This window comes from Peromyscus leucopus, chromosome 14, assembly GCF_004664715.2.
Source record: "Peromyscus leucopus breed LL Stock chromosome 14, UCI_PerLeu_2.1, whole genome shotgun sequence".
Classification (NCBI taxonomy): Eukaryota; Metazoa; Chordata; class Mammalia; order Rodentia; family Cricetidae; genus Peromyscus; species Peromyscus leucopus.
This window is the reverse complement of record NC_051075.1, coordinates 187,061-475,418: the sequence shown is the minus strand read 5'-3', so window position 1 is coordinate 475,418 and position 288,358 is coordinate 187,061. Positions and strand designations below refer to the sequence as shown.

General features: G+C 40.4%; 4 protein-coding genes, 1 long non-coding RNA gene and 1 other non-coding gene across 11 annotated transcripts in view; 3 read left to right on the top strand and 3 right to left on the bottom strand.

The window, feature by feature from the left end:
• Cbll1 (Cbl proto-oncogene like 1) overlaps positions 1–5,266 on the top strand; it is a 16,559-nt gene extending 11,293 nt beyond the window's left edge. For 4 of the 5 annotated variants that reach the window (XM_037210484.1, XM_028891763.2, XM_028891762.2 and 1 more), the window contains exon 6: positions 1,862–5,262. In XM_037210484.1, coding sequence (XP_037066379.1) covers positions 1,862–2,897 — 1,036 coding nt within the window. In that variant the 3' untranslated portion in view covers positions 2,898–5,262. Of the gene's footprint in view, positions 1–1,861 lie in introns of all 5 variants that reach the window. The other variant, XM_037210485.1, reaches the window with a different exon arrangement.
• A 4,324-nt stretch (positions 5,267–9,590) lies between these two features.
• Slc26a3 (solute carrier family 26 member 3) lies at positions 9,591–45,839 on the bottom strand. The gene is made up of 21 exons (XM_028891758.2): positions 45,752–45,839; positions 37,156–37,374; positions 36,547–36,686; positions 34,418–34,528; positions 34,017–34,183; positions 32,312–32,476; positions 30,638–30,790; positions 30,004–30,086; positions 26,427–26,574; positions 26,214–26,327; positions 26,032–26,109; positions 23,180–23,275; positions 21,618–21,724; positions 20,223–20,292; positions 20,037–20,129; positions 18,861–18,956; positions 18,091–18,324; positions 15,525–15,579; positions 12,377–12,519; positions 12,202–12,267; positions 9,591–9,983 (listed from the first exon to the last, which is right to left on the bottom strand). The coding sequence occupies exons 2-21, from the start codon at positions 37,284–37,286 to the stop codon at positions 9,960–9,962; spliced, it is 2,274 nt and encodes a 757-aa protein (XP_028747591.1). The 5' UTR covers positions 37,287–37,374; positions 45,752–45,839; the 3' UTR covers positions 9,591–9,959.
• A 70,533-nt stretch (positions 45,840–116,372) lies between these two features.
• On the bottom strand, positions 116,373–116,434 carry LOC114708466. Its single transcript, XR_003736802.1, has one exon. It is a non-coding gene; the product is annotated as a U7 small nuclear RNA (small nuclear RNA).
• Positions 116,435–128,979: 12,545 nt separating this feature from the next.
• On the top strand, positions 128,980–155,651 carry Dld (dihydrolipoamide dehydrogenase). The gene is made up of 14 exons (XM_028891757.2): positions 128,980–129,106; positions 130,621–130,699; positions 139,179–139,258; positions 139,939–140,007; positions 140,544–140,613; positions 141,892–141,992; positions 142,773–142,916; positions 143,593–143,694; positions 150,452–150,642; positions 151,484–151,654; positions 152,606–152,795; positions 153,504–153,641; positions 154,739–154,828; positions 154,924–155,651. The coding sequence occupies exons 1-14, from the start codon at positions 129,068–129,070 to the stop codon at positions 154,987–154,989; spliced, it is 1,530 nt and encodes a 509-aa protein (XP_028747590.1). The 5' UTR covers positions 128,980–129,067; the 3' UTR covers positions 154,990–155,651.
• Positions 155,652–158,332: 2,681 nt separating this feature from the next.
• Positions 158,333–226,628, bottom strand: Lamb1 (laminin subunit beta 1). 2 transcript variants are annotated; one of them, XM_028891755.2, is made up of 34 exons: positions 226,532–226,628; positions 226,051–226,172; positions 224,798–224,973; positions 222,365–222,500; positions 219,313–219,386; positions 213,668–213,856; positions 213,519–213,582; positions 209,681–209,883; positions 206,729–206,849; positions 205,291–205,479; positions 204,847–205,026; positions 204,610–204,722; positions 203,045–203,124; positions 193,767–193,902; positions 192,486–192,644; positions 191,418–191,545; positions 191,123–191,246; positions 190,016–190,220; positions 188,939–189,082; positions 188,525–188,756; positions 184,757–184,920; positions 183,558–183,782; positions 182,316–182,530; positions 181,590–181,686; positions 171,901–172,270; positions 168,834–169,018; positions 167,773–168,014; positions 165,065–165,268; positions 164,385–164,529; positions 162,168–162,375; positions 161,893–162,034; positions 160,566–160,742; positions 158,779–158,938; positions 158,333–158,628 (listed from the first exon to the last, which is right to left on the bottom strand). In XM_028891755.2, exons 2-34 carry the CDS (start codon positions 226,085–226,087, stop codon positions 158,492–158,494), a joined length of 5,361 nt encoding a protein of 1,786 aa, XP_028747588.1. In that variant the 5' UTR covers positions 226,088–226,172; positions 226,532–226,628; the 3' UTR covers positions 158,333–158,491. The 2 variants fall into 2 exon arrangements, with proteins under 2 accessions (XP_028747588.1, XP_028747587.1); XM_028891754.2 differs by lacking the exon at positions 226,532–226,628 and adding an exon at positions 226,308–226,417.
• LOC114708455 lies at positions 226,099–249,207 on the top strand. The gene is made up of 3 exons (XR_003736799.2): positions 226,099–226,180; positions 235,279–235,345; positions 248,413–249,207. It is a non-coding gene; the product is annotated as an uncharacterized LOC114708455 (long non-coding RNA).
• The last annotated feature ends 39,151 nt before the right edge of the window (positions 249,208–288,358 follow it).

The window sequence follows — 288,358 nt, the reverse complement described above, 5'->3', positions numbered from 1 at the left end:
ATAGACAAGGATGCAGATGTGCGGGCTGAGTTGGTTTTAGCCTTCTCTGCAAGATGGAGCTCACCATTGTTTGTTATTCAGAGTAGCTAAAATGATGAAATCTCTTTGGCACCATAGGAATGGTGTTGGAAACTAGAACCATTGTTTTTGTTTGTTTGAATGGGACACGGAAGCAAGTATAGTGTGGTTGGTGATTGAGAACAGTCTCTTTCCAAAATCAGAATTAACATTTTTTAAAATTGATAATTGTATGTGAGTAATGTGTGGAGGTATAAGCATGTGTAAGGGTCAGAAGGCAACTTTGTGGAATCAGTTCCCTGCTTCCAACTTTACATATGTTCTGGGGATAGAACTTGGATTAGCAGGCTTTCTTAGCAAGCACTCTACCTGCTGAGCTATCTCACTGGCCCCAGGATTAGAATGCTTGAGTTCAAGTCCCTGTGTTGCTATTTATTAGCTATATGATGTAAGCTGGGTTTTATGTCTATAAGCTCCCTGGTTGGGTTATTTTTAAGATTAAAAGAGGATGAATGGATAGATAGATGGAACAGTAGAATCTGGCATATAATAAACACTATGCCTATATAAGTTCTTACTATATACAAAACAAATATGTCTTGAATGATGTGACATGATAGACTTGAAGTTGGGCAGCACAATGTCTGTTTGGGGATGGCTCTAGAAAGTGGAATTTATATTAATTTAGAACCTCTGATAAGGAAGCCTTGAGAAAAATGGAGTGAAACTTCCTTGGGTTAACTTGCAGCATCCCAGTTTTTCTCTAAACCCATACTTGAAAGTACCCCAAGCAGTAGTAATTGCTAATGAAGGTATAAGGAAAGATTTCCCCATTATGGTGTAGGAAATGGATGTTGCTAGGATATAAAGGGATGCTTTGTTATGACCCAATGACAACTGATTTTCTTGGCATATTTCATTGGATTTTTAAAGTTACAGATTATAAAATATATGCTGTGTTAAAAGGAATGGTTCTATAGAATTCTAATTCTAATTGGAAGTGTGTATTATAGCCTTTGTTGGTTGTTTTCTCTAATGCCTACTTCCCAACCCAGTGTATATTCATTTTAAAATTATGTAGCAAATATGCTTGAAAATGTGATGAAACATTACATGTAGTGAACATTAAAAGATTTTCTCTTTTACATAGATGTTCTAATATTAATATTTAAAAGCAAAATTTAGTTTTTAAGTAACTAAATGTGTCCCAGTATGCACCTCACCTATGTAATCCTTAGCTGTTTAGAGAGAAACCTGTTCAGACCCAGTTCAGGAAATAAAGTTAGCAACCAGAATTAGTATAAATAGTATATACTACTGCTTTTAAACATCATCCAAAAGACAAGAAGACTTCAACCTATTTAACATGGAGATGTTTCTGAGTGTATAGTGAATTAGATGGCGGAAAAGCAAGGAATACACACAGTGGCCACAAATGAGTGGCACACTAGCATCAAGAGCACTAGCCCTACAGTGAGGGTGGGCAAAGAGATAACTGAACTTTGAATTCCGTAGTTGTGAGTGACAGATCCCTTACCATTCTTGAATACAGATCATAGTATAGTTAGAAAATTAATGAGTTCTAAGTTTGGGAAAATAGGTCTTTAAGTCATTCTCTTTGGTGGTACAATTCAGAGTTTTGAGGTAAAAAATATTCTCAGGTTGGTAGAAATGCAAATGATAATGTGTGAGGCAAATAGGGAAGATTAAAGGTTCACAGTAATTAAATATTTTTTTAACTTTTGCAAATGTGTAACATTTTTAAAGTAAGCAAAACGTTTAAAATAAATGTGCTCTTTTGTATCTGTTTTTAGTTAATCAACTTTTTCCCCTTTCTGTTCAGCTGTAGTGATCCTGTGCAGCGGATTGAGCAGTGTACACGAGGCTCTCTCTTCATGTGTAGCATTGTTCAAGGTTGCAAGAGAACATATCTGTCTCAGAGAGACTTACAAGCTCATATCAACCATCGCCATATGAGAGCTGGAAAGCCAGTTACCCGTGCTTCACTTGAGAATGTTCATCCTCCTATTGCCCCACCACCAGCTGAAATCCCTGATCGTTTCATAATGCCACCAGACAAGCATCATCTGAGCCATATTCCTCCAAAGCAGCACATCATGATGCCACCACCTCCTTTGCAGCATGTGCCACATGAGCACTATAATCAGCCACATGAGGATATTCGTGCTCCTCCAGCAGAATTGTCTATGGCTCCACCTCCACCTCGTTCAGTCAGTCAGGAAACCTTTCGTATTTCAACAAGAAAACACAGCAATTTAATAACTGTCCCTATTCAGGATGACTCAAGTTCAGGTGCTAGAGAACCACCACCTCCTGCCCCAGCACCTGCTCACCATCATCCTGAATATCAGGGCCAACCAGTGGTATCGCACCCTCATCATATTATGCCTCCACAGCAACATTATGCACCTCCCCCACCTCCTCCACCACCAATAAGCCATCCAATGCCACATCCTCCCCAGGCTGCAGGTACTCCTCACTTGGTATATAGCCAAGCTCCACCTCCACCAATGACCTCTGCTCCACCACCAATAACCCCTCCCCCTGGACATATTATTGCCCAGATGCCACCTTATATGAATCATCCTCCTCCAGGACCCCCCCCACCTCAGCATGGTGGTCCACCTGTAACTGCACCCCCTCCTCACCATTACAATCCTAACTCTTTACCCCAGTTTACTGAAGATCAAGGAACTCTGAGCCCTCCATTTACACAACCAGGAGGAATGAGTCCTGGTATATGGCCTGCACCAAGAGGGCCGCCACCACCTCCACGAATGCAGGGCCCGCCTTCTCAAACCCCACTACCTGGACCACATCATCCAGATCAAACAAGATACAGACCATATTACCAGTGATAATAGTGCTTTGAACTGAAGATATGACAAGGAAAAAGATTAAATTAGTCAATCTTTTAATTTAGCTTTGACTGTGGGGGAAGGAAAAATACCTCTTTTGAAATGGCTATAAAACACAGTCTTATCCCTTAAAATGGTTTTAAATCTTGACCTTAGGATTGCTTTCAAATACTATACTGTAGTGCAAATAAGTGGCTCAGGGGAGCACAATATGTATCTTAGCAACTGTTACTTTGGTGTGGTAAATTGACCCAGAAATGACCATTTGTATAAAATTTAAAAATTTTTCACTGTTCCATTTTCAAAAATACTGCTTTTATTAAACCCAATGTTTAGTTTTTCTTGTGATGCATTTTGTTAACCTATATAAAAGGATTAAATTTCAAGATGGTTGTAAAAATGCTGTTTTTATGTGAATTTAAGTACAACCACATAATTTTTTTTTTTTTAAACCGTGTTTTACCACTAATTTTCCAAAGTTAAAGTCCTAAAAGTAAAAATCTACTAGAATTGTTACCAGGTAGACTGTTACAAGATAGGGAATTACTTCACATTTTAGGTACTGAAATTTCAAGGTGTAGTAATTATGTACTTGGATTCATTTTTGTCTTTGGACTGCCTCAGGAGTGCCAGAATACATCAGAATTCCTGTAATGGTGTAGTTTAACATGCCCTGGGGCATTCTAATCATTTGGAAAATGACTGGCTTTACAGGCTCTAAGCTGTGGATGAGATAACTGTCCTCATTGATGCTTTTTTCCTGAGTGGTTAGAATCACATGATCCATCACACTCTTAAATTATATCACTTTATAGGATTGCTGGAATGGTGTTATTTGGATGAGATGTGTTCTATGTTCACTGTCTTAACCTACATATTTAGGGCTGACTAGGCTTTATTTAAATCTGCATTTCTTCATAGTAGTTTGATTCTGTGTTTTAGTGTGTTCTTGTTTATGGGGTTATAAACTGTAACTTGAGTGCTGTGGAGGAATTTGACTGATGTATTAGCAAAGGGTGTTTCTTATAAAACCACAACCTACTCAGGTTTCATTGCTGTGGTGAGTTTTTCCTCTAAGTTGAAATTTTAAAACTTATTATTTTTTCCTCCTCCTCCTCCTTTTGTAAAGCATTCTAACATTGTAGCACAGACTCAATAGTGAGGACAACCAGATAATTTTGAATTGGACAGAAGAAAAGTAATAATTAGATTGTGAGTTTCAGTGCCATGTAAGGTGCCTTTGGAGTCAGTGTTTGCATTATAGGGGCTTGTTAGAGTCCACTGAAGATAACCACTCAGTTTATACAGCTTTCCTATGTATAAGTCAGCATTCTTAGGATATTATTATATATCCTTTGAATTGACTAAACCCTTATGAAGCTTTTCTTTCCTCCTTAAAATGGTGCATAATATAAACATGGTGTGTAGTATGCAGATATCATTTATTAGATAGTGTGTAGTATATAAATTTAGAACATTGGTTTTTGACAAAGTACAGATTGGTAATTCACCCTTTTATTCTGTCAGGTACAGGAACATTCTCATGTTGGACGATCAGATCCAAAATCATTTCTGAACTTAGCACAGAAGTAAATAATATAAATGGCCATTTCAGCCTTGGCTGGCCAAAAATAACTAATGCAGCTTTTATTAAGCAAGTGATTTTTTTTCCCCCACGTATAGCAGTGAGACTCTGGTTTGCTCATGCACTATTTCTACTGAGAAATTTTTGTTATTATAAGCATGGGAGTGAAATAGTGTGACATGGTGGTGAGTGTTTCTATTATATTACTGTAGGTACTTGGATTGGTGCAAACTTGATTCCTTTTCATATCCCTGTTTAGGAGCTATTTAAATATTAACTGTTACAATCCAAATAACTCTTTGTTTCATGTAATTAGAAAATAGCCAGATTCATGTAAGAGCTTCTTAACTGTTTATGAGAAGCTCTTGTATTGAGATTTACTGAGGTTGGATGTGGTAAGAAACCACCTAGCCTGTATTTTGGACCAAAAAAAATCAATATCATGAAAAAAACCCACATTATGAGAATTCTTGTAGGTTTAATTGACAATTTTAGTTATGTTAATAAGTGTTATACTGGGAGGCAGGTCAGATGAGTGACTTGTAATAGACAGAATTTTAAGTGTTGGACTTGAATTCATCAGCTGATTGTTTGAATGAGGGTGGGTGGGTAGACAATTAACAGGATTAAAAGTTGTGAATCCCAGTGCATTTCAGGGAAGCCTTTGAAGCTATCTATGACGGACATAAGTCTAAATGTATGTATGTTTCATTAATTGCTCTTAAGACTACTGAGGTGGCAGTTCAATTCTTAAAAACAATAAAATGGAAGCATAAAGACTGTTTTGCTGAGATGAGTTTTTAACCTAATGGTGACATGTTTGGGAGATTGCAGAACTTTCCCCAGCTCCACAGTAAAATTAGATTCATTTTTTAAATGCTTATAACCAAAGTTGGCTGGTGTATTTCTTTGCCATATTCGTTCAGAGTTTGTGAGTACTTTCAATATTTGGAGAAAGATCTATTTCTGAGACTGTAAAGAGCTGTTCTCCTTTTCCCTATAAGAGCTGCTTGCTCAAAATTGTGTAAATACTAGTCAGATATAATAGAAATATAAATAGAAAAGATTGGAGTGTTTTTATAATTTTTAAGTAGTAGCTGTTGACTGTGTGAGGCACACAGAACTGCTTAAAGAGTGTCATACAGGTTTTAGAAAAAGACCTACATTTCTGTTTCAGATAAATTAACATCAAAGTATGTGATAATTATAAGTACCTAAAACAAACGTTTCTCAGATTGGCCATCAAATTATCAGATTGATATTAAAGAAGTTTAACACAGTCATATTCAAATGTACTCTATTCTGATTGAAATTAATTTATTTTTATTCATTGGTTTATGATGTTAAAGTCTGACCTAGGAACCAAGCAGAATTTGCTTATTAGAATAGTTGTACAATATAATAAAGCAATGCTGGCTATAGTAAGCTTAGAGAGGAGTGCTAGATAAACTAGGCAACTATTCTGAAGTACCCCTAATAAAAACTGACTTGGTTTTTTAAAACTCCTTCAGTTTTCCATCATTGAAGAGAGCACTTGATGGAGAATGCGAAACGTACATAGTAATTCTCAAGTTTCACTGTCTCATACTCTTAATTTTCAGGCATCAAAATGACAGGATTGCAACAAACAGGTCACGGTTGAGTTCTCACACATGGGCAGAACCTTCATTTTGGAGAAGTAAAGTCAAGGTCTCACCTCCCTCCCACGGTGGTCAGCTCCCCTGATGAGTAGTTAACTTGGATCTGCATCTAGTTTTAGTTACAAATATAACAAGTAAATAGGCTCCATGACCTAGTAAACATTTTAAGCCCTGCTAAATGTATTTCATAAGCTGTATTCACTAATTTTATACTGAGCTATTGTGGGATATATAGGTTCATTTATTGAAATACTCACTGTACAGTATTAAGCACTTGGGATGCAGAGTCTTTAGAGACTGCCAATCATAAGTACAAGTTATGTACCATGTTAGACAGGTTTGTCAGAATCCTGTGAGGAAACCAGTTAGTATAATTGGGTAGTTTGTAGCTTTAGTGGGAATGGCATTGAAAAGATGGCATTTGAGCCAACGTGAAAGTCATGTTGAATAGGAGCAGAGCTTTACAAATAGTAATAGATGAGTAGAAAGGTGAGGTCAAAGGCAGAATTGGCTCAGGTAGAACACTTAGCTAGCATTCACACACCCATAGGTTTGGCCCCCAAGACTTGACAAAGAAATTCAAGACAAAGTTATTAGCAATAAGATGACAAGAGAAGCTTTTGTGACATCCCAAATAAAGGAGTAGGATGACCTGGCTCTTTGTAAAAGGATTGATTATTCTGGCTGTATGTTAAGGAAAGACCAGTGAGGCAAAGATGGAAGCAGAAACCAGTCAGTGTTTTAGTTATTCTAGAGATGATGGTGGTAGCTTTGCAGGTATTAACTGGGTAACTTGACTCTTTATGTGTGTGTATGCACAGAAAGCAAACATCTATAGTGTTAGATGTGGATACATAAAGAATTTACAAAGTAGATGTGGTCACTGCTATTTAGCAGCTTACATTTTAATTCAAAAGATTTTGTGTTTTCAAGATATAGTGGTCAGAAAAAGAATTTCCCCCTTAAAAATGAATTACCAGGGCTGGAGAGATCACTCAGTTAAAGATCACTGGCTGTTCTTCCAGAGGACTCAGGTTTGATTCCACAACTCCAGTCCCAAAGGATCTGATGCCTTCTGGCACAGATGTACATGCAGCCCAAACACCCATACATAAAAAATATTTTTAAAAATGAATTACTACTAGGCGGGGCGGGATAAAAAATGAATTACTAGATTATAAACACAAAAATCATAATGTAAAATTATAAAAATAATAAAATTCATAATAGCTTTATAGATTGTGTTTAATTGTACAATGTTAAGTTAGTAACTTCGGAATAAATAGCATGTACTATTTCTGAGTTAAGACCTGCCTGTAATCAGTTTTTAGACATTTTAATTTCTTTTGGGAGTTAATGTTTCCTAAAAACTGTACAGTGAAAACTGCACAGAACAGTCTGACAACTATGTCACCTGCCCTCTTTGAATCCTGTTTTAGTTTGCTTTCTAAAATGTGAAGCTGAGCTGGGGTGAGGGAAGGTAGCACACTCATTCCTGTAGTCCCAGCGTTGGAGATTTAAGAGAATCAGGAGATGAAGGTCATCCTCAGCCACATAGTTCCAGGCTAGCCTAGGATGCAAGAGTTCTCGTCTCAAAAAACTGGAGGTAAACAAACATTAGAACTAGGGTGTATTGCAGCAGCAGTGTGTGTAAGGCTCTGAACTCAGCCCTGGCCCCAAGAATCTTTACTATGTAAGGGCTACTTTGAGAATTAAAGGATTGTGTGTTGTATAGGTTCTAGTCAGGATTCCTGACAGATTTTGCTTTGTTTTTTTTCCTTTGGAGCTTGAAGAATAGAGTCATTCACAGAGGAGAAAAGATGAAAAATTGGATCTTCAGGGCAGTTTCAACAGAAATACATGGAGATGCTAAAAAACCAAACCAAACCAACAAACAAACAAACAACTCGGGAATTCTCCCTTTCTCTGTTCATGCATTGTAGAGTCAGGCTCCCGTTCAAAACATTTGTAAGTGCTGTGAAACTCCTTAGACAACAACACTTATCAAGGCTAAATGATAAGATCATTTTGGCAGGTATTATCTCCAGCTAATTTCTTACTTTGAGTAATGTATCTGTCCCTGGCTCTTTAGTTTCCTTTTCAATGTTGCTCTGCTTTCTCAAAGTTTTATTTTTATCTCTACCAGCACACTATCTTATCCTCTCTTTCTCTCTCTCTGATCATGGGTTGGATTTCTGTACTAGTTTCAGTATTGGCTATGAAGCAGACAAGTGGAGACAGAGGTCCACAAATTCCCATTCCTCAAAACATCGCTGCCATAGAAGAGGAAAGAAACAATTGAGAATGAATTCAGTGAGCCTGTTAAGATGTTAAGGTTAGCCATGGATTTGGAGAGTCGTGTCTGCTCTCTGATTTTCTTAGCAAGAATGTAGGGAGTGCCATTGCCTGGAATAAAACAACCACAATATGAATTTGAATCTTTTTCCCAATTCCACTTTTCCTGGGAAGGAAAAAGGAAGGAAAAGCTCTTATCCTGAGAGTCACAGAGGTGTGTGTGTGTGTGTGTGTGTGTGTGTGTGTGTGTGTGTGTGTGTGTGTGTGTGTATCCGTCCTAAAACTGCATGTGTGTGTGTGTCCCCATCCTAAAACTGCACAAGTTCTGTGTGTGTGTGTGTGTCCCCATCCTAAAACTGCACAAGTTCTATTAGGTGATCATGACTCAAAAAACTTAAAAGAACACTGGAAAGTGTTATTTCTCTTGTTTTTAGGTAAGGTCACTATTTAAATAACTTCATTCTGCCTTTCTGAACTTTGATTAAAGTCTAATAGTCAAGCCTTTCTGGGCAGTATCAGGTAAGGATGAAAGCATACTTTGACAATAAGTGTTTAGAAGCCAGTCTAAAACCAGAGGACCAGCTTCCCCATTCACAGAGTAGTTTGGTGTTTAATTGAGGGCACTGAGCTGTGGGTGGTGCTTCTGTTTTAATTTCCAAGTATCACATGAGTAAGTGCATGTTTGCCACAAGAACAAGGCCAGTGAGCAACTCAAGGGTGCTGAATCTCACTCTTCAGCAAAAAGCTCAACAACTCCTCCTGCCCTGTGAGTTACAAACAAAACATGCCTTTTCCTAACGGCTTCTCCCCCAGTGAAACAGGAAGCAATGACTATCTGCTCACATCTCTGTACTCTTCCCTTCTCGCTTTGTCATTTTATAGCCCCCATTATCTCCTATGGTTTTCATTCCAGGAAGGGAAGTAAGGAATCGCTTTTAAAGCCCTTATATAATACTTTTATATTAGCAGTAGGAGGACTGTATCTGTATCTAGATAGGTCAGAGCCTTAAAAACTGGAGTGATAATAAAAATCTGGTCAAAACAGTCCTATGACAAAGTTCTGCTGACAGATTCTCATAGCAGTGTTGCCACAGCATTCAAGAAGGATCCACAGCAAGCATGCTTCAGAAAACCAACAAACTTAGTAAAATAGCACACACCTGTACAGCTTAATTGTTTAAAATAGAGATATATTAGCATGACCTGTATAAATTAGCGTCAAAGCGGTGGTGTGAATACACCATAAAACATTGTGCATGAAGATAATGACTTGGATAGGAATCTGTCAATGCTACAAAAATAACATATAAACAAAATAATTTTCTACCTTTGATAAGTCTACAAGGCAGAAAATTAGGAATATGTACATAATTTCATAGTGGATATGTGAAAAATATACCATGCTAGAACAATCTCGTTCCAAAGTTTGAAACATAATTCTGTCAAATAAAAATATTCATACAATGTATGAATGTAGCAATAACTTTCTAGGTATAAAGTTGTTAATATGACAGATGAGAATCCTTCTGAATTGTATCTTGATTAGAATTTCGTTTCAACTGGCACCTGGAAGAAAACAAAGTTTTTGTTTTAAATGATTTGTTAAGTTCCCTTTTCAGCAATTCTTTCTTAGGATCTGGAACTTAACAGTTACCAGTATTTTTTAAATCTTTTAAAATAGTTTATTTATTTTTTGTATATGTGTGTTTTGCCTGAATGTATGTATATGAATTATGTGTATGCCTGATGCCTGCAGAAGCCAGAAGAGAACTTTGGATCCTCTGGGACCTGAGTTACAGATGGTTGTGAGCTGCCATGTCAGTGTTGGGAATCGAACCCCATTCCTCTACAAGAGCTGCCCGTGTTCTTACTGAGCCATCTCTTCAGCTTAAAAAAAAAAAAAAAAAAAAAAAAAAGAATCTTTAATGGCCTTCCGTTGCTGCTGGATTAGTATGGATCCGTGCATTGACATGCTTACTTTGTGTAGGTTTCAACGATCTATTTGTAGCTTAAGCATTAACAATACAATATTTTACAACTATATATGTCCTTATATTTGTTCTGAGTCACCCAAGCTCCAAGGAGCCTTGGATACCAGTCAGGCATCTTGTTTTGTTTTTAAATTCTTTTTACATTTATTTATTTATTTGATGAGGAGAGAGGCATGCCGTAGTGTGCCTGTGGAGGTCAGAGGACAAGTTGAAAGAGTCATCCTGTGGGTTCTGAGAATTGAACTTAGGTCAGCAGGCTTGACAGCAAGTGCTGTTACACACAGAGCTCTCCCTCTGCCTCACATTCTGATTGTACCCCACAGCTGGTGGACTATCCACAACTGTTGTTTTATTCTCCTCTAAGCAAACCCAGGAGCTGGTATTAAACTTTTATTTTTTTCAGTGTGGGAAGCCAAGGAATATATCATGGTGCTGGCTCCATTCTGATTTAAGTATGATTTTTAGACTTTGTCCCTTAGTACTTAGTGACAGTTCTGAAGCCAAACTGGATGTGTATGTGTCTGAATCCATGCTAGGAGGCAGAGTCATGCTTGCTCTGTTCTTCCAGGTCTCTCTAACGAACACCCTTCCACTTCACCTTTGCTATTTGCTATCACTCCTTGGTCCAGGGTTATCTGACCCTATACCTTGATTTGTGTCTAATCTGCATTCTTGTTTGCTGTTCTTAGGAAACACCACTGACCACCTCCTGTACTTGATGACCATCATTAGAGTCTTCTTTAGAGAACTCAGTCAGTCTTTACCTGAAGTACAGAAGTGGTGTACTACAGCAAGGCTGCACACAGTACTTGTCATCACTTCTTAGGGTAAGTTTTGTTGCTGCCATTCAGTGTGTAACTTTACACAAATTAAATTCTCTGAGTCTGTTTACTAACACTCTCATCTGAAATAGAGGATATCTTCTTTGTATGTTGTTCTAAAGATTTAATAACCTACCGTGTCCTGGGCCTACAATAGAAATCACTTTCTCTTTACTACAGACATTGCCTTAAAGGACTGAATATATTAGAAATGAATGTTCTAGAATGAATTGGAACTATCCAGTTAAATAATGGGCAACTCATTCTAGTAAGAAAGGAAAGGAACTTAGCTTTCATGTTGAACTAACCACTGTCCTAGGGACTTCCATGTATCTGTATGTCTGAGGGTGCCTACTATTTCCAAGATCTGATGGACAAAGGGAGCAATGGCTCTCCTGTCTTACAGGTTATCAGAAGGTTAGAATAAGGCCAGGTTTAAGAATTCTATTTCAGCTTTGGAAACTGAAAGAGATGTGCTCAAGGTAACATTAACTTGTCATTTTCCTCTTCCTTCCTTCCTTTCTTTTTTTCTTTTCCTCCCTCCCTCTCTTTCTTCTCATCTGAGTGTATGTTTCATCAGACGTCCACATGAAGTAGGCAGCATTGCTTCAGTTTCTAAGAATGAGGTACAGAGGCTTGAGTAGGTACTGGATTTTCTACAGATGATGGAAGAAACCCTAATACTTAAAATTGCGTGCGTGTGTGTGTGTGTGTGTGTGTGTGTGTGTGTGTGTGTGTACCCGTGCATATGCAAAACATTGTGTGCATGTGAGGTCCGGTCAATGAAAGTTGGTTGTTTCCTTCCATCATGAGGAGCTTTGGGTTGTAAGGTTTGGCCAAACCCCTTTACCTGATGAGCTTTTTCACAGGCCCATCTAAACATATATACATACATGTGTATATATGTGTGCATATGTGTCTATGTATTTGCTGTGAAGTTTGGATGAAGATAAATCTGTTGAAGAATCATACCTGACATTCTCGATTACGTAATCCTCCATTTGTATTTATGGTAAAGTCAAATTTCATTTCTTTCTCCTGAGAAAAAGAGTGGAAATAGGGGTCAGGGATCAATATTGGAATTTAGAGGAAACACTTGAGTATAGGTGATTGGCTATAACTGTGAATGTTATCAAATCACCTGTACCTGGCTGGAATTAAACTTTGAAGTGCTGTAGTCCTTCTTCATCAAAATATGCAAAACAGCATCATGGATTGTTAAGAAAAAGATTGAGTCTGTAACTTCGTCATCAAAAAATTCACACCGAGCAAGTTTGTCAATGAAATCATCTGAAGGAAAAGAAGACACCATATTGCTTAGAAAGAGACTTGTTTCCCCATGAAACTGCTAATTTAAAAATTCATTTAAAAGTGTGCATTCCTTGCAGGTGTCTTTACATATTTCAGTACAAAAACTATAACATTCAGTAGTGTGCTGTCAAAGTGTGTTTAGCTTCTCCGGATATACCCACACTGTTAAATAATGTCTAAACATTAATCATTAAAACATTTTTGATTACCAAAAAAAAGTGTGCATTCCATTGACCCACAGCAGTGTAACTTGTGTATCTTTCACAAATTCAATGCCATTGTGTGGAAGGGACGAGAAAATAGTTCAGCGAGAAAACCTCAAGGGGTTTCTGAAAAAAATGATTGTACTCTTATTTAGGCAGGGGCTTACTGAATTAGTTTTCTTACTTAATGATTGCAATAAGTGTGACTATTATTAAAAAACTGCATTCTCTCTAATTAGAAAACCTGTGTGTGATGTGCTGAGTTTAGACTGTCAGATTGATTATCTACCAGTGACTGAACTGTAGCCCATTTTCTCAGGTTGCTGGGCTTTATGAAACATCTTCCTTAGCTTCTCACATTACTTTTCCCATTTTCTTTGAGAAATCCCACACTGGTAGGAACTAGCCCACATTTGTTTGCACAGATCACTCAAGAAAATATGAACTTACATCTATTATGTGCAAAGATCTATCTAAGCAATAAAAAGGTAAATTAGACTTGATCCTCGCCCACAAAGAACATTTATACATAACTGTACTACTGACAGGAAAAGTGAAACAGCGGGGGCAAGGAATAGTTCAGTTTCCCCCTTTTTTATTTTCTTAATTTTAATACAACAAGTAGCGCACAGTGGATCCTCACATTGTTTTGGTAAATTAATGAAAGTATGGGATGTGTACTATGAAATTTCTGACAGCAGGTGAAGGCTGTTTCCTCCAGGTGAGCATCGTGGAAAACTGTACAGAGCCACAGCATGTCACAGTGCTTAGGATTTAGAGAGAGGTAGAGAAAAAGAAAGAAAATGGATAAATGGTGGTGTGGACATTCATAGGAAGCTTTCAATAGACAGGGACCCAGAAAGAGCAAGGAGAATGGGAGGAAGGTGATGTCAGACTGAAAAGAATATCAGGTGGTATAGGCAGATGGTACAACCAATGGTAGAGAGGGAATAAAGTCCCCCAGTAAATTAACAGGTTACTTGGATCAATGGAGTATTTTCAATTATAATCAACTCTTGAAACTAGAATATGTCTTTAGTTTATGGAGGTGGGAGCCAGGAAGGTGTCAGTTTCTGTGAACTGTTTTTCACCTCTCCCTAAAATGCTATTTGCTGAAGTGCTGTCAAGATTGACTCCCATACTTCACTCATATGTCACATTCCTGGCTTTATTTGATTATGATATGGATTTCCCATGAAATTGAGCTCCATGTCCTCACCCAAAACAGTGTCTGACATGTGGTAGGTACTCAGTGAGTCTTCATCAGATTAAATGCCATTTCCTAAGAACTAGGCAAGAGACAGGGACTATGAAGATAAACAAGACCAGTACTGCCTCTAGAGGAGACAAGTGAGGACCCTGACAGAACCGTAGAACAACATGGTGTATGTGAACCATGCAGCTGCAGGCTGAAGCCCCAGTGCTCTGCCTGACGAAGTTTTTGGTTACTGCTGGGAAAAACATTGAAAGAATTGTTTAATCTGATTATTTAATGAGAGGATGGATAAACACACTGGCTAGGTCTTCCTGATGGCTGACGTAAGAGTGGATAAGTGTTTGGAGTAAGGCTATGCAACCAGGGACAGACTAATTTAAGAACTATCTCTAAGATCTGGTGGCACATGGACTGTCAAGAGAAGGGGAGAGAGAGGAATTAAAGGTGGTACTGGGGACCTACACAGGGAAGCAGGGTGCAGCATTACTACTATGAAGATTGGAAAGGGCAGGAAGAGAGAGAGGTCATATATACTAAACATGTGTATCAGTTGGCTGGGAGACATCCAGCCAATCTATACGTGGGTCTCAGCTATGATTTGGGCTGAAGATACAGTTTAGGGATCCATTAACACATGAATACATTTGACATGAGTATGGAGGAGATTGGCTAGAAAGAGTTCATGAAATCACAGGGGTAGGTTTTAAGATTGTATTGTGGGGAAAGCCGAATGCTAGGCCTGAGAGAGTAGCTATACAGGAAACTGTGTTGCTATGAGAAAGGAGGGAGACATTAAAAGAATGGGCTTAGAAGCCAAGTAGGGAGAGTTTTAAGGCCTCAGAACATGTCTTTAGTCTTGATAAATTGGTCATCACCCTTGGATACCTTTGGTAATAATGGCCTTACCAGCAAAGGCAAGCCAAAGCCAGGTTGTTATGGCTGAAGAATGTAAGGGAGAGAGGAGACAGCAATATTTCCAGCAAGTTCAGAGTGAAAAGTAGTTCACACACTCACTCATTTGCTATACCTATGAAATTAGAACCCAAATCATAAAATTCATTTAATCACACATTAACAGCAAATATAAGCTGTGATTTCCATGGGGATTTTTATTGGCTCAACTGGAAATTCAGTTTGCTTGTGATCACATGACATAACTGTTCTTTAGATGGCCTGTCTAGATTAGCTGGGAGCCTGATGTGACTGAACATTAAATATAGTTAGAAGACCCTGGGCTGGGTCTATCATATGAGGCTCTGGTTCCATCTCCAGCACTCACAGAAAAGGAAATATTGCTACACCTTTAACCAGGCACAATGATACATGCTGTAATACCAGAACTTGGGAGAATGAGGCCAACCTGAACTACATAGCAAGATATTGTCTTAAAATAATAAACAAGCTCTCTGCTCTCTCTCTGCTCCACTCCCCCCCCACCATCTTTCTCTCTTTCCAGGTCTGGCCCTCCTCTTTCCTCTCCCCCTTTTCCCTCCTAATAAAGCTCTGAAAACTAAAACTAATAATAATAATAATAAACAAACAAATACATAAATAAATGAACTTACCATCTGCTCCCACAATATATACATCTACCTTGATCCTAATAAATTCTTGCAAAATCTGTTAAAACAGAAGGTATATCTATTTTAGGGAAGAGTTTCCACTTGTCACAAATACAAACTGTTATAGTACCTTACAAGTGATTATTTTCAGAACCATTTATGTTTTGGAAATAGACAATAAGGACACAGTAAAGTTAAAAACAAGCCTGCACGATAAAACTAAACAAAATCCTGAAGGGAGAAGCCCTCCTCAGTAAGACATTAAACATTTTTAAGAAAAAAGATAAGAAAATGTTCTGTCTCAAACTCACAAGAGTGTCTTTGATTGATTCAATTTCAACATAGGATGTTTTGTGGAAATGACTAGAACTTTCCCATTTTCTTCTTCCCCACTTTGGCTTTTCAAGACAGGGTTTCTCTGTGTAGCCCTGGCTGTGCTGGAACTCACTTGGTAGACCAGGCTGGCCTTCAACTCACAAAGATTCTCCTTCCTCTGCCTTCTGAGTGTTGGGACTAAAGGCATGCCCCACCCAGACCAGCTAGAACTTTCTACTCATGTAAAAACAGCACACAAATCAGTCCTTGTGTTGTTCATTGTTCCCGTGCATAGCAGCTGGATGTGTCTAGTATCAAGGAGCAAAGATCAGGGTCCTGGTGTCCTGGCAAAAAACGGATGCCAGTGGTGATATGAGAGGACAAAGTGTAAGACAGGTAGCTTTCATTGCTGATCAGGTTAGGGCATGAATACCATCACCATCATCAAAAAAAAAAAAAAAATACTTTTAGAACTTCTCCAGGCACCATCTGAGAGAACTGGGGATTAAAAAAACACTATCCAGAATCTTTGCTGTTTGTGTTGTACTGCTAGTATTAGAAAGAAAAAAAAAAAGTGAAGCCTGTCTCAGCTCCTTTAATCCCTGCACTCAGGAAGCAGAGGCAGGCAGATCTCTGTAAATTCGATGCCAGTCTGATCTACAGAGTAAGTTCCAGGACAGTCAGGGTTACACAGAGAACCACATCTGTGATCTCAGCACTCAGAAAGCAGAGGCAGGAAGCTCATGAGTTCAAGGTCAGCTTAGGCTATACAAATTCAGGACACCCTGTGCTTCATGAGACCTTCAAAAAACAAAACAAATAAAAAAACAAACAAAACTAAATGACAAAAACAACAAAAGGAAAAAATTAAGTTAGAAAACTAAATTGGTTTTGTTTTTTAATTTTGTGTTCAGTTCACCCATACTCAATGGAACTCAGCTCAGCCCACTTCAACAGATACCAGTGAAAACCTAAGAGAAGCAGAAAGCAGTATAGAATTTATTTATTCCCTGGGTGTTCTTTCAGTTCTGTTGGATATTAATTGTAGAAATGCTGAGAATAAAATGCAAAGGAAGCAAGCCACACTACTTGTTTTATACCTTTTTTGCGCATTTCCTGGAACTCACTTGGTAGTCCAGGCTGGCCTTGAACTCACAGAGATCGTCCTGGCTCTGCCTCCCGAGTGCTGGGATTAAAGGCGTGTGCCAAAGATGGCTCAGTGGTTCAGGGCTCTTGCAGAGGACCTGAGTTCAATTCCTAGCAACCCTGTGGTAAGTTCCAGGGAACCTGATGCTCTCTTCTGGCCTATGTAGACATAGTTGCATATAAAACATGCATACATACAAAATATAAGAGTGTTATACCTATTTTTAAATCACATGTGATTTTTATTCTTTCATATGTCTACTTAGTATAACTTAATATGATACACACTTTTAAATTGCCAAGTGAAATTTCATCTGTTGGGAAAAGATGAGGATAAAAACAAATATGCCCACTCTTCTACCCTATCCTAGACTTTTCAGAGTCTCCTTTGTTTTCAGAATAATATAAATACAATGCCCATAAGGGTCTGAGAACACCCATGATGCCCAGGTTTGAAAAAAATGTGAGTGTAGTTGCCTACCCGAAGCTTCTGCAAACACTTTAAGTATGGATTTGGCCACCTTCCAAATTATGTGTGGTTCCATCCAATAATCTCCACTGCTATCTGCTTCTCACAATCTTAACTAAGGCTAAAATTCTAATAAAGTGTGTATTACCGAGGCTGGGGAGATAGCTCAGTTGGTAAAGTGTTTGCCAGGCATGAAGACCTGAGTTGGACCCCCAGAACCCACACAAAAAGTCAGGCTGGGTGGTGGTGTGGGTCTCTAGTTCCGGTCCTGGGGCAGACATGTGTGTTTGGGGAGCTGTGTGACGCAGAGATAGGTGGCTTTCCAGAGCTCGTAGGCCCTAATCCATGAGCTCTAGGTTCAGTGAGGGACCAGGTCTCAAAACAAGCAAGCAAGCAAGCAAGCAAGCAAGCAAGCAAGCAAGCAAGCAAGCAAGTAGAGCATCTAAGGAAAACACTCAGTGTTGATATCTGGCGCACGTGTGTGTGTGTGTGTGTGTGTGTGTGTGTGTGTGTGTGCGTGCGCGCGCGCCTATGGTGTGTGTGTGTGTGCATATATGTGCATTCATGTGTTCGATGTGTGTGTAAAGTTGTTTTTTTTTTCATAAAGATGATTTTTGCCATCAAGAAAACACAAATCACCTTTTTGAGACCCCTCATTGAGGAGACATCGAGGAAGGACACAGCTGAAAAGTCGAGGATGAGACTGTGCAGGCTGACTGCAGGGACGGTGATGTTGAGGGGGAGATGGGCATTCCAGTCAATCTCAAAGGGCAGGTCTGCGGTATTGATGGGCTGATCCAGCTCTTCTATCTGGTTGTTGTCCAACTCTTCATCGGAGTCTTTGAAGCCATCAGAGGTGCAGATGAACCCTTTCTGCAGGAGAGGGGTGGTAACAGATGGAGTGACTCTGACTGAAAATTGTGTGTATGTCATGGATAAGCAGGAGTGCCTGGAGCTTGAATTCAACTTGGGTCAGCAACAGGATGCATAGATGCTTCGTACCTTTTGCTTTTGATACTCTTTGCAGGACAGAAAAAAAAAATTTAAAGGAGATCCTCAAAGATGCTATCAAAAAGTGACATTAAGGCTGGCAAGATGGCTCAGAGGTAAGTGAGCTTGCCACAAGGCCTGAGGACCTGAATTCAATCTCTGGGGCTCACATGGTGGAAAGAAGGAGAGAACCAACTCCCAAAAGTTATACTTTGACTTCCACATGTATGTACACACACACACACACACACACACACACACACACACACATTAATATAATAAATATCACACTAATTAACACACAGAATGTGTTTATCTAGCATTTCATTTAAAGTAATGGAACCAAGACTTTGAATTATGCTGTACTAAAAGCGTTTGCGTTTTACCCGAAATACATGGAAATGTGGTCAGAAACTTACAGGTGTCACTTGTATCAGTCCTTGTTTCTGCAGTTTTCGAATTTTCTTCAAAGCTTTATTGCGCTTGCGTAGAATTCGAAGTGGGTTAAAGCCGACCTGTAAACCCAGTTACTGTGTTACAGGGGAGCTGAGCATCCTGCTACTTACAGAACAGGATGATGAACACTAGCTAGGAGGTGCTGAGGGCTCGGGACATAGGAGTAACTGAGATAAAATGTTTTAAAACAAAATTGAGATAACAGTTTTAAAAACAATACTAGCAACAATATTGAATCAGGGCTATGGTTTGCTTAGTCTGCATGCAATTATCAAATTTCAAAAACATTCATACAGTCCAGAATTTACCCACAAATGATTAATAAATATTTTTAAATTTTATTTGAATCTGTTTGTGTGTGGACCAACCAAACTCCTAGGGAACTTGGTTTTCCTAATTTTCTTTTTGTCAGGTATAGGTGGCACCCCAAAAGTCTAAAACTTGTGTGATTATATTTTTAAAGATGTATTCCAGTACAATTTTATAGTTCTAATATTCAATTTGGGGCTACTTAAATCAATCAGTATAATTAGGCACAAAGTAAGTCAGAAGGTATGTTTTAAGAATGAATACCAAACGTTTGTTTGTTTGGTTGGTTTGTTTTGTCTTTTGAGACATGGTCTCATTATGTGGCCATGTCTACTCTGGAACTCACTCTTGACTAGGCTGGTCCTGAACTCACTGAGATCTGCCTGAGTGCTTGGATTAAAGGCAAGCTTTTGTCACTTGATCTTAAAAGACTGATCCTTGGCTTCTTTACCAGAATGCTAAGTACTGATTGTCAGTTATCCATGTACAGCTATCCTGAATCTCCTTGGTGATGCAGTCAAATGCTCAATGTTTCACTGTTGTTTCTGGGTTGGTACCCAAAGACAATGTATTACAAACCTGCTCCCTAGTGCCATGAGTGATGATTTTACTTCACAGCAAATCTAAAAACAAGGACTCTACCTTGAGCCTCATAGGAAGAGGCTTATTTCCCAACGTATTAATGGATCCCTTTAAGATAGTTTTACCTACTCTAGGACATGCAGACTAAACATTGACACAGCTCAGCTTCAACATACAGGAAGTCAATGACCTTCTTGCTAAAGAGGAAACATTTCACTCCCAGATAGTAAGAATTTTTTGAACCTTACAGCATCAATAAGTTTCTGCTTAAAGAAACCAATGTTTGCAAAGTAAATTGGAGATGGACATCCGAAAATTTTCACTCCTTCTGGCTCATACACCTACAAGACAGAGAAGTAAGATGGTTAGATGAGTTTCACTGCCTCATTTGACAATATTTTAGCACATCAAAGACAACAATGGGTCTTTCTTACATCAGCATAATTTTTTTTATTCTTGTAGATGTTGCTCCTTCCAACATTAGCCAGTGTGCTGCATTTTGGACTGTAGGGAAAAAAAAAACACCCCCCAGTAAATCATTCTTGCCTATGTTAAGCCCAACACCGATGTTTTTCTAGCTTATTAATACAGGCTTACTTTTCAGATTTGAAAGGTGGGGCAGTCTTCATCTTATTAGAGACCCTGGAGTGCAAATCTTCGTGTCCCAGGGCTTTGTAAACAGTGACTCTCTACTACATCACAATCTACAAGCAACCCCATAAGACCATGGCAGTTAATTGTTAAGTATGTTAATTAATGTTGTTTGGTGAGGTAGAGACCTATGTACTCAACTGTACAAATAAGGATAACTTGTACAAAAAGAATGACTTGCCCATGTGACCATTCAGTTTGTCTCTATAGTTGATGGAGCTCAGATACGGAATCCAATTTGATAAGAACATAAGGTATGAAAGAGGGAGAGAACAACAGGCTGAGTTTTCATGCTGGTATGTTCCACTGCTCAAGGAATAAGTTGAGTAGCAGCTTCTGTTTTAGAACCCCTCAATCCCCATTTCTCATGCAATTACACCATGTATTCCAGATAGGCTGAGTGACTACATGGTGGTGATTTTACCTGACAAAGACTTAAAAACCACAAAGACACTTGAGCCAGATGGCTTTAAGGATCAAGAATTACAAAGTTTTGTAGAATTTTGGCCTGGGGGTCTTTGAGAAGTTCACACATCCAGCACTCTCAGCTGAAGAGGAAGAGGGAGCCCCCCCTCCTGCAACTGTCTAAGAACTCAGTCTTCTAGGTAACTCATTTTCCTGCTTAACAAGTCTAAGGCAACAACACTAAACCTGCTTAGGACAGCATTTTGTCCTGTTCACAGGTGAGCAACACAGACTCAGGTGTTTGCTAGTCCTTTGAACCTGTATCAAAGCAGAAAGAAGGTCAGCAGCAGGTGTCCTCCTTTGACTGGAGTTTAGTTCTGGACCATTCTACTGTCCTTCAAGCCTTCATGTGGGTGACTTGAGGAAGGTTATATTGGCCAGTCTTATAAAAATATTTTTTTTAGATTTACTTATTTTTACGTATATGTATTAATGTTTCACTTGCATAAATGTTTATGTACTACATGCATGCCTGCCCTTCAAGGAGGTCAGAAGGTGGCATTGGTTCCTCTGGAACTGGACTTGTTGTGGTGCCAGGAATTGAACAAGTGCTCTTAACCATTGAGCCATCCCTCTACCTCATGGTCAGTCTTGATAGGTATACATGCTTATCAAACACACTACTTTTCTCTTAGGCACTGACAATTGTTTTTGCTCTTCTAATAGGGCAGGTCAAAGCCTGTGAGATTGTGCAGAGCTCAGGGAACACTTACAATTGGGTCCTGAACACAATAGTTAGGAGCTGAAATGCCACACTTGCTGCCAGGCCTAATCCGAGCCCCAGGACAATGGCAAAGATGAAGGTCATGATCCAAATTAACTGTAAGAAGAAAGAACAATACATGCACTTGAGTTTAAGGAAGTGCAGTGTTGTAGGTCCAGAGCTAGAGAAGGCGTGAATGTCTAGGACCAAAGGAAGTGGTTGGAGGTTGTTATCTTGGTCCAGAGAACAAAGTGCCTAGGAAGACACGTCTCAAGAGGTCATTTCATTTCTGCTGGCTCATAGGTGGGCCACAGAAACTCAAGCTAATAAATAGAAAAGCTTTACAGATATCCCATCCCAGAACAAACTTAATAAAGAGGAGTGAGTTGCCATGGCAAAAATTCTACACAGTTCACTCTTACAACTCAGCAGATTAGGGTTGGTATACAGCAACGGCAGAACACCAGCCTAGCATGTGCTAGACCTTTGGTTCGATCCCCAGCACTGCAAGGAAAACAAACAAACAAACCCAGCAGACTGACTGGGACAGCCTGTACTCATCTTAGGTTTGTCCTATTAATTTAATTAATGGCTGTTATCTTCACAAAAAACTTGAGCATGCTAAAAGTAGATTAACGTCACACACAATGATCGATTAGGAACATGAGCTAACTGAATACAGCTTATTACTTTATGCTCTTGTAGTACCATAGGGTATGTCAACAAGATTTTTTATACTCAGACTTTGACCCTGATTAAATTATAAAGTCTGTTTTTCAGGCAAGTTGAGAGCAAGTAGGAGCTTCCCCAGAAGAATGGGTGTTTCCAGAAGGAATGTTCAGAATTTACACCTTCTGCTGGTTCTCTGGAAACTAACACATCAGTTAACAAAGAACAGAAACAACATGTACCCTAAAATTCAGAGCACTTCTGTGGTGTTCAGCATATCCCACAAGAACTTTAATGACATATCGAAGGAAAGCCCTACGCTAGTGTTTTAGGAAGCACTTTATACTTTCAAGAACTCATCCGTTTATTTATTCATTTATTTTTAGATTTTTTTGGGTGTGTGTATACACACGTGTGTGCACATTCATGTGTGCCTGTCTGTCTGACTGCCCATGGATACCTGAAGAGCCTAATCCCCTAAAACTAAGTTACAGGTGGTTGTGAGTCACCCAACATGGGTGCTGAGAACTAAACTCAGAACTCAAAACTCAGTGTTCTTAATTACTGAGACATCCATTTCTTCAGCTTTACTTACTATTTTTGAAATAGGAGCTCATTATTAAGCTCAAGCTGGCCTCAAACTCATGCTGTTCCTGCCTCAGTCTCCAGAGTGCTAAAGTTATAGGCATCATCTCAGCATATAATGCCACCATCATTTTAAGTTAAAAGTCCCAGACAACGATCAGAAGAGCATTCACTTTCAAGATAGGAAATAAACTAAGGTTATTGCAAACTGATAAGTTGAAGCAAAATTCCACAGCATTTATAATATATACATTTTGCATCAGCATTAAACTACTATTCTGATTTTTCATTTTCTCAAATACCATTGTATCTACTTACACAATCATATTTATCCTTTTTCCACAATCTGCCTATTTCGGCAAACTGCATCAGCATTCCTTTTAAGTTTCCAAGAGCTAAAGCTGCCAGGACAGACTGTGAAAGACATAAACAACAGATGACTTTTAAGTTAATCAAACAAACCATATAGAGGCAAAGGTGAAGGCCACAGATAAGTGCCTTAGCAGGCCTCAAAGTATATCAAAGGACACACCCTTGTGTGCGATGCCCAATGGACCAGGGTTGGGACTCTGACTTGTTTCCCTACATGAGGTTGTCCCATCCCAATGACAAGACTGAGCAGATCTTTGTGACTGTGCCATAGATGAGCTGATGGCACTTACAGTAGTCTATATCTTGCGATCTAGAGAGAGGTAGATCTTAAGACCTACATGTGAACCCTTGAATTAGTTGTTCCCAAGCTAAGCTGGTTGAACCTGTCCATTTAAACAAAGACATAGGGGTTGCCTTTGGTGATGACAACTGCCAAGCTGTGTTATAAAAGGAAGCTAATGATCAAAGAATAGTTAACAAAGGCCTGAGGCAGGCTCTGAGACCACCCAGACATAGCTGCCCTGTTCCTAGAGCATACTATGGTAAATAGGAAGAGTTTAATAATTAGTCATTGAATGAGTAGATACACCAATGAATTTATATTTCCCAATCTAGGAGTGACAACCCACAACACAGCCTCTTAAAAAGTCCCAACACTGACACAGTTGAGTGTTGGATTCACTAAGAGGGTCTAAGGGTGTTAACTCAGCCTGCCACATACTACTCATCATTTCTGGTGTTTCACATATTATAATTAGTCTTGTGAGAGCTATTCCAGTTTCAGGGAGATCCGATGCCCTCTTCTGTCCCCCACAGGTGTTTCATGCACGTGGTACACACACATACATGCAGGCAAAACTACCTATCCACATAAAATGGAGATAAAAGTTTTTTTAAATGTGTGTACAAATGAACACTATCTAAAAAATAAGAAAATAGAATAAAATTGGTAATATACTTAACAGTATTTTTCTAGTGTCAGTGTCCTGGTTTTCTTATTGTACTACAGATATGAGTTGTCATCTCCATGGTGGCTGGTGAACTGTACACAGGGATATACTGTACAAGAGGCCTCCTTGTTTTGTTTAGAAAATACTCAAATGTCTGGCTAGAGGCACTGTACTTTTCATTAAGAATTTTCCCCAGAATTGTGTTTTGGAAAAACAATTTGAAATAATTTACAGTGAAACACATATGCAGCAAAATACTTTGTCAGGAATACACTCAGAGCACAGAGAAACCATAGGCAAGATGGGGCATGATTTTAGAACCTTTGGACACTTGGGAAGCTTTCAATACATATTTAGCATAGCTATTGCTATTGGCTGTTCTGACTTTGTAGGATAAAAAGAAGCAGAGTCATGACTCAGGAAACACGAAGATGCTCCAGACATGATTGTACAGAGTTTACCCCTGGGTTCTCTATAGAGGTTGCTTTGATAATATTCTAGACAAGGTCCTTGAGTACAAGTTATTTAAAAGAGAGGGTTTTAAATAGTGATTGTTTCTTCAGTGTCTCCACATCGATGTGGGCAAGTAGAACCCACATTTACACCTGGAAGAAGCCCACGGGGCCTCTTCTCTATACAGAGGAGAGGGTGTGAATTTGTTTTTATTGAGCTATACATTTTTTAAAAGTTTCTTTACTGGTGATGTCTTGACATCTTTCATGACATTTGTTTTGAAGCTAAGGATTTTGGTGTGTAGAAGACATGGTTTTGGCAAATAGTGCTCTATACTGCTTGGAGACAGATTCAGCCAACACAGTTTTTACAGATGGAGGTGAATATACATTCCAGCTATGAATCAACATGGAAGAAGGACCCAGATAGCAAACAATAGATATTGGTGAGCTGAATCATCTCTCTCTCTCTTTTTTTTTTAATCTCATATTTCCTTTGCAGTCAGAAGTATAGTGGAATGTTTGGATAATAATATTAATGACTTTTGTTAATGGTCTTAGTGACCTGGGTTAACTATTCCATGTGTGTTACATCATTATTGTCACAGCTACTCTGTGTAGCAGGTACTATTTCATCCCTATTTTACATGTGGAGCTCTTGAGGTTCAGAGAGGTTAAGGTATTGACCTCAAATCATACAGTTAGTAAGTGGCAGAGCTAAGATTAGAAGATGGTCACAGGACTCCTGACCCACTTATGTACTCCTTTGAAATCCTACTAATACCCCAGAGAGCAATGCACTTGTATTAACCATAATCTGCCTTCGTAGAGGCTCTGTGGTTTCCAGGACACTGGGGCTATTTACGAATATTAAATGAAACCCAAACAGTTACAGACAGGGAGCTCAAGGTCAAGAGGTGAGTTCTGTGTCGGGCTGTTTACTCCCATCCTACAAGCTGACGGTGTTGGTTTTGGAGTCAAACCAAACTCCTTGGAGCTGCAGGGCATGTTCCCAAGAACAGGTGTGGAGCTGGTAGCACCACTCTCTACATTAGATAGAGGGCTTGATGACCTAACCCTTTAAGAAAATCTTCACTTCAGTCAGTCTAGGTTGAAACTGCAATGCCAGAGTGCCTCCCTGCTTAAACATTAATTATGTTCTGCTCTATGCACTCACAGAGAGTAGAGTAGATAAAGCAGCTTGGGCATCTGCATTCCTGACATTCATAAAAGGCTGCCAGGAGAAAGGAAAGGTTGGTCCATACAGTGTAGACTAAGGAGAATTTGAGAGTTTGTCATGAACTCATTTTCCCTAGCATAGTTTGTGTTTTTGGAATTTGAGAGTTAGATATAATGCCTCAAGGAGAGAGATATTACAAAAAGAGAAGAGAATTACCTTTTGTAGCGGCTGCAGAAGAAATCCGATGGCAACAATGACAATCAGCACAATGACAGACGAGAGGAGCCCTGCGACCTGTGAAGATGAAACAGTTCTCACGACAGCTGCTGCTTTCCACCAGGCTTGCGTTTCCCAGTCCTCAGTGCTATGCTGGCCTTGTGGTAGGGATGCTAAGATACCTGTGTTTTGCCTCCTGTGCTCTCCTGAACCCCTGATCTGGAAAGGGCTGTGCTCCCTGCAAATCCTTTGAATGCTCCAGTGAATATGTTGCTTATTCCCAAGGCGATCAACTCCTGTAGAAGGCAAGGGAAGAAGCTTTTCCTAAAATGTCCTCTTTCAGAAGAATATTAGGTGCATGAAATATGTACCTAATTAGACCCAGTTAGGCTTACCTGATTGCCGTCAATTGGATAATCGTATTTGAGAGAATAGACGCTGGCAACGGAAAAGGCCACTGCAAAGCCAACAATTGCGATTCCAAAGCTGTCTCCTATGGTGTCTTGAAAAACTTCTACACTGGGTGTAATAGGGGGCTGAAATCTGAAATTGAAAACAAGCAAAACTATATGGAACCGACTTGTTCAGAAACGCAAAAGATTATTGGGCAAATGAATGGGTGAAGCAATCTGTGATGAATTGTGTCTTTTTTAAGAAATATGGTCCAAAGAACTTGGTCCCATTGAAAAATTTGGAATTTCCCTTTTGCTATTGTGAAGTAATGATGCTTGGATTGATAAAAGTTATAGATCTAGCCTGACAATAATCGTAAGATGGATATAATCTTGCCAGTGCACTCAAAATATCATGTGTACTCATATTCCCCTTCAGGCAAATGTCTTAGATTCTACTTGTTACCATTTTGGGTTTCAGAGCATTAATCTCAGTGCCCTCAATAGTTATCCATGGCTGAAGGCTCTTTGAGCAAATACAATTCTGGGACAAGGAAAATAAAAATCTTCTTCCCACTAGTAACAGTAGCTTTTCATTGAAAAACCTGAGAGGTGGGCCTTGGGCTTTGCCCTGTGCGCTGGAGAACCGCTAGGGTCCACCACACCCGGAGGAGAGCAAGTTTCAGTTCAAGGTGGTAAGTGTTTCAGAGACAAGTGTGCCTCACAGGGGAAGGTCTATGTTCATGCTCACAAACTCGAGAAGTTGTATTACAAAAGCTGTGTATCTCAAAAAACATCAAGGTACTAAAATGCTCAGCTCCCATCAGCATCTACTTCAGACCTAAGGCTTGTTGGAAGTGCAGAACTGGATCCAGCCAACTGTGTCTGAATTATTGTTTTATCTTTTATGTCTTTGATAATAAATACTGGGCTGTAGTCTTCATAAAGCATTATTATTCCATGCAAGTTAAAAAGGTGGATTGGAATTCAGTTTTTTAAAACAAACCTGATAGCAGAGATACAATTAAAGATTTCATTTTATATGAAAATAACTAAGAACCCATCATTGTAAGTTTGCTTTTGTCTTGACTTCTGAGCATTAAATGTGGTATGATGGAGTTTCCTGGCCAAAGACTCCATTCCTTGGCTCTACTTTCCCTGAGCCTGGATCTTCATTTGTCAAATGAGACAATAATATTGTTCTCTTGTCTTCATAGTTATGAGGGAAGGCCAACTAAAATAGTGATTGTGAGCACTGCACACCATGAGATACAAGATGACTGCTGACCATGCCTGTAAGATGCCTCTGGAATGTTCCTTTACCCTTTTAAGCCACTTCCCTTGGATCATGTTATTTGTACACATTTAATGTGCATATGTGACCCACAAAAATAATTTCTAAAGTAGCCTATCTATTAGTAGCAAGCTAGCAAGAATTAATAATCATTACATAGTCTATTTGCAGTCAACAGAAATTTAAAATGCTCACTTGGTCATTTAGAAAAAAATTGGATCTTGTATTTCATTTAGGTGCTAAACCAATAAGTAGTAATGTTTGGACTTGAAATAGAACTTGTGCACTTAACATGCCACATGCATAAACCCATTTAACACTTCTAGAATCTTTGCTATTTTTAGCACCCTTTCATAACCAAGTGCGTGAAGGTAACAGTTTAGTGAAAATGCCCAAGGATAGGAGGTATATCTGAAGTTAACTTCAGGAGATTTGGAGCTGGAGCACTGAGAATATATACTTGGTCACACCGCCTCTCTGGAGAATTAATGGTTAATAAACATGAGCTATGTGCCTCCCTGCTCCACACACCTGGTGGGATAAGTGCATGTATATTTAATATATTTACTAAATAAGGATTATCACTCAATGATCTTGTTTACCATTTATTTTCAAAACATTCTACTTCTGACAAGCTCCCCTTTGATTATTGTATTTGTTTATTTTCTGATGGGGTTTATGTCTCTAAGAAATTTAAGTGAAGTGCAATCACTTGAAAATTGCAGAGTGGGAAGAAACCCAGAGACAAGTGTTCCCAGCTTCATTTCTCACAACTTCTTTTTTTTTAAAAAAAAGATTTATTTATTTATTATGTATACGAAAGAGGGTGCCAGATCTCATTACAGATGGTTGTGAGCCACCATGTGGGTGCTGGGAATTGAACTCAGGACCTCTGGAAGAGCAGTCGGTGCTCTTAACCTCTGAGCCATCTCTCCAGCCCTCTCACAACTTCTTAAAACTAAAAAAATAACAATAAAAATAAAGATTTTTAATTAAGTAGAACATATGAAGATATGTCAATAAATAAATATATATAAGTATATTTGTATAAATATATGTTGCTTTAAAAACCACACATATACCTGCTTTTAAAAGAATTCAGCTAAGCCAGGCAATGGTGACTCATACCTTTAACTCCAGCAGTTGGATCTTAGTGAGTTTGAGGCCAGCCTGGTCTACAGAATGAATTCCAGGACAGCCAGGGCTACACAGAGAAACCCTATCCTGAAATATCAAACCAAACCAAACCAAACCAAACCAAAAAATTCAACTATATTAAGACAGATGTAGATACAGTGGCGCTACACACACACACACACACACACACACACACACACACACAATTTCTGTAAATATCAAATACTTGTTAAGCCTAGAGAAAGTAAAATCATCTATTTATTTAAACTGGAGAACAGTTTTCCTTGGAGAGTAAGTTGAAAGCAACCAATACTATCTATGGTTAGAGATCAGAGAGAGAAAACGACATAAACCCACGCTCCCTCTCAGGCCGCTAATTGTACGGGACTGTACTCTCAGATCCTTGTACTCCCAGCTTCCCATCCTCTTGCTGAGCTATCCCTCTGGCTTTGCTCTGAGTGTGATCACGAAGAAGGGCAGAGTGTGCTGCCTGTATTACTCAGCTGCTGTGCCTTTTGTGTGTCTCTTGGAAGTTTGGAACTTGGCTCAGGTGACCTCAAACAAAAGCAGTGCATGTTGTTTACAGTCATTATGGACCAGGAAACCTGGTTTCAGTTGATGCCTCTTTATAAGGCGAAGAGATTCATTTTTTTTAACTTTTCCTAATTTTCATTTTTATTTTATAAGTTTGTGTGTGTGTGTGTGTGTGTGAGAGAGAGAGAGAGAGAGAGAGAGAGAGAGAGAGAGAGAGAGAGAGAGAGAGAGAGAGAGACACATCTGAATACATTAGAGGAAGTCACATACCCTGGAAGTAGAATCATGATAGGTGGTTTGGGGCTGCCATGTGGGTCCTGGGAACTGAACTCAGATTCTCTGCAAGAGCAGTAAGTGATCTTAACTGCTGAGCATTGCTCTAGCCCCAGTTTTCACTGTTTTGAGTCCGTGACTGCCTGGTTTGTGAGTTTTTCTACAAGGAGACTCTTTCTAAGTGTTGTGAACCCTGATGTGTTTTTTTTTTTTTTTTTTTTTTTGACTGCTTGCTCAAGAGAGAGGATGCCAGGACTTCTCAAGGGGGTTGTATGATTCTTGTAACTATTGTTGCTTTCTTCACTGAGTTCTGGAAGATGCCAGCATTGAAGATACACTTACCCTAAACTCATATTCCCAACCACAGCCACACCAAACTTGTCTTCAAAGTTACAGCCGTAGGATACACCTGTTGCAATCACAGTCTGCAAAGTTCCAAATTGTCCAAATTAGAATATGAGGAGCAACTAAAAGTCATACTTTGAAAACACCACCATTGGCCCAAATCCAAACCTGCTTGCTGCCAAGCCTGGCTATCTTATCTGATGACTGAGATCCACTCAGTAGAACTCCTGCAAGTTTGTCTCTGACCTCCTCATACACCCGACACTAAATAAATGATAAATGTGAAAAAGGTAACAAAACAAAACAAAACAAAACAAAACAAAAACCTTTAGCCTAGGCCTAGATACCTTTTAAGGGGCCTCAAGGCAATTCTAGTTTGCATGGACATTACAGCTCATGCTTGAAGGGCCTTTTTATAGCCTGGCTATGGAGGTGTTGCTGTCTCCGCCTTGGACAGAATAAACCCAGATAACGGGAAGGAACTGGTAAATTCTGATGAATAGAAATCCATACTAAATGTTAAAGCCAGAAATGGAGACAGTGCCTGCCTTGTGGCAACGTGGTGTGTACAGATGGCTTTCTCTCTTTAAAACTAGATTATAAATGAAATTCTCCCAATGACAGTCAATACCATGATGAGTTCGATGGGGATAGGCACTGGAAGCTTGCTTCTGTAGCGTTGATTGATTTCTTTAACGACAAATACAACCACTAGAATAATCACAGATGTCACGAGGTCTGCAATGTTAGTCTTCTGAATCTGTGTGAAGACTGACTCCAGGACCTACCATAAGAAATGCAGATGAACCGAAGTCCTGTATGAATTTGTAATTCAAACACATTTCTCTCCAAACATCAAAACAGATATTAAGACAAAAGATTGGCACATAGTTGCAGCCTTTCTGTGTCCAGCTGCTGTCAACCATGAGCCCTCAAATGGTGGGGGCTGTCATAGAGATACACTGAGGGTGAATTAGCACAGAAGAAAACATTGCTTTAGGATTTGTCTAAAAATATCTTTAGCTAATATCAAACTGTGTTGGATATTTTTCATGGTTTTACAATGGATCTCCTCCACCTCTAGGTCTCAGCGGCTTTTTGTTTGTTTTTTCTGTTTGCAGTGCTGGACTGATTAGGTTGAACCCAAATCTAAGGTCTCACAACACCAGGCAACAGTATTGCCTTTTATTTCATAGAATTTTCTACTGTTCTGTCCAGGGAGTCATTTCTAGTTTCTGGGCATTTTTGTTCATATTTTAAGTACATTCTTTCACAATACAGACCTTCTCTGGGTCACATGGAAAATGCCTGTACTATGCAGAAAATACTTCTTGAAGGAAGTTGGGTTGTATTTCCATAGGCCCAAGACAGCTCAAGTAGACCCAAGCTGGATTTCATGCACACCCCAATTCTGGAATACTTCTATGTGGGAGTGAGAGTTTTCAGAGCAGGTGCTGTCTCAGAATCCCAAAGACTATCCTTCAAGAAGGACTGAAGATGCTACCTGCTGATCAACTGATATGCCACTGATTTGTACTGCGCTGCTTCACTAGGCCCAAACTAAATGGAGTCATTCATACTAAATGCTACACAACCAAGCTGACATTTTAAGGGAGCAGACTGATTCCAAACACAATAGTTTTTCACCTCAACAAAAGGGGCACCCCGTCTAACAGCCTAATAGGGTAGTTGTTTGTCTCTGCTTTAATCATAGTGGGATGGAGTTTGGGAAGAGAGAGTAGCTGGAAGTGACCTGTCATGAACCATCAGGTTTCTGTGTATTTGATCCCCACTGTATCAAGCTAACTGTTCTGCTGTTTCTCAATGGGGGTTGTGGCTAAATAGGACCATTTTTGAGGTGTCAGTGTCCAAAGTTCTGGTTAATGTCTCAAAATTTAAAAGTTGATTAAAAGGAAGAAAATTAAGTATGTCCAAAAGCTGTTTCCATATACATTTTAAATTTTTTTCCATACACAGTAACTTAACTTGATGCTTAACTGTACTGGATTGCAGGCACAAACTTCATATATACCTTTCTCTCTCTCTCTCTCTCTCTCTCTCTCTCTCTCTCTCTCTCTCTCTCTCTCTCTGTGTGTGTGTGTGTGTGTGTGTGTGTGAGAGAGAGAGAGAGAGAGAGAGAGAGACAGAGAGAGACAGAGAGACAGAGAGACAGAGACAGAGACAGAGAGAGAACCAACTGGCCTTGAACTTACAGGTATCTACCTGCCTCTGCCTTCCAAGTGCTGAAATTAAAGATCATCATGCCTAGCTACTTTGGTATTGTTTAAATGACAAGAATACTTACTTTGAAAATAGAGAATGGGTCGCTGTATGCTGGGACATTCAGCTGCAGCATGAATTTCAGTTGAGAAACCAAAACATGAATCGCAGCAGCTGTAGTGAAGCCACTGATTAGGGACTCAGATAGGTATATCACCACAAACCCTATCTGCAGAACCCCCAAAAGCAACTGGAAAGAGAAGGACAAAAGTCTTTGTTAGTATAGGTTAGGAGTGCACATCAGCAAACCAAAGACTCACCCCAAAGTGCTTCAAAACATGAAGTTCAGCCCATGGAACCATTCCTTGAAGAAGCCAATGCTTCTGCCTCTTGGCACATCTACCATTCAGGATTGTTCTGGGCCTTCTCTTCCATCCCTCAGGTTGAACATTATATGATGCTCAGATAGTACATAAGTCCCATGCCTCCAGAAGTATCAGACCCATGAAGAACCTCCTTTCTTGCTTCCTCATTTTTAGGTGCAGTATCTTTAGAAGATGCACCATAAACCTTGTATAGCAAAATCTTACCCCCATTAGTCCTCATAAATTTGTTGTTGAGACATGTATGGTTAGTGCAGCAAATTACTCAACTTGCTTAGGAAACATGTGACTAGGGCTGGTGAGATGGTTCAGAGGGTTAAAGTTCTTGCTGCCAAGCCAAATGACCTGGGTTCAATCTCTGGGGCCCTCATGGTGGAAGGAGATAACCAACTCCCAAAAGTTGTCCTATGAACCTAGCCCCCACATAAATGCATAAATGTAGAAAATAAATAGATCACTGCATACTGCATGTTAGAAGTGTGAGGTTTTAGCCAGGGAGCAAAGTGCTTACTGTCTCCAAAGCATCATTGTTTACAGTGAATGCATCAAATGGACTCTGCTTCCCTCAGATCCTTGACTGTCTTCTACACTCATGTCTTCAAAATACAGACAGAACTTCAGGTACACAAAATTCAACTTGGGTTCCACTTTTTCACATTCAGAAGTGTGTGAGAAACAAACGACCACAAGGCTTGTCAATGGGATACACACTTGTGTCCTTATACAATCAACTTTTCCTTTCTTTTAGAAATGGTTTTAAGCAAAGATGTCACTGGAATCTTAAGTAACATCTTGAGAAGCCCATGGCATTTTCACTCTTCATGATGGTGCTGGAGGGAAGGTGCAGTCTCACTATAATCTTTTTCATGTTATTTCCCAAGTTTTTTATATGGATAGTTTAAAAAGTAGAGCACCAATTCCCTCCCAACTAAATTAAAGTAACTGAGGCATTAGACAGAAAAACTTCCAAAGCTACTAGTGTCATTATATAGTTACATTTGATGACGACACTGATTCCAATATATTTTTTATTGAATTAAGCATTTCATTCCTTACCACGTAAGCCTTCATCCTGCCACTTTTACTTCTATCTAGATTGTGTTTATCTGTTTGTGTCTAGACCATGTTTACCCTTTGGTTGTGGTAAATGACTCTTCATTAATACTTGGGGAGTCTGGGAGGATCTGAGATGAGTTAGGGGAAGAGAGAGAATAAAATCAAGATACATTATATACAGTTCCCAGAGAATAAATAAGAATATTATTTAAAAATACTGTCTATGGTCCACCCAATGGGGCACGCAAACCAAAAGATGAGGAGGAGTCACAAGAGGAAGAATATACAGAAAGATAGGGACCAGTCAAGGCAAACATTTTGGCAGACAAATCACACTAGAATCAGACTCACCTGAATGATTCCAGAAAGAACAGTCACTGATGCAGCCACCATTACTTTCTCTTCTACCACTGAATCATTTTCGATTGAGCTTGAGGACAGTTCTGAATCAGTGCTGCCTCCTGAGGCCACTCTTGTAACTACAACTCCCACCATCATACTCAGAACTGGAAACGGACCTAGTTAACCAAAGGCAAATTATGGTCAGTATGTGCCTCCCTATACCTGAGTTGCCGTTCAGCCACAAAATTGAGTAATACAAGCTACCGTGTATAACCAGCCTTAGCCCTGATTCTTTCAGGAAACTTCAAGTCTTCTGAATTATGTACAATTTGGAATTTACAGTGAGTTTCTAATAGAATTTACAAAGAGTGAATAAAAACCAGCATGAATCTGTCCAGTAATTGACTTACCCACAGATATGTGTCTAGATGTGCCCAAGAAAAAGTAGGTTAGGACTGGAAAAAAGGCCGCATACAACCCGTAGGCTGGAGGGATGTTGACCAGCAGAGCAAATGCTAAACCTGGAGAGACAATAGCCAGGTCTTTAATTTTCATCAGGTTCCCCTAGTAGTTTAGATTGAGCGTTTAAAGTAAGTCACCACATTAACCCAAAATGTGTTGAAGATATAAATACAAGAACTAAAACTAACATTGTTAGAACACATGAGTATGAATCTTGAATCAGGCAACAGTCTATCAGAAAGGCTACGTACAGCACAAGCAATCAAAGAATTGAAAATAAAAATGCCTTACTGGGAACATGGATCAATGAAAGAGTTCCTGCCTAACGTGGCATGCTCCTGGGCTTAATCCCAGCACTGGAAAAACAAAAGCATACTCAAAGGATGCTATCAGCAAAGTGAGCTTTAATCAAACAGAGCACTTGCCTAGCATCCAGGATGCCTTAGTTTGACTCCCCAGTACTGCAAAATAGGAATGTTTAGGGAACTGGGCTGTAGCTCAGTGGTAATATATTTGCCCTGGGCTTAATCTACTCTTTTAATCACATTAAAGACACAGGAAATGGCCATAATGGGTTGGTCATCTTTTAGGTTGGGCATGGTGGCACATTCTTGTAATCTTAGTATTTGGGAGGTAGAGGATATCAGGAGTTTGAAGCCAGCCTAGGTTATATGAGACCCTGTCTCAACTGCCCTTTCTCTCTCCAGTTTTAAAAACCAAAAGTGAAATGACAGTACAGAGAATGAAAAGCAGCTGTTGGCAAATATATATCAGATAAAGGTTTAGTGTCAGAAATACATAAGTAACCTTTGCACCTCTACAATAAAAGACAGGTCTCATAGCCCAGTGTGGCCTCAAACATGCTATATAGCTTATAGACCCTCTTATCTCCACCTCCTGGGTGCTGGGATAGCAGACATGACACCTGATTCATACTGTTCTGGCAATGGAACCCAGGGCTTTGGGCATAAAGAGCAATCACTCTACCAACTGAGCTACATCTCCAGCCCTGGCAACTCACATTTTTAAAACAGCAAGGAGAACTAAGGGTCTAGTTCAGTCATAACATTATTGCTTTGAATGCGTCAGGCCCTGGGCTTGATCTCTTCAGCACCACCCAAACAAACAAAACAAAACAAAAGATGAAGGATTTGAAAATGTATTTTTCCAAAGACATGCAAATGGGTAATAAGAGCAAGAAAAGAGTAGATACTTAACAAACATCATTAGCTATTAGAGAAATACAAATCAAAGCCACAATGAGATGCCAGTTCTCACCCACTACAATGGCAAAGGTAAAACGGATAGCAGTTAGGTATGGAGGCATCTGAAGCCATGTGCACTCCTAGGGGCAATGGTGTAGCTGTGCATCTCTACAAGTAAGGAAACATTAAGCTACCCCAGGACCCAGCACTTAGACTCCTAGGGATATATCCAGGCAATTTAAAGGTATTTTTACACAAAGAGTTGTACACAGATGCTCATAAAAGCTTTATTTATCATCACCTCTGAATAGAAATGACTCAAATGTTCAATGAAATGTGGTACAATCATACAGTAGAATATTGTTCTTGTTAAATATGAATAAACTGGAAAGCATTATACTAAGAGATAAGAATCAGACACAAAGTGCCACATACAATTCCATCTGCACAAAATATCCAGAACAGGAAAATCAATAGACATGGAAAGTGTTAAGGGGTTGAGTGGAGGAAGGAGTATGAAGTGTCTATCAAAAGATAAAGGATTTGGTGTGTGTGTGTGTGTGTGTGTGTGTGTGTGTGTGTGTGTGTGTGTAGGGGTAGGGAGAAGAGAAGGTGGTGAAAATATGCTAGAATTAGTGGTGTTAGGTGCACAACCTGATTAATGTACTAAAAGCCATAGAATTATACATAACAAAAGGGTGGCTGGGCATGTAACATGTTGGTAGAATGCAAACCTAGCATTTGTGAAGCCTTGGTCTAGCACACATACATATGTACACACGCAAAAGAATTACAAGGGTGAATTTTATGTTATATTAATTATATCTTTAATATAAAAGAAAAGGTAAAAGAGAAAAAAAAGAAAAAATTACCTTGTAGTACAGCCACCAGCCCGGTGCTGATGCCAGAAACGATGTCACTCAGAAGCCATTCCTTTATCTTGTACGCTGGCAACCAAGATGCTACGGGGAACAAAGAGAGGGCAATTTTCTTGGCCTTTTGTGAGGAGCAGCTGAAAACATTAAAAGCCACAGATCAGTGAATTAATATCAAACTTTAAGTTTGGTTCCTAAGAGTAGGTAGAAAATTGGCACAGATGACATCATTTTAAAGATGAAACTGGTAAATTCACTCCCACTAACAGTCTCCTCTTTGCCCCTGCCAAAAGAAACTTTTTAAAAAGGAAAATGCCATCTTTTCTTTGGTTGTAACAGAATTTATGTGTCATCCTGAGTTGAACTGTGCAGCACTTCAATTGAGAATTCGCCTGTTTCCCTCTGACTTGGAAGAACTGTGTTTGTGCCGCTAGCTGAGATGATGTGTTCCTTTTGCCTTTTCACCTCAGGCAGGGAGTTTAGAAAGCCAAGAGAGACAGATTTCCGAAGCTATGGACTAGAGCCAGAAAGGAAAGCATGGAAGCTAGAAAATTTAGGATAAATTGCTCGATTCTTCCTCATTCCAGTACCTGAAGAGTCTCTTACCTACAACACCCTTTGAGATGATCCAGGAATGTCTTGTGGTGTCTGTGCGTCTTCTTGAACTCCTCTCCAAAAGTGTTTGTGGAATACACTGGTCTGGCCACTATGTACTGATTCCCTATGGCTTCGATCATTTTGCTTTCCCTGGTGACAGTGGCAGGTAGGAAGACCTTTGAAACTATGTGGTGAATACTTCTTCTTGCTGTTAGCAGGTTAAAATGTCTGAAACCAAACAGAGCTTGCTTCTTAAATAACTCAGAGATAATGTGATGCAATTTACAGATGAGTGAGCTCCGAACTGAATGTTACCACCTTTTGAGATCAAAAGAGGCAGGATTAAGGGACCCAGGTCACGTTTTGCCATGTGATATCACTTTTTCCTTCAAAGAGCTGACACAGCTCCTTTGGGTAAGCAAGCAAGCATTTCTTATTTTTATATATTTTATTTATTTACTTATTTTGGAGACAGTGTCTCACTATGTAGCCCTGGCTGGCTTGGAACTCAGTATGGATACCAGGCTCACCTGGAATTCATAGAGATCCACCTACTTGTGACTTCTAAATGCTGAGATTAAAGGTCTACAGCAAAAAAAGCAATAAATTAAGTTGGTTTACTTACTAAACAGTTCTTGAGAGTCCACCTCAACTTTTTTTTCTAGAGGTATTTCTAAAGATATGGTACTGGAACAGTGGGACAGACCACAGCCTATTCATTTCCCTTTAATTCTAACCAAGGTTGTTTTAATTTACATACCAGGGTCTTGTTTTTTCTAAGACCTCAAAAAATAGTTTTAATTTGTAAAAATCAAATATATTGTTCATTTCTATTCCTATGATTCCTGGGAGTCAAAGGAAACTATGTACAGACAAAGTATGACTTTGTTTACATAGTTCATCAGAATGACAAGGTCCTTTCTAAGTAAAGACTCGGGCAACTGACTTAACCTATTTGAATCTCTGTTATATATTGAAATGATGATACCCATGTTTCAAAAAAACTGAAGAATGAGAATGATCAAAAGTTTCAAAACTTCTGTTGCTGATTCTGACATGCTTCAGGGATTCATCACATGGTAGTTATTATTCTAACAACTAAAGTTTTCTGGGGCTGAGGATATAGCTCATTGTGAGACGCTTGCATATATGAGGCCATAGGTTCAATCCCTAGTACCACAAAATAAAAATAAAATAACATTTTCTACATAAGTCAGTGATCATCAATCTGTGGGTTGTGACTTCTTTGGCAAACCTTTATCTCCAAAAAATGTATATTATGATTTGTAATAGTAGCAAAATTACAGTTCGGAAGTAACAATGAAATAATTTTGTGGTTGGGGGTCACCACAACTTGAGGAAGTGTATTAAATGGTCTCAGCATTAGGAATGTTGAGAACCACTGATATAAGGTGTCAACTCGTATTCATGTCTGTATTTTGTTTCCATAATTTAAGAAGATCAATTTATAAAACCTTTATGTTCATTTTCAATTTAGTACTCACAGTTCTCTGAGGCATTAACTATTATTATTATCCTCATCCTACAAATGAGAAAATAATTATGTACACTCTCACCCACCACAATCTAAGTGTCTTTTCTTCATATAGCTAAACATGTCAAAAATGGGACCTCCATTTTCAGACCTTTCTATTTCTTCTGCGACATGCAGTTTACTGTCCAATATGAACATGACTGAAGAACATTCTGCTGGCATTTCCTCTCCTAATCTTTCTTTCTCTAGACTACTGGATCTTGACCTTTACTGTGACTTCTCTCTGAGTCTCCCCTCAGCCTCTTGTGACTTGCTTTATCCCGTTTCATCTTTTCCTCCCCACTTTCAAGTCACCTGCCCTACTGGCTGTATAGCACTTCACATCAGCACTGGCTCACAAAGTGGATCTGGCTTGCTCTTTGCACTAAAAAGCATGGGTTTTGTTTGGTTTTGCTCTTGGCCAGTTGCCAACACTGCCTGGGACATTAGCACTTTAAATCACTTTAAGTCAGTGGTTTCTGATGCTGTGAATGAGTGAGGGCTCCAAAGTAGTCAGCCTTGGGAGGAGGAAGACTCAAGATGGCGCTCCTGCTGTTGTATGCAGCTGTGGATGCACAGGGGGAGTGTCTCACTGGTTGCTCTACTCACATTTCCTACTGACATTCACAGAAACTTACTAGTTTTCTCCCCTATAAAACAATCTGAGAGTGCATCTTTTCTTCTTTTGGCCATTATATTTTCTTTCTGCCAAACCATGATTTCATTGATCTCTACATTATTCATTCATTCATTCATTCATTCATATATTTTTGTCATTGACAGAAATAACAGGAATAACTTCTTATCTAGCTCCCTGCTGAGATTACCACAGCTGGCTCTTTAACACCCCTCCTACTTGTGGATAGATCAAGAGCCTGAACTCTGGCCCTCTAGCTGCACAGTAGAGACAGCTTCCTCCTTACAGAGCTCGTGGTGACATGGGTGTGCTCAAGTGCAAGAATCAGGGAGGCTTAAGAAATCTGTCCAGACATATGACAGCTTGAGAACCATACTCTTTCCCTTCTGCTATCCTGACAGAATGCTGCTGCCTCACACCCAACAGGCAACCAACACCTCAAGCCCAGAGCCAGTCACCCTGACGCAGCTCAGCTGAATGGGCTCCAGACAGTCATGAGTGCACATCATTCATCATGTCTCTGCTTCTTGGGAGCAACTTACTTTAGTTAAGAATTCAAATGATTTTTGTTTGACAGCAATAACAGGAATAATAGTTCACTTTTCTTTCCAGAAATTCTTGGGGAGAATGTTTGGTTCCTGGAATTTGCAGTTCCAGTTTCATGTATTACACTAACATGAATGGATTTTTAGATTTTGTTTTACCTTTGTGGTTCAATTCTCTTTGGGCTCTTTAAAGTGTCAATGACTTTAGGTAATTGGGACTCATTCTTGGAGTGCTTGGATCCCAGTAATCTTGAAACTTTGAGCTTTATTTGCAAATGTTTCCATTTTTGCTTACTTTCCCAAGCTGTATATTTTAAAAGTTTACTTAGCCTTTATGTAATTATTAATCTATTGTCTATTAATGTACATAGATACATATGTACACATATGTAGATTTACATATGGTGCCAAATAACCCACATTTATCATTCTCTGCTTTTTAAAAAGTATTTTAGCAAAAATTCATCCTAGAGTTAATCTCTGAAATCCAGTTTCTCAATCGAGCTATCCTGATGTATTAGTAACACTTTGATAACTCCAGGAATTGACATGTACACATTCCTTCCCCACCCCTCTGAGTTCCACCTAACTCCATCCAGCTTCATCTCTAGTCACCTGGGAGCCTCCCAGCTCTGCCTGCCCTGTTCTGCAGAGAGTGCCCTACGGCTCTGACCTTTCCAATTCAGCATTATCCAGTGTTCTGGCATCAGAGCTCTATCTTTTCTGCTAGGAAGCAATTCATTTGAACCAGTAGTTCTACCAACAATGCCAGAAACTTTATTTAATCGAACCCAGGAGGCACACGCTTTTCCTCTTACTCTCAGTGATATCATATCTCAAAAGCTACTCAAGCTAAGGAGGGTCTGCCTGGCATGAGTTGAAAACACTGTTCCTCTCATGGATCTCAAAAGACTCCTATACCAGTCAGTGGAAAGCCAGAAGTAAGCCAGTTTTATTCCATGGATTAGTCTTTACAGAAGAGGTTACACAGTGTTTGGAAATCTGTGACTGGGGAGTGTATAAGGGAAGGGAGAGCAAGCAGAACACTTGCTCCAGTGAGCACAACAACCAAGGAAGAACTCAATTAGTTGCTAGACAGGATTCATAATCAAAGGCACAAAAAAGCTCTTATTCTGGCCAGTGTGAGGCTGGATGGAATCAGGGAATGATGTTGGTGTCAGAGAGGTCAAGTGCTGGTCATGAGTAGCTGGGAGAAGACAGAGGAAGGCTTAGCAGAGATGTTAGTTAGTAAAAGAAGTCAGAAGGGATCACAGTCTGGGGCTGGGAAATCCTTTCCCATTAAATGTTGTGGTTCTCTTGGCTCTCACTTGCTGTTGAAGCAGGACAACTAATCTATGTCATCAGCATACACCTGAGCTATTTCTTCAGGAGACATAAATACACGGCCACTATTATGGAAACATTTCCCCCTGCCCTTCTGTGATGTTTGCTTGAAGGCCATTTTAGCATCCCACAAACACTTCCAAGACAGTTTAGAAGCCAGAATCATTTCATGGAAATGGTCGACAGTCTGACGCAGAAGGTGCTTAAAGGTAACAGGACTAGAGTGAGGAACCTGAGGATGTGGAGACAGTTTCTCCACATGTCCAAGACAATACTGCTAAAAAGTTTTCTGCTTTGATTGTGTTTATGTGGCTAACTCACATACCTCAGTTCGGTGTGCACAGGACTGAAAGAGCACGCACAACAGATGCCTTGCTAGTTTAAGAGGTCTGTTTATATATTGTGGTCTACACTTGGGAAACTCAGATCAGTTTTAGTTTAGACTCTGAACTGTCTGTTTCCCATTAGTTCCATCATTATATTGCCTATCATGCAGGGGGGAAAGTCAAGCCTAATTTAGGAAGTATACAGAAAAGAGTGAAATGTGTCAGCCATGGTGGTACATATTCCATCATTTGGAAAGGTTCAGGCAAGAAAATCAGGAGTCTGAAGCCAGCTTACCTCAAACAAAACAGAGTGAGAATTTAGTAGGCAAGTGTGCCTGGCTTCAGATCTTTGCTCTTGATGAACTGGGTTCCCAGTCTTGGTTTTCTTAATTTTAGAAGGAAGAAGGTTCTCTGACATCGGCTAAGGCACAAAGACCTCTCGGCCTTGATTTTCTTGGTGATAGCTTCGAGTGAGTTTTATATGGACAGTGTAGACCCAATTTGCAACTCTATGTATGCAGCAAAGCCACCCAAGACTTGTTGGAAACACAGTGTGGTGGTTTGAAAGAAAGTGGCCCCATAGGCTTATAGGGAATGGTACTATTAGGAAATGTGGCCTTGTTGGCATAGGTGTGCCCTTGCTGGAGAAGCGTGTCATGGGGGTGGAGTGCAGGTTTGAGGTCTCCGATGCTCAAGATAGGCTCAGTGTGTCACTGTCTCCTCTGTCTAGCTGCCCTTATAGAACTCTCAAGTCCTTGTCCAGCACCATGTCTGCCTGCATGCTGCCATAATAATAACAATGGACTAAACCTCTGAAACTGTAAGCCAGCCCCAATTAAATGTTTTCCTTTATAAATTTGCTGTGGTCATGGTGACTCTTCACAGCAATAGAAACCCTAACTAAGACACCTACTAATGTTGTTAGTTCACTGTCATGTTCACTCTGAGCTTATCTCCAAAAAAAAAGTAATAGTTTTCCACTCTCACCGAAGTTTAAACTCCTTTTTGAAGAGTCTGTCTAAACTTCCTAGGTCTGGGAGATTCTTTATATTTGGGCTCTTACCTACCATACAAACTATTTTATCCTCCTTTGTCACAAGTAGAGTAGTAAGTTCCTAAAACACCATGAAATTTAGCGCCCTATGTCTTTGCCCATATTGTTTTCTTTATCTGTGATGTTTTCCAACACCCTTAAAAACTTTCAGCTGTCCCTGCTATAAATTCCTTTCTACATTCCTTCAACAGGCATTGATTGACCCATAGTCTGTCAGGAACTCAGTAATACATGATTTAAAAAAAAAAAAAGAAGAAGCTGCAAACTCAGCTGGAGTTAGCCATTTCTTTCTTGAAAGTACCCTAGACATATTTCTATTCGACATCATACTTTATTATCATTACTCTTTATGGTTTTCTCCCCAATAAGACTAAGTTTCCTAAGGGCAAATCTCAAATCTTAGGTTTTTGTTTTGTTTCATTTTCCTTTTGTAAAAGTCCTTTAATGTAGTAAAAATGCAAGAAGATTTTCTAAAATGAAGTAAAATATGAACAAAATGTTTTACACACACTCGATGTAGCTAACATTCAAGTTTACGTACATAAAATGATTGGGGCAGTTAATAATGAAAGAACGATTGTGAATATGGGTTGGAAATGAGGAACACTTAATGTAGATGTGCATTATGAGTTAGACTTTAGGCACATCATCCATTCCTTGTGAGGGATAATGAGAAAGAAGCATGGAGTTGGCAGAGATAGTGAAGATATAGGTTGGGGGAGGGGCTTTCACATTGTTGCTGGGAATGTAAATTAATGCAGCAATTATGGAATCAGTATTGAGGTTCTTAAAACAATTAAACATACAGCTAGCATATGATCTACCTAAAATACTCCTGGGTTTACACATTAATGAATCTAAGTCAACATACAACAGAAATACCTGCATACCTATGTTTATTGCAGCACTATTTCAATAACTGAGCTACGAATGAGTCTAGATATCCAACTACAGGTGAGTAGACAATGAGAATGTGACAGATATACATACATATGAGTTTTATTGAGCCATAAAGAAGAACAAAATTATGCAGTTTTCAGGAAAGCAAGTGACTCCAGAGGACATTCATGTTAACCAAATAAGTCAGACTCAGAAAGATGGCTTGGCTTTTATTCACACTGTTTTAAATGAAAGTAGAAGGAGAGTGTTTAGGAAGAAGGAGGGAACCAGTGAGAGGTGGGCAACAGAGCGGTGGCGTGAATATGACAGAAATATATGGTACACATGTATGAAAATGTCATGATGAAGCCCACTATGTTATACAATGAATATGACCTTAGAGCAGGTAAGCAGTGAGAGATCAAAAATCCTCAGAGAAGACTTTGTTGGCCCAAAGAGAAAACATTAGAGACAGGCTGGGGGATACGATAGCATGTTTCAGACCAGCAGGTTCAGAGGACAGTAAAGAGAACCCCTAGCCATTCCCATAAGTCCTGTGGTTTTCTGAGCGCTTTCACTTCCTACATGCAGACAAGGTAGGTATCATTGTTGCCAATTCACATGCAGAAACTGAGATGAGAGAAAGCAAATGGCTTTCCTGACCCTTGCTAGCAAGTGACAGAGCCAGGGACAAAAAGCCGGGTTTCATGATGACAGACTCACTGTGCTGCGTAACTTTCTCTGTGTGTTAATGTGGGAGCATACCAACCCTGCTCCAGAGAGAGGACACAAGCAAAGAGCACAGAGCTCCAGGACAGCACTCCTGCCTTGAATATAGAGCGTCTGCTCTCAGTGTCACACACACAAAATTGAGTCCAGGTAGCCTGAGACTCCATCTTGAAGTGGGCCTTAGCAAAATGAAAATGAAGGCAGGGGAAAACTTTATTGTAGACAAATGCTAGACTATGTCATTGTGAATTTATTCTAGTAACTTAAAAATGTCCATTACAGCCAGACAGTCTGGTTTACAGAGTGATTTCCAGGACAGACAGAGCTACATAACGAGATCCTGTTTCAACAACACAATAACAACAATAAATAACCATTATTAATCAGAATTTGGTGCTCACACCTGTAATCAGGCAGGGTGAGGACCATGAATTTGAGGCCAGCTTAGACTATATCATTAGTTCCAGGCCACACTATCTCAAAAAAACAGAGGATGATAACAGATCCATTCCCATTTTGTGAACTGTTTCCTTGGTGGGATAACAAGCTATTAAATAGGTATTTATGTGTTTGTTATCTGCACTATCTCCCCAAATGACTAATTTACTTTGGAAAAAAATTATTTAGTCTAGTGTTTTAGTACTTTGGAAAAAATTATTTAGTCTAGTGTTTTAGTACATTATTTATTTATACATTTAAACATTATAAAGCTGTGTATGCAGGGTTATGCCTGTAACCTAATACCTAGAAGGTTAATGCAGGAAGATATCTGTGAATTCAAGACCAGCCTGGGCTTCATAGTGAATTTGAGATCAGCCTGGGTTACATGGTGAGATCCTATCTCAACAAACCAACCAGCCAACAAGAATATTGTAAAATAAAATTTTCTGGCACTTAGAAGAATGATATCAAATCTATCTAGCATTGATCAATGCTAGCACAGGTACCCTGTGTGATTTTATATTAGTCAGGGCATCAGGTACTCAACTGCTGTCAGTGGCAATCTCCCCTACTCCCCCACCTCTGTCTGTCTCCTTTTACTCTGCCTTGCTGCTGTTACCTTTTCTCTTTTTCTTCTTTCCTCTAGTGTTGGACTTTGTCAAGTGTCTGGAAGATAAAGCTCTCATGTCTGGGACAGGTGGCCTTTCTAAATCCCTTCTCACAGGTGACTCTATCTCCTTTTGTCAACTTTTCCTAGAAGCTTGCTGTGTTTGCCAGCCTTTCAGAGCAGATAGCCTACCTATAAAACCCAGTTTAGGTGGATAACTAGAAGAATTATCTGAATAAATAAGGCAAAACCCATTACTATCTTTGAAAAGGCTATTGAAGTTGTAACAATGCATACAACCATTTACTTGATAACTTAAGGCTCCTCAGATATTGAATTCACATTGCTAGTCCTCCAGACACATTTTCAGCCTATTAATGAAATCACTCAAAATATTCATGCTTATAAACTCAAGATTATAACAATAACTTTTAAATAAGCCATGCTAAGCAAAAATATTTTTGAAGCACATCATTTTGAGTATAATGATCATTAAGTTTAGTTCCTACCTGGGTATACTCAGTGAGGAGCTTCAACAGCAGTGGAAGCAGGTCCTGTGGGCATCCAGTTGAGTCTATAGGCTCTGCATGCATCCATATGTACTAAGATGTCTGTATTATAGGTTATATAAAGCGGTGGGCAAATTACCTTTCTGTCAGCTTTAATAATTAACTTTCATTAACTTTTACAACAATGGAAAGACTCCAGTATGGTTTTGACCTTTGAGACGCTGATCAGCAGAAGTGATGATGACACCAGCTTCCTTGAGTTCCTGGTGAGATTAAACCACTCACTGCACTTGTGTGTGTGTGTGTGTGTGTGTGTGTGTGTGTGTGTGTGTGTGTGAGAGAGAGAGAGAGAGAGAGAGAGAGAGAGAGAGAGAGAGAGAGAGAGAGAGGGAGAGAGGTTTCATTGGTTTGCAGAGATTTGCACAACCATGTTTAAAAAAACTTCACAAGTGTTATCTCCCTGACATTTCACCTACCAGTTGAGATGGGAGTTCAGGGGTGTTGTTTCTTGGCTGGGTGACCCCACAAAACTTAGTAGCCGCAAAAGACATGTGTACAAGCTAACTCCTGGTACAAGGAAGGACCTTGTTAGGAAGGCTCTGTCAACTCCAGGCCACAGTCCTATGTTTGCTGTCTGATTTCTGGTCCCACCACTGCTCTTCTGGAGAGCAGCGATCCCTCTGTTTTTAAAGTCAATAAATATTTTCATCACTCTTCTTGTTTAACCTCTTAGCCTTTGACCTTGCTGCTCTCTCTTCACAATCTCCTCTTTAAAAGGTTAACATGTTTTTCTACCCGACTTCATTTTCCACCTTACATTTCATTGCCAACTACTTGCCTACCCTGTTCCTTCTTCAGCATCCCCAAGGTTCTGTCCTGGATTCTGCTCTCTTTCTCTCCATTTTTTTCATAAATAAAAATTCCGTGTTCCCAGTGGCCCTCAGATTCCTAAGTCCAGCCACACTTGCTCAGGATCTCTTCAGGACCACCCTGATGGCATGTAGACCTGACATACCCAAGTCTGAGCCTTTGATTTTCCCTTTCAAATCTCCTCCAACTCTGTTTTCCATTTCAGAAAGAACACCCCCTTCTGTCGGAAATCCTGTGACCATTTCCTTTTGCAGACAGTCTGTCCACCTCTAGCCACATCACCTGCTCCACCATCTCTCTGTCATACAAAACCACCATTCTACCTCATCACCAGCTAGGCCGCCAACATCTTTTGCAAGAGCCCCTTGCTGCTTTCCTGTCTCCATCTCAGCTCGCCACTTTCCCTGCCCACTAGTAGAATGAACTTTACATGCTAACCTCTTCAGGGAGCTAGGGATCATATACTTAAAGACCTCCAAAGTCTTGCACAGTACCCTCTTATCTAGGTCCCCACCTCAGCTCACACTTGCCCAGTGTCTCCTCCACACCTGCTGCAATGGCCTCTGCTGATCCCCTGAGTTTGCAGATTCCTTTCTGATATCACCCCTCTGCTTTAAATGCTCTCCTTCCTTTTCTGTCTGTCTTATTATCTGGTTTCCCCTTCTTCAGAGAGAACCTGTTTGCCTTCTTGATTTCAACAAACCCTTCATGGCTTTCCCTCATTATATCTTTAAAAATAAAACATTATGTTTAAATATCCACATTTATATACTTGTGTGATGTTTGACTCCTTCATCAGAATGACAGCTTCAAGCATGGAGGGGTCCTTTCTGGGTACCACTGCATCTCCAGCCCCTGTGACGAATCACTTGCAGAATAACTGACAGTTACTGAATGAGTTATATTTGATACATTCAGTTCTAAAGGAATAGGAAGGTTGCTGAAGTTTGTTGTAAGCTAATCTAACTCATTTAAATTATGGCGCATACATGTGCTTGCTAAGTAATTAAACTAGCAAAAGTACCATTTATCTTTTTATTTTATTTTTTGAGATAGCATCTTGCTGTGTGGCTCTGACTTGCCTGGACCTGGCTATGTAGACCAGGCTAGCTTTAACTTCACAGAGATCTACCTGCCTCTGTCTCCCAAGTGCTGGCTGGGATTAAAGGTTTTTGCCTCTAGGCTCAGCTAGCTCATGATTTTATTAATAATAACTAACATTAATTGAGTTCCCACTATGGGTGCTAAACAGTGTAATTGTATTTTATTAGGTTTGTCTCATTTAATTCTTACAAGAATTATCCACAACACAGTATTTTAACTCATATTCCAGTTACAAATGAGTATATTGAGATTTGATATGAGTAGTGGAGCCAGGTGATTTAGCTCTATCACTTCTTTAACAACTATATAAAATTGCTTTGGATTACTTTACCAAATGTAGGCCTCATTTGTTCAGAGCACTGTGCCTTGATCAAATTGCATGTTTAGGTTTGGGTGCTGAAAGAACTGGAAAATGTTGTACTTAAAAATAGAGCCTTAGAACTATTGATCAGAACTAAAATGATTTGTTTAGAACAAATAAGAGAGTTCGTGGCTGGTGAATGCAAGCTGAGCAAAGATAAATGAATGGCATTTCTATTTACTCATGATAATCAACTAGAGAATTTAATAGAAAGATCCATTGAGACAAAAGCTACAAAGATTAAATCTACAAAGAAAATTACAGACTGTCTTTAAGGATAGACAAATTCAAGGAAAAATATAAAGCTGTATATTTTCATATATGTGATGGCTCAATATCATAATGAGAGTTATTTAAATTAAATGTAATAATAATAATTTTTGAAAAACCTACAAACTGGATAAACTTGACCCAAAATTTGTATGGTAACACAAAAGGCTAAGAAAAGCCAAGACAAACTTGAAGTAGAAAAAAAATTGAGAGAGTTAATTTGTATGATACACATTTTTTCATTGTTAATTGATAAAGGGGACTTAGTCTACTGTGGGTGCTGTTGTCACTGGGCAGGTGGTCCTGGGCTGTACAGGAAAAGCAGCTGAACTTGAGCCCAGAGGAACCAGTAAACAGTTCTATTTCAGTTCTGGCCTCCAAGTTTCTGCCCTAACTTCCTTGAGCAATAGGTTGAAATACTGCTCCTCCCAAATCAAAAGTAAAATAAAGTACATTTAAAAAATAATTTAAAAAAAATCATAGTAATTATAATAGTGCTGTATTTGTGATGTGGGAGACACTTAAATCAATGGGAGCAGACCAGAAATCTCAGGATCACACACTGAAACTATTTATGATAGGGGTTACATGATGGTAAACAAAGGTTACTATCAGCTGGTACCCACATGGAAAATTCCATTTCAAATTTCCTCGGATTTAGGAATTAGAAGCAGGAGGATGGTGGGTTCGAAGACTATCTGAGCTATATAGCATGACCCTGTGTCAAAATTCTTTTTCTTTTTAGATCTCAATTTTGCATCATACTTACAAAATTAAGTTAACTAAAAACTCAAATACAAAAATTAGGAAAATTAACCTTTAAATGGGGAAAATAATATGCCATTGTAATTTTTTTCTTTTTCTTTTTTAAAGATTTATTTATTTATTTATTATGTGTACAGTGTTTAGCCTGCATGTATGCCTGTAGGACAGAAGAGGGCACCAGATCTCATTATGGATGTTTGTGAGCCTCCATGTGGTTGCTGGGAATTGAACTCAGGATCTCTGGAAGAACAGCCAGTGCCCTTAACTGCTGAGCCGTCTCTCTAGCCAGCCATTATAATTTTAAGCAACTTATAAAAAAAATCTCTCTCTCTCTCTCTCTCTCTCTCTCTCTCTCTCTCGGTTTTTTTAAACAGGATTTCTCTGTGTAGCCCTGGTTGTCCTGGAAACTCACTCTATAGACCAGGATGGCCTCGATTTACAAGATCCACCTGCTTTTGTCTCCCAAGTGCTCAGAGTAAAAGTGTGAGCCACCACTCCCCAGCTAAAATATGCATAATTTAAAGGAAAAGACGGTTAAATCCAACATCATTAAGATTAAATCATGAAAGACAATATAGTAAAAGTGAAGAGAGGTTCCACACTGGAGAAGCAATTGGCTCCACTTCAATCTTAAAAAAAAAAGTTCTTATTTCTCTTACTATTCTTTTACTGTTCTTGTTAATATTATATAATATTATATGTGGAGGAGACATATTTGCCTGCATATGTCTATGTACCACGTGCCCAGTGAGCCCAGAAGAGGGCGGCATGTCTCCTGGAACTGGAGTTTCAGATGGCTGTGAACTACCATGGGGACTCTAGGAATCAAACCAGGTCCTCTGCAAGAGTAACATGTGCTCTTTACCACTGAGTCATCTCTGTAGCCCCTCCCATTGAACCCTAAAAAGGATTACTACCAACAGAGAAGAAGGACTCTTAAAAATCAGTAAGACAGAAGGCAGAACTCTCAGAAAATGTGAAGTACCAGTTAACATATAAGAACAATCTCAATTACACTGAAGATCAAGGAAATGTAAATTAAAACCACAATGAAAAAATTTGACATCTAGCAGCAATAGCAACAGACCTTTCTCTGTGTTTGAGTAGGGCATGAAAAAAAGAAAAGCACAATTTCTAATAAAAAAAAATTAGCTATAGGGCCTTTAAAGAGATCCTTGCAAATCATTGAAGTGTTCTTAAACTTAATCTTTGTTTTGTGGTAAGTCTGCTTTTGCTTGTCAGACACCACTAGCAAAATGCTTGTCTAGGGTGTATCCTGGTAGAACACTCACTGAGAGGCCCTGCTTTCAAGTCCTCAAGACCAAATAAACAAAACAAACAAAACCAAAACCAAAACCCAAATGGTTGGCGATATCATCAGCGATATGGAGTTGTAACGGCTCTCATACTACTGAATGAGAGCATATATAGCCAGTTTCCCAGAATAGCTTCAAACTATCTTAGCAAGTTGAAGCTACACATCTCTAAGACTTATACAAACTTTATGTTATAAAATGAGTATGTCTTGAAGCTCTAATATAAAGCATCATGGCTAGTGTTAACAATAACAAACTTAAAATTTGCCAAGAGACTAGTAGATCTTGTGTTATCACACACACACACACACACACACACACACACACACACACACACACACACAGGCACACACATACAGAGAGACAGAGACAGAGAAACAGACAGAGACAGACAGAGACAGAGAGCCAGGAACGGAGACAGAAGAACAGGAAAACTGGATATAGAGTTGTATGCCTGTAATATCAGTACTTAGGAGGCTTAGGCAGGAGGCCAGTCTAAAATAAATATTAAGAAACTTTTAGAGAGACAGAAAAAAGGTGGGAATTAAAAAGAAAAATGCTTATGATTCATAGATATGCACACATATACATATATATGCAATGAGACTATAAAAAGAAACAGGATTGTGATTGTCTTTGGGGAGATGAATAGGACTAGGAAGTAGGCTTTAGTTTTTTCTTTTTCCTCCTGCAGATTTGTTTTTTAAAAAATGAAGTGTGCATTAATTTTCTAGGACTGGCAGTACAAAGCACCATGAAACACACGTGTAAAATTAACAAAAAAAAGGTATTTTCCCTCACTTCTGAGAGCCAGAGATTCAAAATCAAGGTGTTAGCAGGACATGTTGCAGTGAGACACTGGTCAGGACATTTCCCTGCGTGCTCCCACCTTCCAGTGATGTCTTCCACCTCTTGCACCCTTGTCTGGCAACATCGCTCCAGTCTCTGCTTATCTCCACTGTGCATCTCCATTTTTCCCCTTATAAGAAAAATATCAGTCACTTTGGATCAAGAGCACATTCTACTCTGATAGGAGTTTGTCTTGATTACATCTGCAATGTCCCCATTTCCAAATCAGGTCTACTTCAAGTACTGTGAGATTTTCAGCATTGTTTTCAGAGATGCATATCAGTCCATAACAAGATGTAATTTACAAGCAGTGAAATATGCCAATTTTAAATGTACATTTTAGTGGGTTTTAACAAATGATTATACTCACATGTATTAGTTTTTTATTGATCCTATGGCAAATTGCTGTGCACTTGATCTGAAATAACACAGATTTATAATCTTATACTTCTACAGGTCAGAAGTCTTCCATGAGTCCTACTAGACTAAAATCGGTGTTCCACAAGACTGTGTTCCTTGCTGGCCACTCTGGAGGAGACTCTGTTACCTTATCTTTTCTCATCAAAAGGCTGCCTGTATTCCTTGGCTCATGATTCACATTTTCAAAGCTGGCTGCATCCTATCTCTCTGCTCTTTCTTCTGATGTCAATATCCATTACCTATGGTTATAAGAGTCTTCACCCTTAATTACATTTAAAAAGCTCTTTCTGCCACATAAAGTGACATATTCACAGGTTTGGCATATTGGGACACAGTTAACTTTGGAAGTCATTATTCTGCCTAGCACCTCAGGGAACATCCACCCAATCAAAGTGGAGAACATTTCCATCCCATCAGGAAATGAGATCATCTCCTTTCTCAGCCAATCCCAGTCAACTCTCAGAGGCAATCTCCACTCTGATTTCATCATAAGTTTGATGAGTTTGACTCATTCTAGATCTTCATATAAATGGGAGAGACAGAGTGTTCTCTTGTTTGTGTCTCACAGCTTAATATTTTTTGCAGTTCACTTATATTGTTGCCCACTGCTTTTTATTGTTGTGTAGTATTCCATTGTATAAATGTAATAAAATTTGCTCATAACTCTCTTGTTGATGAGTTTGTGGACTGTTTCTAACTTGAGACTGTTATGAACATTTTTATACAGTGCTTTGTGAATAAATGTTTAATTTCTCTGTAGTGCTATGAGAATTATTAGGCTATGAGACAGAAACATGTAACTGTATAAAACCGTGGAGCAGTTTTAGGAAAGAAGTTTTATTTATTATGGTTCTCATCATCATTGCTGGGGAATCTCTTTTGTTTCTTATCTTGCCAACAGCTGTTATATCAATTTTCAGGTTTGGCTGTTATAATGAGTGTTTACTTATTTAAAAACAAAGCAAAAAATTTGAAACCACCTTAAACTAGTAACAGTTCACCCTTACTGGTGATTTTCCCAAATATCTTAGGAAATAAAGTCTTTTTTTTCTTCTGCCAAAGTTTATCATTGGAATAGTCCTCTTGGTCACTTGTCATTCTATTTCTTTAAGATGGTCAGTGTTCTTGTGTGTGTGTGTGTGTGTGTGTGTGTGTGTGTGTGTGTGTGTGTGTATGGTATGTATATATGTTTGCATGTGTGTGGTGGAGGTACTTGCTCATGTCAAAACTAGAAACTGACATCAAGACATCTTTCTCCATCATTCCTCCACCTTACTGTTTAGAAACGTTTCTCAACGAACCCAGAACTCACTATTTTGTCTGTGTTGGCTGGCCAGTGAGCCCTGGGGTCTGCCTGTCTTCATCCACCTTCCTTTTCCCCACCAACCAGTAGTGCTGGCCTTACCGATGTGTGCCTCAGTGCCCGGCTTTAAATGACTGTTGGCCAGTCTCAGGTCCTCCTGCCTGTGCAGTAGGCACTTTGTCCACTCCATCATCTCCCTAATCCATACCTTTATTTTTGTATCCCAAGTGCCTAACACAATACTGGGCATGTAGCCAGTGTTTAAATGGATATCTTTCTTTCAATAGAAAAACTACACTTTCAAGGTTGTGCTGAAACCTCACTTCTATACCATTTACAAATTTGGATTGAGATAAAATCCATTTTTATTCTGTTCTTTACTAATAGTGGAAAAGATTTTAAGAAGACAACTAATGTGTTCTCACAAACCACAGGGCTGTTCAGAAGTGACATGCCAGGACTCAGAGCACTGCTGAGAGGCAAGCATTCCTATTTAGTAACAGGCATTGTTCTACTCTCTTATCCTAAAAGGAATGGCCTCCCACCTACATTGACTCTTCCTAGAAGCAAGAACTTCTGGGTAAAATTTCTAGAACTTGAACTTCAGCCCTGAAGCCTAGAACCCTCTTTTGTGGGAGTCCCTGGATAAGCGTATCTACCACCCCTCATCAAAGAAGCCCCTCTTTATAGCAAATGGAGACTATCACAGAAAACTACAAGATACAATGCAAGGATCAGCAGATCACAGTGAGTCCAGCCCCAATAGATACGCTTACATAACAGCTCCTGCACCCATGGCTCAGGGAACATTGTGGAAAAGGGGGTGGGTAGATTGTAAGAGTCAGAGCAACAGGAAGTCTGCCTCTCCTAGAAATGGCTGCATAAACAAGACTGAATAATGGCAATATTAATGGCCATGCTAATGTCAAAGGAGGAAAATGACATGGGGTCTCATCCCCTAAACAAAGAACTACAGGCAACTAATGTCTGTTGGAAGGAAAATTAGCCTCCCCCAGGGTTAAGCCTTCCTCATTGGTTGTCCAATGCAGAGTGATCAGCCTTGCAAACTACATACACACAAACAGAGAAAAAGGAACTCAGCAAATTGTATTTATGTTTGTGCATACATATACATATATATGTACATAGCAATAATAAAGAAAAAGAGGCTATCAACTTGAGAGTGGGGATGTGGGGCATGGGAGGGGTTGGGAGAAGGTACCTGGGAAAGGCTGCAGGGAGAAAGGAAGGAGGAAAAATTATGTAATTCTATTTCAATTGAAAATATATTTTAAAAGATATCCAGAATTTAAATTCAGTTTAAATATAACTAAGTACCTGAGGGATTGGTGGTCAGAATCCAGGGGTTCTATTTCAGCTTGACAAAAATACATGTGAGGGGCTGGAGAGATGGCTCAGCAGTTAAGAGCACTGGCTGCTCTTCCAAGAGACTTGGGTTCATCATTCCTAGCACTCACATGACAGCTCGCAACTATCTGTAACTCCAGTTCTAAGAGATCTGATGCCCTTTTCTGGCTTCCATAGGCACAATGTGGTGCATACACATATATGCAGGTGAAACACCCATAAACATAAAAAGTAAAATAATAATTTGAAAATTTGTTTTAAAAAGTGCATGTGAGTTGGTAAGCATGAGTATTTCAAAGGGAACATTCCATAGTTTCTAGCAGATTCTCAATGATAAAGAAATGTGAAAAGTTATATAGCAAGGTTTACATGTTTAATATTGTTACACAGTTATGAGAATTTTTGTAAAAAAAATAGTAGTGCCTTTTAAAATAACTGACTTGATGGATTCCCCACTCTCCCTGAGTCAACTAAATTTCAGTGGTTTAGAGACTAGGTCAAAACATTTATTGACTTAATACAAGTATATTTCCAAATATCATTGTGAAATTGGCAGAAATTGAACTGGGAAACAAATCTCTTGGTCTTAGAAATGAACAATAAGAGTTCAACTCCTTCACACTTGAAATCATACGAAGTTTTCTTTTGAGTCCCAGGCTGCCCTCTCTGTGCCCATACAAATTTATCTTTTCTTATTTATCTGTAATGCTTGGAAATTAGACAGTTTTTCTTATAGTCTTCCTAAGGACTGGCCCCCAAAGAAGTCAAATCTGTCAAAGAAAACAATTCCCCAACTTAATATAGATGTCTGTTAACCCCTATTAGTATCAAGAGACAACAGATGGTAACTCATATTTCTGAATGTCAAGGTAGCCAGTACGCAATCAGAAACAAACTTTGTAGTGTTTCATTTTTCAAAATTGAGACAAGAATGCAAGAGGAAAACAAAAATCAATCTTGTAGAACATGCTTTTAAGGAATGTCTTTCAATTGGAAGAGTATGATTGGGGCAGCATAGTCATTCTCAGATATTTGTGTTGGGAAAGGGTGGCTAAGCAAGGACTGACATGATGCTGAAGCATTGCAGGAAGTACTCATTGTACAGACTTGACAAGTCACCTGGGACTCATGACTCTCATTTCATGCTTGTCATATTTTCTTTATTGCTTCTTATTTCCATTCATTTTATTATGTGTAGGAGTATAGGACTTCTTATAGCAATATTGGAATGGAGGATTACATTTTATAAGTTTAAACACATTATAACCTTCTGCCCTCATCTTATCAGACCTCCCTCCCATTGCTAGAGTCTTCATTTTAAAGATAGGCAACCTGTAAAAGAATGGGTGTGCAGAGTGGGTGTGGGATGGCTGGATTTGTCATTTTGAAACTACCATACACTTTATTGCAGATATTATTTAACATTTTGGAAGTGGGCCAGCTTCATCTTTGGAAAAAATTAACGAGTTGGCAGGGTTTTACACCAGTCCTCTGTGGTGGGATTTTCTAACATAGACATTGTCTATATGAGTCCCAACTTCCAAAGCCAAATTAATCCTTTTCATTTCTCTGCCAAATTCAGTGACTCTTTATGGCTATTTTCCTAAATCTTGGTACTATTTACTGATTCCTCTTTTTTCTTCTTAGTTTTAAATTTTCTTTGATTTTTCTGTCCCCTATCACTCTCTCTCCAGCTGGTTGACGTCTTAGTTTTCTCTCTTCTAATTCCACACTCATTTGTTTACAGAATTTCAGTCTTATGATCATGATTCTAAAAGCAGGATTGAAGTCTTCCCCAGGAATTCAAATAATTTGGCCTTCTACAAGAATGCTAAGGTGACAAGGCTGCACAGTGGTGGCACACGCCTTTAATCCCAGCACCTGGAAGGCAGAAGCAGGAGGATCTCTGTGAGTTCGAGGCCAACCTGGATTACAGAGTGTATTCAAGGACAGGCTCCAAAGCTACACAGAGAAACCCTGTCTCAAAAAGAACAAAACAAAATAAAATAAAACAAAATAAAAGAATGCTAAGTGACTCTGCAGCAACCGAAAACAGTGGCATAATATCATTCGTGTGCCAGTCTGGTAAGAAGAAAAGGTTTACTTCTGACCATACCTGTGTTCATTTCTTAGTATATACTACGTACTTTGGAAATATTTATCAGTTTTTTAAAACATTTATTAAACAATGAAAAATAGAATTTGACTTGGCAATTATATTTCTAAGAAATTACCTTGTAATATGTGTTATAAATAAGTTCATAAATTGAATCTAAGGGTTTGTATAGTAGCAGTGTTTGACAGTTGTAAGCAGTGATTGTGGAATAACAGTAGCCTTCTCTAAACCATCTTGACTTATAGCAACAATAGTTACTAGTATAGAACTAGTTAAACACACAAAGTGCATCCAAACAATGCCACACACTACATACTTGTCTCTTAGTTCCCTGATTTCTCCCACACCGTTCTCCTGATGCCGTGGCATGTGAGGCTGTAATCAGCTGTAATTCCCTTTTGTTTCTGGCCTTCTGTCAATCCTCTCCCTCTTCTTCAGTGTCTGCTGGCTTGACTCTCACCACAGCGTTCTAGTCTTGACCCACTGCTGTGGACTTGCAGTAACAGATAGAAGAAGCACCTACCACCCTTTGTTTCCTCACACGGAAGATGAAAACAACAATCCCTACAAGGAGCAGAGGTACCGACTTTTCAAATTAGATTAAGTAGGAAATTTTAGTTTCCAGCACATAGAATATGTTCAATAAATGCTATTTTCTGCTTTCTTTGTGGAGCTTCATGTTCTAATCCATATTGCATGTTGATGCCAAGGTAATTTTCTGAAAATATTTTTTCAGCTTTGAACCCCTTGGTCAATTCACTTTTGTGTTATTAACATACTTTGGAATAAGAATGGTCAAATAGCATCATGACAGCTGGAGGATAAGTCTGGAAAGAAGACTTTCAACTGCTCTCACCCCAGAGCTTAACGGGCACAGCTCAGTAAGCCCTTCACCCTACCTGTTAAATGCTCTAGAAATGACTTGTGTCTTCATCAGAGCGGAAACCGTGGGTGAGCAGAGGGAGCACACTTACCCATCTGTGCTCAAGCTCTCACACTTATTATTTCTGTCATGTCAGTTTTGTTTTCTTTTCTACTTTTGATTTAATGGCCCAAGTCAACCATTTGTCTCCTGTCCTTTTCATGTTCATTTCTGAGAGGGAATTTTTTATGCAAAAATCTCATTTACTCATTGTAAAGATAAATGTAATGGAAATGTACAGAGGATAAAAAGGAAAGTCAATTTTCATAATGCCAGTTTTGCTCTTTTAACAAAGTTAATCAAGAGTCTGTCAACATAAACTTTGGTTATAGCAATACACTTAGATGAAGAAAGCTACAATCACCTTTTGTGTATCTTAAAAGCAGCAATCTTTTACTTTTTAATAGTTTTGGTGGATTTGAAGCAAAAATTACACCATGTGGACATACTCAAAGCCCTGTAGCCACTTCCTATTGCTGAGCAGAGGAGCTAGAAGCAAAAGCTCCCGAGCAAAGCAGACAAGCTTCCAGAGACTATCAGAGCCAATCAGAGCTTGGAACAAGAGGTGCTACCCAGCAGGCAGGCCTGTAGGCCCCTGGGCTCTCCCCTCACTGCCAATGGATCACCTTCCTGTGCTCTCAATTCATGTATGGGGCCGAACTGTGAACTTTCCTCATCTCCACAACCTGACCTCAGGGTTTTTTTTTCTTCCGTACATAGATCGTTTCCCAGGGACTATTCTACCTCCTAAGCCTCTGATAGTCACTCTCAGGGTGAGCTTCGGCGCTCATCCTAACACCATCCTCCGTAAGTTGTTTTACCAAAGTGCAGTGCTCATACTTCATTATCAGACTTCCTTGACATTTGACTTACGTGTGCTAATGTATTGTTATCTGATAAATGGGCAATGTGCACTGATTAAGTGTAGTAATGTGGTCATTTTTTAAAGTATGGAATATAACATTTGGTTTGTTAGGCGTATAACCTTGCTATTTTAGTATTATTCCTATGAGAAAATCAGATCTGATGTGTATTTCGACTTATCATACTCTTTGTATAATACAACTCATCTAAGTTTAAGAGCTGCTTGTTAGGGAATTACTATTTATAATTGCTAGATGTTTTGTTGAATTCACTATGAAGTAACTAAATAGGCAAATCATATCAACTCTAATGTATTCTTTATGATGAAGTTAAAACTTTTGAAACATAAATTCGAACACATAAATTAAGAGGAGGAATGAAAAATAACTCCTTTTGTTGAAGAGAGCTTTCTTAACAAAACTTAATACTGATCAATAGCTAACTTTTTCTTTTCCTTCAGTGATGAGCTCTCACTCATACTAGGCAAGCACTCCACCATTGGACCCACCTGCCAGCCCAGTAGTTGGCATTTATGTCCTTGATTCAGGAGTATATTGCTCTTTTTTTTTTTTTTAAATAGGAAATGGGATTTCCATTGGACTTTCTCTTTCCTCTTTTAAAGTATTTTACCGTAGAATCTTTCTGATCCAGGCTAATCCAGCATAGAAAGTTAGTCAACATTTAGAAGAAAGACTATTATGAACTTTATATTCTCTTTCAAATAGCTTAGAAATTTATTTTCTAAATTTATGACTAACCCCAAATTTTTTCTTATACCTCTTTGCTATTTATAGAAATTGGAAAAGCCCTCCAAACAAATTCAGTTCCATCAATTGTTCTTTCACTTTCTGAAACAACATTGTCACAGAGAAAGGCTCAAATATGTAGTCTTCCCCCAGAGCATGATGAATAGCATTAAGTGGACTTGGGGATGAAGATTTCTTAATCCTTTCCTGTTGGCTAATATTCCTTTTTCTTCTTTTCTTTGTTGTGGATTTGAAAGAACTGTTCTTTTTTTTTTTTTTTTTTTTTTTAGTTCTTAGAGATTTTTTTCTTTGTATCTATAAAGAGAACAATCTGACAGCATGGAACAAGCATGAGATCTAGTCATGTCCTTTGGGAGTCTCATGATTATTCATTGTAAGATCTTTGGTTTGTAATACAGAAGTCAGCACAAGTTAAACACATCTCTCTCTCTGTTTTCTTTCTTTCTTTCTTTCTTTCTTTCTTTCTTTCTTTCTTTCTTTCTTTCTTTCTTTCTTTCTTTCTTTCTTTCTTTCTTTCTTTTTCTCTCTCTTTCTCTTCCTTCCTTCCTTCCTTCCTTGCTTTTCTTTTGCATGTGTGTGTTGCTCATGTGGATATGCATATATGTATGTGTGTGGGTGTCTTCTTTGACCACTCCTGACTCTCTGAAATTTTCCAATTCTGGCTAATCTAGCTATTCAGCTTGCCATGGGAAGTCCCCTGTCTACTTCCTGAGTGCAGTCAGGTGGCTTGTCACCCCTGGGCTTTATTCACTGAGCCATCTCCCTGGCTTCTTTTACACTCAGCCTCTGTTATCCCCTTTTCTGACCTGAAGTGATTTTCTAAAATGTTCCTTCACTTCAGTGTTTCCAAATCCGACAATTCTTTATTTTGTTTTATTTATTGTGGGAGTCCAGCTCTGAACTGCTCCCACCTTTTGAAGGGTTATTAGGTGGAGAAGAGAGGCATGAGGAATATCAGATAGAATAAGAGACCCAGATGACTAGCAGAAAGACAGAAACACAGGATAGCTTCAGGAGGGCCTGGGTCAATATCCACCTGTAGTGATATTTTATTTGTGCTCTAACAAATAAAGCTTGCTTGAGGATCAAAGAACAAAATCAGCCACTATATTAAATATAGAGATCAGGCAGTGGTAGCACAAGCCTTTAATCTTAGCGTTCAGGAGGCAGAGATTCATCGGATATCTTTGAGTTCAAGGCCACACTGGGAAAAGAGCGAGGTGTGGTGGCACTCGCCTTTAATCCCAGCAGTAGTTAACCATAGAGGTCTGGATGTCTGTTCAGACAGACAGGAAGTGATAGACCTGGCTTGAAAGAGGGAAGTGATGAAGCTGTACGGAGAGAGGAAGTAAGATGGCTGGGCACAGAAAGGTACATAAGGCGTGAGTATACAGAAAGTAACCCTCTTGGGCTGAGGATTCCCTAGTAGTAGTAGTAGCTTGTGGCTGGCTTGTTCTATTCCTCTGATCTTTCAGCTTTCTGGCTTCAGGATTTTTAGTAATAAGACCATTTAAGATTTGTGTTACAACCACCAGCCTCTTCATTTATTCAAAAGGGTTTTTTATAATATGCCAAGGGGCGAGGCAAAAGACCCTCTGCAATTGCAAGATCAAAGCATACCATACAGCCAAGTGTAGACCCTTCCAAATACCTGGTAACCACACCTGTGGTCAAATCATCCCATTATGCAGCCCTGTTGGGTAAAGCAAGCTCAGATTCACTGACCCTGAGTAATTTCTCAACAGGAAGCCTCTGTGGGCTCCCACAATTTATTTATGGCTATAAGAAGAAAATATCATTTTATGGTTCAAATATATTAGGTAAATGATTACATTTAGTTACAATCTTATTTTTATAAAGAAAAATTAGTAATACACAATTTCCTTCAATAAACACCATGCCTGGAGAGATGGCTCATGAGATGCTACCAAGTTTATGTTTGATTCTTGGGAAGTTGTCTTCTGACCTGCATGTTACCACCCTGGATCTCATGGTTGCCCATCATAAATAAATGTAATAATTTTTTAATTAAAAAAGTTCATGCCTTACAGGGCACTGAAAAAAATGGCTTTTTCCTTCTGATGAGACATCAGGAGGTAGTGGGAAGATATTGTAGGTCATAGGTATGCAGATAAACACTGTCAAGTTAAGAACATGTAATAAAGGAGCCAGCATCCCTGGACTCTGTGCAATCCCAGTACAGAATCCTTGGTTCTGTATTGAATCATAGTGACAGTCTATTTATAATCTTACAGGATGTCCAAATAAAGGAGTTAGACTCATTAATTCACGATGCTCAAGGTATCTCAAAAAAAACATGCTTGAATTCTCAGCAAGTAAAGAGCCTAAGTCAGATTAAACTAGTGAGCATTTTTCCCCAAGATGCTGAGTAGTTCTAGTGTCCAGTTACGTGCCTTGTTGTCCTTTCTTTGCATGTTAATTTATAAGACTCCATGTTTCCTCCTTGTGGATTGGGAAATCCTGCATGGTTACTAGGCAGGTAACTCTGGCTACAAATGACTGAGACTCTAAGTCATGTAGAGTGGCTCAGGCAACGGAGAAGATCAAAGACAGGTTTCAGAGAAGGCTTGATCATGGAAGCTTGTTTGGAGTCAAGTCTCTGAGAACGTCTTGGCTTTGCTGTCATTTTAGTTTCAGTTATCAGCTTGGATTTGCCTTATAAGTGCTGAGATAGGGACTAATAATTGATTAGCTTGAGTCACAGTTGACCAGTAAAAAATTGCCTTTCCAGGGTCTCAAAATGTTGAGTATGACCACATGTCCAAATGGCATACTAAAGGGAGGGAGAAGGACCTTCCTCCTACTAGTTTTCTCCTTTTTATTAGATAGAATTGTGATATGATAATGAGTAACCTTGAGCCACACATATGGTGAAAACTTTAAAAACAAAATCATCTAAATCCTAAAGACTAAGGCAGAACCTAAGAAAGCACTCTGGGCCCTGACTCTATAGAACTTCCATGGCAGCCTTGAATGATTTATGCTAAGAAAAATAAAAGATTTTTTGCATTTTATGTAAACTACTATTATTTTTATTTTCTGTAGATCAGTAAATTAGGATCTCTGGAGTCCTGAAGATTCTTTTAAGTGAGTCTTGGAGGCCCAGGTGTGTGTGTATATGTGTTTATGTGAGTGTACTTGCAGGTGTGTGTATACGTGTGTGTGTGTGTGTGTGTGTGTGTGTGTGTGTGTGTGTGTGTGTGTGTGTAGGTCAAAGGCCAATGTCAATTGTCTTCCTCCAGTATCACCATTTCTAATGAGCAACTTGGGGCCTGACTATATATAACCTTCTGCTACCTTCACCCCTAGCTGGGCTTGTAAATGCATGCCACCACGCTGAGCTTTTACATGGGTTCTGGGGATCTGAACTCATGTTTCCATGCCTGAGCGTCAGGCACTGTACCGATAATGCTATGGTAATTTGAATATTGACCCCAGAAGATAGCCGTATTCTACTTCCTGGAACTAGTAAATATGTCTCTTTATATGGGAAAAGGGACCTTGCAAATGTGCGTAAGTTGAGATGGGCAGAGTGGCTTATGTGAGTTGTTCCCATAAAACCACAGTGTCCTTATAAAAGATAGACAGTGGAGTAAGAGAAGAAGTTGGGACGGTACTATATCACAGGCTTTGAGATGGAGGAGGGGCTACAGCCCAGCATGGGCAGCCTCCAGAAGTTGAAAGAGGCAGGAGCTGGGTTTGTCCTAGAACCCCCAGAAGGACGCCTTGATTCTAGACCAAAAGGACTGCTTTTGGACTTCTGACCTCCAGTAGTGTAAGATAATAAATTTATATGGTTTTAAGACACGGAGTTTGTGCATCTTTGCTTATAGCCACAATAGAGACCAGTAAAAACAAGTAACCGTTTGTCCTTTAAACTCAAATTTTCTTCCCAGGTGTACAGTGAAGTTTTCCAAAGAGTATATGACAAATTGTAACAATAGACTAACTGCATCAGATATGAGCCTCCAGTTGTCCTCCATTAAAAGCAGGTATTAAAGGGACTTAGAAAAATATGAAATAACACCATTCTCATCACCTTTTTTAGTTTTATTTATTTTCACGTGAATTGGTGTTTTGCTTGCATGTATGTCTGGGTGAGGGTGTCAGATTCCCTGGAATTGGAGTTATAGACAGTTGTGAGCTAGCTGCCTTATGGGTTCTGGGAAGTGAATCCGGGTCCTCTGGAAGAGCAGCCAGTGCCCTCAGCCCCTGAACCACGTCTCCACCCCATTTTCATCACTTTTTAAAACTTGGTTTTTAAAATTTAAAACTAGGTTGCTTATGTTACCCTATAAGAAGTTTATTACTTTTTCCTTCAGATAAAGTGACAGTGTAAAAGATCTCATTTTTAACTTAGGAGACAGTAAACACTGTAACTCTAAGGCACAGAAATACGGATCTTTGTGATCATCAATCATTTTTGAGGAAATTAAAATTGTCCTCAGACAAAAAAATTTGAGAATGGCTGTTTCAGCTTAAATGACATAGTAGAAAAACTGGTAGCAACAATTTTGGATCACAATTTTATTTACCACATTATCCAAAAGAGGCTTTTACCAAAAAGATCAAGTAGAAGTGCCAGCTCTCACTGCGACTGGACCCATTTAAGGTCTGTGTCCAATCTGTGCCAGCATTCTAAACAGGCTAAAAAGTTAGCCATTGGACCCATAACCCTCAATACTCTTAGACCTGAGTTTCCTGGAATCCACTGTGGAGCAGAAGAGAACCAACTCAAGAAAGTTGTCCTATGGTGTGTGCATGTCTGCACTCTCACACGCGTTGTGCATGCACATACACAAAAAAATAAGCAGAAAGCAGAATGCTGGTTTGGGCTCAGACAATTGACTCCCACCGTGCTCAGATTTTGACTGAGCACTCTCACCAAAATAAAGTTTTTCTCTTTAACTTTTATAGTGTACTTTATAACCCCCCATAGCATTTGTTAGTGGGGGGGATATATTTTAGTTTAATTAAATAACCTAATTCAAGTCTATATTTAAATTGCCTCTTTAGTTATAAACATTCTGCCTCTTTGGAGACGTTCAGATTTGTTATTGTTGGCACGTTCCTTTCAGCTGGTACTGTGTTTTAAAAAATCGGGGGTGGGGGTGGGGAGCATCATTTAAGTACTTGTAGTGGAGAATTTCCCCAAGAGCTACATTCTGGGCTAGTAACTGCCAAGAATGTCAAGCCAGTTCATGGTGCTCTGCTGCTATCTGCTCTCCTCTCTCAGCTCGCTTAGATGGGTCTTTTCTTCTAACCTTCAACTTTATCTGGCTTTAGTGGGGCACGAGAACACCTTGCACGTGAGTGATTTTGGCAAATTCCCAAGCTAGTCTCTACTCTCTTCCTCAGCGCCCTCTGCACCATGCAGGACTGAAGTCCATTAGGGGAACTAAAGAGTACTTTTTCTCCTGCCCCATGGTGTTCCTTTCTGACTACACTTCAACATGGTTGCCTCCCATGTTCGTACTGTAGGTTCTCAGAATCTTCAACAGAAGCAGAATTTAAAGTTCCTCAATCAGCTTTCCAATCACCTTCTCCACTCTTCCCCCTTTCTCATGGGCTTTGGCAGGGAGGGAAGGTTAGCGGTGTATCTTGCCCTGTGTAGCGAACTCTCCCTTCCCACAGTGAGCTTTTCCGTGTCGGACAGTGCCTCTATGAAAGTTCTCAAGCAAACCATCCTGAAATAGTTCTTGAGCACTAAGGGAAAAACCCTATCTCTGTTGACAAACTCGGATTTCAAGCCTATTTTTTTTAACTAATGAATTGAAAACCTACTTTTAGATTTTGAAGCTGAATGTTAGCTCTTCTCATCTATTTCCACCAAAATAACCTTAAACTCTGTTTTTCTCCCCGCTTCATCCAAGTCCTCAGCAAACCCCAGATAACTTTGGAGAGAAAGTTGAAGGCTGTATGCCTACAACATGGAAACACATACATAAAAAAAAGGTCCACTCATGATTTTAATAAGGTTACTTATAGCATGAACAAACTTAGACCTGAGTCCTAGCAGTTGGAGTCCCCAGCAGATTAACTTTTCTAAGCTTTAGTGCCTTCATCTATAACCCAGAGTATCTATCTTACAGACCTATTGTAAGGGCATTAGAAGCTAATTATATAAACAGAGCACAGTTCTCAGTCAATGGTGGGTGATCCAAAATACTAATTATTATTTTACTAGCATATATATTAATCACATGTCTGCCAGTCTCATTTATGTCTCACCTGACAAAACACTTGTGATTTGAACTCACATGCTAATTCCACACATTATGTTCTTGGAAATTAGATTATTTGTCTGTGTTGGGGAATGAATTGAATCAAGTTGGGTTCTGTGAGCAAAATCACACAATGATTTTCTGAATCTCTTCATCAGCATTTTGCTTCCTAACAAATTTCTTCCAACTTTCACAGGCTGTGTAGAATAAGATGTTGAAATTGGCCAAGGTCTCCTTTATCAGGTAGAGCTGATCATTCTCTTTGAAGAAGACAGATTGAAAAGGAGAAATGTAGAGAGGGGAAGTGGGATGAGGAAAGAAAGGGTGGGGAAGAGGGAAGAACTAAGGGATCATTCATTATGAGCCCAGCTTGGTTGGGAAATATGAGGATGACTATAACTCTTATGAAGAAATGTCCTTCTACACGTAACACAAAGGCAGTTTCATTGTTGTGGGTCATCAATGGAAATTCCGATTTTCACATGGTTTAGCTGATAGCTTTCTTAAGCTTTCCCCAAACTGGTCTGTAGCCAGTTTTATGATTCTGTAACTAACATAGGCATGTGCTTTGGTTACCCAAATGTATATTCATTAGGCAGTGACTTATAGTAAGTCACCTATAGTAAGTCTCATATGCTTTTTTTTTCTGTAGAGGGATAGATACATAAGTAGATTGGATACCGTGAGCCATACAGTCTCTCTTGTAGCTCCTGGACCTGCTATTGGAGTCATAGAAGTCATAGAAGGCTGCAGAATACATGTACATGCATGAGCAGGCTTGGGATCCAGAGAAGTTGTTTATCAGCACTAACATTAGAATTCACTGCCCCCAAATTCCAGAGACCTCAGACTCCTTTGATCATGATTTTAGACAAAGCCAAAATCATGAAAGAAACATCCCCAAAGAAGAGTGGTTATTCTCTAGGGAAAGAACTCAGAAATATTCATTTAAGAGTCTTTGGGTCACAAACAGCAAACACTTTTTTGTTGTCACTTTGCCTCAATGATCATTAAAGAAGTCTAACTATCACAATAACCTGAGTAATATTTATCTACATATAAAGTTATATTGGTTAACTTTTGTTGAATGCATGATAGTTAGAAACTATTCAAACCCTCTTTGGTTCCTTGGGAAGGGTATGTATTATGCTTTTTTTTTTAAATAAAATTTTAATTTCAAACAATTTCAGGTTTATAGAGAAATCACAATTTTTTTACAGAGACTTCCTGAATAACTCTCCTGTTGATAACATCTTAAATGAATCCATTTATTTCAAATAACAAACAATAGAGATGCATTATTGTTAGCCAGAGTTCATATTCTCTTCAGATTTTCTAGTTTTGTTGAATGTCCTTTTTCTGTCCCAGGGTCCCATCCTGGAGGCCACATTACATGCAGAAGTCACATTATTGTGGGATCTTCTTGGTTGTTATCATTTCTGAGATTATCTTTTTCATGGCTGCGTTAATGTCTCCAGAGAAACAAGAAACAAAACCAAAAGAAGAATCTATTCATCTATCTATCTATCTATCTATCTATCTATCTATCTATCTATCTATCTATCTATCTATCTATCTATCTACCTACCTACCTGTGATCTTTCTGTCTATTTTACAGAAGCTACTGATGTGATTTGGGAATATTGCAGGCTGGGATAGTGATAGTGAATAAATAGTTGCTGCTGCAGACCTTGTGTTTGACTCATTCTGTGAAGGAAGGCTGATGTAGTGATGCTGTAACACTGAGACAGAATTTTCTTTTCTCTGGAAAACCTCAGCTTGTGCTTTAACCTTTGAACTGATTGCATGAGGCCCCACCCACACATGGGAGGGTGGTTTCCTTTAGGAAACCTATCACAGGTGTTAATTACATCTACAAGGCACCTTTATAGCAACATGGATGTTAGTGTTTAGCTAAACAGCTGGGCATTGTAGCCTAATCAAGTTGTCTCCATGACCTTTGAACTGTTGAACATCCTTCAGTTGGTACTTTGTTGATGTTTCTCTCAAGTTCAAACTGGGGTCATGTACTTTGGGAGGTGAACTATGTGTTTTTGTCAAGGCAATGAAACATTGGGCTGGGAATAAGTTCTATGAGATAATTGAAATATTGTCTTAGCCAAACCCCTGAAATAGCCAGAGGTTATTTGCTGTCACCTATAATCAATCTCGTGATTAATTTCTAACTTTAAAAAAGTTAATATTAGCATTAAGAGCTGTGCAAGTCCAATGAAGAGTTCACATTTACTCTTTGTCCAGTTTCCCTTCTGGATAACATTGTTAGTGACCAAAGGACTGTAGCCCAATCAAGTTACATTGTCAAGCTCAGATTTTACCTGTTTTTCTACTGTTGTCCTTTCACTGTCCCAGGATCCTTTCAGGATGAGACATGCTTATTTCTTCTTAGTCTTCTTAGTCTCATTTAAACTCTGACAGTTTCTTCCACCCTGCCTTTTACAACCCTGTGACTTTTGAAGAGTTCTGCTTGGTTATTTTTGTCTTACTTTTTTTGAGGCTTAGACTGAGATAGTACATTATGGGAGAGAATATCACAGAGGTGAAGCTTCTTCTCAATTCAGTGTGTTGGTGTCCATAGTGTAGATATGTCTATTACTGGTGATTTTATCCTCACTGTTGAGGATGGTAGCTGCCAGATTTCTCTTTTAGATATAACTATGCTCTAATACTTAAATTTTGCCACCACCACAGAAGATAATGTGAGACTGTGCAAATACTTTGTCTCCTAAACTTTTGCCAACCTAGTTATTAGTGGATTTTACCTATAATAACTATCATTCTGTATTACACAGGTGGTATTCTATTTCCTTCAGTCCTTCTACAACTGTTAACTGGATTCTATGTAAAGAAGAGTTAGTTCTCCCTTTATTTATCCAATTATTTATTTATATCATCATTGATTTATGTTTTCATTTTATTCTTTGGGTTATATACTTATAATACTTAAAATTATATTATAAAAAGTTTAATGGACGTTTTAAAGGAATTTTTAAGACAAAAAAGCTGGGCATGATAGCTATGCTTGTAGTTTCAGCACTTGGGAAGATGAGGCTGGAGGATTACTGTAAGTTTGAGGTCATCTTGGATAACACAGTGAGATCCTGTTTCAAAAAAAATAAATAATTGGAAAAATGGGTGTGACAGTTTATGCCTATAATATCAGCACTCGGAAAGTGGAGGTAGGAGAATTAAAAGTTCAAGGTCATCTCAACTACATAATGAGTTTAAGGCCAGTCTGGGCCACAGGACACTGTCTAATTCCCTCCCTCCTCACAATGAAGACGGAAAAGATACTTTAGTTTCTTTACTTACTATATACTTTAATTTTCTCTTAAATAGAAAGCCAGTAGATGTGCAGTGAAGTGATGTGAACACCTGTAACTAGAACAATACCACATAGCTTCCAGTCCCGACCACAATGAGCCTGAGCAAAAACTCACCTTTTCTGCTTCAGTTTCCTCCCTTGTGAAATGAGCTTGGGGACTTGTATGTCTTGGCTACCCCTAAGTATATTTGAAAGAGCAAAAGGAGATATTGGATGTACAATATTTAGTGTGGTGCCTGGACTGTTTGTGCTTAACATCTCGGTTCTCATTATTTCAAAGAAACAGCTAACGATGTGATTAACCCCATTTGCTGTGGCTGAACCAGAGATAATGAATGAAGGAATTCCTGGCAGTTATGTCTCGGGTTGGAATCACGTTTTTCTACTTTCCTTTATGCACTCAGTCAATAATAAATTGTTCTTAAATTTTTGCTGAAGTAGGTCTGACTTTGACAATTGAGACAATTATATAATTAGAAACAAATAAGCATGCATCTTCAATGCCAGTCCTCTTCCCACCTAGTCCCTTCTCCCAGAGCCCCTCATCTGCCTACACAATGAAGCTTTGGCATGCTTGGTGATGCAGCTAAGTCCACCACCCCTTTCTGCCAGCCCACTACCTGTTGGTGTGGGATATTACATATTCATTATTTTGTCCAATCAATAAATATTTATATGTACCCACTTCATATTGTATCTTTTATTCTCTTCTAAGATCATTCATGTGTCATTTTGTCATGTGTCATGTGTCACTGTCTCTCTGTAGAACTAGAAATTTGAGAACCCAAAACACAACATTTTATAAAGATCCTTTTGTTCACTTTGAAAGACAGCATTATAACTCATCTTAAAAGCTGGGAGAAGCCAGCTTATATTTTCTTTATACAACAAGGAAGGAGGGAGCTGGCAGCACTGTCTCTTTGATCTGACTCTACTCAAAACTTTTAAATCATTCAGATGAAGGAAGGCGGGGTGGGGGGGCAGCAGGAGGGAGTCAGGAATTAGGAGAGGACAGAGGGGAAGGAAGAGGAACAGGAACAAAAGCATGTATGACAATGCCCTACAGAAATTCATTATTTCAGATGCTAACTTAGAAGGTTAGTAAAAGAAAACATTCAGATGAAATATGCGTAGCAAAAATTTAATCATTTCAACTATAACTCAGTGACATCCAGTATATTCATAACATTGCATACCCTTCGTTTCAATCTGACCCCAAACATTTTCATCACACTCAAAGGACACCCTATACTCAATTACTCTCCATTTCTTCTGCACCCAGCTCCTAACAACCATTAATGTAATTTCTGTCTCTATGAACTTATCTATTCTGGGTATTTCATTTTATTTAAATTATGTAATGTGACCCTCACATCTGGCTTCTTTCCTGTTTAGCATGGTTTTAAGGTTCATCTGCATTGCAGCATGTATTAGAAGTTCATTCCTTTTGCTGTCTGAATAATATTGTATTGTATGTATTTCATAATTGCTTAACTATTCATCAAATGATGTCTATTTGGGTTGTTTATACTCTTTGATCATGTGGGTAGTAATGCTATGAATATTTTCATATCAGTATTTCTTTGATAACTTATTTATAATTCTTGTGTGGTATATATAACTATGCCTAGGATTGCTTTATTTTATAATTCTGTTTAACTTTTCTAGAAAAGTAACAAGACTGTTTTTCAATTCTATCAGCAATGCATAAAGGTTCTAATTTCTGTATATCATGCCAACACCTATTATTTTCTACTTCAGAAAAATTAATTATAACAATACTTTGTATGAAGTGGTCTGTCATTGAGATTCTGATCCACATTTCCCTAAACTGATAATGTTGAACAGTTTTTCTTTCCTTTACTAATTTTCCATGTAGCTCAGGCTGACCTCAAACTCACAACACTCTTACCTCAGCTCCCCACTTGCTAGGAACACAGACATGTGTCACCACGCCAACCTTACTTATTTTTATTTGTGTATCTTTGGAAAAATCTCTCTTCAAGCTCTTTGCCTCTTTGTCATTGAATCATTTTTACTTTTGTTTCTAAATTTAAAAAAATTGGTATTCTAGGCTCTTGTTAGATACATATTTTCTCTCAGCCTGCAGTTTGGAGATATCCAGCTTATTTATGTTCTTTTTGTTGCTCATCCCTTTGACTCCACACCTAAGCACTATGCTTTATTTTAAGATTTTTGTGCTTTGGGCTCTTCATTTCATTTTGAGTACATTTTTGTATATGGTCTAGAGACTTACTTCATTCTCTTGCCTGTAGTTTTCTACTGTTCAAGCCGTGTTTGTTTAAAAGATGGATCTTGCCTCATCTGAAGCTAGCTGTGACACCCTTGGCAAATGTCAGATAACTATCCATGTATATTCCCCTGATTTTTTATTTTCTCTATTCAAACTAGACAGTATGGTAATGAGGATTTAGCCTTTAAAAGAAGAATCTCCAATTTAGCACATAAAACTTATCTGTTCTACTGATTCTCGCACTATCTCAAGTCGCCATTGCTTTCTCTACCTAGCCACTACCAGTTCAACCCAAGCCTCTATTAACTCTTTTCTGGATTCCTGCTGTAGTCATTCCTCAATGAGCAGTCAGAGTCATCTTCTAAAATTAATAATCTAATCATATGAACATCAGTTCCTGTCATTTGAACCATAAATTCAAAACCTTTAACATAATCCCAAAACCTACATTCTGTGTCCCAGTGATACCACCCCTTCCTACCACTTTCAGATTCCTTACACTTAAGCTTCTCTGGATTTCTTGCTATTTCTTGAACCCACCAAGCTCTTTATTTCCCTAAAGTTGATGCATACGTAGTTCCCTCTGCCTGGAATAATTACCTCTTCACTCTTCAGTTAGCTGCTATTCATCCTTGATCTTGAATTATAATGTTACTTCCACAGAGAGGCTTTCCTTGACCTGCTCTCTTTTATTCTCTCTCCAGCATCTTTGTATTTTTCCTTCCTCAGGTTTATCATGAGCTGTGATCATGTATTTGTATATGTGTGTCCCTCTTAAATGCCACGATTGTTTTTGTGCTGTTGTTGAACTTCCTGTCCCAGTGCATTATCTAGTACATAAAAATGATCCATAAATACTTCAAATGAGTAACAAACAATGGATAATGCTTGACGAATGCTCATTGCTTTGCCAGTATCTGCCAGACAAGAGAGTCCAGTTTATTTATTCTCCAACTCTCCATTCAGCATTTGTTGAGTGACTATTATTGTAAATGCTAGAATGTAATATGAATAGAACACAATCCCTGCCACTGAGGAGGTTCCAAATGGGAGAATATAGTGGACAGAATGGTGGTTCCTAAAATATCAGATCCTGACCTTCATTAGGCCCTGTAAATGTCACCCTTATTTGGTAAAATAGTCTTTATAGATGTGATTGAGGATCTTAAGATGGGGAAATTATATTACTTTCTCTAGGTGGGCCCTAAATGTCATCTCATGAATCCAAGAAAGGGGCAAAAGGAGATTTTATATGTATAGGCCCAACACAAACACACACACACACACACACACACACACACACACACACACACACACACACAAGCAAATGATGGAGGTAGATTGCAGGCATGTGTCCACAAATGAAAGAATGCCAGAAGCCTTTAGAAGCAGAGGGAGACAGGGAACTGCCTTTGATCATTTCTGGAGAGAATGTGGCCCTGTTGCTAACTTGATGTTAGCCCAGTGAGACTGATTTCACAGTCACTGCCTCCAGAATTGCAAGAGAATAGAGTACTGTTGTTGTAAGCCACCCAGTGTATGGTTAGCTTATTACAGCAGCCACGGGAAACTAATACAGACAGTGGTAGAAATGAATAAATCTTTGTAATACGTTGTCCCTAGACAGAAGAACCACAGAGGTGGACAGTGGCAGAGGAAGCACTCTCTGGGGAGAGTCTGAAAGTTGTCTCAGAGCAGAGACACTGAGCTGAATTTTGTAACATGAACAATTATCTTTCAGGCAACATTGGAGGCCACATACATGGAGATCATTCCCACAAAGCAATGACACAGGCCTGAGGACACAGTTATAGAAATGGACTGTCTGGGGCCAACTGGGAAGTCAGGTGGATGGAGAAGAATAATGGAAAATATGGAGGTAAAGAACCAAATTCTGACCAGACTGTGAAAGGCCTTGGATGTCATGGTGATGTGCTTTGTCTTTATTTTCTAAGTAGTAAGAAACTAATGAAAATAAAGTAATGACTGATTTGTAGCAAGTGAATTTCTGCAACAACCTGAAGCTCAGCTCTGCAGGTAACTCAGTCTCAAAATGAGTAAGACGCAAGTAGCTCAATGACTATATGGGAATGTGAACAGGGAAGCAGATACATCCTCTGTCCTGGATACTTGTCATGAGGCTGTGGCAATAATCTAGTCAGAGATGCCAAACTGAGCTGGCAACGCAAAGGACAGAAGAAGTGTACTAATTTGAAAACATTGCCTTAGAACGAAAAGAAGGAGTTTGTAACTCCATCTTCTATATGGGGTATAGGAGAGGAGGTTTAAACATAAGGGATTGAGAGATAACATGAATATAATTATGTGGAGGCAGGAGGTTAAATCATTTAGTTCTTGTTGGAGTAAAGATGTGGGTGGGATAGACAAGTTCAGATTTCAGGAAGATAATTATAAATATCTGCTGAAAGTGGAAAACATCAGCAAGAGACAAGAGTTGGAGAAATAAGCCGGGAGGTGGTAGCACACGCCTTTAATCCCAGCACTCGGGAGGCAGGGGCAGGCGGATCTCTGTGAGTTCAAGGCCAGCCTGGGCTACCTAAAGTGAGTTCCAGGAAAGGCGCAAAGCTATACAGAGAAACCCTGTCTGGGGAGGGGGGGGCGGGGGGGGGGGAGTTGGAGAAATAAAAGGGAAATAGGTGGTGAATAGATTAAAAGCCAGATGCAGATTAGACCCTGGGTACCACCAGATCTTGGGGAGAAGGCTTACAGACAGTGTAAGGTCTTCAAAGCATTATAGACTAGACTCAAGAGTGTTCTTGATTCTTATGTGCTGATGGCTTTTGTAATATTCTTTATTTGAAAGACTTTTGATCCCTTAGAAATCTGTATTGTCCCCAGACCAACAAATTTGAGACTTACTTGGCAGCCTACATTCCTATGCCGGATGGCTTCCTGGGGTCCCACCTTAGGATCTAGCCACGTAATTGGTTAATCTGAATAACCACGTCAGTAACCCAACCCTTGATCAAATCATGAAGCAATTAATCCAATGAGTACTTAATGATCTGACCAATTGGTTGACCATAATGAAAACAAAATGTTCCTTTATCTAGAAGTTGCATAATTCATCATCATTTTGTGAGATAAGCATTTTCCAGTTATGATCTGGATCCCAGTCAGATTGGCAATTACTGTGAAGCTATAAAAGTCTGCTTAAACTAATGAACGTCATAACTCATTAACCTCTTGAGCCTTTGTTACGTTATTAGTGTTACAACTTGAGGCATGAGCAAAGGAGGTGGGACAAAGTAAAGAAAACAAGAGGAAAAGGAAGACTAAGAAAAAAAAAGAAACTGGCGAAGGAAAGGATGAAGGTGAAATTAAAGAAAAGAGAAAAAAATCAGAAAAGGAAGACGTTAATCTGAATTTGTTCCTAAAGGTGGGGTAAACTAGTTTGGCCATCACAGAGGAACGGTTTGGAGGGGGATAGTTGGAAACAAGTATGTTAATGTCAGGTAAACCTGCGCTCTGAATCCTACTCGTGGGACCTCAAACAAGATAATGTCTGAGCTTCTTTGCCTCTTCCTGAGAAGTGTCTTGCAGAGGTGGAAATCTGCATTCCTAGAGCTTGTTTAAATACTGATTCTGCTACAAAACAGCTGCATGACCTCCAACAAGTTATTTAACCTCTCTGATCTGGTTTCTTCATGTTTTAAACTGAGGAAAATAATCCAATGTCCTTTATCAAGTTGTCCTAGTAAATGAGCTGGTTCTTGAGAAGCACTTGGTTGTGCTTAACAACTTTAGCTATTAGCTATAAAGTTGTAACAATTAACTCGCAAAATATTTACAGAAGCTCCTAGCACAATGCCTGGCTTACAAAAACGTGTACATGGCTGATGGCTCTCCTCTCAGCAACTCAGGTGGAGGTAGTGGCAGAAGAATGACAGGCCTTTGACTACTTCCTCCTGGGGGGCACCCGAAAGCCCACTGGGGCCAATTCTGATCCCACTTCACTTGGCTCTTGGCCAAGCAGATGGGTTGGGGTTCTTTTTCAAAGCATTTTGAAGAGTATTTACAAATGATTCACTGAGTTTATAGTTAATTGCACAACAGCTCACTACTTTCTGGAGGTAAGTTTTTGCATTGTATAGAGCATTAGGCTTAAAACGGTACTCCAAAAGAAAAGCCTAAATTGGTAGAAATGAAAGTCAATGCTGGGAAAACCCAGTAGGAAATCTCTGCAGCATTCATCTTTTTTTTTTTTTTTTTTTTTTTTTTAAATGTGATTCCAGTACAGAACATGAAAATTTAAAAGTGAAGCACTTGGGAGAGAGAGATGGGACAATCACATACATAGTGGGTTCAAGGCCAGCCTGAACTACATACTGAGAACTAGTTTTTTTTTTTAAAAAAAAAAACATTCTGGGAGATCTGCTTAGCATGTGAAATAACTTAGGTTTGATCTTATCCAAGAATTAAGTATTTTAGCTTCTTTCCCAACTATACATTTATAAGTCATATGCACACATTTGCACTGTGCACACACACCTTCCCACAGCTCATTAGCTGCATGAAACCACCTGAGTCACTAGGAGTGACAATGGGTGCCATTCAACCCAAAAGTAAAAAATGGGCAGATGTAATCCTTTGAAGATATATCTATGAACAAATATGAAAAACTCTGTCAATGTGTGATTTCACTCCCATAATAGGGTGGCAGCAAGACCCCTCCCTGCTCTTTGTTCAGTCACAGACACCTCTTTTATTTTTTAGACAGGGTTTGTCTGTGTAATAGCTCTGGCTGTCCTGGAACTTGCTCTGTAGACCAGGCTGGCCATGAACTCATAGAGATTTTCGTGCCTCTGCCTCCTAGGAGTTGGGATTAAAGGCATACACCACCACTGCCCAGCTCCACAGATCACCTCTTGCCTCCTAAGGTTTCATATTTCCTTTCCAGTGCTCTACTCAGGGGACTCTAACAAACTGTGGTATCTGGCAGGTCCTCTCTGGTGTCCAGAAATGCAAACACTAAATACTCTTACTGTGACTACTTTCCAGGGGTATAAATTGCCCAAATATCGTTCCTTTCCCTTGCCTCTTCTCTCCTCATCTCAAACAGGTGCTGATGCTTGACTCATGAGGTTGCTCTGAGGATTAATGGGATGATTACAAGAGATACAGCGGTTAGCCCAGGCTCCACCCATGATCAGCAGGCAATAAACCATTGCTCTTCTCTTCAATAGCTTAGGGTGAGAGCCAAATACAAGGCAGGCAATGAAGAAACCCTTCTGCTCACCTGCAGCATTGTGTGGGAGAGATGAAGTTAGTCAAAAGCAAGCAGCATGCTGTGCATGTGGCCCTGACGGGGACACCACTGTCACTTTAAGTGTTTACCAAGTGCTAGGTTATCCTCTAGGCACTTTTGTCAAGGTCACCAATCAGTTGACTTAAAACAGCTATTGAAACCTTCTGTATCTGCCTCTTCCACCTAAAATGTGAATGGCTGAGCAGCCACAAGGGTGCGAGGAACATTTTTCAGGCCATGGAGGAGAATGTAAACACTTGCCAAGCTCAAACTAGGGTGTGGCCATGACAGAGCTACTAGGCAGCTATGTCTTTGCCACAGCCGGTCTGTAAGATCTTTGCCTGAGGAGCATCTCTCTCCTTAAAGCTGGCTCTGCTTCTTACCTGGGTGTGTCTTTTACGAGGTCACCAAGATGGGGGAGTGGAGCAAGGGCTCAAAGGGGTCTTTGACCTCAGTAGGACATAGCAACTTCTATGTGGGCTCTGACTTCACCTCTGGAGATAAAGGATAAACAGTAAAAAAATAAAACAGCTGTTGGAGATGTGGAAATCTAGGGGAGCAGAAAGGGAGAGATTTAGGTGGTAGGCAGTGGAGCCAGAGCAGATTTTATTTGCAAGAGAAAGATTGCTAGCTCTCTGGAGCCAGAAGTGCAATTTTATTCCAAATAGGTTTTCATTGGAATTGAACTGATACTTCCATTTTATACACACACAAAAATACCCCTTTGCTGGGTGTAGTGACACACACCTTTAATCTGAGCACTTGAGAGGCAGAGGCAGATGCATCTCTGTGAGACTGAGGCCGACCTGGTCTATATAGTGAGTTACAGGACAGCCAGAGCTACATAGAGAGACCCTGTCTCAAAAAACAAACAACAACCTCTGCCCCAAACCTCCTGTGTATTCTGGGGAAATATCCCAGTGTGCAAAGTGCTTACTGGGCAAATGTGAGGGCTAGAATTTGGATCCCTAGATTCCAGGTTAAAAAAAAAAAAAAAAAAAGGCTCAGTGGTGAGCATCTGAAAAGCTGGTGTTGGGTTTAGAGGTGGAGACAGTCCTTATTGGAAGGAGTGGAGATAGCTTGAGGCCTGGAGCTCATTGGCCAGCCTAGTCAAATCCATGAGCTCCTCAAATCACATGGTGGAGAATGTTAGAGGAAGTAACCTGATGTCAACTTCTGGCCTCCATGTGCATATACACACACATGAACATGTGCACTCTACACACACACATCCCACATATCCTATATATCTATCCTTCTGTATATCTATTATCCCATATTCTTTCTTGGTCTTTACCAGATTAAGGAGCCAGAATTGGAATATTACTTGTAAGAGAAAGAGAGATGTTGTCCTGAAGAAAGGGGATGGAAAGGAGAAACCTGTTTTAACAGGCTCTCCACTGCCCATAGGGCCAGCTCAGTCAGTTGTGATGAAAGCTTGGGGGCTGGGGTGGGGTTTTGAAAAGTCTGCCTTCTCCCCTGGCCCTCCAAACATGATTATCCCAGTTTCAGCCTCACTGGCCTTCTTCTTATCTCAAAAACTTTATGACAGACTAAATCTCATTCTGAACCCCTGCACCTATTGGTTCTTCCTGGCCAGTTCCCACTCACTCCGCCCACAGATCACCCTTTCACATTAGTTCTCAATTTTAACTTAGTTCCTTTTGTTGTTCAGTTTTAAGTACCCTGCACCTTGTCTTTCTCAGCACTTGACATAATTTAAGTTTATTTTTCAAGAAGATATTTAAAAATTTTAACAGAGATGATTGCACCTATCTTAGAGCCCAGTGTAATATTTTCATATGTATACAATGTGCAATAAAGAAACTAGGATGATTATTATATCTTTTACCTTAAATATTTAACATTTTTTTGTGTTGGTAACATCCAAAACTCTCTCTCCTAGTTATTTGAAATATACAATAAATTTTTGCCACTTGCTTATTTCCCTATTTATTGCCAGACTTCCTTATGAAAGGTTCCAGAAGGTTACTAAACGTGTCTGTTTATGACTTTATCTGCTGGTGCATAGGAAGACCTCAACCAATTTTTGTTGAATTAATAAACTTGGTTACTTGGTTTTTGAAGCTCTTTATACGAAGATTATATATCTGGATTATATATATATATATATATAATCCAGATATATAAGATTATATATATATATATGGTGGAGAATGTTAGAGGAAGTAACCTATATATAATCCAGATATATATCTCTAAATCAAGATTTTATATATCTGTCTCATGATTTTATATGTGTGGCAGGAATCCATCGTCTTCAGCTTTGGGGGAGGAGGAAGTGGGAGAATTGCTTGAATCCACAAGTTCAAAGTTAGTCTAGGTGACATAGGTAGACACACACACACACACACACACACACACACACACACACACACAAGGGAGGGAGAGCGATGAGAGAGCATTCTCTTATAGGCATTCTTAGAGTCCCCTAGGAGATATAAAGCATTTAAAAAAAAAAAAAATCTCAGGGGCTAGCCTTAAAGATGTTGGCCATAACTAGTCTGGGGAAGATTTGCATCATAGACCCACATCAGGTACAATCTTCAGGAAGCATAGACTGACCTAAACAAGTGTGGGGTCCTGCCCCACCGGGAACTTAGGTCCCCCGAGAAGGGAGACCTGGAACTGAGGAAAGGTAAGTATGGCTGCTCACCCGTTCCCCAGCCTCCCTTTTTCCAGGGAGACAATCAGACGCAGCAGGGAGCCAAGTCAGGCTAGGACTCATTATTTACAAACAACAAGCTCTTTTTAAAGCATAAAGAAAAAAAGACCCAGGGAGCCGCCGATCAGCTTAAAAGTTTCCCAATCACACACCTAGTCTACAGTATTTACAGTGTTGTCTATGAGGGAATCATGAACTGACATCATCTTTCTTGATCTGAAGCTCCAATCATATTTTTTTGTAAACAACTTGGGTTCCACCCTCTACACTTTCCCTGGGGGCAAGGGGGGGAGGGGGCAGCTTTACTAGAACCTGGCTCCATAGGCCATTTCCCTACAGACAAGAATGCATAAGCCAACCTCAAAGCCAACACTCAGCGCAGAGGCTATGAGATTTTTAACCACCAGGTACTATGATATGCATGATTCAAAACACGCTTCTACTATCACCACATCATACTCCTCTCCATATAAATGTACTGCCAACCCAGGTATAAACACAGGAGAAAGGTGGATTTGTCATGACACAGAGGAAAGGAATGTAGAAGCTGGTTAGTGCACTTCACACTGTATCAATGGACACATAAGGACAGTAGTGATATTCCTCAGGATTGGAGACAAGATTTCTATCAATGTTGAGACAACACCATGGGTTTATTGAGGGTGGCGAAGAAGTTCCTCTCCTGGGTACCTTGGGCTTTTTGACTTTGCAATAGGACAATAATGGATTGTAAATCCTTTGATGTGGCCTATCTGAAAGCTTGTGTCTACAGATGAAATCAGGTAGCTGAGCATAGTCCCCTATTTGTGGAGTACCAGGCACTTAGTAGGAGAGCAGGACATTAGCTCACTTGCCACATGCAGTCAGTAATTCGCTAGGGCCTGTAGTTATTTTTTTCTGTGTCATTTTGGAGTTTAGCAAATTTCAAAAGGAACACTTTTTCCCAAACAACAAATCGACATACCCATTACTTTGGCTGAAATTCTTATTTTCATGGTTTAGCTGAAATTGCTCTTTTAGGATAAGGCCAGGGACTGCCTATGGGCTCCATTAACACTTTTTTAAAGAACCCAGGCACATTGACATATTGGTTATAGTTAGTTGGTCAGATTTCTGCAGCTGGACCAGAAAGTGAGGTAATCAGGATGAAACAGCAGGATGTCCTCATTTTGCTAAGGCAGCATGATCAGAGAATATCCTACCACCTTCCACCTTCCCATGATCGAACAGGCTCAGAGTCGAGTGACTTCCCTGACACCACAGGAATAGTGAGTCCTGACACCCAAGATAGTGTCTTTCTATTTGCCTAGTACCAGCTTGGTTTGTCTGATAATTTTAGAGGAATGTCCAGTGGGCTCACTATTCAAGAACTGTAAGAATCCAATAAATGCTAGGACCCTCCTAAACCCTTGCATCCAGGGGCTACTACATATCATCAACAGCTGAGAAATAAATGTGTGCCATCTAGAAGGGACCTGAAACTTCAGGATTATTGTCATTAACTTACTATTAAGTGGCTACTATTCTAAATTACTTACATTTATCTAATACTAATCCAACACAGATTTATTGATCAGCTCTTATGTGTCAGGTACTAGTCTAAACCATGGAAATATAATAGTAAACAAAAGAGTGAAATGAAAAATCTCTGCTGTCCTTGAGCTTAGAGTCTAGTGAGAGGAGTCGCTCAATAAACAATATAAAAGTCGCATTCACAGGATGGCAGACAGCGATAAATGCTGTGTGCAAATCAGGAGAGAGAGGTACAGAAATCAGGTTGGGGAGGATGGTTATGTGGTTGTAAATTGGGTGATCATGGATGAATCTAATAAGAGCCAAGTCTTGAGGTAGGTTTAAGATGTTGGGGGATGAGCGTTCCAGGTGTAAAGACCTCAGTAGAACAGAAAGATGGGGTGTGGACTAGAGGATTCTGGGCTAGAAACATGCAGTTAGATGGTTCCCACAACATAATTTTTTACCTTTAATAAAAAGGATAAATCTAGTTAATATATAAGTCTACAATTTAACATTTAGCCTGCCAATACTAGAAAAGAAGTCAATAATTGAGTGTTGGACTGTGGCTGAAGTAGGAAACTATTTTTAAATTACATTTTCATTAGGAAAAGATTTAACTTATTAATTAATAATTTACTGACTATGAGGTATTGCACCACACATGAATCAAAACCAGTTCCTTCCTACTTTAGAGATGTTTGTGTTCATTGTGCAGCATTACATGGGGCAAAGTTATCGTGAAGGAGCGTAGGTCACCTTTATGTTCCAGAACACAATGGACATGACTTGGTTCCACCCATTCCTCTAGAACTCAGCTCAGCTCTTTTGACTCAGAGAGGAACTGTATTTGTGCACCTTCTGTTTTACACTGCTTGGGTTTGGCGGAATTCAGCATTGGACAGAACACCACTGTGTCTCTGTGACTAGGTGATAAATAATTGTTGCTTTTCAAGATAATCACAATGCTGGGTAAACTTTAACAGCTTTGGTTTGATCTTTTCACCTTCAACAAGGCACTTTGTCTTCTTACATCAACAGATGCTTATTGAACACCTAATGCCGAGGGGCATTGCTCTGGGTATCGGTCGGGATGCCATAGTGATCAGGATAAAATTGGCACCTGCTCCTGCAGGGTTTTTCTCACCAGGAAAACACAGGAAATAAACAGGTTTGTCAGCATGTATGATAAAACATTCAAGATGGGATTAGCAAGTCAAAAGACCAGGGCATGGAGGCAGAGAGGTAGGCACTTCATGTAGCCAGGGAGTCAGGGAGCATCTCTTATGGAAGGCAACTTTAAGCAAAGGCATTTCAGGCAGTCCATGCAGGAAAAGTGCATACATTGTGGCAGTGGATCTCATGTGGTGTGCTACTGTGTCTAGAGTTACAGGAGGGTCCAGAGGGTGGTCTCTGTTTAGTCAAAACAGCAAGAAAGCCCTGGTGATATCCTTAGTCATCTGATCACATGGTATTTGCCTTTATCTTTTGAGGAAAGGATAACACTTATTTTGAGTTAGATTAGTTGGGTGTAATTATATGCAATAAAGTTCATGACTTCTAGTGTATAATGCTGAGATTTAACATGTACGGTTGTGTATCGGCCACCACAATCAAGGTAGGAATGATCCTATGGTCACTGACTGTTGCCTTTTCCCAAGCTGCTGGTAACCCATATGTTTGCTGTTTCAAAAAATCTCATGTAATGAAATAATATACTACATAATGCTATTTGCATTTTTAGACAGATTCTCTCTATATAACCTAGGTTGACCTAAACTCATTATCTTTTTGCCTTAGCCTTCTAAGTGCTGAAATTATAGCCATGCCTCACCTGGCTGTGTAATGCTTCTACACTATCTGTTCTTTTTTTTTTTTTTTCCATTTTCATAGAGCATAGTGCATTTGAGGTTCTTATACACTGTGTGTATCAGTAGTTTATTTCTTTTATTATTGAGTAGTATTCTGCTATGTGTCTGTATCACAGTTTGTACCAATTCCCAGCTGAAGAGCATGGTGTTGTTTCTGGGCTATGATGAATACAGCTATTGTCAATGTTGCCATTCATGGTGTGTGTGTGTGTGTGTGTGTGTGTGTGTGTGTGTGTGTGTGTATGCATGTGTATACATATATAAGCATACACACAATATACATTTTATTTTTCTAGGCTAAATACTTAGGAATGGGATTGCTGATCATGTGATAATATATATTTAACTTTATAAGAAAGTGACAATTTTCAGTATTAGTATGTAGTATTTGCAGTTCCACTATCAATGCATGAAAATTCTAATTAGCACTTAGCACAAATATTTTGTTCATTTTTCTTAAGATAATTAAGTTTCTTCCTTTTCTCTTCTATATTAGTTTACTAAGTTTATAACATTCACTTATGGATGGAATACTTTGCTGTCTGGATATGGGTAGTAAATATAATACTGGGAACAACAGTTGGAGAAATTATAACTGGACCATAACTGTTAAGAGAACAAGTGATGTAATACAAAATCTTCTGCTTCTCCCTTGGGCCACCACCAAACAGTCCTTGGCCAGGTTGTGACCTAGCAGGTGCTAGCCTAGCAAGTGACATTCTATGCTGTTTCAGGTTGAGGCTTCAGGGCAGAAGAGTAGCTTATCTCAGGACAGATTTGAAAGCATGGAACCTGCATAAATGCTCGAGGTTGGGTCCTGCAGCTGTATTTGGACCTCTCTAGACCACTAGGAGGTTCTTGACACTCATCTTGAATGCCTGTGTCTTGGATTGTCCTATTGGAAGGAACTGGCTGGCCCCTAAGCTGTGTATTTGGAGTTGTCATCCAGATGGAGATGTGCCACTGAGCACATGAATGGGATTATAGCACAAGCCAGTTTTCACCTTGTGCTGTATTAACCGGCTTATTTGGCTAGAGTAGAGTTTGGCAGGTGCAACAGAAATTATATTGTCATAATTTCCCCAAAGGTCTAGGTGAGGTAGTGGCAAATGGGCTATATTTTCAGAATCACAAATGATTTGATATCTGGTGTGGGAGGTGCCTCCTGTGTATCTACAATATTTATTTATTTGTCATTCAAGAAAACAGAATTTGTGAGATCTTTTGAGGACAAAGAGAGAATGCTTTCAGTTATCAGAACAATTCTAGAAAATCCAAGAGGCACACTTGCCCTAAAAATATGTCTCAAGACACCTGCTCTGATGTCTTCTATGAGGAACAGACAAAGCTACAGGATGTGCATGCATGGGCTTGGAAGCCAGGGGGATGGAACATGGATCTCACTCCTGCCCACCTCTAAAAGGGTCACATGGGTTAAGTTTGGTCCTTTTTTAAAAGTTCTGTAGAATTAGTTCAGGATTCACTGTGGTAACACCTGCAGTGATTGGAACAAGGATGGATGCTGGAATTACAGACATGTGCCACTACATCTGGCTACTTTTCTATTTCCAATATGCAAATTACACAAACCCAGTTGCTGAAAGAAAGATGTATTTGATATGTTACAGTTTTTGCATGTTAGAGATCTGACAGACCTAACTGCACTAGAACTAACAGGCCAGTGCTGAAAGAGCTGCATTCCTTCTTGGAGTCTCAGGGAGTATCTATTTTCTTGCCCTTCCAGCTTCTACATTTCTTGATTTGTAGCTTTTCCTTTATCTTCATAGCTAGCCATGGTAGGGTGTGTCCTCCCCAGTATATTTTTCTGACCAACTTTTTTTCTGTCTTCAGTATATTTTTAAAGATTCGTGTAATTTAATGGGGCCATTTTTAGACAACTCCAAATAATCTCCTCATCTCAACTACTTCTGTTCATCTGTAAAACTAAACACACACACACACACACACACACACATGCATGCACGCATGCACACACCCTTATATATATCTATGTGGTAATTAAAAGACAAAAACGGAAGGCAGGAGTGGTGATATACAGCTGTAATCCTAGCACTTTGAAAGACAGAAGCAGGAAGATCAAAAGCTAGAGGCCAGCCTGGGCTACATGGTAAGAGAAGAGGTGCGGGGGAAGGAATGGTACCAAATTCCCATAATTAATTAGTGTTTTGCTCCACAACTTACTAGAAATTTTTCAAATAGGATAATAGTATTATATTTCCAAACTAATTCAATCATAAAAGTATTCACTAAAAGTAATGCTTGAAAGTCAAAGTAATTGGTCACTTGAACTGTGTAAAACTTAAATATGAGTTGCTTTGTTTTCCGTACCTCTTACCATAGGAAGACGGAAACAGCTATCGTGAAATATTCTATTATGCCTCAGGTTGAGACATAGTTTTTCTCTTGTTGGTAGCATTTCTGCACACACCTCCCTCTCTATACATCCTTGTGCCATTTTTAAACAGTGTGAAAAAAAAACAAACCTGTTGAGCATTCCATTGGTGCTATGTGTGAGAAGTCTTGGTCAGCCATGGTCAGAGAATGTCAGTCCCTAGCTGCCTAAACTGAAGAAGATGCCATCACTGCTGAAGTGTGAGTGACCCTAAACATCAGACTGCTAGGTTGCCTTTCTCTCTAACTGCTCTAGCCAAACGGGAGCTGCAACTTCTAGATTATCACAGCAACCTCTTCACAGACAAATCAAAGAAGAAGAGAAAAAGCTGGTTATAGCAAGGGCAGCAGACGTGCATGAACTCATGAAGTAATCTCACATCTGAACGAAAACATCAGAAACCTGTTTTTTTCTCTCTTTCTCTCTCACATCATTTTTATATGCTAAAGAGTAATATACAGGTTTTGTTACCTGATCCTTCCTCCAGTCTGTACCTTGGATAATTTTTCTAAGAATGATGCATGTTAATCCTCACTCACTCTACACACTTCTTCTCTAGCTCTAATGAACTTGAATCTGCCTCCAGCTGACTAGAGATGAGTTGTTTTATGTAAAGAACTGAGTGAAAATAATAAATTAAATACTATTAGAAACACATCTTACTCCTCACTCCACGCACTGTTTCTCCTTTGTGGCATGTCAGATCTATGGTCTTCAATCTTGCATGGGGCACCTGGGGATTGTAATCATTTGCATTATAATCCTTTGCATTGCTGGCAGTGGATAAATACAACTTTCTTTCATTGACATGTAGGGCTAAACCTGGGCTGACCTAATACAAACTCTTCTCCTTCACAGGTCTAGGAAACCCTCAAGTCTTCCACAGCTAGTCCCCAGATCTAGGGTACATCTGTGGGCAGTGAAGCCCCATGTTTGGCAAGATGTTGCTCTGGGAAACGTGATCATGCTGTCATTGAAGGCATCACTGAGCAAGGAAAAATGCTTGGATACAATTTAACTGGGATTTCCATCCAAAGCCCATCCCAGAAGTGAGCTTTATTCTAACTGATGACTGATAAAATGAACGCATGTAGAAGGCTTGCCATTTCATCATTTTCATCTGGAATTACCCTCAAGGAATGGGAATATTTAACTTTGTCACCTTTCAATCACTTGCCTCTGCCTAACTCTCCTGTCTGGGCAGGGCAGTAGAGCAGGTGTGGATCAAATGGACTTTGACATGGGTGAGGTTTGTGCACAAAGATTCAATATTACTCATTTAATTGATGTTAAACTGGATCTAAGGCCAAAAGAACTAGTGGGGGGTGGGGGGAATCGAAGGAAGAAAGAGCATAAGGAGGCACCTTTAAGATAAGAGCGACACAGTCCTGAGTTTGTGTCCTCAACTTCAAATATTTTCTACTTAGAGTTTTGGAGTCATTAGTGGTTTAGTGATTTCATAAATTTGTTTATCCAACAAATGCTTTTGAGTACCAACTTAGTAAGGTCAGATCACTCTAAGGGCTAGGGAAAAAGAATGATGGAACTTCTTGGAAACTTACATGGTAGTGAGAAGTGGAACATAAATAGATAAATATAACGAAGTGACTCAGGTGGGAGAAAGAGAAACGAACTGCCTCTGAATGTCAAGAAGAAACCAAGTGTGGAAAGTGACAGCTAAGAGAATCCAGAAAGAGGAAAGAGCAAGTACAGACAGAAAGACAGACCAATCAACCAACCAACCAAACAAATAAATAACTTGATTTACAGAAGAAAGTGTGGAGCAACAGAAAAAATGTCAGTAAATGGGGACCTTTACTCCTGAAAATCAATTTATTTTGTTTCTTTTTTTGTTTGTTTGTTTTTTCAAGACAGGGTTTCTCTGTGTAGCTTTGCGCCTTTCCTGGGACTCACTTGGTAGCCCAGGCTGGCCTCGAACTCACAGAGATTCGCCTGCCTCTGCCTCCCGAGTGCTGGGATTAAAGGCGTGCGCCACCACCGCCCGGCAATTTATTTTGTTTCTAATTGTGATAAAAATATATGGAAGGTTTCCCATATTCCCTGGTTCTGACTGTGCCCTTTCAGCGGGATTAAGTACATCCACATTGTTATGAACACTACCCTTGTCCAGAAAATTTTCATCATGCTAAGAACAGACCACCCATCAGCTGCTGCCAATTGTCACTCCATTTTGTTTTCATAACTTTTGCCACTCTGAGGAGGTGGAACCACACAGATTGTTCTTTTGGATCTAGCTTATTTCTTTTAGCAAGATGTTTTGCAGGTTCATCAAATTTATTTTATTCACCAAATAAACACTGTGCCAATAAGCCCTCCTGTCTCTAGCTCCCAGTATTGACATTATAGGCATGTGCTGCCACACCCAGCAATTAACATGGGTGCTTTGGATATGAACTCGGGTCCTTATTCTTGTCCAGCAAACACTTTACTGAATGAGCTGTCACTCCGGCCTTAAATAAACATTTTTTAAAATTGCACAATATGAACAAATGCTCAGAGATTACTTCATCTCTAAATGGCTTCAGTGCACACTACTGAGAGGCTTAGCCAGAATGTTTCAGAGTGAAAGGATGGTTCTTATGCTGATGGGACAGAAAAAAAAGGAGGTGGGGGTAGGGAGACTCTGGTCATGTGGCTGTGCCTGTGTCTACAAAACTGTGGCTGTATAAACATGCCATCAGCTGTGTTCTCCCAAGGTCAGTGTGCTGCCTGCTGACAGGACAGAGATTACGGTAAGCCCCACTCTGCCCTTCACCCAAAGGTGAGAGGCAGATGTTGCAATGCGCATTTCCACCCATGCTGGCGCCCTGTGGATGAACACTTCTACCTCCACCTCTCATATTTTTCTGGTTAATGTGGTTTACATAGGAACCAGGTGATTCACTGCTGTTGCATTTTGAAATATCAGCTAGATTCTTTGGCTGACTGGCTAGTTCAAAAGATGAAGACACAAAGAACTCTACTCAGTATTTTAAAATCATTTAAAATTCATAGAGTTTTAACCCCAGTAGAAAGATGTAGTAATGTAGCTACTCAAAGTATTTTTATTGTAAGCTTCTGTGAGATCTCACAAATGAATTTGTTTCCAAGAGTCTTAATCACTCCACCCCACCCCTACCCCTGGCATCCTTGCTGCCCAGGACTCATAAAAATCACCCACACTTACTGCAATGCTACTTACTGTCTGTCACTATAGGCATTCCGAGCATTAGCAAATTCGACAAAAGGCCTACTGGGCAAAGGCAGTGGGGACTCATTGAAATGTGTCATCGGGTTGGTGGGGCACCTCTTCCAAGCCCTGTGCTTATCAACCTTGTATCTCCAGACATCACTTCCTCTTGAATTAGGGAACTGGGGACAATTTTTACAGTGCATGCTGCAGTTGTTTGTTCTGTGAGCTGGCATGGTGGAAAATGCAGGGGAAAGGAGTTGAGTTAGAAGAACAAGTTGATTTAAGTGTGAATTATTTAATTCTTTCTTTTTTACCTCCACAAGGGCAGAAATGTATTCCTTCCTTTGTCCTTTTTCACAAGTGCTACAGGCAGCAGTGTTTGTGACTGTGGCTGCTCCAGGCCTGTACAATGTTGTATCCACTACATATGATCTCCTTCATGGTATCTCATAACCGAAGAGCCAGAGAACTTACATCATCACTGGCTGAAAACTTTGCTGTTTCTAAAGACTCTGTCAGAACACCAACTCAGCATTAACCAGAGGGTCACTGTACCTCCACAGAGCTCTGTGACATCTACCAACAACATCTCTATATTGTACTCCTTTCTCCTAAAGTTTGGACTCCTAAAGGATATCTATTTTTAGTAGTTTGTCTCTGTGGTATAGTGCAATGTTCATACCACTGTGAAAATGTCATCCTCACTAGAAGTTTACTTATGTCTGACCAAATATAATTTTAGCACTCCTGGCTGGTTACCACCTGTCTACGTCTTTATTTTCCTCAAATAAAAGAATTTTAGCCTAGAACCAACTCTGTATTAGCTACACTGGGAAACGTGGCTCTGACCTAAGACACAGAAATGTAGAATGGAAAATGACGCATGACAATCTGAGGTCAAAGCCATGTCAACACCCTGTTCTAGTACCATAAGTATGTATGTATGTAAAGAACTCACACAAGTCATGAACTGTTCGTCGGTGGTCCTGAGAGTATTTTTGAATGGTGTAGCGTGGGTACCTCTGAGTAAAAACTGGTACTTTCTCACTTCATCAGCTAACTCTTCCTGCAGTTCTGTTGCAGAACTCTTGTCTGACATGCACTAGGCCCCAGGTTCCAGCCTTGGCACCACACACACAAATGAATGTCCTTCTCCTCTTCCTTTTCCCTTTCCTCATCTTCTCCCTTTTCCTTCTTTCTTCCTCCTCCCTGTCTCTTTTCCCTTCCCTTGCCTCCCCTCTTCCTTTCACTGCCTCATGTTCCATTCTCTTACCAAATACATTTTTCAGAAAAGTGATGAGCAATAGTTATAGAGTCAGTAGCTAGTAACTTCATGTTTGCCTTTCAAAAAGAATCTTGTTAAAGTGTACATTATTTCCAGAAGGAACCAAGGCTATATATACTGTGAACAGGCTTATAGCAGCCTATACTTATTTTATGGCTTGGGCACAAGAGTTGAGACATAGTGAGACCATCATTGTCTAGACAGCTTGGGGAGCCACCTGATTCTCCTGTCCATCCTCTCCTGGCAGTTTGTTTGCTTTCTTCTATGGCAAGTAGTTTTTGGTCTTCTAGCCCACAAAGATATCTTCTGAGCATGACCAGTTACACCCCTGGAGTAAGCTCACAGCAAGAAGAGGTGGGTTCAGGCTATCCTGGGTACTCTTCTGCTCCCGATCCTGCCTCTCTTGCCTCCTGGCCAAGTGAATACAGAAATGACACATGTCCTACTCCTGTTCTGAATCAACTCTTGCCACAGCTTGCAGTGTGTATGACATCCCTGCAAAGGTGAAGCTGAAGTGGATCATAGCGAAACCTATCTTAAAAACAAAATAAGTAGGGCCAAATATGTAGCTCAGTTGGTAGAGTGCATGCCTAGCATCCACAAAGCCCAAGATTCAGTTCCTAGCACTGTATAAATTAGTGTGGTGGAATACGCTTGTAATCTCAGTACTTAGGAAGGCTCAGAAATTCAAGGTTATCCTTGGCTATATTAGGAATTCCAGGCTACCTTGGAGTCGAGATGCCACTTCAAAAACAAACAAACAAACAAACAAACACACTACTGCAGCAAATAAAAGTAGAGCTGGTGATGTAGCTCAGTAATAGTACACCTGGCAGGCACTCACAAGGCTGATTTGATCTGCCTGGGAAGAAAACCAACTAAAGTAAGAACAAAACCAAGAAGTAAATAGAAAGTGAGGCAGGTGGGGGTTGGGCAGCAGCAAACACTCAAGTCATCAACTGTTCTTCAGATCTGACCTGTTGGTGGTCCAGAGAAGGCAGGGGTTTATGACTGAAGACTGGTTAGTTGTTTTGAAACAAACAAGGTTCTGAACAGCTAGAAGAACAAAGCACTTTATTAAGATGCACGCCTTCATGTCCTCAGAACAGATCTGTATTTACAAGGGAGGTTGGCTTTGGCTGGAAAAGCAGCTGTCAGATGATCAAAATGATAATCTCAGAACATGGCGCCAGGTACCGTTCACAAGAGCCTTAATGTCCCAGCAGAAGGGAATATGTCTGGGAGGAAGAGCTGAAGGCCAGAGGGAAGCATGATTTGCAATTGGTTTGCTCTGGTTAGACATTCACCATAATTTATAAATCAATTTTTATAATGTTTCCCATCTCTAAGCGAGAAGGTTCAGAAGAGTGGCACGACTTGATCTTAGCCACGTGGGGACCCCTTTCTATCCTTTTTATTAACCAACTCACAAGAGTTCTTGGGATCATCTAGACTTTGATGTGTGTGTGATGTGCTTATTGCTGTCTGTTCTGCAGCACAAAGTGGAGGCTGAACACAGGTGAACACAAGGTGAACCCTGAGCTCATGTTGGCTGAAGGCCAGGGAGTGCCCTAAGGCTCAGCAGATCCCCTGGCTTCTATCTTCAAGACTACCTGCACTGTGCAGATTAGCACTATCCTATTTTGTATTTTATAGAGAGTTTTGAACATTTGTGTATTTTCTCATACTTGCACTAATGAAATTGGTAAAGTGAAATCTTTTAAAAAATAAATACTAAAATTTAATTGTATTTGGGCATAGTTTTTCTCTTTTTGTTCTTATGGTTTCATGAAAGTGTTACATGTGAGCACTTCTTACCATCTGACTTCCTACCATCCTGGTCAAGTCACTATAGCTGTCCCCTAACTGTGGAGGAAGCTTCTGGACACATCTTCCTGCTTCCACTGTTTTTGTGCCTCACTAAGGTGGGCCTAGAACTCTCCATTCTATAGGGTGCTGGGATTACAGGCATGATTCATCAGGTCATTTGTTTTGTTTTGTTTTTTGTTTTTCAAGACAGAGTTTCTCTGTGTAGCTTTGCGCCTTTCCTGGAACTTGCTTTGGAGACCAGGCTGGCCTCAAACTCACAGAGATCCGCCTGCCTCTGCCTCCCAAGTGCTGGGATTAAATGCGTGTGCCGCCTCCGCCTGGCCATCAGGTCATTTTTTTCCTACCCTGAAATGTTTTGTTTTGTTTTTCTCTTTCAGACAGCTCCTTGTGTATCACAGACTGGCCTCAGACTCATTATGCTGAGGATGACTGACTTTGAACTTCTGATCCTTCTGACTCCACCGAATCCCAGGATTTCAGACATGTGCCACAATGTGCATTTATGTTGTGCTGCAGTTTTGAACCCAGGGCTTCATGAGTGCTAGCAAGTTGTCTGCTAACTGAACTACACACCCAGCTCTTCCTTCCTTGAGTCTTAAGCCATCTCCCTGTGCCCCACACAGTCACTCCATCCACCACAGATAGCAGAGAAACTTTTTTGAGGCACAGATCAGATTATATAACTTTCTGATCTTAAACCTTAATGTTTTTCTTTACAACCAGCTCAAAACTAGCTCTTGATCTTTGAGCTGGCCTATCACATCTACCTTCCTGGGCTCTTGCCTGGGCTTTCTGAATGATTTGCTTTTAGTCAAGGGCACTCCAGTTCCTTCAGTCTTCTCTATGTCTCTTGAACACACTAATCTTGGCCCCTGTTGGCCTCGCTCTTCCTTCTACTGTTTATTTTTGCTCAGATCTTGGCATGGTTGGCCTTACCCATTATCTAGGTTTCAATCCTCATCTCTTCTTCAGAGACCTTTAACAAGCAAGTCAGTCCCTCAGTACACCTCTGTGCTATCCCATTTCTCTATTACAGCTGTGCTCCACACTTATCAATTCTTGAAACTAAAGTTTTTAAAAAAATCTGTTCATGTGCTTATCATTTCATGTGCCCCCACCCTCTCACCTCTACACCATGGTATATACTCATTAAAGTCAGGGACTGAGGTTCTTCCAAATACTGCTGTAGCCTCAGTACTGGGACAGTGCCAAGCCTAATAAATAGTCATTGACTATCTGACAACAAATTCAACACTCAGTAAATTGATGTGATAAATGAATTAATGATTGTGGAACTACATAAAGGGCTCTCAGTTACATTGTGCTGAGTAAAGATCACACAGTGTAAAATTCCACTTACATGGTGTTCTGGGAAATGCAAAATGGCAGGGCCTTACCAAGCAGTAGTTGCCAGGATGGTAAGGTTAACTCTCTGAAGAGACAGCAGGGAACTCTTTGGTGATGAGAACATTCTATAGGTCTATTTTGCCTTGGGTTTTTGTATAAGGATTGAACCCAGGCCACACACTAAGCAAACACTCCACAGCTTAGCTATATCCTCAACTCTATAGCTATCTTTGAAGTCTGTTTCCTGACTGTATGCTTGTGAACAATCATAGGAATGATTCATTAAACAGTATGAAATTTTGTGTATAATTTATACCACATAAACCTCATTTGATTTGACTGTCTATCAAAGACTTTCATTGACCCTGGAATAGACACTTAGTGGATTGTAGAAAGGATTTCATATTGAGCCATGGGTGATCTGTAGAATTTTGATGTTACCACTCATCACGTGTCTCCAGATGTCTAAGTTGTAAGCCAGCAAAGCCAGCTCTGGTCACCTGTTTACCTTTTGACTACCACAAGACCCCAAGAGAAGAATAGCATTCCTTTGAGGCTTTCATGGCAGGCATGGATGAAACACTACAATATGATCCAGGAGACAGAACCAAGGGCTCTTAGGAGACCTGGTGCCCAAACCTACACATGTCTACTGTGCTGTGTGATCTCATGGGACCTCTCTGAACCTCAGTCTCCCAATACTTAGTACCCACATTTCAGAATATAAGAAGTTGTCAAAATAACTATGTCTGAAACATAAATGTTGTTTTATAAATATCATTTCCACTTTTGTCTTCATTCTAGTCCATGCTTCTGGAACTTGTATATGTAGGTCCTCAAATTCAGCTAAAAGCTGTGTAGTTTATCTAGTTCTTAAGCTAGGAAATCAAGATATGGTGTCAGTCAATTTTTTCTGTTTTTATTTGTTTGGTTGATTTTTTTTTTTTTTAGCTCAGGCTGGCCCTGAACTTACTACGTGTCTGAGGACCATCCTCAACTCCTGGGTCCCCTGCTTTCAACTCCTGGGTCCCCTGCTTGCATTACAGGTGTATACTCGTGTGTCTCTTCAATGTTTCTGTCTATTTCACTTCAGATATATATCCTATTTCTGCTATATGATTGCAAAAATCCTCCCAGTGGCAACTCATTTCTCCTTTTAGTTCACGTCCCTGAGTCAGTATACCGTAAGACAAAGTGTGACAGCCTTGGGGCCAAGTGTTCTACTTCTACATCGTAGCTTTGCTCCTTAATAACCATACAACCTCAGTTGAGCTGCTTAATCTCTGTGTGCTTATTTCCTCGTGTGTAAAGCAGGAGTGATAAGAGCTCCTGCCTAGAGAGTTGTTACAAAGATTAAATGATTAATTATACATGAGCACATAGAAGAATGGTAGGGTCATGGCGAGTGTTAGCCAATGTGTGTTTGCTAAATAGATCCACCTCCTGCTATTACAGAATTATCCTTCTAAAATTTAAACATGCACTTTTAGTACAAGGAAGCCAAACCCTTCTGTCTCACTTCTCTCTTGTCTTCAGGTCTCTTTCTCCAGCAGCCTGGCCCAGGTTAGAGTTGGGTTCTTTCCATGCGACTTTAATTACCCCTAGCTCATCATGTTGTGATTGTTCTTGCCAGCTTTCTATTCTAGTCTGTTAATTCTTAGAAATACAGATAACTATCTGACTTATCTATGACTGATATCTGTGTAGAAATAGTGATTTGCTGATTAAATTCAGTGAAAACAATAGTTGATGTCATCCATTGAGAGAAATAGAAACTTTGTTTATTTTCCTTGAAATCAGAGGGTTTGGTAAAAACCCAAGGTATAGTATTCAGTGTTACCCTGGTAGCAACTTTTGTGTAAGAATCAAAAGAGCACAGACATGGGTATTCAGTCAGCTCCATGCAGGGATGGAGTACATAGGGTGGATTATGCAAACTGATTAAGGTTGCAGTTTGTTTTTATTCAGGTACCTGAAAGCAAGCAGTTTCACACTGTTATTTGGCACATCTTAAAGTGCAGAAATTGTTATTGATTGAAATAGACCCATCTGGTTTAAATTCCAAACAAACCGTATACCTTGTCATGGAAAATAAGGCATGAGCATTGTGGCTTATACGTGATCCCAACAGCCGGGAGACTGAGCAGGAGTATTGCCTCAAGTCCTAGATCGGTCTGAGTTACACAGTAAAACCCTGTTTCAAAGCAAGCAAACAAACAAACAAACAACCACAGAACAATAAAACAGAAAAATAAAAATAAAATTGTTGCCTAGGCCTGGCTGTTTTCCCATCTTACAGGAGTCAGGCAGGGTTAGTGTTTTATTGAGAGCCCCCCTTAGCTCATTCTCAGCTGGAGGTCATAACTCAGCCTCATTGAGAGTAGGAGAGAGAGTACTGCCTGTTAGAACTTTCATCAGACGCTCCCCACCCGTGTGTGTGTGTGTGTGTGTGTGTGTGTGTGTGTGTGTGTGTGTGTGTGTGTGTTATACTCAGATGTCAGATGCCAAATGCTGCATCTTGGTTATTTGAACTAATTATGTCAGAGTTTCAAAACTACTTGTGTCCAGATACTATGTGAAGGAAGTCACAATTTGAATTAGCATTTGTTCTACATGTGTAACATTTGTTCCAATGTGTAAACAAGTTGAGATCCCCTAATAAAGAGATAATAAAGAGGCCTCTTTCCTCTTGGGTGTAGCAGAGATAATCCAAAAGTTCTGTCTAGTAACTTAAACTAACAAGAAGGAAGTTTGGCTGTCTCTTTTATTTTATACCATTAAGATTGAAAAACATCTGTCAGGTCTCCATTCTTAATGCTCTAATTCTAGCAGGTCTATGACAAAGCACACAAGATTTAGCCATTGTCTGAGATCCTGGACTGTATCCACAATAAAGTCAAAGCTGAAACACATCGGTGTCCTCTAGATGGGGAAACAGCCTCAAATGATTTCCATTTTCTTCATTAAAATAGCTTTGCATCTATTAACATAATAACTCTGTACACAAGGTGTTGAATGGGTAGCAAGAAAAGAATAATTGCTCACTGGGTTCTAAAGGATTAGGTGGCACTCCACTAACATGTACATAAACTGCACAATTAACACTAGCTCCAGTAGTGTGCATTTGACAGTATGTTAATCCAAAGTTGAAGTAGAAAATTGTCCTTTGCAAGTGACTGGGCAAACAGGAGTGGACCTGGAGGAGCCCTGAATCCACAATGTACTGTTTACTTCTAATGCATCCCTTCATTTACAAAATGTAGTTAGTACTAATGTGCTTGCTTGGTGCTTGGTTATAATGAGGTAATGTATGTGAAAGTGCATACTTGGAAACTGAGAGGCATTTCCTAACAGTAATCCATTAATTATTATTTTAATTGCTCATGAGGGATCAGTGTCTGAGTAAATTAGCCTTGCTACATTAGGATAGAGGTCTATAATCTTTCAACATCCAAGGAAACCTAGAGGTGACTCAAATAAAATAATTTACATTTGGGAATAAACAAACAATTCTACTGTAATCTGGGACACATGCACAGGTGGGGTGGTGAAGGCTGGGGTTTTATTGGGGAAAGAGAAAAGCTACAGAAAGGGTTTTGAAAGACAGCTTATTGATCTTTGTAGCATTAGGCAAGAGCAGGATAGCTCTGATTGGCCACTGGCTGCAATTACTAGAAAACCAGTCTTAACACCATGGCAGCCTAATTTACTGGCCAGAACTGTCCAGTGCACTGGTGGCTGTTTTTATGTAAGTGGCTAGCTGCTCTTGTATGATTTGTGTGGTAAACTGCAGTTTGGAAAATCTCTTGCCATAGTTACTGATTTTGGGGAAAATGCTGAGAGCCCTCCTTAATTCTATCAGAGTTTGACAAGGGTGACTCTTTTTGAATCTTGACAGCTTTCATAATCCATAAGGAAATAGTATTTTTAGTCTAAAATTAATTTTATTTCTTTTTTAATAACAAGCAGGTGACAACAAAACCACAAACACCCTACTCTGGACACAGCAAAAGCCATGGAAAGACATCTGCTATAATACAAACTTGTCCAGGCCAGTCATCCATGGTGTTTACTGTAATCCTAGCAGCCCAGAGACTCACAAGTCCAAGGCCAGTCTAGGATACACAGTAATATCCTGCCTCAAAAGGGTGAGGGAGAGGAATGAAACATTTTCTTTCTACCCTCCAAGTTCTTTCATCCTGTTTTATCTTTGTAAAGAGGTAAACAGTATCCTGAACACTGTCATGTATATATATATATAGTCATATGTACATGGAAGGTGGGGTGGAAGTCTCTTTAACTACAGAAGTAGAACCACTAACATTTCTTGGGATCCATGAGATTAGTAGGTGTCTTCTGGGGTATTTGTAAGCTGGTAACTAACAGTGCCTAGAAAAGGTGAGACCTGTACAAAGAAAGTGTTCCTAGCTGTTAGGATCCTGCCCTCACTCTTCCGGGTTCTGGCATCTTACATCATCAGGGGACATGGGCGACTGCATACCTGCCTTGTGGTCACACAATCCCCACCTTAAAAAGCCACGTGGGGACCCTTATCCTCCTTCTTTCTATTTCCTCTCTGCTCTGCTCCCTGCTTCCCTCCCCTGCTAGGCCTGGCTCCTCCCTCCTATCCCCTGTTCTTCCTAATAAAGCTCTTCACAACTCTGGTAGTCGTGGCCATGGTCCATGACTTATCCGCTGGTAACCAGTACCGTTTTCCCATCACTAGCAACCTGGAAACCTGGACACATATGTTCTATGCTCACTGCTCCCTCCTTCTTTCCATTCATTCTGTACTACTTTCGGTCTAATTGCTGTTATAATACCAATCACAAACTTTCCACTAAGGCATCTGAGACTCCCACTTGTAGTAGAATATTATTTTAAGGTGTTACTTTTGTTTATGTTGTATTTGTTTAACTCTGTGAAGCTGTGTTACTGTGCCTTTCTATAACACCTGATGGTCTAATAAAGAACTGAATGGCCAATAGCAAGGCAGGAGAAAGGATAGTTGGGCTGGGGAAAAGAGATCTAGAGAGTCAGAGAAGGAGAAGAACATTAGGGGATAGCCACCCAGCCACACAGCCAGCCACGAAGTAGGAATAAGAGTAAGATTTACAGAAGAAAGAGAATGGAAAAGCTCAGAGGCAAAAGGTAGATGGGATGATTTAAGTTAAGAAAAGCCCGCTAGGAACTAGGCCAAGCTAAGGCTGGGTATTCATAATTAAGAATAAGCCTTCATGTGTGATTTATTTAGGAGCTGGGTGGTGGGTGCCCCTAAAGAGCAAAAAATAAATAAATAAATAAATAAATAAATAAATAAATAAATAAATAAATAACAACACCCACCTCCTCCACCTGAACTAGAGAAGCTTAGAGATGAGCAAGTTTACCAAGGCTTTTCTTGCTAGCAGTGAGGTCTCAGGGCAGTGAAGCATCTAGAGTGGTCAAGACTAAAAGGTCTCCTGAAATGGGAGGCATGACCCCTGCAGCCAATGTCACAGTACTCCTACAGCTGGAAGGTAGTTTCCTTAATGCTTCCATGAACTGTTCACAGCCTGGTTGTCATAATGAGACTCAAGTTTGTCACTAAAGAAGAGCTGCTCAGCTGCCAGCTTCACTATCAAAGCGGCTAGGTGTAAAGGAAGGGTCCAACAACTGTCAGTCAAAGCGTCAAATCTGTCCAGCCCACCCACAACTTAGCTTATTTGAAGGAAAAATAGATATCACAGGCTATTTACAATAATTCTGTCTTTAACAATCTACAACAAACTTATCATTAACATTACCATTTATGGTATATCCTCAGCCCAATATCCTAAGGAAAGTTGGATCTGTCTCACTTGTAAAAGACAAAACAACTAGAAAATAAGAGCTCAGATTCCACTGTGGATAAGGCAGTAAATACATAGTCAGACAACCAAGACCCCAGTGGTCACCAAGGCCATTTCTAGGCCCAGTCCTCACCAGTGCCCCCTTCTACAAAAAGTACATCACCCATACATCTTCAGGCAGTTACAGCTCGACTTGTGGGACAAAATGGACAGGGATAACTGGAAGTTCTCTTGCACTGTTTTAACACTTTTGTACTAGGATTTGATCTGAAAACTTTTCTGTGATCATAAAGACTTCCTCTCACAATACTGAGGATGTCTGTGTCTCTAGAGCCAGTGAATTCAATGAAGATGTAGGAAGTACTGCTTTTTACCAGTCTTTTAGCAAAGATGTGGGACAAAGACATCAATGGTGAGAAGTGTGTAAATGAATTGTTAAATGGTCTTATTAATAAAAAAACCAGAGCCAGATATTAGGGTGAAAACCGAGAGATCAGAGAAGCAGAAAGAAGCCAGCCACGTTCTTACCACTAGGAAATCCTCAGCTAAAGAGAGAACTACTTCCTGTATACTCATGCCTATATCCTTTCTGTCCCTGCCATCTCACTTCCTCTCTCTGCCCATCTACATCACTTCCTCTCTCTGCCCAGCTCTATCACTTCCTCTTTCTGCCCAGCTCTATCACTTCCTGTCTGTCTGTACAGAACTCCAGACCTCTATGGTCAACTACTGTTGAGATTAAAGGCATGTGCCACCATGCCTGGCTCTGTTCCCAGTGTGGCCTTGAACTCACAGAGGTCAGGGTGAATCTCTGCCTCCCAAATGCTAGGATTAAAGGTGAGTGCTACCATTGCCTGATTTCTATGTTTAATATAGTGGCTGACTTTTTCCTCTGATCTTCAGATAAGCTTTATTGGGATGCACAATAAAATATTAGCACAGAAGTGTTTTGTCATTGATGCACTTACTAGCTTTTACTGTGCTAAATGCCTGAGGTAATCAGGGTATAAAAAAAAAGACTATTCTGGCTCACAGATTTGGAAGTTCCTGTTCGTGATTGGGAAACTATTGTCAGGGGCAGCACATCATGGTCTCAGGCCTTGGCTGGTGGGAGTGGGGCTGCACTTAATGGTTTGTAGCAAAGTGAAACCATTCATCTCTTGACTGTGACACAACAGAGGAAGAGGAGGGAGCTGGGTCCCACTCTTCCCTTGATAGTGTACCTCCAAAGACCCTCTCTACCAGGCCGTGCCTCAGTTCCCACATACACATTTAGTTCCAATCTGGAGATGTTGTACCCATTTCTTTCCACCAAGGAGCAGGTTTCTGATGCAAGCACATAAGGATCCTTTTATTGTCAGGTTCAACCTGGGCCACCAGATGGCAGATGGAAGGAAATGTGGTGGTGGCCATGAGCCCAGGTGTAGAGAGTTTTTATGGGGAAAAAACCACAAGCCAGGAATTACATGCTTGGGATTGGGTAGAAGGGTATGGAGCAAGGTGATTTTTTGGAAACTATTGGTCTAGACTTTCAGCATGAAGCCACATTTGAAACTATTGGATTGTACTTTTGGAGGGAAACCACAACTTGCTCAGCAGGATTATCTGGACTGCTCAGCAGGATTATCTAGATATCTTCAAGGGCCATAAACTGCAGACAGAATGTCTGCAGGAACATACTGCCCTGTATCTGTTCTAATTGTCATGGCACATTCCTGAGGTCCTTTCTGGAACTGAGTACAGCAGGTGGTATAAGATGCTGGCCCTATCCTTAGATGGAGTCTCTATTGCCTTCACAGTGACTGAGTGTTTACCGCATGAGCCTTTGGGAAACAGTACAGATCCAAACTACAGCACCCAGCAGTATGTAGGTACCAGTGAATGTATTTTTGTGATTGTGAGATTTGATCTTAAGATCAGCTTATCATTTATGTCCTAAATTGCATTAATTTTTCTAACTTTGTTAAGTGTGGTCAGGATTTACTTAATGAATTCAATAAACATATTATACAATTTTTCTTTACAAATATTTTCACTTACCATTTTTAAGTTAAATTTAACAATTCTTTAAATTGTTTGTCTATAATTTTAATTTCTTTGCCCTTGTTCTATAATAAAGTTTTTCATTTATTTGAATATCCATACTATCAAGAATTTTATTTAAATTTTCATTGTGTATACATGGTACTATATTACAGAAGAACATGAAAACTTTAATGAGGGACTAACGGAGCAATTTTTTTGATTTACTGCAGCTATATCAAATTTGCAGATTTTCAGGGACAAAGCAAGTGGTGGCAAAAAGGAAGGAAGGGCTAGTTGTAAATGAACAGTCTCGTGGAACCCGGTGAGGGCCAGACTCCCACGAGCAACAACTCTCAGTGAAAACAGGATTTACTTAGATCCATGATTGCTACTATTGAAAACATAGTTTAAAAAGAATTTTTGAGAAGATTTTTGGCAAAGCAACTATATGTACTAGGGCTGGCCCAAGGGCTAGTCTCTATATCCTGAGTCAAACCCATGTTTGGCTTTTCTTTGGGTAAAACTCATACATTTCAGATTTGTTTTGAATGCTCTTCAGTCAAGACTGATTCAGAAGAAAAAAAAAATCCAGGAATCACACCTCTTTTAAACACTGTTGTGTTTTCTCATAGGTGTTTGTGTGTTTAGGTGTGTGTAATGGGAGAATAACAAAAATCCTTTGGGGATGAGTGTTTATTGATCCTATTTTGACAGCATATGAACCCTCCAATAAGTACTAAACTAAATTATGCCTCTGCCTTATGTAAATTATAATCCTTGACCTTTTCCTTGTTCCTGTGTTCTCTTTCTCCAGTTAAATAAAAGGAAAATGGATATGGAAAAAGATAACTCACCCTGATGTTACCCGAATCTCTTCCTGCTTTCCAGTTGGGACAGTTTCAAATTAATCTAATTTGATTTGTTTTTCTTGGAAACAAAAGAGGAAGGAGTGGGGGAAGGGGAATAAAGAAGAAACATTGAAGATTAGGGTGGATCATTAACCTAAAGAAGGAAAAAAATTCTGGAAAACTAAAGATGAATGATTGTTGTGTTCTGATAAATAAAGCTTGCTTGGAGTCAGAGGGCAGAGCTAGCCACTAGCTGACCAAAATTAACTATTGAAGTTTGGAGGACTGTAGCCAGAGAGGAGACAGTAAGTGATGAGGTGGGACTGAGAGAGAAACTTGGCCCTTTTGGTTGGAGGAATGGAAGAGGGGGGAGGCGACTGGTAGCTGCTCCTTCTTCTCTGATCTTCCAGGTTCTTATCCCCAATATTTGACTCCTGATTTTTTTATTGATAAAGATAAACTAGATTTACACTTCATCTGGGGTCTAACTTTGGGGCATGAATTCACAAGATAGCCACTTGCAGGAGCTGCATGTGGGACTGCACCTGCCATAGTCATTGCACTGCTGGATTTTCCTCTCTTTCTCAAAGCCCTCTGAGTGAGTCTGGGATTTTCCTATTGCAGCCTCTCTACAACAGTCTCCAGCTGCCACCCAAACTCAACAGGCCCTGAACTCCAAGGTTACCTGGGCTTCAAACACCACCAGACTTATCCGCCCATGGCCAGCTGGCTTTGCCTTCAGGAAGCTCCAGCCACACATGCTTCTTCCACATGACCCCCAGCCGTGTCCATTTCTCAGACGCCTGGCTCCCTCTCGCCATGGGTCCCAGGCTCCCCTGGACGCCCTCCTTGCGCTGTCACCTTGACACCTGCTTGGGCTTCTGTTGTTGTTGCACCACCACACACTCTCAGCTCACAGCTACCCGCACGCAGCTGAAGCTGCCCTCAGCCAGGCTGGGCACTGGCTGTGTTCTTTGTCTGCATCCAGCCTCACACTTCACTACCATTGTCAGCAGATTTGGTAAGACAACTGGGACTTCTTAAAAGGGGGAGTTAGTTTTTTTTTTAGAAAAAAACAAGAGTTTTTTTCCCCATGTTAAAAATGGGAAGCAATATTACAATGGAGGGAGTTAGGTCTCTGTATGATTCCACAATGGATGATTTAAAAATGAAATTATTAAATGAGGGGATAATTAACTTAGCTGTGATTTACATAATGTCAGTTATAATCATTATCGATTGGGTGATTCTTGTTTTATCACTAAAAAAGTTGGTTCATATCAGTGCCAAATATGAGAAATTGTATGATAATGTGCAAGTCCTACTACTGATTACTAAAGAAAATAATGTAATTTTGACTAATAAGTTACAAGTCTTAGAAAAACAGATACTAGAGACATTCAGGCAGAGGAATTAAAGGAGAACCGGCCTCACAATTACATTATAAAATTAGAGAGGGAACAACCTAAAGTTATTAAAAAACCACCCGTTGTTTATCCTGTCACCATATAGGAACAACTGCCAAATGACAAATATCCCCAAGGCTATGTAAGAGCTGACTGGACTCCTGTGGAAATGTTAGGTTTGAGGAGATTGTTGTAACAGCACTAAGCTGATAAACACTACCCAAATATCAGCTTTGGACTACCAACTGCTCAGGACAATTTCAAGGTGGCTAGCTGAGATGATCCAACCTCATGCACTACTCCAGCCAGGACTTCAGATAAGCCCTACACAGAGACTAGCAAAAAATGATACAGCTAGCTCTCCCAGGACTTGAGCATTATTTCAGTTTTCTTCAGGGTCCCCTAGAGATGCCACCCCCACCCCCCACCCCGAGACAACATGAGGCAATCTAGAGAACATAACATCCACATTCCCAAAAGGTGGGGTGGATGGTTTTTGGTCATTCAGTGGGTTATGGATATTTGTCATTGTTTAGGGAGGTTGCTTACAAGTTGTTATTGGTAATGGTCAAAAAAAGGAGCTGAACTAAGGAGATTAGATTCAGAGATCTCATTTTGAAAAGAAAAACGGGGGATATAGAAATGATAGGATAAAAGGGTAGATTATTTAATCTACTTTTAAACCAAAAAAGCAGCTACTAGTATCAAATATTTTATTTTTGTATATTGATACAAATTTGAGGTTATTTTTGTTAGAATATACTATATGTATGTTTCTACTCTTGTTTAAGATATTGTACCTATGCAACTCATTTAACAATTTGATATAAGTTTCTAGTCCTTGAAAGTTATTATTACAAACTATTTAGGATAATAAATAAATTCAGGTTAGTAGTTAATCACCTATTATAATCAATGGACAGGTGGTCTTCAAACACTTCAGAGATCCACAGAATATGGCGTTTAAGATGTTTTAATATCATAAGTTTTGTTTTTATGACATTGAGATATGTCTGCTCCTGGCAGCACCAATCTACTTCAGAGAAGATGATGGGCATCAAAGAAATTCCATATGGAGTTTACTTTCTTTGTGGCAAAAGTTAGCCACTGGACAAGAAACTACCCTTGCCTTGGTTGCTGACAGTATGCTATCCAAATTGAACAAGTAGTACACAAAAGAAAGTGACTACCAAACTTTGTCAAGACAAGGTGGGACTGTCCTTCAAAAATCCTGGTTTACAGAAAAGTCCATCAGATATTCTAGCCCTGTAGGCCAGGAATGGATACCCCAACATTGCAGAGGAACCTTGGGTGACTGTCTAGGCAGCCAGCTGTTTCTGTCATTTCTTAGTTTTGGAAGTTGTTTGCTCTGCACTTCCTGTTTATTCAGGTAATATTATATCTTTCTCAGGTCTCTGATGGAGTTGAAGACTATATAGTTATAGTTTTCCTTGTTACTAAATTCAGAAAAGAAGCTCACAAAAGTGGTATAAAGGGTATAAGTTTGAGAGGCATAAAAAATAGTTTTAGGTTGGTAATATGAGTTAGGATAGAAAATGAATTAGGAATACTTCAGACTCACCATGGTGTGATCAGAGGAAAAGTTTGTAGAGTTGGTTCTCTTCTAATAATATGACTTCTAGGGACTGAACTCAGAGCACAGGCTTGGACCACACGATCCTATTCAGCCCTATCATTATTTATTCAGTAAACATTTATCAAGTATCCCATACACTGTTCTGTGCTCTGGGGGTACAGCAGACAAAATCCTTACTTTCTGAGACCAAGCAGAAGTTTTCTAATTTGATAAAGTTAAATAATAAAAACAAATCAGTGAGATAATTATAGGAAGAGGTAAGTGATTTGATAGACAGGATCAATAAAACACAGAAGGTCTGTATGTGGTGGCATATGCCTGTAATCACAGTCTTGAGAGGTAGAAGCAGGTTGATCTCTATGAGTTTGAAGGCAGATAGGCCTACAAAACAAGTCTCAAGCCAGCCAGGCTACATAGATCATGTCTCAAAAAGCAAAGCAAAACAATACAAACAAATACACACCTTAGAGGCAACAAAACAAACAAGTACACCCCTTAGAGGCATCAAAGAAGGCCTTCATACAGATAGCATTTGGCCTGAAACCCAAAGAATAAGAATGAAGTAGATTCTTCTCATTTGTTTACTAACATAGCATTTGTATGTATGTGTATTTGCATGGGGGAAATGAATAAAATAACAGAGGTTAGGGATGGGGAAGGAGCATTGCCTGCACTTCAGGAAAGGCCCTGGTATGGTGATATTTTATTTGTACTGAAATGTGATTTTATTTGTATGTTAATAAATAAAGTTGCCTAGGGGTCAGAACTAATAGCAAGCCATAGCAGAAGTCTGGCAGTGGTAGCACAAGCCCTTAATCCCTATCACATGACAGGCAGATCTCTGTATGTTCAAGGATACCACCAGCATGGAGACACATGCCTTTAATCTCAATACCAACCATAGAAGACCTGGAGGTCTGTATGGATGGGCAGTGACAAGGAGGTCATGTGGTTGGGTTTACAACCAATGAGAAGGCAGAACAAAAGTCAATAAAAAGGACAAACACACAGGAAGTAGCTCTCTTGCTGAGGAAGACAGCAGCAACAGTGAAGGGTAAGGTTTTTAGCTCTTAGCTATTGCTCTGACCTCTTGGGCTTTTTAACTCTGCAATCAGCTCTGTGTTTCTTATTTAAAAAGACGATTACATCTACACCCTGGCATCTTGAGGATCAGAGTGGGATGGTGTGAGCATGTAGTTTGCTGCTGACCTGTGTTCAGACACACTGACTGCCAGGTCCTCTCTGACCGGAGTACTGATTCTCCTGCTCCATTTCACACTAGCTCTGTGACTGCAAGTAAGGGGACTGCTTGGACTTCAACTTTCTTGTCTGTAAGCTGGGAAAATAGAAAAAAAAAAAAAAAAAGCAACAGGTTTATTCTAGGAATTAAATGAGTCTCGATATATTCACTTGAATCTGCGGTGTTTTGTGGGGCTTAGTGATTTGGTAGGAGTTTGTGTATTTCTGACTATTTATAGCCTGTCCTTTGTGAATTGTCTTTTTTGTTGTCTATCCATCAACTTTTGTTTGTTTTTCTTTTATTCTTTTCCAAGTGCCCTTTGAATAGTAATAGTGAGGCTATCTTGTGGGTATGAGTAAATATTTTTTTCTGGTTTTCATTTGCCTTTCAATGATACTTACAGTATTTTTTTCTACATAGCAATCTCAAAGGTTTAGTCATTCTGCTTCTATTTGATTTTGGTGCTTATTCTCACATATTTAAGAAGTGCTATTGCAAATCTGCTCCTCTATTTCTTCTAATACTTTTTACATCGTTGTGTCTAATTTTTTTCTGAATCATATTTATAAAGAACATTTTGGTAAATATCTTTTATATCTCTTTCAATGCATAAATGTTTGGCATACACATGTGAATATAATTTCATGCCCATGGAGTCACTGAATGGTGATGTTCTATGCCTTGATTTCCTTTTCACTTAGCAACATGATAGATATCTTTTTATATACATAAGTTCATATCTATTTTTCTTTTTAATGTTTAATAATACTATATATTTTATCATAATTTATACACATTTAGTCTGCCTTCCAATTTCAGTATGACATTGTGATGACATTTTATTTGTGTACCCCAATAAAATTTGTCTGAGGATCAGGGGAAAAAGCCAGCCACTATAGTAAACATAGAGGTGAGGCAATGGTAGGACACACCTTTAATCCTATCACTCAAAAAGCAGAGATCTGTCTGGATCTCTGTGAGTTCAAGGCCACACTGGTACAGAACCAGGCATGGCGGCACATACCTTTAATCCCAGCACTAACCGTAAAGGTCTAGAGGTCTGTACAGACAGACAGGAAGTGACAGAGCTAGGCAGGAAGAGAGTGATGTAGTTGGGTGGAGAGAGGAAATGAAATGGCAGAACAGAAAGGCATATAGGCATGGGTATACAGGAAATGGGCATCTTTGGCTTAGGATCTCCAAGTGGTGAAAATGTGGCTGGCTTCTTTCTGCTTTTCTGATGTCTTGGTTTTAAACCCAACATCTGGCTCCATGTTTTTTATTAATAAGACCATTTAGCAATTCATCTACATGACATTGTATCTTTATAATTTTTCACAGCAGAGAAAATATCTTGCTAGTATAAATGAGGAAACATTTAATTGCTGGGTAATTTACTTGGTGGTAAAGACACTGACGTCAAACTGTTCTTTAGAAAGGTCAGTCCGACCAATTTGATTATACCAATAGTGTATGAAAATGGAACAATGTTATGTTTTACTAGGTTTTATGTCTTTTGAATATTTGATAATCTTATATGTTACATGAACAATATCTCATCCACTTTTGTGATTGTTGGTGAGCTAGTCTCTCTTTATATGTAAGCTCACTGACTCAGGCAAAGAGGACCAGTGTCCTTGTTTGCTTTCTGTTGCTGTGATAAACATTATGACAAAAAACTAGTTGGGAGAGAGAAAAAATTATTTTCTCTTACAACTCCTAAGTCATGGTCCATCACTAAGAGAAGTCAAGGCAGGAATGTGGAGGCCAGGACTGAAGCAGCAAGGACCATGGAGGAACCGCTCATACTGGCTCACTCCCCATGCTTGCTCAGCCTTCTTTCTTATGCATCATAGGAGCACCTACCGATGGATGGCACTGCCCATAGTAGGCTGGATCCTTTCATATCAATCATTTATCAAGAAAATGCCCACAGACTTGCTTACAGGCCAATCTTATGGAGCCATTTTCTCAGTTGAGGTTCCCTTTAATCCGATGACCCTTGCTGTGTCAAGTTGAAAACACCAACTAACCAGCATAACCAGGATTAGACAAGCCTGCCAAACTGGATTGACACTTAGAGGGGGAAACTAAGGAATGAAAGATGGGAGGTAGCTCAGGAAGTGCTTAATATCTGGAAGCTGTGATAATCTGAGAAAGAGGGCAGGTTTTCATGAGGAAAACACAAGGAACTGGCTGGTCTGGAGAACTGTTGTGGGAAATGAAAGCAGTGCATTAAGGCACATCAGGGACAAAGGTAACTATTCTCATTGCTGGGTTGGAGGTTACAGGCAACTTCTCAGTCTTCCAAAGATTGAGAAGACCTTGAGAAGAACTGATTATCGATATAAAATGGAGGGAGGAAGATGGATTCAATGGCTATTCCATGGTGGAGGAGGAAGAGTTCTGCCTTTGTGGTGAGTTCATGCTTCCACACACAGATGCCCCCCAAGTAGTGTGCTGCAGGTGTTGTACCACAAAGGAGACTGGCTTAGTCCCTGCTGGATATTTACTGGGCATCCAAACATGCTGCTGCTCTGAGTGGAGCAGTGACTGAACATTCTGGGAGACCTTGAAGAGCATCCACGGCAGGTGAGGTCAAAACTGGTATCCAGTTCTTGACTGGTGAGCAACAGAGGCCCAGGGCTTCATGAAGTCATGTTGTGGGTAGAAAAAAATGACAAGAAAAGCTTTGGGAGTGTTCTCATCCTCTAAGAGAGCTCAGAAATGAACTTGTGAATTTCAAACCAGACACCTGCTCCCAAGTTAGGAAGCTGAGAGCCATCCTCAGTTCTCTCTTGTTTACTCCCTTGTCTTCAGGAAAGCACTAACCTTTTCCTCGTGTGTTCTTATTACCTCACAGTTTCTTCTCAGTTTTCATTAACATCGCTCAAGCATTCGGCACTTTGTTACTTTGGTTACTTCAAGAACTCCTTCTTTTAAGATAAGAGAAACTCCAAAAATTAATCCTTTTGAGTGAGAAAGATAAAGAAATACTCCTTGCTGATCCCAAGCCAGAGAAACCAGGCAGAGAGAATATTCCAGGTCTACCCAAGACTTAGCATTCTTTTTATCTCCAAATTTGTTAATGTATCCTTACAACTCAGCTTTGAACAATGATTTCCTTATTTATTTTGTGTGCAGCACATATGTGTATATGTGTGTGCATGCAAGTGCACATGCATGTATGTGTGGATGCATGTGGAAGCTAGAGAGTGGCATCAGATGTCTTTTTCAGTTGTACTCCACCTTATTTTAGGCCATGGGACCTCTCCCTAGAACTCACTGGTTTTGTTTGGTTGGACAGGCTACACTGGGCCCACAGGAGTGTGCTGCTGCGGTGAGGGTTGTTTACACAGATGCTGGGTATCCAAACTCAGGTCCTCATACTTGCTTTTGCTGCCAAGCCCCTTACCAAGCAAGCCGTCTCCCCAGCCCTTCACCTCTGTTTTTAATTATTTGTTTGCCGTCTCACTAATGCCAAGGTGTATTAGTTAGGGATCTTTTGGTTGCAGCTGACAGAGATCCCACCCAAAATTTCTTATGCAAAAAATAATATATTAGCTAGTTAAAACTGAACAGTGCAAGGGTAGAACCAAGTACAAGCATAGATTCCCCATGAATCAGCAGCATCATGATGCCACTTCTCTGTTTTGATTTGCCCTAAGTTCCTCTCCATTTGGTCTATCCTAGAAGATGTGCTTGGACAAGACAGTGCAACGACTCTCTCTGTGTCCACTTGAGCATCTAAAGGAAACAAAAGTGTGTTGTCTTTTTCCTGTGTTGTAAGTCTGTGAACTAGTAACTGTGGCCAAGCTTGAGTAACAAGCCCTGTCTGTAGTCTTCAACAAAGAGATGTCCAATAAAGATAGAGTGATAGCCACAAATATGTAGATGGATAAAAGCCACATATAAAATTTAAATTGTTCTAATAGCCACAGTTTTTTAAAAAATAAAAAAGGAATAGGGGACTTGGATGTGGTTCACAGCTGTTAATCAACATTTAAGAAGCTGAGGCAGGAAGATTATGCCAATCAATGTAGACTACACAGCAAGGTGTGTGTGTGTGTGTGTGTGTGTGTGTGTGTGTGTGTGATTTTATTTAACGAATTAAATAAAAAATTATTATTTTAACATGTAATCAACATTTCTAGAATTTTACATTCTTTACTTGCACTGAGACTTCAAAACCCACCATTTTAACTGAGCTTCCAAATCACAATAAATTGAAGGTGGGATGAGACATACTTTGAGAAACGGTATTCTAGAGACATCTGTATTTCCTTGGTGCTTCCAGTCTCCCCTTTGGAGTGGTGACACATTGGAGCTATCAGTGAAGAAGCCTGGGTTGTCACTGGTGGAGTCAGGGCTCTCCCGACGCTACTGTTGCTGCTCCATTGCTGCCCTCTGTTGGTCATCACAACCCATATAAACAAAGATGAAACGGCATTCAATGCTTTCTGGCAGTCCTTCTTTACAGACTCTTGAAACGACTTTCTTTTCGAAATTTAATGCACCAAAGAGCTTGAGAAATCTTTATGGGGTTGTTATGAATTACTTATTAGGGTTTTTCCCTGTGTGTTACATTAGACTCACTGCCCTTCAAATCTACTATTCATGTCAGTCACTGTCCATTGCAAATATTCCAGTTTTCTGTTTCTGCAAATTTTCTACTTCTTCTTAAGAAGATAAATGGAATAGATGATTTTATATCCGTAAGATTTACTTTCTTCAGCTATAAAATATCGGATGATAATGCTACTTTTATGGTTTGTAAAGACACTGCTTGGTATATTTGAGGAACACTGTAATGTTATTATAAAACCTTAAAATTTAAACAGTGACTCATTATTTGCTGACATAGAAAAATTTAAATTTATGTTCTCTTTTTAAAGTCTGGTTCAAAATCCTTCTCTTTTGTAGGTGCACCCTGAGCCATTTGTGGATAAAATGGTGTGATGACTGGGATTTGCCTAAAGCAAAACAAGAGGAGGGATGTAGACAGTGCAAAATGGAGAAATACTGGCTACAATTTGGTCATTGTTGAAGCTGGATGAGAGTCATGTGAAGGTCATTTTGCTATTTGTCCATTTGAAGTGTGTAGCAGGAATCTTAAAAGTTCTTATTAATAAAATCAAACCCGAGACGAGTTATTGGGATCCATGCTGGTAGATCAGAGAGACAGAACAAGCCACAACTATCTCACCTCGCCGGATCCTCAGCTGGTCTTGTCTCCTCAGACTGGAGGCCTCTGAGTCCTCATCCAGAATGGGTCTCAGCTGAATTACTGCTCAAAAGCCTGAAGCTTAACCAGCCAAAATCTTAACCAGCCAAATGCTTCTAGTTTCTGGTCCTCACGCCTTATATATCTTTCTGCTTTCTACCACCACTCCCTGGGATTAAAGGCTGGCTTTCTGGGATTAAAGGCGTGTGTCACCATGCTTGGTTATTTCCAATGTGGCCTTGAACTCACAGAGATCCAGAGGGATTTCTATCTCTGGAATGCTAGGATTAAAGGTGTGAGTGCCACCATTTTCTAGCCTTTGTATCTAGTGGCTGTCTGTTCTCTGACCCCAGATAAATTTATTAGAGTACACAATATTTTGGGGAACACAATACCACCACATTTCCTCTCTTTTTGTCTAAAATTAAAAAAGCTTATAACTAATACAAGAAAAACTATCTTCAATAAGTATATGCAATATACAGTCAAGATTACATTAACAATGTCTAGTCCATTAACATTTGACAGATCCAGACAAAAAACTCCATTATATATATTAACAATGTCCAGTAACGTCTGATAAACTCAGACCAAAAATTTTTCATTACTTATCTTATTTAAAACAAGTAGTTCCTTTTTAAAAGTAGATTCCATAATCTCCCTTTTTATCTTATCATATCCAGAAGTGTGTTTGAAATTACCTCCAGAAATTTAAAAATTAAGTAAAATTTTATTTTCTTCATGACACTGTATATAGTGTGGCTACTACATGCTTGTCTGTTGGCTAGTTACTGTTGTGGGTTAGAATTTCATCATTTCAAGGTAAATTACAATTTTCTTGTTAAAAGGCAAACTCAAGGCTGTGCATGCTGGCTTACACCTGTGATCCCAGCATCTGGAAAGCAAAGGCAGGTGGATTACTGCAGGTCTGAGGCCAGCCTGTTCTACATAATTATCTCCAGACCAGCTACATTGGCTACATATGAAACTCTGTCTCAAAATAAAATAAAATAAAATAAAATAAAATAAAATCTGGGGCAGTGGTGGCACTTGGGAGGCACAGGGAGGTGGAGCTCTGTGAGTTCAAGGCCAGCCTGGTCTACATAGTGAGTTCCAGGACAGTCAAAGCTATACAAAGAAACCCTGTCTTGGAAAAACCAAAAAGAAAACCAACAAAACAAAGAAAAAGATAAACTAAAAAATAATTGGCAGGGCTAGAGAGATGGCTCAGAGGGTAAGTAACTTGTCCCTGCAGAGGCCTCAGGCTCAATTCCTAGCACTCATAGGGTGTCTCGCAACCATTCATAACCCCAGTTCCAGGGAATCCAATGACATGCACATGTGCACATACATATAGGCAGGCAAAACAGCCATAATATAAAGTAAGATTAAAAAAAATAAAATTAACAAAAAAAAACCAAGAAAACAAAACAAACAAACAAAAAACAAAACAAAACAACAACAACAAAAAACCCACAGCCGGGTGTTGGTGGTGCAAGCCTTTAATCCCAGCACTCGGGAGGATCTCTGTGAGTTCGAGGCCAGCCTGGGCTACCAAGTGAGCTCCAGGAAAGGCGCAAAGCTACACAGAGAAACCCTGTCTCGAAAAACCAAAAATAAATAAATAAATAAATAAAATTAAAAAATAAATAATTGGCTACAAGCACTTCCATAAAATAATTAGATGGGAACATGTTTAGTTAAACATGCTAAGGAAATTCTGAAGTTCTTGAAGAGACAAATATCAAAGGGACTGGGTAAAATGGCTCACTCAGTAAAGTACTTGCTAAGAAAGCATGAGGAGCTGAATTTGGATCCTAACATCCACATAAAAATCTGGGTATGGTGGCACTCACCTGCAATCCTAACCCCTACATTCAGTTATGACCCACACTTTAAGAAGCTCTGTATTTCTTTCTTTTTTTTTTTTTTTAAAAAAAACACCACTTAATAGTCCCCAAAGTAGCTGTGTTTTACAGTAGTTACCGCTCACACATTGTCTCCATTTAATCACTTCCCCTTCAAACATGCTGCTCTGTTCTTCTTTAAACCCTGTCATGCCAAGAACATAACTTTTCTTTTTTAAAAAAGATTATTAGGATGATGATGATGATGATGATGACGACGACGACGACGACGACGACGATGTATATGAGTGTTTTGCCTGAATGTATATATGGGCACCAGGTGCATGACATGCCCACAGCGATCAGAAGAGAATGTCAGCTCCTCTGGAACTGGAGTTACAGACAGTTCTTACCTGCCATGGTGGTGATGGAAATGGAACGCTAATCCTTTGTAGGAGCAGCAGATGCACTTAAACACTGAACCATCTCTCCAGTCCCTAATAGGTTTCCTAACGCTTCCATTTTTCTACATTATCTCTAGTTCCATTAATCCTGTGCATAACAATAAGGTTCTGATCTCAACATGCATTCATTTGTGTGCCCCAAATGTTTCGATCATTTAACTTCATTTTTCTTTCCTTTTTTTTTTTGGTGGCCAGAAAGAATTCCTTCACTGAAACATCAAATGAAACATAAATACTAAGCATTTTCAAGGTATTTACCCTCGAGTGCTGTTTCCACTTGGAGAGGTTTAATTCTGTGAGGACAAAGAGGCAATCCTTCATAAGCTGGCAGAAAATGGTTTGAGAGACACACTTCAGTTCTCTAGTTCCCCTTATCTCAGCTTTGCTGAGGGGGTAGACAGATTGGCTCTTTTTCAATTGATTGGGCCCATCAACAGCACACTTGTGTTGGTTCAAATCCCCCCCCCCAAAAAAAAATGGCCATGCTTGGGATCTGAAATCCTGGCTATGTATTCTGCATTAATCACTTATCAGACTTGGGAGCTTTCAAGTAGCAGTTTAATCCTACAGAAGCAGAAGTCTCCTACTTTATTACCAGAAATGATGGGGGGGGGGTGATTTTGATGTCAGGATCTCTATGTAGAACAGGGCTAGTATTTGCAGAATTATATCATTGGTACAATGCCATTCTATAAACACACTCATCTTTAGAACCCCTGAAGGCCTTATACTTCACAGTCACCTTCTTAACCCTTTATAGAAAAAGTCAAGTGACATAAAATTCATTTGGCAACCACTTCAACTAACCTGCTTGACAAGTGCCCCATGTGTATGATAGCCCTAGAATAATTTCTGTTTTTAAGCACTTTCTCTGGACCAGATACATGATTTAAAAGTTTTCTCTGGTACTTTTCAATAGAAGCATCACCATTATTAATTACATCATTATCATATATGAGAAGGGCATTATTTAGAGAGACCATCAGACTAATCCCAGGCACAAGCAAAATAATTGTAAAAGGAATATTTCTAGCTGTAGGCCTGACCATAAAGGCCATAGCTCCTCTTGTCCACTATACTGGGAATTATTATGTCCATGTCTCTTGTTTCTATTTTTCCCATGTGTCCGTGCCTCAGAGGTCACATTCACCCTGGTGTCTCTTCCCTAATAAAGTCCTCACCACCCTTCAAGGGGTTTCAGCCCATCCTGGCACTTTCTATTCAGTTTCATTCATAAGTCAATTGTTTACTACGTATTTGGGCAGTGGGGAGGTAGTTGGCAAGATGTCTCTTTGAGTAAAGGCTCTTGATATCCAGCCTGACGACCCGAGTTCTATCCTCAGAGCCTAATGGAAGAAGGTGAGAGTTGACTTTCACCAGGTTGTCCTCTGACCTCTGCATGCACTATACACACCATATCCTATAAATAGCTGCAAAGTTTTAAAAAGCATTTAATGTGGAAAGCACTAGCCTGGGTACTTGGGGTGTATCAGTGAACATAACAGACAGGAATCAGGGCCTCCATGGAGCTTAGATGCTGGTGGCAACAGACAATGTTAAAAATGGAGATAACAAATCAATTAGAAAATGAATTGTCATGGGAAAGAAGCACAAAGGCAGGGAGAATGAGAGTACAGGGCGAAGATAGGTTTGCTGAAAATGTCATTAGAGTGGTCTAGACGGACCTCCCTGAGAAAGAGGATGTGGGATGAGGCCGTAAGAGAGGGAGGAAAAGATGGCAGCTGGGGGGGGTGGGGGTGTAGGGGTGACTCAGTAGCTAAGACCACTGGTTGCTCTTCCGGAGGACAGGCATTGGATTCCCAACACCCACATGTCAGCTCACAGTTCCAAGGAATCTATTGCCTTTCTCTGGCCTATATGGGCACTGCGTGCACACAGTACAGAGACATACATGTAAGCAAAACACTCACATACATATAAAATTTTAAATGAAAAAAAAATCAAAAGGGGCGAAGGAGTAGGTCACTTGGGTAACGATGGATGGAGGAGGGTGAAAGTGTAGTATGTGTGGATGAAAAGTCTGGCCCAGGCTGGCACACAAGTCTGATAATTCTATACTGCTTGCACAGGTGGTCATTTCCTCAACTAGACTGAGACTTCCCTGCAATCAGAGGGTCTTGTTGATAACTCTTTTGCATCCTCTTCTGTGTAACAAAGATAGTTTGTACCTAGTTTTTTGTTTGTTTGTTTGTTTTGTTTTTTGACACAGGGTTTCTCTGTGTAGTTTTGGTGCCTCTCCTGGATCTCGCTCTGTAAACCAGGCTGGTCTCAAACTCACAGAAATCCTCCTACCTCTGCCTCCCGAGTGCTGGGATTAAAGCCGTGCACCACCACTGCCTGGCTTGTACCTAGTTTTGTTTCTAGAATTATTTTTAGAGCATTGTAGTAACCCTGTCTCTACACCAAAACACAGGGTTTCCTGTTGGAAGCTTCCCACTTTCCCCTCAGGAGCCATAATGGAAATGTGTAGTGGAGGAACACTGCCCTCTGCTGGGAAGTTAGTGCTAGTAGCTCCTGGCTACATTCCCACTTACAGGCTTAGCCTATTAACACCATAGCTCTTTATTATTTGATTGCTCTATCACCACTGCTTAGATTATTATTTTGATAGAAATAATGTTTAAAAATAATCTAAGAAATAAATCTCGGAGGGGCTGAAGAGATGGCTCAGAGGTTAAGAGCACTGACTGCTCTTCCAGAGGACCTACGTTCAATTCCCAGCAACCACATGGTGGCTCACAAGCATCTGTAATTTGATCTGGTGCCCTCTTCTGGCATGTGGGCAGAACACTGTATACATAATAAATAAACCTTAAAAAAAAGAAATAAATCTCTCAGGAAAAAGGAAATGATTAGTATATGAAGTATAATAAAATCAGCAGATGCACAGAGCAATGAACTATGTAGCAATTAGTCTGAAACCACAGGGCCTGTTCTTCTGGTGTTTGTTTGTGCTCAAAATAGATAAGGGAGATTTAACCCTGGTAAGCATGTGCTGAAGTTAGGGTAGATCAATGCCAGAGATGAAGTCTTCAAACCCAAGAATACGAGACAGTTGGAGTTTGGGAGAGAGCTAGCTTAGTGGATAAAGTGCTTGTTGTATGAGTAAGAGAATAGTTGAGATTCCCTAGCACCCCATGTTAAAAGATGGTCATGGCAGCATAAGTCTGTAACCTCACACTGAATAGGTGGAGACTTAATGGTTAGCCAGTCAATGGAGAGCTCCAGGTTGAGTGAGAAACCCTGTATCAAAACATAAAATAGAGAGTGATTAAGAAAGATACCAGATATCAACCTCCGGCCTCCACATGCATGTGCACATGCCCCCCCCCCTCCAATTTCTTGGGTCAAAAGGGATCCAGATAACCGTGTTGCTTAGCGATTAGAAATGTGTCTAGCATGAGAAACCAGGGCATAGACTTGTTGAAGGATCTGGAACAGATGCATTGGAGTCTGACATTTACTGATCACACAGCCTTAGATATGCTTTTAAAATTCTTTGGGATTCTTTTTCCTTTTCTATAAAGCAAGATTAATCATACCTGCCTTCCAGCTATAGTTTTTTTTTTTTTTTTAGGGGTTTTCCGACGGAAGTCAGAAAACCTGCTAGACAAATTCTAAAAGAGCTGTAACACTCCAGCTATAGTTTTAAGAGCAGTATTTTATTTAATGTTTGTTATATAGTAGCTTTACCCATCAGAATTATAGTGGTAGATGCCCATCAGAATTATAGGTTGCAAATGACTCCAGAGAGACCATTTCTCATTCACTTATGAACAAAAGGGAAAATTCATTGATGGGCTATCCCATAGTCATTGAATCAATGTGAAGATTTGAGAAGTAGGGTTGGCAAACTGGCAGAAGCTGAATGTCCTGTGAGATTTTCCACAGGAAGTTGGATAAGATGGAGAGATGGCTCAAGATGAGAGCCATGAAGACTAGAGAAAGGAAGGGAATCAAGCATCCTGTTCTATTACTCTCACCTTTCCCCCTTGTGACATGGTCTCTCACTGACTCTGGAGCTAGGCTCAAGCCAGTAAGCCTCAGTGTCCTGTCTATGTGTGTCAATAGTGCTGGGGTATGGATATGTGAAGGACCAGGCTTTTCATGTGGGTTTGGGGGATTTAAGCCATCTCTCCAACTCCTCTTTGTTCCACTCTTAATTTGTGTTTTGTTAAATGCATCTGATTGGCAGAGCTTGATTTTGTGTCTACTGTAGCCACTGGAGACACAGAGAACCAGTGATGGCAGTAGAACTTCATAGTGGAGTCTGCAATGAAGTCCACCAGTAGTGAGAGTGGTCCCAATATAAAACACCCAAGTGTAGGGTTAGGGAAATGATTTTGGATCCCGAACACACACGTAAAGGCCAAGTGTGGTGGCACACATATGTAATCCCAGTGCTGGGGGTGAGGTTGGCAGAGGAGACAGGCAGATCTTCTCAGCACATTGGCCACTCAGTTCAGCCAATCAATGGGGTCTAAGTTTAGTGAGAGGCCCCATTTCAAAACAACAACAACAAAAGCAAAAAAAGGTGGAGAGCAAGAGGACACCCAAAGCCAGCCTCCAGCGGTCACACATATGCACATACATATACTATATAGAGTGGGGACAAAGTGGGAGTGGAGAGGGAAACAGTAACACATATCTGCTATAGGTAGTTATTGTGACTTGTTCTCCTTCAAGAAAAAGTGCCTTTTTCTTGTATAACTGGCAAATAGAAAAAATATTCTATATGCATAAGTGCTGTGAAATTGTCACAAATAAGCCAATGAATACAGTATACCACACAGTCATTTTTCAGTATGTGAGGATGACACAGAAGGTCTACTCTCACTGAAAAAGTCAAGCATAGAGATTTGTTACCTGTAATTACCACGCTGTACTCTAGGTCTCCAGAACTCATCCAGTGACCAAGTTTGTACTTTTTCATCAACACCTCATCATATTGCCCCATGCTGCCCTTGTAACATTCACAACCACTGTTCTATTCTACTTTCTGCTGCTTTGAATTTGACATTTAAGAATCATGTATTAATGAGATCATACAGTGTGGGAGTCTGTGAGAGACCAGCTCCCACCTGTCGAAGGGTTCTTAGGCAGGAAGAGAGAGGGGTGAGGGAGTATTAGAAATATAGACTTAGATGGAGAGAAAGACAGAGATACAGGATAGCTTCAGGAAGGCCCAGTCGCCTTGAGATTTATTCTAATGTGCTTTTTATACATTACCCAGAGGAGAAGCAAAAGACCTCCCCCTTTCAAGATCAAAGCACAATGTACAGCCAAGTGTAGACCCTTCAAAACACCTGGTAACCATGCCCTTGGCCAAATTGTCCTATTACACAGCCCTGCTGGGTAAAGCAAGCTCAGATTCTCTGACCTTGAGTAAGGTTTTATTAGGGAGCCTCTGTGGGTCTCCACAAATTCCCCCTTCTTTATAATATAAAGATCTCAAGTGAGGGTACAGAGCTTAACTCTTTGCATCTCTGAATCAGCTTTCCACTAAGAACTTGCAAGTAGATGGAATAATCAGAGCTCTTGCTCCTTATGGCTGCTATACCTCCTAGTAAAAGAGTAGAGGATGATCACGATGGAATGGCCTTTTTAAATGGGTGTAAGGTGACTACAGCAGTTTTACTTGCATCAGACCTTTTTTTTAAAATCATAGAACTCCTGATGCAACTGCATCACATAAATCAGTAAACTCCTGATGCAATTGCATCAAATCTAAGGACTCCTTAGCATCACCCTACCATGGTTCATTAACATTAACAGGTTAACATTCTAGTATATTACTATACACAATTACAATTCTCACAAACTTACATCTAAAAGCAAACTCTTAATAGAAATACTTATACTTCATAAACTTTAGCAAACATCTACAAACAATTTCTTAATAGAATTTTTTGCATTTATTGCTAACAAAACATAGGATACATTAATATAGGCTAACATTATCCATACAAAAAAAACAAGAAAATGTTTTTGCGTTTGAGATGCTTCACAACAGCAAAAACTTTATCCAAACTCCTACTCATTCGTACATTTTTAAAAATTAAATAGACCAAGAAATATAACAACTCCCCCTCATTTCATATTTTTTGAAGCTATGTCTTGACCCTGGGTAGAAAAAACAAAACAGTTCCATTTCTATACAAAACAGTTTGTAAGTCATCATAGTTGATTATGTGTGTGTGTGTGTGTGTGTGTGTGTGTGTGTAGGTGAAATCAAAACTGTCCCATTGCAATTGAACCACTCCTGTCCATTCCATTTCTTAAATCTGAAAAATTAAAAAATTCAGTTCTGATACCAATCTTAATATTCCACTGAAAGCCCAAGACCAGGGCCTGGCTCACCAGCTACCCTGAAGTCTTTGTATAGCTGTCCAAGTCATAATGACTCTGAAGCAAAAGCTCCAAATATGAAGAGACCCACAACCAAAAACTTGTTGCAGTTCCCTTGAATGCAACAACCCAGTTCAAACAAGCATCTCTGAAACTTTCACTCTTGGTTACAGTGGTACTTTATGGCCATAGCCTTCCCCTAGGAAATTTAATCCAGGCCAAAGGTGGTGTCACCACAGCTCAGCTGCTTACAGCCAGCATGAACCAGGAAGCCATCTCTTAAAGGAGTCACACATTTGTTCACTGCCAGCAAATGGAAACTGTGGGGCTTTGGCTGCTAGTTCTGTCCCATTTCGGCTTTTTCACAGCCCCGGTCCATCCGCACCTCCCATCTCCAGGCTGCAAGCCTAGAGACCCCAATGTCCTGAGGCTCTCAATCATCTTGTGTCACAAGGGCTTAAGGTGCCTCCCAGTCACTATGAGCTACGGCTCTCATTCAGCACCCTGGGTCCTGGAATCCTGGAGGAAACCTAGCCACAGCCAGTCATGGCCACTGCACCCTGGCATGTTATCTGCTCTGCTGCTGGCCTTGTGTCATTTGTGTGCTGCCTTATATACAGGGCCAAATGACACCCCAGGGAAGCTCTATGGCTTTGGCTGTACCCTGTCGCTGGGAACTTGGGCTGCGTCAGTCTCAGCAGTTCCCATGCCTGCCTGCCCAGAGCCCCAGTGTCCCTGGAATGTACGGTCAGCTGGGCACACTCAGACACAGAGGCACCTGCTCCCTGATCCATTGGGTGCACACCCCGTGGGCATCTTTTTCCAGAGGTTTTGTCACTCGAGCAGCAGCTAAGGTGCCCTGTGCACTCGCCCTCCAGCTGACTGCTTGGCTCTCCACCTGTGCTCTCCTGGGATGTCCCTTGCTCAGCTATGGCTGCTGGGGACTCTGGCTCTGGGTGACAGACCTGCTCAGGCCTCTGGGATCCGAAGTCTCTGCTGCACTCTCCAAGCTGCAGCCGCTTGTATGCCTTCTCTCACCCAGTTCATCAAGGCTGCAGAGTATAGCCTCCAGCCACGTCCTCAGAAACACCCTGGCTGACTGTGTTCTCCTCACTGAGGCCCCACCATGGCAGAAAGTGTGCAGACCCCTGCTGCTCCAACTGGCTTTCTCAGTATCTGCTTGCCTGCCACCCAATGATGCCCCGTGAGTCTCATTGATGCTGATGCTAGCTCAGCTGCTGCTCCCACTGCTGCTGCTGCTGCTTGCGATGGGGGCTTCTGAAGCCACTGCTCGCTCAGACCCGCCAAGTCTTCAGTGGTTGCTCGGCTGTGGATGCTGCTTTCTGCATCTTAGGTCCTGTGCTTGGGAAAACGATTCTACCCTTAGTTTTTCCTTCCTTCCTTTCTTCCTTCCTTCCTTCCTTCCTTCCTTCCTTCCTTCCTTCCTTCCTTCCTTCCTTCCTTCCTTCCTTCCTTCCTTCCTTCCTTTCTTTCTTTTTTTGGTTTTTTGAGACAGTGTTTCTCTGTGTAGCTTTGCGCCTTTCCTGGAACTCACTTGGTAGTCCAGGCTGGCCTCGAACTCACAGAGATCCTCCTGGCTCTGCCTCCCGAGTGCTGGGATTAAAGGCATTCGTCACCACTACCTGGCTTCTTAAGTTACTTTCTATTAACTCTTCACAATATCCCTATCCCTAAAGCCTATATTTCTCAAACTTCACCTAAATTTTTATGACTTATTTATATACAACTTTAGATCTAACTTAGTAGACAGATATAGATAGATAGATGATAGATAGATGATAAAGACTTGCTGCAGCCTACTATTACCCTGTTCTATATTTACAATTTTACTCCCAAAGAAAAGAAAATCACTGCACTCCAATTAATTATCTGAGCATGCCCACTTAACCTGCAGTTTTCCTTCTCTTTATCCTCCGTACCCAAGTTCCACCTTCTGGACTATATGTGGGAGTCCAGCTCCCACCTGTCAAAGAGTTCTTTGGGGAAGAGAGGAATGAAGAAGTATTAGATGGAAATATAGGCGGAGATGACAAGAAAAACAGAGACACAGGATAGCTTTGGGAGGGCCCCAGTTGCCTTGAGATTTATTCTAATATAGTTTTTAATACACTAGCCAGGGGAGAGGCAAAAGACCTCCCCTTTTCAATGGACAGCCAAGTGTAGACCCTTCAAAACACCTGGTAACCACGCCTGTGGCTAAATCATCTCATTATGCAACTCTGCTGGGTAAAGCAAGCTCAGACTCTCTGACCTTAAGTAAGGTCTTACAAGGGAGCCTCTGTGGGCCCCCACAATAAAGTATTTGTCTTTGTGTGTGTGATTTCCTTCATTTAGCATGATGTTCTATTGTCCTATAGTCTGCATGTTGTCACAATAGGATTTCCTTCTCTTGTCTGAATAATGTTTCTCTCTCTCTCTCTCTCTCTCTCTCTCTCTCTCTCTCTCTCTCTCTCTCTGTGTGTGTGTGTGTGTGTATGTGTGTGTGTGTGTGCCACATTTTCTTTGCCAAACACTAATGTACAGTGAAGTTGGTTTTTTTCATGGACATTAAATAATCCTGTGATGAACATGGAAATATTGATATTTCATCAGTATACTGGTCTTTCTTTTCTTTTGATTTTCAAGCTAGGGTTTCTCTGTATAACAGCCCAGACTTTTCTGGAACTCATTTTGTAGATCAGGCTGGCCTTAAACTCATAGAGATCCACCTGCCTCTGCCTCATAACTGCTGGGATTAAAGGCATGTGCCACTACCATCTAGCCAGTATACAGATCTTATTTCCTTTAGCTATACACCCAGCAGTTAGATTCTGGATTGCATGGTGGTTATATTTTTATTTTATCAGTATCAGTAAATTGTGTATCAATTTACATTCCATCCATGACATCTATGAGTTACCTTTTTTTCCCCACAACACTTTTTATTTTTTTGTCTTTTTATTTTTTCCCAGGTTGGTTATACAGTCCAGGACCTAGAGTCTGTTAGGCAAGGACTTGAACACTGAGCTAAATTCCTAGCTTCTCTTTTCTTTTTGATAATAGCTTTTCCAACAGGCATGAGGCTATCATGTTATATGGTCTTTATGAACCATCTCTTTACAAGTGCTCAGATAAAAGTACTTTAAGCTTTGCTGCTGGAAGGTGATTTAGAGTCTGAAAAGCCAAAAGATGGCTTATGGTAGATTACACACAGAAAGTGAAGAACCCAGGACCCTAGCAAGACCCAGAACCCAGGCCTCCACCAGTCTAGCATCCTTACAACATTTTTTGTCATCTGGAGAATGGAGATGTGGTGTTGTTTCTGCCTAGAATACTTATTTCACCCTCCTTGCTGAAACTACCTTTTTTGCTTGTTTGCTTGTTTGTATGCCAGGTACCACTTCCTCAGGAGAGCTGGCTATCCCCAACTTGATCAGTGAGACCTAATCCTCATAGATCAACATGTTTTCCCCATCACTTGTCATGGAGACATCTCATTATGGAACTACAGTCCCAGTAGGCTCTAAATGCCACAAGGTCATGGGATGGTTCTAATTTAGTTCTCTGCTGCTTCCCTGATCAGTGGAGGAGTGACTAGATAGGGAAGCTTGCAAACAGTAAGGCACATGCAGGTGTTGTCACAGTTGTTAGCACTCCTCTTGGAACTCAGACTCTAGATAGTTGTTGGGCTGCCCAGGGCAGGCACTTCATCAATCTGGTTCTCTTTGACTTCTTCCACTCAGCTCCTTATTTTCTTTATGTCTATGCCCTTTATCTGATGTATCTTGACATTCATCCTGCTCCATTCCTTCTATCCTGAGTCCAGTACAATCCCTTTTACTCAGCTAGATCTTATTTCCTTGGCCAGTCACCGAGAGGAAAATCCACTGGTGAGCTGTTAGACAAGAACAGAGTAAATGGGATAAAGACCCTGCCACACATACTCTCCGTCTGCTCTCAATCCTTCTATCTGCTGCTTTTCCCTAAGGCAAAACTTGGAGCCAGCCTGCATTTAATAGAGAACATTTGGAGAAGGAACAATATCAACAGATGTTTGTTCAGTCCGCCACTTTTCCCTGAGGAACTTGGAGCCAGCCTAGACTTAATAGAGAACATTTGGAGAAGGAACAATAGGAACGAATCTCTTAATGGGATGCTTTCAAGAAAAGAATTAAGGAAACAATTGGGTGGAGTAGAACTATTTGGGCCAAGAGTCATTTAGGAGATCCCTCAAATTCTGTGGTGTGGGCATCACTTGTTCTATCTTTGCCATAGGAAGCTTGTGTAACAGCCCTTAAAGGCCTTATAGCTGGCTTGGGTGTTTCTATTCTATGTGGATAAGAATTGTGGGTGGGCGAGAAGCTTTTCTTGTCCTGGAAATACCAGGCCCCTGAGTGCCCAAGGGTTAGAGGCTTGACAGCCAAAAACAGAGGCTTATAGTTCTTAAGAGCTAGGGTCCAACGTTGTTCCAGTCTTTGAAAGCCAGAGTGTTATGGCTCTCTGAACTCAGGTTGAAGGCTGGTTGCTTTGTACTGTGGCCACCCACTGATACTCCACACGTCAGCCCTTATAGTCCCCAGCTTCAGGCAGTTGTATGCAGTGGAGGCAGACAGCATACACTACAGCAGGTAGTTTTTTCTAGTGTCTCTGCTTCCATTCATCCCTGGGTGCTGGGAGCCTCAGCCCTACAACGGCAAGTGTCAGAGGTGCTGGATTTAGGGTTTTGTCATCCTCAGTTATTAATAGCAATGTGTCTGAGAGTGCATCTCCAAGGCCTGGCATCTTTCTGGAACTCTTCCAGGCAGCACAGCCTGCACTTTCTCTTCTCTTTACACACAGCCTTTATCTTTTGTTAGCCTTCGTTCTCTTTCCTCATTCACCTTTTGCTCCTGTTACTCGTCTGTCTTTCCTGGCCACTCTCTGGCACTCTTCAGCTGCCTTTCATCATTACTGCCCCTGTCACCACTGTCTGTCGCCACTGCTGCCGCCGCCACCGCCGCCGCTGCTTCCATTATCATTTCTCTTTCATGTTACTCCACCACCCTGCTCTAAGGATGAAGACCAAAAGTAGACAAGAAAAGACCACTCCAGAGAAATCCTTTAATAGGCCTGAAATTTCAGCACCAAAAAGGTAGTGATCATCTGATTATGTAGCCAGAGGGGTGTGTGTCAAGGGTGTCTATGCCAATCACATAAATTCATGTAAATGGAGGACTGGGTTTATTCTAGATGAGGTCTAGAACAAGTCAAGTCTCCTGCTTTGGCCAGGGTGGAAATGGCTTTTAATGGCAAAAAAATTTTACCACTTGCTATTTGAAACAGTTGTGTGTGGCAGTGCCTTCAGGATCCAGGGCTGTGTTCTGGGAGCCATCAACAGTGACTTCTCTATGGCTGGCTTCCTCAACACATCTGCCGAGTTTTCAAAGCAGCTAATACTAAAACAACGATAACCTGATAGGCAAGATTAAAATCATCCGAATCCCCAACATCTTAGCTTACTTAAAGGAAATGTAACATTAAAAGGCACCATTATCAGGATGCTGAAGCACACATCTATAACCTCAGCACTGGGAGGTTGAGGAAGAAAGGTCACAAATTCAAGGCCTGCTGGGACTACATGTGAGTTTGAGGTCAGCCCAGACTACCTAATGAAACCCTGTTTCAAGAAACCAAACACCAAACAAGGGAGGGTGGTGGTGAGGGGGAGGAAAGCATATATTAAAGACTTACTATTAACAGTGACTCAACAGCTTTTAACATTGTTCTGACAATGTGTAACTCGTGCCCAATGCCCTCTTATCTGCTCAGCACAGTTAAAAATAATTGAACAGACAGCAAGCGGGACCTTCTCTGTGCTAAGTACTCGACCTCTCATATGCCCCCACTTCAGATGCTATCCTTATTCACCTACTCCTATAAATGTCACATGACCCAAATTTCCAATTTTAATGCTTTCAAAATATCTCCCCTCTTTCTTTCTTTGTGTATGTGTGTAAATATAGTACAAGCACAAAAGTGTGTGGTGTGAGATTCCACATATACATCAGAGGAAGATGCTGAGTGGCCTGTTCTATCATACTCTGCTTTATTTCATTCAGACAGGATTTCTCATTGAACCTGGAGCTAGGCTGGTCACCAACAATTTTCAATGATCCTCCTCTTTTCATCACCCACCCTTATTAGCATAGCCATACCTGACCTTTTTTTGTTTGTTTGTTTGTTTTTTGTTTTTCGAGACAGGGTTTCTCCATGTATTTTTGGTGCCTGTCCTGGATCTTGCTCTGTAGACCAGGCTGGCTTTGAACTCACAGAGATCTGCCTGGCTCTGCCTCCTGAGTGCTGGGACTAAAGGCCTGTGCCACCACCGCCCAGCCATGCCTGACTTTTTAAAAACTGATTTTTTTTTAGTGTGTGTGTGTGTGTGTGTACACTCTCAAACAGTGCTCACAGTGTGCAGAAGGAGGCATTGGCCCTCCAGGAGCTGAAATTACAGACAGTTGTGATAAACCTGATATGGGTGCTGGGAATCGAACTTGGGTCTTCTGCAAGAGCAGTACTTTCTCCTAACTGAAGCTAGAGTTTTCCTGCCTTGCCCACAGTCAGGACAAATCTTTGTCACCTGCCAGTCCCATAGCCGCTCAGACCCAACCAAGTAAACACAGAGACTTATATTGCTTACAAACTGTATGGCTGTGGCAGGCTTCTTGCTAACTGTTCTTATTAAATTACCCATTTCCATAAATCTATACCTTGCCACGTGGCTGGTGGCTTACCGGCGTCTTCACATGCTGCTGGTCATGGCAGCAGCTGGCAATGTCTCTCTGCCTCAGCCTTCCGCTTCCCAGAATTCTCCTCTCTCCTTGTCCCACCTACTTCCTGCCTGGCCACTGGCCAATCAGTGTTTTATTTATTGACCAATCAGAACAATTTGACATACAGACCATCCCACAGCACCTAACCACTGATCTCTCTCTTCAGTCCTCATGTCTGGCATTTTATGTGGGTTCTGGTTCTAAATTCAGGTTATTATACTTGCCCAGCAAGCACGCTTACCCACTAAGCCATCTCTCTATTCAAAGTCTTGTGCTTCTAGTAACTTCTCTATTGGCTTGTCTAGCTGGCATTTCAAATTCAATGAACTCAACTCCTTACCATTCCTTAACTCTGCTCTTTCCCCTGTCCTGCTGATTTTTGTTTTGGGTTTCACTCTCCGGTAGTCATCTAAAATAGCTCACCTTACAATTCGTTTTTTCTTTTTCTTTCTTTTTTTTTTAAAATAATTTATTTATTTTTATTTTATGTGCATTGGTGTTCTGCGTGTATGCATGCCTGTGTGAGGGTGTCAGATCTTGTAGTTACAGTAAGCTATTAGCTGCCATGTGGGTGCTGGGAATTGAACTCATGACCTCTGGAAGTGTTCTTAACCACTGAGCCATCTCTCCAGTCCCCACAATTTATTTTTTGAGACACAAAAGACACCACTCACTGGTGAAAATGAGAAATTAGTGAAAGTCAACAGTTTTAGCCTGTTAAGTCAGAAGTATCACTAGCTAGTGAGAAACTAAGGATATAGAGTAAATCACCAAATTAATATTTTTAAAAGCCAGTCAAAAGCAAATAAAGCTACAGAGCTGTATGGTTATAGGAACTAGAACAGCCATCTAGTTGAACAGAAGATTCCAGGCAGAATTCTGATAATGGCAGAGCCAAAAGAGAAATTAAGGACTTCTTCATGGGACCTATCTGCCAGAAATACCAGCTTAGACTTTCATATGAGAGAAATTGATTCTCATGTCATTATTTTGGGAAACTGTTGTGTAATAAGTGTGCCTCTATGTAAACTAAATTTGCATATTCAGTTCTACTTTGTTGGCAGAATGGCAACAGCTGTGAGGGGGATGAACACTGTTTTTATAATGAATAGTGGCAATGGTAATGGCACCATAAAAAGAGATTTTAATAGCAACGAAGGAGAGGACGAGAGTAAGGAGATCCATAATGAGAAAGAAATTCAGTTGTAAATATACTGACTGTTGGGGGGATGTAAGGGCTTAGTCTATCCATTGATTTACAATAAACTGTCACACAAATCTTAGTAGCTAAAACAATGACAATATTTGTTTTGTTCATAAATATGGCAATTGAGAGTATTTGGATTATAAAGTGCCTACAGAGAGAAGGGTTAGGGAGAAAGAAGAAGAGGAGGAGGGCAGGAGAAGGAGAGGAAAGAGGAGGGAAAAGAGGGGTGATGTAGGAGAGAGGGAAAGGGAGGGGAGAAGAGAGAAGGGAGGAGAGAAGGAGGGAAGAGAGAAGGAGGAGGAGGGTGTGTCCCTAGCCTGAGAGTCATCTAATATCACTTCTGTTTCAATCTGTTGATTAGAAGAAATATTTGCCTAAGAATGGCCCATATTCAAGAGAAGGTGAAATCAAATCTACTTTTTAATTTGAAAAGTGTTAAGTTTCGGACTTGGTTTAAATACACTACAATGAGAGTTATCCCATCAAAGATTATCATAAATAATTTAACATACAATAAACAAAGAAGGGCATTGGCCAGTATTTGGTCCTATGCCTATATATAGCTGTATGGAACCTGGAAAAGGTAGTTGCTTTTCTGAATACCTATGTGCCCATCTGTTTCATACTCTATTAGTGTATGAAAAGGAAGATCAAGGGCTGGAGATGTAGCTTAGTTGGAAGAGTTCTTGCCTGGCGTACTAGAATGGAACACTAGGTTCCATCCCCAGCACCCAGGAAACACATAAACTAGGTGAGGCTGTAGACACCGGTAACCCAGCACTCAGGAGATGAAAGCAGGAAGACCATAAGTTCAAGGTCCTTCTCACCTGTGTATGGAAGTTGAAGCCAGCCTGGAGCAATTGGGACACTCTCTCAAGAAAAAAAAAAGGTGAGTGGGGGGATGAATATTTGGTAACAGCTAGCTTTCTTCGTAACATTAAAACCATTCATTCATTCGTTCATTCATTCATGTATTCTTCCCTCAAAATGGGCATAGATAGGGAAGGAGTAATATCCATCTAATGCTTAACTCTATGGAGTTCAGTACAACGCCTGTGTTGTAAACTTTTGAGAAATATAGAATTAAAATTTTCTTACTAGAGACCATTATTACAAAGTGAGAATCAGACCTTAGACCTCCATGCTCAATCTTATAGACAAGTTACCCAATCTTTTAAGGTGCATGATATTCTATGAAAACCTAATATCTCACCCACCATCCCAAACCTTTCTAGTTTGCTCTACAAGGGAGGTGTGTTTCCAAAATACAGAAGGTAGTTTGTTTCCCATACTTTCTTGTTAGCGTATTTTTCAGAGCAGGATGTTGGTAAAGGAAGGCTCAAGTTTGTGTGCCCCTCTATTCCTTACATGGCCTTTGAGAGCCGAGATTATAAATCAGTAGTCAAGACCAATGTCTTTGGACTCAGGGTTGCAGTTACCTCTCTGTTGCTTTCTTTAAGCTCCCAGGGCTCCATCCAGAAAATAGAAATACTTCATACGTTTTTGTAAAGCGAGATAAAGCCTATGAGAAGTGTTCACGAATGCCTAGCACAACCATGATCTTGTCAAACTTTTCTTTCTTTCTTATTTAAACTTTACTTTCTGCAGGCTTCGCTGAGCAAACAACTTTACTTATTTCGTCCGTCTTCCAGTTTAACTTGCACCTCTACTCTAGACACTTTGGAAACAGTTCCCAAATCTCCAGCTGCCACAAAGCATGGCGTTCTTTACGACAGTGTACGACGTAGCAACCAGCTAACCTCCGCCGCTCGGGCCAATCGCGCTGCTCCTGGGAGGTGACGTACCTCTCTTGCGCATGCGCAGGGAGGGGAGACCTTGGCTAAGCCTACCAGTCGCTCAGCGGAGGTGAAAGCACCGTCGGTAGGGTCAGCGCTGAGGGAAGATGCAGAGCTGGAGTCGTGTGTACTGCTCCTTGGCCAAGGTGAGGGTGCTGGGCCAGAGGCGCGGGGATGCCGGCTCCTAGGTCTGGACGCGGCCTGCCGCCGGCCGGCAACCGCCGCGGCCCGCCTCTGTGCTGGTTCAGCCTGGCCTCCTGGGGCCGCGGGCAGCGGGGAGCGCGGCCCCGGGCCGGGGAAGGCCCCGCTGTGAAATGACTGCCCGCAGCCCCACACCCCGCTTCCGGACGTGGGCCGAGGGGCCTGGGCCTTTACCCGGGCACGGGGACGAGTAAATCACGCCTGTCACCCGCTGGGTACCCCATCATACCTTTTGCCTCAGCTCAACCCTGACCTGGGAGTGAGTAGGTAACCTTGAGGCGCGAATGGCCCAGACGTGGTCAGTCCCAGCACACAGCCATGCGAGTTCCTCTAAGGTCTGGTCTGCGTTCGCGTTTCTAAACTAGTGCCCTCTTCCATCCGCCAGACCCAGGGGCTTATATTTTTAATTGCAGCCGCCTATCGTCCAAACCACTTTCCCATTTCACCTGCCAGTATGCGGCGTAGTGGCTGGGTAGCGTGACAGCTTTAGAGATAATACATAGATCAGACTCTTTATTTCACATCTGAGTCCTCAAAAATTAATGTAACATGCAAAATGCCGTTCTTTCAGGGAGAAGCTGAGCTGGGACTAAAACTCAGTACAGTTTGCTCTTCTTTGGTTGGCATGTCTTGATCTCAAGTGCAGAAGTTACCGCCAAGTAAAGAACATTGCTACATCAGAGTATATTGTCACTGCCTTCCATTGATTGGCTCGCTATGATAGGAGCTGGAACTCTGCTTTGTTTCTTTGTCTCACTGGTCTTAGGAAACGGTAGACATAGTGTTTAGAGAGTGTGAGATTATGATGCAATTTGTGGAACTTCCAGAATGTGAGTACACTGATACTGCTGGTATGTTCCTAGTTTAATTTTCTGTTCATAGTTGGTAGCTCAGAACATCTTCATAAATGTTGTGATTACAGACTGTTAAATAGATTAGTTAGAAAGCATAATAAGTGAAATGATTGTTGTTGAAGTATTCAAATACCTGAGTTGAAAGTTTCAGATTTTTAATTAGAATACTAAAATGATCTTTGGCATTAAAATTAGCCATGCTTTCTGACATTTTAATAAAGCTGTAAGCCATTGAGTATATTTTATTAAGTTAATATGAGGTGGTTCACTGAATATTCATAATAATAAGGCAGATCTGGCAAGATAAGATTGTGAAAGTTGAATATTATTGACAAAGAGGGGAAATTGATAGGATACCCTTTGTGGTAACAGAAAGACCATTAAGAATCAGTGCTTGATACATTTGCCTCAGTTTGTTGTCATCAACCTTCTAAATTACATTTATTTATTTGCATGTATCTGTGTAGGCATGAGCATCTGTGGAGGTTAGAGTACAACCTTTTGGGAATGTTGGTGGCAGAAGCCTTTATTTAACTATGTCACCAGCCTGTTGTAAAAATTATATTATACTTAACAGAACAGTTTTCTTTTTCTTTTTTTTCTAGAGAGGCCATTTCAATCGGATATCTCATGGCTTACAAGGAGTTTCTTCAGTGCCTTTAAGAACTTATGCAGATCAACCAAGTAAGTACTCGATGCAGTGTTTTCAATCAGATTAGTTGACAGTTCATTTCCATTATGTAAAAGAAAGGGAGTGTTAGAGTAACTGTTACTCAGTGTTAGAATTAATTTATACATTAGCTTACTGTTGAACACCTAGTATGTTACAAGAGGTAAACAAGACAGAATCCAATCTTAAGACACTTAGAGGCTAGTATTAAAAGATAAGTAACAAGTGTTTGGAGAGTAATTGAAAATTAAAGCAAGATACTAGGATCTTAGAGAGGATGTCAGGGAAAGCCTTTTGAGGAGTGGTGTCTTGAGAAGGGGATGGGGATGTGAAAGGTTTGAAATGGAACTTAATTTTTGAGCCTCCAGGAAAAGCAAGACTAGGGTGGATGTACAAAGTCCCAAGAAATAAAATCAGAGACATAGGCAGGGATCGGGGAGTGCTTCTAAGCCAGACCAGGTGGTATAGATTTTACTCCAGTTGTGATGGAGAGCCACAAGGGGGTTTTGAGCTGAGCAATTTCATGTGATTAAAGCTTTTAAGAATTTTATCCACTGGGTCAGATTGTGTTGGTTGTTTCAAAGCTTTTTGACATCTTGAATGAAATTTTTTAAGACTACCATAAAAGGGAGCTGTGAGATGTATAATTTTCTTAATGCTTTTTTGAGGTTTTGAATTTTCTATAAGAAATATGTATTTTTAATAAGCACTTGGAGGGCTGGGCGGTGGTGGCACACGCCTTTAATCCCCAGCACTTGGGAGGCAGAGCTAGGATCTCTGAGTTCAATGCCAGACTGGTCTACAGAGTGAGATCCAGGACAGGCACCAAAATTACACAGAGAAACCCTATAGCTGAACAAATCTCCCTCACCCGCCAGTCCCACAGCTTCTTGGATCTAAGTAAACACACAGAGACTTACATTAGTTAAAACTGTATGGCCGTGGCAGGCTTCTTGCTATCTAGTTTTTATATCTTAAATTAACCCATTTCTATTAATCTATACCTTGCCACGTGGCTCGTGGCTTACTGGTATCTTTACATGTTACTTCTCGTGGTGGCAGCTGGCAGTGTCTCCTGACTCAGCCTTCCATTTCCCGGAATTCTCCTCTCTGTCCCACCCATACTTCCTGCCTTGCTACTGGCCAATCAGCACTTTATTTATTAACCAATGAGAGCAACACATTCACAGCATACAGATATTCACAGCACTCCCCCCCCCCCTTTTTTTTTCCAAAAAGGAAGATTTTAACTTTAACATAGTAAAATTACAGATAACAAAACAATTATCAAGCAAGAATTACAGTTACAATATCTAGTCTATTTATAATACCTAGTCTGTTTGTATTTGGCAAAATTAAAGAAGATATCCTATCTATCCTATATTTGTGAGTCTAAGGTTTCATATCTAACTTATCTTTTATCATAACTAAGGAAATTATAACTATCTAGTCTTCAACTACATCAAAGACCTCAGAAGGATATAATATTACCTGAGAAACGGGAGAAGGACAAGTAGCTTTTGGGAGTCTTGTGAGAGTAGACAGAGACAGCTGGCAGCCTGGACAGTCATCCAAAGTTCCTTTATAAAGTTGGGGCATCTGTCTTTAGCCCATGGGCCTAGTGTCTCTCGGTCACTTCTCTGTGTCTTGTAGAATGTCTGGCAGTTTCCTCCGTGAAGCAGGAACCTGAAGGACCATTTTGCCAAGCAAAGTTCAGTGGTCACCTTTCCATGGGTCCTGCATGTACAGTCAATCAAGCAGTCCAGGCAAGAACAGTTTCTTGTCCAAATGACTATTTTTACCAAGAAGAAGATAAACTCCATATAGAGTGTCTTTGATGCCCATCCTCCTCTCTGAAGTAAATCCGTGCTGCCAGGAGCAGACATGTCTCACTGTCCAGAAAGTCTAAAATTTAAAAACATTTTAAATGCCATATTCTGTAGGTCTTTGAAGTGTTTGAAGATTACCTACCTAATTGAACTATATCTAGGTATAACTAGAAAATTTAACATGACTATAAGTTTGACTATCATAGAAGACTAATTATTAATCTGTATTTTTCAATTATCCATTACAATCTAAATGAGCTACACAAACACAATACCTCAAACAAGAGCAGAAACATATATACAGTATAACAAAATTAAGTTTAAACTTGTATCAATAAACTAAAATCCATAGCAGTGTAAAACATTTATAAACAAGATGTTGCTCTTTAAAAGTAGGTTCGTTAATCTACCCTTTTATCCCATATATCTATACTATCCCCTTTTCTTCCTGAGAAAGAGTTTGCATTTATAATCAACCTGCTTTAAATAAAAATATTGGTTTTTCTCTGTCCCACACCAGAGGGCTTTTCTGATATAGGACAGAAGAATCTTTCAACTTTTTATTTTAGCAAATATGTTTGGGTTTAGAGAAGGAGTGAGCCAATTCCATCACCAAAACCAGCTTGGTATATTTGGGAATTTGGGTGTAGCTTCTCATACTACTTCTTGCTGGATGAGGGCGCTGTATTCTTATAGGGACATAAAGAAAAATTTTAGGATTATGGGGTAGTCTGTGAGGCTATATTGTGTGAGCCAGTTACAGCATACAGATATCCACTGCAAAACCCTGTCTTGAAAAACAAAAAAATAAAACAAAACAAAAAAAGCACTTGGAATGGGATAAATGGACTTTTAGTGTGGTATTTAACTTCCTAGTACAAAAAACATTTGATGTGATCTATTTACTGGACTCATCCATAAAATTTAAATTTTAAAACATTTTACTATTTAATTTTGTGTCTATATTATGGTGTGTGTAAGTGTATGAGTACCTGTGTGCATGCCACAGTTCAGGTGTGGAGATCAGAGGACAGCCTTGGGTGTCCTGTAGTAGGAGACTGTTAAGATATATTCATTGCCTTCTATTTTCTTTTCAGTCTTTGGGCAGGCACTTAGATTTTTTTTTGGGGGGGGGGAGGTTTTGAGACAGGGTTTCTCTGTGTAGCTTTGCGCCTTTCCTGGAACTCACTCTATAGTCCAGGCTGGCCTCGAACTCACAGAGATCCTCCTGGCTCTGCCTCCCAAGTGCTGGGATTAAAGGCGTTTGCCACCACTGCCTGGCTAGATTTTAATGGAGTGAGACCATACTGGTTAGTTCTTGTCTACTTGACACAAACTAGAGTCACCTGGAAAGAGGGACCATCAAACTGATCTATGGGCATTCTGTAGCTTGTGTTCTTGAGGTGGAATGGTCAAATCCACTGTAGCAGGTAGTCATGAGCTATCATAAGAAAGTAAGCTGAACAAGCCTGTAAGCAGCATTCCTTCATGGCCTGTGCTTCAGTTCCTGCCTCCAGGTTCCTGCCTTGTCTTTCCTTTAAGATGAAGCCCTTTCCTCCCTAAGTTGCTTTTAGTCACAATGTTTATCACAGCAACAGAAAACTAAAATAGAGATAGAGTACTCTTTAATCAAGTGGGTAATCTCTTGACATTGGCAAATTGTAAATATAAAATAAGTATGATTTGGGGGTAGATGAGATACCAATAATTTTATATAATAGTTACAATTAGCTGAGATTTTTTACTTAATAACTTTTACCTCAAAAAATACAAACTTTATCAGGGCAAAGACTGATTTTTCTTTAGTACCTAAGATCCTCATTACAGTTGATCCTCATTACATGCTTACTGGATAAAGAACATTGAGGTCGTGTCTGTTTTAGTTACTATATCACAAAATATCCAATATGGTCACCATACAAAATTATACCAGCTACAATCCCAATACTATTATCTGATGTGTGGCTTAGTTTTGTTCCAGACACAGTCTCAAAGCCTCATGTCTGTCCTACTTGGCCATTCCTCTCTGTTAGCTCTTAGAGAGGGAGGAGAATCCTTCTAACTCTTGATCCTACAGTCACTATTTTTATTCTTTTTGTAGAGTATTGGTTGACCAGCTTGGGAAAATCAAAGCTTATGATACGATTTCTGTTAGAACACCTAGGATGTGTTTGAATATTCTTATAAAAAGCAAATTCATCAAGATGTGTGATGTCCTGTTAACTGTTGATAATCACCTTGCATTTCATAGTAGACACAGATTTGTTGCATTTAGATCATATTTACATTCATTCATTCATTCACTGTTTTATTTATATTTATTTTCATTTTTTTTTCTTTTTTTGGAGACAGGGTTTCTCTTTGTAGCCCTGGCTGTCCTGGAACTTGCTCTGTAGACCAGACTGGCCTTGAACTCAGAGATCCACCTGCCTCCTGGGTGCTGGGATTAAAGGCACATGCCACCACTATTTTTTGGTTTTTGGTGTTTTTTTCAGGACTGTGGGAGCACTTTTCAGAAAATCCTTTTTTAGCCTGTACCTGAAGTATTTTCCTTTAGCAGTTTTAGAGTCTTATGTGAGGGTTGTTGGTCCACTTTGAGTTTTTGTACATTGTAAGAAATGAGATTCTAGTTTCAGTCTTCTTTGTATGGATATCCAGTTTTCCCAGCACCATTGTTGAAGAGGCTATCTTTTTTGGCGTCTTGGTAAAGCAATAACAAACACCACCACCAACAAAAACCATGTGGCTGTAGTTGGATGGTTTTATTTCTGTGTCTCATTCTATTCCATTGGTGTACATGTCTGTTTTGTGGGTGTGTACAAACACCAGCACCTTGCTTTTTTTGTTGCTATGGTGCTATAATACAGAAATTATGATACTGTTGGTGTTGTTCTTTTTCCTCAGGATTGTTTTCTATTTTTGTGAAAGATTGCATTGAAATTTTGATGGGTATTACGTTGAGATTGTTTGTCTTTTTTGGTAATATAGTCATTTTCACAATATTAATTCTTCCTGTCAATGAGGAGGGAAGTTTTCCATTTTCTAGTGTTGTCTTCAGTTTCTTCCTTTAGTGCTTTAAATTTTCAGTGTAGCGGTCTTTCTCATCTTTGGTTAAATTTATTACTAGGTTTAAAAAGTTTCATTTATTCATTTGATCATATTGGAGATGCATTTTTTCCTGTTTTCTTCCTCAGCATGTTCATCATTGATTAATAGAAAAACTACTGACTTTTGTACATTGATTTTGTGTCCTGCTGTTTCAAACTGGAAGTGTTCATCAGATCTGACAGTCAGAGGAATTAATTTTTGTGGACAGCAATGTCAGACAGGCTCCTTATTACCACAGAACAGAACTGAAAATACACGTAGCAAGTAGAAGTTAGACATATCTTATGTATTTAATTACTGTTTTGTAGTAAATTATTGGTTAGCTCCTTAAATATAGTAGTGATCTGAACAAAACTGAACTTCTTCAGATTTCACAGTCTTCCTGGTGAAGACAACATCTAGCAAATACTTGTAATCATGATAAACAGTCCAGTGACTAAGGATGAGGATTTATGATATCTATCATATATGTGGATTGGGAATGGTTGCAAAATTCTTAAGGATTTTATGTTTATGTATGTAATGATTATTAATTGTCACCTTGCCAGCATCTGGAGTCACCTAGGAGATGAGCCTTGGGGACCTACATACCCATGAGGTTAGATTAGCTTTTGAGGAATTACTTTGATTACATTGGTTGGGAAAATCCATCTTAATTGTGGGGGCGACTACTACCTGGGCAGGGGATCCTTGACTATATAAAGTGGAGAAAGGGAGCTGAGCACTCTGCTTTCTGGTTATGGATGTGATATCTCCAGCTTCCTCAAGCTCCTGATGTCTTAACTTCCCTGTCATGGTGGCTGACATGACCTTGAACTGTGATCCAAAATAAACCCTTCTTTAAGTTGCTGTATTTTGTCACATCAACAGGAAAAGAAACCCAGGTGTTGTCTGAAGAGGGATGGGTAGACATGGGTGAATGGGTGAATAGTGTAATGTGGAAAGAAGCATAGGTGTGTGTGTATAATTTTTTTTTTTTTTTTTTTTTTTTTTTTGGTTTTTGAGACAGGGTTTCTCTGTGTAGTTTTGGTGCCTGTCCTGGATCTCACTCTGTAGACCAGGCTGGACTTGAACTCACAGAGATCCACCTGGCTCTGCCTCCTGAGTGCTGGGATTAAAGTCCTGTACCACGGCTTCCCGGCTGAAGCATAGTATGGTTTTTTTTTTTTTTTTTTTTTTTTTTCTCGAGACAGGGTTTCTCTGTGTAGCTTTGCGCCTTTCCTGGAGCTCACTTGGTAGCCCAGGCTGGCCTCGAACTCACAGAGATCCACCTGGCTCTGCCTCCCAAGTGTTGGGATTAAAGGCGTGCGCCACCAACGCCCGGCCGCATAGTATGTTTAAACCACTTAAAAAGGCCACAGTGCTGGCACATTGAAGATTGAGAGTTGACTTCTCAGATAGGAAGTTGGGAATCAGTTTTAAGCAGAGCCATCATAGGATCAAATTTATTTTAAAGATCATTCCAGTTACAGGTTGGGCTTTATTTCAATTTTTCTTTTTATTTTTCTCTAACCATAAGAGGCAGAGTAAACATCATGTACATATATTCCAAGAACTTAGTGTTTGAAATGTGAAATGCATGCTGTCAGTATGTAGTTGTAGATAATGAAACAATGCATATACGTGGGCTAGTATAATCCTGTGCATGTAAGTGAACACTGAAGCTTAAACTGCTTGGTACTGATTGGTATGCAGGATGGGGTGGGAGATGAGACTGGAGAAATAGACACTGAAAAGATTTTGGTGTTATACTTAGGAAGGTGGAGTTGCTTTAGTAAGAGACAGGGAAATTAATGAAGAGTTATAAAATAAGATCTGAGCTGGCTTTTCAGATCTAGCACAAGGGGTAGCAGTATCGGCTTTTGCCAGGATGGGACTAAAGCTGGATGCTCATTTTCTAGTCTGGCCAGACAGAATGTGTCAAGCAGATCTAAGAAAGGAAGCAACATTTACTGAGTGCTTGGTATGTACCCAGCACCTTCTTAGGTTTTTTACATATATTTTCTTTGGTTATTAACAACTTTAGACTGTTAGACATCATTACCATTATACATGGGTTGTTATCAACAAAGAATTGAAAATTTTTTTTCTCAAGAATTTAAGGTTGTATAGTTAATATTTGACTCCAGATTTAAAAAAAATATATTATTTTATCTTTATTTTATGTGTATGCCCTCATGTATATATGTTCATCATTTGCATGCCTAGTGCCTATAATGGCCAGAAGAGGGTGTCAGATTCTCTGGAACTGGCATTACAGAAGGTTGTATACTTCCATGTGGGTGCTGGGAATCAAACTCAGGTCCTCTGGAAGAGCAGCCAGTACTCTTAACCACTGAGCCATCTTTCAGCCCTGAACCCAGATTGAGTTTAGTCCTCTTTTTCTTTTCTTTTCTTTTCTTTTCTTTTCTTTTCTTTTCTTTTCTTTTCTTTTCTTCTCTTCTCTTCTCTTCTCTTCTCTTCTCTTCTCTTCTCTTCTCTTCTCTCCTCTCCTCTCCTCTCCTCTCCTCTCCTCTCCTGTCCTCTCCTCTCCTCTCCTCTCCTCTCCTCTCCTCTCCTCTCTTCTCTTCTCTTCTCTTCTCTTTTCTTTCCATTCTTTCTTCCTTCCTTTCTTTCTTTATTTTTTTTTTTGTTGTTGTTTTGAGACAGGATTTCTCTGTCTTAACAGTCTTGGCTGTCCTAGAATTCTCTTTGTAGACCAGGGTGGCCTCGAACTCACTGAGATCCGCCTGCCTCTGCCTCCCAAGTGCTGGGATTAAAGGCATGTGCCACCACCACCGCCTGGCTCCTGATTATATTCTTAAGGACTAAAAGTTTTTAGGATTATGATTAGAAAGTGAATTATTTCAGTTCAGGATTTCAGATGATGAGCACTTTGGGGTAAGAATGACTATTAACATATTTATGGGAGAAGCTTGGAGATTAAGACCATTGATAGTTTAAAAATTACCTTTAGCCCTCAACATTCTGTCTTGTGATTACAAAGTAATTTTTTTTGTGTGATTATTTTGCAGATGAAGGGTTAAAGCGAAGCAGGTCAAATTACTCACCCAAGGTTATCTTGCTAGTGGTTTAAAGTGTTGCTCTTTGGGATTTTAACTTATGAAGGCTGAAACTAAAGAACAGGATTGTATTAAATAAAAAGAAAAACACCAGATGTAGAGTCAAAAAGCTTAGTTGGTCTCTGCCACTTAATTGCTAGATAAGTTTGGGCTAGTCAGTTCATTTCTGAATCTCTTATTTTCTTCTTGAAAATGTTGTATTTATATCGTCCTTGTCTTCATCATATTACAGAAGAGGTATATCATTTGGTATATGATAACCAGTGAGTGGCAGCTGGATGTAAGCTTCATATTCTAGGATTCATTTGTATTTGCATACTATAATGAATAGAAAGTAAAAGTGCGATTTCGAAATTTGTATCATTTTTAGTTGCATCAAAGAACATCAGATATCTTGGAACAAAATAATGCCGTGTAGAACATGCTGATTATTTGGAGGGTTTTTGGTAAATGTTAGTGATTTACCATTTTATATCAATCTGCCCTTGTTATAGTTGATGCAGATGTGACAGTCATTGGTTCTGGCCCTGGAGGATATGTTGCTGCCATCAAAGCTGCCCAGTTAGGCTTTAAGGTAAGACAGACCCAAAGTAGATGTTGCTTTGTTTTATTATAGCCAAGCTTATTTTAGCCACAACATGTTTTGCAGGTAAAAACATGGGAAATAGACAATTTAAAAAAATTATGTATTTGAGTGTTTTACATGCCTGCATGTATGTTTGTGCATTGTGTGCATGCAGTGCCCAAAGATGCCAGAAGATGGCATCAGATCCTTTGGGACTGGAGTTATAGACAGTTGTGAACCAGCATGTGGGTTCTGGGAATTAAACATAGGTCCTCTGGAAGAACAACCAGTTCTCTTAATCACTGAGCCTCTAGATCAGGAAATTATTATTAGTTTTTAAAATATAGATTATTTGTAAATCTGAGACTAATGGGCTTTATTGGTTGTAGTAATCTCATAGTATAGAAAAGTCAGCTATTTTTTTTCTGAAATACTTCATTTGAGATACAGTGATAATACTAAAACATGTTTGTGGTAATGTTGGACAAAAATCTTTTTAGATTAATTCACTCTGGAGTTATCCTCATTTTTTATTATTCAAATGATAGGTTTCAAAGGGTTCTTTTAGTCTGAAAAAGCACAACTTGAGTAGCTTGCTTTGTAGAGCAATTTAGACATGTATATTTTGAATTTTAGTGAAATGAAATATGCCTTTACATACAATTAAGTAATGTTCTCTTTGATTGTAGACAGTCTGCATTGAGAAGAATGAAACACTAGGTGGAACATGTTTGAATGTGGGTTGTATTCCATCAAAGGTGAGCATGTGTTTCAAATGCTGCAAAGATTGTTTTTCATTAGCTACTGCTGACTACAGAGATGTATTGAGACTAGATTGGTAATCTAATACAGTTCCTTAAAAGGAATCTGAGCATGCTTATAAGACTTTTTCCTTTGTAAACCTACTACTGTTACAGCCTATCATACATTTTGGAAATTCATCCTTTTCCAGACTCCAGTGTTCCAGTTTTGTTTTTTCTTTGGCTTTCCATTGCCACTGAAAAGATAATTAGTAAAAATTTTTTTAAACGTTTTTTGTGTGTGAAAACAGGAAGCCCCGTTTGACCTGCCACCTTGAAGTGTGTTCGTACTATTTTACTTTTAAAGAATATAATTTTGTTTTGTTTTTATTCTTGTGTGTTTTATGTTGCTATTGTTTGTCTTAGGTTAATTGTGTAAGAAGGAAAGATAAATTCATATTGTAGTGTGTTCTATTCTAAATAGAAAAATGTCATTTTGTAAGTTTGCTATGGAGTCTATTTATGATTTGGTAAATTTGCCTTACTTCTTTTAGGCTTTATTGAATAATTCTCATTATTACCATATGGCTCATGGAAAAGATTTTGCATCTAGGGGAATTGAAAGTAAGTATACTTTCTACAGTTAATAGTACCAGTCATGCTTGACTCTGCTTGCTAAATACTGGTATGTATGAACAGTTATTTATTCAAGGATGAGTGAGATAAAAATCTTGAAATTTAGAGAGATTTACATAAGAATGCTTAGGTTCAAATTTCTACCATGACAACTTCTGTGTCTTTGCAAGCTTTTCCTTAGTTGTGGTGTCAGTGAAGAGTCAGTTTTTAATTTCCCTCACAACTTTCGAATGTGGGAGAGGCTAGATTCTTGAGTGCTGTGCTATTGACAGACAAGATTGAAGGAAGAGCAGGCCTACCTGAGTTGTTGGTGGAAAGAAGAGAAAGAGAGCTAGAAGAGAGGGAGAAGGGAGAGGTTTAGTGAGAAGACTGTTCATAACATTTGCATTTAGTCTATATTGTCTTTACCATGTTTTGGAGGGCTTTTTTAATCCCTTTTTTTCTAGTTATATTTAACAAATACTTCCAGAAGATAGACTTAATGTACTTTGTGTCTTTTATTTTTGCAGTAGTAGTTTTCTGAAAGAGGTTGTGTAGGGAGTCCAGCGTATAGATGGTATATACTGTAGTAAATATGTCACACTATGTGAAAGTACCATGATGTTAGAAGACATGGGATAATCAGAAGACATGTATAATAGGCAAGCTTTATCTTTTAGCTTCGTGACTTTACAGTCAGAAATGTCAAAGAATCTGTGTATGTGTTAGCTGCATGGCTGGTTGCTGTGTCTTTTCCTCTGCGTTATTGAGTTGAACATTTTTATCTTACGTTGTTGCTTTAGTATTGAGTTAAGTGAATTTTAAAATCTAGTTGATTAAACTAAACTCATTATGTTAAGCTTTTGTATTTTGAAATGTTGAAATATATACTTAATTGTTTTTGTTTCATGAAATTTTAACATTTGTCTATATTTATAATTTCAGGTAATGTTTTACTTTGCCATTTTTACTTAACTGTCCTCCAGACTAATAACCATCATAAAGTACTTGTAGAATGTCACAGTGGAATAGAACATTTTTATTTTAGACTGCATTTTTTGCACAGATGCACATTTTCCAGTGCTTGATAGGTTCTATTATTGTGATGTGGTGATTTAGCTTTTCTGGCTATAGTTATGACAGTTACTAAATTTTAGAAGTTAATATTGTCTTTTATATAGTTTTATCAACATTGAGATGAATATTTTCAGATCTTGATTAGTCAAAAACTATCACATATTGCTTTCAGAGTTTAAATAATGACAAGATTTATGTAACAAATTACAGTGTCAGAAGTTCGCTTGAATTTAGAGAAGATGATGGAGCAGAAGAGCTCTGCAGTCAAAGCGTTAACAGGAGGAATTGCCCACTTATTCAAACAAAATAAGGTTAGTTGGTGTTCAGTGTTCAGTATCCCATATACATTGTTTTAATTTACAAACAGCGGAAGGCGCAGACGATACACCATGCGACAAGGCTCATGTGGAGGATTTTATTGAGGCGGGGGAAGAAAGGAGGCACAGGGTAGCCTCTGGAGATGGGAAGCCTCAGGAAGAGAGGAGGAGGATGAGGGAGAGAGAGAGGCTGGGGCGGAAGAGAAGGGAAGAGAGATGGGAGGCGACAAGAGAAGGAGGTGCTGAAGCAGGTGAAGAAGTGATGATGGGAAAGTGGAGAGGGAGACAAGGAGAGAAGGAAGCGGGGAGGGAGAGGACATGGGGTGGGGTCGGGTGGGTTTGCCTTTACTAAGGGGATTTAGCACTTGCACATAGAGACTGCGCAGCCACGCAGTGCATGCATATGCACTGTGTAATAACATACGGCAGGCAGTAGGACCTTGGGCTGACTAAGTGATGCCAGAAATACATGAAATAATTGCTTTATGCTAATAGAATGATGCTCTATGATCTTGGCCTGCTGTGGGATATTAAATTTAAAATAGTACTAAAACATTTTAAAAATGTCATCATCCAAACCGTAAAAAGAACAAAAACCAAAATCCAAAATAACACTACCCTGAAACAGATATCCATGAGACAGTGTTCTTGCTGATACATGTGCTACATATTATTAAGGAAGTATTTTATGTTCTGTGTTACCAGAGTACTGTTCCTGTTATTTGTATCAGAAAAATATTTTAAGCATATATATATATATATTACTTTATAAAGGTTGTTCACGTCAATGGATATGGAAAAATAACTGGCAAAAATCAGGTCACAGCTACAAAAGCCGATGGCAGCACTCAGGTTATTGGTACAAAAAACATCCTGATAGCTACGGGTTCAGAAGTTACTCCTTTTCCTGGAATCACGGTATTTATGTTTTCTAATTTATCTCTTACAACCTTTCTTACAAAATAGGCTTTTATAAATTTGTTCTGTTTATAAATGTTGAATGATTACTGACTGAAACACTGTAATCAGGCAGCCATTTAGCTTGCAAAGTTACTTATTGTTTTGCAGTGATTATGATCAGATATAGAACATTTTAGAGTATTTTTGAGTTCAGTATGAGGTTAAGCCAGGCATGGTGGTGAATACTTGTAATCCCAGCATTTGGGAGGAAAAAGGCAGGAAGGTTGCTACAAGGTCAGTGTTAAACTGGTCTAGCAGCAAAGACTACACAGTGAGACAGTCTCAGAAAAAGAGCTAGTGAGATAGCCCAGTGAATAAAGTGCTTGTTAAACACTTATGTAAACAGTGGGTCATAGTGGCATGGGCTTGTAGTCCTAGCAAAGCTGAATGATAGCTGAGGTTGACCTTTGGCCTCCACACACATAAATACGTATACACAACAAAACACAAAATATGAAGTTAAAATTAATCATTTTTATTTTGGAATATCAACTTATAAGTCAAATTAGCATTTTGAATGAGAGTTGATGAGATTATGGTATTTAGAAGCCATGAATTTTATGGCATGAGATCACAATTAATAACTTACTAGGTTTTTCCAAGTAATTCTGCTTGCTTTTGCTTTTTTTTATAGATTGATGAAGATACTATAGTGTCATCTACAGGAGCTTTATCCTTAAAAAAAGTTCCAGAGAAATTGGTTGTTATTGGTGCAGGAGTAATTGGTGTAGAATTGGTAAGTTATTATATATTATATTATATCTGTGGAGTTGAAAGGGACTTAAAGCCTCTTGGGAGGCTGAAGAGATAGCTCAGTGGTTAACAAAACATACTGTTCTTCCGGGGACCCTAGTTCAGTTACCGGCACCCATATCCAGCAGCTCACAACCACCTGAACTCCAGCTCCAGGAGTCCTCCATCTGTACTCATATGCACATACCCACATACACATGCACACATAATTAAAAATAAAATATCTGGGGCTGGAGAGATGGCTCAGAGGTTAAGTGCACTGACTACTCTTCCAGAGGTCCTGAGTTCAATTCCCAGCAACCACATGGTGGCTTACAACCATCTACAATGAGATCTGGTGCCCTCTTCTGGCATGCAGTCATATATGCTGTATAATAATAAATAAATAAAATAAATCTTTAAGAAAAAATAAAAAAATAAAATATCTGTCTCTCAAAAAGAAGAACAGGATCAGGCATGTTTAAGGTACAAGACAGAAGGGAGAGATGCCTCAGTGGTTAAGCGTACTTGCTGCTCTTGCAGAGGAACTGGGTTCAGTTCCCATACGGTGACTTTGAACTCTCTGTAACTCCAGTTCTAGGGGATCTATGCCCTCTTCTAGTCTCTGAGGGCACCAGGTATGTGCATGATGCCCAGACATACATGTAGGCAAACACCCATTCATATAAAATTTTTAAAGTCTTAAAAAACAAAAAACTTGGTGCCCAGACATACATGTATGCAAACACCTATTCATATAATTTTTTTTTTTTTTTAAATCTTAAAAAACAAAAACAAAACAAAAAACCCTACCTCTATTTGATTCTTTACATAGCATTTTAGGTCAGTCAACATTGAGTTTTGCTTAAAACTTTCTAGTAATAACAAATACACCTTTTCTTCCAATATAACTTATTTAGGTAATCATTAGTCTTTAGTATGTCCTTTATTTTATAGTCTGTTTCTTTGTTTTCTCACCCTTCCTGATCATTGGAACTGGCCTCCTTTTTAATCTGATAACCCTTAACATACTGAAAAATAGTTCTCATTCTGAGCAAATTGCATTCCAATAAAGCTCCTTGAGATAGCATACACAATGACTCTTACCTTCTTCCTAACATATATTTTAGAAATGCCAAGTTCTGAGCACTATGGTATTTCATACCTTCTGCCTGCTTTGTTCTCCTTTCTTATCTATTTGCTAAGTTTCTACTTAACTTGTAACGAATCTTTCCCTTTATTTCAGGTATCCTCTTACAGGGCCATCACATCTTACTATCAAGGATTGCTCTGCCTCTCCTGCCCTCAGCTCAGACTTTTCCTGGCCACACTCATCTCTTAATTACTCCCACTATAATTAGGTGCTTCATTTTTCTAGTTCAGAAATTCAGTAGCTTATATTATTTGTGTTTTTCTGTCTTGACTTTTTTCCTGATCAGTTTAGATTCCATAGCCTATTACTTTTTCTGTTTTCTTTTTTTTTTCTTTTCTTTTTTTTTTTTTTGGTTTTTTTCGAGACAGGGTTTCTCTGTGTAGTTTTGCGCCTTTCCTGGAACTCACTTTGTAGACCAGGCTGGCCTTGAACTCACAGAGATCTGCCTGGCTCTGCCTTCCGAGTGCTGGGATTAAAGGCGTGCGCCACCACTGCCTGGCTACTTTTACTGTTTTCTTAAGTGAGTCACTTAACCATTTTTTATACTGTTAATTGAACATAGGGACTAGTGTTAGTTGTTAATACAGGCCTCAAGCATGCTAGGCAAGCACTGTACTACTAACCTATATCCTCAGCCCTCTTGTAGATGTAATTCTAAATGGTCTTATTAAATAAGAAACACAGATGCCGGGCGGTGGCGCACGCCTTTAATCCCAGCACTCGGAGGCAGAGCCAGGCGGATCTCTGTGAGTTCAAGGCCAGCCTGGGCTACAGAGTGAATTCCAGGAAAGGCACCAAAGCTACACAGAGAAACCCTGTCTCGAAAAAACAAACAAACAAACAAAAAAAAACAAAAAATAAACAAAAAAAAAATAAGAAACACAGAGCCAAATAAAGAGTTAAAAGCCCAGAGATCGAGCAGCAGACAAGAGCTAAGACCACCCTATTTTACCACTCACTTGCTTCTCCTGAGAGACCTTCTTCCTGTGTCCTGTCTCTTTATCGACTTTCTGTTCTGCCTTCTCATTGGTTCTAAACCCAACCACATGACTTCTTCGTCACTGCCTGTCTATACAGACCTCTAGGTCTCTATGGTTGGTACTGGGATTAAAGGTGTGTGTCACCATGCTGGCTATGTCCTTGAGTACACAGAGATTTTGCCTGCCCTGTGATCGGATTAAGGGCGTGTGCTACCACTACCAGACTTCTGCTTAATGGCTTACTCTTAGAGCTCTGATCCCCAGGCAACTTTATTAACATACAAGTCAAATCACATTTCAGCACAAATAAAATATCACCATGCCCTTTTCTTTTTATTTTGAGTCAGAGCTTTTCAGTAAGTTGCCAAGGCTGGCCTTTTAATTCACTTGGTAGCCCAGGTAGGCATTGAACATGGAATATCCCTCCCTCTGTCCCCTGGGTATTGAGGATTACAGTCCTGCTTTACCATCAGGCTTGCCTGACTTACTTTACTTTTCTGACATACTTGCCTGGAAAAACTCTATAGTCTTGGTTGAATTTAGCAGTCAGTCTTCCTTTGCTGTCCTCTTCATGTGGAGGAAAGTAGACCTTTCGGATTGGTACCTGTATTAAGTTCTTATTGAAGTCATAGACCTTAGCATGCACCTCAGTCTGGCTGATAATCCATTATTTCCCGAGCTGAATTCTGGTCTCTGTCATGTCCACTTATTTCTCTTGTTCTGCTCTACTGGCACATTGTTTCCCCTACCTCACATGGGACTTCCTGAGTAACGCATAGGAGAGAGCATGGGATGAAAATGCTTGATCTCTTCACCTCTTCTTTATACTTTATAACATGATTTTCTGCCTTCACAATGACTTAGTTTTGTGGGTTTTTTTTTCTTTTCTTTCTTTAAAATCAGTCTACTTTCTACCTCTCCCCCCTTTATTGAGAGAGGGTCTCATATAGCCCTTACTGGTCTAGCCTATGCTATGTAGATCAGACTGGCCTTGAACTTACAGTAGTCCTTTTGCCTCAGCCACCTGAGTTCTAGGATTGTAGGCGTGTACACCTGGCTATTTTCCTTTTGATTTACAGTTGAACATGTTTATACCTGGGTGTCACACACATGCTTATGTAAATATAAGCTTTCTAGTAAGCTTGTCCTTCAGGTATTAATTCCCCTCCTACTTTCTTTTTTCCATCAGATTTCTCAAAAGAGTACTCATGTTCTCTTTTATCACCTTCTACTTAATCCTCAGACCATAACCTCTTGTGCCAAGAAATTACTTCTGAGAAGGACACAAATGGGTTTTATTATTCAATTCATTGGATTGTTTTCTTTGCTGCTGTGTTTAGCAGCAGTTAGCTTTGTGATTTTTTGCCTTGGAAAATTTCCTAGCTTCTCAGACTTACTTTCTTTCTTTCTTTTTTTTTTCTTTTTGGTTTTTTGAGACAGGGTTTCTTTGTGTAGCTTTGAAGCCTTTCCTGGATCTCGCTCTGTAGACCAGGCTGGCCTTGAACTCACAGAGATCCGCCTGCCTCTGCCTCCTAGGTGTCGGGATTAAAGGCATGCGCCACCACCGCCTGGCAGCTTCTGTGCTGGATTTCCATCTGTGCTCTGGCTTACCTTTTAAAAAATACTTATTCAAATTCCTTTTTTCAGTTTCCCTTTAATTGTATTACTCTAGATTCCATTGCTAGGTTTTTTCCTTGACCCTTTTGGTCTATCCATGAAATGTTCTTTTCACTATCATCTCGGTTACCAAAGGACTTACAGTATCTATAGCCTAAGGCTCTCTGCTTCTGGATTTTTATTTCTGAATATACAGTATCTACACTTAATGTGTTTTGTAGACATTCTGTTCAGTTATAATAGCACTTCTATCTTCATTTTTCCTTCCCAATAAAGCCACACTCATTTCTCATCTAACATTTCCTTCTTCAGTGCGTCTGCTGTTATTCTTGTAGAGAAATCCATAAGAACTCTAGGAATGAGACCTGATTTCTCACCTGACCTCTTGTCCCATAATCATTCCCTGAGTTCCAGTGAGAGTCACTTACTTAGATCCTAGTTCATGCCAACATCATGTCTTACTCTAGACCTTCCTGACTTTAACTTCTAATTATAACCAATGGTCTTCACAGTGGCTATAAACAGATGTTTAATTGTATCCCTTCCCTTCCTTAGCTGAAGTCTTTGACTGGCTGTTAGGAAAATCTAACCTTAGTATTGTTTGAGGATAAGCACTTTGTGGTGCTGGTTTATTTCTCCAGCTTTATGGCCAACTCTTCTCCTTCTCAATCTCAATTCTCTATATCAGAATATCAGTTCTGAGCAAACATTACACCTACTGATAAACATTCCCTCTGGGATAGTTCTTTTTTGTTTAGTTTGGATTAGTTTTTAAGATGTCTCCCTGTGTATCCAGGGCTGGCCTGGAACTAGCTATGTAGACCCGCCTGCTTCTGCCCCTCGAGTGCACCCAGTAGGGTATTTCTCACTTGTCAGTTCTTGCAGTATTGTGAGCCTTGCTTCATGAGTGTGGAGATTCTTTGGTGCTTCTGCTGTTTGTATTATTGTACCTGGAAGTTCTGTTTTTTACAACATTTATCTTACTTTCTTTATTACCTGATCTCTTTGATTTCATTAAATCATAAACACAAGGACAGAGATCATAACTGTTTTGTGCACTGTGTCCTTAGTATCCAGCACAATTACTGATATGTAATAAATATTCATTCATGTTTAGCTTTTATTATTTTTCAGTAGACATATGGTGACTACCTTTCAAAACCTAGCTAAGTAGTTGCCTGTTTTATTTATTTATTTTTGAGACATAATCTCCTCTGTAGCCAGATTGGTTTGAAAGCCATGATTTCCCCGCCTCTACTTCTTAGGTGCTGGGAAGACTGTGGTCTGGTGTTGTATCTTTTTCTAACTTGGGGTCACAAAAGGCACCTCGTGTTTTAGTGTCTTGGGCACTATATCCCATGATTCATTTTGAGTTTTGTATATATTTGTGGATTTTTTATAGCCCAGTGTTATCTCATCTTCTGTTCATTCTCATCATAAAAATGCATGTAATTTGTAAATGACTGTGTAAATCAAACTTAATTAGAAAGATACTCTTACCATTTAAACTAGATGATTTTGATATGAAATGTTAAATAATATATTTTTAAAGGCTACCTTTTTGCTGTTTTTCTAGTGCTAGGGTTAGAACTTGAGTCTTGCACATTCCAGGCAAGCATTCTGCTACTAAACCCTACTCTAGTCCTAATTTCAAATTTTAATGTTGTTTCATATTGAATCTCAAAGCCATGCTACTTGTTAAAATGTAGTATTCAATTTAAGTCAAAATTTGAGTACAAAAGTAAGCATTTCTCCTTTGTTGAGAAAATATTTTCACAGCCAGCTTAATATTTTACAGACCTTAGTGATTATTAGTAGTAAGAACATACTTCCTTTTTTTTAATTGTTTGAGAATTTCTTACATGCATATAATATATTTTGATAAAATCCCCCTCCATTCTCTCCACTCCAGATTTTCTGATATCCCTCTCACCACTTTCCTCTCTCAACTTCATGTATTCTCTTTTTAAACACACTGAGTCCATTTAGTGCTGTCTGTATGTATATGGGTATAGTGCCGCTACCAGAGCATGGGTAGCTTTTTTGGTACTCTATCCCTAAGAAAACTTACTATACATTCCTCAGCACTATCAATTCCAGTAGCTTCTCACCTAGGAGTGGGATTTTGTCAGCCCCTCCCCTGTTGATGCTGAGATGTTGACTGTCTTAATCTTGTACAGGCCTTATGCTTGCAGTCACAGACGCTATGAGCTCCTGTGTGCAACAGCCCTGTCATGACCAACAAATACTGTTTTGCTTTAGATGTTTGTCTACTACTTATGGCTCTTAAAATCTTTCTATCCCAATTTCTGCAGTGATTCCTGACCCTTGGGGGAAGGGATGTGCTATAGATTTAGAGCTGAGTACTCCATAGCCTCTCATTTTTCTGCACAGTGACCATTTGTGTATTTCTGTATTAATCACCATCTCCTACACAAAGAAGCTGCTGTGATGAAGGCTGAGAGATTCATTAATCCAGATTCAGGACTGCACCCTATCCTGGATTTACAACTTTAGCTGAAACCAGTGAGGTCAACATCATACTTAATCTCAGGACTCTTGTATTTACTCTTCTCCTCTGCCCTGAACACTCTTCTCTCAGTCATTGCTGTAGTTTATTTCCTTGTGTAAATGTTACTCAAACTGAAGCAACTGTAATCATGCTATCTAAAATGGCCCTGGCTCTGTCTTCTCTTTTCTCATAGCACTTTTATTATCCTCTAGCATGAGTTTTACTTATTTGTTAACTTCCTCTACCATATTGTAAAGTCCCCAGAAACACCAAGTTTTGTTGTTTAGTAACATGCCTAGCAGCTATAATGGTACCTGGCCTGTAGTAAGTAGGTTCCCAGTAAATGTGGAATAGGTGAATAAGTAGATAAAATTATCTGTTTTCCTAGAGCTTCCCCTGAACATTTGAAAAAGACACTACAATAAATTATTTGAGATTATTAGTAAATGGTGCTGTGGAAACTCATTTTTATATGATTTTTCTTAAAAATTAATTTCAGGGTTCAGTTTGGCAAAGACTTGGTGCAGATGTGACAGCAGTTGAATTTTTGGGTCACGTGGGTGGAATTGGAATTGATATGGAGATATCTAAAAATTTTCAACGCATACTTCAAAAGCAAGGGTTTAAATTTAAACTGAATACAAAAGTTACTGGTGCCACCAAGAAGTCAGATGGAAAAATTGATGTGTCGTAAGTATGCTACATTTGTTTTTGACAAATCATTCTAGCTTGTCTTAAAAAAAGCACTCAAGTTTTCATATTAACAAATGTAGTCTAGACTTTATAACTTAGACCCATCTTATTGTTTTTTTATTATACAGTATTACCTATCAAATTAGCCAGTTATTTTGATGCTAAAAAACCCTAATCAGATAGTCTCATTGTGATATATTTTTCACTATATATATTCATAAATGAAAAGCCCCTTATGTTTAGTAAAATACATGCAGCACTTTTAGACAGATGCATGGGGGATTTGATGATAGTATTACTTAAATTGATAGCATGTATCTGGCACTCATTGAATACTTACCTAATTCAACAAAATAACTTCTTCACAGTCACACGGTTGGTGATAGATGGAGCCAATCAATACTTGAACATGAATCTTTCTAAGATACTTTTTTGAGGGGCAGGGTGGGGGTGTTTAAGACAGGATCTGTGTAACTTTGGCTGTCCTAGAACTCATAGACATCCTCCTGGCTCTGCCTCCCAAGTACTGAGATTAAAGAGTACACCACCACGGCCCAGCCTATCTTTTATGTTTTTTACATTGTTGGGGATCAAACCCCAAGACATCATTCTTGCTTACTTATTCTACCATTAAGCTACATCCTCAGCCATGAGACCTATGTTCTTACCACTGTGTTACACTGCCTGGTTTTTATAAGCTTTTTAAGAATAAACTTTTAAGAATTTGTATGTTTGAGTGCATGACTCATGTTTATAATTTATAGTTTATAATTACTCATGTTTATAATCAGCTGTCAATGTAGGTACGTGTTAACAGTTACCACTGCTTGTTATTTAGTGTTGAAGCTGCTTCTGGTGGTAAAGCTGAAGTTATCACTTGTGATGTACTCTTGGTTTGCATCGGTCGACGGCCCTTTACTCAGAATTTGGGACTAGAGGAACTTGGAATTGAACTAGATCCCAGAGGTAGAATTCCAGTCAATACCAGATTCCAAACTAAAATTCCAAAGTAAGTTGAATAATTATCTGTTTTCTTTTTAAAAATGTTATATGCATGATAATATTTTTGGTTCTCTATAAAGATAAAAAATGACACATGATGAGGCGTGTTTTAAAGGAATACGTAGCATTTCTACCCTAATAATTTTCCCAAGTTTAAATACTTCAATTACTAATAATTTAGATCTTTATTTTTATTGTATGAATGTTTTACACATGTATGTCAGTTTGCCATGTATGTGCCTGGTCCCTGTGGAGGTCAGAAGAGGGCATCAAATCCCTTGGACCAGGAGTTACACGCAGTTGTGAGCCACTGTGTGGGGTGCTGTGAATTGAACCCAGGTCCTCTGCAAGAGCAGCCGGTTAACCATTGAGCCATCTCTCCAGCCCCAATTACTAATACTTATATTTATTTATTTTTTTAATGTACATTGGTGTTTTGCCTGCATGAAGGTGTCAGGTACCCTAGAATTGGGAGTTAACAGACAGCTGTGAGCTGCCATGTGGGTGCTGTGAATTGAACCCTGGTCCTCTGGAAGAACAGCTAGTGCTCTTAATAACTAAGCCATCTCTCCAGCCCAGTTACTAATATTTTTAATTGAAAATATTTTATTTACATTTCAACTGTCTGTTTGTTTATATTATTTAGAGATGAAATTTTGCTCTTTGGTCCAGGCTAGTCTTAAACTAGACTCAGATGGTTCTCCTTTCTTTCTTAGGCTCTCAAGTATTGGGCATTTTCAATAATTTTAAATTTATTTCAAATACTGTTTTGAAAATAAGGCTTAAAAATGTAACTAATTGAATTTTTCATGGCTCAAGGATTAGTTACTTAGCTCTGGTTTTTGAAGAGCTGCATTTGATTGTCTTTTTGGTGACTTATTAGCCAGAAGTATGTTTCTATGTTACAACTAACCTCCTTAGATTTTAAACATTTACTGTGTTTATTTTTTTCTGATAGTATTTATGCTATTGGGGATGTGGTTGCTGGTCCAATGTTGGCTCACAAAGCAGAAGATGAAGGCATCATTTGTGTTGAAGGAATGGCTGGCGGTGCTGTGCACATTGACTATAATTGTGTGCCATCAGTGATTTACACACACCCTGAGGTTGCTTGGGTTGGCAAATCAGAAGAGCAATTGAAAGAAGAGGTAATCCTAAGTGTGGGATTTGAACTAATGGTACCAGTGACTAGAAAACACATCTTGCTGGGACTGGTGACACACACCTTTAGTCCCAGCACTCAGGAGTCAGAGGCGGGCAAATCTCTGTGAGTTCGAGGCCAGCCTAGTCTACAGAGCGAGTTCTAGGAAAGCCAGAGCTACATAGAGAAACCCTATCTTAAAAAAACAACCACGACCAAAAAAAAAAAAAAAAAAAATCCCCACATCTTTGCCTTTAGTAACTGTAGAACATTATATTTTATGTATTTGTTTACTAGAATCATAAGGAGATATTTACTCCTTTGATCTGTCAGCAATAGTAGAGAAGATGATAAGCCACCTGTACTCAAAAACTGCTAATTGCAGAGCCTTTTTGTTTTTTTGCGACAGGGTTTGTGTAGCCCTGGCTGTCCAGGAACTCACAGAGATCTGTCTACCTCTGCCTCCTGAATGCTGGGATTAAAGCATGGTTGCAGAATTTTTTAATATTTGGCTTTGGGATACAGCCAAATAGCATTTATACTTGCTTACATTTCTTCCCACATTAAATTTCACTAGCCTTCCTTTGGTCATTCTGTGTGCCCTGAAGAATTGCTTTCTTGGGACTTATTTTCTTAACAATTGGTAGATGATTTCACTAATGGAAACCAACTTTTACAGTGCTTAATGTATGTTCTCATTTTTTGTTCTCCATAGGGTATTGAGTACAAAATTGGTAAATTCCCATTTGCTGCAAACAGTAGAGCCAAAACAAATGCTGACACAGACGGCATGGTGAAGATTCTTGGACAGAAATCAACAGATAGAATACTGGGAGCACATATTCTGGGACCAGTAAGTATTGCAAAGTCAGAGAAATCCCAGTAAGATTTCTGGGAATCATTTAACAGGCAGAATTTAGTACACTTGCTGTTTCTATTCTGCTGTTGCTAATTATTACCAGTGAAAATTTGACTAGTGAAAGTTTGCTTTTAGCAAGGTACCACAACAGCACTTGCACCGTCGTGCCTACGATATCATCTACTTCTGTACTGACTAAAACCCACCAGTGATGCTTCACAACCTCAGACTGTAAGGATGAGGCCTCATTGATTCTGGTTGTACTCTGCTCTGCCTTCCCCATTCTCCGTTCTGACCTTATGTTTCTGATGGTCTTTGCTCATTCATTTCTTTTTTAAACTTTATTTTTATTTTATGTGTATGGGTGTTTGCCTGCATGCATGTCTGTGTACTACATTAATGCAGTGCCCACTCAGGGTAAGAGAGGGCATTGGATCTACTGGAACTAGAGTTGTGAGCCACCATGTGGGTGCTGAGAATTGAACCTGGGTCCTCTGCAAGAGCAGCCAGTGCTTAACTGATAAACGTTCTCTCCAGCTCTTTAATTTCTTACCATGTAAAAAGGTGAACCTTTTTCCTTTTCATAGCAGGTGAAGCTTGGTTTGCAGTTTGGAGCCTTTATATATGCATGTTATACCCTTGGTGTAGAGCACTCTGCTTCTAGACTTTTGTGTGTTCTTAGCCTAGATACCTCCTGAGGGAAGGCTTAGATTTCAGTGAATCTGAAGTGTATATTCCCCTGGTATGTGGCAGAACAGTAAAGTTAACAATATTTGCTATGCTACTTCTCAAAACTTATAAACTCATTGTTCATATTTCACTTTTACAGTATTATGGGAGAGTTGCGAAACATTTGCATGAATCATAAAAATAGCAAAGTGGCAGGACTTAACCCATTTGGCGTCAAAGCCCAAGCTCCTCCTCTGTTACATTTCCTCCTAAGGTTTTCTTGTCTGACTTTTCTCCAACGGCTGTAATAACAGGCAAAGGTTTTAAGAAAATATAAGGTCTGAAAGTCTAAAAGCTTGATTTGTTAATTATGGCATTAGTTATTTTTGCCTTGGAAACATAATTACTTTTTAATTTTAAAGGGTGCTGGAGAAATGGTGAATGAAGCTGCCCTGGCTCTGGAATACGGAGCTTCCTGTGAAGATATAGCTCGAGTCTGCCACGCACATCCGGTAATTATTACTAACGTGCATAGGCTTAATAGCTACCCAAGTTTTCTTTTGACTCACACTATTTCATGTTTAATTGTCCACTGCTTCCCTTGCAGACCTTATCAGAGGCTTTTAGAGAAGCAAACCTGGCTGCATCTTTTGGCAAACCAATCAACTTTTAATTAGAAGATTGTTTTTCCTAAAATCTGGAAGCTTTTGTCAAGGTTACATTTTTGAACAGGATAATCTCCCAGTTCCAAGAATTTTGTAGGATGGATGAAATTATGAAACTTCTGGAAGGTATTTAGTAGGTTTAAATAGAATGGTATAACCTTGTACCTGTATTTGTTTTGTTCCAGTGCATTAATGTGGACAGAAAGCTACATATAGTAGCATCCTGGAAAGTTTTAGACCTGTGTTTTCATGCTGTCTGTGAAATTCGACTTCACTGTATTGGTATTAATGGATTTTATCTCTAATTCAGTGGAGGTGAATTTGTTCACAAGGAAGGAACTGGAGAATTCATGTGAACATCTTGAAGAAAACTGACGAAGTTAAATTTGGTTTTCATATTGGAAACGAGTCAGTGACTAGAACAAGATTCAAATATGTACAAACAACTTATGTAAATAAAGTGATTGTCTCTCATTTTATTTAACTCCCAAATTCTTGGCAGTTTAGAGGTAGAATTACGTATTTAAACATTGAGGTTGTAGTAAGGTCTGTAAGTCTAAAGGGCATTCAGTTGCCCAAATGGAAGATTCTGTCTACAAAACTATTAAATGGAGACTCATGATTATACCAGGGAATGAAGATACCAAAATAAACATGTCTTAAATATTTATTTACTGGTTATTCTGAGTGCATATTAAGATGGGTCTAAGCCTTTTAACTGCCTTTTTATTTTTTATTCTTTATCACTTTATTGCACTGAACATTTTCACATTATATGATATGAAGATATTTGAGCAGTCATTACCCTTTAATTTGTTTTACAAATAACTCCTAAATGTTTAGCGTGCACTTTAGGAGAAACAACATAAGGGAACCTAGAAATGTAAATGGCCTTTGTAAGGTTTTTTTCCTTTTTTAATCTTAGTAAATGGTCATTTTTTTTTTTTTTTTTTTTTTTTTTTTTTTTTTTTTTTTTTTTTTTTTTTTTTTTTGGTTTTTTTCGAGACAGGGTTTCTCTGCGTAGCTTTGCGCCTTTCCTGGAGCTCACTTGGTAGCCCAGGCTGGCCTCGAACTCACAGAGATCCGCCTGGCTCTACCTCCCGAGTGCTGGGATTAAAGGCGTGCGCCACCACCGCCCGGCGTAAATGGTCATTTTTAAAGATCAGTGATAGCGCATGCCTTTAGTTCCAGTACTCAGGAGGCAGAGGCAGAGGCAGGTAGATCTCTGAGTTCAAGGCCAGCCTGGTCTATAGAGCAATTTCCTGGACAGTTAGGAATACACAGAGAAGTCTTTTCTCAAAAAGAAAAAGAAAAAAAAGTGCTACAAAATCGTATTTACTGATAGTTACTAAATGGCAAAGTGTTAAAATGATTGAAAGAAAGGCCACCAAAAAAACACTAAATACCACTTTATATATTACATCTAAACTTGACATTTCAGATTTATTGAGTATCTCCTAAATTTGATAGTATAGTTTTCTAAAAAGAAAATTGAAAACTACTTCAAAATATACAAACAAGATATTCACTTGGCTGCAATGTGAAGGATATAGTTTTAAGCAAAGTTGGAATGATATTGATTCTAACAATATTGTGTAATGTGTAAGCTAAACATTGAGTAATTATGTGTAAAATGAAAGGGCAATGACCTTTAATGATGCTTTAATATTGTTGCACAGGAACTGTAGTCTTCCTCTCACTCCCCCCACCCACCCCTCTTTTCCTTTTTGGGTTTTTCAAGACAGGGTTTCTCTGTGTACCCCTGGCTGTCCTGAACTCACTCTGTAGACCAGGCTTGCCTTGAACTCAGAGATCTGCCTGCCTTTGCCTCCTGAGTGCTGGGTTAAAGGTGTGCACCACTACCGCCTGGTGGAATTGTAGTTCAAAGGAAAGCTTTCACTAGTTTCCAGGCTCTAATTGCACCCTTTTTTTTTTCTAAGTGTCCAGTGGTTTTAGGACAGTTAGGGTAATTACTGTACATTGCCAAGGTTGGATTCACTCACAAACATCTCTATAAATACATTTTTTTCTTTAATCATGCAGTTAAATTTTCCAAGTGAAAGCTTATTTAGAAAGCAAGACATTCTGTTGTACTGTTCCTCAGTGTTTGCTTTGCAGTGCCTTTACATTTTTTGTTCAGAATTAGCAGTTATCAGAGGGTTGGTGCCATATGTGCCAATGTGTCACTATAGGAGTGAAGTCTTTGTGTTTTTAAAATCTAAAATGTCAATTTTAGGTTGGGTGATGGTTTATTTAAATCTCAAACATGTCCCCTCCTCTCTTGGAATTTTCTAATTTGGAAATAGTACAATTCAATATGATTTCCTAGCTATGCAGATACACAAAAATAAAAGTTGTCTAACTGAAGGATGCTCATTCAGTATGAGAATGTAAGTATAATCTGGGTGAATTAAAGGCCTAGGCATAAAACAAGCTTTAAAAGTCTCCTTGCTATAATCTGATAAACTCTTAGTGTTTGGGGTCTTATAGGAACAGTCCTATTCACTGAGCTGACTTAGTATATAAAAGTAATGGCTTTTGGTGGAAAAGACATGGGGAGTAGTGTGTGTGAATTTTTTTTAATAGATGAGCCAGACATGGTAAAGTGTGGTTGTTTTGGTATTTACTAGGATTCTTCTTTAGAGACAATCAGTTGTCTTAGACTAGAAGGAAGTTGCTTCGTTTAAATTATAGCTGCTTATGTAACCCTTTATCCAGGCCCAGCTTTATTTGCACCTGCGTTAGATATGGGGGTCTAAGAAGAATATGTGAAGAACAGAAGGCTGGGCTGTTAGCCACTCTATCAGCTACTATGTAGTTGATACAACCTATCTATTATATGCTAATGATTTTCTTTATGCTCTGGACTAAGTGCTTGTTTAGAATATTTGATTGTGAAGTTATATAAAGTATAATATAAAAGCTAAGAGTGTAAATTGTGTTTGAGTAGCTTTGCTCCATTACCACGAATGGTTTCCATACACTGGCCTAAATCACCAAAGTCCTGCCCATCAGTAACCCTGGCCCTATTCTAAGTGGTAAGACATAGAAGCCAGAGTTCCTCCTTCTGATGTTTAGAATGGTTGCAGCAACAAAGAAACCAGTAAAATGGTATAAGCTACTCTATATCCTTCCTGTTGAACTTCCACTCAGGTTTCTCCACTGGGGGATTTTAAAGGAATAAAGTTTTGAAGACAGATGTTGACCTAGCAAATGGGGCGAATACTATTAGATTGTGTGTCTTCTTAAAGGTAGGAAAGTACTTTACAAACCCATCTTTACAGAGAAAGTAACATTCTTGGTAGGATTCACAACAACCAAATCAATAAAAGAAATAAGAATTATAGTAAATATATTTATACAAAACCAATGTATTTTATTTAACTCCATACAAAAGTGGGTGGATAAAAACATTAAATAGGTAATGAGTTATTCTGAAGATGACCGCATCAATTTTCACATGTAGTTAGTTAGTTTGGTCACTGCAGCCTCCTTATAACCTTTTTCCTGTTATAAGCAGGTGCTGTAAACAGCAACCTTTTCACTTATGTCCTTAAGGAGTGAACGCACCTCTCCTTCCAGTCGTACTAATTCTTGAGCTTTATCTTCTAAGTATTTTTGATTGTCTTCATATTTCCTTTCTAAGGCTGTGGAGATAAAAATAAGGTTAAGTGTGAACTGTTTATAGCATAAGATCTTAAAGTTAATGTAAGACCACAGAAAATCTAACACAAAGTGAATAGATTTTTCACCTTTATAAAAAAAACAACAACAATAAACCAGAAGAAAACACCCACCTTCCAGCAGCTGAAGCTTGCTGTTGGCTTGAGCCAAGAGTGTTTTTGCTTCATTTTGTAGCAGCTCAGCTTTCCTCCTGGCATCTGCTGACTCTTCAGTTTTTTTGGCAATTAAACTTTCTACCTTCTTATACTTTTCATCAAGTTCGCCATCTAGAGTCTGCAGTTCCACATTAAGACAGAAAGAGGTGAAAATGGTAATGTCAGTAATTAAATCTAAGAGCATTAGATCAAAGACATTGTCATCAAAGTACTCAGGCTTCATACTAAGTTGTAAGTTTTTTTTTTTGTTTTTTTGTTTTTTCGAGACAGGGTTTCTCTGTGTAGCTTTGCGCCTTTCCTGGAACTCATTTGGTAGTCCAGGCTGGCCTCGAACTCACAGAGATCCGCCTGGCTCTGCCTCCCGAGTGCTGGGATTAAAGGCGTGCGCCACCACCGCCTGGCCCTAAATTGTAAGTTTTAAAAACATTGCAAAGAAAATTTGGAATTGTAAGTCAACTACTGTGGGGGCTTAACCCTGTTTACTTGAATAAGCACTTACTATAGAAAATAAGCACAACAAGCTATACAAAAGTACACTGAACATCAGGAAACCAGAAGGAACACAAAGGTTTAGGAAGGAAGAGGTTGAGCTTGTGGTGGTGCACATCTTTAATCTAGGCTCTCTGGAGGAGTAGGAGGTAGATCTGAGTTTGAGGCCAGCCTGGACATAGTGAGACTGTCAAAAATAACAACCCCCGCCCCCCCCCCCAAAAAAAAATAGAGAATACAAGGTTTGGGTTAGTAGGTACAAACAGTAATTATGGAAATTCATTCCTAGAGCTTTAAAAAATTTCAATAGGGGCTGGAGAGATGGCGCAGCGGTTAAGAGCACTGGCTGCTCTTCCAGAGGTCTGAGTTGAGTACCCAGCAACCACATGGTGGTTCACAACCATCTATAATGAGATCTGGTGCCCTCTTCTGGCCTGCAAGCATACATACAGACAGAGCACTGTATACATTAAATAAATTAAAAAAAAATTTCAATAGTATTTTTCTTTCAATGCCTCATGAGTTTATTTGGGAGATTTGTGCCTTCAGAACTACAGGTAAATAGGAATAACAGGGAAGAATTGTCTGACACTGGCAAGTAATTTTCCTTAGGGTTTGCTTCTCTTACCAACTCAGGTGCAGTGAAATTACTTTTTTGTAATATTGAAAAGCTCCAGTAACATTTTTTTCAATAAGAAATCAGAATTAGGTTATATAGTAATTTTAACAATCCTGACTCCATTCCCAAGTTTAAAAAGCTGTCTTTGGAGGTAAATTTAGAAATGAAATGTGCATGTAAAAGAGAAATCTGCTAAATATAGTGCCTTCCAAATAAGAAGCAAAAGGTAGCAAATTCAAAACAAGTCTAGAAAGAAGTGAGGTTTGATTTCCTTTTTGCTCCTTTATTTTTTTCCCATACAAACATTAAGCTTTCCCCATTCTGTCTTTAACTTATTTTCAAGTGGCCAGCTAACTGCTATGTCGTAAAGACCTTTCTCTGTGAACTACAGCATAGAAATACCAGTCTAGTGTGTATGCTTTTAAACTACCACCCTAGATCATTAATTCCATTTCCAAGTTGAGATCTGAGGTCCTAAGTTTACAGTTGGATTCCATAATTCATTATTTTTCATGTATCTCTAAAGATGTTTTAAAATTGGTCACCGGAGTGTTTGTATCTTATTAATGTCAAGGAAGGCAAAGTGAAAGATTAGTTGCCTATTTATCAACCTAGCTATGAAGTTACAAAAACTTACCTTCTTAACATCATCTGCACTCTGTTTTACACTATATACTACTTTTTCAATATATTCCGCCTCCCCAGAATTCTGGGCAGCTTTACGCTTAAGCTCTTCCACATTTCTCTCAAGCTTGCTGATGCGTTGGGAGGCATTGGTCAGGGTTTCCTCAGAAGCTGCAGTTTCAGATTCAATCTAAAGGAGTAATGTTAATCATCCAGACTCCATTAATGCAAGTTAAGGGGAGGTGAGGCTGCTATACTAGTTTGTACTAGACCACAAGCATTGACAGTTTTAAGACAGCTTAGATCAGGGGGTCTCAGCCTGTAGGTTGAGAGTCCTATGAGGGTTACATGTCAGATAGCCTACATAACACATATTTATATTACAATACATAACAATAGCAAAATTACAATTTTGAAGTAGCAATGAAATTTATGGTTGGTCATCGCAACATGAGGAACTGTATTAAAAGGGTTACAGCATTAGGAAGGTTGAGAACCACTGGCCTAGATAAAGTACCCAGCTTCAGTCATTGCTGTGTCATGTATCATTAAAAAGCAGTATTTGCTGATCTAAGCGATTAAGGCAGAATTTTTTCTTGATGTTAAGAACCTCCTTCAGGCAGGCTGATGTGTTTGGCTAAAGAACATTCATAAACAAGCAACTGTGAGAAGGATTTCCAATGAAAACTGTAAATTATCGTGAAAGGGAAATGATAACTTCCAGTCATCTGTTTAGAAATTCCTGTCAGCTCAGTGTTAAAACTCAGTAGTAGAGGGGAGTTAGCTAGTAACTGAAGACACAGAGACAAGGGATACTAGAAATATTGAGTTACCCCAGAGGAAAAGATACCTGAGCAGCTGGTAAGGGTCTAAATTGATCTCATTGGAAGGACAAATACTTGTCTTTCAAAAGCTAACCAGAGTAAGTAGCCTGGTCCTTAGTATGTTCCATAAAACTAACTGAAATCAAAATGTGTAACAAAGTAACTTTAGTTAGTAGAGAAACAGGTCACAATTTGCAAATCAAACACAAGATTTTCAACCTTGTAAGTGTACCATTAACTTGGAAAAAAATTGTAAATAATAATTAAAATTAATAATAGTTAAAATTTTTAAGCAATGTGCTTAGTTTCTGACAAACTTTTACTTTAGAGGAGGGAAAAATAAAAATTTAATGGCTCAATTGTCGTCAGAGTCCTTTTATTTTTCCCCATATAAACATTTCCCACTAAGAAATAATTAACATTTTTTAAAAAGGAATAATTTCTAGTGTTACAAGAATTCTTGTCCCTAAGAAACAGTTATGTGTTTCCCCATATAGCCCAGCTCTAACACCTTACCGATGTTAGCAGATTTTGGGTTCCCTGGATATCTTCATCAGCTTGTTTGATTGCTGCCTCTGCTGCAATCTGGGCCTTTTCTGCTTCTTCTAATGCTTCCTTCACCATGTCTGCAGTGACTTTAACATCTGTTGCACTTTTGCTGAGCAGAAGAACAAACACTGCTTTTTAACACGAGACCCTTCATTAGTTAAAGAAGTCCTCTTTTATAGCATGCTAGTTAGAGCAGATGACACCCACCCACCCACCCGGACTGCCAATGTGTCTTCAGATACCTTGCTCTTTTTGCTTCTTCCAGCAACATCTCAGCTCTGGCAATGTCAGCAGCACTCTGCTGCAAAATAACTTCTACTTGAGAAAGGGTTTCAACTCGTTCCCGGATGTCTTCTGTCAGATTCTGTAACTGCTGTGGAGTGCTAGGCATTTCCATTTTCAGTACTTCATTAGCAACTGCTTCAATACTGTCCAGATCAGCACTATCCTCTGAAAAGCAAAGACAGAAAATTAAGAGCTGGTTCACTCTGCCACACATCATGTATCTGCCACTTCAAGATTACAAGAGACACACCCTATTTCAGAGACAAGCCTCTCACATGGAGAACTGCTGTAGGCTGGAGAGGTCATGGAAGATGAAGAACCAAGCAGGTTTTGAAGGACATTTTGGGCTGGTGAGAATGGGCAGACAGAGCATTGTTGTGTTTAACTGTGGCTTCAGGTTATGGAAGATCGAGGCCATCATTTAAAGCTGGGGCTGCAAGGCAACAAAAACCTTTACACTTAACATGAGGTTGGTATATTCTGTGTCCCAACCCTTAGGAGGCAGGGCTGAGTTCAAGGCTAGCCTGGTCTACATAGTGAGTGGGGATAGCTAGGACTGTGTTGAGACCTTATCTCAAAAAGAAAAAAAAATGACATTCTTTATCAGTTACCTAAATTTTGGAAATTCTAGAAGGGATTGAGTATAAGAATCAAGGCAGTGTATCTTTAGCAAAACACTGGAGTTTCTTACGTGTTGCTAAGCTTTAATTAAATAGGTCAGATCTGTTTTCATTTTTTGACTCTTAAGAACATAAATATGGACCCCAAAGGACTTAAACAGGGAAAAAAAATACATAGTTGAGTCATAGCTTCCACACTGTGTTTCCAGTTGTCATTGGAAAGCAGTTTTTATTAGTCATTTCTCCTTTCTGTTAACAGGATATTACTCCCCACCCCACCCCATCTATCTGAAAATCAGGCAGAGGATCAAGTGAGCACTAAATCCTCGTTAGTCTGCCAATTTTTATAGGCATACTCCACTTCCAGTGGCATCTGTGTATGGGCCATAGCTAATTTCTGGCCAGAGATGCAAGGGAATACTTAAAGGTTTCTTCCCTCCTAAAAGGGTATAGTAAAGGAGTAGGGAGGGGTCCTCTTCCATCAGCCAGTGTCTTCATGTCTACAAGACTACACCTTGTAATGCTGGGGCCATCTCAAGAATGAAGTTAATTAGCTTAAAATGGCAGAAGAGAAAAGGCAAAGTAAGTGAGTCTCAGACCCATGAAGTTACACTATTTTTGAACTGTTATTTGAGATCATAAATACCCTTCTTGACTAAATTCTGATTCAATTAGGAGTTTTCTTGCAACCCATTAACATCTATGTTGATAGCATGTGAACTATAATCAAAATTTAAATTTTGGACCAGATTCTAGAGATTCTTTCTCTACAGAAAACATTAAGTGCTAGGTTCTGAACACAGATGACGAAGGCTTGGGGGCATTGCCAAATAACTCCTTCAAGGTCCTAATGATAGAAATGCTACTTGGGAGTCCCAGCAAGTGTGGCAATGTCTGCAGAACACTTGGGAAGGTTATTTACAACATACTCCAAGAAAAGGAAGCCTGCAGTGAAGGCTTAGCGCCCTATTAAATTACTGCCCTATTAAAGTACCAGAGTTTGGAGGAGCATTCACTTGGGGGCTTACAAATTCCAGCTATAGGGGAGCTGATATCCCCTTCTGGCCTCCATGGGCACCTTTGTACACATATGTACACACATACAATTGTTTTTAAAATGCTCCCCCGCCTCTTTTAAAGGCAGGCTGGGACTCCTGTAGTTTTTCTATGTAGTCATGGGTAATACTGATGCCTGTTTCCTGCTTCCACCTTTCAGGTACTGGGATTTCAGACCTGTACCTACTTGTTCAGCTTGAAAAGGATTTATTTCTTTTTTGTTTTTTGAGTGAGGGTTTCTCTGTGTATCCCTGGCTGTCCTGGATCTCATTCTGTAGACCAGGCTGGCCTCAAATTCACAGAGATCCACCTGCTTCTGCCTCCCAAGTGCTGAGATTAAAGGTGTGCATCACCACCGCCTTGCTTGAAAAAGATATTTCTTAACCGGGATATTTTCTGTTACTTGAATTAAAATGCAGATAGAAATTCATGCCTCTCAAACAGAACCTTACAGGAACAAATATCTGAAAGTGGAAGTAAAACAGAAACACGACTTGCCTGTCAGAAAGTCTCTGATCTGCTTGATGAGGCTCCTCAGGTCATCATTGCTCTTGTCCACTTTTTCTTTGGTAGCATTTGTTTTCAACAGGACATCCTGAGCGCTCTGCTTAGCTTCATCCGCTCTCACTTTTGCTTCAGAGACCTAACACGAAGAATAAGCCATCTATGAAACCATCTTGCTCTCTCTAAAGCAGGCCAGAATGTCAAACTAGAAAAAGTATTGTTGATAAGCACAGAAACAAATTCCTCTGTTTAAACAAAGTATTGTACTTTAATGTAGACTAAAAGCACTCAAATACAGGTACTGAAATTCCTGTTCCATATTCTTAGGGCTAGCATTTGAAATGTTCCAAAGCTGTTTTGGCTCCTCTAAAACACCTATTGATCTAAGAAGAGTGTGTGTCACTTTAGAACAAGACCCAATTTTGTGTGGTACAACAATAACATGTTTTCTCAAATTGTTGTTAATCTAAAATTTATTCTGCTTTCTCCTAACATACATGTTATTCCCATGAAGAGAAAGTAAATAAGAACCTCACTGCCACCTTTTTGACTACACATTTTGTCCAACTTTCACAATGGACAGTAAATTTGGTCAGCATGTATAACTAACTTCAGATCCTTCCTACAACTGCAAGCCAATAAACAAGAAAGCCTGAATCCATCCAATGACTTACCATCTTGGAGAGCTGTTCCACTTCAGCCAGAGCACTCAGAACATCACGGTCAAAATCCATGGCTTTCTGCCAAGCGCTATGGGCCACAGTGACCAGACCACCACAGCCAGGGCCCCCACACTTCTTCTGTCCTTCATCAGTTCTGCAGTTGGGGCCGCCACATTTACTTTCAGAACAGTCAGCCCCTGGAGGCGTTCCACAGGTCTGCAATAAGCCGAGGGTCAGGCACAGGGGTTCAGGGTAAGCCAGCAAGAGAACAGCTGGGTGGCCCAGAGAACACAGGTGTCCTCAGCAAGGATACTCAAACAGTATTCAGAGATGCAGGAGACAGCCAGCTTGCTCCCACTGAACTTGACTCATCTCCATGCCTTCTACCCAAATGCAGAAGGATAGCATATGAGCCATGCTGGGTGACAAGCATTATCTGCTTTATCAAGTTCTGTCAATGTGAGAGTCAGAACTGAGTTAGACTGGGATGGGAAGTACCCTGGAACTTGGTTAAGCCCAGCGCCTAGTGCTCTGGTGAATATGGTCTGATATCTGGCACATAACTTTGATATGTAACTTGCATCATTGAGAACAGAAGAGATGTGAGCAAAGTGCCAAAGGACAGTGCTGAGGATTTAATGTAGACAGGGAAGCAGGAGGGTGGGATTTGAGTAAGGAAAGTGCTAGAACATCTCAGAAGGGAATGACGACTGTATGACTAAAGGTGGATGCAGCTCTTCAAAGCTCCGTTGACCACCCCGCCCATCAGGCACCCAGTCCTTTTTCCTCTGCCAGAAAATTAATGACCATCACATGGTTATGGCACACAGACACAAACAGAAACTCCAAGTGTGCTTTATGATAGGGGAGGGTTGTGCAGGAAGAAAGCTATATTTAGCACTTTTATGGAAATCGTACTGAAGAGAGGCAGGGATTACTGCAATGGGAAGCAGTTACCAGAATACCCACAAACAGGAAACTATTGTTTTAAAGATACAATGTTTTTAGTAGAAATACTGTGAATTCTTGGCCAGAATAATTGTAAAATAACTACAATCCCATATATGTTAGTAACTAAAATAAGGATCTTTCACATATCTGGTTTATAGCCCATAAAGCACTTTAGAGTAATTGTATTCTATGTGCTATGGAAAAAAATGAGTCCTACTCAAGACTCGAACGTAGAGCCTTATAAATGTTTTCCAAAAACAGGCTGGCTTTAACAAACATGAGCAGGGATAAAAACCAGCATGGCTGAGCCTTTCTCTATGAAGAATGAGAAGTACTCGAGGGACACAAAGAGGGAAAGATTCGTCACAAGAGAATGGCGGTACAGAGCCCACAGAAATCTCTCACAGGATACAACAAGAACAGTAAGAAAACAAGCTGTGCCTTACCAGAAAAGCCTGCACAGAGAGGGTGCTCATATGTAAGAGCCATCCCTCTACACCTACGTACTCATACTGCCCACTCTTAAGTTGCCCTCGGTTAAAAAACAGAATCCCATTAGCAAGCTTAGCTGTACTTCACTGCAATTTGTAGAGATTTTAAAATAACTATTTTTTTTCTCATTAGGATTTGTAAAGGAATCCTGAAAGATGAAGAAAACTAGCATTTCATATGGAAATGTGAAGAGCTGTGCACTCTTAGGTATAAGTTATGCTGAAGCTAGGCCTTTATTTTCTTTTCATAACAAAATCATGTTAAGAAATTTGTGTAGTAAAGCATCGTGAGATAATGAACACCAAACTGTGCAGGCATCAATAAAATTGATGACAATACAGGAGATGGCATGCTTTTTTTTTTTTCTATTTCAGACTGTATGTGGGTGGTAGGCAAGAGGGACTATGGCAACTACGAGTGGTCAGGAGAGTTTTTCACCGTCTCCAGTATACCATAGTTCTGACTAAGTGAGAAGCAGCTCAGCTTGCTAGGTTGTTGCTTTGTCATGGAAGGAATGTGGGACTAGGTGGTGAGTAGGTGTGGGTGCCCAGGGCCTTATAAATGGGTGTTCTCTTTGCAGGCTTTCCACCTGATTCTTAGATTCCTCTGTCTAGGCTGAGTAAAACTAGAAAATAATGTTGGTATATGTATATAAAACTACCTCTCAGTTCTCTGCTTCCCTCCCATGAAAAACAATAAGGAAACTGGAGGAAAAAACTGGCTTGGCTTTCTGCCCGATTTTCATTAAACTCACTACTCAATGTCATATGGCTCCAGAGTTACTTTCTAAAAACTTCTAAGAAATTAATCTACTTTCTAGGCCAGCTCAGACTTTAATCTTTACCAGGTAATATTACTGGGAACAAAGACCGATGGGAAAAGCTTGGCTAAGTCTGTCCCTGAACAATTCTCAATTCTTCCACTTAAATGTGTAGTTCAAAGGAAAACATGCAAGTTTTTTGTTGTTGTTGTTGAGTTTTGTTTTAGGCCACATTATAAAAAGGGTCCAGTCTCAGTAAGAAGTCCTTCAGCTGATACATGTGATGGGGGAGTGTCCTGACTCTTGGTAGTAATAGTTAGAGGCAGGAACAGGCTGGAAGCAAGTACTTGTGTTCCCCATGACTTATTATGGCTAACCCACATTGCAGGCCAGTGCCTTGAGCACTGGAGTCACCCCTGCAGGTTTGCAAATGCAGTATCAAAGACAAGGCAGGAAGTTTTTGTTTTCTCAATCTCCTATGAGACCACAGAAAATGAGACCAAATCCCAAGCCTCACCATCTCTGCAGCAGCTGACAGATCTAGACTTTGCAGTTTGCCTGCCAGTTCGTCCAGAAGGCGTGCCTGTTCCTCTTGCTTTTCCTTGAAGTGGGACTCTTGATCCACCATCAAATCTTCTACTCTGTCTCGGGTGAGGGCTGACTGCTCCACGGTGCTGTTGGGGTCTGTGGTGGAAGCATTCACCTTCTTTTCTGCCTCAAGAGAGATCTGGAAGTACTTGGTAACACTATCCAAGGCACCTAGGGCAGGAAATGAAATTGCCTACAATCAGTCTCCTTGTCCCTGGTTCCTCACCAACCAGGGCCCATATTTGGTATCTTGTGGCTCTGAATTATACTATAAAGCTTTAGGAGTCAAGAAAAAAAAATTCTGCAGAATTAGATTCCCTGTAGTGAACAGTGAATCTCTTGTATCCCATTAGTACCTGGTCAAAATATGGATGTTGCCAAACACTGGGGTGAAAATGAGAAACTAAGCCACCATGCAAATGTTGTTTCTACACACAGGCAAACATCTAAATCCTAGTGTTGGGCAGCCTGGAGATCTCCAGATGATTGTTTATGTTTGTTTATCTATTTGGGTCCATTCAAATAATTATTATATACATGAAGAGCACAGTACATTTTGGCATTGGGGACCTACTAAAACAAAATGTATAATGCAGAATTGTGTTATTAACAAATTTCACCTTTCTTTTTGGGGAGGGTCATATAAAGCCCATAATATTAATAAGTAAAATATTTTCAAAAATAACTTAAGCAAGCAGTAATCTCAAATATGGAAGGACTCGCAGAATTAACAACTTAATATTTTTAGTATTCACAAGTCTAAGGAAAGGGTAGGGAGTTAAGTTGGGAAATGGAACACATTTTAATTCAATGGAGCCTCTGCAATGTCTTATCTTCAGGCCCCATATTAGAAAACCAAGAACTTTAAGCCCTATTTGTGCCAAAGACTCAAATAGAAAAGATTTAAAACTGTTAGAAAAATATTTTTTTAAGGAAGTATTAAGAGGATTATTTATTATCCAGGTTTGAGATTCCTGCACAAGTCCTCACCCTGAATATCAGAGTTCTTGATGAATTCTAGCTGCTCGGCCAATTCTTTCACAGTCTTGTCAAGGCTCTTTGCTTCTGCCTGCAGTGCATCTAGCTCTCCAGCTGTGCTATTACTCTGTAAAGCTGTATCAGATAATTTCATTTCTACTTGAGCCATCTTTTCTGCAACATCTGTGGTTAATTTCCTGTAAAAGAAAAGTAAGAAAAGTAAGCTTACCTAAAATTGGCCCAAACTGTCAAATCTCACTACATCTTCTACTAGTACAGTCCCCCACCCTCCATCTTCAGACAAGCCCAGAGTTATAATCCTCTATGTCCTAGTTTTATTCCTACAAGAGACAATTGACTAACACCTTTTCATCAAATACTTTGAAGAAAAACACAAGTGAATGCTCAGCTCTGTGGTGGTGGTGGGGTTCCAAGCCTCTGATGTAAAATGAGCAAGGGTCAGTGCAGGCTGCCAGCTCTCAATGTAAGTGGCTGCAAGCCCTGTAAGCCCTCAGACTCAAGACTCAATGCAGAAGAATGTCTCCCACTCACCTGCCAAAAACCTTTCCTCTGAACCTCACCTCAGGGCTCTCTCCTTCAAGATGGAACATAGGAGAAAGCCCTGCAACCCACCATGAAGACAGCAGAATCAGCTTTTCATAGGTTCTGTGCTCCAGGCAAAGTTGCATCAGAGAAGTCTCTTCTGTCCACAAAACAACACCCATAAAAAAAAAAAAAAAAAAAAAGCTGCAAAGGGGTGATCATCTCTGGAGAATGAAACACAGCCTTTACAGTATTTCCTCTGGATCCAAGACCCATCTCTCTCCCCTCTGTGTCATTTTTTTCTGAAGCTGTACCTTAGGACTTTACTTGTGTATATATACTATATGGTATCTGTGTGTACATACAGCATAAAAGAATGTTCAAGAAGACCTGATATTTGGATTACTGGCTCATCTGAAAGAATCTAATTACCTTCCCAGGAATATGATAGTCACTGTAAAGTTCTAGAAAATCATTCAACCATCCTGGCAAGTCTTTCTCATCTACTCTGGGAGCTGAGTGAGGAGAAGTACCCTAGATCAAGAATCTGGAGTTCATTAGGCAACAGACTAATGAACAGTCTTTTAAAGACATCAACAACAAAACCTATAAGATGTAAAAATACTAAAAACAGGCCAACAGGATGGCTCAGTAGCTCAAACTATTTACCAGCCTGCAACTCAGTTTGATCTCCAGAAGCCCCATGGTGGAAGGAGAAAGCAGCCCCATTGGGTATCTTCTGACCCTCACATGTGTTCCATGGCACAAGTCTACACACACACACACACACACACACACACACACACACACACACACACACACGGAAAAAAAGCTAAAAACTTGGAGGTGGGGGGGGACACGACACACCGCATTTTTTTAAAGAATGCTACTTAAGGGACTGCTGAGAGCTTGCTGCTAACCTGACAAATCAAGTTCCATCCAAGAACCCATTTGGTAGAAAGAGAACTGGCTCCTCCAAGTTTTGACCTCTACATGTGCTCCAAAGCATGGCTATACCTTGAATTCCCAAATATATGAATAAGTTTTTTTTTTTAAATGCCCCTTAAGTTGAGAGGATACCATGAATGACCCAACACAATGAACAAGCACTGAAAAGGATTATGGGATCTGGTAAGATGACTTTCCTGGTGATAATTTCCCCCAGTGTTTCATTTTTATTAATTGACTGATTCCAAAGGCTTTCATTTCTTTTCAGGTCTCAAAAATCTTGCCATTAAAAATAATATCTAGGGCTGGTGAGATGGTTCAGCACGTAAAAAGGGACTTGCTGTTAAGCATGATGACCTGGGAAACAAATGAGTTTTATAAGTTGTCTGCTGACCTCCATCTCCATAAGTATACCATGGCAGACACATGCCTACACACGTACAAATAAACAATAATTTCAAATATATTAATATTTTTAACTGAACTGGAGAGCAAACCTAGGGCTTGATGTACTCTTAGTGCTGAGCTACCCCTCCAGCCCAAAGAATGTATTAATACATTCATTGTTGCTGCTCAGTTTGTTCTCAATATATAGCCCACACTGCCTTCTAATTTCTGCCCCAGCTTCCCTAGTACTGGGATCTCCAGGCCTGTGCCACCACACCCATCTCTATTTTCCTTTTTTGTTCTTCAATTCCTAAGTCTTACTGTGTGCTGTTTTGGGGTTCCTTTTCAACAGTAGTTGAAATACTAAGGGCAAGGAAAAGGCTAGGATTCAGGGTAGAAACATGACCCCTGATTCAATTCATATTGCTTTAACTGATAAAAATAAACAATACTGCCGGGCGGTGGTGGCGCACGCCTTTAATCCCAGCACTCGGGTGGCAGAGGCAGGCGGATCTCTGTGAGTTCGAGGCCAGCCTGGGCTACCAAGTGAGTTCCAGGGAAGGCGCAAAGCTACACAGAGAAACCCTGTCTCGAAAAACCAAAAAAAAAAAAAAAAAAAAAAACACAATACTGAATCAAAGAAAATAAATATCCAGAGAGGGCCCAATTCAGAGGCTGTTTCTGTGTAGGCATTTCATAGTTACATCAGTGATGCCTTTCATGAGACAGCAGCTGAACAAAAAAATGATTTGAAATAAGGGTCTTATATTTGTGGTGATGGGAGTTCCCTAGTAGTAGCAATACTTAAAATGACAATTTAGGTTCATATTTTTTCTGTAAGTGTGTTATCATTTATAGATTGATCCTTGTATTCGCTGTTGGGCAATGGCAAGAGAGAGAGAGAGAGAGAGACAGACAGACAGACAGACAGACTCAGGAATTAACATGCCACCCATGTTCACAAGCTTCACACATGGCAAAGCTGAGAGTCTACAGATCTTCTGCCTCAAATCCAGTTATGCTGCAATAGAGCAAAGTGGAGTACCCTATCCTACTCACAGTGAACATTGTTGATAAGCAAGGGACTCAGCCTGTGTAATCAGACTAAGAAAACCTAGGAAAAGTACCACCCTGGTAAATCATGGGTAATTCAAAAGTTGAAAAACCTTCATGAGTGATTTTTGGCTCATCAGATACTTACTCTGCTTCCTCAAAGAGATTGCCAATGTTTTTCAGTGGTTCTGCTGCTGGGCTCTGAGCCAGGATGTCTTTTATCTCATTGACTTTCTTCTCCACAGAGTCCACGGTCTCCCGGTACGGACCAATCACACCACTGATTTTCAAAGCTTTGGCTTTCTCCAGGAATTTTTGGGTCCTGTTGGTCAGCTCACCAATGATCACATCCCAGAGAGCAAAGCACTGGTGGCAGGGTGTGCAGTCAGGGAAGACCCCCGAGTACCCTCGGGTGCACTTGTCACAACGTGGACCCTCAACACCCTCCACACAGACACATTGGCCTGTGGACTGGTCACACTGTGGTGTCTCAATACCCCTGGGATCACAGTCACAGGCTGGAAGGGAAACAGAAATGCTAGTTGACTTAACTACATTATAAGCTTCAGTGACAAAAATTGGCATTTTAAAATCCTCAATCACTGTTACAGCTTATAGTGGCTTGGCCTACCAATACATGACTCAACCCCTGTTGGCCCTTTCTTAGTAAGAGTAATGGTAATTTAAAAATCAACAGATAAGCCTTGCTAAACACTTACTTGTGGCAAGCATTGTAGACATGTTTTATATGTATCACATCACTTAACCTTCACAGCATTCCTATGGGCTAGGCAAAATAGTTATCACTATTTCTCTGAAATGGAAACCAAGGTGGAAACATTACATGACCTGTTCCAAGTTTCACTGAAGGGAAAATCAAGATTGAGTAATCTGCATCTCCAGAGTCCATCCTGGTCTCTCTCTAAGTCTGAGCTCCCACCTAATAGCAGTATAGATGATTCAGACTGCATCTTGATGTGACCCCTTCGCTAGAAGCCACATCCTAAAGGAGCAGCACCTAAATAATCAAACCTACCTGCTCACAAAACAAAACAATGTGTACTGGGTAAGATGCAATAACCTTGAGGAACACAAAATATCTGGTTTAAAGGCTTCCACTACAGACAATCCACCTTGCATCTGCCACTGAGATTAAATACCTCACAGTATGAGCAACAGACTCATAAGAATGTCAGAAGTGATCCTAGGATGTCTTGGGAACCACCTGGTTCTAATCTGTGACTGATCCAATGTAGTTGGCACCTCACCTTAGAGCCCAAAGGCAAAAGGAGAAATCCTGCCTGGCAAAGAGAAAAACCAGCATTCCTGGCCAACAGCTGACTGATAATACTTATTATAACATATATACCTCTTAACCCTTGCTTAGAATTCTGAACCTCAGATCACTGTGTAATGGTACTTGCTCCACCCATGACCTTGGGCTATAGGGCCCAAAGGAGGCGGTGCTTCTTGCTGTTGTATGTGACCTCTTAAAAGGAGAAGAAGAGACACATGCCCCTTCTCCCTGCTCCTGCCTTCAAGGTGGATTTGCTCCTGGTCAGATCAGAGGACAATGTCAGCTGTCTACTCCGTTCTGTATTCATGAGCGTATTTCCTCAATTTACCTTAATAAATGTTTCTAATACTTCTTAAACAGACTCCCATGGATTTATTGCTTTATCACTGAGTCATTTTTCTGTCAACATGTGGCATTTCACAGTTTTGTGGAGTTTGAACAACAGAGGGTCTGTACATGCACCTCTGGTGTAAAAGCAAAACAAATATGCTCTCTTATTTCCCTAAGCAGAGTATGAACTCCCAAGGCAAGGGCACGTCATAAGCCATATTTCCACTTGGCACCAAGCATAGAATTCACTTATAATGCAGGAGTCCAACAGTCTTGCCAAATGAGGTCCTAACTTCATGTACAAGCATTCAAGAGGCATTTCACATATCGGTGTAAGAAATAACCAGTCTAAAGCAACAGTGTCTCTATGACAAAGCTCTGTACCCCGGACTCTACATCAGTAGCTGTGATTTCCCACCTTAATGCTTTTTCATGGTGCATCATCCAGAATCAACTGGACTGGCAGCCAGCCCTGAGAGCTGCTTACATCTCCAGCCACTGCTCAATCCATGAAGGTTCTTGCAGCCTGAAGGGTTTGATGGCACTTGCCACATCCTGCTTTGTATTGCTCACTTATCTATTACCTTTAACAAGGTTAAGGAATCCAGCACCATGATTAGAACACAATTATGGGCTGAGGCTATAAATCCTGTCTTCCCCTAAACCCCTCTGTGCCCTAGGTCAAGGAAAAGCAGGCCAGGAAAAAAGGTAGGTGGGCAATCCTAGAAAGGAGTCATGACTTCCACATCTGTAAGAAGGGTAAAGCTCACACCTACCTCAGGAAAAATCATGGCAAGGGTTCAAGCACTTGTGAGAGCACATGGAACACACTAAGCACTAGGCCTTTACAGTGATGCTAGGCTTTTTACAGTCACTATCAGTGTAAAAGAGACCACTGAATATTGACTACTGTCATCAACTGGTCTACAAGAAGTCCAGCTTTGCCATCAATGCTGCATATCCAGTCTTAGAAAGTCTTTGCTGATGGTAAAGGACTTGACCTTTGCTGGCCAAGTCAGCAACCCAAGTTAAGGGACTATCAGCATTAAGAGAGATATAGGTATTTCTCAGATGTTCAAAACCAAGGAACAGAAAGTTAATCTGAGAGAAACTGCCAGAAATACTACCAAACACTGGTCAAATGATGACTGTATTGAAATAGTTGAAACTGCAGACCCTGGTTTCATTAAGATTTTTTGTTTCTGAACAGTTAACTGATCTCCCCATAAACAAAGTTCAACTATTTGCCCTTAGAAGTTGGCTGGCACTTCCCAACACAGCTAGAGATGCACGTGGGCCACCTCCATTCTTCTCCATAGGAAAGAATACGGTACTGTCTCTTTTAATTTTCAGAAAGCGAGACTACACCAAGTAGGATACTGGGGGGCCATATGTGGCATGCTCATTGCTCACCTACAAGAGAGATTTCCAAATTATCTGACAGTTTCACCAGTCTGGGTACCTTTAAGACCATTTAATAAGAAATCCATACTGAGTATGATATTCAGGAGAAGAACTCCAGGGTACCGGAAAGAGAGAGTGCATTAGGTAAAGTGCTTGGTGCATAAACATGGGGGGCCTATCTTTGATCCCAGTACTCACATTTAAAAAGTTAAGAGTGAGCTTTGTGGTAGTGGTGTACGCCTTTAATCCCAGCACTCAGGAGGCAGAGCTAGGCAGATCTCTGTGAGTTCAAGGCCAGCCTGGTCTACAGAGCAAGATCCAAGACAGGCACCAAAACTACACAGAGAAAAACCCTGTCTCAAAACAACAACAACAACAAACAAAAACAAAACAAACAAAAAACAAAAAAGTTAAGAGTGATGGCACAAGTTATAACTCCGTCCTTGGGAGGCAGTTCCTAGAGACTGATGGCCAGCTAGCTGAGCCCGGTTGGTGAGCTCCAGGCCAATGAGAAATCCTGTCTCAAAAAACAAGGTGGGCAGCTCCTGAGGAAGGGCAGTGAAGGTTGTCTCTTCGCACATGCAGGCACACATGTGCTCTCTCTCACTCAGCTCTCTCTCTCTCCCCAGAGTAAAAAAAGGCTAGATATTATAAAAGCTTGGAATTGTGATGTCTGCCACAAAGAGTACATAAAACTCTATGACAAACTGAGCAGCTCTTACCTCTTAGATAGAGAGAGGGAATCCTTTTATCCAGATAGAATGAATGAAGTAAAGAAAATTGTAGATGAAGTATTCATGGAAGGAGATGATGAATGAAAGATAGACTGTCTCAGGTCAATTAATCATAGGGGTTTTTTACCTATGATATATTTGACCTGGCTGCTCTCAAAATAAACAAAACAAAAAGCCTATTGGAGGAACAAACAGATATGGTCCTATGTGGTTAGACAGTGGACTTCTAGGTAGGATCTGCTATTGCCCAAATGATTGCTTTGTATAACCCTTAAAATAAATCTGTATTGCTTGATCTGATTTGGTACTAGGGGATGAAAGTTTAAAACACATTTAAGTGAAACCATGTACTACCCAGATCTTTTGGAAGGACTACAGTGGTCTACAGTCTTGATTGTGGAAGAATGTAAACTGCTCAGACATCTGCTGCCTGTGGCTATTTTAAGTATGCTGACATTGTTCATAACCAGTTAACTATTATATCACCTTTGACAAAGCGCTGGACCGTAGAGGAAACACAGATGCATGCCTTCACTGGAACCAGATCCATTGCATACCTGTCATTTCTGAAGAAGTATGATGAAGAGATGCTCACAAAGCCCGAAAAACCAGTATCATTTTGGATCAGAGAAGAAATGGCATCTAGTGATTTTTGTTTTTCACAGATTTTGCAAAAGATTTTTGATGACTTATTCTTCCTTGTTCTCTGTGAGTGCATTTATAGCTGGCAACTACTTCCACAGCATGCTGATGGCTGCTTTCATGGGCAGAAAGACTAACATACAGAAAATGTGCTAAAAGTGAACACGTGGTAGATGTTACTATATGAAGTGGTAGCTGCTGTCATGGCTAAGGATTCAATGTCCTGTGAATAAAACCTGCCCATAGGATGTAATTTTTTATGTTTGAACATTCTAGGGTTTTGTTGTTTTAACCAAACTGGCCATTGTATGTATATTAAAAAAAAAAAAGCAAAAAATGTTAATCATGTATATTTTAAAAACTAGTGAAGAAAATATCATTATTAACAACAACAAAAACCTAACTCCATTATTTGTGCATATAGGTGTTCTGTTACTGAGTTTTTTTTTTAAATTATGATTTCTAAGAGGCAGATCCACAAACAATACTACACAGATTAAAAATGACTGAAAAGAGAACACTAGCCAACTGCTCTCACAATGGGGATTCATCTACGTCCCTATTTCTTGGACATGTAAGGTTCCTGCTTCCTTCTAGTCTTTCATTTCTTGTAGACCTCCTCTGCCCACTGAACAGCGTCCATCTTCACTGACCTGGCATTAAGGCTTCTCACTATCTGGTGAAACCATACCTTCCCAGGACTCAAGCTAAAATTGTTTCCTGAGGGTCCTTCTCATCGTCATGTTGACATGACATCTACTGTCTTCTAGCTTGGACAGTCATTACCTCTCCTCTTTCAACACCAGCTACCGACATGAGCGCCTCTGGTACTGGTTCTGCCCTCATTAGAGGCATGGTTCTGGGCAAGCCACTTAACCTCTGAGCCTGAGATCCATCAACTATGACAGAGGTTATTCATCTGCATAGGTTAGTTGTTGCATCCATAAAATTAAGGTGTGTATAATAAACCTAAAAAGTGCTCAGTACTAAAAAAAGTTATCTAAAATTTATATGCCCCACTTTCCCCAAATAGCCATTAAGAGTCTCTTGGTTAGGCAAGGGCACCTTTTGAGATAAGATCTCATAGAGCCCAGGCTGGCTTTAAACTCATTATGTACTGAAGAATGGCCTTGAATTCCTTAGCCTCAAGTCTTTACCACTCAAGAGCTAGGATTACAGGTGTATACTGTCAGGTCTAGCCTACTCATCACTGTGCACCTACTGTGACTGTTCACCTTTATATTGGAAATTGAAATCTGATCTTGAACACAGAAATGACACAACCTGAGAATCAAGTAATGTGTTATCTGCTGCCCCAACTTCCTACCACATCCTACCCCTGGCTTTGCCGACAAGCTCACAGGCTCCCAGCCCTTGCTACAATGCTAAAGATTTGCTGATAGTTTGCATGGAAGTTTCTATTTCACTAAAAGCAAAGGAATACAGGGATGGCCATGAGTTTAATTCCCAGAAGCCACATGATAGGAGAGAACTGATCCCTGCAAGTTGTCAATTGACCTCCTTATGTGTGCCAAGGCAGCCTCCAAATATTAAAAATTGTTCTTGATGGCAAGGGAATCTTAGTACTTTCATCCTCTTTTACATAGCTTTCATTTTTCTGACATTCCGATCCCTTTTTCTTTTATGACCTTGGTAACAAAACTTCAGCTCTGGAATGAAAGCTGAAGGATAACTGACTTCAGCTCCCATCCTGCCTGGGGTCCACAAGCTTTTAAGTGAAGACTAAAAGGTAAACATGTAAGGCTTTCCTGTCCATTCTGCCTGGCTTGACTGTCAAGTCTGGCATTGGAGCACAAAGGAGCCACAGACAATTTATCAGGAAATGAATGCAAAGCTTTATTTACCAGCAAGGTAAATAAAACTGGGTTAGCTGCTGTCTACAGCTTGCTGTCAAGTGTAGCCCAACTCTGGAGTTACATGTGCTCTGTTATTAGGATTATATAAAAGAAGACTTCTTCCTAATTGAAGTTATGGTTCTCTAAAAGCTTAAACACAGACTGAGTCATAATGGAGTAACAGAAAAGGTAGGGAGGCTGGATTTGGCAGTGTACACTTGTAACTCTAGCACTTGGGAAGTGAAAACATGAGGAAAAGAAGTTCAAGGCCAGCCTGGACTACATGAGTCCCTTTTTCAAAGGGTAGAGGAAGAGGGAGGGGAGAAATTGTGGAAGAATGAATATGTAGGCAAGGAATGTATGGTATTTCCTTCTTTTTCTGTGGTATTGAGGAATGGAAATTAGGTCTTCCCACATGGAGTTTCCCAGCCCAGCCCCCAGAGCCCACACCTATGCCTTGATGTTGCAGTTTCACTGGTTAGAAAGCCACTGCATGCCTCCCTTTGCCATCTATGAATGGACAGAAAGATTCTTCCTGTGACCTCGACCCCTGCAGGACACAGAACAAAGCTTCAGGCTGTAGACTGAACTAGTACGTTCAGCACTGGGTAGATGGGACTTTCCATCCCAGCACAGTGGTGGGCTTGTTCCGACTTGGCACAATAGACCAAGAACACCAAGCTGCCTGAACAATAGGAACATTCAACCATTTGTGTGCCGGAGGCTCCAATCATTTGTCTTTCACATAACTACATTTTTTTCCCATAGGAGATGACTTAGCTATGACCTAAGTCCTCCAACAAGCATAGTTTCTGGATGGCAGCAGAAAGTCTAAATTTGTGCTTTCAACTGAGAATAGATCGGCAATTCATTACACAATCCCAGAGAGTGTGGTCTTTAATTTCAGATGGCACTTGTTCTAGCTGCCCTCTGGGGTCCTCTCATTGTCAGTGCACTCCGGTACAAAGAACCCTGAGCTGTGTCTCGCTCTGCACTGCTGTCCCTGCCCTCAGCCAACCCTGAGCCTTGTTGCCACCCAGGCTACCCATAGCCCCAGAGCTGGCAATGAACCCCATTCTCCAAACCTAGAAGTTCCAGTCTTCTCTCTGGGGGCTTTGTAAATTCTGAGCCTTTTTCAGAATCCAAGTGGCTTTTGTGGCCCAACAGATTCTTGTTTAAGGGCCTGCCTGCATGGGGGCTTGTGCCCTATAGAACATTACTTCTGACTCGTGGACACCAAGTATCTGACCCATCATGGCGATATGCTCAATTCTCCCCTTCTACAAATTTCTAAAACCCTTTCTTCCCTGTCTACTCTCAGCAGACTGAGGAGAGACAATGTAAAGCATAATGTTCAAAATCACGATTGTAACCAAATGGCCAGTGTGAACAACTAGGTCAAGCACCTTTTACCCTAGACTTCGACATTTTAGAAGACAGAACTTCCTGGCTCCATCTGAAACAGAGGAGGTTGGAATGGTGGTGTGATTTAGGAGGAAGCAAGGAAAAACAGAATTTCTACACCCAGGTCCTATCAATCTCTTTTAGGGCATTCTTCCCTTGAACCTACATGCAGAACCAGTATTTCCAAGGGGCTTGAAAACAACTCTTTAGTGGCTAAAGGGATGAAGACTCGGGATCTAAGCGTGACAAATGTGGAAAAAGCTGAGATTAATCTTTTAAAAGTAAACTCTGTGTACTATATTGAAAACTATGTATGTATAAGACATGTATATAAATGCAGAAATAAAGAACTAGAAAGATCAATACTATACCAAGAGAGGTGCATGTGGCAGAGGCAGAAGAGGCAGGACTCTGTTCTCCTAATCTAGAAGCACTGCTTGAATTGAAATCAGGCAGCTGGCCCCATAAACCTGCTCTTTGCCATGGGATCGCTCCATTTGCCGGCCTTCCTGCTGCTCTTGAGCTGCTGGGACCAGGCCAGTATAATGATCTTTGTAGTTTCTTTATAACAAGTTTGGTTATCTTCAGGAGAAAAAGGAAATACAAAGGGAAGAACAGACGGGGCAGGTATGTCCAGTGACAGGTTACAGTAGCTGATCCTATGACTTTCAGGACCATCTAATGGAAGCAACAAAGTTAAACCTTACTAGGAAACTGTATTGGGGTTAGAGAACTATGAATGGGAATGTACTTATTTATGGACCTAACAAACATCATCCCTGTGTGAAACAAACTGTGACCTAAGATGTCCATATAAATCCGCTGGCAAGCCTCAGTGAAAAATCAAATCAGATGCAATTTGCTCAGGTCTTGGCCACTATTTCACCCTTCTGTTGCTAAGGCATGAAGGTTCTAGGTTGCTAGCTTCTACTGGAGATACTGAATGAACTAGCTACTCATTGAAGAGCTATTTCTTGTTATTACTGTATCCAAAAGAGGAAAAGGTCATTCTTACATTTTGAGTTAGACAAGGATCTACAAGAAAAATGTATCAAAGAGCATGTAAGAAACTATAGGAAATAATTACCTAAAGATATGCTTAAAACATAGGAAAGAAAAAGGAGGAAATGGATGGGAGATAGTTAAAACAGCTTATAAAATCCTTTCATAAATGTTTCCTAAGGTCTGAAAAATAACTTGCCTGGTTAAAACAATGGCAACTGAATAAAAATTAAGCAATCTTTCTTACTCATGGAGTTTAATAAATGGGCTTTTTGAGACAGGTTCTTGCTACACTGACCATGCTGGCCTAGATCTTTTGCTATTTATGCTTCAGACTGTGTTGGCATTTACAGGCTGAGCTACCACACCCAGCAGTAAGTTTCTATTAAGAAAAGGTCCAGTTTCTCTCTGCCTAAATGAGAATCTGGGTTTGAATTACATTGAAAAGACTTGGTTGGAACTCCAACCATATTCACTTAACTCAAGACTCTATGTCACCCTCTTCTAGTCTCACTGGTGGATGCTCTATTAGCAGCCTGTTGCAGAGTGTGCTTGAGTCTTGGAATTGACTATCTTACTGGAGTAATCACATCTATGCATACATGCATAAGGGAGCAGATCAATTTGTCAGCATGCATGGCTCATGTAGCCGCACTTTACTGAAAATCATTTTTAAAAAGTGACTGTGTATACTGTACAGTGTGCACGTGTCCTTGCCTGTTTGTGTACCAAGATAGATGATACTCCCCATGGTGTGGGGCTGAAGAAATAAGGATACTCTCTGTTTACTAGTCACATTTACTCACAAGGCTAGATTAGGAGTTCTTTTTTTATATATATATTTATTTACTTATTATGTATACAGTGTTCTGTCTGCATGTATCCCTGCAGGCCAGAAGAGGATGCCAGATCTCATTACAGATGGTTGTGAGCCACCATGTGGGTGGTGGGAATTGAACTCAGGACCTCTGGAAGAACAGCCAGTGCTCTTAACCTCTGGGCCATCTCTCCAGCCCAGGAGTTCTTTTTTTTTTTTTTTTAAAAAAAAAAGCATAAACTTGGTTATATCATTTTGACTACACTTTAGAGTTTACCAAAGGCCCCTACAGACCTAACACTCCTGTTCTTGCCCACCCCACCAAAGCATCAGCTTGGGGCCTGGCCTCACCTCGGCATTCCACATCGGGGTCTCCCCAGAAGAGCTCCTGGCACTCGCTGCAGGTACGGCCTCCAAAGCCTGGCATGCACTGGCACTGCCCGGTGAACTGCAGTCCAAACACATATCTGTCAGGTGGTCTCAGTGGAGAAGCCAGTTGTAACTTGCCCCAACCCAGTTAAGTGACCGAAGTGGAACCTAGACACCTGTGGTACGGACTGGGGAGGGAGTCACACCAGCACTTCTGAGATGTTCTCTTGTAAGGGGCTTGAAAAGGTCTCTAGCGTGATAGGATTTCAGCATCTTCACTTTTTCCACAGATTGATACCAATCCCAGGCCACCTCTGGCACGTCTAACTCTGGGGGAATGTCAGTTTTAGCCTACATCAGCAAGTAACAGCACTTTTTGCCATGCTGCGCAGATGGCTGTGTAGTTCCTTTCAAGCTGAGCAACTATGAAAACTGATTTGGGGGCCAGACAAGGGAAAGGAATGACATGTGAGTCTGTATCCACAGCTAGATACTATACTGAAATGCTATGGATAGGTCAAATGAGGACCTTGTGTACAATTACATTGCCTTAGCCAAGAAGGACACGCAGGACTGACAGCCAGTCTATACTCTGCTTGCCAAGCTGGATGCTATCTGTTGGCCTTCCTCCATATGGGGCAAAGTCACCTGATGGGCTAGTTGTCACTGAGCATCTCAGAGGCCTCACCCCTAGCCACAGCCTCTCACCTCATTGCAGGATGGCCCAAAGGAATGCACAGCATTGCAACTGCATGGCTCACAGCCGGTCCCGCTGGCCAGCCGCCAGGTATTGGGTGCACACTGATCACAGTTCTGCCCGATCACATTGGGAAGACACAAGCACTGACCAGTGGCTTTGTCACAGTGGCAGTCAGAGCCATTGCAGTGCCCCTGCACGGTGCCCAGGTAATTGCAGACACACTCTGAAATAGAACAGCATAAGCAAATGTACATCTGATCACATTCATGGGTATACAGCATGCAGAGGTTAGCTCCATCTAAACAGCTAGGCTTTTCCTCTCCAAATCTCAATGCTGACATGCAAGAAAAAAGTAAAAGCAATGTTTTTTTTTTTTTTTTTTTTTTTAAAAAAAAAAACCCTAAAATTAACATCCTTTAGAAATTCTCACAATACAAAATGAATTTGACACTTCCCAGGTAGATGACATGTCCACATAAATGTAATGACAGATTTTTGCTTGCCTAGGAATAGTTTTATGATACACAGATTCAAATGATTAAAAATTTGAAAGATTTCAAACTTTAAAAATTTAACTGGAAATTATAAAAATACACCAGTGGCAATTGAGACGTTCAGTGATTTCAAACTCCTGGCAGGAATCAGCCATAGTGTATGTCAGAAGCAGCAGGTAGAAGCCTTGTAAGCTAAAAAGACTTGAAGGAATCCAGCCCTGTGGGTCCCCAACATTCCACATGTTTATAAACAAAACCAGGAGCCTGTGGGCTTTGCAGCCAGAAAGCCTGGCTGATCTCCTGATAACACAAATGAGGTCTGACTTTTTTCTTTAAATACTGCTGTTACTTCTTTCTCTGCCTTAGGGGAGATGCCTACTCCACCATCCACATCAGAAAGGTGCAGCCCTCCCACAGTGGGAATTCAGGTCTGTAAGACCCACCTAATAAGCAAGTTCATGGAAAGAACATACCACCATGCACTCTACTGCATGGCATTTATCTTGATGACAGCCACAATTTCCCCTGGCACAGGGCCACATCTTGAGACTTGTCTTGCCAAAGAATGAAGATTTACAGATTAAAAAAAAAAAATCGAGTCTCATCTTTCATTTGTTGAATGTGAAATTTTGCCTTGCTGAACAAGGGTTTCTCCTTGTGAAATAAGCATACCAACAGTAAAATCCTGGTTAAAAAAAGGGGGTGGTGGTGGTGGAGATCACTGTAGTGGGCATGCTAAATGAATGTGCATCTTACTTCTACAGTCTTGCCGAAGAGCATCACCATAGTATCCATCCTGGCAGAGCTGGCAGTGGTCCCCTTCTGTGTGGTACAGGCACTTGAGGCACCTTCCCGTCTCCTTGTCACAGGCTTCTGGATCGGTAGTGTCAATGTTGTGATGACACTGACAAGGCTGACATGACCCTCCAAAATCTGAGGGATTGCCAAAAAACCCAGAGGCACAGTCATCACATCTGGAGCCTATTGGAAAACAAAACCGAGATAATGTTCAGTTCACCTTATCTAAAAGCCTGATCACAAGTCCATTGGCATTCCTGTCCTGGGGACCAACTAAGCAATGACTCATTAGTATCACTACATAATTTGCCAAGCCCGGTGTCTCTGATCTCAAAGAGAAGGAACAGGCTTCTGGCTGTGAGGAAAGAGTATTCTGTGCTCCCCAACACTGCGACAGCAGCCTTAGAGGTCACAGAGGTAGGAGAGCCTTAGCTTCTAATCATACCAGGGTGGAGCAGGCAAGGAGCTAAACAGAGATGAGATCATGTAAGTGTAGTTGGGCCTTAGCTAGAAATGGAAGAATCGGTGATCCTCTGTGAACAGCCAGGAAAACAAGCTCCTCAATGGTGACCTGGTTTCTTAAGAAACCCTAAAATCACATGCATGAAGTACTTCTTGGGCTGCAGTGGACCAGCAGCTTCATGGCTGGAATAAAGGACCCCCAACACATACACACAATAGGCTAACTTCACTGAATGCTAGCAGAAAACAGTATACACGGTGAAGAACATATTCAGCTTTGACATCCTGCTCTCTGGCGATTCTCCAGGTGATCTATCTTTTCTTTAGCCCACCCTAGGGCCACAAAATGGCTTCCAAACACTCAAGAGGGGTTAGGTTATGGGGGAAAAATCCCCAAAAAAGTAAATTAATCTTCCTTGTATTTAAAACTGAGAAATTATTCCTAAGGACTGTCATGTATTCAAATGTTGGCAATTCTGCTGCTTTAACTCCATTATCTTGCACACCCAAGGATCGACTCTGTCCCATATGCTACATGGATAAAGGGCAGGAGCCTCCTGAATCCCTTAAGTTTTAATGAAGTACTATAAAGGTGAACTTAACTGTTTCACTCTTCATCCTTTTCTCACTAACAATGAACTCGCATACATTTTCTCCTGCGCCTTTTTGCTTCTTAGGGTGTGTGCATGACTTACCAATGTACCCGGGATCACAAACACATGCAATCTGGAGAGTAACGGGGTCTTGATAACAGCTCCTGGCAAACTGGCGTCTACTGTCAGGACCATCTGGACAAGGGCAAGGGCGGCAGTGATCTCCCGATCCAATGATGGGATCACCATAGTAACCAGGCAGGCACCTGCAGTGGGTGCAGAACACGGTGAGCCTTGACCCAGTCATAGGAATAGGCTTAGAAACTGTATTCTGTTTGAGGACATGATACCCTATTTCTCCTGTTCCCCAACAAGGGACTTTTCAGAGCAGCAACAAACTTTCTTAAATTTTAGTTAAAAAGCCCATGAAGGATTTCGTTTAAATAGGTTTCTGGACTCCTCTACCAAATATTTTGATTAACAGGGTTCCTGGTGGTGCTGAATCTGGCTGTTATGGGAAATACTTGCAAGACAATGTATTTAGGATGAAACCCTTGGATTAGTGTAATGATCTTCACTAACTGTTCCCCAGAGAAATAGTTTTCCATTTGGACCTCACGGTCCCATGGGCTGCCTATCTGCCCTGGACACTTGGCTTTACATTATCTTTGTCTTAAGGAGTCAGTCTGTCTGCATTTTTTAAAAAAGATTTATTTATTTATTATGTATACAGTGTTCTGTCTGCACATATCCCTGCAGGCCAGAAGAGGATGCCAGATCTCATTACAGATGGTTGTGAGCCACCATGTGGTTGCTGGGAATTGAACTCAGGACCTTTGGAAGAGTAAGCAGTGCTCTTATCTGAGCCATCTCTCCAGCCCTGTCTGTATTCTTCTTAGCCTGTATGTGAATATGGAGGAAGGGGATGCTAGAGGAGATACACTACAGTTTGCAAGCTCATCGTGGCCACAGGTCTAGGCCATCCTACAATCTAGCTTTTCCCAACAAAGCTGACAGGGATGCTCTACAGCTGTGACTCCTGAGTCCATCCCTTATATGGTTACAAACCTGGGCAGGAAAGAGGGGTGTTCATTGCTTTCAAATCCATCGCATCCAGTATTTTTAAGACTGGTGATCTACGAGGCTTGAATGGTTTGCAAATGCTTACATACCTAGATAAAAAGCCTTAATTCCGAGTCAGCCTCACAACTTTCAGCAAGGACTTATCTTACTGTGTCATGCTGCTGACTTCAAAATCAATGTTAACTAGGGTGCTATTTCCTTTACATGTAGAAGCTTTGGGTCCACTCTGGCCATTACACCTATGGAAGTTGGATACTCTTATTCACCCTCCCACAGTTATAAAGCAGAAGTACAGCTGGATCTACAGCTCACTTTCGGATCTACAGCTCACTTTCAAGGATTTCCACTTCAGTGTGTTCATGCTTTTTGTTTTGAGATCGGGCAATAGTTTTTAAATGAGGAGGTAAATGAAGAAATAAAAGAAAGCTCTTTACAGAATATTAACTATATATTTAATGTCATGCAGAAATAGTATAAGAACATGTTCCCTAGTTATGTGTTGGGGACAACTACAGTGACAAGCAGCTTCCATGAGAGCAGCTGAGGAAGTTCCTAACACCTTTGTAGGAGAAACAAAACCAAAGATGTGACAGAAATGGAGTGTTCATTTCCTGCCTCTCCATATACTTCATCCTTGCAGGACAATCCGACCAGTTTCCTTTTAGATCAAGAGGATTAAAACTGTGATTGCCTGGAAATAAGGTATGGAATGAGAAATTTGCTCATACTAGATAGCAGAATCTCCAATGATCTGATGAAGTGTTCTGCAAACCTAATCCTCAGTCTTTCCCTTCTCCCATATCCTTTCCCATTGTCCACAAGAAACAAAAGTCCTTTTTAAAAAAGATCCAAGGCTAGTTGCAAATGGCCAGCCAGACTCTTTTCAGACATTCTCTTAAGTGCTTCCCATCACACCTCTTTTGAATTGGCATATGGATGACTGCCTAACCTTCTATCTCCCTCTGAAAGATCAGCAAAACTTTAGGCAGATAAAGATGACATGGGATGCAGTAATTTCCTCCTTTCACTCTTGTGACTCTTATTTTCTTTCTATAGCAGTTTTATAGTTAGAACCAGTTCACAGAAGAAGCCACTGTGACCTTCACATTCCCCATTACCACACTAGCACTAAGCCAAAAGCCAAGTGTTTGTTTCATCTGACACCTTGATACCTGCAATGGCTAATCTTGGCTGCCAACTTGACACATCTGGGGAAGAGGGAACCTCAGTTGAACAACTGTCCCTAGTTGGCCTGTGGACATGTCTGTGGGATATTTTCTTGATGCATGAAGACCCAGCCCACTGTGAGTGGTACCATCGTTAGACAGGTGGGTCTATGCTGTGTAAGATAAGTAGCTAAATGTGAATCTAAAGAAGCAAGCCAGTAATCAGCATCCCTCCATGGTTTGTGTTTCACGTTCCTGCCTTGAGTTCCCACCCTGAATTCCCTCAATGAAGGGTTGTGAATTATAAGTATAAGCCAACTAAGCCTTTACACCCCACATTGCTTTTGGTCATGGTGCTTGTTATAGCAACAGTAAGCAAACCACAGCAATACCTTACAACAACCACACATTCTTTTTTCCTTTGCTGTTCTTTCATCTAATGAACAACTTCAGTACTGGCTACAGTACTCGGTGTCGAAGTGGCTCTTTGTAACACATGCTCATGTTAGTGATGTGGGAAGGTAATGACTCTTACCCCACAAAGTAGGTTCTAACTAGACTGTAGTGAAGAGTGTAAGGCAGCATGCATATGTAACACTTTACAGATGGACTGAAACTGCTCAGGTCACTGGAGACACACTCCATGTCCTATTCTTAAAGTCTACTATGGTGGTTTGAAAGAAAATGATCCCCAAAGGAAGTGGCACTATTAGGAGGTGTGGCCTTGTGGGAGTGTGCTTTGAGGTCTCTTTTTCTCAAGCTTCCCTCAGTGTGACTCAACTTCCTATTGCCTGCAAGATGTAACACTCTCAGCTCTAGCACCATGTCTACTTATACACTGCCATGTTCCCAGTCATGATGATAATGGACTGAACCTCTGAAACTGTAAGAGAGCCATTCCAATTAAATGTTTTCTTTATATGAGTTGTTGTGGTCATGGATTCTCTTCACAGCAATAAAAACCGTAACTATGCCATCGACCTAGTGTGCCTTATATCCATGATAATTATCCAATTAACATTTGCTAACTGGAGAATAGCTTTGTTTTGCACATTTTGTCTCCAGAAAACTGATTGCATATAATATTTTGAACAACAAAGCTATATAAAGTGAGTAGTCCCACTTGGATGAAGTTTCTGCTTTGACCCAAAGTAGACAAGAGTATTTCTCAACTCTCATCCAAGCCAGAAAGTGTCAATGTGGGGGTTTCCTCAGTCCACGGCTGAATTGCCAGGCAATTCCCAAAGGGCAGACTTCAGGTGGTTGTGGTCGCCACATCTTTAGTACCAAAGCAGTGCTTGGTACAAACCAGGTGCAAGCTACACTTGTGATGGATAAACGAGTGAGCTTTTCAAAAATCCTGGGATGATCAAAAATGGAAGAGCCAATTGGAGTCTGTAAGAGATTAATTCTGTGGTTTGTCCAAGATAATTATTTACTTAGCCAAAGATGATGTCATTCTCTGTCTTCCTTTTTCTTTTTGAGACAAAGCCTCACTCACTATCCAGCCCAGGCTGGCCTCAAACTCCTGATCCTGTTGCCTCTGCCCCACAAGAAGTATGTGCGCCAACCACCATGCCCAGTATATTATCTTTACTCCCATGAGGTGGTGCCCACATACCTTTCACAGTTATGGCCTGTGGTATAGTCCTGACAGCTCAGACACTCCCCTGTCACTGTGTCACAGTCTTCAGCATGACCATTACACTGGCAGGGCTGACAGCTGGGAAAGCCCCAGTACCCAGGGAGACATCGGTCACACTGCCGAGCATATATGCCCTGGAAACAATGGCACTGGCCCGTGACAGCATCGCAGAAAGAATTCACAGATCCTTGTAGATTGCAGTCACAAGCTGCAGACAAGGCAAACAAAGAACTCATTAAATAGACAGACATGCCTTCATGTGTGCACGGCCCCGATCCATAGTGATCCAGGGCTCATGCCATCAGGTTTAGAGCAGAGTACTGCCTTTGGAAGTCAGGGAATACCACAGGACCATCCCAGAATGCATTACAAAGTCTCTGATACACCTACGTTTGCATCCGTTGGGGCCAAAGCCAAAGGTGCCTGGTGCACACCTGTTGCACGTTCTTCCAACCACATTAGGCCGGCACTGACACTGGCCTCCGTTGGGGTCACACACAGAACTCAGAGAACCCTGAGGGTCGCATTCACAAGCTGCAGGGAAAAGAGTGGTTAGACTGAGGACAGGAGCAGTACCTCGCACCTGCCTTACAACCTGTCCTGTCTCCCCCACACCCAACACTTCCTGACCCCTTCCTACTCTAGTTCTGAAAATTCCAGCTTAAAAACTTAGCATCCCTGTGCTAACTGGGAAGGAACAAACCAGCTGCCCTGGCGGATCAACACAGTTTTTGTGGGCAGGATATCATTAAGGTTTTCTCCCCTTGGCTCCAGAGGTCAAATATCTGATAGCATTAAACCTCTGGGACCACTGGAAGCTGGTCTAACCTTCCCTAGAGAAAAACATAGCTTTCAGTTGGCTGATGCTTCCTGACTCAGTCTTTCACATCCCTAGCCTGTGTCTAATCACCACTTGTGTATACTTAGTATTTATTTTTATTACTTTTAATTATGTGTATGTTCACGTGGGTAAGAGCACATGAGTGCAGGTGCCCATGGAGGCAGAGGTGTTGGATGATTGCATGGTGATTGGATGATTTGGTCCTCTGCAAGAGCAGTGTGTGCTCTTAACCACTGAGCTACCTCTCTACCCCTTTTGTAAATTTCTTTAATTTGGATTCCTTCTTTGATGGTGCTAAATGACAAAATCATTTGTTACTTATTTTATTTTATTGAAACAATGTTCCACTATAGAGCCCTGGCCTGAAACTTGCCATGTAGACCAGGCTGGCCTCAAACCCACAGATATCTGCCTGCCTCTGCCTGCTTCTTGAGTACTGGGATTAAAAGTTTTCAACTATCACACCAGGCCAACCAAAACATTTGTAAAAATAAAGTCAAACTCAGGTTAAGGTAAGACACTGCTTCCTTCACGCTGTGTCACCGGAAGCACAGGTGTGGACCCCACTATACCTCTTAGTGCCAAACACACCCCGAAGCCTCCACAGCTGCTCAAGCCACACCTACCAAGACCTGTCTGGTGAATCAAGGCAGAAATGCTGAAGATGATGTTTCTGCAGACATCTGTCATCGGTGTTTTTACTACACTCCGGCTATTCTCCAGACACCGGTACCTCTGGAAGGTTTCCCAGGCACTGTTGGTGACCTCCCCATCTCCTGAGCCTCCGACAGTAAAGATGTCCAGGGATTTACAGTAGGGCATGAGAACAAGCTATGGGTGAACAGGAATAACACAATGACCTCATGGAGGTGCCCACATTAGTAAGTAATCATGCCCAAACTCCACAGCCGTCTGCTTTGGAACATAAGCTAAAGGCACTCATGACACAAAGCAGAAACCTTCCCAGTCGTAAATATTCTGGCCAGAAAATGGTGAGATAAACTTCATGCTACTTAGTGGGCTTTGAAACAACTATTGCTGAAGCAGTTCACAGATTTGTGGGGAAACAGTTTGAACACATCCTTTCCAGAAAGGTGGAATGCTATTTTAAGTGTTACAGCTCTGAGTGGGGTAGGGGGAAGAGAAGCTTCCCCAGTGGAGGTGTCCCTGCAGCTACAAAGGAAAGGTTTCTCTGATGAAAGTGTTACAGCTCTTCTTGGGTGGGAGAAGGTTTCCACAATGCAAGTGTTACAGCTCTGAAGGGGAGCATATCCTGACAATCAGGAGCCAAGGAGTACCACAAAGTCATAGTGTCCAACAAACTTCACATAAGACTTATTGGGAAAGATACAAAGTGGCTGCCTCTGCTCGGGCATGAAGAAGCAGGGAACTGGGTAGGAGACAGGCTGATACAGGGTTTTGGTGGGAGGAGTTTTCCAAGGTAGAGATTTCCAAGGTGGAGATTGGTGAGATTTCAAGTCCTGAGGTTGGAGCAAGCCCAGAGATTGGTGGGATTTTGTGCTCAGGGATTGGTGGGTTTTGGTCAGAGATTTTTTTTTTTCAATTCAGATGTGGGCTTAGACCTTTTATCCTATAGCTATAAACAAAGAAACTCTAGAAGCAAAGAGGGCCCATTCTGCCTTACTGCCCAGAGCTGTCCCTTCACACAATACTTCAGTGGCAGTTGGGCACTGTCTATCAGGCTTTCCGACGCACAGGAACCTGGCACTCACTGAGTCAATGAGCGTGTACGGGTTATCCACATCACTGCCAGATGCTGTGTACTGGGACAGCTCCAACCTTACTGTGTAGTTCATTCCCTTCTCAAAGCACACTGGGCGATGGAGGACGACATATCTGCCCCAAGACAAGAGAGGAACAACAGAAAGGCAACTTTTAAGCTTCCAATAATAACAACAGGAAGAAAAACAAAAGCTCACGGTGATCATTCCAACAGAAGACTTTCCACAGCTGCTGTCTCGCTCTGATACTGTGACTTAGTCTGTAAGACCCCACTGTCACACTGACCTTGAGCCTGGTGACAAAGACACCACCTGGTTGTCATCATCAGGAACAGTGTTACCACATCGGCTGCTGGTTGGAATCTTTCCAGGTCGCTGTACGGTGATGACAGCTTTCTCCCAGTGGTCCGGCAGCTAGAGCAGGAAACAAAGGATGAAAGGAACTTCTGTGTTAGCCCACTGCAGCCAGTTCACTTCAGAAGATCTCTCCGCAGCAGCTAAGTTTCAACAGAATCCACACATTTGCTTTCCCGTCCCTAACACTTCCTCTACTACTGCCCAGCTCCAGCCCTAATACCTGCTTCCTTCTAATGTGCCTTTGCTGTCTACTCTCAAGAAGCTCATATAAAGACAACCTCCTGCTCAACCCACAGTCCTGAAGCCTTTTCTCATCCTGGCATTTTCCCCATGTGCACCTCTGACCATATCCTTCATCTAACATTGGGAGTGAGTCTCAGCAAACCCCCTTTCACCTCTTGTCTCTTTCCTTGGGATCAGTTTATCAAAACTCGACTTTATGTGCCATATGTGTTAGCACACACCTGTAACCCTAGCACTGAAGAGGCTGAGGCAGGACTTGGGAGTTCAAGGTTAGCTTCAGCTACAAAACAAGACCTCATCTCTAAAGAAAAAAAAAAAAAAACAAAATATCAGTTAACAATTATCATTTGTGCTATAAGGCCTAGAGCTGGGTCTTTAGGAAGTATTCTAGAAGCCCTGGCTCAGTGACAACAAAGTCTCCCATCTTCCAGTGTTACTTCTTCTCTGTTATAATGACACTTCTGGCCTTTTACTGCACTAGGAGGAACAGCTACTGGGCAGCCAGGCCTCAGGGGGAGGATAGCTTTTGACACATCAACATCACTTCCTTAACTTAGCCAGGTTAAGGGCCTAACAGGAGACTGATGAATGCTGGATTTAAAAAGGCACATGGAGGTTAGAAAAACCAGTAGCTGGTATTTATTTCAATGCAAACTCATCTTCACAGAACATTCTAGTACCTATTAAGACTAACATTTTCTATTAACAGGCCCCTTAGATCCCCCACACAATGTATATTGGTAGCTTTCTTCACCTGTGGCTCATAGCGAATTAGGATGTCATACTCCATGGAATATGGTATGTTGTCAATGAAAAACTCCAGATAAGCCCCTTCAGGCACTCGGACGAAGCCAGGTCCTGTCCAGGAAGGAATCCGGTCCTGAATGTACTGCCGTTCCACCACAGTGGCTCCCTGGGTACAAGGAGACACTAGTTACTCTTTGTATGAAATGGAATTCACCTACACCTCACAAAGACGTCCAATGATTCAAAACGGTGGCTATTTTCCATCTCCTAGCTACAAATGCCCTGAAGTTAGTAAGTTGTTTTTAGGTTTGTGTGTGTTTGTTTTTTTTCCCTCTCACATAAACAAGTAATTGGGTGCTTTTACTTTTGTGGTTGGAGTCGTCTTGGGACACTGGAGATGGAAGTTAAAAGTCTGGGATATATCTCACATGACATTACAGAGGGTAAGCAGAGGACAGAACGTGACGGCTTCTGAGCATATCCAGGAGCGCCGAGGTACTCCACAAGTCTCTGCATTGTTAGCTCAGTCCCTAGTGCAGTTCCTTCTCTCTCCTCCTCCACTGCCCTCTTGCTGAGTACACAAATAGGAATGTGATATGCTGGCAAGTCCTCCCTAACGATGAGTCCACTCTGGTGGACTGCTCACAGCTATTACACAGAACCAGTGGCTGGTCATCTCCAAAGATGGCCACCACCGAGTCCTTCTTTGTGTCTGTGAGTTTTGCCTGACAAGAGGCACAGCCAATGTTTCACTCCCTGTGAACTATGCTGGCCCAGGGAATTGTAATTGGCAGAGTCTCCAGGGACCACAGTCTAAGAGTTCTCGCAGCTTGTTTCTTCCTTATTGGAAGTCAGAAGCCATGCTATGAGGTGCTCAAGTCAGCAAGTGATGTGGGGAAAATACCCTGGCTCTAGCTGTGCCAGCCAGGTATGCTTAAGTGCAAGACATACATTTTACAACAGAAAAGTTTGGGATGGTAAGTGAAATATATCTGAGCCTACATGATGTCAGATCTACAGTAATTTGAAGCACCAATGAGAGTAGAGTAGAAAACACTTATTCTTGTAGACACACCAACCAAAAGCCTTATTAGAGAACTCTCCAAAGTCTACTTGTGAGCTCCATATTGACTTACCTTTAAATATGACAGCATGTCCCCATCCTTATTTTGTGCTGACAAGACTTACGAAAATATTGCTTAAATGACATCTTTATGAAGCATGTATATCCTGTAACATCCCTCACAAGGTGCTGCTCTACCAAGCTTCCAGAAGCTCCCCTACTCACAGGCCCCAGATCGGCGTCCTCAGCCTCGTAGATGTAGTGGTCCAGGGTGGTGAAGTAGTAACCAGATTCCACCTCATTGCATTGTCGCCCAATCATGTGAGGCAGGCAGGAGCACTGGCCAGAGTCCTTGGAACAGCTGAGGAGGGAGCACAGCTTATCAGAGCTTACTAGAGACAGACTAACCCAGGACAAGTCCTTCTGTTTTGCTATTAAACTTATCACAGGGCAATATTTTTTTTTCATTCAAAAAATAAAGTATATGGGAACAAAATAATACTTGTAAATAAATCTCAAACTTAGTCTAAACACATGACCCTGCCTGTTCTTGAGCCTGGTCTCTTCAGTTTCCTCTTTCCCCATGCTCCTTCTATGCTACACTGAGACTTTCTGTAGACCTAAATTTTCTTGCTTTGGAATCATTCTTACATTGTTTGCTTTTCTTCCCCCCTTCATTTTATTTTATGCCTATGGGTGTTTTGCCTATATGTATATATGTACCACATGCATGCCTGGTGCTGGAGGATGCCAACAGAGAGCACTGGATTCCCTAGGATTGTAGTTATACATAGTTGTGAGCCACCATGTAGGTGCTGGGACTTGAACCCAGTTCCTCTAGAAGGGTAGCCAGTGCTCTTAATCACTGAGCCATCTCTCCAGCACCTCTTTTGTTTTTCTTCTAATTACAACTCCTTTTTTGACCTCAAACTCAAATACCCAACTCCCTGAAGGACATCTTTAACTCAGCTGTTCCAGAGTTTCCTCAGCACAACTGATTCAAAGAGTCATCACTCCCTCCCTCCTGTGTTCTCCACTGGGCTGTTGGCATCCCATCCTTCACTGAGTCACAAAGAACCAACTTCTGTGCCTTTCCCCTCCCAGTGGCCATGCTATACTTTGCTGTCTCTCACCATCAGCAAAGATGACAGTTTTCTAATTGGTATCTATAGTGGTTTGAAAGAAAATGGCCCCCAAAGGGAGTGGCACTATTAGGAGGTATGGTCTTGTTGGAGTAGGTGTGGTCTTGTTGGAGGAAGTGTGTCATTATGCAGGTGGGCTTTGAGGTCTCATATATGCTCAAGCCATGCCCAGCCAGACCGTCTACTTCCTGTTATCTGAATATCAACAAGTATTAGCTACCTCTCCAGCACCATGTCTGTTGTGCTACACACTGCCATGGTGATAATGGACTGAACCTCTGAACTGTAAGCAAGCCAATTCAATTAAATGTTTTCTTTGTAAGAGCTGCCATGGTCATGGTCTCTCTTCACAGCAATAGAAACCCTAAGACAGAATCCTTGTCCAAATATGGAACCTAACACAATTCTTCCACACAGCTGCCCTACAGGATCTTTCTAGAAGGCACCAACCATGTGACTTCTTGGCATAATGGGCCGGTGTACTACACCTTCTAGTCTGGCCCTTGTCGATCTGATGTCTCCTCAAACCTCAACAAGCACACTGCACAACTTGCAACTTCTCAAATGCACTAGAGACTTTGACTCCTACCTTGGCTCACACTGTTCCTTCAGCCTAGGGTGATCTCTCTATCCTCCCTGCTGTGCCTGTTCCTGACCACCAGCCCCCTTTCCATAATTCAGACTTCCTCTTTCATGCCACTGCCTTACTTCTGTATGCATACCGTTTACATAAAGCTTGCCACTTTTGAAGTGGAGGCCCTAGCCTTCAAGTCTACTTCTCAGAGCCTAAACCAACTTCTAAGGTTTATTTAGTTTACTTCTCTTACCACAGTCAATGGATGCTTTTTAAGAATGTGATTCTTTCTTACTTGCATAGAAAACCTTTGCTTTTTCCTTTATCATAATCATTAGCAGATCTCTATGCACCAGCCGAACTGGAAACCTGATGGCTAGGTCTGGGTCTTCACCTCAGTTGCCCACATCCCCCCAAACCTAGTGCTCTGCACAGGGAATACATTCAGTAAACAATGAATGGACAAAAGAATGAACAAGTTAGAAAAAAGAGATTTAATGTAGATAAATTCTTACTATATATTACTATTAGGTAATAAATTCATCTATATAAACTATAAAGCATTTATTTTTCTCTCTGCTGTATTTCTTTGTTTCTTCTATTATTTTATGAGTCAGGTAAAACCCAATTACACACATCCTTTGCTGGCTTTATTGTTTTTAAGACCGGGGTTTCTGTAAATAGCTCATGCTGGCCTGGAAGTTGCCATCCTCCTACCTCAGCATGACTTCCGGGATTTCAGACTGAATTGCCACATCTGGCTTCAGCCGTCCATTTCAACTCCACTAAAAGTCAAGATGTGATTTACAATGATTCTTAAGCCCGTTCCTGCTCCCAAAGTTTAGGGGAAATCGAGCTCCAGGCAAGCTGCAACTCCAGCAGATGGAACAGGCCACAGCTTGCTGTCACATGACATCCTTGCTAGTGGAGCAAGTCATTATCCCACAGGAATATGAGTTCTTAAAGCTACAGAACCAGTTCCAGGAAAGGAAAGCCTGTTCCAATTAGGACCCAGCACTCTTGGCCCAGGCCACCACCACCTGTCATGTTCAGAAATTCAGCCATCAGTCATTGCATCATAGGGACCCACTTTCCCTACAGCAGATGCTTACCGAGGAACCAAATATACCAAAGGCGGCAATTAGCTCTCCGCTATCATTAGAAACAATCAATGAAGGTGACGATGGAGACTCTTGAGTCTGCTTTTCCTAGGCAGCACAATTCTAAATGAGCAACAATCTCAGGAAGATATGATCACATGGAAAAATCTAGAAGAACCTTGCTTCTGACAGCCCTGTGACCTCAAATCTAGTGACAGACTGGAATCACTGCCACTGCTAAGTAGTTTCAATTCCACACTCATGTCCCTGTGCCTGTTCCAGTTCCCAACAGATGATTTTCACCCTTACTTACAGCGCTCAACACCCCAACTGTTATGCTCATTTTTGTAATTCCAGCACTCCCAGCCACACTCCAATGTCTTTTGTCCTGAAATACTCAGCATCATTCACACCACTCGGATTTTAAATCCTTTCTCATGGTGTGAGATAAAACTTTGTTATTTTTCCATATGAACATTTAAGTCTTATTTCAGTATGTTTCTCCACTTAGCAGCCTCCTCCCATCACTGTCATTATCTTAGGCCATGATGTCACCATTTCATGTAGTTTCCTAAACTGACCTCGCCTGCATTCACCATCACCTAGTCAACCTTCCCAGAGCCCTGCTTCCATAGCCTACAAGTGTTTCTCTGCACCTTGTCATATCAGGTGATGATGCCCCTGTTTGGCTTTCTGCAGCTCCACAGCTCATCCTATGAAAATAGTTGCTTGTCTTCCTGGTACAGCCTGGTGCTTTCAGATGACTACACTCCTCGTACGCTTCAACAAATACTGTCCCTGGACATTGTGTGTGCAGGCATCAGTGCCCTCATACTTTAGGCCAACTTGCTTCTGAAGCAACCCTTAATTAACCCTTAAGTGGATAAATATTACGGGGTGGAAGGGAAATTTCTCTCTCTTAAACAACTTAGAATCTTACTGGGAAAATAAGCAACAAAGCAATTAACCAAGACAAAATGTAGCCAGGGGCAAAATACTCTGGGTGTACACAAGAAGATGTAATTCATCTGATGGAGAAAATTAAGGGAGACTTCCTGGAAGATGTGGCCTGCCACTTAAGAAGGATGATTCTGATGTACAGAGAGAGGATGAGAATGATGAAAACAAAGAAGTGGAAGAACCTGGCCCACCCATCCCCCTCTTACAGAAGGCCCTCACCCAAATTATGAGGCAATTCAACCTTATTCTGCTTTCGAAACTCATTTCCAAATCCAACGTCTTCCCCCAAAAAAGATGACATGTAACTATTCTTTATTGGTCTAAATTCAAACAAACAAACAAAAATCACATGTCAGAAATACTACACAATTTTTCACACTCTCACTACAAGTTCTTCTGTAACCTGAATACAGAGTTTGTTTAATCACTAGCCGAAAGATAACACAAGACAAAGGCTCTGAGAGGCAGAGGCTAGGCATCAAAAAACACATTTATCCTCTCTGGGACCTGCTGGCCCATGACCACACATGGCAGACAGCATTTTGCAGATGTGATGAAGGGCAGGAATCCTGAAATGGGTGAGATGATCATGGATTATCTAAGTGGACTCAATCCAATGCTTCGAGCTCTCAAAAGTGGGAGAGATAAAGCAGAGAAGTTAGAAAGCTATGGTGTCAAAAGGATTTGCTCACCATGGCTTTGAGGAAAGAGGAAGGGGGTTGTGAGATCAAGGAATGTGGATGCAACTAGAGGCTGAGCCAGCAGAAAATAGGCTCACCCTACAGCTTCAAGGAAACTACCTGAAACTTGAACAGGAAACACTCTCCCCTATTGTCCATCAGAAGCAGAGGCCCCTGCACCAACATCTGTCTGTAATCCACAGAGACAGCTGACCTACCAAACTGCAAGATATTAAGTTTATATTGTTTTCAGCCACTAAAGTGTGGTAATTTGTCTGGCAACAATCAAATACAGGCTCTTGGTTTCCCAATAGGTCAAGGTTAAGATTATTTAGCACAGATTTCCCACAAATACAGACAATTCAAAGTTCTAATGGAACAAAATTACTTTTAGTTACACGTGAATGAACAAGAAAAGTGTAAGTTCAGCTTTTCTCTATTAACAACGAAAATTTCTGAAGTATAAAAAGCATCATTCATAAGGGCCAACTGCTGTACTTAACACCATCATCTCATTCTTAACTGATTTCAATAAAAGCTGGTTTATCTTGAGGACCAGCACCACCTGTTCTCTCTGGTAGTGTCACCACCTACACTTCCTAACAGGAAGGAACGATGCTCTAGAACCCCCTAATATCCATCTCTTATAGCAACTAACAAAAAGCTAGATAATGGAGCGATGGCTCAGAGGTTAAGAGCACTGGCTGTTCTTCCAGAGATCCTGAGTTCAATTCCCAGCAACCACATGGTGGTTCACAACCATCTGTAATGAGATCTGGGGCCCTCGTCTGGCCTGCAGGCATACATGCAGACAGAATACTGTATACATAATAAATAAATCTTAAAAAAAAAAAAAAAAAAAAGCTAGATAAACCACAGTTATTCCGAGAGTTGATGAAAGTGTCTAGTAACCTGCGCTCTGGCTTCACAGTTGGTCAGTTTCAGACCCTCACAGATGGAGCATCTGCACGCCTCAGTGCTGGTGCCAAGGGAAATACAAAGCAAAGTAAACAAATGCTAAAAGAGCATCAGGAGAGTGTTGGGAACTTCAGAGAAAGTAGTACCTTCTTTAAAAAAAAAAACCCACTTTTATCTGCTCAGGAAGAGCCTGGCAGGGGTGCTGACAGCTCTGAGTGGAGGGATCAGGATTGCAGATGTACATGGCAGACCAGAGCCTTTCCTCCCTGCATCTGTGGGTCCATTCCAGCTGCCCCCCCTCAGGAGTTTCTAAGAACAGAGTTCTCAGGAGGTAGAGGCCACAGGCTGTATTGCATCCCAGTATACTCTGGAACAGAACAAACCCAAATAAAGGGGCCAAAGAGAACACATTCTTCAGACCTCACATCTCAAGAGAGTATTGGGAACTTCAGAGAAAGCAGTGTATGCACCTTCTAATGCACTTCTAAGATAGAGGACTGGGGATATAGCTCAGAGCTCTTGCCAAGACATGGTGGGTTGCAGGCCAGATGCCCAGGGCTGACCCAAGGGCCAACATTTAACTGAGAACATTTGGAAAGATGCTGCAAAGATGTTGATTTAAAGTATTGTTTATCCAGCAACCACTGCCATTAATTCTTATTTATTCATTAAAGCAAAAAATCTAGATAAAAATTCATTATCCTAGCTTAAAATAATTAGGTCTGAGTTCTTTAGATATTTAAAAACTCAGATTAGCTGTCAACATACTAGATGTAGATGACAAAGCCTTTACTGTACAACTCAAATTCCATTTAGCTAGCTCTACAAAATGTTTTGAAGTATTTTCTACTTTAAATACTTTTGTACTTGTTTCTGTCCCTAGCTAAAGTAACCAAAAGGTGTTTGATATCAATCATATTTAGAGACTGCTTCACCTAAGAAGCATGTAGGTAGTTACTACATCTTGAAACCTTTTTGCTTCTCAAGTTCTCTTACTCAATCAACATTTATCCAGCATTATTAGTATGTGTCCACAGAAAAGTGAAAAGGGCTGGTGAGATGGGTTGGTGAGTAGGAGTGCCTGGTGCCAAGCCTGGGATGGTCCAGAGATCGATTTCTGGGACACCTATGGTGGAGGGTGAGAACCAAGTCACTGAGGACTGTCCTCTTAACCCTCCCCCACACAAAGTATAAGAATAGTGTTTTAAAGAGAAGTAAAGAAATATATATACTCCTGTGCCGCAGCAAGTGTTCCCAGAGTGCCTTGGATGTGCCAGTCTCCTAGTTGAAATGGTAGGTTAAGAGACAACCCTAAGGAACTCCTTCACAAACTTCTTTTGAAAGAAACACGGAACACGACCACCACAGGACTCTATAAAGGCTTCCTTTCCCCCACCAGAACAGTTTGTCTCATCATTCATGCTAGATTAGGAGACTATCTACTTTAAAACTAAAACTTTTTGTTTCACAGACTCTTTTGAAGAACATATTCTAGTGTTTGAAGTTTTTGCAGGAGAAATTAGAAGACAGGCTATGATGGAGGCCAAGACTGGAAGTGTGTGTGCAATAGAGAAAAGGAAGTGACTGGAGACCACATAGGGTAAAGGAACACTAGACATTATTGAATTATGATGGCCACTTTTATCTGCTCAGGAAGGTCCTGACCTGGAGCGGGTGCTGGCAGCTGTGAATGGAGGGATCAGGAATGTGTATGTGGCAGAGCCTTTCCTCCTGCATCTATGGGACCATCCCAGCTGCCTCCCCTCAGGAGTTTCTAAGAACAGAGTTCTCAGGAGGTAGAGGTCACAGGCTGTGCTGCATCCCAATATACTCTGGAACAGAACAAACCCAAATAAAGGAGCCAAAGAGAACAAATTCCTGAGCCCTCACATCTCAGGCCTTCTTAGCAGACTGTGCAGTTGGGAAATAAAGTTGTCAGAGAGTCAAGTTTTGAGCACATGATGCTTGCACAATGAATTCATCATGTTCTCTGAGGGAAGACTGAGGAGACAAGGAAACATCTGTCCCTGCAGCCACTTACAATCTCCCCACCAGATGTTCTGAGTTTGATCCAGAGGCAGAGACTAAAGTTCTTTTCGGACTCAATGGTGGTTAACTCAACTCCCACAAAAAGAACAATTGGTTAAACACGTATTATATATTTCTATAGAGATTCACATGTTTTAACAATTCAAAGAAAACTAGCATATTTCAGTAACTAAAAATGGCAAGTAAACTTTACCAACAGATTAAAAGTTACAAAGGAAAAAAATGAAAAGATTCTTCCAACCAAATGAGAATCTATTCTCTATCTGTTAAATTAGTGAAAAAGCCAGGTGGTGGTGGTGCATGCCTTTTACCCAGCACTCGAGAGGCAGAGGCAGGAGGATCTCTGTGAGTTTGAGGCCAGCCTAGTCTACAGAGTGAGTTCTAGAACAGCTATGGTTAGACAAAGAAACCCTGTCTCTGAAAACAAAACAAAACAAAATCCAACAAAACTTAGTAAAAGAGAAACTGCTGCTACTAGCTGATGCTGAGGCCAGGGGAGCCAGTACTTCTGTGACAGACAGAAGGAAAACCAGCTGGTTTAATCTGCTTCAAACAATATGGCATTCTCAGAAAATGAAAATATATATGATCTTTGGCTTAGCAGTTTCATCACTGATAACCTGGCCTACAGATACACAAGCATTCATCAAGATATGTCTTCAAAGAGCTTCACTGCAACACATTCAAAGAGGGAAGATGAAAATAACCAAACTGATCATGTATTTTTACCTGATAGATATAAAAGCTATTGAAAAAAAAAAAAAAAAGATGTGTATGAGTCTAAAACAAAGGTTCTACAAGAAGAAAATTTGCAAGTTTTGCGATAACATGTTTAGGGCTGGCTAGATGATACAGTGGGTTAAGGTACTTGCTATCAAGCCTGATGACCTGACCAACACACCAGAACAAGAGAATCAATTCCTTCAAGTTGTCTTCCGACCTCCACATGTGTGTTGTGGTATGTGCACACTTGTGGACACAAATAAAGGAAAACAAAGGCAAATCATGGGCTGTTTTTTCTCTTTGAAGTTATCTATTAAAATATAAATAAGTAGGGGTCTGGGGAGAGGGCTCAGTAATATGCAAGAGGACCAGAGTTTGGATCCGCAGAACCCGTGCTTGGCAACCTGACCCACCTGAAATCCTAGCCTCATAAGCTGGAGACTAGGGATAGCGGAGCAAGCTGGCTAAGGGGACCAGCCATATAGGTGAGCTTTGGGCTTGACTGAGAGACCCTGCCTCAAAAGAATGAGGAGGGAGAGCACTCAAAGAAAACTCCCAATGTCAAACCATATATATGTGCACTGTATGTACACAATATATACATGAAAAGAAAAAAGAAAAAAAATCAAACAGATAAAGCCTAACATCATTTTATAACAGAGAAGAAAAGAACATTGACTTTCAACAGCATACTGAACTCATAACTACCTGTATTAATTTTTTAGGGAGCAATAAGTTGCTGCTAATACTGGCACTTCTAGCTTACCTAGGAGAGACCTGGAGAGAGAACAGGAAAAGAAATGCTTTTGCATTTCCGTTTATAGTTCTTTGAACTGTCTGCCCTTTTTTTTTTTTTTTTTTTTATGGACATGCATTGCTTCCATAATTTAAAATATATGGAGAAATAAAAGAACAAAACAAAGTAACAGCATTATTTTTTTTTAAAAAAAAATCAAGATATGAATTTCTTAGATTCAAAAAATTATCCTTTATAAGTTTTTAATTATGTGTTATGTCTGTGTGTGTATATGTACAAGAGTGCAGGTGTCTACGGAGGACCAAAGAAGGTGTTAGAGCCTGAAGCTTGAATTACATGCAGTTATGAGTGACACGGGTACTGGGAACCAAGGCTGAGTCCTCTGCACAAACACTAAGCCACCTCTAGGCCAATACACTAACTCCTGGCATGATAACAACCCTTGAACCATAAGACCATAGTACAAACAATTAGTAGGTAATCAAACAAAAGATGAACATATTTTACAAACTTTCTTAAAGAGACAACAAAACCTCAGGTTTCCATAAGTCTTGAGTTTCCTTGGTGCCTGGGTCAGAGTACAAATGAGATTCCACTTACCTATTGTTTAATGCTCCTCCAAGGTCACAGTCACAAGGCCGACATCCATCTAAATCATTGCTTAAGCCCCAGTGCTGTGGCTGCAGAACAAAAAATTAAACATGTTAAAAGACTCAGCAGAGAACAAGCTCAAGCATGCCTCGGATACTCCAATTATTTCTTTCAACCATGAAAACAGACAGAGGGTAGGAATATTCTAAATTAAAAAAAAAAAAAACAACCTCATCTTTGAGTCATTTGAGGGAAAGTGTTGTCCTGCTCTGAGCAAGCAGTACAGAGATCAGTTTTTCTTCATTCAAATGGCTCTGACAGTAAAAACAGTTACAGCAAGTATTCAGCATGTCTTTACATTTCCTTCAGTTCAGTCTGTCACAACCCCACAAGGAAGGCCTTTAGGATTCATGTTCGTGAGCAGAGCAGAAAGGAAGGAGAGCTTATTCTCAAATAAAAAGAAAGGCAATGGCCAGGCCTTGGGATGCTCCTGATACAGAGGAAATCTCTGCATTTCAAAAATGAGCAGAGGTTCATCAAGTATCTCTCATGATTGTACACAAGCATACATACTTGGTGGTCACAAATACTTGTGTGTATGGGGCATGTGGATCCCCTAAGCAAAACTAAATAAAAGCAACATAAAAACATCATGGAAGCTGTAAGATTAACTACACTCCTAAGTCCTCCACTCAGGGCTAGAGCTGAGGTTCAGTGTTAAACCCCAGAATGTGCAAGGCAGAGGATTCAATGGCCAACTCTCCCTCCCCCAAATTATTCTACTGAACTGCTATTGGTATACTTGCTCCAGATTTTGTCAGTCTTGATAAAATTTTTCCCTACATGAAGTATTATTCATACCTTTTGATCTCTGTTTTATTTGTTAGTATAACAACGTAAATATTTCCTTGCATTAGTTTCATTTTCCACAGCAATTGGAATCACTTTGTATGGAAATCTGGAAATCTCCAAATTTCTGTAACTATTTTCCCACTATTGATTCCAAGTCTTCTGCCATAATTAGTAAGGATGCAATGAATTTTGAGGGGACACACCTTTGTCCAATTCTCTGAGGATCTCATTTGGAGCCTCAGAAGTGACGTTACTAGGTTAGAAATATGTACATCTTTACTACCTCCTGAGGCATCTCTCTGGAACATTGCACAGTATGATTCAACCTGCATCTCTGCTCGCAGCTAACAAGTCTTAGATCATCATGTCCTCACTAGCAGTTAGCATTGCCATTTTTAAAAACTGTTCACTTGTCTTCATAAGTGGTATTTGCTGTGGTTTGTCAAGTAACTCACTAGGAGTTTTCATTTTGACTTTTCTCCTTGGGTCTCTTAGCATTAACTTGTAAAGATAATAGTAAAATTCATAATGGGAAAAGCATTCCTTATTTGCCAGGCATGCTGGTACACACATACTACACAAGGACCTGGGTGGCAGGGTCGGGAAGACTGTGAGTTCAAAGCCTATCTTGGGCATATATTGAGACCCTTCCTCAAAAACTAAACGAAACATGTCAGTCACATTCACTAACTTCTCATGCCCAGAGATGAGGATTTACCTACCAGACATTGGTCACAGCGCTGTCCTGTCACCAGTCGCTTACAGTAGCAGTACCCAGTCTCAGAATCACAAGGATTCCCACCAGGAATCGTCCCCAGAGGATTGCAAGCACATGCTTTATTAAAGACAAAATGAAGCAAAGAAACACAAACCTAGTGAGTTCAAAGCTGCGGTTTAGCTTTAGAATTTCAGTGTAAAATGGAACTATATTTCTGGGAGAACACCCCAAACAGACTTACATTTACAACCAAATGGGTCCTCAGCACTTAGGTCGTAGAAGCCTTCTTTACACACATCACAGCGCTCCCCTTCCACATGCAGTTTGCACCGACACTGACCAGCAATGAGACCCACAGAAAAATCAGTGTAACCATCACAGATTCCTCCATTCTCAGAACCAGCTGGGTCACAGGTACATGCTGAGAGGAACAAGGCACCAGGAATTAGGCCATGGCTTTTTGTGAACACATATGTTCTCTTCTACCCTCCAAATCCAGCCAAAGAGATCTTAAGAAGGCTTGACTAGCAAGTAAATGCTTCTCCTGGCATCCTAGACTGCAATTAACTAGCAATGCTGGCTATGCGGCTCTGAGTTTGAGCTCCAAGAGGAGGATACTGACAACAAACTATTCTGCATGAAAAGTGGTAATAACAGGTCCTATGAATGACATTTCCCAACGTACGTTCACAGAGATTGGGGTCTCGGATATCCCTCTCGGGGTGCTGGTAGTAGAACGGTTTGCACTGCTCACAGTTGCGTCCCATGGTGTTGTGCTGACAGTCGTCGCACACTCCCCCGCTGACGTTCCCAGTGGCCAGGAAAACCGCCATGTCAAAGTGACAGGAGCTGGAATGTTCATTGCAGTTGCATTCTGTACGACAAGAACAATGTCAAGGACAAAACTTTTAAATATATTTACAAATGGAGGATGGAACTGGCAGGAAGGAAACTCATTTAGCAAAGCGGGGACTGAGTTTGAGTAAAACAGCAATCGGTGAAAAGACTCTGGTGATGAAAAAGGACATAGCCCTTGTTGATCCTGCTTGACGCCAAAAATCAGGTTAGCGCCTTTAAAATTGCTAGGCTGGGTGGTGGTGGCACACGCCTTTAATCCTAGCACTCCAGAGGCAGAGGCAGAGGCAGGAGGATCTCTGCATTTGAGGCCAGACTAGTCTACTTACTTGGCTGTTTTCTTTGTGATGAAAAGTGACTAACATAGGAAGAAGGATGCGATTCCACTGAAGGTACCTTTGGCCCCACCTAAGTAGAATTGATTGAAGTACTATTCTAAAGGACATTCTGGGAGATGCATTCCTAGAAAAGCCATTGTCCTGCTGTCTTTGGGGTTGCATAGCTGAAGGATGTATGGGGGATGACAGTAGCAAGCAGGTGGTACACCCTGTAATTCCAGCACATGGCAGCCCAATGATAAACCGACTTCTCTTTTCACTGTGGCAACAACTTATAGGAGGAAGGCTTTACTTTGGCTCATAGTTTCGGAGGGTGTACTCCACAGCTGGCCGGCTCTGGTGTTGCTGGCTCTGTGATAAGGCAGAACATGATAGCAGAAAGGCATGGAATTGCAGAGCTGCTCCTTTCAAGACAGCCAGGAAGCAGAAGAACAAACCAGAAAGGGTTCAGGACAAGAAACACCAGAGGCAAAACTTCGAGACCCACCTCCTTCAACTGGATTTAACCTAGTAAACCAGTCACCAAGGAATGTATCAATGGACTAACCCACTGATCAAGTTAGTGCCCTGGGGACCCAAGTACTTCTCAACAGTGCCAGTAGCAGGGTACCAAGCCTTCAACACATGGTCCTTTGGGGCCACCTCAGACCCAAACCAGAAACAGACTGCATTTGCCTCTCATTTGTCCCACTGTCCTTGTCTTAACAGCAGACACAACGTCAGGACACCATTGCCATTTCCCGAGTCAATGCCAACCACACCAGTTCTTGTCAGCTGAACTCAGTGCATACGTATTACTGCTCTGGGAGTTACACAGCCAGGAGAATGGCACCTTCGTTCCTCCCCTCTGCAAACAGTGTCATTGTGGAGGGCAGCTCCCCAGAAAGTGGATCCCAGTTGCCTCCAACAGCGCTCCCCAGTGACACTTACTTTTGCAGGCATTACTGTTTCGACCTTCAGCTGGTCTCCATGGCAAGTCATGGTAGAAATCCATGCACAGCTCACAGTTCAAACCTTTGGTGTTGTGCCTGCACATGCAGTGTCCATGAACCTGGGAAGTTACAAACCAGGAGAAACATACAAATGTCCACACTTTTTCCACAGTCAGCAGAAGATATCATCTTTCACACACATCTCTAGCTCCTCAAAGTGAGAGCTTCTTAATGCTTTCTTTCCCCAACTAAGCAAGTTCTACCCATTAAGTTGATCATCCTTGTTTCTGCAATAGTTTATAAGATACAATGGACAGTCAACTGAATATCTACACAAAGAATCCAGATGAGCAAAATTAACAACTTAATTTTTTTTAAAGGACTGCAAGCAACTAAGGAATACTGACTGCAGGAGAAATGTCTTTTTCCCCAGGGAAAAATACATCAATTGGTTATCCAATACCAAATGATCGTCCCTGAAAACACACATACAAGTACAGACTGAGTAGGTTGTACTTAGGTATTCAGAAATATATATATGTTTGTATACAAACACATACATTCTTATATGTAACAACAATTAATGAAAAAGAGGCCATAAATTTAAAAGAGAGCAAGGAGGTATATGGAAGGGTTTGGGAGGAAGGAAAGGGATGAAGAAAATGATGTAGTTATAACATAAAAAAATAAATTTTAAGTAATTATTTAAGAATTAAAATCACACAACAAAAGACACCTAGGGCCTGTGAGATGGCTTAGTAGGTAAAGGCCTTTGCTACTGAGCCTGAATACCTAAATTTGATCCCCAAAATCCAGATGGAAGGAGAAACTGACTCCCTCAAGTTGTGCTGTGACCTCCATATGAACTCAGTGGCACATGTGAGGACACACATACACACACACCAAATAAATGAATGTTAAAATGCAATATATTTTTGAACTAGTTATCTAAGAATAATCTCTTTAAAGCCACTGTAGTAGAAACCTGTAAAAGTGAATGTAGAACTCAACATGCACTGGTCTCCAAGAACCAGCTCTAACTACTTCGAATTTTACACTGTGCCAGGTGATCATTTCCTTTAAAAGGTTTCTGCCTCCCCCTACCTCCTTAAGCACAGCACTTATTTTTCCTTAACTATAATAAAAAACATTTTTTTTCAAAAAAAAAAACCATTGTTTTCAACCATATACCATGCTTTCCTTCAAGTAATAAGATAAAACCATGAGAAACACACACATTAATTTTTCTAAAAGATTCAGGATGCACTACTGTGTGTCACTTTACTCCAAGGTATGCTTAAGACCCTTGCAGCCTATGAAGATAAACGGATCATTTCTACCAAACAAGTAAGCAGGTACACAAGCCCTTCACGGTAACCCTGCTGTCTCCTGCCTGGAGTTGGGGAACAGGACAGACAGGTCCCTCTTCTCTGCACCCGTCTTGACAGAAGTGCAGTAGGTAGAGATTAAACTCCTCTTATTCCCAGGGGTTCTACTGAACTGAAAAGCAGCCAGCCAGCCCACACCACAGGACACTCAGCCTCTGAATAGGCACATTCTGAGGCCATGAGAAGGACTTGAATAAAGTCACAAATTCAAGTCCATCTGGAGTTCTCAGAAAGATGTACTGATTAGAAACATATCCCTCCCTTCAGGCTGTTAAAAAGCTGACTTGTTTTACCAGGAAGACTTCCAGCTGGAGTAAAGGGAAGGCAGGGGTTGTAGAAGGACAGAGTACACAGATCCTTCACCCTTTGGACACAGACTAACAAGTTTTGAAGAGGCAGACAGCAAATAAGCAAAACATCCCTGTCGTCAAGGGAGGCCCAGACACTATGGGAGTGCCGGGGGCAGGCAGAAGTAGGGACTAGGTTTGAAAGCCCACCACTAGTCACTCATTTAGTAATTGCTAACTTTTTGGTTTCCTTTCTCAAGGTTGGCTGAGTCCCTCCCTATGTGGTATTAAACTCCTAAGGGTTCAAAGAATTTTTCTGGAGACCACTTAAGTGGATTAAAGTGCAATACCCCAGCCTAACTGCTGTAGTTTACTGCTCTGTTGTTGTAACCAAAACCAACTTGGGAGAGAAAAAGGGTTTATATGGCTTCCAAGTCACAGTCTATCACTCAGGGGCATCAGGACAGGAAGTCATGCAGAAACCTGGTGGGAGCAATTGAAGCAGAGTCCACAGAGGAATGCTGGTTGGTCCCCGTGGCTCATTCAGCTTGTTTGATTTGGACCACCTGCCAAAAGGTGCCACCACCCATAGTGAGTTGGGCCCTCCCACATCAATTACTGAGCAAGAAATGCCCCCACTTGTCTACAAGTCAGTCTGATGGAGGCAATTCCTCAAGTGAGGCTCCTTCTTTTCAGGGGACTGTGGTCTGTGTCAACTGGACAAAAGCTAACAAGTATATTAACCATTTGGCAAAGACACTGAAACCTCAAATTTCAAACAGTTGATTTATAAACACAATATAAAATTGGCAAGGAAAGGAAGGTTTAAGGAGAGGGCAGAAAACTCCATTTAATCTCTAAGAGGCATCTCTGGTCCTGGGTTACGGTTGCCAGTCTCTCTGGGCTGAGGCCATCTTGTTCTTGCTAGCATAAAGCCTGGAGGCTTGTGGTTTTTAATCTTTCTTAATGGAAATACAATCTGAATGGTTATTTAGACAACTTTTTAATCCCTGGTAACTAAAATACTTCAGCAACAACCTACAGCAATGGATTCCAAAAACTAATTCAGGGTCTATGAAACTAGTAGTTTCTGCACATGTTCTCCTGACCTAAGCAACTCTCCAAGAGAGCAAATCAGCGCTCAACCACCAATGTGACACAAAAACCGAAGTCTGTTTTGAGAAAGTAAAACCCTTAAAAAAATGTGAATAGGCTTAAAGACAAGTTTTGCCTTGCCTTTCAGATCACCTGTACAAGCATCCACAGGACACTTACCATTCCTTCTACTTCCTCATCAACCCCATCCACGGGGGCACATTCACTGGCATGGCCATAGCAGAAGCAGTTCCCACGAACTACCATATCATAAACGGCATAATAGTACTTCTCTCTGATTTCCATTCTAGAGTCCAAAAGGTTATCTCCCAAAGTGTGCAGTTTCACAAACTTTATTCTCAAGTTGGTGATTTTTAATAGATCTACAAAGGTTAACAAGATGAAAGGTCTCATCAGACAATCAAGCATGCTGTGACAATTCTACATTATTTCTCTTTGATGACAGATTGAACAAATGACAGCAGCCTAAGTAAACTTCACTCCTGAATGAACTAGACGATGGTTGTAACCTTACCTTACCCCAGTCAACATAGTGCGTTAGCCTCTGGAAACAGGGAAGGTACCACAGTCTCCTCAGATTACTAAGAATGTCAGTTACAGTCTTGGAGTTCCAGAAGCCACTGCCACTTAATCAAAAATACTGCAATACCTCTAGCTCCCAAAGTCAGTAATTCCTTTCAGGTGGACATGGGTTTATCCTGGGTGCCAATTCTAACTATATCAGGAACAGATATGTGTTTATTTTTTAATGAGAAAACACTATCTGAAAATTCCTGCCACTTAAATCCAAGTTACAAGAACAGATTTAACACTGGAGAAAATTACCTTAATAGGGGAAGAATGTCTCAACCAAGCTTTTCTTAAAATAATATTTTAACAATTTATATGTATATACTGTATTTCTGTCATCCCCTTCCTCCCCAGTACCCACAACTCCCTCACAAATTCATGGCTTCTTTCAACCAAGTTTTGAGCAACGTTGTAGTCTACATTTTTTTGAAAAACATTTTCATATTAATTCAATATAATGACATGAGGACAGATGGGCTTCATTCTAGGTTGCCAGGAAAATTGTTTTTCCTGCACAAACATTTCTTATATATCAATTTGTCTTCTTTTATCTTTTCTCTTTCTTTCTGGGTCTGTAGGCCTAAGCTTATTCCAGAAGCTGGGCTGTCAGTCACATTCTACAGAACTAGTTAGACCAAGGGCCAGTCAATCTGCTACTCAGGTGTTTTTCCTTAATGGCCAAGCTGCACCTACTGAAGTGGACCCTACAAGATCTGGTCAGCCCACTACATTGGATAGTTTCAGAGACCAAATGCAGTTTTAAATAGTTATAACACATGCATAGTTTACAATGAAGACAGAAATGGCTGGGGCTGGAAAGGCAAAGTCCATGCATTAAACTTAGGCTCTTTGTAAAAATCAAATACAAAACAGTCTTGTGCTGAATGGCAGCTGTCAATGGCAACATCTGCACAATGCTCATGCACACAGTGAGCACTATTGACAAGAGGCTGGAAAACAAACATGAAGGGCAGCTGGAACATTTAGAAACCCTTGAACTTCACAGGAGCCCTCAGAAGAGCAAATAGTCCCCCACTCTCCTGCCATGCGGAGTGGCAACAGAGCCTCGGGCTGTCTGCTTTCCAAGATGTACATCACTTTGAAGTGAGTCTTCACGGTCTCAGTGATAAAGAAATTCTGTTCCCTGATTGCTAAGTAAATAAAAGGCACAAACAGCAAACATGGGCACTTCCTAGAAATGGTCCAGATGCCACTGAACAACAAAAGGCAAGAGAACTGAGTTATGAATTTAGTACATTCTTCATGTCACACACACTTCATCTGCAAAGAACAAAGTCTTTTTAGGAACTCCAGAGCTGTTTATCATGACCAGATTTTCAGAACTACAGCAACAGTCTCATGACTTGCTCAGAGACTGCATGGCATGCCATTAAATACTTGTTTTACAGCAGAATGAATGAGTAAACTACAGACCCGAGACAGTCTGGGACACATGTAGAATTAATTTAAGTTGGAAAGCAGACTTTGTATATCTGGATATCTTCTACTCTGTTCTCCCACGTCACAAGCTGGGAAGTTCCATGAGAGCTTGGTTAAATATAGGGCTGTGCAGAGCTGCAAAGACCAGAAAGAACCAGCCCCGTTACCTGACTGATTGCAACCTCATAGCAAGGCAGAACAGGGGAGGTTATCTCCCTCTTTCACTCTGACAGGGGCGGGCTCTAAGTGCAACGTACGCTGCAGCTGCTGGCAATAAAGTTAACATTGCTACCACCCGCAGCTTCAATCAACTTAAAACTTTCTATCTGTCCAGCTTTACACTGGTCACTTATATAGGACTCATTTTATCTCAAACAACCTTCAGGTTGGTATTTCTATTTCCACTCAAAGATAGGAAAGAAAAAGTTTTAAGTATGCTACCAGGTCATGTAGCTACAATATGATAGAATGATATAAAAGCCAATGAGTTTAATTATTGAACATCCTGTTTCCCAAGATCAATCTGTAGTCCTGTAATAACATAAACAATTGTTGAACAGTGGAAAGAGCTCTGAACTATGAACTGTATCATAGAAGCTCAAGACCCACCTGCCATTTCACTGCCCCATCACCTTGTGCATGTTTATCTAATTTTGCACTCAGGTCATTCATCCATCAAAAGGCTACACAAGCCTCACCTTACTACATACACTGGTCATGACTGGCATTTCTGATATTTCTTAGTATTCTTGCTTCCCATTGTTTGTGGATAAGAGCCCTTGCCAAGAGTTTTAGCAGAGCACAGGCCACATAGCCAGAGATATTCCCAGTATCTTCTGTGCTCTAGCTACAAGACTAATTATAGCAATGAACAGAAGTGACATGCATAACCTCCATGTCTTATCTTCAATTCTTAACTTCTAGAATGAGGACACAGTGATAGTGTTCTAACTCTGCTGGTGTGAATAATCCTAGGAAGAGAGATAATCTTATAGCTACAGTTACCAGATTTAGCAAATAATAAAGGATGCTCAGCCTTTGATTGATTGCTGATGTGTCCCTTTCAAAAATGTCACTTGTGTGCCACAAGCCCTGACTTTGGTTGGTATAACAGACTCAGCTGGCTTTTGAACACTACACACTATTCTGTGGAGGCCGTTTTGGCAATATCATTCGAATTGATGATAAACCCTCATTTTTAGTTTAAGTACATCCCCAATAGCAAATGATACAAAATTATAATAACCATTTATATTAGATGGGACACATTTGTACCACCTACAAATGTTACTTGTGATCTCAAATAGAGCATGTTATTTATCTGTCACTTAAATTTAACTGGGTGTCATCTTGCATTAGTAAGACTAATTGTGGCAACTGAGCTTTGTTTTCTTTGAGAATCCCTCCAGTGCTGGAGAGATGGCTTTGTGGTTACAAACACTGGTTACTCTTCCAGAGGACTTGGTTTTGATTTCCAGCATACATGGTTGGCTCACAACTATCTGTAACTCCACTTTCAGGGGAACTGACTCCCTCTTCTGGCCTCCTAGAGCACCAGGAATGTGCACATACATAAGGTAAAACACCTATACACTTAAAATTAAAACTGAAACCCCCCATGCTAGTTTCATATAAGCAAAAGAAACATCCATTTTATTTGAGCAACTGTATTTGGGGGATGTTTTACTACAGCAGCTTAATCTGTACTCTAACTAATATACTAAGCAACAAAAAAAAAAATAAGGTGGCATGGTCAGTATAATTGTTGGAGTTATCATATGTTGCTAGAATAATCAAAATGTATTCACTATCAGTGAAGACTGATTACTGTTAATTTGAGGAGCTTCTGAAGACTACAAAGAAGGAAGAAAATGTAGGTGGATTTAGGATTGAGTATCAAGACACTGGTAGCAGGGCTCTGTGTAGGAGGATACTTGTTCTATGAGGACTGTTTCCCACCTAAGCATTTATCTGAAAACAAGCTTACTCTGTATCCTTGGGCTATAAGGATCTTCTATTTTGAAAGCAGGATCTAAAGCACGAAATATCACCTAAAAATAGATAAGAGGGTTAGTACTTTGGGAATGATAAAAAAAAAAAAGTAGACTAGCAAGTAGAACAAAGAGGCACACAAACCTCTCCTTCTGTTGAGGGCTCAATATCAGAATATCGAGAGTCACAAATGATGTCATCCACTTTCTTCATGGGTCCAGTTAAAATGCCTGGGAATGAGCTCTCACAGTCATAGGCGAAGTATCTGTACACACCCCAAGTCTTCCCAAAGTCAGAAGAACGCTCGATCAGCATGGCAGCTGGACGGAATGTCTGAAAGCAGGAGAAAAGTCATTTGATGTTATTGATTGCTGATGTGTCCTTTTCAAAAATGTCACTCGTTGTGTGCCACAAGCCCTGACTTTGGTTGGTATAACAGACTCAGCTGGCTTTTGAACACTACACACTATTCTGTGGAGGCTGTTTTGGCCAGGAAATACTTCTCCCATCCTAGCAGATCAACAAGATGTTTCTCTTTGGAAGCTGATTATAAACAGGTCTTTGTAGCTAACACATTTTAGTATATTTAGCCACTGTTCCCATTATAGAACTGAATTTGAATGCCTACTCTTTCACTTCTTCATTTAATCATAGATGAATTGAATACCATCATATGCTGCAAACAGTCTAATAAGGAATATATATGAGCATAAAAATCATAGCACAATATGTCAAACACATGAAATGTGAGAAAACAAGCAGAATTATTCACAACAGCCAGAGTGGCAACAGCCCCAACTGCCTATAAAACTGGTAAAGGAAGAACAAAATGTGGTAATACAATAGAATATAATTCAGTTGCAAAAGGAGGGGACGCCATACTTGCTGTAACATAGATGGACCTTGAAGGCACTGTACTAAGTGAAATAATCCATGTAAAATTTCAAATATTATGATTCCATTTATGTGAAATACCTAGGAGACAGAAAGGGGTTACAAGGACGAGGAGTTGGGCAGTGAGAGGTTACTGCTTAGTGACTAGTCAGAGTTCCTATCTGGGGTTAAGACAAGGTCCTGGAAACTGACAGCAGTCATAGATGTATGATATCTTGAATATGTCTAACATCATTGAGTTCTGTATGTAAAAATGGGGAATTTTGTTATTCATATTTTACCACAAAAGTAAGTATTTTTTAAAAGATTTATTTATTTATTATGTATAGAGTGTTCTGCCTACATGTACACCTGCACAACAGAAGAGGGCACCAGATCTCATTACGAATGGTTGTGAGGCCATCATGTGGTTGCTGGGAATTGAATTCAGGACTTTTGGAAGAGCAGCCAGTGCTCTTAACCTCTGAGCCATCTCTCCAGCCTCCAAAAGTAAATATTTTTGAAGAAAAAAATACTAGAGAATGTTTCACAGAGAAGATGACAAGAAGCAGAGAAACCAAAGAAAGCAAAAAGCTTTTAACTCCAACTCTTAAAACATGGACAGAGATATGTGAAGTTGACTGTTCTGTGAAATTAGTGACAGTACAATGTACTGAATTACACTTGGTCAATTAAACTGTAGTGAAAAAGAAGATAGAAAAGAAGCACAAGGCCCCAAAGCATGGGTGGCTGTGTTGAAAATGACATGAATGAGTCACTAACGCTCCCTTGGGGCAGTAATACCTAGACATGGTGCTCAGCTTTGCAACACGGATTTAGAAGTCACTGCACTCACTTAATACTTGAATCTCTCCAACAAAGCAAATGGTAAGGGGAGGGGAGGCCAGCGCTCTAGGGAAGCGCCTGAGGGGCTGAACACAGGAGAACTGGTGCCAGCGTCAGCTCCAACTGTGCGCTCACGGGTGCCCCTCTCCTCACCAACCAGCGGCGAAGCAGAAAAGTGAAAAGCAGGGTGTCAGAAGAACAGGAAAAAAGATCAAAACTTAGAACAGGCTGAAGATTTCAGAAGGGTGTGAGGAAAAACACCACGTGGAAATAAGAGAGAAAACAGATAGAACCCCCAAAATAGGCACGGGCAGATGCTTCACACCCATGAGCATGCTGTGTGCATGGGCAGATGCTTCACACCCATGAGCTTGCTGTGTGCACTGGTAGCTGCCTCACACCGATGAGCATGCTGTGTGAATTTTAGAAAGGGCAAGTCACATTACCATGGAAAAAAATCAAAGGAAAAATCAGCCAACTTAGGAAACAGAACTTAAATAAAGATGAATTTCTGAATTTAAATTGTCCCTTGGGCAAAAAAAGAGTAAAGTAAAATAAGTAAAAGTAAGTAAAATAAGATCATCATGTGGCAGAATCCTTTTCAGAGTGCAAATCTTGGAAATTAACAAAAATCCACTAACCTACCTTCTAACTTCCTTAATAATTCTGATGGACAGATAAATTCATTTTCCACCTATCTAGGCGTAGAAGAAAACAATCCTTTATCAAACTAAAGAGAACGGTAGACTAAGAACTTTTATGAAGGGAGTGAGAAGCACCTTTGCCTGTATGAACCTGTACGATGCAGGCACAGCCAATCCCCCTAGGCCAGGCTGGGAAGATGCTTGGGCTTGGGATGGGTATACCTGGTCTGATGTCTCAGTATCAAAAGGCAGCAGAGAAGAAACACACAGAGGCCAGTCCTGGCTGTGTGTGCTTCCTTCTTTCTCACTTCTGGAAACTTAAATCCCAAGGGCCATTGACCAGTCATCCAATTTCCTGTGGAGTTATAAAGCTGCAGGAACCGGAACAGCACACTTCACTAAAGGTCGGAAGCCTTCCCCCTACTCTGCTTAGTCATCAAGCTTCTCAGGCCCCTTATTGCTGCACAGGGACTGCTGAATGCATAATAAACAGAAAGGCCTGGAAACATCTGCGTGTAACAAAAACACTGGGCATACACACGTGAAAGAGTTTTTCTAATCTAAGAAAACCCAATTCACCTAGCAACCAGCAATCCCCAAGCCAGCCCAGTGGAGAATAAACATAAGTTCTTCACCTTTGTCCTGCTTCCTCTTCTCTCCATTAAGTGCTTTTAAGAACCTGCATCTTCCTAAGGACTTGAACTCTTAAGCTATTTTGGACACAACCCTTTCCTTCCCCTGTCCTGCCCCAATCTTTCTCCACTTCAAGACCAACCTTTGATTCTATGGCATCCAAGTGACAGTCTCAGGAAGCAGAGACTCCTCCTCTCTACAGTAGTTCTCAAAGCATCAGGGGCAAAGGGTGGCAATGTGTGGAAGCAAGTGAATTAAAAAAGTGTCCAAGAACAGGTGAGCTTCTGAAATTTGGAATTTAAAATGCTCTATAATCCAAAACTTTTTTTTTTTTCAAAACATAGGGTCTTGCTATTAGCCAAGCTAGCCTGGCACTTTCTATATAGATTAGGCTAGCCTTGAACCCACAGAGACCTAACTGCTAGAGTGCTGGGCTTGTGCCACCATGCCTCGTTTCCTTGGCGAGCTTTTTCTGTAACCTACTGAAAAGGCTCCCTACTTCCTGTAAAGTTTACATTCCTCAGCAAAGAGTCAAGGTCCTTCTGACTTATACCTACCTGTTTCTCGACTCTTATTTCCCTCACTACCCTGAGCTTGAAGCATGTGGATGCAGCACATAATGATCATACCAAAGGTACACTGCTCTCAGATTCATCCACAAAGAACAGTTTTCCTCTATCTCTTTCCTCTGAAATCCTTCTCATCCCTGAAGTTTTTTCCTTATGCCAGGCTGTTGGGTAATAATTTCCTCCAAGATTAAAACATTCCATCCTGCAGGAAGCTCTTTAAGCTGGAAGGTAAACAAGTCAAAATAGCTTTAGGAAGTCCCTGAAACTGACCAGATTCTTTAGGCCCCAATAAAAGCTAAGAGTCCTCTTAGAAAGAGGACGCCAAGCTGCAAAGAAAACTCTCAGACAAGACCAGGCACTAGCCAAGCAGAAATCAGGGGAGTTGCTTAGAAGAGGTTTGGACCAACTGGGGCACCGAGAAAGGACACTCTCCAGCGGGCTAAACTGCCTGCAGGCTGTGCGGTGCGCTCCAGGTTTCCCAGCTTTTGTGAGTTATCACCCAGGCTGGAGTCCTTGGTGATACAGCTGTCTGTGAATCATTTCTGCTCCTAAGTAACCTCTCACCCATATTCCTGTAACTAACTTCAATTAAACTCACTGGTTCACCAAGTTGGACTTTGGTGGTATCCGAACTTTGGTCTGTCATGGATTCCCTATCTGAGGCAGGGGGAGGGGGGAAGGAGACAAGCGTGTTTTGTCTCCCCAGGAAAAGTTTTATCACAACACAAGCTAACATTTACAAAAGGTGCCAGGTCAGGAAGATTTCCTCTGTTCCCAGAGCACAGGGACATGCCACACAACCTTTTGATACAGACATTTTCCTTCCCATTTTACAGTGAGGAAGCCAAAGTTCCAGCCATGTGTGCAAGGAAGGAGAACACAAATTACCCTAAGTCTGCCCTACCCCAGGGGTTCTGCTTTCTCACAGAAGCTTGGAGCCTGAAGGATGAACCTTTTCCCTTACACTGAAGTTGATATCATGTCTCACTGCCTCCTCAGCCTAACCTTTATAGCACCTTGAATTCAATCACACAATATGCACTCAAAGACTCTGGATGTAAAAGAACTCAGAACCATCCATGTATGTGAAGCAGATGCTTTCTCCAAAGACAGGGTCACAGATATCAATAAAGAGGATTATGAATATTTCAAAGAGTCATATAACATCAAGATGACATCCTCATGTGAGGCTGAGCTTGAACTGAAGCACTAAGGTTGAGTGTAGTCAATGAAAGGATTAGGTTGGTGGCAAGGAGTCCCTGACAAGTTAGTTATCCAACCACTTTCAGTACTAGGTGTCACTATTAACCTTCCTGCCCCTGCAGTTGTCACAGTGGTTAATTTGGGGGACAGTAAGGGAGTGAGGTGCACAGACTGGGAACCAAGGAGCTTGACACCCTCTATTCATGTTCTGACTCCCACGCCTGCCCTTGCTCCTTGGCCTCTCGGGCTTGATTATCAGACAAAAGTGAGACTTCTGTGGCTCCTTGCCAATAAGGTAAAGTGATCCCCAGCCCCTTTTCCTAACCCAAGAGGATGCCAATAAGGCCCCCAATTCCACCTGAACTCTATACAAAAGTGATTTTAATCTGGGGAGCAGTAAGTTAATTATGAGTTTCGTGTGTGCCAACATGTACTTTAAGCCATGTGAAGTCTGTCATTTCCAGGCAGCTGCTTAAGAAACAAAGGCACTTTGTACAGAGACACTCCCTAGTCCTAGAGTCATTTTACATCTTGAAAAGAAAAATGGAGAGGAAAAAAAACCTGCATTTAAGAAGGCATTCATGTTTCTTTAGGAACTGAAAAACTCTTCCCACAATTTTTACAGAATTGTGGAACCTAAGATAGCACACTTCCTTTGGAGTTCCAAATTCAGCATTTAAAATATAAACATGAAGGATCAGAGATATACTCTGCAAATGCTTTATTGTGATTTGGGAGGGGGCCTAACACTGTCTTTCTCTATGGGAGAAATAAAAAGATCTCTAATTAAAGGTTTATAGATGAATTACCTTGGGATAGCGATTCTTCTTACTGACATGAAAATAGTATATGGGAGGGCAGTGATCCATGTCCTTGTTTGAAAGTTCCTCAATTAGCCCAATATACGACAACATTAACATTTAAGTTCTCATTTATGCCAACTCACAATGAACATTGTTTTTTCTGAATGTGGAAATCACAGTGCTCTTGAGCCTGATTGTGAGAAAGGGAGATTCCTTACCTTGAAAGTCATTATGAGATGAGTGAAATGGAATTCTGCTTCCAAATCCAGTTGGATAGTTACATTCTCCACGCCTGTATTAAAACAATAAAGGAGATGGTGAGACCAATGGGAAAAGTCTGTGAACAGCTGACTCTCCTTCTAAATTGCCTTTAAGCTCCTCATACAAACTCCCTCTTGTGTCTTGAAGCTAGAGCTGAAGCTATTAATGGAGGTTCTTTGTACTTATTTTAGAGGTGAAGCACAAGTCGGAATGACTCTTTAGTTTTCCATATGTCATTCCAGAGTTCAGTTCACTGGATTTGCGCACTGCCACAAGACATCTGGCAGAAGGCCTCTCAATGCTGTTTGCTTAGGAAGCCATAACCACTGCCCCAACCCTAGAAGCCAAATGGGGGAAGGGAGCACATGTCTAGTGCACAGTGGGGGGTTGGTTTGAAGAAACACAGAAGAAACACAAATATCCCCCCCCACACACACACACCCCAAGTGACAGGAAAGAATGCAGGCAAGTATCACATGTGTTAGTACTTGCCAACTCAGGGAAACTCATTCTTGATGGTAGTAACCTTTGGTTACACATCTACACCCAAAAAACAATTTTCTTTACCAAGGAGGCAAAGAACAGGTCAGATAAAGAAACCTGTCCCTGAACAAAACTTCTTCCTTTTCAGGGGAAAAGCCTAAACAAACAAGCCCCTGCACAGTGCATGGTGCCCTGAGGGCAAGAGACCCACTTGAACACACTGAAAAAGCCACTGGAATTCCAGGGATAAGAAGCACCTCCCCCAAGGCCCTAAGGTCCTCTAAGATGTTCCCTGGGTTAAGAGGACTGTTCTGTTGTCCCAGTAAGAAGATGCCTCTAGGGTCCATCTTCCCAAGCAAAGAAGTCTTGAGTGAAGGAAGACAGGAATGTGTCAGAATGAATCATGTTACAGCTGGTATATTTTCAGGAAGTCAGTGAGACCTTTTGAAATAAACTCGCCTGCTGGAAAAAGGCCAAGTCGACCGAGGGGGAAAAGTGGTCACTGGAACGGATGTGAGTTAGTTGGAATGTTAAAGAAAAACACCATAACCATAGCCATGAGCCTTATCTAATTTACTAAAAAGAACCATCTTACAAAACTACTCTAGGCATTTCTTTTTGAGCTAAGCAACTATACATTTCTGCGCTTCCAGACTTTTGAAATAATGTAAAGTACAAAGCAAAACTAGCACCATTCCTATAACAAAGGGACTCTCTCAGCAATGTGTCCCTAAAGCACATTCCATTTAGAGTCACAGCCTGATAAAGCCGGATGGTTGCTCTTTTTCCTCTTAATATGGGAAGAAAAAAAAAAATCTGCAGAGAAGAGAACATGATTATTTTATGGTGTATCTGATTTGTTAGATTTGAGAACAGATCCTGTGACGAATGAGAAAAAAACTGTCATTCCTGGCTGACTGCTGAGCACTGAGACTCAACCTCACCCTCTAACCACCCAGCACCCGCAGGACACACAGAGAAGAGATAAAGTCACAATCACAGAGAGTCTTCAATTGTGAACTATCAGACAACAGAGTTGACAAGGTACAGGGACAATTGGTGACTTTCTGGTCGCTGAGCCTTATCTGTTTAATCTCATCTACCCTCTGTGACAGAGCTCAGACCCCACTGTTTGCAAAATCTTTCTGGCATTTGGGATCTTTTGTTCCCCTCAAAGCTATTGAAATGAATGAACTCCTGACATTAAGAAAAACCTTTAATCACATTAAAAACTATTTTATCATTTCTTAACTAAAATGGGGCCATGCTTCTCTCAATATCCAGGAAGCTTTTTATTTCCACTTCACTGTAGGTCAGGAAGAGCTCCCAGACCCTGCTCATAAAAAGTTTATGCTGTTTCTGTAGTCCTCTGGGACTCAGATTGATAGAATCTTTTTTCACACCGGACTACCAACAATTATATACCCTTGTAAAAACAACTCATTCTAAAAAGTTAATCTACATGCTTTCTGAGGGCTCACCTTTCTCTCTCAAGCAAGTTTGTAACCAATAGGATTCTCAAGACTGACCAATGAACAAGCAACCTTTCCTAGAAACCAAGTCTGTTTAGAAAACCTGCAATTCATAGCCAGTTACAGAAAGTTATAAAGGAATTCTTCATAACAGAGGGATAAATGACAAGCGCCTGCAGACACCTAAGAGCTCCTGAGATACAGGAATGAGGAGATCTAGTTGTTTCCAGGCTGTTTATGACCAAGCTTAGGTTCACTTCTGCAAGGACTTCTTCCATAATTAAAAAAAAACAAAAAAAGATTTAATGAACTAAAGCATGCACGGCAGCAGCATATACTTGTAATCCCAGTAACTTGAAAAGACTGAGGTAGGAGGGTTTCGAGTTTGAAGCTACAAGTTTGAAGGAACAAGTTGTTCCAAAAAAAAAAAAAAAATGTATTTAAGATCTAATGTCACATGGCTAACTAACCAATACAACAATTCTTCCTGTATTCCCTAAATTTCACACAGCTTTGGTTTTATTGCAACATTAACATATTTGATTGCTTGATTAAGCTAAATGACAAAAAAAAGGGGCTGAATTCCCATCACTACTAACAAAGAGGCATGTGGATAAAACTATACAATCACATCACAGTGCTTATTTTATGGGATGATCATTTGTTTCATGAGTCTTCTGTAGCTAGAAGGTTGAAGAGGGGCTACGCGTTTGCCTTTTCTTGGGGGCTGGTAACAGAAACTGCTGCGATGTTCTGTGGAAGGGCCTGAGTGTGCAGTCTTCCCATGCTCTCTCCTGACTCCCCTCAGCACACACCCACTCCCTCAGGGTGAGGCCTATGAACACACATCAAACACTACTTCCTGACGGGACACAAACTTCAGGAAGGAGGGTCAGATTTGACCAAGAAAGTTGAGTGCTCCAGACAGTGTTCTGCCAGGGGCTCTAATCACAGAATGAAGAATCCAATCAGTCACAAATACCCATGTGATCATGTCTTCCTAGATAACAGTCAGTCACACTCCATGGAACTTGTTCCCACACCAATCACATACCATTTTCAGATTGCCACCAAATCTTAAGGCGGTTTGGAGCAAATGTAGTGACCACATTTTCAATGAGATGGCTGTCAGGATTGAGGGCCTCATCATAAGGGTCTTGGGAATCACATATGAAGCATTTCTTGTCCTCCTACAAACATAACAGTTTTGTGAGTCTATGAAACAATTACAGTGAAAAAAAAATCATTAAGGCTACAATACAAAAAACAAATGACTACCTTCAAGAAAAGTGAATGTGGAAAAATTATGTGATCTATGTCATATTTTTCACTTTTAAACTTATTGAATTGTCTAAAATGCTCTGGAAAATTATCTCCTCCTTTCTTGCAAACTTAAGATCAAGAGTAAAATAGGGCATTGTTTCCATAAGCTACTAATTTAATCAAATTTAAATTTCTAGGTTTAAATCTTAATCTCAGTAAATAGCTTACTGAGAAGTAAAATGCAGAAGAGGTATTAGAAAGTTTTTGCTGACATGATGCAAACTAAAAATTAAGGGGAAGGGAACAAAAAACAATTCAGTTCGCCCCATTTTCTAAAGCATACATGAAGAGACCATATATGAGGCAAAAGAATGGAGTCCTTGGGTGCCAAATTCTTAGTTTCTACTTCATTCAAGGTTGGGGGTGTGAGCAGGCTAACCTGAAAGCTGCTCAGAGTATGGGAAGGAGGGCTGGGGAGGAGGGCTGGGGAGGAGGGTTGGGGAGGAGGGTTGGGGAGGAGGCCTGGGGAGGAAGACCTGTGCTGGGATCAACATAAACAGGGAGCATTTCTGAGTATCTAAATAAACACAAACTAGAATGATGACAGACTTTGGTTTCCATAGAAGCACATTAATTTCTCAGTTTTTTTCCTGAACGGCAGCCACAGCAACTCTGGCATCAGATCTCTACTTTTTACAGTGGACCATAAACAAAAGAGTTTAGGGGTTCCTTTCCCATATGGAGCTTGGTTCTAGGCCTTTATTTTCTGGAATACAGATTATTTTTACATCTAAAAGTGATGTTAAGGCTGAAATATCTACAGACAAATATATATCTTATAAACAGAATCTGGTCAAGGGTGATATAAAGCCAATATAGACTTTATTTTTGCAATTGTATTTATTTAATGAATTTCCTGCCAAAAATTATTTGAAGATGGGCAGTGGGGGGAAGGAACCCTGGAACAATCAGGGCAGGGATGCAAAGGGATCAGCAACTATAGTTCCCTGCTTTCATTTTATATCCACTCATTTCAGAAAGAGAGAAGACCTTGAGATCTGTGATAAGCACTCTATAGCTAATCATATAAACCAGAGTCTGGCTGTACTTGCTTTTAAGTGAAGTTTTCATTGTGGGCAAAGCTGATTTTAGAATCTGTGATTCATTGACAAAGTGCCCTGACCTCTGAAGTAAATGTCAGCAAGACAGTTTAGGTGAAATGCTAATATTAGAAAAGGTAACTTTAATTGCCTTCATTAACTTGTAGTCAAGGAAACTAGTACTGAAGAACAATTACCAGAACTTAAAAAAAAAGTTTAATTATAGCTTCTCTACTAATCAGGAGGAAGCAGTCTAGACAGCTCTGTATAAACCTGGAAGCAAATGAGTGGAATCTACTTTGCCACATTGTGATTCCATTTTACTACATGTGCTAAGCAAATCCCAGATCACTGTCCTGATGAACCACAGTCACTCACAAGCCTGGGTGGACTGAGAGGGTCCTGCATGTGAGAATAACACCTGTTATTATTAGAAGCCCCATTGCACTTACAACCTCTTTTTGTTTTTCCCAGGGGGTGGGGGTTGGGGTAAGACTGAGCAAAAAGATTGTGCTTCTAGATATTATATGGTGTGCTTTCCTTTATATTAGCTCTTATATTAAGTATGGCTTCTGAAATCTAAAACCTGAGTCCACATTTAGAAGCAGGCTCCACCCAGAAATTTCATTTGGTCTTCCACCATCACGATGCCATGACAACCAGGGCATTTTTCAATAAGGAAGTGTGTCTGATTCTGAGTGAATCACCTCACAAGGCTTCAGTGCTTGGAAGGAAAGTCCTTATACTCAAGTGAAAGATGGAAAATCCAACACCACTGATCAGTACACAAAGATTGAACCACCTTCAACACAGGCTTTCAAAGGGGCTTGAACAAACACAGCAACAACAAATAGCAGGGACCCTACAGGGCACAAAACAGAGGCCAAGCTCGTCTGCATCCCGGGCTTCCCCTACTGATGGTGGTGGCAGGAAATGTTTGGCGGATGCGACTGTGCAAACTGAGACTGGGAAGACAGGGTAAGCTACCAGGGTTACTCTGCTGGCTGTACTTCTTATCCGGATTGACAGCAGGATGTGGGATCTCCTGGGCATGGCCCTTTGGTCAGCCAGGAGGAGGAGGAGGATGCAGCCCACAGTGCATTCACTAGCCACAGCCGCCTTACCTGCAGGTGGCTGACAATACAGTAGGGCTCTGGTTTGTGCAGTCCGCATGTCGAGGTCACTGAGAGTTTTTGAGCTCGGCCAATGAGAAGGTCGCCAGTGGCAGGGTAGCAGCTCCCTTCTGCACAGCCATAGCTGAACTCTGGTTCCTGAGCACACACTCGGGTACCCCACAGTGCTACAGGAAGGAAAAGCGACAACATTAGGGGGAAGGAGGAAGAAAGCATGGGACAAGCTAGAGCAAAAGAAATACATCAGGAGAGGTAAACAGAGAGGATTCAGAAGGAAGGAGAAAACACAGAAGAGAAATGAGAGCAAGAGTGGCCAGGAAAGCCGGGACAAGAGAAGGGCGAGGGAAGAAAACCCAGACAGGTCATTAGGTTTGACCTGCAGTCATCTAGGAAATCCACCCGACTCTTTTGTCTACTCTGATCTACCCCAGACAGGCAGCCCCTTCGCGAAAGGTGGACATTGTGACCTGGCCACTAAGACGTGACTGGGCCAGGGCGCAGTGAGGTTGACCCCGCCACGCGCTGCACACCCGCTCGTGAGAACCCGTGTGCACATGACAGTGCCCGAATTCTCGGTGAGTGTGGGAAATCTGTGGGCGTCGGGACACAAGAATATGTACTCGTGCACGCGCCAGGGTCACCCGCAACCGCGTCGGGGTGAAGCATTGGGTTTGCTGTAAAAGCCGATTCCCTGAGCTAGAGGCGGCTGGTGTGTCTCTGCAGTTCGGCAGTGGCTTCAACACTTCGTCATTCCAGCAAAGCACCCCGGCCCAGCTCTTCATGGTACCACCCCGAGACAAACATCGACAGTTAATTAAAGCCACATGGCCCCAAACTGTTCCCAAGACGAAGCCTGCTCTGGGCTGACACTTTCGTGCGTAATGGGTTTTTCGAGGATCCTCCGCAGCCTGCCCAGCCACGCCAGGGAGCCTGCCTTTGGCGGTGGGGAAAGAGCCCGAACAGCCTGAACTGGTAGAGGGTGCAAAGCCCCGGAGCGATCGCCTCGGAAGTCCCCAGGACCGCCAGCTCTGTGTGTAGAACCCGGGGATGCGGGTCCACGGACCTCCGCGTGCGAGTCTTCGACCACCACCGAGACGAGAGCTGTGGCGATCGATCCCAGATGCGTTATTTCCAAGTCGTCCCTCTCTCCCGATCCCCGCAGGAGCGAGCCAGTTTGGGGGTTTTCTTTCCTAATGCCCGAGCACACCCCTCCCCCCCTCCCCCAAGCCCTTCGCTTGAGTTACCTAGGACACCGAAGGTGAACACCTGGAGCAGCCCCATGTCCAGTCTCCGCAGGCGAGGGGACGCGGCAGGGGAAGGAGAACGCCGTACCCAAGCTGCCTGCCTTTTCTTCCTGTCTTCCTTTCTGGAGAGGTAGAGGGGGGAAAAGGCAAACGTTAAGAGAGAGGAGAGGGGCCCTTCCATTTCCTGCAGCTCCCACAGAAGCAGAGTGCTAGGCCGAGGAAGGGGTCAAATCGCTCAGCTACTTTGTTCTTCTCACCCCGCTGGGCGAGCGCTCTAGCGGCTCCTGGCAGCCCACCGGCCCAAAGAAGGGAATTACAAACTTTCGCCTTGGGAGGAACCGAGGGAGGCGCCTCTGCTCATGCGCACACGGAGAGCGGGGGTGGAGGATAGGGTAGGGGGATGGAGGGGGCGGGAGGCAGCAAGTTGGCGGGGGTGGGGTGGGGTGGGGTAAAGGGGTGGGGGCTGAGGTATGGGTCCCACCTCCCTAGGCGCCTTTTTTGTTTAAGGCAGTGTCTGCGGTCGCAGTAGGGCTTTGGTGCTTCCAGTTCCCAGCGTGGACTGGCGGATTCACTCCTGGGCGCGCTTCCCGAGCGGAGCGCGTTTGGGAGGGATACGTTGGGGCTGGTCTTAGATGTAGATGAGCAGGTCTGCGGGCAAAGGAGGCCAGTAGACCTACCGCCGACTCACACATTTACATTTGTAAGAAGTGAGTCATGAAGTGTGCCCAAGGCTAAGAACTCTGGCACCTAGCTCTAGGGGAAGGTGGGTTGGGTTAAGCTATTAGAAAGAGGGTCAACCTGCCTGGTTCTTAGGAACTTAAGCATCGTTTCCCGACATCTCAGGATGAAAGAGAGCTTTGCGTGGGTGCTACATGAGTGCTGTTCTCATATTTCATAGGAAGGATACCATTCGCTGCACATTTTTTGCGCATGAATTTATTCTGGACATACCTAATAGTCTCTGCCACCCAGGGTCTCATGGCTCTCAATTATCAGTCTGTCCAAACATACACAAAGTTAATAACCCACATCTTACCCAAACCCAGGTAAGTTCTTGATTTCCTTTCCCACCTCAGGGTAAAAAGGTTGACCCAGTCAGGAAGCTGGAGGTTTTTGATGAGACGCCCTTCTCCCTACTACAAAACTAGTAACTCCACCGTTTGCAAGTGTCGAGGTATGATGAGGGCTCTGAAGAAGCCTCTCATAGCACTGTGTGGTTAAGTGGGGGTAACATACAGACCCCAAATCTTCCTAAGATCCCAATTAGTTGCCTTAAAGCTTTCCTTAGTCCTGCCCAGATAAATGTTCCTGGAATGAGGGGAGTGTAAGTCAGTTGTTAGGCTAGTTTGATTGTTTTCCTGCTATCTCAAGAAGAGGTTGAGTGGCTGATGGGTCAGTTTTTAACTTAGCTACAATTAGTTAGGCCTAAGGAAGTTTATAGCCATTAGACCATAGAATAAACTGATTTTCGAGTTTAGAAATGTGTATTAATTATTCACCGAGTAGCACTTACCTGCTGCAGTTTCCCCAACCCCTCAGACACTTGGGATCCTCTAGGACTGGCTGCACAGCCTACAGGGCACTGAGAGAGTACCCTACTATTGAAAGGGTCTACTACTACAATGGAGGTCTATAGACATCAAGAGAAAAGTAGTCAAATGCAAACCTCTTTTCTCCTTGCTCAGCTTTTCAGGGCTCTGGACCAAAGTTTTATATTAGCTTTTCATATACCCTAGTTGCAAATGCCATTCCATTCAGCCCCTCTTCTCTGAGACTGTCCTTTGCTGCACTAGCAGACAATCCCCTGCCACCTGCCTCTGGTCAGTGTCCTCTCCCTTTGCAAAGGATTAGTCATCTTCAGCACTCTTCAAGAGACAGGCTGCTCTCCTGACCACCTCACTCACCCGAGTCAATTTAATACTACGCAAAAAAAGAAAGGGGGTTATTTGTGTTTGCATGTGGTGCTTGTACACGCCTGGAGGACATGTGGTGTCTTTCTGAGTTGTTCTCCTTATTTATTGAGACAGTGTCTCATTGAGTCTGGAGGTCACCTTGTACTTCCCTCCTCTTATCTCCTAAGAGCAATGTGCTCACATGAGAACTTGCTGGATTCCTTCCATCTTTATTGGAAGTGAAAGGAGCCCTGACTTTACTTCAGACACCCCTATCCTCCAGACCTTCCTCTCTGCAGCCCAGGCTCTTGTCCTTGGGTCATCTGTTTCCTCACAGTTTCTCCTTTGCCCCACTGGAGTCCTGCCTGCCTTCATCTCCACCGTACTACACATACACACAACCTGTGGTCCTCTTTAGGGGCATACACTTGTGGTGATCGCACCCTTCCTCTTTAAGACTCCTTTAGTCCTGGCTTCTAGGACATACTTCTGAATGTTTCTTATTGGATTTGACACTTTTCCATTTCTCTTGACCATCTCTGATCCCTTAAACACCAGTGTTCCTAAAGGTTATATATATCTTCATCATTTCTTTCCCCTATACATGTTCCTTCATATCCAGGGACTCAACCAACTGGCCTTGTTGAATCCACATTCGTCCCCAGTATCTGGCTCAGAATTTACACCTGGTTTCTCACAGGCCACCAAGTAGCTCTGCTTTGCTGATGAAGAGATACATAAAATTCGTGCAAAACTGAGCTCATCTCTCTGCCCACCCTTAGAGAACAAGATAAGTTATTTCTCATTTGGGTTATTTGTGCAATGGTTCACCCCTTACCTCCAGACAGAATCCTAGGCATAGCGCTGGTGTGACTAGTAGGGCACAAATTTGGAACTCCTTTATTGTTACAACAGTGACTGCATAGCACAGGGCTTTCCTGAATGTAACTGTATAGATCATATGTCAATGAAACCAGCCTAGCTTGTAAATCATAGATGCATCTCCTTCGCCCTCTCCCTTGACCCAATTATGAGGTCCTACTATGATTTCCTAGCAACTAGCTAGCTGTTTAAAACAGCCTTAATTCATGAATGTCCACCTTCTAGTTACCTACTACGAATTTGTTTCTAGTCAGAAAATATCACTGCCCACTTGAATTTGTGTTAGGAATACTTCCAAATTTTACACATGAACAAATTCTTGTAGCACAGGTCAAGAACAGAGAGGGAGAACAAGGAAAAAGAGACCATGATAAATGAAGACTCTATGGGAATAGGAAGAAGCAAAGTGCTAGAGAGGTCTGCAGAAATCCACAAAGATGCCTCCACAATAGACTACTGGCAATGGTTAAGAGAAAACCCGAACTGACCTACTCTGGTGATAGGATGGCCAAACACCCTAACTGTCGTGCTAGAAATCTCTTCCAATGACTGATGGAAGCAGATGCAGAGATCCACGGCCAGGCTCCAGGTGGAGCTCCAGGAGTCCAATCAGCGAGAAAGAGGAAGGATTGTATGAGCGAGAATTGTTGAGACCAAGATTGGAAAAAGCACAGGGACAAATAGCCAAACTAGTGGAAACACATGAACTATGAACCAATAGCTGAGGAGCCCCCAACTGGATCAGGCCCTCTGGATAAGTGAGACAGTTGAATAGCTTGATCTGTTTGGGAGGAACCCAGGCAGTGGGACCCGGACCTGTCCTTAGTGCATGAGCTGGCTGTTTGGAACCTGGGGCCTATGCAGGGACACTTGGCTCAGCCTGGGAAGAGGGGACTGGACATGCCTGGACTGAATCTACCAGATTGAGCTGAATCCCCAGGGGAGTCTTTGCCCTGGAGGAGATGGGGGGGGGGGGGGAGGCAGGAGGAGGGAGGACAGGAGAATTCATGGCTGATATGTAAAATTAAATCAAATTATAAAATTAAAAAATACAGATTAATAATTAGTCTTCTCTGATAGTTAAACTTATAGTCATGTTAAGTTTTCTAGGTATACATAGATATAATTCAATTAGGTAGATCATCTTCAAACACTTCAAAGACCTAAAGAATATGGCATTTAAAATGTTTTAAAAACGTAGACTTTCTGAACAGTGAGACACATTTGCTCCTGGCAGCACCAATTTACTTCAAAGCAAAAGATGGGCATCAAAGACACTCTGTATGGAGTTTATCTTCTTGGAAAAAATGGCCATTTGGGAAGGAAACTGTTCTTGCCTGGACTGCTTAAAAAAATGTATTGACTGGACATGCAGGACCCATAGGAAGATAACCACTGAACTTTGCTTAGCAAAATGCTCCTTCAGGTTCCTGCTTCGCAGAGGAAACTGCCAGACATTTTATAGGACACAAAAAAGTGACCGAGAGACACTAGGCCCATGGGCTGAAGACAGATGCCCCAACTTTACAGAGGAACTTTGGATGACTGTCCAGGCTGCCAGCTGTCTCTGTCTACTCTTGCAAGACTCACAAAACTTGCTTGTATCCTTCTCCCATTTCTCAGGTAATATTATATCCTTCTGAGGTCTTTGATGTAGTTGAAGACTAGATAATTATAATTTCCTTAATTATGATAAAAGATAAGTTAGATATGAAACCTTAGACTCACAAATATAGGATGGATAGGATATCTTCTTTAATTTTGCCAAATACAAATAGACTAGATATTATAAATAGATTAGATATTGTAACTGTAATTCTTACTTGAGAATTGTTTTGTTATATGTAATTTTACTATGTTAAAGTTAAAATTTTCCGCCGGGCGGTGGTGGCGCACGCCTTTAATCCCAGCACTTGGGAGGCAGAGCCAGGCGGATCTCTGCGAGTTCGAGGCCAGCCTGGGCTACCAAGTGAGTCCCAGGAAAGGCACAAAGCTACACAGAGAAACCCTGTCTCGAAAAACCAAAAAAAAAAAAAAAAAAAAAAAGTTAAAATTTTCCTTTTTGAAAAAAAAAAAAAGAAAAGGGGAAGTGCTATGAATATCTGTATGCTGTGAATGTGTTGCTCTGATTGGTTGATAAATAAAATGCTGATTGGCCAGTAGCCAGGCAGGAAGTATGGTATAGGCGGGATAAGCAGAAAGGAGAATGGTGGGAAGTGGAAGGCTGAGTCAGGAGAAGCTGCCAGCTGCTACCGCCATGAGGAGTAAGATGTAAAGTTACCGGTAAGCCCTGAGCCATGTGGCAAGGTATAGATTTATAGAAAAGGGTTAATTTAAGATACAAGAACTGGATACAAGAAGCCTGAGCCATTAGGCCAAACAGTTTAAATAATAATAATAATAAATTCTTGTAGCACATTATATTTTATGCAACTTCCTTGATTTCTGAAGATGTTTTAAGTTCAGGAGTGGATGTCTTGTTAGTAAGCCTGCTCAGGGCTTCACTCTGGGTCTCAACATATTCACTCATACTCACCTACCTCCATCCCTGGAGAGCTCTCTGATTGGGAATAGCAGATGGAATTGCAAATTATTGGCTATTTGTCTCAAAGAATGTGGGACAGTTATCTCCTGGAGGCATTTATTATTTCCCCTTGAAAAATTTCCACCAAGAATCATTTTCAAGGTCATCTTCATTTCACAGTATTTAATGCCAAGTATGTGTCTCATCTTACATTCTGATTAACAGTGAAGCATCAAGGACTTTGCATTCAAGACTTTGATCTTTAGATCGGAAAACCTGACTATTTATATAAGCTTGTTCTCAAAAAAAGTATTGGATTTTTACTGCTTTGGAAATTAAATTGAAGTGTGTTTCTAGAGATTCAGAATTGATCTCTCTCTCTCTCTCTCTCTCTCTCTCTCTCTCTCTCTCTCTCTCTCTCTCACACACACACACACACACACACACACACACACACACACACACAAGTTCTTAAGTCTTGCATGTCTATTTTTAGAAATAGCCAAACTAGTGGAAACACATGAACTATGAACCAATAGCTGAGGAGCCCCCAACTGGGTCAGGCCCTCTGGATAAGTGAGACAGTTGAATAGCTTGAACTGTTTGGGAGGAACCCAGGCAGTGGGACCCGGACCTGTCCTTAGTGCATGAGCTGGCTGTTTGGAATCTGGGGCCTATGCAGGGACACTTGGCTCAGCCTGGGAGGAAGGGACTGGACCTGCCTGGACTGAATCTACCAAAATATGAATAATCACACTTTATTTGGCTAAGGAGAAAAATAACCAACACCACCTGACCTAGTTAATTTCAGGAATACAGAATTTCACTTACAACCAATTCTTGTGTATTGTAGTTCTTACAACTTCCTTGGTTTCTGAACATGTTACAGGTTTGGGAGGCAAAAGTCAGATGTCACAGGTACCTTTGTGCATACCCCTTCTTTGTGCATATGGTTTGAGGTATTTTAAAAGAGAATGTCTTCCATAGGCTTAAGTATTTGAATACTTGGTCCCCAGTTGATAGCACTGTTTGGGGAAGTTTAGGAAGTATGGCCTTGCTGGAGGAAATATGTCACTAGAGATGAGCTTTGAGATTTCATAACCTCATCTCATTTCTAGTTTCCTTTCTCTGCTTCCTGATTGGATTTGAAGATGTGATCTTTTAGCTTCCTGCTCCTAATGCCATGCCTGTGTTTGTTGCATACTTCCTCATCATGAAAAACTCTTACCACTGGAACTATAAGCCCAAATAAACTCTTTCTTCTATAAGTTGCCTTGGTCATGGTGTTTTATCACAGCAAAGGAAAAGTAACTACTATGCCCCTTTTATACCATGCAGATCACTACTCCACAGCGTTTTACAAAATGGCCTTGTCCCTGGGAACTCTCTGAAGGCAAAGTCTGTATTTTGTTTAATGTTGTATTCCTATCAGGGAAGTATTTCTAGTATATAATAGATATTGAATAGCATTTGTTGGATGAATAAATACATTGAATAGTCTTTCACTGCTTAGAGATTACACAGGCACATTACTGTCATCCTCCATCATATAGAAAGTATAGACGGGTCATGGCATGCTGTGTCTCAAACTTTATAATAGAAGTTGATTTTGTGCTTGTGTTTTTTATATCAAGTCTCTCGTCCTCTGGCAATTTCCCTTGGATAGCCTTGAGGTACTCGTCCTCTTCGTTTCAGCCCAAATATTCCAATGGTGTTCAGCCATTACAACCTTCATTCTTCCAGGGATTGGTTCAGAGATGGCTGTAAAACTCATGTTTTCCAGTTACAGTGACTCTGAAATTGTGTGTGTGTGTAAATTCCTAGGAAGAAACTCTCTCTTAGTCCTGTAACTTAGAGTTTTGTAGCTGTCATCCTGCAATGATGGAGGCTGCTTGAGCTTGGAGTCAACACTGAAGAAAGCAGAAGTTATATCTTTTTTTTTTTTTTAATAAAAAAAGGTTTATTTATTTATTTATTTGATGTGCATTGGTGTTTGGCCCGCATGTATGTTGGTGAGAGTGTTGGATCTTTTGGAACTGGGGTTACAGCAGTTGTGAGCTGCCATGTGGGTGTTGTGAATTGAACCTGGGTCCTCTAGGAAGAGCAGCCAGTACTCTTAACTGTTGAGCCATCTCTCCAACCCCTAAAAGGTATATCTTAAGGATCACCTTAAGGTGTCTTGATTCAGCTGTACCTGAAGTCAGATTCTTCCCTCAACTGCTTAGTATTTTTGGATGTATAACATAAATGAGGAACAAATTTGGTCTTAACAGGATTTAAGCAGCTTTCTTTTGTTGCAATGGAGCAGAGTTTATACTGTCTGAAGCTGTCAAACCTTTAATTAATTAATTAATTAATTACTTTTTTTTTTTGGTTTTTCAAGACAGGGTTTCTCTGTGTAATTTTGGTGCCTGTCCTGGATCTTCCAGGCTGGCCTGGAACTCACTGAGATCCACCTGGCTCTGCCTCCTGAGGTACTGGGATTAAAGGCGTGCATCACTGCCACCCAGCCTGTCAAACCTTTATTAACACCTCCTTATAAATGACTATCTATCTACAGAGCATTGCAAAAGAGGTATCTCAATTGAGAGTACCCAAGTCTGTACAAGAATGCTTTAAGATAGTCACTAAAGTGGACATTTAGATATCATCCAAGCTTTTCAGGCTTTTGCAAGTCTGCACACCAATTGCATTTCACTTCCTAAGAAGATGGCAAGATCCAGTCTGGAATAACTTCCTTTTCTTTCTTTCTTTCTTTCTTTCTTTCTTTCTTTCTTTCTTTCTTTCTTTCTTTCTTTCTTTCTTTCTTTCTTTCTTTCTTTCTTTCTTTCTTTTTCTTTCTTTCTTTTTTTTTTAAGACTGATTGAATGATTGATTGGTGCATCTGTGTGAGTGAATGTGCATTTGTGTGTGCTAGTTCTGGAACTTATGTGCTCATGTTGACTCTACTTTGTAGAAATTAGAAGAGGGTGCTTGTGTCCTATCACTCTCCACCTGTTAATTTGAAGCAAGGTCTCTCTCTCTCTCTCTCTCTCTCTCTCTCTCTCTCTCTCTCTCTCTCTTCTCTCTGAACTCGGAGCTGACATTTTCTTGCTAAACAGGAAATTATCAGGCCCTAGCAATCCCCTTGTCTTGGCCCTGGGCAGAGCTGAGGTTACAGGGGTGGGCTGGAGTTGAATTGATGTGTAGATCCTGGTCCTCATGATTGCACAATAAGCTGAGCCACTTCTTCAGCCCACTTTCACTTCTTCTATGACAGTGAATTCTATCACCTTTCCCTGCCCCAAAGTTATAATCTTAATGTTCAGCAAGAATACCACAGAAACCATATAAACGGGGCAAGTTTCTTCAGTTCACTGTTTACTCTTTGTTTATGGATTTGCGTACCTGGTTGCTAAGTTGGCTCTTTAAAAATAAGTCACAGAGACTGATGTCTGAGGTGGGGCTAGAAAGCTGTAGGAAGTTTTATAAGGAAACTTTAAAAAGTGGATTCATAAGGGTTAACATAAATGTAGCTAGCTAAACACTTAAGACGTGAATATAGCCATCACCTCTAGCTTCATGTACTCTGGATTCTATCTTTGCTTTTATTCATGAGTGACTCACCATATTTACTGAAAAACACGCTAGAAGATTGAACAAGCAGCTAATTATTAACTATGTGGTGGATGCTAAAATTTACAGAGGAAAGCAACTTAAAATGAAGTTTAGTGACTTCATCTTTTAAAACAATCCAACTAAAATTTTTTTTTAAAGGTAGTTTCCAAAAATTTTATTTTGGTTGTTGGGACCTGCCTTTTCCAGCTCTGTAAGATGCTAAAACCCATAAAAGGCAGGGGAAAAGATGCCAACTGTCCTTATTCCCATATTTAAAGTTTTAATTTTTCCTTTACTTTGTTTTTTAATCCAGACTCTGTCTTTATTTGAAAGGTTAAGACCAGGCTTTCCATGTGCACCTGAATCCTCCCATGTCTCCCCACTGCTCCAAGTGCACAAGGTGAGTCCTAAGGAATGCAAAGACTTAAAAAAAAATTCTGCCTATGGTTTAAACTAGTTGGATTTAGGGCATGTCTTTGTATCAGACTCTCAAAGTGACAGATTGTAACCAAAAGAGTAGATTAGACTGCCATAGAGTTCTGGGTTGTTAATTATTACCTGGGGTCATTCAGTCTGGCTTTCATTAGCAAGCTGAACAGTCTGTTAACTATTTGTGGTTTATAGCAGAACAGATTATAATTCCCAGTCTAGTACTTGGTCCCTGGGAAAAACAACATCTTTGCCCTGAGTGTGCTTCTGAAGTGATGGCAATGTTAGCAGAAGCCATGTCCTCTCTCAGGCAGTGGCAGGCCTGCCCCGCCTCTGCCATAATGCCTTTGGTCTTCTAGATGAGTTAAGGCTCTAGCCACAGTACACCGGAAAGAAAGGGCTAACCCCCTGGAAAGAGCATTTATTTCCTCACAGGTGCTCTGCTTGCTCCTGCTAAGGCTGTTAATCAGATTGAGGGAGGCCAGCCCACCTGAGCCCAGTGGCCCATTTTTAATCGCATCAGAAAACAGTTTACTGCTATGTTTCACTCCAGAATTACATTTTATTTATCCATTCTTCAGTTTAGGACATCTAGATTGTTTTCAGTTTCTTACTTTTTTTTAAAATTTATTTTTTTAATTTTATATGCATTGTTGTTTTTGCCTGTATGTATGTCTGTGTGAAGGTTTCAGACAATTGTTAGCTGCCATATAGGTACTAGGAATTGAATCTGGGTCCTCTGGAAAAGCAATTGGTGCTCTTAACCGCTGAGCCATCTCTCCAGCTCCCCAGTTTCTGACTAGTATGAATAAAGCTGCAATGAACATAGTTGAGCAAGTGTCCCTGTGATAGGATGGAGAAACCTTTGGAGTTGTAAACCAGGAGTGATATAGCTGGGTCTTAAGTTAGATTGATTTCCAGTTTTCTGAGAAACCACCATATTGATTTCCAAAGTCACTGTATAAATTTGCATTCCCACCAGCAGTGGAGGAGTGTTCCTCTTGCTCCACATCCTTAACAGCATGAGCTGTCACTTGAGTTTTTGATCTTAGCTATTCTGACAGGTGTAAAATGGAATCTCAGAGTCATTTTGATTTGCATTTCCCTGATAGCTAAGGATGTTCAACTTTTCTTTATGTGTTTCTCAGCTATTTTAGATTACTCTATTGAGAATTCTCTGTTTAGATCTGTGTCCCATTTTTAATTGGATTATTTAGTGTGTTGATGTCTAGTTTCATGAGTTCATTATATAATTTAAAAACTAGCACCCTGTCAGTTGTGGAGTTGGTGAAAATCTTTCCCCATTCTGTGGGCTGCCATTTTGTCCTGTTGATGGTGTCCTTTGCCTTACAAAAGCTTTTCAGTTTCATGAGGTCTCATTTATTAATTGTTGATCTTAGTGGCTGTACTATTGGTGTTCTGTTCAGGAAGTTGTCTCCTGTCCCAATGCATTTAAGGTTATTCACCAATTTCTCTTCTATCAGGTTTAATGTATCTGGTTTTATGTTGAGATCTTTGATCTTCTTGGACTTGAGTTTTGTGCAGAGTAATAGATATAGATTTATTTGCATTCTTCTGCATGTCAACATCCAGTTAGACCAGCATCACTTGTTGAAGATGCTTTCTTTTTTCCATTGTATATTTCTGGCTTCTTTTATCAAAAATCAGGTGTCCATAGATGTGTCCATAGGATTTACATCTCAGTCTTCAATTCGATTCCATTGATCAACATGTATATTTTCATGCCAATACCATGAAGTTTTTATTACTACAGCTGTGTAGTACAGCCTGGAATCAGGAATGGTGATACCTCCAGAAGTTCTTTTACTGTATAGGATTGTTTTAGCTATTCTGGGTTTTTTGTTTTTCCATATGAAGTTGAGTATTGTTCTTTCCAGTTCTGTAAAGAATTTTGTTGGGATTTTGATGGGGATTGCATTGAATCTGTAGATTGCTTTTGGTAGGATGACCATTTTTATTGTTTTTTGTTTGTTTGTTTTCTTTTGTTTGTTTTTTCGAGACAGGATTTCTCTGTGTAACAGCCCTAACTGTCCTGGAACTTGCTTTGTAGATCAGGCTAGTCTCGAACTCACAGAGATCCACCTGCCTCTGCCTCCTGAGTGCTGGGTATAAATGCATGTACCACCATGCCTGACTTCATTTTTACAATGTTAATCCTACCAATCCATAAGCATGGGAGATATTTCCATTTCCTAATATCTTCTTCAATTTCTTTCTTCAAAGATTTAAAGTTTTTATCACATGTCTTTCACTTGCTTGGTGTGTTAGAGTTTTTATTGCTGTGAAGAGACAACATGACTATGGCAACTCTTATAATGGAAAAACATTTAATTGGGGGTGGCTTACATTTTCAGAAGTTTAGTCGGTTATCATCATGCTACGATGTGGTGGTGTGCAGGCAGACATAGTGCTGGAGAAGGAGCTGAGAGTCCTACATCTTGATCTGCAAGCAACAGAAAGTGGTCTGAGTATCATACTTAGCATAACTTGAGCATAGGAGACCTTAAAACCTGCCCCACAGTGACACACTTCCTCCAACAAGGCCATACCTACTTTAGCAAGGCCACACCTCCAAATAGTGCCACTTCCTATGAGCTTATAGAGACAAATTAGATTTAAGCTACCATACTTGGTTAGAGTTATCCCAAGATATTTTATATTATTTGTGGCTATTATGAAGGGTATTGTTTCCCTGATTTCTTTCTCAGCCCATATTTCATTTGTATATAGGAGAGATACTGATTTTTTAATTTAATTTTGTATCTAGTCATTTTGCTGAAGGTGTTTATCAGCTGTAGGAGTTCCCTGGTAGAATTTTTGGGGTTACCTATATATACTATTATATCATCTGCAAATAGCAATACTTTGACTTCTTCCTTTACAATTTGTTTCCCCTTGGTCTCCTTCAGTTGCCTTACTGCTCTAGATAGAATTTCAAGTACTATATTGAATAGATATGGAGAGAGTGCACAGCCTTGTCTTATTCATGATTTTAGTGCAATTGCTTTGAGTTTATATCCATTTAATTTGATGTTGGCTGTTGGCTTGTAAATTGCCTTTATTATGTTAGGTACGTTCCTTGTATCCCTGATCCCCAAGACTTTTATCATGAAGGAGTATTGGATTTTGTCAAAGGCTTTTTCAGTATCTACTGAGATGGTATTTTTTTTCCTTTCAGATTGTTTATATGCTGGATTATATTGTCAGATTTTTATATGTTGAACCATCTCTGAATCTCTAGGATGAAGCCTACCTGATTATGGTGACTGGTCTTTTTTTTTTTTTTTTTTTTTTTTTTTTTTTTTTTTTTTGGTTTTTCGAGACAGGGTTTCTCTGTGTAGCTTTGTGCCTTTCCTGGGACTCACTTGGTAGTCCAGGCTGGCCTCGAACTCACAGAGATCCGCCTGCCTCTGCCTCCCGAGTGCTGGGATTAAAGGCGTGCGCCGCCGCCGCCGCCGCCGCCGCCGCCGCCGCCGCCGCCGCCGCCACCACCACCACCCAGCCTGGTGACTGGTCTTTTTGATGTGTTCTTGGATTTTGTTTTTGAGTATTTTATTGAGTATTTTTGCTTTAATGTTCATGTGGGAAATTGGTCTATAATTCTGTCGTTGTTGAATATTTGTGTGGTTTAAGTATCAGGGTGACTGTAGCATTATAAAGTGAATTTGGCAATGCTCCTTCTGTTTCTGTTTTGTGCATTAATTTGAAGAGTATTGATATTAGCTCTTTGTTGAAAGTCTAGTAGAATTCTGCAATCAAACCGTCTGGCCCTGGCATTTTTTTGGTTGGGAGATTTTCAATGACTGCTTCTATATCCTTAGGGGTTATAGGTCTATTTAAATTCTTGATCTGATACTGATTTAACTTTGGTAAGTGGTACCTATCAAGAAAATTGCCCATTTCTTTTAGATTTTCCAATTTTGTGGAGTACAGGTTTTTGAAGTATGACCTAATGATTCTTTGGATTTCCACAGTGTCTGTTATGTCCCCCTTTTCATTTCTGATTTTGCTAATTTTGATATTCTCTCACTGTCTTTTAGTTTGGATAAGGGTTTGTCTATCTTATTGATTTTTTTTTAAAGAACCAGCTTTTTGTTTCATTGCTTTGTACTGTTCTCTTGGTTCATTGATTTCAGCCCTGTTTGATTATTTCCTGCTGTCTGTTCTTCCTGGGTGAGTTTGCTTCTTTTGGTTCTAGAGCTTTCAGATGTTCTGTTAAGTTGCTAGTATGAAGTCTCTCCAAATTCTTCGTGGAGGAACTTAGTGCTATGAACTTTCCTCTTAGCACTGCTTTCATTGTGTCTCCATAAGTTTGGGTATATTGTACATTCATTTTCAATGGATTCTAGGATGTCTTTAATTTCTTTCTTTATTTCTTCCTTGTTCCAGTGGTCATTCAGTAGAGAGTTGTTCAGTTTCCATGAGTTTGTAGACTTTCTGTTGTTGTTGAAATTCAGCTTTAATCCATGGTGGTCTGATGGGATGCAGGGGCTTATTTCAATTTTCTTGTATCTGTTGAGACTTGCTTTGTGGCCAAATATGTGGTCAGTTTTGGAAAATATTCCATGAGGTACTGTGAAGAAGGTATATTCTTTTGTGTTTAGGTGAAATGTCCTGTAGATATCTATTAAGTCCATTTCATTCATAATGTCTGTTAGGTCTATTATTTCTCTGGTTTTTTTCTGGATGACTTGTCCATTGGTGAGATTGGGATATTGAAGTCTCCCACTATTAATGTGTGAGGTTTGATGGGTGATTAAAGCTTTAGTAATGTTTCTTTTACAAATGTGGGTGCCCTTGCATTTGAGGCATAGATGTTAAGAACTGAAACATCATCTTGGTGGATGTTTTCCTTGATGAGTATGAAATGTCTTTTCCCCATCTCTTTTGATTAATTTTGGTTTAATATCTTTTCTCTTAGCTATTAGAATAGCTACACCAGCTTGCTTGTTCATTCGCTTGAAATATCTTTTTCCAGTTATTTACTCTGAGGTAATGTCTATCTTTGATATTGAAGTGTGTTTCTTTTTATGGACCAAAAGGATGGGTCTTGTTTTTGTACCCATTCTGTTACCCTGTGTCTTTTTATTGGGGAATCAAGACCATTGATATTGAGAGATATTAATGACCAATGATTGTTAATTCCAATTATTTAGTTGTTGTTGGTGGGGGTGGTTTTGTGTGTGTGTGTGTGTGTGTGTGTGTTTCCCTTCTTTGGGTTTTGTTGATGTGGGATTATTTATTTCCTGTGTTTTCATTGATGTAGTTAAGCTCCTTGGAGTGGAGTTTCCTTCTAGTACCTTCTGTAGGGCTGGATTTGTAGATGGATATTGTTTAAATTTGACTTTGTCATGAAATATCTTACTTTCTCCATCTATAGTGATTGAAAGTTTTGCTAGGTATAGCAGTCTGGGCTGGCATCTGTGGTCTTTTAGAGTCTGCAGGACATCTATCCAGGCCCTTCTGGCTTTTTGAGTCTCCCCTGAAAAGTCAGGTGTAATTCTACTAGGTCTGCCTTTATATGTTACTTGGCTTTTTTCCCTTGCCACTTTCAATATTCTTTCTTTGTTCTGTGTGTTTAGTGTTATGTAACAAGGGGACTTTCTTTTCTGGTCCAATCTATTTGGTGTTATGTAAGTTTCTTGAACCTTCATAGGCATGTCCTTCTTTAGGTTAGGGACTTTTTTCTATGATTTTGTTAAAAATATTTTCTGGGTTTTTGAGCTGGGATTGTTCTCCTTCTTCTATTGCTATCATTCTTAGGTTTGGTCTTTTCATAGTATCCCAGATTGCCTAGATATTTTGGGTTAGAAATTTTTTAGATTTAACATTTTCTTTGACAGATGGATCTATTTCTTCTATCATATCTTCAATGCATAAGAGTCTCTTGTCTAGTTCTTGTATTCTGTTGGTGATGCTTGCATCTATAGTTTTTGTTTGCTTATTTAGATTTTTCTATTTCCAGAATTCTCTCAGTTTGTGTTTTCTTTATTGGTTTTATTTCCATTTTTCAGGTCTTGAACAGTTTCCTTTGCCTGTTTATTTGTTTTCTCTTGGCTTTCTTGGCATTCTTTAAGGGATTTATTGATTTCCTCTAATTTTTTGATTGTCCTTTCCTAAATTTCTTTAAGTTTTTTTTCATTTCCTCTTTAAGGACCTTTATCATCTTAATAAAGTTGTTTTTAAGATGGTTTTGTTGTGCTTCAGCTGCTTTGAAATACTCAGGTCTTGCTGTCATAGGATCGATGGGCTCTGGTGGTACCATATTGCCCTGGCTGTTGTTGATTGTGTTCTTACATTGGCATTTAGGCATCTGGGTTTGGATTGATTACAGCTGTAGGTGCTGATTTCTGAGTTTGTCTTTGTTGGATGGGTGTTTTGTTTCTTAGTTTCTGTTTCCTCTTCAGTCTTTTGGTCTATGGCCTGGATTTCTGGAGGTTGGTGTGACCTCTGACCCAGTAGGGAGTCTCTGTCCAGTCTTCTGCCCCTCTGTCAGTAGGGGCTGAACTTCTGGCAGCTAGCTTGGCCTTTGGTATAGAAGGAGTTCTCTGCCTGAGTTGGGGGTGAGATATAGTGATGAGGAGGGAAGTAGGAATTGTGGGTACTGATTGGAGGGGGTCTTTCTGGTGGGCTGCCTATCTGTGGTTCTGGTGACAGATGTGGTCTCTGGTCCTACAGGGAGTCTCTGCATGAGTTCACCTCTCTGTTTTTTTGGTTGCTTGGCATGCACCTATTCTTCTGACTGGTGTGGTCTGCACTTGAGCAGGGGACGGCCTCCTGAGTTGAGGACAGGGGCCTGGCAGCCAGGTGGACAGTGAGGTGGAGTGAGGGCAGTGAAATGGGTCTTTGGGAACCTAATCTAGAGAGTGGGGCAGTCCCTCACCTGCTCTTCTGACTCAGTATTTTTGTTTTTAAGCAAGGAGAATGTATTTGTCTGAACTGGTAATCAAAGGAAAATTTTAACAACAAAGTTTGTTTTGAAGTAGAATATTTGTCATACTTTGAAGAAAGTGGGCTGAAGTGCTAAGCTGCAGTTCTTTCTCTGAAATAAAAATCCAAAGGCCCATGGAATTCAAATGCATCAGTCATTAGTGAGAAGTGCCCTCACATCCATGTTCCTCAGTTTTCTTATCAGTGAAACAGTACAAAGTTTAGACTCCTTTATCAGCATGCAGGTCTTTGAAATCTGATACATTTCCTGTCCATCAGCCTCCCTTCCCACCCAGCTCTAGCTCAATCATCTGCAAGTAGTATTCACAGCTTGCAAAACTAGAACCCTGCTTTTGATTCTCCTAATTCCTTTCATTTAAAATGTCTTCTTTCTTGCCAAGCCAGTTTTTCCTTATTCCACAGCCAGCTTAGCACTGATGGCTGTTCACATGTAGAACCTTCTCCCTCCTACCCCAGGCAGAGAAAGGACTTGGTCACATGCTAATTGGAGAGAAACTTTCTGAACAGTTCTAGAACAAATGAACCATAAATCCAGGCCTCTTAACCTCTGTTACTCACTGTTATGTCCCTGGCACTAGCACAGAGCACAGTACACTGTAACTGTGCAGTGAGTGTCTGCCAACTTAACAAGTATGGTATGGACACAGTTTTTCTGTGTGTTATATTTTAAGTGCCTTGGGAACATATTAGAATACCCAGTATATATGAGGTCCTGACAGATGCTCATCAGATAATTGTTGAGAGCATTCAGGATGAAGAACTAAATGCCTGGGGCTGTACCCATTGAGCATTTGGAGAGGTCATTGACAGATGAGTCTTTCACCAGAATTCATCATGGCAAGACACATGAACACTTTTAAATGCACAGAACATATTCACTTTTTGTAGTAGGATATACAAATGACAATTATTTTGCTCTACTTTGATTTAGATACATGGAATACTAATGTTTAAACTCTGAATTCAACATAAATTTGTACAGTGACTGCTTGGTACTGTAACGAAGAGAGTATAATCTCTGTGAAGGCTACTAAAAAGTTACCCAACTAGTTTTGTTGGAGCTCAAGTGGTGGCAGTTCAACAGTAAGTTAACATCCCCAGATATTAGCTGCTTTATCTGCAACGAGGTTCATAAGGACAATAGTGTAAACAGTTACTGACAAGATTAAACTATGCTTCTCTGGAAGGCAATCTGAAATACATATTAATTTAAAATACTCCAGATCTGATAGGAAAATGCACCAGACTATGCCTACAGTATTATTTCAGTACAGAAAAACTGGAAATAATACAAAATGTCTATCCCTAGGGGCTCATATAAAATAACTAAGTAATAAGATACTCAACAGTTGCTTAGAAATATAGGACCTATTTCTTTAAGAGGAGAAATAGCTTCTAATGATGGAAAATTCTTAATTCATAATGGAGTAAAAACAACCACTTATGGTGTCTTAATTAGGGTTTCTATTGCTGTGAAGAGACACGATGATCACAGCAACTCTTATAAAGGATAACATCTAATTGGGGTGGCTTACATTTTTCAGAGGTTTAGTTCATTATATCATCATAGAATAACATGGTGCTGGAGAAAGGAGCTGAGAGTCCTACATCTTGACACATAAGCAACAGGACATGGTTTGCCACACTGAGCACAGCTTGAGCATAGGAGACCTCAAAGCCCACCCCCATAGTGACATACTTCCTCAAAAGGCCACACCTATTCTAACAAAACCATACCTCCTATTAGTGTCACTTCTTATGAGCATGGGGGCCAATTACATTCAAACTTCCGTACATTTGGAGGAGTTAAGAGTACTTATTGCTCTTCCAAAAGGCCCAAGTTCTGTTCCCAGTATTAAATGTAACTCTGGGGGATCTGATTGCTCTCCTTTGGCCTACACAGGTACCCACATATAGGTAGCATATGCAGACATAGACTCGCAATAATTAAAACAAACAAACAAAACCTTGATGGGTGGTGGTGGCACATGACTTTAATTCTAGCACTTGGGAGGCATAGGCAAATGGATCTCTATGAGTTCAAGACCAGCCTGGTCTACAAAGTCCAGGACAGCCATTGCTCCACAGTGAAACCCCGTCTCAAAAAACCAAAAACCAAACCAAACCAAAACAAAACAATCCAAAAAACCTAAAAGAAGAAATCAAGCTTTCTAAAGTTCTCTTAAAAATGCTAGTACTTTTTAATAAAAATTTGAGTTTGAATATGGAGTGTTGTGGTCTGTTTTGGTTTGAATACAATGTTAGAAGTAGCTAGGATTGATTTTTGATAACCAAATTCCTTCATTCTTATAGTCCAGTCTAATGGACATAGTAAAAAAAATGCCTTCTAGGCGTGTAAAAACAGCTTAGGAACACCCAAGGCTGCACCTGATAACCAGATCCCAATGACATCACTCACTCAAGATAACCAGACACAGTCCTAAAACCCTATGACTCCCACGGGACAATATACATAAGCAGAGACCAAGAACAATGCTCTGCTCTGCATATCTGGAGAGATGCCACCTTGATCTGCCCTGTAACTGGAGAATCTCCCCTGTGATCCTGACCCCTCCCATTAGAGACTTCTGCTAGAGATTAGACCTGACCTTCAGCTAAGTACCTCGCACAGGTGATCAGCCTTAGGGAGATAGGCTTAGGACATTAGTTAGGAATTTAGAGTGTGAACCTTGTGTGATGACCCTCAATATAATAAAATACAACTTTTGTTATACTAACTATGTATTTTTGTTATACTAACTACCTTTTTGCTCCCAACACAGTCAAAATATAGAAAGTTTTGTTTAGAGCAGAGACAGGTTTTTCTCCTGCTCCATCAAATGTGTTAATGTAAATATTCAAATCTTTCATATTATGTGCATATTAGTATTGCTCCCCAAAGTGGGTTAATAGGTTTTCTATTTTGTTAAGGAAATAGTTTAGAAACATCTATATATTTCTAAACATTTGCTCTTTAGCCATCTGAACAGTAGAAGAATGCAGTCAAAATGATTTGAAAAAGAAATATGATTATTCTAAATATCTGGGGCTAGGGGTGTAACTCAATGGTAGAGCACTTGCTTGACATACATAAGACCTTGGGCTTAATCCCCAACATGACAAAACATATATACGCACAAAATCCCCAAACTTATATCAATTATTTCTAAAGAGATTGATATTCTAATACTGACTTATGAGAAATGTTAATTTCCTGTTTCCAGTGAAAGCAACTGTATTCTTAATCCTGACTACTCCATCTTTTCCATTCATACTTTGCCTTTTTTAAATGAGTCACAGTGCAGCAAGACTGACACAGAACTGAACCTGGACATCATAAAGAGCCTCATCTGTTTATCTCTAGATACAGAATGTTTACACAGCTTTCCCAAGCTTTGAGTTTTTCCCATGGCACAAATCTTCGGAATTCCCAAACACTGGCTTGGTTGTCAGATTTACAGGCTCCATGTAACTTCTATTTCTAATTCTTTCCAGAGAGTTCACAAGAAAGGGATATTCTTAGTTGGCTCAATAAACTAAGACTCAAGAGTTAGATTCTTTCACAGAGTCATAATCTGGATTTCTGTTTGGGTTTTTGGAAAGTCCTAGAGATTTGTGGTATATGATACATAGCTACTGTTCTTTTCTGTTTGTTTGTTTGTTTTTCAAGACAGGGTTGCTTTATGTAGCTCTGGCTGTCCTGGAATTCTATTTGTAGACTACGCTGTCCTCAAACTCACAGAGATTCCCCACTGCCTCTGCCTCCCAAGTGCTGGGATTAAAGGCGTGTGTCACCTTGCCCAGCCAGAGCCACTGGTTTAAACAAATATTTCTTTTAGTAATTATGTGTGTGTAAATGTGTGCATACAGTTTTCCTGCATAATCAAATAGATTTTATTGAAGCAATACCTTCTGTAACATAAAACTTGATAATTATAATTTTGCTCTCTTTGTTATTTTAAGTGGAAGCCCATTTTTAAAAACTACATGGAGTGTTTTGAGGAATCTTAAAATAATTTCATCAAATATGTTTAATAACTTAAAACTATATGTATCTTTGCTCAGTTGCCTATTCTCAAAAGACATACTGATCTCAAAAGATCATACAATTTTATTCAGTTATATTTCAAAGATAAAACCTTTCTAGTTTGTTAGCTTGTGTGCTATTTCTCTTTTTTGAGAACCACTTTATCAAGTATGGGAGCTGGGGAGATGACTCAGCGGTAAAGAGTGCTTGCTGCTCTTCAGAGGACCTGAGTTTGGTTCCTCGCTCCTGTGTCAGGTGTCTCACAAACACCTCTAACTCCAGTACCAGGGGATTCAACATCCTCTTCTGACCTCTGTGGTTACACACACACACACACACACACAAAAAAAAAAAAAAAAAAAAAAATTAAAATATAATTACTTTCTGTGAAATTCATCACATGTTCAAAATATTTAACTTACAACATTGGTCATTTACATAAAGAAATTAGTAACTTTAAGAAAATCTTACAAGTACATGTAAATATAAGCCTTTATCTTTATAAATGTTTTTAGATATGTCCTTTAATTTTCTCTTAGCCGCATGGGGCATTCTGTTTTTGAATGGAAGCTGCTGGAATGGAAAGGAAAAGCTATCCATCCTTTCAGCTAAATAAACTCAACCCAGGAAGTACAGCTGGTGCCTGTCTAAGGCCATGACCCTCCTCAGAGACAACTCACCCTAATTTATGGTCAAGTGAACTGGAAAATAGCAACAGTGTTTAACTTAACATAGGGAGCTGTGGAGGATGACACCGTGCTAAGGGAAGAGGCTAGATCTGGGAGCAAGAGTGAGGAGTTGTGTGTACTTGGTTGGGAAACTAGAGGAAAGAATTAAAAAAAAAACTACTATCTGTTGAGCTCCCATATAATTCTTTATGCAAAAAGAAATAGTATCTTGTTAGTATAAATCTGATTTTGTCTGTAATAAATAGTAAAATTGTATGTCTATGACAGAATTTTTAATATGAATTTTTAAAAGATTTACTATCAGTAAATATTTAATTTTTATAACTATTTCATGGACCTATATTCCTAGGGTTGTGTAAAAATTTCTCTGACACAAAGAGTCATGAATGCAAACAGTTTAAGAATTTTGTTGTAAGGAATTCTAGTTATTGAGATGGGGACATTTTTTTGTCATAAGTGTATATCCGGTTCCATTTGACACACTCTGAATGCTGAGATAAAGATCTTAATAGTTCTCAGTGTAAACTTTTAGAGGCCTGGATCATGTGATGAACCAGTTTCTTGTGACAATTGAACATATTTTGTTCATTGATGGTCTGAGGACTGCCTGGGTTGCATCAATTTTTGGTCAGTTTCTCTAAGTGATTAACATTGCTTTAAAGTGCTCTGTGCTGTGCTAACTTCTATGGGGGACAAAGAAGACGTGACTGAACACATGCCCTGACTTGCCCTGGAACTTACTATCTGCTTAGCCAGATAAGGCACATCAGCCAGCTGACAATGGAGAGGGTTAGAGGCTCTAGTTAGTTGAGGTATTGAATGTAGTGGCTGGGGCTCTCCAGGGCTTTTTCTGTGAGGCAGGTTCATTAGACTGGAGAGATAGAGAGAGAGAGATAGACTACAAGAACAATAGCGTCAGAGACACTACTCTTTTGGGTGTGAGTTACACAGTGTAAGAATCATGATGACTGAGGATTTCCTACCCTTCATTCTCCCCAAAGCCTATCACATGAATTAGCTCAGTCACCCTGGGAAGGGGACTAGATGTGAAAGTTAGCATTTTCCAGCTGAAGGAAATGTAGATGCACAAGGTTGAGGGCAGGATCTATACATCTTGCCTGGCCCTTGGTCCTCCATCCCCCTGAAGCAGGGAAGACAGGACTTCTGCAATGGGCTAAAGAGGATTGGAGGCCTCTAATATCCCAAAGATACCCATGAAGATGCAGCTCCAGCTGTTAAAGAGAACAAATCACACAGCTTGAGTGGGAAGTGTTTTCTTCTCATGCACAAGCCTGCAGTCTCCAAGGGAGATCTAACCCACCTGTCACTGAGTCTCTCTTTTCTCCACAGTCCTGCTCTCTGCTTAGGAAGACTGATCTGCGCGGGAAAATCATTCTATACCAGACTCAACAAGAGTGACATGACTGACCCCTGTGTAATCATGCACCAAGAAACCCTGCTGAGTTACCACTCCTGGCTGCATTCACTCACCGAAGATCATATGTCTTGATAAGTGGCTTCCCATCACAGTCTGTTTAAAGTTTTCAGTCAAGCCCTTCTCTCTGATGCTCCCTGCCTGATACTGACTCTGGGATGATACAGGAGCATAATGGTGTGCCACCACCCTGCTCACATCTTTGTAACTTGCCATATATAAAAATGTCCCAGCTGTGTCCTCTTTTTCCTGCTGGGACAGGGGCAGGATAGGTACTAGGTTCTATGACCCCCCTTCCCATCCCTCACTCATGTGTCCTGGTCTCCCTCTATGTCATTGTGTCACTTTAGTGATTTTGCCTAGTTGTTCTCACTGACCAGCTCTTTGCCGCTCTTTGCCTTGGTGGGTTTCTAACCTACAGGAGGCAGAATCCCTGAGTGGCTTGGCTGTCTCTTGGAGAACTCATTTCCTGATCTTTATGTAGAATTTGTGATGTGAGTAGCTGGATTCCACACTTTTATCTGGCCTCTGGTAACAGGGTTCCTGCATACTTAGCAGCTCACAGCCTGTGAGCTCCCAAGTTTACCAGACATCCTCCATACCTTCATGTCCAGCACCATGACCCCATTGCTTACTCCCTGTAGTTGGAATTTTCTTTGGGCCACCAACCAGCTCCAAATAAAGACATGGAGAATTCTTATTAATTATGAATGCTCTTCCTTAGCTTAGGCTTGTCCCACTGGCTCTTTTAACTTAATTTAATCTATTCCTATTTATCTACATTTTGCCTGGAGCTTTTTACCTTTCTTTCATTCTGTATGTCCTACTTTCCTACTTCCTCCATATCTGGCTAGCTGGCCCCTGGCATCTCTTTCTTTCTTCCCCTGAACCTAAATTCCTCCTCCTACTTAACTCTCCCTGCCTGGAAGTCCCACCTATACCTCCTCGTTCACTATTGGCCACTCAGCTTTTCAGTAATCCAATCAGGCAGGCAAGGTAAAACAGTAACATATCTCTACATAGTTAAAGAAATGCAACACGTCTTTGCACAGTTAAACAAATATTCCACAACAGTCCCCATTACTGTACCTGCCAGTCTCAGTGACTTTAGGCCTGGCTGCTACTTGGTCCTTGGTAATCTTGCTCCTACGTCTCATACATCCCTGGTCCAAGAAGCTCAGAATCTGTTTAGACTTCTTTGTGTTGGTCCCATCAGAGCTCCAGTGTAGGAAGTTTTTTTTCTGTCAAAATTAGAGGACTATTATAATATTTGCAATAGAGACAAAGAAAATATATACATATTAATACAAGTTAATTATTTTGTAGAAGGATTAAAATGTATCAGTCAATAGGTGTATGTTAGTCATTTTTCTGTTACTCTGATGACAATAATGTAAAAGGAAGAAAAGTCCCTTTTCACTTACAAGGTCACTTTGCCCTGTTCTTTTGGGGATGTGGTGGCCTGTTGACCCCATGGCAGCTGGATACAAAGAAAAAATACAAGGAAAAGTTTGAGTTTCAGCATGTTTTCCAAGAGCATGTCCCACTTGCATTCCTATACTTAACTTTTTCCAACTGTAACCCACCTTGTTAAGGTTTCACCAACTCCTAACATTGCCATAGTTGGGGACCAAGATTGACTTGTGCGCACCCTTGTGTCATCACACAGCAGCACATCCTTGGAAACAAACTAGGGGAGAAGGAACCTCAACTGAAGAACTGCCTCCATCATACTGGTCTGTGGGGAACTGTCCTAATTGATGCAGGAGAGCCTGGGATATTTAAGAAAGGTAGCTGAAAAAGCCAATAAACAGCATTCCACTATTCTTCCCACCTCTGCTCCTGCTTGAGTTCCTTCCCTGACTTCCCTCAGTGATGAGTTGTTACCTGGAAGTATAAGCCAAATAACCCCTTTCCCCCCCAAGTTGCTTTTGGTCATGGTGTTATCATAGCAACAGAGAAGGAAGGTAGAACACAAGATATTCCAGATCCATACTATAGTGAGGCTCTTTATGTATTTACTCACTTGGAGATTTGTTGGTTTATTGACTACTTGTATCAAATTTTCTTTCCTGGATAAGGGGGAGATCCATGCTTTGTGCAGTGAAAACTGATAGAACATTCTGAAGGCAAATTGCACAGATATGAAACCAAAATCAGAAAAACAGGTGATACTGTTCACAATTGTGTCCAGGTGACATAAGCCAAGTTTTTCTTCCTGTGCTGTGACTTGTGTTCTGGTCTCTAAGGAAATACATTTTTACTAATGACACTGTACTTCTCCCATTGCACACATACCTAGCTATTTGGAGGTCCTTGCATTAAAGATTATACAAGCAAAAGGAGAGTAAGATGATAAAACTAATTATTGGCTCTATTACAAATGGAGCTAGATCTCTACTATTTAGAGGCCTCAGGGAGGAGTGTGGAGGAAACCTGGACCACCCTTGTACTGTCAGAGCATTCTGTATGTCCACAGGACCTGCAGAAGCTCAGGATTTGGGCTAATTTGGGGCAATAGTTTAGTCAGTCACTCATGTCATGCATGCATGAGGACTGAGCTTGATCCTTATTACCCACAAACAAAAACTGGGTGTAGTGGCAACTTTGTAATCCCAGGGCTGGGGAGGTGAAGATGGATCCCCAAGGGCTACTGGCCAGCTGGCCTAGCCTAATCACAAGCTCCAGGTCCTAATGAGAAAACCTGTCTAAAAAGCCAAGACGAACAGCTCCTGAGGAACAACACCTGAGATTGACCTGTGGCCTCTACATGCATAAGCTCAGAATCCCCAAGAAAGGTTTTGGTCACCTGATGCTTGCTATAGATTAAGGAACATCAATAAGTAATCACAAGAGATCATTAATCAGGGCAGGAGCTGAGAAGTTACAGAAACACAGCTATAACTTTGTCAGTATGTTATTTGTATTTTTCGTTTTTAAATAGAAAGTATTTTTAATTTCCATTTTGTTTCTCTTCTCAAACTATTTTATATGTCCCTGTGTTTGTTATTGACTGTACAATGTTGATAATAAGTTGCACTACAGCTAGACAATTGTTACAGACAGATGAATGGGGCAGAGCTCTTCTGGAAAACAAGTCAGATGAAAGCACCATGAGCAATGAGACTGTGATTTTCCTCAAAGATGGGTGTCTGGGCTACATTTGGTATGGTGGAAGCATTTATTTATTTTAAAAGTGAAAACAGAATAAATATCTCTTTGGAAGTCAAACAGATGGACTTTATGGGAAAATTATAATTTTTTTCTTAGGCAGAATCTCACTATGTAGCCCTGGCTAGCCTGGAACTTGTCTTATAGATCAGGTTGGCCTTGAATTAACAACTCTGCCCTCCCACCCCACCAGTGCTGGGATTAAAGGTGTATGCCACCATGCTTAGTGAAATTTGTAAATTTCTGGTGCCTGACATGCATCAAATCTTTCTTACTTTGGACGATTCGGAAGATGGGTAGAAGCAAAGTTCCCTCCAGTCATGAAAGTCAAAAGAGCCACCAGGGAACAGAGAGAGGCTCAGTCATCTGTACACTCCTCCCTGGAAGGTGTAGTCAGACCTCAGCACAAGCCATGAGTGTGACTGAGAAGGCAGAGAGTAACCAGGAGACCAAGGGGTGATCCTGGCCACATTCCGCCATTTCTTCAGTTTTATGTGCAATTAAATATCTTTTCAATAGATTCCTTCCTGCAACCAAGAACCCAATAGGTAATATCACAATATTTAATTGACTTTTTTGCTATTTTTTTGCATTTTAGTAAAGGAATGTTGTAATGAATTATTATACAGGTGTGGGAGAGCTGGCCCCGATGGTATGGGGCCAGGAGAGCTGCCTCTGCCCCTCACCTGAGGGGGCAGTCCCAGTGGCCTGGACTGATCAGCTCAGCTACTACCCAGACCCATATCCTGGGCCTTAGGTTGGCCCACCCTAACATCTGCCCCATCTATGACATGCTGGAGTGCACAAAGGGACTGGTCCTGCAGAATGTTAGCAATGGAATATCCATGACTCAGGCAACAGTGAGATATCAGAGGGAGTTTTCAACAAGGGCCTAGTGATGATGGTGTGCCAGAGGCCTTGAACCAGACCAATGACTCATTGCAGTGAGCATTTTGCAGGTGGGCCTGACTGGACAAAAGGGTGTACTGAGTTACACACTGCAGCTCCTGATGCCACTGGGAGAAGTGTTGGAAAGATGGATGAGGGAGATGGGTTTTTTGTTTGTTTGTTTTGTTTTGAATTAATTTGGGGGGCATGCTGCTGGGGGGCTGGATATAGAGGGACTGGGAGGTAGGTGGGAGTGGGATGCATGATGTGAAATTTCCCAAGAGTCAATGAAGAATTATGTAAACTTAAAAAATAAATAATTATTAAAAATTGTCAAAAAAGATTATGTGTATGTGTGTTCTTGTATGTGTAGGTATGCACAAGTGTATGAGTGTGTGTGGGAGTCAGAGGTCAGCCTCTGGTGTCAATCATCAGGTTGCTGCTCACTTTGTAGAACTCCATGTCTAGTTAGTTTTGTCATCCAGCAAACAGAAACTCTTTAACCATTCCCACACTCTAGGACTTATCCCTAGAGTAGACTTTGATCCTTGTAAAAGAAGGATAATGAATAGTGTGATCGCAAACAAACAATTTTTTTAAAAATAAACAGCCTTTTCACATTGTCTATAATGTGTACCAATTTAAAAGCAGGTGTTCTGATGGGAAAGCTGAAAATTGTCCTGCCCTTAACATTGGAGTAAAGAACTTAGATTTTTTTTTAGGGCTGAGGATACAGCTGTTGGTAGAGTGTTTGCTCAGCATGCATGAAGCCCTGTGTTCGATCCCCAAACCATGTGAAACTGCTCGTGGTGGCATAGACTTGTAATCCCCGAACTCTGTAGGAGGCAGGAGGAGCAGAAGTTCAAGGCTATCCTTGGTTATATAGCTAGAGTCAAGGTCATCTAGACTGCAAGAGACTCTATCTTAAAAACAAACAACAACAACAACAAAACACCAAAAAACAAATAAAAAACCTTGAAAACAAAAAAACAAAACAATTTAGGGCTGGGGAGATGACTCAATGGGTTAAGCACTTGCCTTGTAGTGAAGACCAGTCTGGACTCCTAGAACCATGTAAAGCTAGATACAGTAGTATGTGGGTCTGCAATCCCAAGGTTCCTGTGGCGAGATAGGAGGCAGAGACAGGAGCATCCATGAAGCTCACAGGCCAGCTACCCTGGGAGTGATGAGATACTGCTTCAAACAAAGTAGAAGGTGAGGACCAGAATCTGAGGGTGTCTTCTGACCTCTACATGCATTATGGTAGCACATGAGCCCACACTCAAATCAACACTGTGCTGGCTAGCTTTACATCAACGTGACCCAAGCTAGCATCATCAGAGAGGAGGAACCTTGATTGAGAAAATGCCTCCATAAATTCTGGCTGTGGGGCATTCTCTTAATTAGTGATTGGTGGTGGAGGGCCCAGCCTATTGTGGGTGGTGTCACCCTGGGTTGGTAGTCTTGAGTTCTATAAGAAAGCAGGCTGAGCAAGCCATGATGAACAAGCCTCTCTATGGTCTCTGCATCAGCTCCTGCCTCCAGATTTCTACCCGGTTTGAGTTCCTATCCTTTCTTCGATAATTAACAGTGATGTGAAAGCATAAGTCAAATAAACTCTTTCCTCCCCAACTTGCTTTTGGTCATAGTGTTTCATCACAGCAATAGTCACCCTAACTAAGACAAACACACACACACACACACACACACACACACACACACACACACACACACACTGGAGGGGGTGAGGGGAGATAAAAATCGACTTCATGGTGGTTATAATTTTTGACTCTCTGGGCTATTTTTCTTACATTTTTCATTGGAAGCCCCATTGTTGGATACTAAAGTTCTACAACTGTAGACCTGATGAGAAATTTCTGGGTAGTCCTTCTGTAGAGAAGTTTCTATCTGTTCTTTAGGACCCACAGTAAAATAGATTTTACAGTTTTTCTTAGTCACCTACATTCTAACAATTTTCATAGTTATTTGTAGTCTCAAAGCCCTTTGTTGAATTTTTAAGTCCCACTGTTATGAATCAGTGCTTAGGAGAAATGACTCCAGCTGTCTTCTTTTCTATGTCAATGTTGGCATACGTTCATGTGGGGTAAAGCTGTCTTAGACAATCCCACTGAAGGACTGAATTCGCAAGCAGAAGTGGTATGCCCCATTACATACAAAAAAAGAACCCATGAAGAATGCAAAACTATAGACTCACTGGACATGAGAAAGTCAATCTTTTATACTAAACAATAAAAACATGATTGCTAATCCTCTTTTTTAAAGCAGCAGATTTTGTAGCAAAAATGGCTACAGAAAAATTATGAAAAGTATTTCAGTATTTATGCCTTTAAAATATTGTTCCAGTGCCTTTGGGGGAAAATGAAATTCTCTTATTTAGAGAAGAGCGAATGGTGAAGTGTGATGGGGAGGTACATTTTGAGTTTCATTACATTTTATTTAGATTAAAGTTTTAACAGTAAAAAGCAAATTCAAATGAACAGAAAATCAGAAAAACTAAGTCATGCCATTGTCCATATTCCTTCCTAGCATTAGAGATAATACTTAATGTTGTGTTCACTTAATGGCAATGGTTACTGTTGAGTAGAGAATTTACTTAGATTTTTACTTGGCAGATGAGCTGATTGTTTTAAGTTATGGAAAAGAAAAGGCAGAGAGGGAAGGTTTTTGAAGCCAGAAACAACCTCACTCCTTGTCTCCTTGTCTCATGAAGTGGCATTGCTATGGCTCAGCTCTGACCCAGTACGGTAAGGAGGCAGCAGTAGCGCTGGGTGGCGAAGAGGTTGACCTCAGTGTCCCCCAGTTCACCACAGCTCTCAGGTTTGTGCTTAAGAAGCCAGAAACACAGGCACAAGCTTTTGCATCTGGACTTCACCTAATTAGAGTAGGTGGCATGTTTCCTTTTTTTCTCAACAATTTCATTTCTAACAGTAACAACTTGATTTTCCAACTGTTTTAGTTGGTCAGCTTTTTTTTTGTCTGTCTAGACTCAAATCTTCTATCTTCTAAATCTGAAAGAAGATGAAAAGAATGATCTATGTCTGCTTCATAGGTCTTTCTTGTGTTTTTTCATCATAAAGACAGATCTCTGTGTATCTTAACAATGTGTTTTGATTCAATGGATAAAATAAAATCCCTTTTCAGCAGACTTCTCAAAAATTGTATACCATAAGTCAAATAAAACTGGTACTTTTGTCCAAAAATTTTATATTAAAAGGTATTTAAAGATGCCATTCAGAATATACCTTTAACCTAGCACTTGGGAGGCAGAGGCAGGCATATCTCTGATTTCCCTAAGCCAGGGCTACATAGAGAAACCCAGGCTCAAAAAACCAAACAAATAAAACAAATCAATTAAATAAAAAAAGGGTGCCTTCCATAGCTAGAGTTGATTAGAAACGAAAAGTCCCATGCAGCTTTGAGTGGACTTGTTGCTATTTTTCCAAATCAAAGTATTTTGTTTTTACTACTTTCACTGAATAGTAAATGTGATCTTTGGACTTTTCCAGTTTTTAAGAAATGTCTTTACTGACTTGGAAGTGCCTGAATGTGACAACAAATTGAGGGTTTTTTGTTTGCTTTGTTTTGTTTTGGCTGCATTCATACTCATTTATCAATTTATTATTAATTGATCCATCTATCTACTTGTCTATATATTCACTTATTCTTCACTCAGCAACAATTATTTGAGAACTCTATAAATCTTAATGAAGAACCTACAGAATAAGGGATGTAAAGGATGTAGAGAGCTCCAGATGATAACATTCAGACCTTAGGTAGAAGTGGACCTTCCAAAAGCAAGAAAGTAAATGTACCCCGCTTCATTGTTCAGAGTGCCCCTAAAGCTAGGTTACTTTAGAGTGTCAAACTAGCATGTGGTTAACGGAAGGGTTAAGGCTAAATCGGAAACCATTCTCTAAACAAATGCTGTCGTGCTGTTTCATGTGGAAAGAAAAAAAATTCCTAGCCTGTGACATAGCTATTTTCCAAGTACTTGAAAAGCCAGCCTAGAAACCAGAGTGAATATGTTCTCTGTCATCCTGGTGAACTAAAATGAAAAGCAGCAATTTGAAAGGTTGCTGAAGGAAGATTTTTTTTTTTCTGAATATAAAAGAGAAAGTTATAGCAGCCACTGAAACTCAAAAGAGCTGGTGTGGAAGTAGTGAGTGCTCTGTTACTAGACACATTCAAATGCAAGTCATTTAGAATTAAAAAGGGAATTCAACCCTGGAACCATGTTTGCAAAGAGATCCCTGTGTTTCTACCAGGTAAATGATATGATTGAACAGGCTACCTTTCATTCCCCCTACCAGATCCAATCTCCGTCTTCTTCAGTGTCCTGGAAAGCTAACCTCCATGGTGACATCATCAGGCTTCCTGTACCTCTGCTTACAAGCTCATATGGTTGGAGAAATGTGCTGACAAGGGATCATACTGAGACCAGCAAACAGTCTTTATTCCTGTTCACAACCCAGCAGTCTTTTCTCTCTCAGCTCTAGCTTTTCTTAATGTGCCAGGGTTCACAGGGCTCTGGCAACATTCTTGCTTCTCTTACCTGTTGATTCTCGAGATGCTAAAGAATTCGCACTGCACAACACTAGCCAGCTCCCCAAGTTCTTCTATAACCTTCGTTGTTCCAACCTACAACCAGCAAGATGTCTCAGGCCACAAAGGCACTTACTACTACCTGGTAGAAGCAGCGAACTGACTCCTGAAAGTTGTCTCCTGACCTGCATAAATATTTTGTGGCACACATACTTTACCTGCCTGCATACATATTGCACAAATACACAAATAGATGCAACAAAAATTGTAAAATTTTTGAAAAGTTGTTGAATCTATTTTTCTCTCCCACTCTTATACTCTTTTTTTCCTTTGATTTTATTTTACAATACCATTCAGTTCTACATATCAGCCACGGATTCCCTTGTTCTCCCCCCTCCTGCCCACCTCCCCTTCCCCCCAGCTCACCCCCCATTCCCACTTCCTCCAGGGCAAAGTCTCCCCCGAGGACTGAGATCAACCTGGTAGACTCAGTCCAGGCAGGTCCAGTCCCCTCCTCCCAGACTGAGCCAAGTATCCCTGCATAAGCCCCAGGTTTCAAACAGCCAGCTCATGCAATGAGCACAGGACCCAGTCCCACTGCCTGGATGCCTCCCAAACAAATCAAGCCAATCAACTGTCTCACCTATTCAGAGGGCCTGATCCAGTTGGGGGCCCCTCAGCCTTTGGTTCATAGTTCATGTGTTTCCATTCATTTGGTTATTTGTCCCTGTGCTTTATCCAACCTTGGTTTCCACAATTCTCGCTCATATAAACCCTCCTCTTTCTCGCTAATTAGACTCCCGGAGCTCCACCCAGGGCCTAGCCTTGGATCTCTGCATCCAGATCTCTCAGTTGTTGGATGGGGTTTCTAGGACAACTATTAGGGTGTTTGGCCATCCCATCACCAGAGTAGGTCAGTTCCGGCTTTCTCTCAACCATTATCAGCAATCTATTGTGGGGGTATCTTTGTGGATTTCTGTGGGCCTCTCTAGCACTTTGTTTCTTCCTTTTCTCATGTGGTTTTCATTTACCTTGGTCTCCTATTCCTTGTTCTCCCTCTCTGTTCTTGATCCAGCTGGGATCTCCCGCTCTCACAGGTTCTTTTTCCCTCGACCCTCGCCCTTCATTACTCCCACTCATGTCCAGGCTGTTCATGTAGATCTCAGCCATTTCTCCGTCATTGGGTGATCCCCGTGTCTTTCTTGGGGTCCTATTTTCCAGATAGCCTCCCTGGTGATGTGAGTAGCAGTCTAGTCATCCTTGTTCCACATCTAGTATCCTCCCACGAGTGAGTACATACCATATTTGTCTTTCTGAGTCTGGGTTACTTCACTCAGGATGATTTTTTCTAGATCCATCCATTTGCCTGCAAACTTCATGATGTCATTGTTTTTCTCTGCTGAGTAGTATTCCATTGTGTATATGTGCCACATTTTATTTATCCATTCTTCAGTTGAAGGGCATCTAGGTTGTTTCCAGGTTTTGGCTATTACAAACAATGCTGATATGAACATAGCTGAGCAAGTGCTCTTGTGGTATGATTCAGCATTCCTTGGGTATATGCCCAAGAGTGGTATAGCTGGATCTTGGGGGAGATTGATTCCCAATTTTCTAAGAAAGCGCCATATTGATTTCCAAAGTGATTGTTCAAGCTTGCATTCCCACCGGCAGTGGAGGAGAGTTCCCCTAGTTCCACATCCTCTCCAGTATAAGGTGTCTTCAGTGTTTTTGATCTTAGCCATTCTGACAGGCGTAAGGTGGTATCTCAGAGTTGTTTTGATTTGCATTTCCCTGATGATTAGGGATGTTGAGCATTTCCTTAAATGTCTTTCAGCCATTTGAGTTTCCTCTGTTGAGAATTCTCTGTTTAGTTCTATAGCCCATTTCTTAATTGGACTGTTGGTCATTTTGATGTCTAATTTCTTGAATTCCTTATATATTCTGGATATCAGTCCTCTGTCACATGTGGGGTTGGTGAAGACCTTTTCCCATTCTGTAGGCTGTCGCTTTGCCTTGTTGACCATATCCTTTGCTCTACAAAAGCTTCTCAGTTTCAAGAGATCCCATTGATTGATTGTTTCTCTCAGTGTCTGTGCTACTGGTGTTATATTTAGGAGGTGATCTCCTATGCCAATGCGTTCAAGACTACTTCCTACTTTCTCTTCTAGCAGGTTCAGAGTAGCTGGATTTATGTTGAGGTCCTTGATCCACTTGGACTTAAGTTTTGTGCACAGTGACAGATATGGATCTATTTGCAGCCTTCTACACGTTGATATCCAGTTATGCCAACACTATTTGTTGAAGATGCTTTCTTTTTTCCATTGTACACTTTTGGCTTCTTTGTCAAAAATTATATGTTCATAGGTGTGCAGATTAATGTCAGGATCTTCAGTTTGATTCCATTGGTCCACATGTCAGTTTTTATGCCAATACTGAGCTGTTTTTATTACTGTAGCTCTATAGTAGAGCTTGAAGTCAGGGATTGTGATGCCTCCAAAGGTTGTTTTATTGTATAGGATTCTTTTGGCTATCCTGGGTTTTTTGTTTTCCATATGAAGTTGAATATTGTTCTTTCCATGTCTGTGAAGAATTGTGTTGGGATTTTGATGGGGATTGCATTGAATCTGTAGATTGCTTTTGGTAAAATTGCCATTTTTGCTATGTTAGTCCTGCCTATCCATGAGCATGGGAGATCTTTCCATTTTCTGACATCTCCAATTTCTTTTTTCAGGGACTTAAATTCTTGTCATATAGGTCCTTCACTTGCTTGGTTAGTGTTACCCCAAGGTATTTTATGTCACTTGTGGCTATTGTAAAGGGTGATGTATCTCTGATTTCCTTCTCAGCTTCTTTGTCCATTGTATATAGGAGGGCTACTGATTTTTTTGAGTTGATCTTGTATCCTGCTATGTTGCTGAAGGTGTTTATAAGCCGAATCAGTTCCTTGGTGGAATCTTTGGGGTCACTCAAGTATACTATCATGTCATCTGCAAATAGGGAAAGCTTGACTTCTTCCTTTCCAATTTGTATCCCCTTAATCTCCTTATGTTGTCTCATTGCTCTGGCTAGAACTTCAAGTACTATATTGAAGAAGTATGGGGAGAGCGGACAGCCTTGTTACGCTCCTGATTTTAGTGGAATCGCTTTGAGTTTCTCTCCATTTAATTTGATGTTGGCTGTTGGCTTGCTGTAAATTGCCTTTATTATGATTAGGTATGTTCCCTGTATTACTGATCGCTCCAAGACCTTTATCATGAAGGGGTGTTGGATTTTGTCAAATGCCTTTTCTGCATCTAGTGAGATGATCATGTGGTTTTTTTCTTTGAGTTTGTTTATATGGTGTATTACATTGAAGGACTTTCGTATGTTGAACCACCCTTGCATCCCTGGGATGAAGCCTACCTGATCATGGTGGATAATTGTTTTGATGTGTTCTTGGAGTCTGTTTGACAGTATTTTATTGAGTATTTTTGCATCAATGTTCATGAGGAAGATCAGTCTGTAGTTCTCTTTCTTTGTTGTATTCGTATTTGATTTAGGAATCAGGGTAATTGTAGCCTCATAGAAGGAGTTTGGTAATGTTCCTTCTGTTTCTATTGTGTGGAACAATTTTAAGAGTATTGGTATTAACTCTTCCTTGAAGAGCTGGTAGAATTCTGAGCTGAAACCATCTGGTCCTGGGCTGTTATTGGTTGGGAGACTTTTAATGACTGATTCCATTTCCTTAGTGATTATTGGACTATTGAAATAGTTTATCTGGTCTTGATTTAACTTAGGTATATGGTACCTATCCAGAAAATTATCCATTTCTTTTAGATTTTCCAGTTTTGTGGAATAAAAATTTTGGAAGTATGACCTGATGATTCTCTGGATTTCCTCAATGTCTGTTGTTATGTCCCCCTTTTCATTTCTGAATTTGTTAATTTGGATGCTCTCTCTGTGTCTTTTGGTTAGTTTGGATAAGGGCTTGTCTATCCTGTTGATTTTCTCAAAGAACCAACTCTTTGTTTCATTAATTTTTTGTATTGTTATCTTTGGAATTATTCATTTCAGCTCTCACTTTGATAATTTCCTTGCGTCTATTCTTCCTGGGAGACTTTGCTTTTTCTTGTTCTAGAGATTTCAGGTGTACTGTTAAATCACTAGTATGAGATTTCTCCAACTTTTTTATGTAGGCATTTAGTGCTATGAATTTCCCTCTTAGCACTGCTTTCATAGTGTCCCATAAGTTTGGTTATGTGGTGTCTTCATGCTCGTTGATCTCTAGGAAGTCTTTAATTTCTTTCTTCGTTAACCCATTGGTGATTCAGTTGAGCATTATTCAGTTTCCATGAGATTATAGGTTTTCTGTAGTTTTTGTTGTTGAAATCTAACTTTAAACCATGGTCGTCTGATAGAACAGAGGAGGTTATTCCAATTGTTTTGTATCTGTTGAGATTTGCTTTGTGGCCAAGTATGTGGTTGATTTTAGAGAAGGTTCCATGGTGCTGAGAAGAAGGTATATTCTTTTTTGTTAGGATGGAATGTTCTGTAGATATCTATTTGGTCCATTTGGGTCATGACATCAGTTAAGTCCTTTATTTCTCTGTTAAGTTTCGATTTGGGAGATCTGTCCAGTGGTGAAAGTGGGGTGTTGAGATCTTCCACTATTAATGTGTGGGGTTTTATATGTAGTTTAAGCTTTAGTAATGTTTCTTTTACATATGTGGGTGCCCTTGTATTTGGGGCATAAATGTTCAGAATTGAAACTTCATCTTGGTGGATATTTCCTGTAATGAGTATGTGATGCCCTTCTTGATCTCTTTTGATTGGTTTTAGTTTGAGGTCTATTTTGCTGAATATCGGGATGGCTACACCTGCTTGTTTCTTAAGACTGTTTGATTGGAAAGTCTTTTCCCAGCCTTTTATTCTTAGGTAGTGTCTATCTTTGAATTTGAGATGTGTTTCTTGTATGCAGCAGAAAGATGGGTCCTGCTTTTGTATCCATTCTGTAAGCCTATGTCTTTTTATAGGTGAATTAAGTCTATTGATATTAAAGGGTATTAATGACCAGTGATTGTTCATCCCTGTTATTTTTTGGTGGTAGTGTGTGTCTACTTCTCTTCTTTGGGGTTTACTGCTGTGTCTTTATCTATTGTCTGTGTTTTCGAGGGTGTATCTGACTTCCTTAGGTTGGAATTTTCCTTCTAGTGCTTTCTGTAGGGCTGGGTTTGTGGATAAGTATTGTTCATTCCGTCTATGATGACTGAAAGTTTTGCTGGGTATATTAGTCTGGGCTGGCATCCATGGTCTCTTAGTGTCTGTATTACATCTGTTCAGGTCCTTCTGGCTTTCAAAGTCTCCATTGAGAAATCGGGTGTTATTCTGATGGGTTTGCCTTTATAAGTCACTTGGCCTTTTTCCTTTGCTGCTCTTAATATTCTTTCTTTATTCTGTATGTTTAGTTGTTTAATTATTATGTGGTGAGGAGACTTTTTGGGGGTGTCTAGTCTGTTTGGTGTTCTATAGGCTTCTTGTATCTTCATAGGCATTTCCTTCTTTAAGTTGGGAGAGTTTTCTTCTATGATCTTGTTGAATATATTTTCTATGCCTTTGAGTTGGTATTCTTCTCCTTCTTCTATCCCTATTATTCGTAGGTTTGGTCTTTTCATGGTGTCCCAAATTTCTTGGACATTTTGGTTCATGACTTTGTTGGCTTTAGTGTTTTCTTTTACTGATGAATCTATTTCTTCTACTGTATCTTCAATGCCAGAGATCCTCTCTTCCATCTCTTGCATTCTGTTGGTTATACTTGCATCTGAAGTTCCCGATTGTTTACTCAGATTTTCTATTTCCAGCATTCCCTCTGTTTGTGTCTTCTTCATTTTTTCTATTTCCCGTTTCAGGTCTTGGACTGTTCCCTTCATTTGTTTCATTGCTTTTTCATGATTTTCTTTCAGTACATCGTTGTTTTCTTCCAGGACTTTATTGTTTTCTTCTAATTTGTTTGCCCTTTCCTCTAGTTGTTTATAGTGTTCTTCCCTGTTTTTGTTTTTGTTTTTTGTTTTTTTGTCTTTTCCTCTACACAAGCCTCTACCTTCTTCATGATGTTATTCATAAGGCTGTTTTCTTCTGCTTCTTCCAATTTTTGATGTTCAGGTCTAGATGTTGGAGGAGGGCTAGGTTCTGGTGATGCTGTATTGCTCTTCATTTTGTTGTATGTACTTCTGCCTTGATGTCTGCCCATCTCCTTGTAGTTTGTTCTTGGTCTTATCAGCACACTTGGTTCAGACAGAGCTGACAGATTCAGGAAGTCTCTCTCTCTTGTCCAAATGGGAACTCCGGGGCAGGATGGGAGCTCTTGTCCAGAAGGGAAGTCTGGGGCAGGATGGGAACTCTTATCCAGACAGGAAGTCCAGGGCAGGATGGGCATTCTTGTCCAGAAGGGAAGTTTGGGCAGGATCGGAGCTCTCTCTGGTCCAGAAGGGAAGTCTGGGGCAGGATGGGACCTGGGGGCTGGTCTCTAAGTCTCAGGACGTGGCTTGGGTCTCGGGCAGATGGGCATGGGGGCAGGGCGTGGAGATTGCAGGGTCTGCCTGGGGTCTTGGAGAAGGGGGTCCTTCCCAGTGGGGCTAGAAGGGAACCTGCCCGGTGGCCAGAACCCGAGGCCAAGTTGGGCAGGTCTTCCCTGGAGTGGCTGGTGCCCAGGGATGGGGTCTGGGCTGAGCCAGGACACTCACCTCTGGTCCAGAAGGGACACTCTTATACTCTTAAACCTGGGTTGACTTTAGGAGTTGTCTTGACCAGTGGAAACTGGGATAATGGTGTTGTTGCTGGCAATCAGTGGCCATCTTCTGTGCTCAGGGTCAGGGGACCATTGCATTAGTCATGCTTGGATTTTAGGTCATTCTCTGGCATAACTGACCCTCTGATCCCTCTGTAGAGCTGATCTACTCACGTATTCTAGATGGCTTGTGCAGAAAGAGGACACAGGCAACCTACTACAAAAGAGATAGGGCTGCCATTTTAAGCTATCAAATTAGGGTTGTTGCTTCTATAGTGAGCAGCTAACAGGGATGCCTCAGTTTTAAGTACCTCACCCAGAATAATGGCAGTTATGCTTTCTGTTTCTTGCTAGGACCATGGCTGCAGGCCTGTGGACATCTGTTTCTAATAGATGTGTGGGTCCTTCTCAAGTGGCAGGATGGAAATGACAGTCAAACCCTATTTTTATTTTCCTACTTTAGTGAATTGTATAAGCTACCTTAAAGAAAAAGAGAAAAGGGAGTGGAATGTGTTATCTCAGATCCCCTGAGAGGTCCAAGACCCTTAGATACCCAGGGTGAGCTCTGGCTTAAATTTCTCTTACAGTCTAATTTCCTGAATTGCAAGTGCCAATCAATGCAGCTAAGTGGGAGCAATTTGGACATAAAGCATAGACAGAAATATGTTTTTGCCTCTGTAGTAAGGACTAAGTCCGAAGGCATCTGAACTGACTCTCATGGTATTGGCTGTACAATGTAAGGGAAAACTCCTCAGGCCCTCACTCCTCTGCCAGCCTCCTCGAGCTATTTCTCCTATTTGCTTCGAAAAGTTTTCAGAAAACTGCTGAAAATGATAAAAGAAAAAAATCCTGAAGCTTTTTGGACAACCTAATAAATACGAATTTCAGTTTCCTCTTCATCTGAAATAGTGATAATAGCATGGTATTTTGTGGCATTTCCCTAACTTCGCCCCACACTAATGTTGCATTTTCATTTTATATATGTCTAGCTATGATGTAAGTGGTTGTAAATCTAATTTCATAATAAAGATGCATTTATAATTAAGGAGTCTTGTCTAATTTAATATTTTAAGAGTTGCTCATCCTGCAAAAATATCATTAGCTTTAAACTCCAGGGAGACAATAAATATGACTCTGAGTAGTACACTGTACTCATTATTTGATATCTGTTGAATTCAAATATTTTAGGACTACCCAGAAAAATCATGACTATTAGTGTGGAAAAGAAGATTCTGTCTTCTTTCTTTGCATGCATATCTGTGTGTGGTGTGTGTGCAAGTGTATTTGTATTTGTGTGTATGGGGGGGTATAAACATCTGCAAAGGATAGATGTTGCCATCAAGTCTCTCTCCCTTTTTTTTTTTTTTTTTGCTTATCACATTATTTTTTCAACAAGTTCTCATACTGAACCTGGAGCTGGATAGGCTACTCACCCTCTCACTTAGGGTTACAGGCTATCTGTTTCTGGCTTTATGTGGGTGTTGGGGATCTGAACTCATATCTTCATGCTTTGGAAAAAGATAGTTGACTGACTGAACCATCTCTACAGACCAATTCTCTTTTTGATCATTTATAGTTTATGCTTACTATAGCCTACATACATACAATTTCATTTTGATCAAAACCCTTTCCCAGAAAAATAATTCCTTCTGGATATCTACTGTAGACCTATGTTATGTGACTCATGAACAAGAATCTAGATCATCTGGCCCCAAAGAGATTAATTTTTTTTGCATTAGAAGGAAAATAAGCATAATTAGTGAGACATGAGGTTTCTCAGCCTCTCCATTACTGACACTGGTCAGCAACGCTGCCTATTTTGAGGAGTTTTCTTATGTTTTGTTTGACTGCCAGCCTGGCCTCACATTTGCTGTGTAGCCAAGGATGACCTTATACTTCTGATCCTCCTGCTTCTCACATACACCGTACCATTGGTGTATGCAGCGCTGGAGATTGGACCAGGTCTTCCTGCATACTCGGCCAGCAGTCTACCAGCTGAGCTGTATTTCCAGTCCTTGTCCTGTCCTGTGCTTTGTAATGTGTTCAGCAATCTCTGACCTCACAAAATGTCTTGAGATGTCTCATCTCTAGTCAGAAACACTAAGTTGAAGAAAGGACATTTCAAGGAGATGCAAGTGAATTGCCATTTTGACTAAACAAGGCACATTCTCATTTGTACCTTCCTTGGAAAATCCATGCAAGAGGCTCATTACTTTATAGCCTTCCACACGTTTCATTTCTCAGTGGACTTATTTGAGGCTAAGTTGTGTAAATGACAAATTCAAAGGGGTGTTACATTTTAGCAGAGAGATAGCATATTATGATATAATTTACCGTCAGACTGACATTGTGAGTGAAAGAGTAGATACCTGTTATCCTCTTTATCTTGTCCTTTGTATCTCCAGCAAGCTTCTCTGAAGCATCTTTGAGCTGTCTCATTCCTCATAAGGTCTCTTTTGTCAGCCCCATAGTGCTTGTCATAAAGCTGAAGATGAACACACAGATTTTTCAGCTCAGCAAGCTCCTGTAACAGAGCCACAGGATCAGCATCAGAAAGTACTTCTGAAGCTTGTCATTGCACAAAGATTCTCCTGTTACTTCTAGAAAAACACAGAGAAAAAAATGTTCAGAGAAAACACCCAGAATATAGATCTTTCTTTCTTTCTTTCTTTCTTTCTTTCTTTCTTTCTTTCTTTCTTTCTTTCTTTCTTTCTTTCTTTCTTTCTTGCTTGCTTTCTTTTTTTGCTTTGTTTTTTGAGACAGGTTTTTTCTGTGTAGCCCTGGCTGTCCTTGAGCTCACTTTGTATACCAGGCTGGCCTCAAACTCATAGAGTACACTTTCCTCTGCCTCCTGAGTATTGGGATTAAAGACAAACACCACCACAACCCAGCCTATTTGTATGCTTTTTAAAAAACAGATTGAAAATGATTCCAGCTTTAATTAAACATTTTAGTTACAAAATATTAATTTTTATTGCATACTGAAGCATCATTAGTGGGTCCACAGTTGTTTGTCTTTTTGTATTTTATAGTGGGAGACACAGAAGACAGAAGTGACCTAATTTATGCTCAACCAATCTCTCTGGTTCAGTTGTAGTAAACAGTTGTATGTCCAAGATGAAGGATGGAACAATGAAAATTTAGAAGCAGTGGGATATGTTATTTGATTGGCAAATGGTAAAGAGAAAAATGTGGGAAGGTGAGAGGCAGGAATGAAAGTAGGAGAACATCATGAAGCTCTGCTGTAATTCAAGTAGGAATCTTTTATATCAGCATGTATGGCTAATAACCCAGAGGTAAGAAAATGAACAAAGGCTGTGTCAGGTGTGGAGGATGGAGCTGGGAAGCAGGTGAGCAGGAAGCCCCTTTCTCAACATCTATTCTGTAATAGATGTTTTCAGCTCCTCAGGCAATGAAAAGTACCCAGCACACTAGGAATTCAAAGCAATTCAGATCAGTTGTAAAACTCCCAACATTTTCCTTTTGTGTAAGCTACACTGTATTCATCAGCCAATCAAAGACTTCCTACTAAGAAGGTGAATTGATAGGTCCTTTCAACAACTTGAATGAGTGGACACTTTGCACAGGCTGCTAATTAACTCAGCTTAATGTTTGTAACTTGATCTCTTCAGTGGGTGACTTTCCTTTACTGTTTTATTTATATGCTGTGGGACTGAATCAAAGGGCAGATATACACAATGTAGATTAATAACAGAAAATACTAAAGTATTTACATTTAGGAAAATTGCAACAGATGGATTATGTGACTAGAGCACCATTAAGCAGATTAGGACAGGTAGGTGGGGAGGAAACCCCCCAATGGGATTTGGTCAGAGATTGCTGTCTGCAGCTCCACAAGATCCCCCCCTCCCCACATAAGGAGCTTATGAACATATACCACTGAGTGTGAATCATCAATAAAGGGAATTCTAGGCAATGGTCCAAGGATCTGGAGTTAAATGATTAGGCTGCAAAGAAGCAGTGTATCCTGGTGATACTGGTAGAAAAATGACCTTTTCAGTGCATGTATCCCGAGGACCCTTGCCCTGCTGGGTTGCTCCTGGCTCCAGCTCTGACAGGTTTTGTTTTGTTTTGTTGACTTTGCTAAATTCAGCTGAGCCTTCATTTTCTTGGCTTGAGTTTTAACTTGTTGTTGGGTTAAAGACCAGAAAGAAAGTAAAATCTCTTTATGAACCAAACCAATCAAACAAAACCATGTTACATAAAAGCCCCTGAAAAAACAAACAGGACAAATATCACTGTCTCTACCAACCAGTTCAGGAATATAGCACTGACAGTGAGACCAAGTCCTGGAGTGCTGCCCCTATTTTATTGTCCCCTTCCCCATTCCAAGGCAGCCACCCCTACGCCTAATTTCATTCTTGTCATTCTGTGTACTCCTGCAGGCTTTATACTATATCCTGGGCAGTTTTCCTAGTCATACTTTGCATGTAGAAGTTTTGGGGTGTTTGCTTTTTTGTTTTTCTTTCTCTTTCTTTCTTTGTCTTTTCTTTAAAAAGTTTTATTTATTTTTATGTGCGTTGGTGTTTTGCCTGCATGTGTGAGGTGCAGATCCTCTGGAACTGGAACCCAAGTTCATCTCTTCAGCTCCTTTCTTTCTCCCTTTCTTTCTTTCTTTCTTTCTTTCTTTCTTTCTTTCTTTCTTTCTTTCTTTCTTTCTTTCTTTCTTTCTTCCTTCCTTCCTTCCTTCCTTCCTTCCTTCCTTCCTTCCTTCCTTCCTTCCTTCCTTCCTTCCTTTCTTCCTTCCTTCCTTCCTTCCTTCCTTTATTTATTTTTATGTTCATTGGTGTTTTGCCTGCATGTGTGAGGGTGCAGATTCTCTGGAACTGGAACCCAAGTCCATTTCTTCAGATCCTTTATTTTGTTTTTTCAAGACAGGGTTGAACTATATAGCTCTGGCTATCCTGGAACTCATAATGTAGACCAGGCTGGCCTCAATCACAAAGATACACCTGCCTCTGCCTCATAAGTGCTGGGATTAAAGGTTTGCTAGAAAATTTAATCCTATGCAAAATACAATGTTACACACCATGTACAACCTTTTAATTCAAAATTATGCTTGTGTGGTGTATACGTGTGGCTTAGTCAGTGAAGTGCTAGCAGCACAAGTGTGAAGGCCTGAGTCTGGATTTCTAGCACCTACTTTAAACTTTTGTGTGGCTATAATCCCAGTGCTGGGAAGGAGGAAACAGGCAGATCACTAGATTCACAGGTCAGCCAGCATAGTTGAGTCCATGAATTCTTATAGGAGAGTTATTAGGTTAAGGGGGAAATTATTGAGGAAGACACCTCATGTCAACTTCTGGCATCCATGTGCATGTGCATACACATACCCATGTGGACACACACACAACACACACACACATGCACAAGTACACATACCCATATGGATGGACACATACACACACACCACATGCACAAGTGCACATACTCATAGGAAACATACATCTCATATGCACAAGTACACATACCCATATGGACACACACACATGCATAAGTACACACACCCATATGTACGGACACACACACACACCACACATACACAACACATGCACAAGTACACATACTCATAGGAAATACACACCTCACATGCACAAGTACACATACCCATATGGACACACACACACCCTACATGTAAAGTGTACTTACCCATACGGACATGCTTTCCACACACCCCACATACATAAATAATGTTTATGTGGGTTACCCAGGTTTATATATATATATATATATTATATATATATATATATATATATATATATATGTGTGTGTGTGTGTGTGTGTGTGTGTATTATATACACATCTCTCTATATATTTTTAGTTTATTCATTTTTACTCATTTTAATATATCTGTTGCTTGAATACATTTTCCTATTCTTAATCCAGGTAGCATCCACATTTTCCCATACAACAAAACATACAAACATCTTATGTTTGATCCTTTTCTCCCACTGACTATGGGTCATATCTAGAGTTCCTGTTTAATTGTTTTACAAATCTGACTGGTTATCCTGTGTTTTGTCATACTCTATACTTTCTTTTATTCTTGGAGGCTTGGTTCAAGGTCCTAAGGGCATTTCTGCTTGCCACTGTCTGGCATCGGAGGACACTAATTGACCGGAACCACTTGCAATGACATTTTTAGTTTTGATTTGGGTGATACTTTGGTGGTGTGAATCATAACTCCAAATTCATATGAGAGCTGTTTTAGTTACTTTTTTACAGCTGTGATGAAACACTGTAGTGAGTAGCCATTTCTGCTTGGATCTGGAAGTTCTAACCCCCATTGAGACTCTGGCAACTGTCACGCCTACGAGGCGGGGCCACGGGAGGCACCTGGAGACCCGAGATCTGGATGGGTGAGTGCTCTCTCTGTGCCGGGACCCTGAACAGTGGAGGTGGGCTGGGCAGAGCTCCAGAGAACACCGCTGGATTGCGATACACCTTCCCCAGACCCTGCGACCGACCTTTCCCTTTTCGTAAGTTACCCACTAAATAAATCTTCCTTTTGACTAAGTGGAGTGGCCTTAATAATTTCACCAATAAAACACCATTGTAGGCAGAGTTTTCCTGTCCTGGGAGCTATTTCCAAATTATTACCGCACAGAGGCTGCTTATATTAATTGTAAATGCTCGGCTGGTAGCTCAGGCTTATTACTAACTAGATCTTACATTTTAAGTTAATTTATATTTCTTATTTATGCTCTGCCATGTGGCAGTACCTTTATTTATTTGTTTGTTTGTTTATGTCTTTAAAAATCTTTTTTTTTTTTTTTGGTTTTTCGAGACAGGGTTTCTTTTTTAATTAAGAATTTTTTTATTCATTTTACATACCAATCACAGATCACCCTCTCTTCCCTCTTCCTGCCCCCCAAGGCTCCCTGCTCACCCCTCAGTCTCTCCTCTGAAAAATTAAGGCCTCCCATGGAGAGTCATCAGAGCCTGGTACATTCAGTTGAGGCAGGTCCAAGCACTCCCCCCTACATCAAGACTGTGAAAGGTGTCCCCCCACATAAGTAATGGACTCCAAAAAGCCATCTAATGTACCAGGGATGGATTCTGATCCTTCTGCCAGAGGTCCCTTAAGCAGATCAAGCTACACAACTGTCTTGCTTATGCAGAGGGCCTAGTCCAGTCCCATGGATGTTCCACAGCTATTAATCTAAAGTTCATGAGTTCCCACTAGCTTGGTTTGGTTGTCTTTGTAGGTTTCCCTATCATGATCTTGATGCCCCTGGCTCATAGAATCCCTTTTCCCTCTCTTTGACTGGACTCTTAGAGTTTGGCCTGCTGCTTGGCTGTGGATCTCTGTATCTGCTTCCATCAGTTACTGGATGAAGGCTCTATGATTACAGCTAGGGTATTCACCGATCTGATTGATTACTAGGGTAAACCAGCTCATGCACCCTCTCCACTATTGCTAGTAGTCTAACAGGTCATCCTTGTGGATTCCTGGGAACTTCCCTAGCACCAGGTTTCTCCCTATCCCCATGATGTCGCCCTCTATCAAGATATCTCTTTCATTGCTCTCCCATTTTGTTTCTCCCACAGCTGGACCATCCCTTTCCCTAATGCTCTCATCCTCCATCCCCTACCCTTCACTGCCTGCCCTCATCCCCAGTTTACTCATGGAAATCTCATCTATTTCCCCTTCCCAGGGAGATTCATGTGTCTCTCTTAGGGTCCTCCTTGTTAGCTAGCTTCTTGGAGCTGTAGGCTGTAGTCTGGTTTTTTAAAAAAAATATTTTATAAAATCTTTATTGACAAATAATTCACATAGTATACAATTTGCCTGCTTGCACAACTAGATAGACTTTAGTCCAGCATCCTCATAGGCTCATGTCACCATCACCACTTTCTATTTTAAAACATCGTTGTCTTCAATTTCATATGTATGATGATTACATTCCACCTTATTTTTTTTAATGAATGTAATATTTGCAATTGTAACCATTTTTAAGTTCACAATTCAGTGGTATGAATTACATTCAAGATATTAATTACACTCATTGTATTCATTAACTACACTCATGATATTAATTACATTTGTGGTATTCATTGATTACATTCACAGTTTTCATTCAATAGTTATATTTATGATATTCATTAATTGCATTAATTGTATTGATTTATTGCATTCATGATATTATGTCCTGATACTACTGTCCATTTGTGGGGCTTTTCTATCACACAAAACAGAACTCCGTATTTAGGAAATCATTGTTCTATATTCCTTTCTTCTCCATCTTGAGATAATGTCTAATCTTTCTGTCTATGAATTTGTATATTCTATATATTTCATGCAATACAATTCTATAGTGCTTATCCTTTTTTACTGTAAAAACATTTTATGTACAACTGCAGGAGAAATAATACACAGATAACTTGAACATAAAAACAGATTATAATTCAAAAGTCCAGGGTTATTTGAAACTGGAAAATATTTTCTCTGTAAAAAATAGTAAAAATGATAACATTTCCCAATAAGCCTTTTTAAGGCAAATAATGGCTGAATTATACATATAAATATTGATTAGATTCTGGGATACAGAAGAAACCTATCTTCATCTGTTCAGAGAGTTATGTTTTACTTAAGTTGTGTAAGTTAGATTCCTATTCATTTTCCCCTTCACTGTTTGATTTACAGCAGACATTTTTCTATAGGATTATCCATAATCTAAAAAGATTTTAGCCTCCCCTCTGAAAGTACAGCCAGCATATTCTTTCATCAGCTTGATACAGTACAAATTCTTATCCTAATAGTGATATGTTTCACTAAAGCTTGCCCAGTGATTGGGCAAAACCAAAACTTATAATCCACAGTCATCCTAGGGTCCTCCCTGCTAGGTAGCCTCTCTGGATCTGTGGGTTGCAGTCTGATTGTCCTCTGCTTTACATCTAGTATCCACTTAAGAGTGAGTACATACCATGTTTTGTCCTTCTGAGTCTGGGCTACCTCACTCAGGATGATATTTTCTAGTTCCATCCATTTGCCTGCAAATTCATGATGTCATTGTTTTTCTCTGCTGAGTAGTACTCCATTGTGTATATGTGCCACATTTTCTTTATCTGTTCTTTGGTTGAGGGGCATCTAGGTTGTTTCCAGGTTCTGGCTATTATGAATAATGCTGATATGAATATATCATTGGGTCTTAAAGTAGATTGATTGCCAGTTTTCTGAGAAACTGGCAGTACCTTTATAATAAAGGGATGGCATATTCATTTTCTGCTCCCTCTGTGTCTGTCTGGTGACTTCTCCACCCTCCTTCTTCCTAGCATTCTCAGTTTGATTTTTATGTCTAACTTTCTGCCCAACTAGCAGCCTGTCAGCTTTTTTTGTTTGTTTGTTTGTTTTGTGTTTGTTTTTTGTTTTTGAGACAGGGTTTCTCTGTGTAGTTTTGGTGCCTGTCCTGGATCACGCTCTGTAGACCAGGCTGGCCTCAAACTCACAGAGGCCTGGCTCTGCCTCCCAAGTACTGGGATTAAAGGTGTGTGCTACCACCACCCGGATAGCCTGTCAGCTTTTTATTAACCAATGAGAGTAATACATATTCACAGTGTACAGGAGGATTGTTCTACAGCACACCATTACCAAAAGCAACTAGGGGAGGAAAGGGTTTATTTAGCGTACATACCCTGAATCATAGTCCATTGAGGGAAGCCAAGGCAGGAACTCAAGTGTACAGCAACCTGGAGGCAGAAGTGGCTTTCTGGCTTGCTCTTCATGGCGTGCTCAACCTGATTTCTTATATCACAGAGAATCCTTACCCCAGAGGTAGCACCACCCACAATGTGCTAGGTTCTCTCTTTTCAACTGCTCATTAAGAAAATGCTCTACAGACTGCCCAACAGCACAATCTTAGGGAGGCATTTTTTCAGCTGAGGTCCTGCCTCTCAAATGACTCTACCTGTGTCAAGTTGACACAAAAACTAGCCAGCACAAGCAATTTTTTTTAATGGTTTTTTAGAGACAGGGTTTCTCTGTGTAGCTTTGCAGCCTGTCCTAGAACTCGCTTCGTAGACCAGGCTGGCCTTAAATTCAGAGATTTGCCTACCTCTGCCTCCCTGCCTGCTGAGATTAAAGGTGAGCGCCAACACTGCCAGCTTGGATAGTAATTTGTGTAGGATACTGAGTACTGCCCCACCCAGAGGCAAGTTTATTGGCTAAAGAAAGAAAGGGGGAAAGAGAGAGACTGCTTTTGGCAGGCACCTTCTAACCTTGTCAGGTACATGCTTGCTTGGCTCTCTGAATTCATGCTTGCCTGTTATTCTGGCCTCTGAGGAAACTTCAGCTTCTTACTAACACCTGTGAAACATTTTTAGTTTCTTTCTACGAGGAGCATTCTTTAAGGTCTTGGTCTACTATCTTCTGAGATATGGAAATCCATGCTCTTAGGTATAAGTGGAAGTTCTACTGCAAGAGATTGAGCACTGTTTTGATAAAAAGAGAAGTGGTAAATGTTTTGTGCTTTGTGGTCCAGAGAGTTCCTGTTGCTACTCTCTGGCTCTGGGGCATTGCTGTTCAAAGCATCCACAGACAATATGGCCCTGGCTGCATTTTCCCAACTTCTGTTCTAGAGTGTGTATCAAGAAAAAGAAAGTTGGGGCTTCCCTCTTCTAAAGCTTCTTCCTCCATGACCACCTCATGGTACACTGCCTGCTACTCTCTTCCTTACCGCTTTTCTTCTCAGGATGCCTGAGAAATGCAGCTGAAGCACGGGGGTCCAGTGACTCTGAGCCCTGTAAGGAAGGACATAGGACAGGAGATGGATCTGGGGAGGATCCATTACACCATGGGATTAAGTCTTTCTCTTCCTGTGTCATCTCATGGTTGAAACAGGCCTTGCTTCTACTGACTGTGAGGCAGTCATTCAGCTTTACTCAAGATAAGCTGCAACAACCTTGTAGCCAGGAATCCATTCAGTTCTATGGTTTGTGAGTTGGTTTATGTTGTTGTTGTTTGTTTGTTTATATTTTGTTTTTTGAGACAGGCTAGCCTCGATGGCCTTAAACTCACATTGATTTGCCTGTCTCTGCCTCTCCAAGTGCTGGGATTAAAGGCATGTACCACCACCACTTGGCAGTTTGTGAGTTTTTAGGTTTGTTCTTCATCAGAATGGAGAAGTGCTATCTATAAATCTACCATTAAGTAGCCATGTGACCTGAGACAATCACATAATTTCTCTGAGTCTTAGTTTCCTAAGCTGGTGGTAGTACCTGGTACAGGTTTTCCCCATCCCTCTCCCAGGTCATGCTTAGAAGGGTTTTGTTGCACAATATTCTGATGCATAATTCCATTAATATTGATATAACAAAATTATTGACGTTAATGTAGAACATTAAGTAAGTGCATAGTCCCACCAAAATCTCAAGGTATCCTCATTACAATTCCATCAGACAGGCGGGGCAAGAATGATATTATCATATGCAAAACAATTGTTTTCCACCTTCAAAATCTATTTCAGGGTAGTTTTGGAGAAGATAAAATTCCTGCAGTGAATTCTTCTTTATGTTTGTTATCTCTGCAGCCAACTGTGTGATAGTTGAATTTGCCTGGCCTGGAGTGATATGGGCTTGTTGTAACCTGCTCAGTGTTTCCTCAAGTCTTAACATCTGTTTCTTTTCTAAGGTAAGATATTAACATATTAGATTAGATAAATATGCCATTATTCATTTACTTCACCTTGAGAATTCCAGAGACTCAACCAAAAACTTTACTGAATTCTTTATAGTCAATTTAAATTCCTCTCAAGCAAAGCAAAATGCTGAAGTCTTTATTTGAGAAACAGGATTTATATGTAAATGCCATTAGCAGCACACATACATATCCAGGACATATAGATTTCACCAGATATAACTGCTTTGCACATAAAAGTCAATTCCTGTACTCTGATTTTTCAAAGGCATGCAGCCTTCGCTAAGTCATAGTAGAGTGGGGGTGGGAGGGTGGAGAGGCCTCACAGAGGAGAGGAACCAGAGCTGGAGAACGAAAGGGCTGGGTTTCTGACTGTTTGCTCAGGGTTATTTATCCTCACTGACATTCCAGCAGCTCAGGGGCCTGGTCAAAGGTTAAAATCACAAGCATTCCAAGTGATACAGACCATTTTTTTAGAACAAGCTCACCTCAGTGAATATTCATCAGATACTTACATCTAGGGGCTCAAAACAACCAGAGTAGCCCATACCAGGTGAGTGGAACATGAAGCAGACATTTGCAAAGTATTACTAGAAGTGCTTGGGCCAAGGCAGAACCTCCTGACCACAAGCCACCCTCTACTCCAGTAGCCATCTTTCTTCCTTTCTAAACTTCAGAAACCTTCTCTCCTCACAGTATAATCCATCTTCCCACATTATTTCATTTCAATAGCATTCCCAGGGCACTAGCATTTTACACACACACACACACACACACACACACACACACACACACACACACACGCATGCACGCACGCACGCACGCACGCACAGAGGCAGAAATTACACATATAGGCTTTTCAGTTTTTTTTCTTTTTTTTTTTTTCTTGAGATAGTGTCTCCCTGTGTAGCCCTGGCTGTCCTTGAACTTGCTCTGTAGACCAGGTTGGCCTTGAACTCACAGAGATCCACCTACCTCTGCCTCTCAGAGTTCTGGGATTAAAGTTGTGAGCCACCACTGCCCTGCTCGGTTCTTTAGATTTTTTCAATGTAGTGATTATCATAGCAAAAATTTTAAGTACTCCCAAAGTATAAGGCAAGATTTTACTAGTAATCTTATCACTTTTTGACCTTTTGATTTAACATTATATTCTTTTCTTGACTCCGCCAGGCAAAGTCTGTTACCTGCCTTTAAATTACCATTCACTATCTGTATCTCCAAGTAACATTAAGAAAGCTCTCAACAACCAACTGCTAATAAATAGCTGGTCATTTCACTGTGTAGGCAACCTTTTTCATTTTAAAGCCTGAAACTGGAAGGGGTTGGACTCTTAGGGACATTTAATCTGGCACATTGCATTTATGCAGTGGGTGATGAGGCAGTGAGGCTGGGTCTGGTCTTAGCTCTGCTGAACATCCAAAAATATTGGGTGACTAGGCATGGTGGTACACACTTGTAATTCTAGCACTTAGGATGTTGAGGCAGGAGGATCTCTGAATTCAAGAACAGCCTGGTCTATGTAGTGAGTTCTAGACCAGCTAGGGCTACATAGTGAGATCCTGTCTCAAAACAAAGAAACAAAGAAAAAGAAACCAGAAATGTGAAGGATATTGCTGTTAGCACTATCTATCTAGCAAGATGACTCTGACCCACAGCATCCCATGCTCATCAGAACATCAAGATGCCTTTGCTGTTTTATTTAGCTAAGGAAGCAATGCTAACAGAGACAAGAGTGAATCAACTCCGTTTACCATGATACCCTCTTGCTAACATCCATTTCTTTGTTTTCCACAATTATATTAATTTTTAAGAATTATCTTCTTACTAATTTTAAAGTGAGCTGCACAGTAATGGGTTTCATTACTAAGTTCTTATACATATGTGCCACTCTATTTTATTTCTTTGCCACGTTGTTCCCCTCTCCCACTGCCTGGCCTCCCTTGTAGCACCTCCTTGTTCCCTTCCTTTCACAGATAGTCTTCTCTGCTTTTCTTTTCTTTTTTTAAACATTTATCTATTTATTATGGTATTCAGTGTTCTGCCTGCATGCATGCCTGCAGGCCGGAAAGAGAGCACCAGATCTCATTATGGATGGTTGTAAGGCTACCATGTGGTTGCAGGGAATCAAACTCAGGACCTCTGGAAGAACAGCCAGTGCTCTTAACCGCTGAGCCATCCCTCCAGCCCTCTTCTGCTTTCCTATTACATAGATTCCATTACCATTTCTATCTCCCTGCCTCTCTGAAGATCTTTCTTCTATATCATGATTCTCTTTCTAGTTTTATATCCTATACACATGCATATGTAAGTACACAAAAGATTTATTTATTTATTTAATGTATATGAGTGCTCTATCTGCATGTATACCGCATACCAGCTCAGCATTCCATGTGGTTGCTGGGAATTGAACTTAGGACCTCTGGAAGAGCAGCTGGTGCTCTTAACAGCTGAGCCATCTCTCCAGTCCCCCACCCCCAATTTTAAATCTAGGGTCCACATATGAGAGAAATCATGAAGTGTTTGCCATCATACATTTTTACTATAGTCTTTTAAAATTTTAAATTTCAAAGTATTACTTCTTAATAAACTTAGAAAGTATCAAAAATAGGTAAAGAGCAGCTAGGGAGATGGCTTAATGGGTAAAGTCTTTACCATGCAAGTGTGAGGATCTGAGTTTGAATCTCCAGAACACAAATAAAACCCAATGCAATAGCATATTTTTATAATTCCAGTGCTTCTGTGTTTAGATGGGAGAAGGAGATAGGAGAATCCCTAGAAGCTGGTGAGCCTGCCAGCCTGGCATAGGCAGCTGTAAACAACAACAACAAAGAGACTCTGTTTCAAACAAAGTGGAAGGGAAGGACTAACACTTAAGGTTGTCCTCTGACCTTGTGTATGCCATGGCATGTGTGCCCCTGCACTCACAGATGCAGACATACACCTATGCAAATGGAATGGTAAAGAATGGAAAACTACATCACATTCCAACCACCTGTTAAAATATTGGCATATGAGTAGGTACCTGACATTTCTTGGTACACATTGATATTCTGAGGTTTCAAAACACTAGAAAGACACTTTTGGTTACTGTTCTATTGCTGTGAAGAGGCACTTTGACCAAGGGAATTTATAGAAGAAAGCATTTAATTGGGGACTTGCTTACAGTTTTAGAGAGTTAGTCAATGATCACAGCAGGATGCAGGCAAGTATGGCACTGGAGCAATAGCTGAGAGATTTACATCCTGATCTGGGGGGAGAGAGAGAGAGAGAGAGAGAGAGAGAGAGAGAGAGAGAGAGAGAGAGAGAGAGAGAGAGAGAGAGAGAAGAGACTGGGCCTGGTGTGAGTTTTTGAAACCTCAAAGCCCACACCCTGTGATACACCTCCTCCAACAAGGCCACATCTACTTCAACAAAATAGATCCATCTTCTAATCCTTCCCACACAGATCCACCAACTGAGACCAAGCATTCAAACAGGAGCCTATGAGGGACATTCCCATTCAAACCACCACCACAGACATTTAGAGTCTGGGGAAAACAGAGCAAGCATCACTGTGCTCCGCCTCCCAGCTGCCAGCATTGTTTAGAAAGAGTTCAGCCTCCAATTTGTAATGAAGCTCCTGCAGGATGATTTGATTGCATGCCATAGCAGCCTGGCAAACACTTCTTCAGTTGGTTTCTTAGCAGATGATCTGCAAGTGTGAGGCAAGAGTATTAATACAGCAACTTACTCAGCTGCATTGCCTTCACCATGAGCTTTTGGGTTTCATCTTTTGCTTTGGTGAGCCTCTCCTCATCTGTACTGTTGTCTCACAGAGTTGCAGAAGTTTCTGTATTTTGTCAAGCTTGTGGGTTAGAATTTGCCATGTTATTGGAAAGTGAATGTCAAGTACATGATTTGCTACACTTTTTATGTCTTTTGCAGGCATGCGTTCCTCTAAACAAGGAGGTAGGAATTAGGCAATCATATTCCCTTAGCAAACACTGTGCCATGTTCATGTAACCACAATAACCTTTAAGTCAAATATACCCGCATTTGACAATGTGTCCCTAGAAAATGAAGGGAAGACTATGTCCCTTAGAGGCCTCTTCAATCTCAATCACCCCTTCTCTCTGTGAGAAAGAAGTACTCTTTTGTAGTGCAGAATACTTATTGAACAAATGCCCACTAGAAGCATTGAAAAATAAAGACTTGGAACATAGCTGTATTCTCCAAAATTTCCTCTGAGGAATATTGAAGTGCATATTCAAAACCAATTAAAGGGTTTAGGTGTCTGCCATTTCAATCTAAACACAACAAATGAGATGGAGAATCATGCATTTTAAGCTGACACAACTCCATTTTGACCTCACCACCATAATAGTTGGATTTTCTTTATATTACCAGCTCCCAAATAATAACACAGAGACTTCATATTAATTATGAAAGCTTGGCCTTAGCTTAGGCTTGTTTTCAACTAGCTCTTATAACTTAAATTATTTATATTAATTTATATTTATATTTATATGAATCTACATTCTGCCATGTGACTTGTACTTCTCTTCCAACTGTATTAAAGCAATTAACAATAAAAACCCAGGGTCAGATATTAGAGGTGAAAGCTGAAACTTCAGAGAAGCAGAGCAGCAGCCACTAGAGAGATTTCTTACTTCTAGGAATCCTCAGACTGAATGGCATCGGGTGGGGGTGGGGGTGGGGGTGGAGGTGGTGGGGAATGGGGGTGGGGTATGATGGGATCCTTTCTCTAGGAATCCTCAGACTGAATGGGGCAGAGATCCTATCTCCACCTCCCTAGCGCTGGGATTAAAGGCATGCACCACCACCACTGCCTGCCTGGCGCTGTTTCTCTTTTAGACTGATTCAATTTCGTGTAGTCCAGAGTGGCCTTGAACTCCTGATCTTCCTGCTTCCTCTTCCCAAGTGCTGGGATTAAAGGTATGTGCCACCACGGCCTGGTTTCTATGGTTAACTAGTGCCTAGCCCTGCCCTCTGAACTCCAGGCAAGTTTTATTTGTCAGAACAAACAAAATATCATACAACACTGTATGTCTGATCTCCTTTGTGTCTGTGTGGCTAATCCCACCTCTCTTTTTCCCAGAGTTCCTATCTTTGCCCAGAAGTCCTACCTACTCTCTCTTGCCTAACTACTAGCCATTCAACTCTTTATTAAACCAGTCAGAAGATACCTTAGCAGACACATCTTCACAGTATACAAAAAGATTATCCCACATACTACTGTAAAAAGGCTTACCATCTTTGTTCATACTAAATTGTGTAACAATTTCTAATGCTACTCTCCAAGGCCTATTCTAAGAAAGCAATGTGACTACTATGAATAACATAAAGACACTTTCAAATCCAGGTATTCCTTCACTTTTCAGAAAAGTCAAGCTGGCCCTATTTGAGAACCAAAGTGGAAGACAGGCAATCAGGGTGTTCTGTGACAATGAGGTCTCATTTGTTGCTTTCCTTACTAACCACTTACCATGCACAGGACACAATGCTAGAACACAGGGAAACTTAGACATGCATCAGACACTGTATTTATTTTCAGTGGTTTATGGTCAAGTTGGGAGATATAAGTCATTGTATGTAAATCCTGACCACAGAACAGAAGAAATTCTGATCCTATTGGAAGGCAAAATTCTGTGGGTTTGGAGGAAGAAGAAATGCATCATGAAGGATTTGAAAAAGGCATAGGAACTCAGTCTTGGAAGACAGCAGGTCAAATCCATGGAGAGGGAAAGAGGTGTTCTGAGCTAAAGGACTTGTACAAGGCACACCTCATGGTTTGAGAAACTACATGGCTGGTCCTAGTGGCACAAACCTGTAGTCATAGCATTCAGGGGGCTGAGGCAGGAGGATCACAAGTTCAAGGTTAACCTGGGCTAAAGTGAGTTCAAGGCCATCTTGGCAACTTAGGCAGGTATTGTCTTGAAATTAAACCATGAAAAAGGAGAGCTGTGGACATAGCTCAATAATTTATTGCTTGCATAGTGTTTTGGGTGAGGGCCAGGGTTCAATTTCTAGTGCTGTGTCAAAATGAAAGAGAGAGAGAGAGAGAGAGAGATAGAGAGAGAGAGAGAGAGAGAGAGAGAGAGAGAGAGAGAGAGAGAGAGAGTCATACACACACATACAGAGTGTGAGAGAGAGGCAGAGAGAAAAAGAGAGAGGCACAGAGAGAGAAAGAGAGACACACACAGAGAGAAAGGCAGAGAGTGTGAGGCAGAGAGAGAGAGAGGCAAAGAGAGGGGAAGAGCTGTCTTTTTCAGCAGAGCAATGTGTTTAAATGGGCCTGGAAAAGCAGAGGACACACATTCGTAAATGCAAAGCTAATGAACTTAAACTTTGCTCAGAAGACAATGGAATCCTTAGAAGGGTTTTGGCATTGGTTTGTTGTTATTATTGCTGCTGTTTAGTTTTCTTTTTTGTTTTGCTTTAGTTTTTCAAGACAGGGTTTCTCTGAGTAGCCCTGGCTGTCCTGGAACTCATTCTGTAGACCAGGCTGGCCTGGAACTTAGAGATCTGCCTGCCTCTGCCTCCCAAGTGCTGGGATTAAAGGTTAAAGGCGTACACCACCACCACCCAGCTGCTTTTCTTTTCTTTTCTCTTCTTCTTTGTCTTCTTTTCTTTTCAAAACAGGGTTTTACATTGTAGCTCTGGCTGGCCTGGACCTACTATGCCTCCCATATGTTAAGATTAAAGGCATACACCACCATGCCCAACTCAGTTGATTTTTATGTTTTGAAACAGGAATCTCTCTGTGTTGCTAAGGTTGGCTTTGAACTCACAATCCTCCTGTTTCAGCCCCATCCCTCCCATGCTGAGGGTTTTGGCATTTGAGTAATGTGATATGAATATACAGCAGATCTTTTATGAAGTTATTTTTACTTTAGTTGTTTTACTTAATATAAATGGAATATTCTATTCTCTAATATTGTTGAAATGAACAATAACATTTTTTTTTGTTTTTTTGTTTTTTGTTTTTTGTTTTTTGTTTTTTGAGACAGGGTTTCTCTGCGTAGCTTTGCGCCTTCCCTGGAGCTCACTTGGTAGCCCAGGCTGGCCTCGAACTCACAGAGATCCACCTGGCTCTGCCTCCCGAGTGCTGGTATTAAAGGCGTGAGCCACCACTGCCCGGCGAACAATAATATTTTTGTGAATGAATTAAAACCACATTTTAGACAGTACTTTAAAGAAATAGTAACTTTTTCTAATTAATATAAATTCCAGTAAAAAACAAACCTAGTTGATGATTCTTTCATCAAACATGTTTTGCATTTATTATGAAATTATAGATTTAAATGTTTGTACTAGAACTTTCAGGGACAAGTGACATATAACCTTTTTTTTTGTGGTTTTTTTTGAGACAGGGTTTCTCTGTGTAGCTTTGTGCCTTTCCTAGAACTCACTCTGTAGTTCTTTGTAGCTAGCCCAGGCTAGCCTCAAACTCACAGAGATCTGCTTGCCTCTGCTTCCTGAGTGCTGGGGTTAAAGGTGTGCACCACTACCACCCAGCCATAACTTGTTTTTAAGATTCAGAGAGCAAAGCAGAAATCGTAATGGCCAAACCCATGATCATTTTATTTGGGCCAATTAGAGCCAGGCAAAGAAGAGAGGCATTGGGCATGAAAGGGCACTACAAGACCTGGATACCAGTGGGCTTGGGACTTGGAGCATAGTAGAGTTTCTTGTATAAAAAAGTTTTTTTCCCTCTATGTGTAATTTTAATAACTGTTATCTGTGCCTTAAATTAAAATAATCTGTACATAGACTTTTTTCAGTTCTTCTGGATCAATCCATTGGACTTTTTATTTAGGAACAATAAGGACCTATACCTAACAACTGATGAATTAGAAGGGAAGTACACTGTGCATCTCTTCCAAGACCACATTCATACAATGGATTTGACAATTTTAGTTATTTGTTTTGGTGTTTGAATAGACTTGCATCTACAGTAATTACTAAAGTCCTTCTCAATCTAAACATTGATGGGATCTGGGTTTGGCCAACCTCAGTCCTTCAGACTCTTCATTGGTTAATTTGCTGTTGAACAAATAATGGGTCCAGAAGACTGATTCCATGCCACTCATTTTAACTGGCTATTAGTAAAAGGTCACTCCTGCCTGATCTCTTCTCTGTGTGCTCATGGGTGTGAGTGCATGCTTGTGCATACATGAGGGGCAGAGGATAGTGCCAAACGGTGAGTGTCTTCCCCAGCCGCTCTCACACTTTCACTTGGAAGCAGGGTCTGTCACTGATTTGGCTGGTCTGGACGGTCAGTGAGGCCCAGCACTCTCCCTTTCTCCATATTCAAGTGCTGTGCCTGGCTTTTTATATGAACTCAGACCTTCACGCTCGGGCCACAGCACTTTTACCTGCTGAGCGTCCCCCAGGCTCTGATTTGTTCTTATTGTGAAAACTTAAACTAGAAGATGCTGGTATGATCTGTAGAAACATGGAGATAGGAAAAGACTTGGGCACTGGAGCCTCTTACAAGCATAAAAGCTCCACAGATACTGAACTGACTGCAGTGTAATGGATACCTCAGTTGTCAACGAATTCACACAGAGTGCTAAGTATTGAATGTGGAAATGACTGTGAAAATAAGTCTAAGGTCTGTCTATCTTCTGATGTACTGACCCTGACTGAATTGCTGATGTATGGTTTAACTCCTTGTTCTCTGGAGTTCAAAGCAATTCTCTCCCCAACACAGTATAAGGAATCCCGATTCTAAATTTTTCTTCCAGTCAGCCAAACAGAAACTTGAAATACTTAATAATCAATTGTTTAAACAATAATTTTTATGCCATCTTATGACAGTATTTGAAATTAGCCAAAATCTGGCAAGTTTTGCCCTTAAGTCATTTCGGTCACCAAAGAAGATTAATGAATCTTGACATTAATATGCTAGACTTCTTCTTCTTCTTCTTCTTCTTCTTCTTCTTCTTCTTCTTCTTCTTCTTCTTCTTCTTCTTCTTCTTCTTCTTCTTCTTCTTCTTCTTCTTCTTCCTTCTCCTCCTCCTCCTCCTCTTCTTCTTCCTCTTCCTCTTCTTCTTCTCCCTCTCCCTCTTCTTCTCTCCTCCTCCGCCTCCTTTTTAAAACAGCATTAAATATGTTCACTTGTTTTGAAATTTAACTAAATTCTAGGATTTACTACTAAATATACAGAAAACACTGAGCTTCTCTCCTTAAAAACTTTAAAGATTAAATGTTTAACTTTTGTTCTCTAAGTTAGGTGTGTAATTTCTAATTATTATGATTTATAATGGCTATGAATTTTGAGTGCTAATTATTTTTTCTTTTTTTGAGACAAAGTATAACTTTGTAGCCTGGCTAGCCTGGATCTAGTTATCTAGACCAGGCTGGCCTTGAACTCACATACATCTGTCTGCCTCTGCCTCCTGAGTACTGCAATTAAAGGTGTGCATCACCATGACTGATCTGAGTACATTTTGTCTTTTAAAAAATGACAAAAAATTGCTGGGAGGTAGTGGTGTATGCTGTCAATCCCAGCAGCACTTGGGAGGCAGAAGCAGGAGTTCAAGGCCAGCTTGGTCTACAGAGTGAGGTCCAGGATAGCCAGTGCTACACAGAGAAACCCTGTCTTGAAAGACCAAAAAAAAAAAAAAAAAGAAAGAAAGAAAGAAAGAAAGAGAGAGAGAGAGAAAGAAAGAAAGAAAGAAAGAAAGAAAGAAAGAAAGAAAGAAAGAAAGAAAGAAAAAAGCTACCTGGCTGTCAGATCCGTGGGTGTTTAGCCCAATTGTCATCAGAGAGGCTTTTCTCATTTGGTCTCTCCCCTTGGAGCTTGGGGAACCTGGAGGAAGGGAGAGAGGAAGGATTGTAGGAGCTAGAAGGGTTGAGGCCACCAGGAGAACACAGTCCACTGAATCAACTAAGCAGGCTTCATAGGGGCTCACAGAGACTGAAGTAACAATCACGGGAGTCTGCATGAGTCTGTGCTAGGTCCTCTACATACATGTTATGGTTGTTAGCTGGGTGTTCTTTTGGGACACCTAGCAATGGGAGTGGGGTTTGTCTCTGACACTTTTGCCTGCTCTTGGAACCCTTTCCCATCTACTAGTTTGCTCTGTTCAGCCTTGATAAGAGGGTTTGAGTTTAGTCTTATTGTAACTTGTTATGCCATGTTCAGTAGATTTTCCTGCAAGGCTCTCTCTGAAGAGAAATGGAAGAGGAGTAGATCTAGAGAAGAGGGGAGGTAAGGAGTGGTGAAAGGAGTGAAGGAAGGGGAAACTGAGGTCAGGATGTATTGTGTGAGACAATAAATTTAATGGGGGAAAAGATTCATTTGATCTTCCTCAATTCACTTTGGTTTTTCATATTTTTTACTTAGCTGTAAGGAATTGATTTTGGAGACTCTCACCAGTTTACTTATATTTCTGATCTGGAACAAAAAAAATAAGGAACATACACAGAAATTAAGGAATTTCAGTGATAATTATTTGCTTGGCTGGGCCAAATAAAAATATTCACTAAAAACTAGATACAAACCTACATAACCAAACCATAGATTCATTTGAAAGGACTCTTTAAAAGGAGATGATTATTAATTTTTCATTTTCATGTTTTTATAATAATACTAATTTACTTTTAAAAAGATAGTGATCAAAATCATTATTTGACAGCAACATTGAACTAAAAGTATGCATGAGGTTTCCTAATATAAATCTAAAATACAGACTTAATGACTAAGCATTACTTACCTTCAGTGGTGGCCATTTTTAATAGTTTGAAACTAGCTTCTGTATAGGTTAAATAGTTATTCTAAACATCCTTAAATTAAACAATGCACTTTCTTTGAAAGCTAACAAGAACATATTTCTCCTTTCATGAATGAGTTAGAGCTGGAGAGCAGGCCACTGAGAGAACCTCCACACCTCCTCCTTGGAGGAGGAGGAGGTGTGCAACTGATGTGTTAGTGACTACACGTGCAAAGTCTTAATTGTGTGACTTGGGTAAGGTCATGGGCTCTTGAGGTTCCAACAAATTAGACGTGGTGGGGGCAAGAGGCCATAAGACAACATTGTCATGTTGAGCCTTATTGAATAAATTAATTGTGACAGAAGTAGGTCTAATTAGGAGCAAACAGAATGAGGGAGAGATCACCTTTTATTTCCCCACAAAAGTGACCTGCTGGATTTGAAATACACAGTTTTTGTGAAAAGGATTTAAGTTGCAGGCATCAGCAAGTGAGGAAACAAAAAGAAGCCTTTAAATGATTAAAGTGTGTATTGTAATTTTCTGAAGATTTGATCTCTAATTCTTTAAAGACGTTAAGATAAGAAAGCAGTCAAAGGAAGATCCCAGAAACATGCACTCCAGGAATGCACTAAGTGATGCGGTGAAACCTCAGGGTCTGTAGCATGATGCCATATTCAGAGATACAGATACATATGTATGTATGGAGAGGTGGGTGTGGGAGACAGAGACACACAGAAAGAAACAGAGAGAGGGAGGGAGGGAGAGAAATGAGAGGGGAGGTTGTAAACTGAATGACTTCATTCTGCAAGCATTTCTGTACTCCATCTTCTGCAACATCTGATTCCTGAAAATCCTCAGTCTTTGCTGGCCTTCTAGTCAGGAAAAAAAAAATAGCCCATCATTTTGTCAACAGGGAAATATCACTCTCATTCTTTTCCAGCTTCCCATTTACATGTGCTGATTAAACCAAATTCTATGAATGCATTCGTCAGCGGTCATCTTTTAACACTGACAGCTTAACACCATGATCTACTTAGCAAGAACCTAGTAGCAATCAGGGCTCATTTCAATTTTGTGAGAAGTTTGTTGTTTTTGAGAAAGAGAAGAAAAATCGTGTTTAAAATTATATCAAGGAATTGAGGAGTCTTAACCACTGAGGTCTAAGATGGAGTTTTGCACTTCTAGGATTGCTGTTGTATTCCCAACTAGATCCACATCTGACACACAGTAGGGACCCAGCTCTAGATCTATGTCTGGCACACAGTAGGGGCTAAGCACGGATTTCTGAAAGTACTGAAAAATTACATATGAGGGCCAAGCTGGGTAGCAATACAAAACCGTTACCTTCTAAATAAAAAAACTTCAACATTTAGTACTGTAGGGATATTTTACAGCTTGGATCATCTCTCTCTCTCTCTCTCTCTCTCTCTCTCTCTCTCTCTCTCTCTCTCTATATATATATATATATATATATATATATATATATATATATTTGGCTGTGGTCTTAGCCCATTTTCAAACTTGACTTTCTATTGTCTTCTTGGTACAAAGATCCATTTCCCATATATACATTATCTTTTGCTCGGGAGTTGGCTTCTATTCCCTGAAATTTTCTTTTAAACAACTGTTCATTTTTTTTTTTTTTTGCTTGAGATTTTTAAAAACAACAGCAACATATGCTGAATATTCAACCCTTAAAATCTGTTTATTTTTCAACAAAGGTTCCAAGCATATTGTTGAAAAAACAATATGTCATATTGTGTTTTCAAAACCAAATATGTAGTGTATATTGAAAGCCTACAGGGCTGGAGGTGTAGCCCAATAGTACAACACTTGCTTGATTTCTGTGAGGCCCTAAGTTTGATCCCATCACTATAAAAAGTTGAGACCTTAAAACCTTATAGAAAGTTAGGTGACTAAAAATAATGTTTATTTGTGGACATAGCCAGAAAAGTACATTAAATAATTTCAAATTATTTCAGATTCAGCAATAAGGTATTTAAATATTTTAAAAACATGTTGAGGAGCTGGAGAGAGCACTTGCTACTCTCCAGCAGACATAAGTTCATTTCTTAGCACCCCCATCAGGTAGCTCACA

Excerpts from the sequence above, each read along its gene's own strand:
- Slc26a3 (XM_028891758.2), bottom strand. The coding sequence starts at position 37,286 with ATGATCGAAGCCATAGGGAATCAGTACATAGTGGCCAGACCAGTGTAT. Across the intron at positions 36,687-37,155 it reads CATCTCAAAGGGTGTTGTAG|CTGCTCCTCACAAAAGGCCA; the intron begins GTAAGAGACTCT and ends TAATGTTTTCAG. Across the intron at positions 23,276-26,031 it reads TTCTGCAGCCGCTACAAAAG|TCTGTCCTGGCAGCTTTAGC; the intron begins GTAATTCTCTTC and ends TGTCTTTCACAG.
- Dld (XM_028891757.2), top strand. The coding sequence starts at position 129,068 with ATGCAGAGCTGGAGTCGTGTGTACTGCTCCTTGGCCAAG. Across the intron at positions 129,107-130,620 it reads TGTACTGCTCCTTGGCCAAG|AGAGGCCATTTCAATCGGAT; the intron begins GTGAGGGTGCTG and ends TTTTTTTTCTAG. Across the intron at positions 143,695-150,451 it reads GAGTAATTGGTGTAGAATTG|GGTTCAGTTTGGCAAAGACT; the intron begins GTAAGTTATTAT and ends AATTAATTTCAG.
- Lamb1 (XM_028891755.2), bottom strand. The coding sequence starts at position 226,087 with ATGGGGCTGCTCCAGGTGTTCACCTTCGGTGTCCTAG. Across the intron at positions 203,125-204,609 it reads AGCGCTGTGACCAATGTCTG|CCACAGCACTGGGGCTTAAG; the intron begins GTAGGTAAATCC and ends TTTGTTCTGCAG. Across the intron at positions 165,269-167,772 it reads TGTCAGCTGCTGCAGAGATG|ACCTGTGGAACGCCTCCAGG; the intron begins GTGAGGCTTGGG and ends GGCTTATTGCAG.